The 243,202-nt window shown below is 43.3% G+C and overlaps 15 protein-coding genes across 51 annotated transcripts; 7 read left to right on the forward strand and 8 right to left on the reverse strand.

Annotated features, from left to right (window-relative positions):
- Nucleotides 1-4,419: 4,419 nt before the first annotated feature.
- Nucleotides 4,420-17,813, forward strand: acp1 (acid phosphatase 1). 4 transcript variants are annotated; one of them, XR_007960147.1, is made up of 7 exons: nt 4,420-4,590; nt 5,825-5,898; nt 6,685-6,798; nt 11,203-11,264; nt 11,987-12,092; nt 13,470-13,567; nt 15,667-15,935. XR_007960147.1 is itself a non-coding variant. In XM_052053393.1 (7 exons), exons 1-6 carry the CDS (start codon nt 4,503-4,505, stop codon nt 15,742-15,744), a joined length of 522 nt encoding a protein of 173 aa, XP_051909353.1. In that variant the 5' UTR covers nt 4,421-4,502; the 3' UTR covers nt 15,745-15,773; nt 17,667-17,813. The 4 variants fall into 4 exon arrangements, 3 of the variants coding, with proteins under 3 accessions (XP_051909353.1, XP_051909351.1, XP_051909352.1); XM_052053393.1 differs by lacking the exon at nt 13,470-13,567 and adding an exon at nt 17,667-17,813 and having other exon boundaries at nt 4,421-4,590; nt 15,667-15,773; XM_052053391.1 differs by lacking the exon at nt 13,470-13,567 and having other exon boundaries at nt 4,421-4,590.
- Nucleotides 17,813-68,681, forward strand: fbxo25 (F-box protein 25). 11 transcript variants are annotated; one of them, XR_007960146.1, is made up of 14 exons: nt 46,188-46,521; nt 46,938-47,073; nt 49,989-50,092; nt 50,180-50,229; nt 50,497-50,589; nt 50,661-50,754; nt 50,955-51,139; nt 51,270-51,452; nt 51,678-51,824; nt 52,060-52,086; nt 53,285-53,406; nt 64,140-64,193; nt 66,493-66,651; nt 68,487-68,681. XR_007960146.1 is itself a non-coding variant. In XM_052053380.1 (13 exons), the coding sequence occupies exons 3-12, from the start codon at nt 46,955-46,957 to the stop codon at nt 53,372-53,374; spliced, it is 1,092 nt and encodes a 363-aa protein (XP_051909340.1). In that variant the 5' UTR covers nt 17,813-17,863; nt 17,966-18,055; nt 46,950-46,954; the 3' UTR covers nt 53,375-53,406; nt 64,140-65,780. The 11 variants fall into 11 exon arrangements, 9 of the variants coding, with proteins under 9 accessions (XP_051909340.1, XP_051909341.1, XP_051909342.1 ...); XM_052053380.1 differs by lacking the exons at nt 46,188-46,521; nt 66,493-66,651; nt 68,487-68,681 and adding exons at nt 17,813-17,863; nt 17,966-18,055 and having other exon boundaries at nt 46,950-47,073; nt 64,140-65,780; XR_007960145.1 differs by lacking the exons at nt 66,493-66,651; nt 68,487-68,681 and adding an exon at nt 63,284-63,361 and having other exon boundaries at nt 64,140-65,780.
- LOC127592549 (ALK and LTK ligand 2-like) lies at nt 18,959-25,006 on the reverse strand. Of its 3 annotated transcripts, XM_052053396.1 has the most exons (6): nt 24,306-25,006; nt 23,211-23,592; nt 20,602-20,655; nt 20,392-20,472; nt 20,206-20,280; nt 18,959-19,455 (listed from the first exon to the last, which is right to left on the reverse strand). In XM_052053396.1, exons 2-5 carry the CDS (start codon nt 23,515-23,517, stop codon nt 20,216-20,218), a joined length of 507 nt encoding a protein of 168 aa, XP_051909356.1. In that variant the 5' UTR covers nt 23,518-23,592; nt 24,306-25,006; the 3' UTR covers nt 18,959-19,455; nt 20,206-20,215. The 3 variants fall into 3 exon arrangements, with proteins under 3 accessions (XP_051909356.1, XP_051909354.1, XP_051909355.1); XM_052053394.1 differs by lacking the exon at nt 18,959-19,455 and having other exon boundaries at nt 19,996-20,472; XM_052053395.1 differs by lacking the exons at nt 18,959-19,455; nt 24,306-25,006 and adding an exon at nt 23,815-24,051 and having other exon boundaries at nt 19,996-20,472.
- Nucleotides 40,999-46,083, forward strand: fam110c (family with sequence similarity 110 member C). The gene has a single exon (XM_052053388.1). The coding sequence runs from the start codon at nt 42,234-42,236 to the stop codon at nt 43,203-43,205; it is 972 nt and encodes a 323-aa protein (XP_051909348.1). The 5' UTR covers nt 40,999-42,233; the 3' UTR covers nt 43,206-46,083.
- Nucleotides 54,113-63,281, reverse strand: si:ch211-225h24.2 (uncharacterized protein LOC564539 homolog). 2 transcript variants are annotated; one of them, XM_052053389.1, is made up of 4 exons: nt 61,817-63,281; nt 59,271-59,324; nt 55,975-56,090; nt 54,113-55,324 (listed from the first exon to the last, which is right to left on the reverse strand). In XM_052053389.1, the coding sequence occupies exons 1-4, from the start codon at nt 61,901-61,903 to the stop codon at nt 54,946-54,948; spliced, it is 636 nt and encodes a 211-aa protein (XP_051909349.1). In that variant the 5' UTR covers nt 61,904-63,281; the 3' UTR covers nt 54,113-54,945. The 2 variants fall into 2 exon arrangements, with proteins under 2 accessions (XP_051909349.1, XP_051909350.1); XM_052053390.1 differs by lacking the exon at nt 61,817-63,281 and adding an exon at nt 60,523-61,388.
- Nucleotides 68,682-68,907: 226 nt separating the features above from the next.
- cmtr1 (cap methyltransferase 1) lies at nt 68,908-79,318 on the forward strand. Of its 3 annotated transcripts, none has more exons than XM_052053450.1 (24): nt 68,908-69,140; nt 70,087-70,188; nt 70,261-70,409; nt 70,918-71,076; nt 71,434-71,526; nt 71,625-71,696; nt 71,887-71,981; nt 72,060-72,132; nt 72,206-72,404; nt 73,192-73,310; nt 73,494-73,590; nt 74,367-74,499; nt 74,583-74,762; nt 75,713-75,769; nt 75,856-75,913; nt 75,995-76,063; nt 76,140-76,271; nt 76,388-76,513; nt 76,593-76,684; nt 77,371-77,439; nt 77,708-77,755; nt 77,862-77,974; nt 78,093-78,201; nt 78,293-79,318. In XM_052053450.1, the coding sequence occupies exons 2-24, from the start codon at nt 70,092-70,094 to the stop codon at nt 78,447-78,449; spliced, it is 2,496 nt and encodes an 831-aa protein (XP_051909410.1). In that variant the 5' UTR covers nt 68,908-69,140; nt 70,087-70,091; the 3' UTR covers nt 78,450-79,318. The 3 variants fall into 3 exon arrangements, with proteins under 3 accessions (XP_051909410.1, XP_051909411.1, XP_051909412.1); XM_052053451.1 differs by having other exon boundaries at nt 70,090-70,188; XM_052053452.1 differs by having other exon boundaries at nt 68,909-69,140; nt 78,314-79,318.
- A 1,323-nt stretch (nt 79,319-80,641) lies between these two features.
- Nucleotides 80,642-82,912, forward strand: hebp2 (heme binding protein 2). The gene is made up of 4 exons (XM_052053458.1): nt 80,642-80,969; nt 81,120-81,255; nt 81,480-81,660; nt 82,210-82,912. The coding sequence occupies exons 1-4, from the start codon at nt 80,895-80,897 to the stop codon at nt 82,394-82,396; spliced, it is 579 nt and encodes a 192-aa protein (XP_051909418.1). The 5' UTR covers nt 80,642-80,894; the 3' UTR covers nt 82,397-82,912.
- A 740-nt stretch (nt 82,913-83,652) lies between these two features.
- nhsl1b (NHS-like 1b) lies at nt 83,653-160,622 on the reverse strand. Of its 11 annotated transcripts, none has more exons than XM_052053441.1 (8): nt 160,078-160,622; nt 102,888-103,040; nt 100,262-100,392; nt 99,719-99,902; nt 98,308-98,439; nt 93,401-96,157; nt 92,660-92,789; nt 83,653-85,379 (listed from the first exon to the last, which is right to left on the reverse strand). In XM_052053441.1, exons 1-8 carry the CDS (start codon nt 160,361-160,363, stop codon nt 84,794-84,796), a joined length of 4,359 nt encoding a protein of 1,452 aa, XP_051909401.1. In that variant the 5' UTR covers nt 160,364-160,622; the 3' UTR covers nt 83,653-84,793. The 11 variants fall into 11 exon arrangements, with proteins under 11 accessions (XP_051909401.1, XP_051909402.1, XP_051909403.1 ...); XM_052053442.1 differs by having other exon boundaries at nt 100,268-100,392; nt 160,078-160,621; XM_052053443.1 differs by lacking the exon at nt 160,078-160,622 and adding an exon at nt 130,957-132,013.
- A 1,575-nt stretch (nt 160,623-162,197) lies between these two features.
- Nucleotides 162,198-170,216, reverse strand: acbd3 (acyl-Coenzyme A binding domain containing 3). Of its 2 annotated transcripts, none has more exons than XM_052053455.1 (8): nt 169,839-170,216; nt 167,598-167,739; nt 167,136-167,276; nt 166,135-166,293; nt 165,890-166,064; nt 164,332-164,584; nt 163,421-163,708; nt 162,198-163,300 (listed from the first exon to the last, which is right to left on the reverse strand). In XM_052053455.1, exons 1-8 carry the CDS (start codon nt 170,128-170,130, stop codon nt 163,086-163,088), a joined length of 1,665 nt encoding a protein of 554 aa, XP_051909415.1. In that variant the 5' UTR covers nt 170,131-170,216; the 3' UTR covers nt 162,198-163,085. The 2 variants fall into 2 exon arrangements, with proteins under 2 accessions (XP_051909415.1, XP_051909413.1); XM_052053453.1 differs by having other exon boundaries at nt 163,421-163,711; nt 169,839-170,215.
- A 2,744-nt stretch (nt 170,217-172,960) lies between these two features.
- On the forward strand, nt 172,961-176,194 carry mixl1 (Mix paired-like homeobox). The gene is made up of 4 exons (XM_052053457.1): nt 172,961-173,598; nt 174,895-175,115; nt 175,250-175,370; nt 175,451-176,194. Exons 1-4 carry the CDS (start codon nt 173,511-173,513, stop codon nt 175,966-175,968), a joined length of 948 nt encoding a protein of 315 aa, XP_051909417.1. The 5' UTR covers nt 172,961-173,510; the 3' UTR covers nt 175,969-176,194.
- Nucleotides 176,195-176,196: 2 nt separating this feature from the next.
- Nucleotides 176,197-183,121, reverse strand: lin9 (lin-9 DREAM MuvB core complex component). Its single transcript, XM_052053456.1, has 15 exons — nt 183,013-183,121; nt 182,296-182,328; nt 181,333-181,424; nt 181,141-181,245; nt 180,903-181,033; nt 180,636-180,761; nt 180,365-180,522; nt 180,089-180,222; nt 179,840-179,968; nt 179,655-179,759; nt 178,587-178,667; nt 178,374-178,499; nt 178,028-178,210; nt 177,835-177,932; nt 176,197-176,906 (listed from the first exon to the last, which is right to left on the reverse strand). The coding sequence occupies exons 1-15, from the start codon at nt 183,041-183,043 to the stop codon at nt 176,801-176,803; spliced, it is 1,638 nt and encodes a 545-aa protein (XP_051909416.1). The 5' UTR covers nt 183,044-183,121; the 3' UTR covers nt 176,197-176,800.
- Nucleotides 183,122-184,217: 1,096 nt separating this feature from the next.
- Nucleotides 184,218-193,777, reverse strand: parp1 (poly (ADP-ribose) polymerase 1). Of its 2 annotated transcripts, XM_052052086.1 has the most exons (23): nt 193,511-193,777; nt 192,174-192,339; nt 191,976-192,094; nt 191,500-191,714; nt 190,627-190,717; nt 190,433-190,549; nt 190,171-190,347; nt 189,386-189,548; nt 189,167-189,307; nt 188,843-189,094; nt 188,509-188,574; nt 188,290-188,422; nt 187,756-187,951; nt 187,552-187,680; nt 187,374-187,457; nt 187,086-187,208; nt 186,883-187,011; nt 186,672-186,770; nt 185,939-186,091; nt 185,699-185,826; nt 185,558-185,619; nt 184,904-185,018; nt 184,218-184,816 (listed from the first exon to the last, which is right to left on the reverse strand). In XM_052052086.1, the coding sequence occupies exons 1-23, from the start codon at nt 193,631-193,633 to the stop codon at nt 184,735-184,737; spliced, it is 3,063 nt and encodes a 1,020-aa protein (XP_051908046.1). In that variant the 5' UTR covers nt 193,634-193,777; the 3' UTR covers nt 184,218-184,734. The 2 variants fall into 2 exon arrangements, with proteins under 2 accessions (XP_051908046.1, XP_051908045.1); XM_052052085.1 differs by having other exon boundaries at nt 189,167-189,548.
- Nucleotides 193,778-194,182: 405 nt separating this feature from the next.
- si:dkey-206f10.1 (adenylate cyclase type 8) lies at nt 194,183-203,586 on the reverse strand. The gene is made up of 21 exons (XM_052052083.1): nt 203,308-203,586; nt 202,086-202,281; nt 201,274-202,011; nt 201,040-201,189; nt 200,818-200,948; nt 200,560-200,671; nt 200,357-200,484; nt 200,118-200,276; nt 199,794-200,022; nt 199,547-199,717; nt 198,842-198,942; nt 198,566-198,767; nt 198,265-198,357; nt 198,030-198,190; nt 197,670-197,751; nt 197,440-197,598; nt 197,164-197,310; nt 196,539-196,631; nt 196,341-196,455; nt 195,976-196,178; nt 194,183-195,452 (listed from the first exon to the last, which is right to left on the reverse strand). Exons 2-21 carry the CDS (start codon nt 202,236-202,238, stop codon nt 195,237-195,239), a joined length of 3,543 nt encoding a protein of 1,180 aa, XP_051908043.1. The 5' UTR covers nt 202,239-202,281; nt 203,308-203,586; the 3' UTR covers nt 194,183-195,236.
- A 2,159-nt stretch (nt 203,587-205,745) lies between these two features.
- On the forward strand, nt 205,746-233,916 carry LOC127592686 (protein EFR3 homolog B). 7 transcript variants are annotated; one of them, XM_052053635.1, is made up of 24 exons: nt 205,746-206,097; nt 206,491-206,629; nt 215,770-215,846; nt 216,880-217,007; nt 217,859-218,009; nt 221,454-221,575; nt 222,326-222,475; nt 225,051-225,185; nt 225,619-225,697; nt 225,980-226,115; nt 226,190-226,351; nt 226,722-226,833; nt 226,953-227,004; nt 227,116-227,288; nt 227,374-227,449; nt 227,520-227,681; nt 228,683-228,814; nt 228,876-228,943; nt 229,017-229,144; nt 230,036-230,127; nt 230,200-230,248; nt 233,083-233,189; nt 233,299-233,348; nt 233,418-233,916. In XM_052053635.1, exons 2-24 carry the CDS (start codon nt 206,623-206,625, stop codon nt 233,521-233,523), a joined length of 2,454 nt encoding a protein of 817 aa, XP_051909595.1. In that variant the 5' UTR covers nt 205,746-206,097; nt 206,491-206,622; the 3' UTR covers nt 233,524-233,916. The 7 variants fall into 7 exon arrangements, with proteins under 7 accessions (XP_051909595.1, XP_051909594.1, XP_051909598.1 ...); XM_052053638.1 differs by lacking the exons at nt 205,746-206,097; nt 206,491-206,629 and adding exons at nt 209,191-209,495; nt 211,719-211,779; XM_052053637.1 differs by lacking the exons at nt 205,746-206,097; nt 206,491-206,629 and adding exons at nt 209,520-209,676; nt 211,719-211,779.
- A 1,336-nt stretch (nt 233,917-235,252) lies between these two features.
- LOC127592688 (pro-opiomelanocortin-like) lies at nt 235,253-237,109 on the reverse strand. Its single transcript, XM_052053640.1, has 2 exons — nt 236,990-237,109; nt 235,253-236,357 (listed from the first exon to the last, which is right to left on the reverse strand). The coding sequence occupies exons 1-2, from the start codon at nt 237,095-237,097 to the stop codon at nt 235,737-235,739; spliced, it is 729 nt and encodes a 242-aa protein (XP_051909600.1). The 5' UTR covers nt 237,098-237,109; the 3' UTR covers nt 235,253-235,736.
- Between the last annotated feature and the right edge of the window lie 6,093 nt (nt 237,110-243,202).

The following is a 243,202-nucleotide window of genomic DNA, read 5'->3' on the forward strand; positions in this document are numbered from 1 at the left end:
AGAAAAGAGGATTACATGGATATTTATCATGCTGCACAAGAGAAACTGGAGTTGCTACGGAGCCAAGATTGAGACCCAGAACCTCTCTCAGCTCATCAACACAGCACTAATATTAGTCATTCTACGCAGAGGAGAAAGAAAATGACTGTGATTACTGTTACATTGTCACCCTCAAGGCACCACATTTTGTGACATTTTTGCTTTTGTGGTGAGGCTACTCTAACGTAGAATTTCGTACGGTATGTATCTTGCCTTAATTGAGGTTCAAACACTTATTTAGATTGTTGACACCTCCTGTCTGTCAAACGTGGCCATCATGACTTATTTGACGAAGGAAGAGCGAGTCGGAGGATAAACACAAAAACACAAACACGTCGAGCTAATTAATTACTTTTCCCCTGAGCTCCGGCTCCTGCGCCGAATTCTGAGCCCGTTGACGAACTTATTCCTCCATTTGACGTCGTCTAAACGATTTTCTTTTCACCAAGTCATTCGCCGCAATTAAGGCCCATCCTCCAGACGTGAATGGAAGCGGCCGACTCAATTAAAGAAGAGGCCTCGCAAATGAAAACATCTAATTTCCGCAGGCATCTTTTGCATGCTGTAGTTTAATGAGTGCTCATTATGCATGCGGGCGCTAACTGCCATCAATAAGGTCTCATCGCACTCAATTAGTAGCCGTCTATTTGTTTTACAGTATCGTGGAAAACAACTTTGCTTGCGTGATGACTACCGCTGTGTTTTGTCACGTTGGTCCTACATGTAAGAATGAAAAGTTTTTAATGTTGTGTTTGGTAGATTCTTTACTGAAAGGCAGATGGGTAATATTGCAATTTGGAATGACAAACAGTTTTAATGAAGTTGAACAACAACAACAAAATTACAGGAATAAACATTTGTCCACAGTTTCATGATCCAAAATTGAAGTAATTTATCCGTTGCAGTTATCCAAATGATTTGCCAACTCACCGAGATACCGGAATATGTAATTCTCTCAGATGTAGTCCACGGAAGGTAGCTTCGCATTTCATAACGTCGTCCATCGGTCTTAACAAATAGTTACATCAGCCCGAGAGTAAACTTTGGATCGTTTGAAGTTGCTTCTAAAAATAATAATAATAATAAAATAAACCACAATTTTCCACACCTCCGAAGTATAGTTGCTATAAAAAGTCTCCACACTCCTGTTCAAAACTATTTCAAAACTATTTCCACCATTAATGCAACCTCGAAGATATACAAATCAACTGGGGGAGGAATATTTTCAAGAAGGTGATGAGGTTGTGTTTACTGCTTGGTGCTTTCTACCGCCTTTATTACCGATTCGTCTTACTGTTTATTGTGTATGTTAAATCGCTCCATGTACAGCACTTTGTATGCAGCGATGGCTGTTTGAAAGTGCTCTATAAATACTCTTGACTTGACTTGACTTACAATAAACATTCATACTGTATGCTTGTTAAATGGAAGTCAGCACACACGCATCACCATTTAAAGCACCTCTGATAAACCCCAAATCAAGTTCAACTGTTCTCGTAAGCTAACCTGAATCCATTTGAAAGATGCGAGAGGAAGTAGGACCCATTTTTGCTGCTCATCGAACTTGCATGTATTTGATCGATGGTAGACATCTGAGCCGGGGCAGTTTGAGGCTCAAACTTTGAGCCATTCAGAATACACAGACACAGCGTTAAGATTAAGATTAAGATATCCTTTATTTGTCCCGCAATGGGGAAATTTGGGAGCAGAAAAAAACAACCCCCGCCGCAATAAAATAAATAAATAAATAAATAAATAAAACAAAACAAAAAAACACTATACATAGTCAAAAACGGCAAGCTGAAAATAAGCTAATTCAATGAAGGCTTTAAGGTTTTAAGTGTTTTGTTTATTTTTACTCCAGTTAAATGGGGAGTTGCCCATTTTCAAACCGCTAGCAAGACATGAATCTAGCTTCACATGTCCATTCATAATGACAAGCGATTAATTCTGGAAAATAGCTACAGAAAACGTTGTCCAGCTTCAACAAAATGACATCTATCATCCATCCATCCATCCATTCATTTTCCAATCCACTTATGCTCACGAGGGTTGCGGGTGTGTTGCAGCCGATCCTAGCTGTCTTCTGGAAGTCGATGGGGGACACCCTGAACTGGTTGCCAGCCAATCGCAGGGCACACATAGACGAACAACCATTGGCGTTCACAATCACAATCAATCCTTGAGACAATTTAGAGTGTTCCATTAACTTGTTATGCATGTTTTTGGAATGTGGGAGGAAACCAGAATACCCAAAGAAAACCGACACAGGCATGGAGATAGCATGCAAACTCCACACAAAAAGGCGGGAGCTGGAATCAAACCTTGCACCTCTGCACTGTGAGGTAGGTGTGCTAACCCGTCGACCACCACGCTACCTAACATCTGTCATTATCACTGTAAACAAGCCGACGTTAGTCAGCCACCGCAGCTGCATGCCGTATTTGTAACGGAGGCAAATAATGGACACCTCATGCTAGTTCCAAAAAAAACTATGCTTTTTACAATGGAAGATCAAAAGTTCCAAACAATTTTTTTAACAATGGCTGTACTGTTTCTAAACACAGTTCCATGATTTAAACATTTTGGAATTTACAAGAAATACTTTCTTTACCACTATACAGCATATTTCAAAATGCTCTTAATAAATAATTCATGTTCAACAAGTAGATGACTCATCTGACTACATGAATCAAAAATAAAAAGAAACCATCTTCTGGCGCATGGCCTTCCAGTCGTGTCAAGACTATTCGTCATATTTTCCTAATTGATCCTGCTAGCGAATAGTCTACGACACTTATGTGGATGAATAAAGAGGCCGAAAATACACAAGGGAAAGTTCCTAGCAAAAGGCAAATATACATAACAACTGTTGATTCATGCAGCACTAACGTTGGTTTATCAATGTGTAGTTCTTCCAAATGGATGTTCTTTCCTCTTTGTTTTTTGTTCCTCTGACATTACGAATAAAAGTTTCCCTTGTTTGTGCCCATTTCATCTGGTGGGCAAAATGGCAGAACTTTTAAATCAGAGTCATTGCCGTAGTTGACCCTGACCATTCATGTTTTCAAAACAGCATCCAATTTAATGGTATCGTTTGGCCCTTGAGACTTCTTCTGTCGCTGTTTTTTATAGCACCAGATGTGCATTCAAGCCCACTGAAGGCTCCACGGCCGCGGGCCAAATAACAGACCGATTGAAAATGGAGATTTTAGCGACTTGAAATGACAGGCTTGCTTTTTTCTAAGATGGCACTGTCAGCACAATTGTAAGATAACATTACTGCAACACAGTTGTCACAGTACATTTCATGGTTTTTGAATTGACATAATAATAAGACACAAGTATTGGTAGTTCTGTTGTTGTGCACAGCTGCTGGTGGGGTATTCCCCGGGCTAGTCACCAGTTCAAATCTATATCTATTCATATATATATATATATATATATATATATATATATATATATATATATATATATTGCGCGTCGTCCCGCACGCGGTCTGTCCTTCCGTCTGTCCCTTTTCAAAACGTACCTACTTCACCGCGCCGCTGCGCGCCGCCACTGCGCCGCTCAGGCAGTGGCTCAATACGATCGCGCGGGCATCTTAGCGAAAAAATGTTGTCTACCCACAAGCATTGCAATAAAATTGTTAGTTATTTAGTAGAGCTAAACATCTCTTTATTTTCGCGATAAGCAATGAAGATGAACAAAAAGTTGAACCAAGTAACACTTTTGTGGGCCAAAGGCCCACCTTACCTGCCTTCCGCAGGAACTAGCTGATGAGCCGCCCGGAGGGCGGCGAACCAGCTAGTATATACATAAATAAATACCCATTCACACTATGGACAAGGATTGTCCGAAACATGTTTTAGCAGTCTGTGGCAAATACATTGGGACCGACTGTGTAATGTATTTTTTTTTTGTTCAGGAACCACCACGACCCAGGAAGAACAACCTATGAAAGGAAGGTGTAAGTGAATTAGTGTCGGTCATTTGCCATATGCTCATGGGCACATTCATAGCAGGTTACGGCATACCCCCGGAGCTTCGCGCTGAACTGTTAGTTTGGGCTTCACGAGCTTTGGTGAAATTCTTTTGGGATATCCACGTGTAGAATTTAATTATTAATAATGGGGGTGAGGGGGGGGGGGATACTCTTTGCATAATCATCTTTAACTGATGTATCAGGTTTTTGGGGGTGTTTTACTTTAACACATTTATTAATTTACCAGTGAATAAGATCAAAGTGGCCCTTGCATCCTTTATTTTTTTCTGAATTCATACCTGAAAGATTTGTACATTCCCGATTGGTTTTATAATAATAATAATAATTATTATTATTATTATCATTGTTATTATTATTATTATTATTAGTAGTAGTAGTCGTAGTAGTAGTAGTAGAAATATTAATTTTCTTTTTTTTTCTTTTTACCGACTTGTTTTATTCAGGCACAGGGTTGTCCATGTCCACACCGATGGCGACAGAGGACCTCTACGTCATTGGCAAGATGGCGGCTTCAAGCAGCAAGTCTGTTCTGTTTGTCTGTCTGGGTAAGATACGCACTTTTCATTGATACAACCACAAAAGGTCGAAAGTACAGACATTTATCAGTATTTAATTTACTCATTTAGACGCTTCGAGCTTCGGAGTGTTCGGGAAAATTCACGCCAATGTCGTAAATGGAATGAACCACGACTAACTAGTAAACTTTAATGATGGGTCTGAACTCGTGTATAATCGTCCACTAAGCGACACCGATGGTGAAAATTCATTGAGCATTTGTTTTTTCTTTCTTGTCTAAACGCCAAGTCAACCCTCATTTTACAAGACCAATCAGGAGCCGAAAGGAGTGTAGAGACACCGTTGTAACCAATGTCCGTGGCGCTGTCTGCCGCAGGTGTTCACCTCTCAGGCCGAGCCCGTAAACCAGGGGTGCCCATTACGTCGATCCTGATGGATCGGTAGATCGAGGGCCGGTCCCGAGTAGATCTGAAAGGTGTGGAGGAGAAAACAAAAAACATTTGTGTGTCTTTGTACATGTTAGGAATGTTTTTGTATTAATGTACACTGCACCCTAATCATCCTATCGGTCTCATTTTCACACAAAAAATATTTTAAAAAATAAAATAAAGCAGGCGCGTGACCTACATCGGCAGTCTGCAATTGCAGCCTGTGATCACAGTTGTTGCGCTATATCTTTTATCGTCATTATTCTCATTCAGAGTTTGCTTCGTGTACAATTCACCGATGGCACGGGCAAAGAATAGGAATGTCTTAGAGCGCCCAGGGAAGCACTTTAAAACGGTACGTCTGAGCTACGATAGTCAACGGGCTACAAAAGTGCATCGCTTGCTTCCGTGTCAGGCTTTTCATCATGGCGAGCGTGCGCGGTAAGGGGCGACCCCGGGAGGTTGGTAGTTCGAAAAGTCGTTCTTCGGTCCAAAATGTTTGGGTACCCCTGCCATAGACAAACACAGTGTGGCTCAATTTCTGGCCAATGGCTGAACCTAATTCAATGGATGGCATCACACAGATGTGGTTAAACTCTTATTGTTACATGCTTGTTTCTACAAACTGGGTTTGTATGTGGAGACTAAATCATTATTTCACTGTATGTATATTTGTGACATTTTTTTCTTTGGTTATGTGCCATGAGATTTTGGGAATGTCAAATCTGTGCCTGGTCTTCATGTTACAGATTGTAGGTTTTAGTCGTCAGATGGTGTTCAAGAATGTATTGTGTGGATTATAACGCTAATAACTGTCCAACAATTACTTTTACAGGGAACATCTGCAGGTCCCCCATTGCGGAGGCCGTCTTCAGGAAGATGGCAACTGAAGCAGGTGTTGTTGACAAGGTATCACTGTGGAGATACAAGGGTGCTGATTTACGGCATGCCATATACTATTTACTATACCTGGCGATATGTTAAATTGAGCTCAATTCAAGATATTTATATGGCCCCTTTCATATGTCCTGTGTCAACTCTTACTAAGACAAAATGAAGTTGTAGGTCGCTTGAACTGGATTTGTGAGTCATCAGAATTAAATTGTAGATACCTTAAACTTGAGTTACAAATGTATAGTAGATATTGTAAACCCCATACAGAAAATTGACAGCATTTGACCCATTATATTAGATAAGAAAACCTTTATTGGTCTCACAATGGAAAAATTCCTAATTTACAGCAGAAGAAGAAGTAGAAGAACATATCTGTAATTTAGTTTTGAACAAGGCAAAACTGAAGTAGTTGACTAGTCCCAAATATGTTTCAGATATCTTTGAAGATTTGTCATAATAATTATAGTAATAATAATTATTATTATTTTACTCTTCAAAATGTGATTAAAACTAATTTCAAATACATCGTTTGTGTCTACAAGGTAACTTGGAGATTGTTAGAATTAAAATTTTCAATGTTAAGAAGGTTTGCAGAGTAAGCATTTTGATAAAATACTAGCAAGGGGGAAGAGGGCACTTAATATAGCCAGCTATGCAGTGATAAAACCTCAGGACAACTGTCAAAAAGCTCCAAAACATTTACCCACATCAATATTCATTATAAAGTGACTCATCAATTTCCCTCAATTTCGAAAAAACTCACCGTGACGTCTTGTTTTGCGTGCTCTCTCCCCCGCCCAGTGGAGGATAGACAGTGCCGCCACGTTCGGCCATGAGATAGGAAATCCGCCCGACCATCGCGGCCTAGCCTGCATGAAGAGGCACAACGTGCCTATGAGACACGTGGCTCGACAGGTACGACCATCACCCGCCTTTGCTCTGTGTCGTTGCAGTGGCTCATAGACAGCGGCGCCACGTCCGACTGGAATGTCGGCTGCCTTCCGGACGCCCGCGGGCTGGCCTGCCTAAAGGGCCGTGGCATTGAGACAGCTCATAGGGCCCGACAGGTGCCGAGCATGTTACAAGACTTCCACACACTACATCACAATACTTCCTTATGTGTGACATTGGGGATATGTGCTTTCAATGTGGTTGGCTGCGTAACATATTTCCTCAAATTAAAGCTGGACTTTTCATTTTTAAATACACTTTCGATGCATTTCTCCCAAAGGGTTCTTGTCCCCTCCATTTGCACTTCACATTAATTGGTTAAATTATGTAACATGCTGCAATTTATAAAACCAAATTGTATGAACTCGGCAGGTGGGACTGAATAATTGTTGCGCTTGGTGCTGGCAGGCAGGTCAATGTATAGTTTGTCCACTAGATGGCAGAAGCTCCAATTAATCTGCGTCTATACCTGTTGGCATTGATGGACAGTAACAGAATAATAATTGAGTCTCTTACAAAACAGGCCCAGATTTCACCTGTAATTAAATTCATGAGTACATTGAGACGAGCGCATCATTATTTCACTGTCACATTTTATGTTTGGTTGTGTGCAGAGAGATTTTTCGAATGTACAATGTTTCCCGTGACTCAGTAAAGGCGTGGGAACGACTAATGGAGATTAATCGCAGTGGTAAAATCGGGTGTAGGGCTGACACTGTTGAATATTTTTATTATTGATTATTTCATTGACTTATCATATAATTGAATGAAGATTTATTTTGCTTTAAACTGAGAGCTGCGGTATGCGGTACTTCTTGGGTACTGAATGATGCAAAGAACCACTCGTTTTATATCATACTGTCAAAATTCCCCCCCACACACAAAAAAAGAATGGCAGAAACTTTGTTCCGTTCAAGTTGTATATTGCTATCAAATAGCATTGTGCACACAAATCAATACAATATAACACCAAAAAATACATTCAGTCGCCAATTCAATCTGCTAAAAAAATTCTGGTATTGATTAAAGTAGTGCCACCACTTCGAAGTCCGCGGTCATTATCCACTTTTTGAGGCTGCTTCAGCTTCGACTACATGTCAATTGCAGGTTATTCAGACTATTTTATTTATTATTTTGTAAACGATCGAACTGGCTATTACATTTGCCAATCTGATTATGATTTAGTTTCTGGTTTGCTCTCAAAAATGTCAGAAAATAGGGAAAAAATGTTGATCATTGTTTCCCAAAGTACATGTGTGCAAATGCCGTGTTTTGGCTAAACACAAAAGATAGGAAGTTCGCTTTTATGAAGGACGGGCGGCCCGGTAGTCCAGTGGTTAGCACGTCGGCTTCACAGTGCAGAGGTACCGGGTTCGATTCCAGCTCCGGCCTCCCTGTGTGGAGTTTGCATGTTCTCCCCGGGCCTGCGTGGGTTTTCTCCGGGTGCTCCGGTTTCCTCCCACATTCCAAAAATGTGCATGGCAGGCTGATTGGACGCTCTAAATTGTCCCTATGTGTGTTCGTTTCTGTGTGCCCTGCAATTGGCTGGCAACCGATTCAGGGTGTCCCCCGCCTACTGCCCGAAGACGGCTGGGATAGGCTCCAGCACCCCCCGCGACCCTAGTGAGGATCAAGCGGCTCGGAAGATGAATGAATGAATGAAGGACTCCAAAAATCTGAGAATAATTATTGTTGAGAAAGAGAAATCAGAGGATTTGCACAATTTGAAGTTCAAACAATGGCAAGAAATGATGAATGGGTTCTGAACATGATTACTAATATGTCGACGGATGAGTTGTGGATTCACCGATTAATTGTGACACCTAGCGCAGACGCTGCTTTTGCATTGGCCGATGCATGTCACATTTCTCGCCTTATTCCAATCTGAGCATTGCGGATTTTCATTCATTTTTGTATGTCTGCTTCCATGATGCATCTCCCAGTAGTCACTTCAGAGCAAAAAAAAAAAATATCGGAATGATCATTTCAGTGTCAATCCACCCGAATCAGTATTTAGCTTCTGAGCGCAAACCACTTCTTCCACTGACTACAAACGCTGCCAGAGGAGCAAGGCGATTTCCACTGGACTCACGTGGCCTTGACAGTTTTCCCGTAGCCGCAAAATCCCGATTGTCGCCCGTGATCGTTTGATTACCGTAGACTCTGAAATTGGTCACAGCAAAAGCGGGGTCAACACAATGAATCCGAGACATGAGACATCAGATGAGCAGATGAGTGACTCTGGCGTCAGCCCTGACCCGTTGTGCAAGTTGGCTGCGGGTGATGAATCACATGGCAGAGAGAGGATGTGTTCATAAATTTAGCATCCCCATCAGTCCTCAGTGTTTTTCCGATTCTCAGAGAAGTTTCAGAACGTTTGTCCATTTAGGGCATTTTCCTTCTCCCTCGTGTCTTCAGGTCCCCCCCACCCCCCACCCACCCCCAAAAAAGCCTTATTCTTCTCAGAGGCTCGTTGCTTTTGCCTGGTTTCTCCTTCTCACCCCGTTTGTCCCTGCAAAGCTGACCCGCTCTAATCTCCTCAAAGCCGGACCGGTGAGCCCTGTGTCCCCATCCGAACAATGAGTTTTGACACTCGCATTTTCCCCTGCCCCTCGCTCTCTCTTCATTAGCCCCGCCATTGCCTTTCTGCTTCCACTCGCTTCTTCTTCTTCCACAAACGCGGTCAAAGGGAGACCACATCAGACGCACGTTTTATTCATATTTGCAGAGTGTTTTGCGCGTACGGCAAGAAAACGAGCCCCAAGTCGACCGCACTTTTTGGAAATGGGCGTTTAAAAGGCTGTACTCATCAATTTGTTATAATTGAGTCAATGTTTGAGGAATGAGCACAACTTTGACGCCAAAACAATCATCGTCCCATTAGCTTAAACTGGCTGAATTTGTTTTTTTTTTTTTGATGGATAACAGACACACCATTCCAACAAGCCCCCCCCCTCTTATTAATTTTTTTAAACATGAATAGGTGCAATTGGATAAGATTAAGATTAAGATATCCTTTATTTGTCCCGCAATGGGGAAATTACAATCAGAATTCAGAAAGGAAAGCGCTGGGTAGGGAGAGGGGGGGGGGGGGGGGGGGAAACACGCTCGAACTATCCTCTTCCGAGGACAATTTAAGTCCAGGATAAAAAAGACACGAGCACATGACAAGCATATGATATTTGTTATTTTTAAGCCGCGACCGATACACAGATATCCATCCTGCTCACAAACGTTTTGTTTTCAGCCAGAACAATAGCAAACTCGGCACTGACGATTGATTGGATTATTTGTTCTCTCTGTGTAAATATGAGGTGTTTTTTTTTAATTTTATCTTTTTTCAGTTAAATAAAAGTGCTTCGGATATTATTACCAGTCTAAAATGGTAATAACGTTCAATCTCATCCATGTCTGCCGCTCCCATGAAATCAAAAAAAAAACCTGTGAAGCAGATGCCCCGTCGCTCATTTCACGACCCATTTCCAGACTCGCGTTGTCCTCCTGATTCTCAGCATCCTCCTCTGGGAGGGGAATCCTGCAGGTTTTTTTGGGGGGGGGGGGGGGCTTTTGGCTGTCTTTGACAAGCAACCAGGCATCTGCCATGAATCAACCAGTGAAAGCCACATTCGTAGTCATAGTAAAACGATACAAGTTGTAATGCTACATTGCACTCTGGCTTCCTCCCACGAAAAAAAAAACGAACTAAAAAAGAACCGGAAGGTTTTTTTCGGTACAAGTACAAAGTGGCCTGTAACGAAATGCAGTTTACACCCCTGATGTATTCACTGCTTGCGTCGTGTCTACCTTATCAGTCGGCAGATATCTCTGCATACAACCCCAAGCCCCGCAATAAGTCATAGCTGAAAATCTCGATAAAGATCTGCATCACACGATAGGTCAGCCGAGCCGTCAAATAAGCGAGCAACATTGAACACGAGTCGATGGGTAAAAGTTTTTGCACCTCCAACGGGAAATGTTTCAGAGATGAACAAAGTAACTTTTCTCCTCATTGATGATGTAATGTTAACGCGGTCAAGCAAAAAAAAAATGTAATGCCTTTTTGGCGGTTTTTATTTGGTTGAATTTTTTTTCCCACAACCTTAATGGCGGTTCGCCGCTCAAGCAACCCCTTATTGCCCAACCGCCGCTGGGTGAATAGAGGAAGATGTTATCGTACCAAATAAATCGTTATTTTTCCCCCTGTGGAATGATGCCAGTGCTTTGAGTGGAGTCGCTTGGAGTGATCCTCTGTTCAATTGTGAATCGTGGTTTTGGTTTTATTTTTTTATTATTCTTTTTTTTTCTTTCATGTGGTGTCAACATTTTCACATCGACCCGCTTTCTTATGCATTTTTCTCCTACTTCCAGGTGACCAAGGATGACTTCATGAGCTTTGAATTTATTCTCTGCATGGATGAAAGAAACTTGAGGTATGAAAACATATCAATTGTTTTTTTTCCCCCCTCTTTGACTTTGGATTACAGTATTTTGCCTTCTTCAAAAATGCTGGTAGCATGTGTTTAGTGTTATTAATGGCCGGTGTGGATGAACAAAAGAAGAGAATGAAAAAAAAAAATAATAATAATAATAGGGGGATCGAACTTTGCCGTCCCAAAAGCTGAATCCAAATTTATGTGCTACTTCGCTACATATTCCCAGCAACCGTGAGCTAAAAGTAACGTGTAGGTGAATGCCTCCTTTTAATGAGCAATAGTCTTCCTTAATCTCTTTCAAAAGGTCAGGGTGAAGGGTAATTTTTGTTTTCCACTTTGAACGTTTCAGGATGGTTTTTCAGATCACATGCCCAAGGTAGATCTGATCTGTAAGGAGCTTAGTGAGTTCTTTGGATGCCTTGTCTATGCTCCTTGGGCAGTTTTTTTCCACCCTCCCCCTTTTTCTTTCCCACATATTTTTCTCAGCAAATGTTAATCTGACCAGAATGAGAAGTGTACAACTTCTTGAAAAGGCCGATGAGGTCGGGTTTTCTTCCATATGGTGGTGTACTTGCCCTGAAAAGTGTGAACATGCTGGAATCTGATTAGTTCCCTGTAGCGCAGGCCAAAAATATTTTACATCCTGGTGTGTCAGTGGTGTGCCTTCTCCTTCCTGCTGGTTAAAGAAAAATAAAAGTTTTTCCCTCTTGTCCTTTCAGGGACTTGAAAAAGAAAGCCAACGATGTGGAGAATCACCAGGCAAAAATCGAACTTCTCGGTGCATATGACCCGCAGAAGCAGCTGATCATCAAAGACCCCTATTATGTAAGTAATCCAGTCAGTGATTTGTCCTTTTTGAAACATGGCGGGGAATGCGGAAGGGTTTAGAGTTATTGCACAAGATCCCGTGCTTGGATGGTATAGAAATTTGAAGTGAGGATAAAACCGGTATCGTAAAACTCTTCCAAGGGTTGGGCCTTTGCACTTGTACGGTGCCCGAAGACCTTTGAAGCCCTTCCATCATTTAGGAAGGCGGCACGGCGCGTTAGTGGTGAGCTCATCTATTCAGAGGTTGGGGGTTTGACAGTGTTAATTGAAGACTCAATATCATCCGGAGGTGTGAATGTGAGTGTGGATATGTGCCCCGTGATTGGCCGGTGACCAGTTTGGGGGTGTACCCCGTCTTTTGCCCCTATTGGGTGGGACTGGCGTTTATCGCTCTGTTAAAATAACTGAGCCACGCAAGTGAAGAGAAACAGATGCTCTGTTAATTAGGCAACCCTGTGTCTCACTCCAAACTGGCCAAAGAGTCATCCAGTACAACCATTTTTGACTGTCCATGCCTGCTCCGTCGAAAGTGTTCCTGCTGCAACCGCAACACAGTCGCGCCCGCTCTTAATAAAATAGTTGGCAGACGGCTTACACGCGCAGGTGTTATCTCGCCTCCGTTCCCGGATTTCTGAGACCACAGCTGAACATGGTAAAGTGGCCGCAGGGCATTTGTCTCCCACTCTGAACTGCAGCATTGGAAAAAAAAAGGGAAAAAATTCCCGGCTTTAACAGGCGGTATATTCCCGAAGGATATTTTAGCTAGTTTTCCATACAAAATAAGAACAAACAAACAACAACAAATCCTCTTCACAACTAAACACTTTGATTGGATCATCAATAAAATGTATGAAAAATATTGTGGAGTAGATTGTGACTTTGTAAACATTTCGTTTGACTTGCTAAGTTGCCACTTAATCGATCGGCTTGAGCAAAAATTGTTTGATGTGGGGGAAGGAATTTGATTGCTCCTTACAGCAATTTAGAACAGCACAGCTGCCGCAACATTCTCAGGCTGAGAGTTTTAAATCTTGGCTCCAGGCTTCCAGTTTGATTGTTTCCCCCTTTTTCTTTGAGTTTTTAAAAATGTATTTATTATTATTTTTTTTCCACTCCCAAAATATGCACGTTAGTCTCATTCACGACTCTCGATTCACTGTGCGAATGGTTGTTTGTCTATACGTGTCCTGCGATGAGCAGGCTGTTTGTTCAGCGTCTACCCCACTTTTCTCACCCCCCCCCCCAAAAAAAAGACAACTTTCTGCTAAGAATGTTCTACGCATCTCCCACTAATCTAAACATGGCATTCAGATTGATGCTCTGTGGAAAAACAGATGAGCAGTAACATCCATCCGTTTTTTTAATCCAAATCAGGGGGCGGCCATTTTTCTGCCACTGGTCAACTGATAAATGACATCACAGTTGCTTGGGGCTCACGTAACAACCAATCATGGCTCAGCTTCCGAAAACAGGTGAGTTGCGATTGTGATCTGAGCCCCGAGCAAAGGTGAGGTTAAGTTGACAGGAAGTGGCAAAATGGCTGTCCCCTGAGATGGACAAAAAAAGAGTGGATTTTGCTGCTTAACTCGTATTCCACAAACGCAATATGAATGAGAATGTGATTCGACAAGTGGAGGCGCATAGAAAATTTGGGGCTTGAATGATGACAGGTGCTACAGAAAATGCACATATGGCATACATCAGTATAGAAGCAATCTCAATTCAAAATCTGAAGAACGAAGCGGAAAAGATTGTGAAACAAAATGAATGATTGAGTTGAGTGAGTCAGCACCACGAGTCATGGCCCCGAGGTGGTCACCAGTCCATGTGTGACTCTCACTTGTGGTAACGTGACATTTCCCGCAACCAACAGTCCGGCCAAATGCTGGGTCTTCAACATGAGGGCAGCGTGCCAAAAATGGGAACCGTTTTTTGTATGGTGTCCCTTACAAAAAATCTGGTCAACACTTGATGGCATCTCAACCTATCGCCTATCATTCCGTTCATTTCGTCTGCTACTTGGAGAAGACCGTCTCTGACTGGCTGGCAACTTTCAGTTCAGAATATCCGCAGAGAAGCTTGTCCGGGCCAATTTTGAAAGGATTCGCCAAGCAGAAGCGTTTTCAAACGTGCCCTCAAACTCGACTGTACAGTGGTACCTCTAATTATGAACGTCTCTTCATATGAAATTTTCAAGTTATGAAACGTCTCAACACGAAAATATCCTCTCTTGTTACAAAAAGAAATTTCAAGATACGGAAAGTAAAAATACAGAATACAGTATGGATTGCTAGTCACAGCTCCGAGTTTCCTGAACGCTACATACTTATAGCTGCTCTGCCATTGGCTATTACCGAATCATTCTGGCAACCAGTTGACTCAGTGGGACCGCGACCGCATGTGTCTATGTGTTCATGCAGCGTCCTCATCATTCGCCCAGGAGGGGTTCCGATGGTTTTACATAAATGTGAACCACCCAGGAAAAGTGTTGACCATTCGGGCAATCTCTCGCCATGCTGATGTTTGCCTCGGACGTTTTCGAAGGATTTTTAAAAGCCGACAAAAGCAAACATCCTTGGAACAGTTGTTTACAAAACACCAGGCAAAAACCCCTTCTGAAAGAGAACATGAACTCGAGCGGGGAAAAAAAACAATGAGGATGGAGTTCAAGGTTAAATGACCATCATTTTTATTCTTTGTTTTTTTACTTTATCTCACTTTTTGTGCAATAATCTAATTGTAACATGTATTTGTTATTTTTATGCTTTAGGAAACATTTATGACTGAATTTTGGGGGGGCTTGGAACGGATTAGGGCATTTACATGGAAAATGCGTCTCTACTTACAACATTTTCTTGTCAAGAACTTTCTTCCAGAACCAATTAATTTCGTAAGTAGAGCTACCACTGTACCGCAAAAGGGAAAACAGTTTTGAGAGAAGAGTTGGACAGGTGGAACCGTTAATTTGTTCGGGAGGATTTCCAAGACAAGACCCGCCATCCATTTTCATGAGGAAGACAAGAGTGTGTTATTAAAAAAATATATTTATTTCCCCCCACCCCCCGTTGCTGGAAATAACAAATCTATTATTTACACATAACCATATTAATTCATCACAGAAGGAGATGGTTGCGTTTCACAGTAATTTTCTGCAACTTTGGGATTTGACTTTTGACTCTGAGTCACGATAACTCAGCCTGATTGGGATCTGTCATCATACTAATTGCATTGTGAAAGCGCAGCAAAAGGCAAAAAGTAACATTTTATTCCAGCACGTCGTGAAGACAAACATTTTGATGCGAAGGAGCCCCTGATGCGAAATTTGCTGTCGGCATCTGGAATCGGTCTCCTTCAGGGCAAAAGCCATACAACTATATTTTTAAACTGCATTGGGTTGGCACGTGTATGCCGCATCATGATGGTCGGGTTTGAAATTTGAACAGCCGTATCTCTGCTTATCTTCACATTCTCCGACATGAACAATGAAAGCAGATATTGCTCCCTTGTCTGCGACCTGACACTCCTCACCCCCCCCCCCCCCAATTGTATTATTTTTTTTTTTTTGCTGCAGGGAAGTGACGAAGACTTTGAAAAGGTGTACGAACAGTGTCAACGATGCTGCAGGGCGTTTCTCGAGGCAAACTCGTAGCGTTGTTGTCGCTTGCCAATTGGCCACCGGTAAGGCATTCTTTGACCACGTTGCGCAAGAATATCATTGGTGTGGCGGGTTGGGAGGGACAGCCACCGGAACGCCTCCAAGTTTTCTGTATTGTGCTTGCTCTGGCCACATTATTGACTTGGAGAACAATTCCTGTGTTGAAATAAAAACCATATAACCCACTCAGATCATCTTGATTATCATTGGGGGTGGCGCAAAACACAGCATTCAGAAATGAGATTTACGATTTCGCATTTGCGCAAAGAGTGGTTGGTGTGGCATTTATTTGACGAGCTCTGACTTGTGTGAACTATATTAGTTGTTACAAAGGGGAGCTAAATGAAATAAGAGGGTGGAAGTTTCAAAGCTGGCTGAGACATTCTTATTGGAACGCTCATAGCCCTTCGTAACACTATTTTAATAACTGGAATTTGTTCACAACAGGCGGGAAGTCCCCACTCTTGGAATAATCTGCTACTATTTTGCTGAACAAAGTTCAAATTTGCGCAACTGTCGACTTTAATGTCCATGTGCGCCTGTGAGTCCTCTTGTAAATTATTCTGCCCCCGTCGAGTTACTTTTTTGTGGGGGGGGGTGACCTCAGCATGACCCAAAAAACTAGCATTAACTCATTCACTCCCAAGGACGCTTTTAAACGTCGTTTCAGACTTGGTCTAGAATTGGCTGGTACTGAATGAGTTACTGAAGTTTGGGTGGGGAAAAAAAAGTTTTGCCCCTGACACGCGTCTCATTCATCAACATGATACCGGAGTATCATGTTGATGAATGAGACGCAAGACGTGATTATCATAAGATGTGTGGAAAAAAAGTCTCAAAGAGCCATGTTCAATCATGAAAAGGATGTTAGCCATTATGATTTAAAATTTTGGGGCAAATTCCAGTGCTTGTACACATTTCAACAACTTCTTAGTTTTCGCCGAAGTGATCACAAGTTGGAAGCAGATCATCCTGGAAAGTTGAGCGATGTTACATTGCCAAGCTTTTTGATCACCTCCGAATATCGGAAGAAGGTTTTGCCAATCATCATTTGATGGCTTCGCACTGAACTCGGGCGACCATTTTGCCATTTGTCTTTCACAGCTATCTGAAGCAAAGCTATTCAATCAATCGGGGACCAGTCAGATTATAAAGCAGTTTTATGAATTCCTCAAAAAAACAAAGCTTTTTTTTTAAAAAGATTTTATCCTGGTTTTGAATTGGGGCATTTCGAAACGCTTACCAGTAGACTCTCTCTCATCAGATAATGTTTTTGTACCTTATATCATTTCTTTTTTGTTTTTGTGGGGGAGGGAGGGGTCTTGATCTATTTATTTTTTTTCATTTTTTTTTTTTTATAGCTTTGACCAATTGATACTGAGCAGCCAGGATAGTGTGATGGCATCATAAAAAGCAGTTACCACCCCGTAACTGGATGTGGAACGTTTGGGGGAGGGGAAAAAAACAGCCATAGTCTTTTTGTCTTACGACAAAACATATTTTCACTCTTCAGCCATCATCATACATTTGAGCCTCATTAAGACGTTGGAAAATTTGGGAGCCAATCCAAACTGATATTTTCTCACCGATTTTCCAGGCTAACGCTGAGCTCATGGTTGTATTTGATTGTAGCTTATATATGCGATATTTCTTTCAAAAATTGCCCTTTTTTTTCGCAGAATGTGATTGTTGCCTTTTATGCAAATTGATTTCCCCCCCGAATCTTGTCCTCAAAGGTGCGTTATAAATGATGCTGCAACCGGACTGTGACTCATTAAAAAGGGTGTAGCCAAAGTTGAGATGAGCCAAGTGATCCCTGGAGGCTTGCCAATTGTTTCATATCAGGGCGGTGTCCGTGTGTGTCGCTAGCATCTGCGATTGCAAAGATTGATTTTGTTCTTTTTTTTTTTTCTCAGAAATGGAAAATACACCACCGGTGAAAAATGTGGACCTGGTTTCTCATTCGAAACCTTGAACCTTTGAAACAAATGCATCAGAAAACGATGGTGGCTCCAAAACTGCCACCCGCGTACTCATCAAAACCAGTCACAAGACTCCTGGATGACAGGGAAACTGAATTGGATCTGCTCAAAACTTTTGAATGCAATTTTCGGTACTTTTTGCACAAATTGCTGTCCACTTTTGAAGACAAAAATTCTGATACTTTTTTTTTTTAACCCGTTTAGTCTATGCCTCATTACTGTGACTGCTCCAGTCTTTGCGCATCTCTGTTGCAATCGACTGATGCCGCTCTCGACGCCATCAGTGGTGATGCCTGCTTAAAGCAACCGTGAAGAACATTCTGGTGAGGTACTGTTGACTAATTATTAGACGTTGTCTTGGTTGCGTGATATGAAGAGGACAGTTTGTCTTTTGTAATCGAACCACAAAATTCATGGTAAAAAAAAAAACGGCTGTGAATTTTGCCCCAGCAAAGATTTACTGGAACGTGACCATCTTGTAAAATGTTCTTGAGTGACACAAAGGCTGCTAAAATTCAATAGTGGTTTGCATGGTTAAAAAAAAATAGTTTCAGGGGTTGACCTTTACCCTAGAACTGAAGGAAGTTCCGCTTCGATTCAATCATGACTGAATGTCATGTCGCCGCCTTCAATTTGAAGCCACTACTATCTTAACGGTGCATAAAAATTTAATTTTGACATCCCACACATGAACGAAGTTGAATCCAATTTAGTGCGTAAATTGACATTTTTTTCGCTGTTTTCAAGCATCCCCCCCAAAAAAACAACCACCCATGCCAAAAAAACGTTCCCATTTTGGTACCTCTTGTTACTATTCATAACTGCAGCTGTATCGCTTCGGGATCTGCCAAAATACACAATTTGTCATTCCTGGTGTGTGGCGAATGTAACGTTTTCGAACCCCATGTGTTTTCCAAAGAAAACAATATCAACAAAAAACATGGCTTGTCGTGTATTCCCACTCCAAAACAGTGCTGGTTGTCTGCGACTGCTCTCTGGGGTGTGAGGTGGGGGAATAATAAATAATAACTACACCTCCAAAAAAAGCATTTCGATTACTCGGTCCGACAGTATTCTGCGGAGGGACTATCGCTACCATGCTTGGTTTAGCAGTCACATGGTCTTCGATGATTCACGCCCGGTCTGGAAAAAAATAAAGCTAAAGCAGCACGAGGACGCTTTTGTACCAATTATATAATTTATTTAAATATATCTTTGCTTTCAGATACCTATATATCATATATAGCGACATATCGTTTGTAAGCCTGACTTTTTTTTTTTTTTTTAAACACTGTGTAGGCCCAAATGTTGAAATGGTCCAATCTTGTCAAATATATAAATATGGACTTTGACGGAATGTTCGGTTCTTTCCCACCATGTTTGATGTCTCGTCAGCATCTCGGTATCCGTGCGTGGGCTGGCGTAGTCTGCGTCCTTTAGTCCTTTACACAAGCGAAGCGGATGGTCCTCTTGTCTCTCGCGGGCTCTTTGCCTCCCATTGGCTTCCTTTTGTTGATGGGTTTATTTATTTTTATTTTTTTTTTGGTTTTGTTAAGTTTCAGCATTTTGGGTGGTCGCAGCGTCCATACGATCAGTAGAAGGACACTTGTTCCGCCTGAGTTCAACAGTGATTTACAGATGTCGATCCCGATGTCCAAGGCACTTTTTTTTTCCTCCCAAAGCAAGACCATTCAAATTCTGGATAGCAGGTGTTTGTCTTGGACTTCAAAATACAAAAACAAAACAAATTGAGTGCTTTTTTCACTGGATTTTTGGCAGAACTCAGAGAATTCTCCCCATTTCCCTTGCGCCTCGCTTAATGTTCACGTAACATATGTGCGTATTTGATTGAAAAGTGCTCTGATACTAACACTGTTGGTGCTCTCGGCTCCAATCTGTTATTCCATACTTTAGGTCAGGGGTGCCAAATTTATTTTTGTCGTGGGCCGCATTGTAGTTACGGTTTCCCTTGGAGGGCCGTTATGACTGTAAATTTTGTGAAACCATGTAAATGTTCAACCCCCTCCACATATTACATACACAGCAACGAATCGATGGCTAACTATTTCGACATCAGAAGTCAAGAATGATGGATTGTTCCGACATTGTAATTATTATATTATACATGAAATTTTGACTTTTTGGTTCAGAATTTTGCAAGCATCATGGAGGTTGACATGCTTGAATTGCTTACGCGGGACCACATAAAATGACGTGGCAGGCCAGATCTGGCCCAAGGGCCTTGACTTTGACACCTGTGAACTATTGTTTGAGTTACTGTACTGAGGGGTTTGATTCCAAGAAAAGACATCATACTTTCAATTTTGGTTGAGATTTTAGCGAGCGTCATGGAAGATGACATGCTTGATTTGCTTTTGCGGGCCACATGAAATAACGTGGCGGGCCAGATCTGGCGACTATCGGAGCGTGTGTGTCTTTTATTTATTCAGCACCGGAGGCGGAGTCTTCATACCTTGCTCACGTTAACCTCCCGTGCACATTGGGCTGCTGGCAAGACGCGTGAGAAGCCTGGCGCATCTTTTGAAATCTGTGAAAAAGGGGGAGAAAGAAGAGATGCCTTAAACGATGTTTTTGAGGCTTTCGAAGGGCGACGTGCTCCGGGGATGAACGTGGGAGGGGCAACGAAGTCGTGGCTTACATGCAAGTATCGTGCAGTCTCGGGTCTGGTGGTACACATGGGACGCGTGCTTTCTGCACTGGGGGCTGAAGTAGAGCCGACCTATAGTGGGAACATTTTTCAGAATTGACAAACTTGTGTTTCGGATTTATTTCCTAATTTCGCATGTTTTGCGATGCCGCTCGTACGAGGTCATGTCAATTAGGCAACGCTGAGGAAGGAAAGTCTTACCTGTGATGTGTTTCAGGTATTTGTCCATCTTTCTGTGATTTCGTGGGGTTGCGGCTGGTGAAAGAGAACAAGACAAGGCGGGATTACGAATCGATTCACTAAAACTGGGTGATAATATCAACATTGCGGCTTGTTTTGCCTCATTCCCTACACTGACAAGTGATCAACACAGAAAAAGACAAAGAAACGTTAAATGAGACTCGGAGGCCCTTTTGTCTTCTCTTGCAACTGCAAAATTTTGACTTTTGTGAAACAACGTTTTGTGCTGTTTATGGCCAGTCTCATTCATTGCCCGGACCGTTTCCAAAGCAAAGTTTCCAAAATTGGCCGCCTTTTTACTGCATTATCCGTGACACAAGCAACAAAAGAAAGAGTCGATTGTTTTCCTTAATCAGAAAAAAAAACGGTTGTTTAAGGGCTGGAAGGGTTCACAAAATCCCCAGCTCTGTTCGTTCGGAAAATTGATTTTGCGGGTTTGATTTTGTTGGGTTCGGTATGCCTTGTCGAAAAATCAATTGTCTTGCAGTGAGGTTAAAAGTGAAAGTACAGTATATGTTTGGATGACTGTTATTGTAATCGTATTCCTGTTTGAATGATTGTATTTATCTCAGTGACGACGACATATAGCGACACGCATGACAAATAACTGTTCTTCTGTTGGGTGGCAAAAGGTACAATTAGCCATTCATCCCTGCGAATATATCAACTGAGCCGTGATTGGTCGTGAGCTGAGCTCTGAGCAACTGTGATGTCATTTTCAGTTGACAGAAAGTGGCAAAATGCCCCCCCCCCACCCGAGATGGCGAAAAACGGGTGGATTTTCCAAAAACGCACTACAAATCAGAACGTCGTGTTTAGACTAGTGGGGTTGCATCAAACAATTTTGGGGTTAACATCCCCTTGAACCCTTTCAGGGACAGCGATCCCGACAATGGACGCCCTATCATGTTTTCTGTTTACAGTTTATCATTATTGGTGCATGAAAGGGTTAAAGTTGGGATGGGAATATCACAGTGAAATTGTGTATAATTATTCATTGAGTCATTAATTATCATTTCCAATGTTCAGAGTAGTGGTGGTCATTACAAAAGAAGCAGCGGCTGCCTCACTTAAACCTCACCGATGGGAGACGGCATTGCCACATTCCGCAGGTAACTCTTAAACATGTGGTAAGCCTCCCCCAACTTGAAAGCGTTAAGTTCCAAATGGGCTTAGCGGTTAAGTCGTCGATGGCAGTTTGTGTGAACAATAGCGTCTGTGAACTGCGACGAGGCGTTCATTTGTTTAAAGCGGATGACGGACCCGGCGTCTCACTCTTGGAGGAAATGCCACAATTAGAGCTTTAAGGTCACCGGGGGTACGGTTACTGTTGGAAATGGATGGTTTGTTTGTGGGAGACTTTTATTTGTTTGGATGGGTCAGGCACTATAATTCGTATCTTGCAGTTTTTGTGGGTCACTGGACCAATGACTTGGATCCACTTGATCACTATCACTGTCACATTTGGAGCATAGCTGAAATCTTCTCCAGATGTGCGAGCGCAAATATTTTCAAGACATTTCTTAAGAAGCTCTCAAGCAGACACCTTTTTTGAAAGCGTGAACACAAAGACACGTTTGACGATCTTTTTTCCTATTTTTTTGTTGTTACCACAGCACTTGATTGAAAATTAAAGAGTCAACACAACTCTGATACAAAGATGCTGTTTTTCAAAGATAACGCCTTAACACAGTTCTGCAAAGATAAGATTAGTTTTTTTCCCCCCATTAAATAAAATCGATTTTGTTCCCAACAAAAGAACCGCAAACTCCATTGGATTCACACTGCTGAAACAAACAAAAACAACTTTGTACACAAGCATCAAGAAACATTTCCAGTCTGACCAGTGACTAACACGTTTTTTAAAATGGAAATGTGCAGAGGCAAAAGTATTTGCCAGGTCTGATTTGATCTTTAAACTGGCAACGAAGCGATGCTATAATTTACATACACACAAGCACACACTACTAAATACTACGACCACTAAATACTGTCGTGTGCAAATAGTTTGTAAAGCCAATATAAAATGGTTACAGGGGTGATTATTTGTGAAGACTATTTTGCTAACAAAAGTACATTTTCACTGTTGGTGGTATTTTATAGAAAAAGGGACTGTTCAGATGTTTTAGATGTCACCAAAAAAAAAAAATATATATATATATATATATATAATTTTTTAATGAGCATAAAGGTCACTGTTGTGCATAAAATATATCTTTTATATATTATAGTTTTTGGGTCCACAATCGGTGATTTAGTGAAACCATCCCATGTTTTACTGCTGATCATTATTACAATTTTTTTAATTAATGGAATAGTGTGCAAATAAAAATTGCTGTGTGATGTATTTGGTATTTTGAGTCGTAAAACACAATTTTGTAAGGCCTGAACTTTCCGACCACAAAAACTTATCACGTTGCAACTTGTGATGGCTGTGGAGAAAATACAAACGATGAAATTGGGTTCTAGTAATTTGTCCCACATACTTATCCTTTTGCGCCCCCCCCCCTCCCCTGAAAAAATGTGACCCTGTATTTAAAGACTTAACAGGCCCACGCTTCTTTACTCACCGACTGGCCGATCCCCCCTTCTGTCTGTTTTCACTCTTTGCAAACGTCTCTTTTCCCCGTGGGGCGTCGTAATCACGGCCAGGCTGCTCCCCCAGGGGCTCCAGTGAGCTTCGCCCGTCGCCGCCGCCGTCCTCGCCATCTTCGTGGTCTCGGCGAAGCGTCTCAGCTCCTCCTCGCGCCTTACCGGCGCGGTGGCGCGCCTCGAACCCCGGCTCACGCTCGTCTTCGGCGTGGGTGCCGCGCCGACGAGCGTGCACGTGAGAAGCAGTAGCAGTCCCACGGTGACGTGCACGTGCAGTTCCCTCATAGCTCACGCGGACGACTGATGCTGGGGAAAGTGATTTTTTAAGGGGGATTGGGGGCGTTGCCCTTCTCTTGATAGCTGCAAGACAGGGGTTGATGGACGTCAGTTAATTTGCCGTGACAAACTAACAGAAATAAAATTTAAAAAAAACAACAGTAGATTTGTAGTGACAAAACAGATGTCCACGTTTACTGACAAATTAACATCTGAAAACAGGACAGCTATATGCTTGAAGATTTTCCAAAACGGACATAAGCACGCAAAAATTGAATAGAAATTAAAAATAAAGTTCTCTTTTACCTTTTACCTCGTACGCAACCCGTAGGCGGTACGATTTGACCGTAAATGCGTGCTCACTATAGTACGTTGGCTGCTAAAGTATTAATGAGTTATTTTGGGTACCCTGTAGTATGCAGTCCTCCTGTGTGTATTGACGGCAACTGCATGTGCAGAACATTTCTTTAGAGTGCAATTAAATACTCGGGAGAAATAATTTCATGTTTTTACAGTATAACCTCCCTGATAAGTCCGTATCGTCTTTGTGATCAATTAAGCCACTTCCCCTTTTATAACGAACCCCACAGTCACTTTTACTGACAACCCTCCAAAGTTTATACTATTATATATTCTTTATTATTTCCATAAAACAGGCAAAAAAATATCTAAATAGTGGTTTTTAATCGCCCCTTCATAATGGCACAATGATAAATAAAATCAAAAAGTCGCTTTCAACTTTAAATAATAATAATGGAAACGACAATGAACGTGATTATAAAACTATAAAAACGTACCTTCAATGTGCTTTAAAAAATCCTTTTCGATAAGTCCGCTATACGTCTGCTTTAATAAATCAAACAAATTAACTTGGTCTGGTTAAATATCCTGAAAAGCGCCGAGGGTCTTCAGTGGACCGTCCGGGACTGGATGCGGGTGGACCCCGGACCGCGGTGCTCCGGCGTTAGGGTCGGCGGGGGGGTCGCTGCTCGAAACACGTGCAGCCGAGCGCGCATCCAAGTCGAGCGCACACTTCGGGATGAGAGCGTCACAGCCTCCTCGTCTTTTCTTGTCTTGTTTGTCTGCCTGCCCGGGTGACTTTGCTCCGCGATGCCAGCGCCGAGGATGATCTTTCTCTCCGCTATTTCAATATATATCACTCGCTTCTACCCCACCTCCTGCTTAATACTTCCACCGAATTTCCCAATCAGCTTCGATGATCTCGTTAGCATCCCTAAAGGGCGCGGTGACGCACCTATGCGCCGTGCGTAAAAGTTCTCCAGACACGATTACGCGCGGAGCTGAAACGAGCTTGAGTGCTTTCTCCTCATTCCCCTGAACTCTGTCCCCCATCACTTGAGATGTACTTCCCTGCCAGTGCGTGCCCCTCCTTCTTTTATGCGGGCGTCAAGCCTCTCCACCCTTTTCACCTCAGCAAAACTCCAGCACTCATTCTCCTCCCGTTTTTTCCAGTGACTTCAAACTTTTACCTTCTGTGCAGTGGGGGGAGGGGGGGCAGTGCCCCTGTAGCACTGATTCTGCCCCCCCCCCTGTGCCCCCCCGTGCCCCCCCCCCCCTCCGAGTGTAAATTACGCAATCGCGCCGAGTCGCCGACCCGAAATGTGGAACCAAAGTACCTGATTTAACATTCTCGTAGGACCCTTTAGTGCGCTGCGCCACTTAAAAATGAGCGGGAAAATGAGAAGCAGTCCGCAGAGAAGGAAATTACCACGAGGTGCGTGTGTGTGTGTAACTTTTTTAGTCTCTCCTAGACCACCACTGTCCCGTTCTCAATTTCTGGAATCTTATTATTATTTTTAAAGAAGGTTCAAAGGCAACTGAAACTGAGGCCACGCACCTTGTGTACTGAAATCACTCAAAATGCACCCCCCCCCCCCCCACATACACACACAAGTGTTGTATTGGCTTATTTTGGTGTGCTCGTACATTTAAAAAAATCCCAAATAATAAATGTAGTGTTTTTCAATATACAGGGATCCCTCCCTATTCCGCAGTTCGTTTATTGCGGATTCAGTGCATCGCAGATTTTTTTTCAAACATTCATTTTAAAAAAAGGTTTTTTTTTTTCATATACATGGAGTACAGTACAGTACTGTATATGCTGCTCGATGTGACTCGCTGTTGTTTTGCAGCTTCTCACGGACTTTTTGCGGACTTAAAAAAACCTAAAATTTTTCCCTGTCTATGTAAATTGGTCGCTACTTCGCGGATGTTTGTTTATCGCGGATGGTTTTGGTCCCCATTTACCGCGATAAACGACGGATTACTGTCATGCAAATAAATGCTGCAAATGAAAAGATTTGGAGGTGCTTTGGGATATCAGTGACTCGAGGTTTTTGTTATTTATTTTTTGGGGGGTGAAATTCAAGGTATGAGTGCTCTATGGTGGCAATGACTCAACTTAATTCTCAAGCAGCACTTCGGCAGATCGGGAACAATTCATCAAAAAAGAGGTTTTCAGCTGTTTCTTGTCACTCTGTCAAGCTAAATTGTTTAAAACAACGTAGCCTAGCATTTACATCCGTTTCTTAATTACTAATGCTAAGCAGCAGAAAAGTGCTGAGGTGCTTTAAACCTTGAAGCAATGGATTGAACATAAATGGTGCAGCAACACATAGTCATATGTACTTTATCCTCTGCATAGAATGATTTACAGTGCTTCACTGATAGGATGAGTTTCAATGTGATTGGTTAATCCCGAATTTAGTCACATCTCCAACTGTAAGGTGTGCAATCATATTGTCGAAGTTGTTTGCTTTTACTGCCCATCGCGAATCAATTTAGTCTCAAAAAAGGGGAGGGATTCTTCACTGTCATTTATTAGTTAAAGCAGGACAGTTGAATGTAGCAACGAAAAAAGTACTTCACATTTAAATTATCATCCCAGACATGAAATAGATGAAATCATAAAAATGACAAAATACGATTGGAAAAAAATGTGTGATAGGCCATAAAAAACATCATGATTTGGAAGCGCTGCTGATCACGCTGGGCTTCATTACGCAATCGCTGCACATGAGAGAGAGATTAAATTTTGTATTCCCATCATCATCATCATCATTATCACCATCATCATCAGAATAGCCAGCAGTTTTGACTAATGATGTGTTTTTTTTTTCCACGCCGATCCAAGACCATCAGGCGAGTTGGGGTGAGGCGATCACATTCTGTTCCATGTTCGGGTCAAGTCGGTAAAATTGGTTGACAATGTGATAAATTGAGTAAAAGTGATTGTTTGCTTTAAACAAGCATGGGTTGAAAGGTTTGAAAGCGAGGGTTGAAATGCGCACCCGCTTCTTTCATAGTGCTGTCACCGTAAATCCTTTTGAGCAACTGAAAAAGGGAGGCAGGGTGGTGGATTTCACTTCCTCTCCACAAGATGTTATTCATGGGCACTGTCACCCAAAAACATGATTTTATTTACTTCTTGTTGTTATAAATTTGGAATATATTTTTTATTTTATTTTATTTTTTAAATAACAGTTTCCCTCCGGACTCCCCGGGCCCACGTGGGTTTTCTCCGGGTACTACCGTTTCCTCCCACATTCCAAAACATGCATGACAGGCTGATTGAACACTCTAAATTGTCCCAAGGTTTGAGTGTGAGCGTAGATGGTTGTTTGTCTTTGTGTGCTCTACGATTGGCTGGCAACCAGTTCAGGGTGTCCCCCACCTCCTGCCCGAAGTCGGCAGGGATAGGCTCCAGGACCCCTAGCGACCCTTGTGAGGATAAGTGGAAAATGGATGGATGGATGAAGTTTCCTTGTGGATGTATTTTAATTAGAATCAGTAGGTTACTTGAAGAAAACATGAATATGTAGTGTCTGTATGTGTTGCTACGTTCTCCGGCCATAAGATTAGATACACCTGCTACGTAGGCATGTAGGGTGAATGGTGATGAAATAGGTCAACTGTCAATCAAATATTATGTCTCGGATAAGTGGATGCCACTTTCACGGCGTACTGATGCCTGCACATAACTAAACTGCATGTTAGGACTGGTGAAATGTATCCACTTAAATCCACCGCATCGTTATGGGGCTTTAACACGCCGCAAAAGTGAGGCACTTGAAATCTAAATGTGTAAATGCATACAGATGCTCCATTTTATTTTGGGAGTGAAACTAATCGAATAAAATCTATAATATAATAGAATCTATTAATCAATTCAGATTTATAATCACACTTAATTTTTGTCAAATAAAAATTAATTGTGTTCCAATACAACTGTGTCCAAATAACATGGGGGAAAAAAATTCTCATGAAATTCATAGAACTGGGTTTTTTTTCTCCTTCCGCATAATTATAATGATAATTGATGGCTCAATTTAAATGGGATCAGGAAACTGGGAAAACGGAAAATTGACTGAAGCGCATGACTGTTCTTTCGAGGGGCTTTTTCAGTCCATTTGAGACTCCAAGGCAAACCCAGTAATGGGGCATTTCACATCTGTGATATGCACGTTTATTTTGATGGTTGGTTCAGCCTTGAGATGGCTGTTTCTTGTGTTACCCCCACCAAAAAAATGAAAGCAATAACATTAAATGTTATAGTGACACGCTATTACAAATAGGTCAAGCAGCAGCCGGAGCTAACGTCAACTTGTTCACAGTGCTAATGCTAGCTTAACATTGCAAGATAGTCATATTTGAGAATTGTGCTCATACAGGTTAGTAAGAAGCGTGACTCTTTTGGTCAGAGACTGTGGGGCGGGGGCAGAATTAGTGAAGTAGGGCGATATCCAAATCTTGCGCATTCAAAACTGCAAACAATTTTGTGTTGGCTCCCCAATTGACGCTAATACAAGCAGATAACACTGTCCTTTTTTTTCCCACCATGCACATGTATACGTTCGTGGCGTTCCACAGGGCTTGACCGACTTGAGGGGCTTCAGGCTGCCATTGCATCTTTAGAATGTCTCATTGTCAGCCCCTAGTGTGCATGCATCATGATGAAAATGGTGTGGTTTTTCACAGACAATAACAAATAGGCTCGAATCGGCAAAAATGACGTTAACTCCGTATGGACTTAATCGCTGGACTCCTCATTTGCTCTCAGCCAGCTAGAGAGATGTGATCTGGACTGCTGCTGGTCAGATCTTTGGCATGTCCGTTTCCAACAAGACCGTGGAGGAAACATCCACATTCCGCGAAACAACAACAACACTGGTCTGCGGTGAAATATTTGACAGCTCTTGTTGCATAACGTTGTTTGGTGTATGATGAAGGACACTTTTACACATTAATGGTGTGTTGACAGACAACTAACAGTTGAGTAGTTGTCTGTTGTTGGAGTTATCTGAGAATGTTCTGATCAAAAACAGACAAATTCGCCCTGATGGGATAATGCTTCGCCATCCCTACCTTAGAAATACAAAATGTAGACATTACAGTCTGGGGTTTACAGCTAGTGCCAATTATTGTTGTTGGTGAGCTGAAGGCTATGCTAGCTGACTTGGGCAAGCGGGTAGGATATTCCCTGGGCTCCCTTTTATCACATAGGATGGTGTTAGTTAAAACAGCATTGGAGTCCATTTCATGACACGAAACACCACAACTAGATGCCTTTGGGCAAATGGTTCTATCTCAGGACCATGTCCCGGTCGGTTGATGTAGAATCCTCCACACCGAGACCTGTGGGGAAGTGGTCCATCTCAAATCTCATCCAAATCAATCAATTCAGTGGAGTCCAAAGAGCAACAGCGTCACTTGAGTTATCAACACCTCACCCACTTTTTCAACAAGAGAGGAGGGAAGAGATGCAGCAGTAAAATAGGCCAAAAATCAAGATGTCAGGGTTTCAGGCAGGGCAAGAGGCAATTTGCATACTCTGTGTGGTTTAACTAATGGCGAGAGTGTAAAAATAAATCTTCTGAACAAGCTGTTCTATTGTTTTTATTAATAGGCCTATAAAAATGATTTCTGTAATTACGACATGATGGTGGTATTAAAAATATGTGACACCCAGTTTGTTGTATGAACATGAAATATTTCTTGTTGCAAGGTTTATTCATTGGGAAGATTTTTTTGAAAATCCACTGCTATGCTCACGTTTCTCCACCACAAGTATGAAAGAAAACAACCTAGCAATGTCATTTAGATTTACCACAAAGCCCCACTTATTGAAACATTGAAGCCACATCAAGACATTGGTATCATTGGAGTCCCATTTTCTGTAATTTTAGCAGCTCTCCAACACACACGCACTTCCGCATTACAATACTATTAAGCGACTCGTGTGTGTGTGTGTGTGTGTGAAACCGATGACTCCGCATTAGTCAGGATCCCTAGAAAATGGTCCTGTCCGTCTTGCTGAAGTCTTGCTGAAATTTCAACATTCTTACATTCTTGTCATACACGTGTAAAGAGACGTCATGTTTCAAGCATTCCTCGAGTTTTTTTTTTATCGCTTTACCTGATAACATACTGTATCTGTGGTTGTCCCCCCCACTTCATGAAAAGACAGAATGCTAATATCTATCTATCTAGCGAGCTAGCTAGAGAGATTGCTAGCTGTTTTAGCTACTGTATCGATATATCTAGCAAACTAGCTACTATTTTAGCTTTGTTTTATGAGGCTTTCTCCTTTGTGTCTCTTTTTGTTTGCGCAGATGGCTAGCTGTAGTTTGTGGAGCTATCTAGTTATCTATATAATGAGCTACCATTTTAGCTCAGTTTTTACACATTCAACAACTGATAGCGAGTTGGAAGAATGGCACACCAGAAGGAGCCACAATATATCAGTTATAATTACATTCATTCTCTTCAATTTTGTTTTTGCTCAATAATTTTATGAAATACATGATTGTAGAGTGTGATTTTCCTTCTTAAAATATCACCTGATTTAAAAAATATATTTTTTGCAGGGAGAATGGATGACATTTCAATTCATTTAATTGGGGAAAGAACGTGTGTAGTGGCAAAACGAAGTAGAGGCCTATCTCAAGGCAACGCTGTCATCTCTTTGTAATTGTGAGATGTCAACATTTGCTTGGTGATCCATTTCATATTTGAGCGGGGAAAATGTGCTAATGAAAAACTCAAACAAAAATCAGCATGGGAGGCAAATACTGGCTCTTTATATTCCATCAATGCATTCATCCAAAATGAGATTAGATTATCTCAACTCTGCTGTAATTCCTGTGGGTGAGTCACCCTGACACTGTGATCAATGTGTGAATAATGCTCATATGATGACGACCAATCAGCAAGACGCATGGTTCAAACATCCTCAACTGGCCAAATCTTCTCCTGAACAACCGCAAAGGGTCCTCAAACAACATATTCCTCGCGGGTCCCTGAAGTGGTCACCTCAGATATTTAACCTTTGCACAAAACATTTCTCAGTACACCGGTTAATATTTTCTGGAACCTTTCCCCTGTCAAGCTCACTTGTGCTTGCCATTTGAAAAGGTTGAGGTAAGGGTTTGCCCAATTTTTCAAAAAGTATGAAAATGACCATATTTGGACAGGTTTCCACCCAACAGTGACGATATTCAATCATAATCAAATGCAGGGGAATTTATGTAAATAAACCATAATATAGTCTCCATTTTTTTTTCGAGATTTCCTGCAGAAGGGAAACTTTTCCTCCACCCTGATGAGCTCCCACCACGTTTGGCCGCTGTTCCGTCAAAGCGCACGTTTTCCAAAGCATTCGCCTTCCTATTTGGTTGCTGACTTGGCTTTTACTATGGTAAAGATGCCAAGAAGCTTTTCAGAACCTCTAATGTCATTCCCCGAAGGAGACATTTGTAGCGGTTCTACATGAGAGTTGTTTAAGAAAAGAGAGAGAGAGAGGAAGAGAGAGAGAGAGAGCATTATAAACCATAGTCCCATGGGAGAATCCCAGCTACGCATTTCAATACATTGCTTCACGTGTTTTGCAAGGATGCTCATTATGCAAACTTTTAACAGATGAAAGTAATGAAACACTGACTTTTTCTGTAAAATCCTACAACATTTTCCCATGCGCAAATCGTGTATACCCTAGTAGTTTTTTTAACCCTTTCATGCACACCGTAACCTGATGACAATATCAGATGTCCGCCGTAGTAACCGCTGTCCCTGAAAGGGTTCATTTGGTAACAATCTAATTACGATATGCTACTTTTGGTCTCAAATGCTACTCAATTGTGAACAATTTTCCTGGCTGTGTCCTTTTAAAATATGTAAATATTCTTTATCTACAACGTTATTATTATTTTTTGGGGGGAGGGGCATAAAACCTTCCTAAATTCATTGTGCCAGCATAATTAGCCGACAACGCTTACTTCGTGTTTTAAGTGTGCGTGGACTGGGTGGTTGGCGATACTTCCGAGGAAAGGATTCAATGGGAAGCAGCGTTCCTGAGAAAAGCTCAACCGCTGCCATGAACGGGCACTCAGCTGCTTGTCCGCTCACTCGGGCTACATCAGCTGAGCTCTCTGGAAGCACCGCAACACTGACATCATCGACGTGCCGTAACCTCAACTTCTTCTCTTCCGTGTGCTTTCTCGGCCATATATTTATTTTATTATTTATACAGCATATTGAGCCTGGTCGACTGATTAGCACGTTGGCCTCACAGTGCAGAGGTGCAGGGTTCGATTCCAGCTCCGGCCTTTCTATGTGGAGTTTGCATGTTCTCCTCATGCCTGCTTTGGTTTTCTCCGGGTGCATTTTGCATGAAATCTCCATGCTGCGTTATCACATGTCATCTTTTTTTCAAAAAAATGTTTCCTTGATGTCAAAACGGTCCAATTTCAGTGACTGTTTAATTCCGCCCTCTCAGAAAAACGCACCAACTTTGGACTTCTTAATCTCAATATTCCATCAATTGTTCATGTGATGTCGGTGGGCAGTGGGTGCCACTGCTAATACATGGTTTAAATTTCAACACAAACAATATCGGTGTGTGACTTTCTTGTTTGACTTTTAAGCTGTGTTCCATATTTGGGACGGATTAATTGACGGGTGAGCCAGAATGAAATTTGTCATTCTGGACAAAAAGCGTTGTTTGGTAAACAAGTGCAATTTCTAACCTCTTCCCGAGATTACCATTCCGCTCCTTGTGTTTCTGTGTGTGGGTGTGTGTTGGGGGTCCGATTTCCTGTCATGCCGATTACCTGAGCCGACATATTGAACGGGATAGTCCCAAATTGACAATAATAATAATAACTATATAATAATAAATACTTTTTTTCGCGAGCATAGACATCACTGGTGGCTCTTTTTCTGGTTATTTTCTCCATTTGTGGGAATTCTGACACCTGAATTTTCTTGATATTCTCTTTGAGATTGTTTAAAAAAAAGAAGACTTTTCACACTGCACTTAGCACTGTGCTGTGATACTTTGTCACTTTTTAGCCATTTTTGACCTCAGCTATCATTATTCATTCATATTATTCACTCCCATAATAAAAGAGGACCAGAAATTTGGGGCACCATATTATATAGAGGGCGGCCCGGTAGTCCAGTGGTTAGCACGTCGGCTTCACAGTGCAGAGGTACCGGGTTCGATTCCAGCTCCGGCCTCCCTGTGTGGAGTTTGCATGTTCTCCCCGGGCCTGCGTGGGTTTTCTCCGGGTGCTCCGGTTTCCTCCCACATTCCAAAAACATGCGTGGCAGGCTGATTGAACACTCTAAATTGTCCCTAGGTGTGAGTGTGAGTGCGAATGGTTGTTCGTTTCTGTGTGCCCTGCGATTGGCTGGCGACCGATTCAGGGTGTCCCCCGCCTACTGCCCGAAGACAGCTGGGATAGGCTCCAGCACCACCCGCGACCCTAGTGAGGATCAAGCGGCTCGGAAGATGAATGAATGAATGAATATTATATAGAAGTACAGAGTCAAAAAAATAATAATAAACCTTTAATGGGGGATTTGAAGGTGTGCATATTCTTGTGGGGGTGTTTTATATTCTGGGAAATGACGGTACTGTACTTGTGTGTCGCGAATCACTTTGTCATCAATACACACAAGTCTGTGTTCATATGTTTTTTTTTTTTTACAAATAGCCTTTCAACGATGGGAGTGTAGACACACGCACATTCTCTGTGGTCCTCTCCACAAGAGGCATGCACATTAAACAGAGTCATGGCCTCCAAATGAGCTTATAAATTCTGTTGCTTGATATCAAAGCACATCCCAGGACAGACAAGTCTTTTACTCACATGCGCGCGTGCTGATTAAACCGCATAAGGGAGTTAAGTTGGAATGCTAAAGAGCAAAATGGATCTCTCGGCCTTTTGTTTTTTCCCACAGGAAGTGCTGTGCCCTAAAAAGCTGAACATTTGCTCAAAGCCTAAACCATCAGCACATGTTGGAGCACAGCTATTTGGCCGCGATGCTAGATGCCTACGTCACGCACGTTTAACATCTGCACTTACTTGTTAGCCTAAATTGAATCCTGAAAACAGTCATAATGTCTGGTTGTGAATGTGTAAACAGCATAAGATTCTTGGCAAAGTGATCTTCAATGGTGGTTAGCACATCTTTCCGGCAGTTCTGGTTCGGGGCCGGTCACACCAACTGCTCCGTTCCAAAAAACATCAAATTTTGGGTTCATTTAGGTTCTCATGAATATTGCGGAAGTTTATTGAACATAATTGAACATAAAACATATACAGTAATAATTTGACAGAAAATAAGGTAGATAAAAAAGTAAAAAGAAAGAAATCAGTCTTCATTCAACACAGTTATTATGTTCAAGGGAGTAGGATGAAGTAAAAAACTTATCTAGTCCTACCCCGTTATGTGTTTATATCTACTAAATCATTTTTATATCAATCAGAAAAGAAAAAGTAAGAAGAAGTCTGCATTAAGGCTCATACTTTACCCTTAACCGTGATATTATTACAACTTTTGGTTTGTATTGGGATTATATACATCCTCACCCTGGCACTCTTGTGTCAATTTTCTCTTGTATTCATAATGGATATTGCAATACCTTTCTCTATTTATCAACTTAGTTCTGATTTATCATTATATTTAATGTTTAGAATTTATCATTTTAACTCTGATTGATGTAGGTTGTTTGTACTATTTTTTGGAATTTGTTTTTGAACTCAGCAAGCGATTTACTCATTTTTAGGTCCGTTTCGAGATTATTCCACAGATTAACACCTTTGCTAGATACACTTCTTTGCTTGATGTTTGTTCTCGTTTTGAGTTTTTTGAATAAGTTGGTACCTCTTAATTCATAGTTGCTTACTCGAATGTCGAAAAACTTCTGAATGTTTTGGCAGAGCAGGTTATTGTGTGCTTTGTACATTAATTGGGCGATTTTAAAGTCAACCAGGTCGTAAAACATCATCGTATTTAATTTGATAAATAGTGGATTTGTGGGTTCCGTATATTTTGATCTACTTAATAATTCGAATTGCCTTTTTTTGTAGTTTGAGAATAGGGAGTGTGTTTGTTTTGCAGGCATTTCCCCATATTTCCACACAGTAGGTCATATATGGTAATAATAATGAAGTGTATAATGTGTACAAAGATCTCTTATTCAGCACTTCCTTGGTTTTGTAGAGGATCCCTACGGTCTTGGCTATTTTTCTTTTTACGTTATCGATATGTGGTTTCCAACATAGTTTTGAGTCTATTACTAATCCGAGAAACTTGGTTTCATACGCTCTTTCTATTTCAATTGAGTTTACCATAATTTTAGCTTGGTGTTTGATTGGTCTTGTGCCAAAAACAATTAACTTCGATTTTTTCAGATTAAGTGACAATTTATTTCTGTTGAACCAGTTTTTTAATTTGTTTAATTCGTTTTCTACGGTTGTCAGGAGCTGTTTCAGATTTATTCCAGAACAGTAGAAAGTTGTATCATCAGCAAATAGGAAATAGTTTTGAGACCTTGCAGATATCATTTATATATAAGATGAATAGTTTTGGACCAAGCACTGACCCCTGAGGAACTCCGTGAGTGATTTTCAGTTGATTAGTTTTTTTATCGTTGAGTTGCACGTACTGTTTTCTGTTTTCTAAATAACTTTTTATCCATTATCCATTTATAAGCTACACCTCTAATGCCATATCTTTCTAGTTTTTTTTCAATAATATACTGTGATCTATTGTGTGAAAAGCTTTTTTTAGATCTAGGAAAACCCCAACAGTAAATTCTTTGTTGTCTATATTAGTGGCTATTGCTTCCACAAACTCCATAACTGCCATTGAGGTGGTCCGTTTTTCCCTGAAGCCATATTGATTCTCACTTAACAGCGCTTACTTTTGTATAAAGCTATCAAGTCTGTGAGAAAATAGTTTTTCTAATATTTTTGAAAATTGTGGTAGTAATGATATTGGTCTAGAATTTGTAAACAGATGTCTTTCTCCACTTTTATAGATTGGAATAACTTTAGCAATTTTCATTTTTGATGGAAAGATACCAGCTTTGAATGACAGGTTGCATATGTGCGTGAAAGGTCGCACTACATATTCTATAATCTGCTTGATTATTGTCATATCAATATTAAAGCAATCAGTTGACTTTTTATTTTTAAAAGTTTTTATAATATTTGATACTTATTCTTGTTTTACAGCAGTAAGGAACATCGTGGAGGAGTTTTTTTCTACGTATCTATCTATTTCAAACAAGTTTGTTGAATCAGGAATTTGTTTTGCTAGGTTACTGCAGATGTTGACAAAATACTCATTAAATTCAGTTGCTATTTCTGCAGTTTTTTCCAAAATAGTATTTTTGCCTTTGATAAAATACTCTGGATAATCCATTTTTTTAGGACTATTTCTGATTACTTGGTTAAGTATTTTCCATATTTCTTGTGTTACCTTTATTCTGCTCTAATAGTGCATGATAATGATCTCTTTTACTGGTTCTTATAATATTTACTAGTTTATTTTTATAGGTCTTATATTTTTTTTCTGCTTCTTCAGTTCTGAATTTTAAAAACAATTTATCTAAATTGTTTTTCTTTTTACATGCATTTTCTATGCCTTTCGTTATCCATGGCTTACTTGGGTCTTTATACTTTTTGGAGACTTTAGTTAATGGAAAATGTTTATCATATAAGGAGATTATTCATTCATTCATTCATCTTCCGAGCCGCTTGATCCTCACTAGGGTCGCGGGGGGTGCTGGAGCCTATCCCAGCTGTCTTCGGGCAGTAGGCGGGGGACACCCTGAATCGGTTGCCAGCCAATCGCAGGGCACACAGAAACGAACAACCATTCGCACTCACACTCACACCTAGGGACAATTTAGAGTGATCAATCAGCCTGCTATGCATGTTTTTGGAATGTGGGAGGAAACCGGAGCACCCGGAGAAAACCCACGCAGGCCCGGGGAGAAAATGCAAACTCCACACAGGAAGGCCGGAGCTGGAATCGAACCCGGTACCTCTGCACTGTGAAGCCGACGTGCTAACCACTGGACTACCGGGCCGCCTATAAGGAGATTATGGTAGACTGAAATACTTCAAACGCTGTATTTGGGTCTTCGTTTGAGGAGACCTCGGTCCGGTTTTGTTTTTCTAGGTCTTGCTTAAAGGCATCGATGGAACGTACTGGGTGTTAATAGTTTGTTTGTCTACCAGCTCAGTGTGACAATACCAAATATGCGTGTGAGGTGCAGGTATTATTTTTGTCCACTTGGGGTCACCGTAGTATCTGTGATTTTTGAATGTATGTGAGTTTTAAAAGGCGGGGCCTAGCAGTGGTGTGCTATATTAAATTAGCTTTCGAGTGTGAATAAAATTATCCCAAATTTTGGACATCCTCCATCTTTTTACATCCAACCATTTTCTGATCCGCTTCATCCTCACAAAGGTCGCGGGGGCGTTGGAGCCTTACCCAGCCGTCTTCGGGTAGTAGGCGGGGGACACCCTGAACCGGTTGCCTGCCAACGAACACCCATCCGCGCTCACACTCAAACCGAGGGACAATTTTGAGTGTTTGCGTGTTTTTGGAATGTGGGAGGAAGCCGGAGCACCCGGAGAAAACCCACGCAGGTATGGCGAGAACATGCAAACTCCACACAGGAAGGCCGGAGCCGGGATCCAACCCACGACCTCTCCACCGTGAGGTCGATGCGCTAACCCCTGCACCACCGGGTCCCCTCCTCATCCCCACCGCAATATTATATTTGATACATTTTATAATCCTTATTGCAGCGAGCCTGTGAAAAATGAGCGAGGTACAGAAATGAAGTTAAAATTGACTATGTCCTCCAATTTCAGCCTTGCGAAAGTACATTTTCTGACATTTCTGTGTCCATATCAAACTCATCAGCCTGCCCGTGTGACTAATCAACATTATAAGGACGCGAAAGCACTTTGTTTATTTGAAATCTCTCATCTAAATTGGACCTTCTTTCCGATGTAGTTTTAAAGTCAACCTCCCTGACTGAGCTTAATAGCACATAATAGCAACAGTGTGGTAGATGAAGACAAGCTTATTATGCGTGTCCGTCTCCTTCCCATTTGTCGGCTCAGTGTCCTGGAGGCAGACACATTTTTCACGAGCGTTTCCTGCCATCAACCAGATAAGATGAGTCATGGCACGCCAAGACGCACCCTTTGTCTTTTGCTTGTTGTTGTTTTTTTTTTTAATCCAAAAAAAAAAAAGACGTGCCCTGTTATAAGGGTCATTGGCAGCAGCCATAAGAAAAAACAGGGATGTTCCTTTGAAAGACATTTTGTCAGATGAGAGGAGATAAAATTTGAGATGTATGAGGTGAAGGTAGAGCAACTCAACTCCCCCACGTCTAACCAGATGGCAGATCTTTGACATCGTGAGGGTTTTCTATTTTAAAAAAAAAATCCTCCTTCAGACGTGCACATCGTCCTTAAAAAAGATGTGTACACTATCAGTTTACAACAGAAACTCTCAAGTTTGTAATCCTTCACGGAGCGTATTTTGTGCCACTTTTCATTTATTTACGGGAACATTTTTGTTGTGTAAAAACGTGACACATACACAGCGCACCCTGTTTGAGGAAATTTACTTTGCGGTTTATATATTATATACTGTACATATACTGTGGATTTATATATTAGTGATGGGCAAACATTGACACCAGGTATCATTTCAGGTATCAACAAAACAACACCAACAACAATTCTGACATCAAGTAAATCCTCCTTAGCAGTAGTTGGCGATAAACTGCGGCAGTTGGACACATCGGCGAATCATCACCTGCACCCCCCAAAAAAAAGGTCTTTCTTCACAATTTTTTTTATCATTGTGTCTCGTGAACTTTAAAACAATGACAAAAAGGAAAACCTTTCTGTCGGTTGATATGCTCAAAAACATTAAATATAGCACGGGTACACTTTTTTTTAACCCTTTCAGGGACAGCGGTTACTACATTGGACAGCTTATCATGACATTGTTCGGCCTTTGCTGCTCGCTGATCCCTCATCCGAACTGCGAGAAGAGAGCAATAACGCATGCGTGACAAAAGCCATAAAAAAGATGACCGTGACAGGTAATGGCTGCCTCCATGACAGCATCTCAACCCGGGACAGTGAGAGAGAGACTGGACCGACTGGTCAGGGGGGCCAGCTCTGTCCTAGGCTGTTCCCCGGATAGCTATGCTAACTAATGCTAGCTAAGCTAACAGCTATGATGGACAGACCCTCCCACCCACTCCAGGCCACCCTGACAGCACTGGGCAGCTCCTTCAGCCAGCGACTGATACACCCGCGCTGCAAGAACGAAAGGTACCACCGCTCGTTCCTGCTGACTGCTGTCAGGTTATCGAATAGACAGTCCCCGAAAACCTGGAGTCACCCCCCCCCCCACACACACACACACTCACACATTTTTAATATGCTAATATTTATATTTTATATTCATTGATATACTATATGTCTTCTACTTTCTCCCTTTCATAAAATTTCTGCTGTAAATTGGGAATTTCTCCATTGTGAGACAAAAAAACTTTTTCTTATCTCTATCTTATGACTGCACGCTGATGTTAGCCAGACACGCGCGGACTGGATGCGCTTGTGACGGATTGGCGACAAGCATGAACAGTTCTGACTCCAGCCGGGTGAGGAATAGGCAGGGTAGAAAATGACGGATATGTGGTGTTAAAGGGGAGTGTTACCAACCTGCAAAGAGTTCCATAAAGCATTGTTTTTCAGGCTTCCCTGACAGGCCAGCGTTCAAGAAAGTCAAATTGTAAAAATACATCACTCTGCGCGCGGTGAGACAATAGAGAAAGATATTTGTCGTCAATCAAAAATATTTTCGGCCAATTAAGTGAATTTCAGGAAAGGAGTTTGTTGTTTTAAAACCGCAAGCAAAATCTGAATGGTGCAAACGTGATTCTTAAAGTGCGTAGCTGTGAAAAATTGCCGAAATGGTGTCCAGCTTCAACAAGATGTTAGCACTAGCAACGCTAAGCGATCATTAGCACTGTAAGCAAGCTGACGTTAAGCACGGCTGCTGCGTAGATAGCGCGACTTATTTGTAATAGAGTGTTAGTGTAACACAAAATTAATCAGTTAATCAATTAAAATAAAAAAAATACATGATGAATTTACCTTTTTGAGCAGAAGTGTTGCTAATGCTGCAAAAGTTCTGATGCTCTCCCACGCTGCTTCTTTGCTAGATTACCCACAGCTGCTAGCAAGCAAGGATGGGGATTTTCTTTTCTTGATACGAATGTACAAAATCATTGTACATACATGGTCAATTTAAATTTGAACACGTTATGTTTTGCACAATTGATCTGTGACGTACCAAGGATGACTTATTTATTACTATTCCCCTGCATTGACTTGTCATGTTACATCTGTCAACATGAAGCTCAGCACAGTTTAGTGTCCAAAAATGCAGCTGCCCAGACAGTAATGTAATAAAAAATGTCAGTTATCAGCTCCCGGGAGAGTAGTAATCATAATAATACTCGGAACGTCTTGAGTGAAAAGCTCACAGGAAGGCATTATTTATGTTCTTGGCAGCGAATTTCAACTGTGACCAATCGTAACGTCGAATAATATGTTCCAGTCTCACGTTGTTGCCATCGTACAAACTTTAAATGTTTGGATTTTTTTTCATTTATTTAAAGCACAAATGCAAAGAGACATTGACCAAGTGGGTGGGATGATTCACGGGACATCATACAGCCCATTCCTTTCTTCTGGCCCACCAAGCATGAGCCAGAGTCATGTAATATTTGTTGCATCACTTGAGCCATTTTTCTCCCACTAATAGTGGTTTTATTTGATTAAACACACATATACAGTATGTCCCCATTAAACATAATGTAGACTGCAAATGCACACAGCTATAAATCACCATTCAATTCATAAGCCAAATAAAGAAACTTCTGGGAAAGTAATATATCTTCTCTTTTTAATGTCGACTGTTTTTGTATTTTCTTTCGAAATGAATGTTTTTAAATGTAGGTAGTGTTTTTATACAAGTACCGAAGGAAGACGAACAGTGCCCAACGGAAGAGCTTGCAAGGAATTCCAGAAAAATGCGTTCATATTCAGCAACTGAGTTTCCGAGGTTTTCTGGTCTACAACATCAGCCCACGTGAGGTAGCTAAAATTTATTCCCTCATCATGATTCATGACTGACATATTGGACTGATGTAATTTTTTTATAATAGATGTATCGAATGGGCGTCGGGTCACCGCCGAATCCCCAAGCGGCCCATTTAAAGGAAGCTGGCCAGAAAGCAAGTGCTTCAATTTAAAAAAATAAAATAAAATTAAGACAGCACACACCCACCCCAAAAAAAAACAATCCATGTTCTTGAAAAACAGATGCGGAATGAAGACTGAGTCCAAAAAATATAAAAATGTGAATCAATTTGAGGGAAGACCACAAGGAAGCGGCAATCATGTACTTGGAGAAAATGGATTATGTACGACTGTGGCTTTGGCCGGGGGGGAGGTGGCATCTAAGACTTTAGCATGACTGCACACAATGCATTCTCGTGCTGCCCTCTGCCTTTGGGAAATTCTAACTCATGACTTAACGGAAGCACATGCCCCCTGACCCCCATTTGGATATCAAAGCCCTTTCAATCCGTGCAGAGTGTCAATGAAGAATTGTGTTCCTCTGAGCAACACATTAGAAGTTTGTTCCACCCTTCGAGTTTAGTTAGAAAATTGAGAAACACCGTTTATTTTTGGTTGGCGGTGCTAAAATCAGCTCGTTTGGGTGGTCTGGGGGAAGTTGTTTTACAGGGGGATTTGTTTCAGACCCACACGGTTTTGTTTGATGAGGAGATTAGCATTAGTTTGCAGGGGCTTGCATGTGCTTATCAGTTCGCACGTCGTTTTTTGTTTTTTTGGTTTTTTTTGGTGGGGGTGGCTCTAACCGCAATCCGTTTGCATTGTTCTATGGATTTTGCAAGTACAGGTATTCTACTGTATACTTGCAAGTGCAACATAAAGGAATGGAAAGTCAGACTGTACGGTTCTCTTATCTTAAAAAAATCCAAGCCTTAGTCTTTAGGTTGTAAAACATTTTCTCGCCATGCCCCCTTAAGAGAAGTGTCGGCTTTCACTCCTTCTTCCTCACGGTCCTATCAGGTGTACTTTGAACAGGCCCGTCTTTGACTCAAAGCGACCTCGCACAGGATGGGTGGGGTGGGCGAGAGGCATGTGTCGCAACAGAACGGGAGAAACATTAGGAAACATGCTCAGGCAAAGTATGGGATCGAATGGAATCCTGGAAACCAAAGGAAAGATCGCTCTTCCTGAGGTCTAACCTTCGATGAGAGATCAGCACCGACCGCTATGGAGAGCCCCAGCGAGACCTCAAAAATCCTGGAGAAGGGTCCAGATTACCTTCGAAAGCAAATGGAACTGGAGAGTGAGGTAAAAGGGCCCATGAGTGCCGTGGAGAGACTGGCCGCCAGCAAACCCAAATACGTGAAAAGCCAGCAGGTGGTCAACTCCACTCAGGAGCCACTGATCAGCCTGCCGTCCACTTCAAGCTCCGTGTCCTCCAACTGGAGCTCAACACATGCCCAAGTGTCTACGCAGAGCTGCTCCCCGGCGCAGGTACGTCGCTCCAGCTCGAAAAAGCGACCCGACTCCATCCTGCTTTACAGGCAGAAATGTGAACTGCTGCGAGTGGCCGGCCATGACCGCAAACATAACATCACGCGTAAACTGCTTCGAAGCTCGGCGAGCAAAACGACAACCTTACCAGAGGCGGCTGAGAAGGAAGTCGACCGTGATGGCGGTAAGGAGGAACACGGCACACCTGAGGAATCTGCAAGGGAACATTGCTCAAGTGCAAAGTCCCCAACATTAGAGAGAAGGCGGAACGGAGCGACCGGAAACCCGAAGAGTGGTCCAAAGGAGGCATCCGCTAATCTCCTGAATGTCCCCGTCAGGAGAGGTAAAGGGGTGGGTCGATCCCGCTCGGATATCAGCTCCAGGTACTCCAAGAACTTTGCGGACTTTGACTCCTTCTTCAAGTACTGCGGCCTGGACGGGGAGGTCATCGAGTCTCTGGGTAAGGAGAATTTCTCGGCACGTTCGGACGAGATGACGCTCAAGGTGCGCAGCGTTAGCGTGGCCACATCGGACGGCGGCTTCTCCCGGAACAGCGACGACAGCGAGGGGCTGCAGGAAGATATCCTGCAAAAGAAGATCCGTCAGGGAACGTCGGTCATCGAGCGGAATGCAAGGATTATCAAATGGCTATACAGCTGCAAGAATGCTAAAGAGAGTGGGAAAAAGTTGAGAGACCTGGACTAAAATCATCTATTTTTGATACTGGTTAGTCCTCATCGGGATTAGGATCAACAGGGGCTCATCGCAACTGACTTTGGGCGAAAGGCGCCATACACTCTGGACTGGTCTGGACAAGACAAGCCTCACAAAGACTCATTCAGCTATGGCCCCCGGGGATTGAAAAAAAAAACAAAAATAGTCCATGACATGTTTTCTTGCCGGCGGCCCAGTAGTCCAGTGGTTAGCACGTCGACTTCACAGTGCCGAGGTACCGGGTTCGATTCCAGCTCCGCCCTTCCTGTGTGGAGTTTGCATGTTCTCCCCGGGTCTGCGTGGGTTTTCTCCGGGTACTCCGGTTTCCTCCCACGTTCCAAAAACATGTATAGCAGGCTGATTGATCACTCTAAATTGTCCCTAGGTGTGAGTGAGGGTGTGCATGGTTGTTCGTCTCTGTGTGCCCTGCGATTGGCTGGCAACCAATTCGGGGCCTACTGGCCGGAGACAGCTGTGATAGGCTCCATCCAGCTCCCCCGTGAGATTAGTGAGGATAGAGCGGTTCGGAAGATGAATGAATGAATGTTTTCTTGCTCAACATGAAATTGGGTGGTTGTGACTATTATAGGGCGGCCCTGTGGTCCAGTGGTTTATGCGTCGACCTCACAGTGCAGAGGTCGTGGAGTTTACACACTCTCCCCGTGCCTGCGTGGGTTTTCTGCGGGTACTCCGGTTTCCTCCCACGTTCCAAAAACATGCATGACAGGCTGATTGAACACTGGAAATTGTCTCTCGTATGAGTGTGAGTGCGGATGGTTGTTTGTCTCTGCGTGTCCTGCGTTTGGCTGGTAACCGGTTCAAGGTGTCCCCCGCCTACTGCCCGAAGACGGCTGGGATAGGCTCCAGCCCGCCACTCGCGACCCTTGTGAGGGAAAGCGGATCGGAAAATGGATAGCTGGATATCTATCATAACCAGGCACGTGGAAACTTCACAAGGACTCTTGCCCTAAACTGAACAGCATGTCGACCATCTTGGTTTAACTATTCTCCACAGGAAAACGTTTACAAGGGAATTGGTTGAGACGAGCCCAATTGTTAAAGCAGGTATTTTCAATCCCGATGTTCTGCGCCGCCGCTAAAGAATCTCGAATTGCGTCAGATTCTGTGGCAAAACGCTTGAGCACAACTTTACGCCCAATGACTCACTGATTCACACGAGCCTGTGTGCCTGTCCGCATTGTCCCTTCGCTACTCCCCCTCCCCGGACCCGGGAGCTAGAATCGTTTGTCGCCGAAGGTCGTAATCTGCGGGTAGTGGTGAAACTGGATTTCTTTCCCACTTTGTCTCTCCTACTTGCATGCAAACGAATGTTTTACGGGTTCCTACGCACCCTGGATATCTTTCAGAAGTCTGACTGACATCCCAGACAAGTTGTGTCGTGCCCTGTCAGACCAATTTCAAATGTACCACCCTCAGGCTATTTTTTTTTCCACAGCTTCCTTCTTGTAACATTACTTTTTTTTTTTTAATTTATGAAAGGGTAATATTTTTCGCTTTATTTTTTATTTTGGGAGGCAAACAGTTCACAAGTGTTTTATGAGTACTCGTTCCCGACTCCAGGGACCATATCAATTTTCGCCAAATGTATTCATGAAATGTTTTAGGGATTCTGAAAACGGCTTCTTTGAGTTTTGCCAGATGACAGCTTTAAATCTCCTGGTTGTCCATATATGGTCTACAGGTTGTAGCTTTTTCATCAGCGCTCTTGTGCCAAGAGTCCTGCTTTCAAGCAAAGAGGAAAGTAGCATCATGATATACAGTACAAGGGGTTCCTCTGTTTTGGACATTTGAAGTGGTTACAAAGTGCCACAAAATGAACTTGTTTTTGTGCAGCGCAAGAAACTCAGTAACTGTAAAAAAAAATTCATTGGCTTGTTTGATATTTATGACCTAGATGTGTTTTTAAACAAGTATTTACTGTCATTATGACATTTTGAGGTTACAGTGCTGAGCAATAAAATAGCGAATGTTTTTCATTTCACTGTTTTCAATCCAAACATGATGTCAAATTCGACTTGCAAAGGGACTCTTGAGCAACCTGCTTAGTATTCAGCATGTCTGGTATGTATGACACACTATTTTTTTGCCATGTTATTAGATTTATATTATTTCTGAACTGCTCCGGATGATTTGTGTCACACTTGAGTGCTTCTACATTTATGAATGTTGATATTTTTACGAGAATTGCGACATAATGATTGTGGTGGTATTCCCCGCTGGATTAAGATGGGTAAATGGCCACTAAAGGCCTCAGTAATAAATGCATGGCCGCCCATTGAGCTCTCTGATTACTGTAATTGCATTCTTGCTAGTATTACCACTTCTAGGAAATCATGGGATCTTTGTTATTGTTATTGTATTAGTAGTATATTAAAAATGATAATCCGTCCCCGGTGGAGTAGTGGTACACTCGCCTGACTTGTATGCGGACAGCGTGGATGTGGATGTGAATGGTTGTTTGTCTCTATATGTGCCCTGCGACTGACTGACAACCAGTTGAGGGTGTAGTCTGCCTTCCGCCCGAATAGGCTCCAGCAACTCCCCACGACTCTATTCAGGATAAACGGTGTTCAAAATGGATGGGTAATCATACCTGTCAACTCATACGGTTTAGCCATAGTTCATACGGATTTTGTGGTGAATCTTACATATATGGCCGTATCGCACAAATCATACGGATTCTGAAAATGTCCATTTTTTTTCACCAACTCCAAATGATTTGGAGTTGGTGAAAAAAGTAACGCAGGAATACAACTCTGAACACAGTAATGCCACTAAGTAGAATGATGATTAGACATTAACCAGACATTGTATTATGGAGATCTACAATAAATATCATTGAAAATTTCGTGGTTTTTTTGTGCCGTTATTTTGACATATGAAATGCTTTAGTGTGTTATAAGGATTTTTTGGGTAGTTTATACAGGTTGGCGCTCCGAAAAGTTGACAGGTATGGGTAATTCTCCCTGCCCCCCACTGGCACAAACCAAAACAGTACAACATGTGCGATGTCCTCCGTCACGTGTAGCGGAGAATCCCCAACAAAACAGAGGATTAGAAGGTGGGGTTGACAAGATTGACAGCTCTTCCAGGCCAATGCGCAGCGGCATTCTGCGTGGCAACAGTGTAACTTCCAGCGCTTGGTCCAATCGGAGAAGAGACAAGGCGGAGCTACGCACGAAATCATCGCTGTTGTTTACTTCCGTCAATATTTCCTGCAGCTGAGCGAGAAGAACAGCGACGAGGGAAAAAAAGACAGAAAAAGCAATTGTCATTCTTCGTCAAGGTTAGTTGTTAATTTTTCTTAGAATACTAGTTTTTATGTCGGTGGTAGACCTTTGCCGACCTTAAGCGATAAACTCACAGCTAGTCGTTCATTATGATACAGAAACGAACGACGTGCAATGTGTCAGCCGAAGTCAGTTCCTCTTTTTCTCTCAAACGAAGGCGAATGTGTTGCCAACAAATGTGTTGTTCTGCAAACCTCATCGACTTGCCGTGGAGCCAGACAACCTCATGTCAGTGGTTGTTGTCAGTGTAAACGGCCCTGTGTGTCAAGTTTGTGGTTTGAAGACGTCATTCTGTGTCGTTGTCTCACGTGTGTTGTCATGGTAACGTATGATGATTGTCATTTACCGGTAGTTCTTTTCAGGTTCTTGTAAACATTTCTCCCTCCTTGTCCTCAATTGCTCACTGTTCCAGCCCTTTCTCCAGTTAGGATGCCTTTCTTGGGCAAGGACTGGAGGTCGCCAGGATGGAGGTGGACCAAGACGGAACACGGCTGGAAGAGGATCATCTTCTATGGACACGACATGGACGACATCCACAGAGAAATCGAGTAAGTATTCATTATAATTACCAATTGATGCCATTTTTGCAAACAGTACCCTTTAAGTCCAAAGATGGAGTTTGTTCGTGTTGATTGCAGAGTTGGGACTTACTCACATATGCGTAATTCATAAAGTCCCAAGTCTAAGTCTTCATGTTTCCAGCATTTTAGCAACTTACTGTGGCAAAAATCAAGTTAAGTCCTTATAAATTACAATCGATGTAGGCTATGATGACTGACATCTCCCAAAAGCTTAAGAAGCTCATCAGTCCATTGTGAACATGGTGTCATTTGTTCTCTGCATTGCCTTAAGTGGCAGTGCACAAGTGCGAATCTCAACGCTACCAGTCGGTGACGTCTCACTCGATCTCCGGCGTGGCACCTCGCCAAGTGGCAGGCAGCTTGACTCAAGGTTTTCATGAGGGGCCTCATTCAATGGAGCTGGAGACAATCAACGAGACTGCTAGCTGAAATGCTTGTGTAACTTCACATTTTGTAGTACATCCATCAACACCGGCATCCAAATCGGCACTGTACACGATAAGTCTGATAAATCAAGATTAGAACAAAGTGAGCTATGTCATTTTCCCTAGAGAAAAATCGGGTTAAACCCAAGTTGGGACTAGCTTGTTGAGAAGTGCAACCACGGTCAGTGGAATGGTGAGTTGCATTTTGGCTAGGTAAATAGCCGTGCTTCTCTTTTATTTTATTTTTATTACCGTAATTTTTTTTAGGCAGAGATCTCCCCGGGAATGTTGACATCTCAATATCCTTCAATTCCTAACCAAAGCGTCGAACACCGTAGCTTTTTTACCGCATGCGTTTACGCCCTGATCTCGGCTTAAAATTTTGGAATGTCCATATAAATGAAGAAAAGAGGATCGAAAAAGAATCCGACCCTGCTTTATATGAATACGCATAAAACCGTCGGGCTGAGTCTCGGCTGTTCATGAATCACTTTTCGAAAGGTAGGCTTTACGAACGCAACATTCCACAGAGGTCAATGGGACCTCGGAGGAGTCACGGCCTGCAGGTGTGCCGACAACTGATAAAGGCTCATCACATATCTTAACTCTTCAACGCGGTCACCGCCAGTTGTTTGGAATTTGGCCAATCAGAGAACTCCTTGTTTCCCCACATGTGCACGGTCCTTGTACAACAGCCAGAAAGCACTTAGCAGCTCAGTTGTGTCCAATTGGCATTTCAGAAGATGTCTGTGGACGAAATAATTGGAAACAGCTTATGGGAATTTCTCTGCTGCTGATCAACCTGACTGCTGGTAAAGTCTGCTCATCCTGTCACGAAATTGACTGAAATATTAAAAAGGCATCCCGATTTGTGCAATAGTCATTTTAAAAAGTGGGAAAAAGAAATGTAAAATTCTGAATGGTTAAAAAAAATCTGAGAATTAAATAGTAGGTCTTTTTAAAAAGTATTTTTTATTTTTAAAGGAAAAAAAATTGCCTGGTTATCAAGATTCTTTTTAAGGGAATAGATTTTTTTTAAAATCAGAATCAGAATCATCTTTATTGGCCAATTATGTAGAACACACAAGGAATTTGTCTCCGGTATAACACACTGCACTAGTATCATCGTAAACAACAAAATCATTGAACCATTTTAGAGTAACCAGTAGTTTTGTAGTACCATTTTGTGGTGCAAGAAGAGTGACTATGTCAGTGACTGTTTAAGGACTTAATGGCTAGAGGGAAGAAGCTGTTTAAGTGTCTACTGGATTTGGTGCGCATGGATCTGTAGCGTCTGCCTGAGGGGAGTGGCTGAAAAAGGTGGTGGGCAGGGTGCGGGGGATCCAGGAGGATTTTCCGTGCCCTTGTCTTGATTCTTGCAGTGTGCAAGTCCTCAAGAGTGGGTAGGGCGGTGCCAACGATTTTTTCTGCCGTCCTAACTGTCCGTTGAAGTCGGATTTTGTCCTTTTTTGTGGCGGCCCCAAACCAAACCGTGATGGAAGAACACAGAATTGATTCGATGACTGCCGTGTAGAACTGTCGTAGCACCTCCTGTGGCAGGCCATGCTTCCTCAGCAGCCTCAGGAAGTACATCCGCTGCCGGGCCCTTTTCAGGATGGATATGGTGTTGACTTCCCACTTCATGTCCTGGGAGACTGTGATTCCCAGGAACTTGAAGGTCTCGACGATTGACACAGGGCAGTTGGATAGTGTGAGGGGCAACTGAGGAGAAGAATGTTTCCTGAAGTCCACGATCATCTCTACAGTCTTGAGCGTGTTCAGCCCGAGGTTGTGTCGGCCGCACCAGAGCTCCAGCTGCTCCACTTGTTGGCGGTACGCAGACTCGTCGCCGTCTTTGATGAGACCGATGACCGTGGTGTCGTCTGCGAACTTTATGAGTTTGACAGCTGGATCTGTTGAAGTGCAATCGTTTGTGTAGAGAGAGAAGAGCAGTGGCGAGAGGACACATCCCTGTGGGGCTCCAGTGCTGGTGGTGCGTATTGATGATGTTGTTGCTCCCAGTCTCACCTGTTGTGTCCGTCCCGTCAGGAAGCTGAGGATCCACTGGCAGATCGTAGGGGACACACCGAGGTGGAGTAGTTTGGGGGTAAAGTAGAAAAATATTTGGCGAAAAAAGATTTTCAGCGAAATGTGTCACTATTTGATATGGGGAAAAAAGTCTTCTTTTTTTAAAAAAAGGTGATATTTGGAGTATAATTTTTTGGGGAAAAGCAAGATTTTTTAAAGCAAAAAAAGTATGTGATGTTTTCAAAAAGTGGCAATTTTAGGAGAATGAAGTCAGATTTTTTTGGGGCCAAGTGCATTACACCATAATCCTTTTCTTTTCCAAGTGTTTATACCGTGATGCACTTCTCTTCTGCTCTACTTGGAAACTGGAAGAACTTTTGTAGACTCGTTGAAGAACCAACACAGTCATCCGTTTTCTAATCCCAACAGATTCACCTGTGACGACAAAGAAAATCTGTTCGTGGAAAACATTTGTGAACTTGCCCGTGTGAAAATGAGAAAGGACTTCTACAACCACAATACCAAATCTCAGTGTGAGTTTTTTTTTTTTTTTGTAACGATCACATTCGAGTCCATTCATGTTAATCTGCCACCCCAATTTTTTTTTTGTGCGGGTGTAGTTGTTTTCAGGGATAAATGGATCTACGTGCAGAAAGGCAGCACGAAGGAGGTCAGTGCTGGATCCCTTTGTCACCTGACACAGTCAGTGTTATGCTTAAAACATTTTCAAATACAGTAAAATGCGATTGTGAAAAACCAAGCCATGTTTTTCCCATTCTCAAACGCTAGGGGGCGTGCCCGTGAATGTGCTGTAATCACGCCCTGCTCACATGTCAACTGTCAATCAAATACCACTTCTCTGACCTGGGAAAATGGATGCTGCTACTTCGACTCACTTCACAGGGTTTTGAATAATATTGTTTTTGATTGCACACAGCGTCATGGATATTGCACTCTCGGCGAAGCGTTGAACCGCCTCGATTTTTCCAGTGCCATCCACGATTTGAGGAGATTCAACTACGTGGCAAAAGTGAGCGAGCAGCCCCTGGGTGTTGTTGTTTGGTACCCGTTGGTCCGTCTTGACGGTGCATTGCGCTTCAGCTTTTCCAGCTAATAGCCAGATCCCAGCTGACGTCCTTGAGCGGAGCAGCCCAGAAAAATTATTTCAACATTCTAGAGAAGATTGTGCGAAAGGGTAAGAATGTGATGATGTGTATGTCAGGTGTAGGTTCCGTAATGTTGCATGTCCATATATATATTTTGTACCTTTGTGTCTCACAAAGTTGTGTACATCCACATTTATGTTGTGTATCATCAAGTCTTTTGTCAATAGTCTTTGGATCCTTTCAGCAATCATAATCGTTTTCTTTTTGCTTCGCGCCGTGCCGCCGCCAGTGGTAGAGGACCACTACAATCCACGGCTGGTCAAGGAGCTCCTGCAGGATCTGAGCGCGACGCTTCACAGTCTGACCCTACACGTAGGTCGATGCGTGCTTGTGGGCAACGTCAACGTCTGGCTTTGTCGACTGGAGAATATTCTCAAGTGGCAGCAGCAGCTCAACGACCTGCAGATCCCCAAGGTACGTATCCGCTTGCTCTCTCGTTCGAGGGTATATTAGCATTTTTAGGAACAATGTTTTGGAGCATATTCCCTCTCGATAACCGGGGTAGGAGCTGACTGTATTTCAAGATATTGTTTTGTCTGTGCAGCAAATACGCTCCGGCATGTCGTTCAGCGACCTGCCGCTCTACATGCAGAACAAGATCCTTTACAACCTCTCTGACGCCTGTGACATCATCAACTTGGGACAGGCCACGCCCACGCTGCACGTCCTCAGCGAGAACCGGACACTGTGGAAGCGGCTGTGCCATTTCCACTTCTCTGATAAGCAGGTGAGAGAAGCCACCGCTCCCTCTGCTGACCACTGGAGGGCAGCATTGCTTCGTTGTATTCGCGTCCTAATGCAGTTTCCCACCTGTTCTTGAGCCGAGGCACCCATTTTACATTAAAACATTTTGGAAGGTCCACCACCAAGTAAAATGGAGTGGTTGGGAGGGTTAAATTTGGTCCCTGTTGTCATAACATGTGTTTGTGTGTGTCCCTGGGGATTCTTTTAGCACTCTTCTAGGAATTTGGTCCTCCCCAAGAGCGACAGCGTTGACTGGAAGCTGATGTACTTCACCCTGCAGAAGCGTTACCCCATGAAGGAGCAGTATGGCGACACGTTGCATTTCTGCAAGCACTGTAGCATCCTCTTCTGGAAGGTAGCGCCATTATTTGTTCACTCCCTTTTAAGAAAAGAAATTGACAACGAGTCTACAGGACTTGAGTTTAATTTTCATATTGAATGGGTCATGTTGACGTGACGTGAACGTTTAGTAGTGATGATACCTTTCCCACATTGTTTGCTTGCCCTGTGCCCTATAAAATTTCCCATGTGCCCTTTAACCTCTGTTCTCTTTCCCACCGTTTCCTTCTCCTCCTCTTTGACCCCTTAAGGATCGCCACCTGGCCTTGTTGTTCAAGGTATCTTTTGTCCCACTGTGCCTTGTTTTATTTTCCCTCATTCTTCATCCCGAGCCACATCATCAGTGCTTCTTTTGGACATTTGTCATCAACCCTGTTCGTTTGTTTGTTTGTTTCATATTTGATATGTCATATTTGCACTTTATTTCGGACCAATCAGTACACCTGCTTAATCAATGCATTCAAAATGTGTTCTTGAATTAGTTCATTCTGTGATTGTCAAAATGTATTGGTATGTTGGCGACCTCTAGCGGTAGACAGCCGTATCATTACTGCCAAAGGACAATTTTGTTGAGCTGAATTTTTATACAAATGAATATTCTTGTACTTGGTGTAAAATGACAACCACCGGGTGAGTTAATGAGTCATGGAGGCAAATATTGTTTTAGTTGGTTCGTTAGTTAGGCACGACATTGTATTAACTGCAGTTAGTTTCTCACTATGACACTAATGTAAGTTAGACACAAGGAAATGTTATGAACCCCCTGAGTTAGTAAGTTAGGGAGGAGACGGGTATTGTTTTACCCGGTTATTTAGTTTGTGAGCTCGATAGTTAGGTAGGGCCAAAATCGTGTTTACACTCATTCGTTTCCTACAAATATTGTATTGTTACTTACTAGGTTAGCTAGCTAGCTAGCTGGCTGGCCTGTAAATTACACACGCAGAATGGTTTTACCCCCGTTTGTTAGTTGGTTGCGAGGGTGAGAGTTGTTGATAAAACTCCAGTTTGTGAGTTGGTTATGAAGACCCCAGGTACGGGTATTGTTTTTGCTCCAGTTAATTGATACTTATCGAGGCAAGATGAGTTGTTTTTACCCGACTTAGTTTGATTGTTGGTTAGTTATGAAGTCAAGTCGTTTTGCTTTTGTTCAGTCAGTGGGTGGTATTGTTTTTACGTCCGTAGTTAGCCAGCTCGTTGGTTTCAAAAATGAGCGGCAACATTTTTAACAGTGTCAGTTATAAAAGCCCTTGCTAATTTTTTTGCCAGGCAGTCAGTCAGTTCGTTAGCTATGAGGAGGACCTTTGTTGTTTTTATCTAAGTTAGTTGCTTCTGAAAGTAATTGGTATTTTATCCGTTAGTTCATTCTTTAATTAGTTACAATGGCAAGTGGGAGTGGGGGGGTAATTTATTAAATAATTGTTTGCACCTTATGCTTTTAATAGTAGTAATAATAATAATACGTGGCTGTTTTGTCAGGACTGCGGCCACCCGTGCACTGCCAATGACCCGGAACGCTGCCTTGTGCCCATCTCTCCGCAACATTTCATCGACCTCTTCCAGTTCTAGATGCTTCCTTTCCTTCCCTAGTGTCCAAACCTGTGAGTGTACGACATCCTAACGTTGTTTACCTTGCATACAAAGGGCTCCAAATGGGATGCATTTGAACATGAATCTCCATTGCGCACATTTGTGACTGTGGCAACAGGGAAGAATCCCCAGTAAATAGTACATTGCAGATTTTTGCACAAATATAGGAGGAAGGTTAAATAAATATATATTGTTTATATATGTATGTATGTGTGTGTGTGTGTGTGTGTGTGTACACACAGTATTTAACCGATATATATATAATATTCATGTACAAAGGGTAAAGTGAGTTTTAGCATGTGATATGTAATGAGAAGTATAAAGTGTCATTTTCAGAAACTTAATGGTGGTTTTATAGAATTGGAATGGATGGATTAATCGATTATTACGCTCAGCTCTCCTCAAACGTTTATGTAACAAATGGCTGTTTTGTAAAGTGATGCTTTTTTCTTCCCCGCAATATCTGACCGCATGCGTCCATTTTCCGTTATGCTCTCGTTATTCCGTTTCCATGAACTGAAAAAAGTTGTCAAATGGAAAGGTCAAGTGTTATTTACGGGCATTGGGGAACTTTTTTTTGTAATATTCCCCCCTGTTCCGCGTGTTTCCACGGTGCTATTATGATAATGTGTTTGGGACAGGAAGTAGCTTAACCAAACGATTAAATATTTACAAAAAATAAAATTAATCATACAGTGGTGTCATTTTTCTCAAATGAAGTTGTGGAGGTGATGCTTGCTCCGATTTTATTAACATGAGTGCTTGAAAGAAAAGCACTTCATTTTCCTCTGTAAAAAGTTAACATTGGTGACAGTCAAATGGCTGCCTCAGGTAAAACATTACAACATCAAAGATACTCATTAGTACCCAGCTTTTTTTCATTTGAGACAAAAAAAAAGTGATCAAATGAAAATATATGTCATATGCAAGGTCTCCCAATAATTTACGTGGAAATTATACAGATTTGATCTAGCTTGCTAAATTGTCTTAGATTCATTGTGATTTTTGTGTCATTGCAATTTAGGAGAAAATTGCACAAAATGTTCAGCGGTTTTAGACCCGACCTCAAGGCACTTGAAATTGTAGATTTTTCCAGCAGTATAATCATAAATACTCAGCATCAAATCATTGCATACAGTGTTCTTCATCATACGTGTTCTTCTGTTTAAATTCGCACAAATGTACACACCACTGGTCGAGAACAGAAATGACAAAAAACAAAACTAAACAACGAGGTGCTCTAAAATGGCCACACCAGCATGAAGCCCCTGTCCGCACGCTGGCTGTAAAAAGAAAAACATTAAAAAAATTCTATTCTATTCTGCCTTCTCTCCTCCGCCCATGAGCCGCTCTAAAGAACATGCGCACACTCACAGCCGACAACGAGGTGCTCTAAATATTGCTTATTGATGCCATTCATACAGAGTAGACACTGCAAACAAGGCGGAAATTCAATTAAATACACTCAATTCAATTGCAGTGTAAAATGTGTTGTCGGAGCTAGTACACGACATCAGGCGGAAGGGGGCGCTGAAGGGTTAAAATAAGGACTATTTGAGTCCTTCCCAGGTGCCGTCCGACATCATCCCCTTGCTCATCCTGCTGATTCCGGCCAGCCTGACTTTAGCGCGGGACGTCCACGTGACGGCGCAGACGGGGTCTTCGGAGTGCGACAGGTTGTCGTAGCGGGACGAGTCACCCGTGTCGACAAGATGGGGAGAGGTCGAGCGTCCGTTTGGGATGGCGCCCCCCTCCTGTGGGGCAGTAATGTCATCTTTCCGAGTTTGGGGCGTCTCCAAGCCGTTGGTCTTGTCCGTTTTTTTGACAGGAGAAATTTGTCTCATAGTCATGGTGACGCTTTCCCAGAAGCAAAGAGCTTTGTCAGGCTTCTCCTTCCTGTCTTTCTCGCATTTCACTTTCTTGTGACATCTACAAAGTAACCAAAGGAAACGCCAACACGTTTACGGTATATGCCAGACATCCCCCAATACTAACCCTCATTTTAAACTTTACTTTGAATACCTAATCATGACTCAAAATCCTATTTTGAAACTCTACTTTAAAGCCACAAACCTGGCGCGAAACCCTAAACCCGATCCATAAACCTTTCAAATCCTAACCCAGGTTTGAAAAAAAAAGACCCAAAACAAAACTAAGTTGAAACCGTCGCCAAGACTTCAAAATGGAAACCCTAACCCTTGTTTGAAACCATATATTGAAACCCTGCCCCTGACTTGAAACCCTAATTCAGAACAGTAACTTGAACCCTAGCAGTGACATGAAGCATTATTTTAAAACCCCAAACCTGGCTTGAAACCCAACTTTGAAACCCTATTCCTGGCTCCTAACCATAATAACTTTTAAAAAATAATTAACCTAAAACAGTAACCCTGCTTTGAAACCCTTAACTTTAAAATTCACTCAGAAGCCTTAACCAAGGCATAAAACCCTAACTTTCAACAATAACTCCGGCTTGAAGCCCTAATAGATATAAAAGATATACCTGAACTGGTGGTAACTGCAGAAAATACTGTACTTGAAAATGAAGCTAAGAAACTCCAATCAGGTTTGAAGTTTACCCTGGCCGGTCCGCGTGCTTCTCTCCGGTCAACAAGAAGTGCTCATCGTCTTTCGAGGAGAACATCTTCCTGTCCTTTCTGTCTTTTTTGGACATCATCTTCTTCACCTTGGCCTCCTGACACAAGAACACATTTACATTGGTTTCTCTACAATTAGCGTAACATCATTGCTAATGATCCCCACAAGCATTTTAGTAGCTAGCTAATAGACTTTTGTCCCCCCAAAAAATGTCAATGATTTTGCTTCAACATTTTGGTGATTACATTGACATTTCATTATCCTTTGTTTTAGGCGTCACGTTCACAGTACGCTTCAACTCGATGCGACAACCCGCTTGTAGCAAGCACGCCGTACCTCTTTTAATTTCCTCCACATGATGTTATATTCTTGACAGCAATCGAGGGTGTATTTCAATACATTCCAGTGTTTTAGTTATTTATTTATGTTTTTTATTGAAGCTTAAATATATTCAAAGCATGTGGGAGGGGGGGTCACATTATATCAAAACCTGTATCACAGATTGGATCAGGAGCAGATTCTTCGCGAGAAACAAGCAAGGGACTTTGCATGGTATGCGTCCATTTCGGGTGGCGTCAAACTGACAATTTTAGTAGTGCAGGTCATAAACATGACGCATGAAGTTCTTGCACTCCCCTCAAAAGCCTCAGTAGACTCATAAGAGATAAGCGGCAAGATTCTGGAACAAACTTTACGGGCTCGAAGGACACGTTTGCTTTTGGTTCTCCTCCTCCTCCGCACATCTGTGCCTGCCTGCCTGCCTCTCGCCTTCTGCCTGGCTCTTATCAAAACATTCCCACTACTCATAACACGGCTTTGATGAACGGCCCTTTCTTTTCGCTTAGACTGCTTCTCGTGTTTCCATGTGAAGAAGCCGATCTTACAAAGCAAACTAGTGGGACGACGGTCGTCGTCTGCGAACATTTGCGGAATGTGTCAGGAATGTTCCGATTAGATAGCAGGAAGGTTTGGCGGAACACTTTGTCCTCCAGGGACACTCGTTTACAATACATGCATCAAAATAGCCAGAATTGACTCGAGTTACTATCGCAATTGTGAAATGCGACAAGCCGTCATTTATATTCCAGCTGACCAATCGAAACGTCCGCGGCACAACGCGGGAAACGAGAAATGCCTTTTTTTGCGCACGATGGAAATGACGTCGCGTTCGCTTCTGCATCCTATTAAAAAAAAAAGTTTCAGCCTATTTTGGGCCTTGTTTTTAACTCCATGCTTATTGTTCTCTTCCGAAGCTCTGCAGTCCCTTAAACAATGTTGCCTTTCCTTCCCTTCTCTGGCCCCAAAGTACAAACAGCTCATGAAATATGTCCTGTTCACAAAGTCACCTAATACACCCGACTTGACGTTTTGTGGGACGGAGATCTCAAGATAATGTTACATGAGTTTCAAGCCAGAGTTATGGTTTCTGAGTAGCTTTTCAAGCTAAGATTCATCTTTTTCTTCTTTTTCCAAAAGTGGTGTTTCAACACTGGGTTGGCGTTTTAACCCTGGAGAACCCACGGGGTCTAATTTGGCCCCTATAAATTCTGCTACACTAATGCTACCCTAAAATCAAATTTGGCCCTCATCCTAAATTAGGATTAAAGCATTAAATATTTGAAGAAACATATATGTTGGTGTTCAGTTCATATAGCAGTCATTTAATGTATACTTCATCATTTTCCAAAGCAGAAAACGGTTCTTGGGTTCTCCAGGGTTAAAGTTGGATTTCAAGTTCGGGCTATGGTTTTAAGACAGGGTTAGTGTTTCAAATCAATGTGACAAATTGGGGTTTTAACAGAGTGTTAGGGTTTTTTTTATCATGTAGTTACGGTTTCCCTTGGAGAGGATCGTTATGAATTTTGGGAAACCATATCCATGTTTAACCACCTCCATATACTGTATTACATACACAGCGATTAACAAATTGATGGATAACCAGTTTTAAAATCACCCATCCATCCATTTTCCGATCTGCTTTATCGTCACAAGGGTTGCTGGAGCCTGTGCCAGCTGTCTTCGGGCAGTAGACGGGGGACACCCTGAACCGGCTGCCAGCCAATCGCAGGGCACATAGAGACGCGCTCATACTCACATCGATGGACAATTTCGAGTGTTCAATCAGCCTGCCACGCATGTTTTTGGAATGTGGGAGGAAACCGGAGTACCCGGAGAAAAGCCAGGTCGACGCGCTAAAAACTGCACCACCGAGTTGCCCGTTTTATAATCAGAACTCAATGTTCTGAATGTTCTATGTGTTAGAGCGGCCCGGGAATCCAGTGGTTAGCACGTCGACTTCACAGTGCAGAGGTACCGGGTTCGATTCCAGCTCCGGCCTCCTTGTGTGGAGTTTGCATGTTCTCCCCGGGCCTGCGTGGGTTTTCTCCGGGTACTCCGGTTTCCTCCCACGTTCCAAAAACATGGATAGCAGGCTGATTGATCACTCTAAATTGTCCCTAGGTGTGAGTGAGGGTGTGCATGGTTGTTCGTCTCTGTGTGCCCTGCGATTGGCTGGCTACCAATTCGGGGTATCCCCCGCCTACTGCCCGAAGACACCTGGGTTAGGCTCCAGTACCCCCGCGACCCTCGTGAGGATGAAGCGGTTCAGAAGATGAATGAATGAATGGTTCAGACTTTAGCAAGCATCATGGAACTTAATATGCTTGATTTGCCTTCACGGGCCACATAAAATGATGTGGCGAGCCACATCTGGCCCCCGGGCCCCGACTTTGACACCCATGGATTAGAGTTTCAAATTAATATTTAAAATCGGCCTTTCAAGACGCCAAGTTCGGGTTTCGAGCCTGGTTTTGCGGTTTTCAGATTCAGCTTGTAGAGTTTCAAGACAGGGTTTCAAAGTAGGGTTTTTTTAAGCCCGGACACAGAGCGGTATAAGCAAACAAGAAAAGGAGGAGACAGATTAGGAGTGATAGAGTTGTGCTGATGTTCAGCGAACGCTGACTGACGTGTTTACTGATAAACACTGGCGCCTCTGCAGTGCTCTACTTTATCTTAGCTTGTTCTCATCTAACAGCAACGCCGTGTGTGTGTGTGTGTGGGGGGGGGTGAGTGAGTGAATGTGCATCTCAAGTCACACTGCTCATGTTGTGTTAGCGCCTAAACTCGAACTTGGGTCCATTGCTTGCAAAATTCAATGCTAACGCCGTCTGAACAAAGATAGATGGAATTTTCTTTTAGTGACTCCACCGGTATGGTGGAACATGTCGATAAGCGAGTGCGTCTTTGTGAAGCGAGCTTGCCCCGCAAAGTTGTTTACCTTGGTTACGCCTGTGACGGCTTCCTCCTCTTCCTCTCCTTCTATGTCTTTGTCCTGAAACGCACACGTGCCAGTTAAGACAAAAGCAACTCCCAAAGCAAACACAGACACACACACCAGTCGGTGTGTGCGCGCCGTATGTTTCCTGTCAGAAAAAGGGCACTCGGGTTAGTGGGTCTATATCAGCCCCTGGAAAAAAATAAAATACAACACAAGGTACTGTACTGCTACTTTGAGGCCGGTCGTTTTCGCAATATTCCAAATTTAACTTCGTAGTACTTATCTACTAATCTATCGCTTCAAATTTTGACTCTTGAGACTTTCTTAAACCATTTTTTCTTTGCACAACAGTTTGAAACATCTTTAAAGACACTCAAGTGAAGTTTGAGATTTGTTTCTTAATAAAATGTTTGATGATAAGTACTGAACATGTGTGATTGAACTGTGTTATACGGAATCGTGTGGATAAAATAAGAAAAAATTTGTCTCACCATGGAGAAATTGCCAATTTTACAGCAGCAAAATTATGAAAGGGAGAAAGTAGAAGTCAAAAAAGATAAATAAATATAAATCTAAAATATATATATATATACAGAAAATATAAAAAAAATATAAAAGATGCGATGTTAAATCGTTTTTCACCAGCAGCTTTAGAGTGCCTCGTCGCGCGCGCGCGTCGAGATTGTCTCTCTCGTTGCCATGGTGACCTTAAGATCCCCTATTTATTAGCTCAGTCACTCCCAAAGACGTTTTTAAACATCTTTTCAGACTTGGCTGGCACTGAATGAGTTAATAATAATAATGATAATAATAATACAGTAATGATAACACAGAGGGCCTCTGCTGATGTTCCAATCTTGTTTTTTTGTGTTTTTTTTAGGATTTGCCACAATGGCTTAAATGTCAAATTACATTTCAAGGCCTGCAGGAGAGCAAATAAAAAAAAAAGCTCATCATTCCAGACTGTACTCAAAACCGAGCAAAAGGATCACGTTGAACTCATAGGAGCGCTTTCGGAAGGCCCCCCTGGAAACCTCTTGAATTGAAAGTGAACGGTGAGAAAGCAAAAAGTTGAGAGAGAGAGAGAGAGAGCCTCGAGCAAACTCTCCAGGGGGTGGACAGAAAAAGACAATTCTTAGGATGGCTCGACCTCATCATGCCTGCCGAGCGCAGAAAACTTTTTTTAATACACTGTTGGCGATCCCGCTAATGCGCTAAAAGGGTCTCGTGGTGGACGATTGGGAGTACCCACCCGCATCATTTCCCAGCATTTTTCAAGTCGTCGTGATGATGTTGATGAAGCGTGACCTTCCCCCGGCCCACTTTTTGTGACTCCCACCCTGGGAAACGCTCAGACCTGTTCTTGTGACTTAGCTTAGGCCCGTGGGATTTATTTATTTTATTTTTTTACTGATACGAGCACCAAGGAGGCATCAAAGCGGCAGTCCAAATTCTCGGGAGAGCAGGACATCGGGGAGGTCCGAGGGGTTAGAGGTTTCTACTGTGACATGCTAAAAAGCCATGACGTAAAATCACTTTGTCAGCACCTGGTCATAAATTCATCGAGAAAAATAGTCCTCTAATAATATTGTCCTTCTAAAAACATACACCATACACGTCCGCATTGTTAAAAAAAAAATTTTGTGTGATGTTTATGACATGTGATACAGTTTCATTAGCCCGCCTACGTTATGTGTTAGCATTAAGCTAGCAGACTAAGTCATTTGAAATGTGGCACTCGTTGTTTTATGTTTTGTTTGGCTGGAAACCCCAGCTGGGATTGGCATGAAACAACTTTAAAATAAACTCTCAGAGGAATGAGAAAGATTTGACCCACAATAGTCTTTGCAGTTTTAAATGTGTGATCAGAACGGCACAGGTGTCAAACTCAAGGCCCGGGGGCCAGATCCGGTCCGCCCGGTCATTTTATGTGGCCCGTGAAAGCAAATCATGTGTGTCAACTTGCTAAAATCTGTACCGAAATCTCAAATTGTCATGTGTCATGAACAATGTTGAGATTTTGGAATCATTTTACGACGCAGTTTACACTCACTTCAACAATAACTGAAAAAAACTATTCTAATTGACTGATTTTAAAACTAGTAATCTATCAATTTGTCATGTACAAGTAATCATTTTGTGGTTTCGTTGTCATAGCGGCCCTCCGAGGGATGACGTAACTCCAAATTGGCCCGCGACTAAAATGAGTTTGACACCCCTGCCTTACGGCCTTCCTCCATCCAACCCCCCCCCCCAGCCCAGCGACACTTAGACCAGCAACTTTTGCTGACATAGCGCCTCTCACGGCCGTCACATGCTGCGCTCTCCTGATTCCACTTTGATCCTGCTTCCCTTCGACATTGATTGACTTCAACTAATCATTGAAAAAGTCCCTTAAGATTAAAATAAAAGCTTCCATTACACGTCTTAGCTTCTAAAGTTGACCTGTGTTCACAATTGTGTGACATCACCGGAAAGCCTATTTTATTTATGTATTTATTTTACTTTACTGTATTCAATTGAGTTGTGTCAAAGTGATGAGTTACCTTATAGGAATGACGGTAGTGCCAAGACATGTCCTCCTCCTCGGACGCGTAATCCACCAACACTTTACTCTTGCTTCTCCGGAACATTTTTGAGATGACAAAAAAATGTCACCTTAAAACCTCCAAAAATCTGAAAATGCCCCAAATTGTCCTGCTGTTGTTGCCCGAAGAGCAGCGCATCCAGCTATTGTTCATTCATAAAAGTCGAGTGCTGCTCATTTGCCGTGAGTGTGCGTGTGCACGCTTGTGTGCATGTGTGTGTGTGTGTGCGTGTGTGTGTTGTCTTGGTTGGTGCATATTTACGTGACCACCTGGGCTGGCTCCTCCTCTCTCCCACTCGCCCCTTTTCACTCCTGCTGTACCCGAGAGAGAGATACGGTGATGTTGTCACACAACAATCGAGAGTTTGCACTTCTAGAGGGGTCGGCGCGTTCTTTTGTTTCGCTGCTCATTGAGTGTTTTGTAACAATGCGCTTTGATCGTCAATATCAAGAATTGTTCGGTAAACCAATTCGATGTGATTCTACTGCTCAGTGCAGGGCTGGTTCTAAGGTGGGACGCAGGGCCGTTGGCCACCCCAAAAATCTTGAAAAAAAATTGCCTCATGTGGCCGTTGATCGAATTAACCAGTAAATATAAATAAAATATAACGGCTTCCATGATTGACTTTCTGCATGTTTCATAAATTCAAGTCAAAGGATTTTTAACGGGCCCATGGGAAAATTAACCCTTTCATGGACAGCGGTCACTCGAGTGGACAGCTTATCATGTTATCAGGTTACAGATGATCATTATTGGTGCATGAAAGGGTTGAAATACTGAATGGTTGATCGATTTATGATGTCTGTGCTGAAATGATGACATTTTTAGTTGAATACGACTCAAGCGTATGACTCACGAGAAACATTCCGTGAACCTTGAACCCGATCAATGTATGAATCAGTCTCCCGTGTTGATGAGTGAACCTCGTGAGCTCGCCCCCCGTCCGGTTAAGACCGCTCACCTGACTCCGAGGTCCTTGAGTTCCCTGTTGCGCTTGCTTCGCCCGCTTACAGTAAGTTGGTCAGGAATGCGGACGAAATCCAAAAGGCTTTTTAAGGAAGTTGAATCCATTTCGTATTCTCAGCATGCCAACCGAAGATATTTTCGACTTAAGCCGGCGTGCGTGCTTTGACTCAAAATATGCGTCATCGTTCCCAATGACATACAAATTTGATTTCTAGAAAATTACATCTGTTTTTTTTTTGTCTCCGCCATTGTGAGCCGCGTGCTGGTTTAAAACCTGCCACCTGCAAGCAAAAACAACGACCGGATTTACCGGGATGCCTGCAGCCTGTACTACCTTTTCAGTTCACATCGATTCACTTTTCACGGCTGGCGTCTTCGCTCCTTCTCAGCTGTCTCGTTGCCTTGAAGGAGTCATTCGGCCCTTTTGTTGTAAGTAACAAGAGCCTTCTCCCGGAACAGCCTCACAATGGACCCCTGTGCGTGCGTATGTGCGTGGGACCCTCACCTTCCCGAGAACCTGGCAGTCAGGATCCACAGGTGTGCTGTTGGGAATAACAACAATGACTTTACATTTTTTGGAGCGTTTTTTTGGGGGGTAAAGATCACGTTACATTCACACTGGCGCAATGACCTGGCATCTCACCCCCAGGCCATCAAGTCTCTGCGACCGGGAGAGATTTTGGCCCTTTTCCCAAGCAGCTTAGATCCAGAACTGGGTCAAAACACAGTGGCCAGCATTAGCAGCAAAGCTTAGCAAAGCACCTGACACAAAGCGGTCCTTCCAACTTGTTCTCGTGTCCAAACTATTTTTACATTTGGCCGCAACTGTCTCCATCCGAAAGTTGATCCCGTGCATTGTCGCGGTTCAGCAACTGCAGAATCACTTATTCGCTGCAAAGTCATACTTTGTTGAAACAAATTGAGGCATTTAACACCCCCCCTTTCAAAAAAAAATTCTCAATGTATTTTGAATGTTTTCTAAATTTAATTTAATTGTAATTTAACTCAAGATGGCGCCATGTGAGTGGCTGTCTTTACAGCAGCTCCAGTACTTTTTGTTCTTCCTTTCATAACTTTGATGCTGTAAATTGGAATTTCCCCATTGCGAGACGAATACATTTTTTCTTATTCTTATTCTTATTCTTATTAATATGAGTCAACTATATATGGAAAAAACATTTTGGAATGTGACTTTTTTATGAAGGGAAACAAGCACTCTATATGCTGTACTTTAAACTGTAATTTTCATGAACTACACACGTGGTGAAGACGGTAACACAGACTGAAATTGTTTTTGTTTGTTTGTTTGTTGCAGAACTCAAAATTATACCACTTTGGAGATGTCATATGATATGAAACGATGTGCACGGTGAGATTTGATTCGTCCAGCCTCTGTGCAGGTGATTGGGTTCACCTCCATTGATTCAAAACAGAAAAGAATCTCTAGTGACCTCTACCGTTCACAGTTGACCATTATTTTTCACGAGGTCACAAAAGATTTAATAAAACTACAACTTAGACGAGTTTTCATGGCTAAATGAGTGAAGAAAATGCCCCCCTCCACCACCACCACCACCCTCCCCAGGAAAAAAAAAATCATGTGAGTGTGTTGGGTTCACGTTTCCAAGAGAAACAACAAGTTTGCATTGGGTCGGCTTATTTTATTTCTTTAAATGACTTTTTTTTTTACATTCACAGCTAATACTGTAAATATTCATGTACCATGAATTGAAAAAAATTGCATTATGCTGGGCAAATGGAAGCATCTGATGTTGTACCAAAACAACTTTTTGGAGTATTAGGGACACCCAGAAAATAATTCATGACATTAACTCATTTTTTTCGACAATAAAGTCATAACATTTTGAGGGGGGGGGGAATCATCATCTTAAGACAAATTCATCTTTTTAGGTATTTTCAACATGATGTCGTTCAAATCATGACGTTAATCTGAAAAGTATAGAAATGTTCCACTCGTATCTTGTTTTCTATTTTTCGGCATTGGCCGTGGTCCCAAAACTCCTTTCGTCGTTTCGCTCGTTCATATCTTTTCACACGTAAACTAAATGCCGCCTAGTCACATATTTCTCTTTGTTTCATATCGGCCTTTCAACACACAGATAAATACAGTCAACTTATCACCATTCACGGCACAATACAACCATACTGCCAAATACTACACGGACATTCTTGTCACAGTCATCACATCACAGCACCTCACTAGTGAAAGTACGCACAATAACAAACGTGCTTAGGACAAAGCGCTAATGTTTGCAAACAAGGGTTTCTCAAGGGACTGTAGTCAGAAAATGTACCAAAAAAATGTAGCATTGTTTGTACCTAACCAAAAATAAACAACATTCAATAAATCACCATATGGTGAATTTTTGAATGATTCGAAGATGGTGTTAAATTTCGAAATTATTCTAACAGAATATGTAATATCATTTTGACAAATAGACGTGTACTTTTTTAATCATCAAGTCCCCACAAAAATCTGTCCGTCTGGGAATTTTGCATTGGGGCGAGTGAGTTAATGCCCCTCCCAAACCAGCAGATGGAGCTGTGGTGCGGGGGAGAAAAAAAAACCCTTTGACATGCTTTTTACTTTTGCACAGGTTACTTTGAAATGTTCTGCACAATATTTTCTAATTTCCCATCAAATTCTTCGTTTTCCCAAGATAAAGTATTTTTTTAAGGAATATTTCCTAAATTCCACAGCAACGTTTTTCGATTATCCAATTACAGTCACACGTTTTAACTTAAATTTTGCTACGTCACAGGAAGGCTCGTCTCCATTTCAGGGCCAGTGACCTCTAACGTCGCATGTAAGCTGCCCTTAAAAAAAGATGCTTGCTAAGAGGATCTCCCCGACCTCCTTCTCTGCTAATCTCATCTCAGTGTTCATTTACACGCTCCGCCACGGATACATTCACACACTTCCACGTCCTACAGAAACACGTTCAAACACTTTCTACTCATCTTGTTGGCGCGCACGCTGGGTGGCATCCGGGTGAATTTTCGCTTAGTCACCCTGTCCGACTCAAGCTAATAGCATTCGCCTTCTACTAATTTCATCCAGCAAACCAAAGTGATATGTGCAACGTCATGTGCAGGTTTGTGCGCACAAACACACACAAGTGCAAAGTAAGCAGCAAGATAGGTTGAATGATTTTTTTTGTTTTGTTTTTGCACAAATTCTGCTCGTAACTACAACAAACACAACGATTAGATTTTGTCATGAAAGCAGACATAATTCACAAAGGTCAAATTTGCATTAGGGGCAATCTGGGCAGTGCCCCGGCGGGTGTCACAGTGGTTTTGCGTTTTCATTCGATTCTAAGATAAAACGTGATATTTGCGTCAGGTTGAAATCGTTTGAACTGTTGCAGAAGATCCTAAAGCAGAGGCAGTTTTGCTTTCGGGTTTTCTCTCTAACAATTTTTAAAACTGGGCCTTGGGGCTTCGCACATATTCTGCCCAGCGACAAGTGACGTGACCTTTTTAGTTTATGATAATGTGCCTGGTAGCTAATTAAGTTTTTATTGGGCCTCTAATAATTTTTCACAGACTACAAACCCAGCAAAACCTGGTGCCGGTGCTGTCGTTAACGCTCGCGTTCCATTGTGTGTATGCCGAGGTTGTCCGTCCATCTTGTTTATCTGAAGAGACGACTGGCGGGCTTGCAGTGCAGCGTCAGTTGGCGGGAGCTGTAGCCGGACACGCCCACCCCCATGAATCCCAGCAGGAACGCCAGGCGGGGCATCACGGGACCATCCTGTCTCTGCAGGACAGTCTGGGCCGCCTGGGTCTGAAAGAGAGAGCAGGTGGGTCACCTGAGGCACTATAGCTGGGCTGGACACAATTTTCCATCAGTGATATAGAGGTGGCCATCATACCACTCACATCTCGTACTACATGATCTCGTACCGCGTACTTCCTAATCAGAGGTATGACAAAAATTTTGCACATGGGCGAAATATGTACTCTCAAGATATTTCAATTTTGATCATACTTTTTTATTTGGTGCTTGTATAAAAGATCCACTACCTGAACCCAATATCAAATGGGTTTGGAGGAAACAACAAAATAACCACATGCTGTGAATTTTTTACACAAAACTGCTCAGAAAGAAACCAACATGAAATGCAAGAACATTTTTTTTCTCACAAAAATCAGTTTGTCCTGCACATCATTCCACAGTCACTCAAAACTGTTTTGCCTACTCACGTAGAGCAATATAAGATTCAGTGTAAGCACAACTGCCATCTCTGCCATCTACTGGTGACTGGTAATATTACAACTTAAAACTACAGTTCACCCTGCATAGTCACAGTTCAACACCTTTGGTTTTGCACATTTGCAGTCCTACCCTACCACCTTTTTTGTCATACTTGTTTATATATGTTGGATTTAGCCATTTTGCACTCTGTTTTTTGAATGTTTATCAATGTTTGTTGGTTTATTTTAATCAAGGGGCCACTCTGTGGGCGCCCAGTTGCCCATCCTTGATCTCTACCATCAAAGGCCTAAAATTTCTGTTTATCTTGATTTTTTTTCTCCCCCTTAACATTTAAGAAATTTCCCGTGAGTTTCTCTTGCACAGGATTAATTAAATCCGTTGAAGAAATATAATTAATCTTAATCTTCCTGATTATAAGAGACTGCCTATTTCAATTCAAACACATTTCCGCTTCAAGACTGATCACGTTCAGCTATTCAAGAATACGCACCTGGAGGTATCGAATGTATCCAGGGGTCAGTCGAGGGATGCGGAAGAAAAACATGCTTGCTGTGGTCCTTTCTTGCTTTTAACAGGCACACAAGCCCTCTCCTGAGACTCGGCTTGGCGTCACCAAGGGGCCTGCTCTAGCTGTCCCTTGGGCCGTCTCCAGATTTGGGTTGCGAGTCCTCCCCCGTGTCCAAACGACACACTCGCTTCGCCGCCTTGTCTCACATTTGCAAAGACAAACACATGCCCAGCAGACGGGCCGTATATAAAGCGTTGCCACTATTGCATAAGCCGCTCACATGCGTGGCACTGATGGAGCGGTCGTGTGTGCAAAGGTGTCAAAGGAGGATTAGGCCTACCTCTGGAGATGTGCTGGATTTAATGCACCTGGGAGAGATTGTCCTAAAGGAACCACAAAATTACACAATCAATGCAGTGGTGACGTTCACATTGAGGACCGATATATACTGGTGACGACAGTGTGGCGATAACTTGACTTGACTTGACCATAGACCAGGAAATGCAACGCACTGTGGCACGGGACAGTGTCTACTCAGCATATACACTTAGATGTCAAATTAAAAACATGTATAGTTCTGGTTTTTTTTTGTTTAAAACAATCACACAAGTCAGCTGTCACTGTGTCGTAACCCTTGAAGTAACTGATATTTTAATACGTATTTTAGCAGTATATGTATGATATTGCAACAATGCTCTGATATATCATTTTCAGAGCATGTTTCAAACATGTATTATTTATCCTCTGCTGAGAATTACTGATATTGTTGCAGCTTAATAATGTGCTAAAACCAACTCCATCCTCATCTTCATTTCAGTCTTATATTTCCCCCAGGTGAACTACACATTCACAATAGAAAAAGCAGCAGCATGACGACGGTTTAGAAAATGTTCTCATCTTTTTTTCGGCAGTGTGTGATGTTTTGAAAGAGACCTCAGGATTCCCCTATTTGGATGCCAAGGATCACTGTCGTCCAATCCAGAACACATGCAAGAGCACACTTATGCTAATCGCTTGGCAAAGACAACGTGTCGTGAAAAATTCAAGCAAGACGTGTTAGATTGTTATTTTTAATGTGAGGAAAATGCAGGTTTCGTTTTTTAAGTGTTCGTAACCTAATCTTTCACATTGTAATGAGGGTGCTCAAATAAAGCGTTTCATAATTTCCTAAAATGTACAACTCCAATAAATATTATCCAAGTAAAAGGAGACATGAACAAAATTCTCTTAAATATTTACAAGAGGCGGAAATGTTCATAAAACCGAGTTTGTTATTGTATGACTATTAATCAGGACAAAGATGGCTGGGATCCGTTTGTGTTTTTAAAATGCAGGCAGTTGTGACGTGTTTAACGTCATCATCCCGCGCCTGTCTAGATTATAAAGACCCCGTCGAAAATAAATAAATAAAGCCACTTTGGATTCACATGTAAAATATTAACCGATTTTTGAATTAACTATCACGAAAACGCTGTATTTGTTCGTCCCTAAAATACGGGAATATTGAAGGCCGTATGGAGTTGACGTTCTATCGCTGAGGAAGTGACGCCTTTATGCCTGAATCGGTAAAAGTTAGCCGTCTGTCGCTGCTATGTCGGTGAACAACTCAAGTTACGCAGTTTCGTTTTCCAGTAAATGCCGGAACGCGCCTCGTTAAAAGTGTGGTTTACTTTTTGAATGTCCACGTCTATACAAACAAAACGCATGACATTTTTTCGTGTTCTTAGCTTGTGGCATGTACATTAGTAACGTCGCAGGCTCTGGCGCCAGTCTTAAACGGTGATTTATTTTACATCAGGGGTGTCCAAACTTTTTGCCAAGGGGGCCAGATTTTATGTGGTAAAATGTCGGGGGGCCGACCTTGGCTGACATTCTTTACATTGAACAACAATATTGTTCAACAAATTTTAGTAAGCCAGTCTGTTTCACATTTCCATTTTTATTTTAATTTCAACAATCTTAAGAATTTCTTTTGCTTCATTTGAAACAGGAATTTGAAATATGACATATCAGTCAATATAAACACGGAGTGATGTCTTGTTAACTCGTGAGTGATGCCCTCTAGTGTCTAAATGCTATTACTCATTTAGTGAATGCTATTACTCATTTAGCCACTAGAGGGAAGCAGTACTCTATGAAACATCACTCACCAGTCTACGAGACCTCAGTCAATGCAACACGTGTTCCATTGCGCCCAACCTGCGGGCCAGACGGCACTGATTTTATGACGGGGGCCGAGGGCCGGATGAAAGTCGACCGCGGGCCGGATTTGGCCCGCGGGCCGGACTTTGGACATGCCTGTTTTACATGACACTGACCCATACTGGAGGCGTATTGCTTGCTTGCCATTACTTCCAGTCGTTTTAGGTTTGTGTTTAATTACATTGATTTTGTGTAAACCGATGCATTGGTGTCGGGTTTAGTGAATTGTGTCGCTGTATTGTATGATCATAAATTGAGTTTCCATTGAGCTAAAAGAAGATGCCTTTCTCCTTGCTGCATGTTCTGCAGCAGCCATGATGAAGAGAAAAGTCGACGCTGTTCCCGTTCTGGCTGCAAAGCGGCCCCGTGATGATAGCAGCTCAGATGAAGAATCCAGATTGTCGAGACAAGGCAGGCAATATTTATCTGTATGGCCAAGCCCTCGTCATTGGCTTCGCCGTTTACATCAGTTCTCCTTTCCAGACTCCAGCCAGAATGAGTCGCTCAGCGACCAGGAAGAGGCCCGAGCGGGATTCTCCATGCCGTCCATATCGGTCCACGCCAAGGACGCAGACTCGCCCCCGCAGGGCTCCAAATTCTCCATGTACAACAGCGTGTCGCAGAAGCTCATGGTAACGTTGAGGACACTTTATACAACATGAGATTATCAAGAAAGTGGAATGTGTCATGATGCGGCATTCTCTCTTTTATGAAGGCGTCATTTTTGAACACAATTGGATCTAGTCATTGGAAATGTCACAACCACTCTAGATGCAAAAATAAGACTTTAAGTGAAAACTAGTGTTTATAATAGAAGAAAAAAAAACAAGCATATTAAAATCTTATGCGTATGTTTTGTTTTCAAATGCACTTGTACTCAGCTCAATTTTATTTGTAGAGTACTTTAGTAATTTCAACAGTCGCACTTAATCTGATTAAAGGTTATTTAAAACAATGACACATTAATGAGAAAAATCAGGATCGAAGTTACATACATGAGAAAACTGACAGACTTTTAAAAAGTGCTTCAATCGGACCTGGTAAAGTGTGTATGAATCTAGACATGGACAAAACATGTATTTGATGCAACTCTGCCTCCATAAGTATGATGCAACAGTTGTTTGTTTGTTTTTTTTGCAGGCCAAGATGGGCTTTCGCGAGGGCGAGGGTCTGGGCAAGTTCGGCCAGGGCCGTAAGGAGATTGTGGAGGCGTCGACCCAGCGAGGGAGGCGTGGTCTCGGCCTCACGCTGCAGGGCTTCCAGGGGGAGCTCAATGTCGACTGGCGGGATGAACCCGAGGTAGCGCTCCCAAAGTTTGTTGTGTAAAAGAGAACGAGATGAAAGGAAACGTGTGGTGATACCCGTACAACCGGAATTTGCCAATGAAAAGATGCTAGCATGTTAAATAAAACATAATGGCTAATAGTTAACATGGAAATCCTTGCCAGCACATTTTTTGACTACATTGTGTCTCAAGTGTTTTCAAAACATGAGTGGTTGAACTTTTTAAAACGTATTATTCTGCATTCATTAACCTCCTTTACACTTTTATTTTTATACTGAAGAATGTTCGTCAATCAATGTAAAAATGTTTTTTTTCCCCTGATCATTTAGCGGTGAATTTCCATTCTTGCATGTCTGTGTATGTGTTTCCAGCCCAGCGCTACAGAGAAAGTGGACTGGTTCCCAGAATGCACCACAGAAATTCCTGATGCAGATGAGTTGAGGGACTGGATGGCAGTGGGGCCAGTAAGTACTGACCTGTACCATTTGAAATATTTTTAAAAAATTATTCTCCATCTACACCAAATGTTTCCTTTTTTTTGGACATACTTTTTGTTCCACAGAGAAAACTGAAGATTGAAGACGAAACAGAGTTTTGCACCGAAGACCTCCTGCACACGCTCCTCAGGTGCAAGGTGAGATGTCAGTTGTAGCTTCGACTTTTTGGGTGTTCCCCCGGAATTGATCGAGCGAAATGATATCATTCTGTGTTATTTTCCTTCTTACAAAAAATTCTGAATTGCGTGACTCAACCCATGTAGTGTATATCCAATCCAAGTGCATCTCGTAACATACCAGAAAAATGGTATCGCTGCTGCGCTATAGACGGTGTTTGACGACCTGGACAGTGAGGAGATGAGGAGAGCGCGCACTCGTTCCAACCCTTACGAGACCATCCGAGGAGGAATCTTCCTCAATAGGTGCTGAATGCGACCGGGCGGGATTTGCGCGGTGTGCCGGTGACATCATGCTAACGTTGTCACGCTCGCCGTATTTAGAGCAGCGATGAAAATGGCCAACATCGACCACTGCTTCGACCGCATGTTCACCGACCCAAAATCTTCCGACGGGGTGAGTGCGCGCTCGGGATCACGACCGCGTTTGTTCGCTTGACATTGGCGTCACTTCCTTCTGTCTGGCGTAGAAGCCTCTGACCCATGACAATGGCAACGAGCTTTTGTACTTCGGCGACGTGTGCGCCGGGCCCGGCGGCTTTTCCGAGTACATCCTGTGGAGGAGACGCTGGCACGCCAAAGGCTTCGGCATGACGCTGAAGGGGCCGTGCGACTTCAAATTAGAGGACTTCTACGCCGCGCCCAGCGAGCTGTTTGAGCCTTACTATGGTACCTTGAGCTGCTCCACACCCAAGTGGACTCATTCCTTAGTTATCCTGCAAAGCACAAATGTACAAACGGCTTGCGTATCCCATGATTCTTAGACACTAAAGCAGGAAGTGGTTCTAGTTCTGGTTTGACGAAAAGATGTACAACTGCAAGAGATCAGATACGGATAAGAATGAGGATGCGAACGTTGGAGTAAATCGGAAGGAATTTGAATTAAAGTCGGTGAAAAGCCGACACCCTGTCGTTCCGAACAAATGTGGATTTACTACATACAAAAACATTTTGTCAGCGTCCTGTACCACGTAAATTTGATTTGCGGTCAAAGAACAGAACCAGAATCAATACCTGAGGCGCACTGTTTATTTTTGAGAAAATTCAAGGATTTTAAGTGTGTCTTTTCATCCGAAAAATCTGGTCACAGTTCTCCTCAAAAGCCGTTTAATGCCCGGAGGAGGTTTGCTGTCAAACTAAACATAAAACAAAGAGAATTACAAGTTGTGCATTTCAGTCAACTGAACTTGAAATACCTCCGCTAGTTGGTTGCTAACATAAAAGGCCATCGACATGCTCAAGATTAGCATCATTAATCGTGGCGTTATTGACCCTTTGAGTCTCGGCGTGAAAATAGTTTTCATATAAGGGAGAGTGATAATAATGTATTAATCATCTTCAGAAATAAGTTTAAGATTTGGAAAATCCTTCTGTGTCCGTCGGCTCAGGGAAGTAGGCAAAGAGTAAATAATTCTCACCGCTCCACTGTTGATTTCCCGCCATGTTTGTTTCCCAGGTGAAGGAGGCGTGGACGGCGATGGCGACATCACCCGGCCAGAGAATGTGACGGCCTTCCGGAATTTTGTGCTGGACAGCACCGAGGGGAGGGGGCTGCACTTTCTCATGGCGGACGGGGTGAGAGTTGCGGTCACACTCGGACTTCCTCCCATCTTCCAAAAAATGTGTCCAGTTTATTAATGTCCGTCCTTGGGAATGAGAGTGTGAATAATCCGTCTCATTTGTTCTTTCTGGTCTCCGTTGTCAATGGGGAAAGGAGAAAAAAAAAACGGTCTTATTATTTTGTATTTGTGACCGCAGGGTTTCTCTGTGGAAGGCCAGGAGAACCTTCAGGAGATTCTGACCAAACAGTTGCTGCTCTGCCAGTTCCTCGCCGCTCTCTCGACACTCAGGACAGGTCCGATCAGCCCCCGTTGTTGACTCACTCACTCACTCACTCACTCACTCACTCACTCACTCACTCACTCACTCACTCACTCACTCACTCACTCACTCACTCACTCGCTTTTTAGCAGTGTTGACTAATTGTAAATAAGATCAAAAATATTTGGAAAAGGGAAAAAAAATAATTTGCAAAAAAATAAGTAAATAATTGTAATTTTATTGCCTCTTTGGTCAATTTATAATTGAAATGAGACATTTTGAATTTTCTGTTAATTTTGAAATAGTGACATGGGAATTAAATTTGTTTTTTAATCTGATGAATCAATCATTAAAATTATCGTTAGTTGCATCCATAATAAGGATTAAAGTTAGACCTTGATTTATGAGAGGCCCAACTTGAAAATGGCCCGTCCAATAGGAGAGGGGCCGACGGAGTGATTTCAGAGTGTGAACATCAATAAACCAACCAGTGTGGAAAAGCCCTTTTGTTACTACCAAATATGGGCAAGCTTGCACCGACATGAACAAGCCTTTGTGGTCTCACATGTGGCCGACGCACAAAATGTGAACGCCCGCAAAGAGTTGCCGTTGGCACTCCTGATGTCACTCACTTGGCCACGCCCTTCCAAGACACACATCCAACACATGACTACTGTCTAAACGTAACTTCATAAAAACCCGTTTATTTCCTGTAATCGCTTCATATTTTTTGATACTGCTTTCCTTATTTTTTATTTATTTATTTTAGAATTAAACATTTGTCTCTGTGTGGTGCGCTTCCTATTCCAGGCGGCCATTTTGTCTGCAAGACCTTTGACCTCTTCACTCCTTTCAGCGTGGGTTTGGTCTACCTCCTGTACCTCTGCTTCGACCGCGTTACACTCTTCAAACCCGTGACCAGTCGGCCCGCCAACTCCGAGAGGTGCGCTGCTGGATTTTTTTTCTTTTTCCCCCTCTATCCTGATATTTATTGTTCTGACGTTGCTAGCGCCGATGTCTTGGCAGGTACGTGGTGTGCCGAGGTTTAAAGCCAGGCTCGGAGGCCGTCAGGGAGTACATGTTCCGAGTCAATCTGAAACTCAAGCAGCTGCGGGACACCGACATGGACGTGACGGACGTGGTTCCCCTCAGCATCATCAAAGAGGACGTCGACTTCTTCCACTTCATGGTCAACTGCAACGAGAGGTGCGATCTCAAAGGCCTCCGTCGGATTTGTTCCTTTGGAATCCGATGTGATGGTTTTTATAAACGAGAGCAAAACTCATTCAGTACCAGCCAATTCGAGACCAAGTCTGAAAAGACGTTTAAAAACGTCTTTGGGAGTGAATGATTTAATTATTCCTACTAAATATGAGTACAAGTTACAATTACAGATATTTTTTAATTATCCAACAATTTTTGAAAAATGAATGTGGCAAACATATGGGACTTTTGGTCATGTCACATATCAGGCTGTCACTATTGAATCGTTTTAGAATCGATGATCCTATCGATTATTGCATCGAATAGTGTTGGCCAACTAAACAAACAAACAAAAACTTTTTTGGAGTGCCAAAGATATTTTCATGGTTTTTAGGTCATTTTGAGCTATTGAGTCCAAAAATAAATTGGCTCTAGTTTTTGATAGATCAATATTTTGGACAATTCATTGATTAATAAATAATGTACTTTGATCGTTACTAAAATTGGTGTTGGTGCTTTGACGTCACATGTTTTGATATTTGTTTACTGCTGAGATGGTGTCATTTTATGAAGTTTGGCTTCGGTTTTCACATGAAACCTGTTTGGCGTGAAGAAGGCTCTCTGTGATCAGGCTCGCCAGTCTTTCACAATATGGCATCAAAAATGAAAACAACACTGTGTGGACAAAGACAATACCAATGTCATAACCTTTTGAGTGATTTTTTTTTTTTTTCAAAAATTTGAGCCAATTCAGAACAACCAATGTCATCCTCAGATTCAGCACCATCACCATTGAAACTTTCTTGGTACCAAAATGCAATTGTTGACTAACATAATTGAAAAATCAGTTGGATCTGCACATTTTGCGTCACGCCATTTTTTACCCCCGACTTATTTGACCTTTTTTTTTTTACTGGACTCACCACTGCAACGGCGGTATTTTGTCTCCACAGCCTCTGCGCCGTCCAGATCAAAGCCCTGGCGAAGATCCACGCCTTCGTTTTAGACTCGTGAGTAGCTTCGGGCGCACCGACGGACATCACGCGCGCTCCCGTTTGGCTCGTGTGTGTGCAACTGATTGTTTCGACGCCCGCAGGACGCTCGCCGAGTCCAGGCAAGCCGACATACGCAAGCAATGTCTCAGTCTGTGGGGGGTGAGTCGGCCATGAGCTCTTAAGTCCCTGTCACGTAGCCCCCACCCCCGGCGCCTTCACGCTTTCTACATCTGCTCCCAGGTGCCCGACAAGGCCAGGGTCACGCCGACGTCCTCGGACCCATGGTCCAAATTCTACGAACTGGTCAAGGTCAGTTGAGGTGCGATTCAAAAATTCTCCATTCCTTATTTGACGTGGGTTTTAACGGCAACTTTTCGCGCTCCAGAATCCTGACGTAGAGTCGTTCAAAAGCAACCTCACGCCGCTCAACTCCGGCACGCTTGATAAGCTGCGTCACGTCCTGGACCACCGTTGCATCGTGGGAGGCAGGGAGCAGATCTTCCTTTTAACACTCGGCGTGAGTGTGCACGGACTCAAAATCAACGGCACGAGGGAAAATGTGATCATTTTACCACCTGAAAATTTAAATATTGGAGACAAACCCGCCTCCGTTTTCCCTGGCCTCCCGCGCAGAAGTCTCAGATTTACACGTGGGACGGAAAGATGCCGCTCCGCTGGCAGAAGCTGGAGAGCTTCAAGCTGGAGCTCCCGAGAGACTCCCTGCTGAGTGTGGAAATCGTGCAGGAGCTGAAGGGCGAGGTGAGCGCCGTTCCCCTCCCGACCGCTTGGCCGACAACTCATGCGGCGCCGTGTTGTGAACGCGCATCGTCATTCGCAGGGCAAAGCGCAGCGGCGAATCAACGCGGTGCACGTGATGGACGCACTCATTCTGAATGGCACCGATGTCCGAGATCAGCACTTCAACAAGCGGTACGCAAAAGCATTTCGTCCATCTCATTGCCGAACTCGGCTCAGCTTTATTACTCGAGTACTTGAAAAGGAGCCGCAGCTGCATACAAAGTGCCGTCAATATCAAAATCGGACATATGAAAACCGACAGTTACGGTAAAACATGAAAACAGTCGACACAGTAAACCAAGAGAAAAAAATGCTTTTTTTTAAGATGGAGAAAGGCTTATCTAAAATAAACAAATAAATAAATAAAATAATAAATAAATAAAATCTTTTTTTTAAACACCCGAGAACATAATATTCTAAAAAGCCTAAAGAAGTATTTAAAATAAGAATAAAAATGAAATGTTATTTATTTATTTATTTCTCCTCTGAATTTTTGCACTGATGATGTAAAGCGAGACTTTACGTGCGGTATTTTGGTTTGGTTTGGTTTGTTTATTGAACATAAAACATATACAGTTCATGTGATATTCTGATTTTATGAATGGAGCATATCGTAACTTTTTGTCCTTTTTTCGTAAAGATATTTTTATCTCCATATATATACATATAAATAACTTTTTTTTTTCCTTTTTCACTCTTTTTCTTATTCACTTCAAAATGCTATTTTCCCTTGCAGCATATAATATGTTAGCAATGGAGATACACATCGTCAATTAACCTCATACGTTTTTGTCCTGAACTGTGGACTTTGCACGCAGGATCGAGATGGCCGAGAAGTTCGTGAAGGCGGTGGCCAAGCCCAGCAGGCCGGACATGAACCCCATCAGGTGCCTTGTGTTCCTCTTTCTCAACTAGCAACGTCAAATTCCCGTCTATTCACTTGCTATAGCGCTACCCTTTCGCGACACATAAAACCGTATTGTGAACCTCATTTGGCGTGTCTGTAACGGATTATTTGGATTTACATCATTTCCTATGGGAAATAGTGTTTTGGATTGTAAAGTCCCATTTTTCTGCTTTAATACGCACAAAAGATTGGTGCATGCGAATTGTCATGGTGCTCGAGTTGACTAGCGATTGTCGGTTTCCATACAGGGTGAAGGAAGTTTACAGGCTGGAGGAAATGGAGAAGATTTTTGTACGGTACGGCCGCTTTTATTATGAAGATCCTTGAGGTTCACTCTTTGAACTCAAAGCATAGTTCGTGATCAATGTATTTTTATTTATTATTTTTTTTTAATGTTATCAGATTGGAAATGAAGGTGACTAAGAGTTCTGGCGGAGTCCCCCGTCTGTCTTACACCGGCCGAGATGACCGACACTTCCTTCCCACCGGGCTCTACATCATCAAGACCACCAACGGTGCGTGTCGCCCGAAAAGGACCGTGAGGAAAAAAAAAATGCCAATCATCATATTGGGTGAGGGTTGTGGGGGGGTTCATTTGTTAATCCGTTAATCCATCTTCTGCCATCTTTTTAGAGCCATGGATGATGGCCTACAGTAAAAACTCAAACAGGAAGTACTTCTATAACAAGGCCACTAAGGAGTCCTTCTATGACACACCAGCCGATGCCGCGTCCCCGTTCCAGTATGTTCCGCCCACCTCCACTATTATCTTATCTCGCAATCGTTGTTTTTTTTGTTTTTGTTTTTGTTTTTTTTTTTTTGGTTGTTGGCAGCTGGCTTGTGTGTGTTGACAGCACGTGCCATGCCGAGCGTCTCTTCTGGGCGTGGGAGGACGGCGTCATCGTGCACGACTCTCAGACGCGTGTGGACCAAGACAAGCTGTCCAAAAATGACGTGCTCACATTCATTCACCACAACCACCAGCTGTGACCCGTCGCTCGGTGGCACGACCTTTGGGAAACACTCTAGGGCCTTTTTTTGTTTTTTGTTTTTAATATCTGTATTGCAAATGTACTGTTTCACTTTCTCAAGCAGTCATTTCCGTTTGTATAAAGTCCTCCAAGGACCAGACTAAATGCATGATGAAAAACTATACAACTTTCATCCACAAGGGCGAGACGTACAAGTTTATCGACTTGCAAGTTTCTCCGCCTAAGAGCTGTGTGTGATTATGGAGCACTTGTAGGGCAACATATTTTGAGCTTGTGATAACATTTGCTTGAACACAGGGTGGCTTGTCCCTCAGTCAGTAGAGTGGCTCATCCAGTGAGCGACGGTTCGAATTCCAACGATCTGCCGTCAGGGTCCTTGAGCAAGACAACCCAAAATTGTTCCCAGGTTGGTATTGTAAATAAACTGTTTTCTATTACGTTCGTTACCTGGTTCAACAAAGAACTTTTTTTATTTTGTGGGACATAGGTTTCCCAACACCAATTTTCCCCGTCAACGCAATTTCAGGAGCTGTTTGGTATTCATTGTGGTGACATTTGGTCAATTTTTACATAACACAGCTGAAGAACCACCGCAAAGATGTCATGCTCCGATTTATCTATTTTTCGCTTTTTTCTCATCAAGGCAGCGCTGACAATAATCAGGTACACTATAGTCTTGAACAGTTGACAGCAACCATGGCAACGCTGTAAAGATGACTCATAGGAATTTATTTGTTCTTTTTTTTCTTGTTCATTCATTATCGTTTTTTTTATGACCGTCCCTCACGTCGCTTGAAGAGTGTGATGTTCCTTTAAAAAAAAAAAAAGTAAATAAAAGTGGCAGGTTAAATAAAGCCAATCAATCAATTTTGTTTTTAGAAAGACTGGTTATAAGTGTGAAACGAACAAGAACAACCGCGAACAAGAACCGGTTTCTTGACGTCGGAGGAACCGCCCTTATTTTGAAAGGTGGTTTGCTCAGCCAGTGGAGTCTCGCATTTGTGCAGGAAGTGATTTTTACACGGTGGCTGTCTGCAGGATAGGTCAAGTCGTCTCAAATAACCTATTTAAAACAATAGCATAAATTGTAACTTCACTTGGGAGAAATAAGCTTCACTATCTTAGAAAAAGTCAAATGGTTAAAGAAATAAAAGATGGTGGCCTGAATGGCGACACACATAAAGGTCCATTGTAGTGGTTGATGAATGAATATAAGAGCAAATATGTGAATAGCTGTCCACTCTACTAAACGCTGTCCCTGAAAGGGAGTAATTGGTTAAAATCTTGGCTTATTAACCCAAGCACAATCGGGTTCTGCATCACAAAATAGGTGGGTTAAAAATATCTAATCTGAAAGGGCCACAGGTAACAATAAACAAATACTGTACAGTACATTCATTCGATGTCTAACTGAGAAACTATTCCCTGGTAAAATCAACAACGATAACAAATTAATATGACAATTCCAACAAAAATCAAAGAGACACTTAGAAAAATGATCAACTCTGTTCATCTCGCCAAAGAATTGCTTAAAAACGCTTTAATAGATAATAATAATAATAATGCATGGGGTTTCTGTGAGACTGAGGTTGTGACAATCGTCGACATAATGTACGCAAACCTTTTAGAAGCCGTCCGAGAGTGCTCACGGACATTTTAAAGACCCACCCATGTCGAGACATTGTAACATTTGGAACGTTTCTTCAACACAATAACAATGTGACTCTGTCTTGACATTTTTTTGTTCACCTTCCATTTTTTAAATGTTTCCAATTCAATTGGAGACGTATGTATGTTAATAAATAAATAAAATGCATTTATGACCTACTGTATACTCTTATCACAAGTGGTCGTGGATAACATTTTACAAAGTTGGTTGTTTATATTCTCATATATTTTGCATTGAAAATGTAAATTAATTATTTTTTAAAAAGAAGTAACAAATATCGAGTTCGAGAAATTATACGCTCCCGTTTTGAAAGCTGGATCGCTCAGCCAATCGCAGTTTGCAAGTTATTCACGGCAACGGCACAGGCGTGGTCCATTAATTTGTGGTATATTAAATAAAGCAGTAACCCTCTTCTTGATCAATATTTTTTTCTAACAATCAGAAACATTCTAAGATATATACTGTACATACAAGAAAAATAATGTACACCCTTTTGAAATTTGGTCTCAAACCAGTAGCAGCTTGTTCACGTGACCGGAAGCAAAACAAATCAGGAGTCTCCCAAGTCGTATCTTGAGTCCAAATGTAGTTTTACGGCGTCGAAATAGTTTGTTCACTGCGAACAACGATAAAACACGACGTCGCTTATCATCGGTCTGCAGACAAACTTTTCACCCGCTCGGAGACGTACTACGACGCGTTGACAGAGCTGTTTTTCGGGGTTTCTCTTGTTAAATTATTGGAAGTGGCGTGAAACCTTTCTGAGCAGCAGCCATGTTTAAAGCGGTTGGACAGGCTTTTTTCTCCTACGGGTTACAGTACCCAAAGTTTACAGGGCCCGAACTGCAGGTACACTTTGTTTTCATGATATGTAATCGATGCGCACGGTTGTTTTTATGACATGTCATCGATACACACGTGTGACGTCACATTTAAGAAACGTCCATTACAACTTAATTTATTTGAATATATTCATTGCAAATGTGTTTGTGTGTGCAGCCCAAGGACTACGAGGTGCGCACCTATCAGGCGGCCAAGTGGGTGAGCACCACCCTGAGCGGGACGAGTCTGGATGAAAGCAAGGGAGTCGGATTCCGCAGGCTCTTCAATTACATTCAAGGCAACAACTACCAAAGTACGGACGAAACATCCCACGCAATCAAATGAATCATTGTACGTACAAACTCAGTTGTGTTTCTGTCAGCAATCATTCAATGCAGCACCAAAATCCTTAATATCAGTGTGCCCGTGGGAACTCAATAATGGTTATATATTTTTGTAATTGGATTTGTAAAAAAAAAAAAAATCAGTGAGGAGTATGTACAGAGTATTTAGCATGTGTTTTATTTGTGCCTTCAGAGGTCAAAGTGGAGATGACAGCCCCTGTGACGTGCCGCGTGGACCCTGGCGCCGGCCCCGCCTGTGAGTCCCACTTCACTGTGTCCTTCTTCATCCCCGAGGAGCACCGTGACGCACCGCCGCAGCCCAGCGACCCCGACGTCTTCCTGGAGAACCGGGACGAGTTCACCGCCTATGTCAGGTGAGGAACGCCACACACGCGCGTACAGACGTTCTGTTCCTTCCTCTTCCATTTTTCTCCCTGTGATGCGCACACCCACAGCCAACAACAAGGCGCCACACTAGCAAACTATCCAAAAGGTTTTCGTAGTAGTTCTAGTAGTAGTAGTTAAGGTTTCAAGTATTTTCAGGGTGGGGGCATAGCTAGCTAGCCAACTGGACAACAGCTGACATGAAGACGCTCTAGTTCTTGTATACAGTAGAGGTGGAGTGACACCTCCTAAGAGAGTAACATGGTGAAGTTTTAGCCTCACACCCAAAATATCAGAAAAACAAAAATGTGAAAAATTGTTTAATATTATATTATTTCCACATTTCAGTACGACGTGGTTCTATTTCCACATTTATAGCTAACATGTACAGTACTGTGTAATGTATATGAAACACATCTGTAAATTCAGTTTACAAGGTACAGTGTTGTATTTTATGTATTTTTTAAAACTAAATTTACTGTATTACTGTACTTTTTATGTATAACGTGTGTGTAATTTCGCCTCATCTGTTATTTCAGAAGCTATGGCGGCTTTTCCAACGAGACATTGGAGCGCGATGAGCTGCTAAAGCTGAAGGAGAGCCTGCGGCGGGACGGTGTCCATTTTGCGGAGCGGCCATACTACGTGGCAGGATACGACAGCCCTTTCAAGTTAGTCAACCGCAGGAACGAGGTGTGGCTCCTCAAGCAAAACGAACAGAGTTAGTCCAGTAGACATGTTCAATCAGATCAATGCCCGGACGTTTTTATTTGGCTTTACAGTGCAGTAGGAATGGGTTGCAACTCACTTGCTTCGCCTATCGAGGGCAGCATTGCTAAACAGATGAAGTGCCTTCTCGTTTGTAGAAAACCTTTTGAGCATATTAAGAAAATATCGATACCAGCGGGCCCTTAGTCTTCACTAGGTGCGGGATATCGAATGAATGTCCAAACAGAGTTCTCAACAAACCTGCCAAAACTTTTAATAAATACATATAATAATACTATATAATTATGCAGATTTAAAAAAAAAAAGATATATTTTTTTTAATGCAGCCTGCTGACGTTTTTAGACAACACACCTTAGAGGTGTTGCTTTTCAGAACGTGTCATGATGATTTTAGCTAATATTGTCAACAATTAAAAAACTCTTGATTAACTGATGATTTACGTTTTTTTGGTATTTTATAAATGTATTGTCAACATGTCTCGGTGAACATTACAATAAAATTGACTAAAATTGTGTGCGTGTTTTGAACTGAAACCTTTTCGAGTTTTTGTCGACTAAAACTATCACGAATAGGAATGACTAAAATGTGACGAAAACTAATAGTTTTTTGGGGGCAAAAATGCCTAAGACTAAAATTAAAATCTAATCTAAAATCGCAAATGGCTGCCAAAAACAACACTCGTGTATGTGTGTGTGTGTATTTTTTCATGAATATACAATACATCCCTCTGGTGGCCAAGTTGCGAATTTTATTTGACAGCTACATCACATCCAGTTTGCTGTATTTGTATGTATGTGGTTTTTCAGGCGCCAAGGGCATTGGTGGTGTCAGTTGTGTGCTGAGTCACATCTGTCCTTGCAGGTGTTGTTCTTTTGGCGGGAATCCATAGACATTCCGCCCACTCATTGCAGAATGCGCTACTGCTGACTTGTCAGTTAGCGCAGTGATGCTATCGTGTGTTTTTGAATGTCAGAGAAAGCAGGAGTCGTCACACCAGAAGGCCGATGGGATTTTGTTACCGTGACAGCGTGAACATCGGCAGTTGTATCCGATCGCCTTAAGTGACTTGTAAATAATCATAGCAAGATTAATAAAGATCAATATTTCTATTATCTGTAATAATTTATTTCAATTTGAAATATACAGTAAATAATTACCATATTTTTTAAACTAATGTAAATTTGTATCTTATTATTGAAGTTATGATTTAAATTCAATTCAAAGTAATAAAAAAACAACAACAACAGAGATGTGACTTAAAACATTCGTTTTCTATTTATTTACATACTCAACAATATAAAAGTATCGGGACAAGCTCTGAAAGGGTCAACGACAATTCATGTGGCTTCCGTCTGAGAGAAGTTTGGCTCTTTGGTAACCACGTCGACCACGAGAAGTTCAGGTTGGAAAACATCAATGAGCTTGTTTTGAATAAACATTATTTTCAACAAACGCACGGCAAACGAAGACAACAGGAAAACTATGCACAGTGCAAAATCTACAATTGAACAGATTTATGAGCCTACTGGAACGGAGACGACTGAGTGGACAGCGCGTTTGGAAAGTCACTGTCAACTTTCTTACCCGACAGACAAATTTCAAAATAGGATACAGGGCAGGGACACTGTCAGTTCCAGACCCTCTGCAACAATATATTTAAAAAAATAGAGTTTGACCCCTTTCTATCATCTTTGTAAACAAGTTTGAACAAAAATAAGTACAAGCATAAAATGTATTTAAAAAACAAATGTGTGGTGTCTGTGTACGTGCATGTGCCTTTAAGAAGCGGGGCTTGGTGGGGTGGCGCGTGATTTGCTGACCTTTTATGAAGGGCTGAAAAGTGCATCGGCGACTGGCTTTCCTTTGTCGCAAGCGAGAGCATTAGACGGAGTAATCGCAGTGGAATCTTGACTCGAGAGTTTTTCATCTGTGTCATGTTTTCAACAAAGAAAATAGCACCGTATATCAAACACCCCCCAAAAAAGTGTCATTTGTGTACATATTTTAGGATTTGTGCTTAATGGTTGCCTTTAGGGGGCGTGGCCTAATGCGTGACATCAGGAGCTGGAGTCTGGTTTCTGTGAGTCGTTTGTTACGCCCCCGCCGCAGTGTATCCGAATATGAAATTCAATATTCAAAACAAAACGATCATGCAACGGTTCATGAACGATTGCTGCACCAAGAAAAACCTCAACGTGTATGACTGAATTGTTCCCTGGAGTTGACTGAAGGATGTCTATTGCTAAGTATGCAGTGACTTTCCAAACACATCCTAATTTTAACAGAATAAAGTAAATTACACGACCCCCCCCCCAAAAAAACATTAACGGAATAACCAAAATGAAGCCCCCAAAAACCTCAGGCCACGTTTGGTTCTAGTGCGGCGAGAGTCCCTAACTCCCGCTGTCGTCTGATAAAGTGCCGTTGGCATCGGCGTACTCGCCGTCTCGCTCGCAGATGACGGTCATGGGGCTGCTGAGGATCCGACATCGGGCGTTGTACTTACTGCTGGCGGCCGAAGGGGGCGTACGCGAGCGCCCGTACTTGAAGGCGGAGGACGCGGGCGGCGACAGGGCGAGCGCCTCGTAGCGGCTCCACTCCTCCGCTGCCCGTTTTCCTCGGCCCGGCGAGGCGCGGGGGCTATGGGGGGGCGAGGAGGACGACGATGGCAGCGGGGAGTCCGGGATGGCGGACTCGGAGCGCGTGCGCTGCGAGCGGGGGTCCGTGGAGCGCAGCACCTCAGCGGCAGACATGCGGAAGCTGCTCTCCGATCGGCTCCCCTTCTTCAGGAGAAGGGCCTTGAAGGTGTCGCTGCTGGTGGAGGACTTGCGCAGGTGGCGCTGGATGGAGCCCGACTGGCGAGACGACGGAGACGCCGCCGTCGCGCCGGGGGGCGTCATGGGGGGCGACTGCGAGTGGCTCCCCGACCGGGGCTTGTCCTCTTCGGACTCTTTGCGACCCAGGACCTTTCGCTTGGACCTGTGGAGAGCCAACACAGCGGACTTCAAGTTTGTCCTTTTCTGAGACATTTTAACAAGTTTCACGTTAACGCATTCGGTAAAACGAAGGTCACTGGCGGAGATGTAAGTGATTTTGTGAGGCAGGACTCGGGCCCCCTCACCGGACCTTCTCCCCCTTGCAACCCCAGTTCGAGAGTCAGGAAGTCCTCCTTCGCTAGCCAGCACTTTGCACCCGAGCTCTTTGGCTCCTCCCACAGGTGGGGAGCCCATTGGGAGGACGGAGACACGTCCTTTCGAAGCTAAGCGAAATGTAGCAAGTTTCATATTAAAACCTACAAACCAACAGAGGGATACGTTAGCCGCTAAGCTACGCAGCTATCGGGCTATTTCTGTTCCCGCGCGGCCTCGATGGAGGTTTGCCGCTCTAGCGTCTTTTTCACCCAAAAAGATTACACGGCAATCACTCTGGCCGGCACGCAGCAGCATTCGGCCCTGGCGACGAGCGGCAAACACGAGATTAAGCGCTCGGGGCCAATCAGCCTGATTAATGTCAGTGGGTCCCGGGTGGGTCGCTAATCCGGAGGTCGTGCCAGCAAGCTCACACCACCGTGTGGATGAAGAATTACTCGTGCCAACTTGAGGTAAGGGGAAGCAAACATGTCTTGATGTTTGCACGACATGGTCAAAACGAAAATATTTGCAAAACAAATAGGTTTGCTTCGTTTATTTGATATGTGCATTTGCCATTTTTATTGTTTGTCACATTTTGTTTATTTATGTGCTGCGCATATTAAAATAAAAAAAAACGGAACCAAGTTGTTTTTGTTGGTTTGATAAAATGGCTGGGTCAATAATTGATGAAGAGTTTAATAAAACATGAGTCGACTCAAATTTTAAAATATAATTTACCTTCTGGTTTTACTTTATTATAAATAATGAAACTAACTAAACTGTTTCTCTCCATTACCACTCCAAACATCACACTGGTAGAATTTGTTAGTCGACTGAGGGATGCTTTGGAAAAGGTCATCTTACCATATTGCTGGAGGCAGCCTTGAATTGGACAACTGGTGAGAGTACTTTGGGTGTTTTTTTGTGTTTTGGATTTAGCTGAAGGGGTGTCCAAACTATTAGTTTGAGGGCTGCATACAGAATATACATATATATATAGTCGGGGTTTTTGCGGCTAAAAATGCCTGACTATACATGGTCGTTTTTATGGGGCTTAAAAGTTTTTACTATACATGGTCGTTTTTTGGGGGCTAAAAACACCAGATTATACATGGACGTTTTCTTTTGGGGGGGGGGGCAAAAAACGCCTTACAATACACAGTCGGTTTTGGGGCAAAAACATCTTACAATACATGGTTGTTTCTTTCAGCAAAATAACGCCTTCCTATACATGGTCATTTTTTCGGCCAAAAACGCCTTTCTATAGATAGTGGGGTTTTTTTTCGTCTAAAAACAGCTGACTATATACATGGTTGTTTTTTTTAGCTAAAAACGCCTTACTATACATGGTCATTTTTCTCCGGCCGTTTTTTAGGCTAAAAACGCCTTACTATACATGGTCGTTTTTTTGGGCTAAAAACGCCTTACTACACATGGTCATTTTTTTCAGCTAAAACACCTTTCTATACATGGTCGTTTTTTTGGGCTTAAAACGCCTTACTATATATGGTCGGGTTTTTTTTCATCAAAAAAAACGCCTTCCTATCTATACATGGTCATTTTTTTCGGCCCAAAACGCCTTAGTATACATGGTCGGGGGTTTTTTTTTCGGTTCAAAACACCTGACTATACATGGTAATTTTTTTTTTCCAGCTAAAAACGCCTGACTATACATGGTCGTTTTTCAGCTAAAAAACGCCTTACTATACATGGTCGTTTTTTTTCGGCCGTTTTTTTCGGCTAAAAAGGCCTTACTATGCATGGTCGTTTTTTTCCGGCCGTTTTTTCAGCTAAAAACGCCTTACTATACATGGTCGTTTTTTTCAGCTAAAACGCCTTACTATACATGGTCATTTTTTCGGCTAAATACGCCTTACAATACATGGTCGTTTTTTTTTCGGCCGTTTTTTTCGGCTAAAAAGGCCTGACTATACGTGGTCATTTTTTCGGCCAAAAACGCCTTCTACATGGTCGGGTTTTTTTTCGGTTCAAAACACCTTACTAAACATGGTCGTTTTTTGGGGGCTAAAACGCCTTACGGTAAATGGTCGTTTTTTTTGGGGGGGGGGGGTCTAAAAACGGCAGACTACACATGGTATTTTTTTTGGGGGGGGGGTCTAAATACAGCTTACAATACATGGTCATTTTTTTGGGTCTGAAAACTATATACTGTAGAGGTCACTTTTTGGGGGGGGGGGAAAAATGCCTTACTATATACATGGTCGTTTTTTTCAGCAAAAAACGCCTTACTATACATGGTCGTTTTTTTGGGGGTCTAAAAACAGCTTAATATACAGTACATGGTCATTTTTTTGGGTCTGAAAACTATATACAAAAACGACTTTTTGGGCGGCAAAAAAACGCCTTACTATACATGGTCGTTTTTTTGGGGTCTAAAAACACCTTACTATACATGGTCGTTTTTTTCGGCCATTTTTTTCGTCTAAAAACGCCTTACTATACATGGTCGTTTTTTTTTCGGCCGTTTTTTCAGCTAAAAACGCCTTACTATACATGGTCGTTTTTTTCAGCTAAAACGCCTTACTATACATGGTCATTTTTTCGGCTAAATACGCCTTACAATACATGGTCGTTTTTTTTTCGGCCGTTTTTTTCGGCTAAAAAGGCCTGACTATACGTGGTCATTTTTTCGGCCAAAAACGCCTTCTACATGGTCGGGTTTTTTTTCGGTTCAAAACACCTTACTAAACATGGTCGTTTTTTGGGGGCTAAAACGCCTTACGGTAAATGGTCGTTTTTTTTTGGGGGGGGGGGTCTAAAAACGGCAGACTACACATGGTATTTTTTTGGGGGGGGGGTCTAAATACAGCTTACAATACATGGTCATTTTTTTGGGTCTGAAAACTATATACTGTAGAGGTCACTTTTTGGGGGGGGGGGGGGGAAAATGCCTTACTATATACATGGTCGTTTTTTTCAGCAAAAAACGCCTTACTATACATGGTCGTTTTTTGGGGGGTCTAAAAACAGCTTAATATACAGTACATGGTCATTTTTTTGGGTCTGAAAACTATATACAAAAACGACTTTTTGGGCGGCAAAAAAACGCCTTACTATACATGGTCATTTTTTCGGCTAAATACGCCTTACAATACATGGTCGTTTTTTTTTCGGCCGTTTTTTTCGGCTAAAAAGGCCTGACTATACGTGGTCATTTTTTCGGCCAAAAACGCCTTCTACATGGTCGGGTTTTTTTTCGGTTCAAAACACCTTACTAAACATGGTCGTTTTTTGGGGGCTAAAACGCCTTACGGTAAATGGTCGTTTTTTTTTGGGGGGGGGGTCTAAAAACGGCAGACTACACATGGTATTTTTTTTGGGGGGGGGGTCTAAATACAGCTTACAATACATGGTCATTTTTTTGGGTCTGAAAACTATATACTGTAGAGGTCACTTTTTGGGGGGGGGGGAAAAATGCCTTACTATATACATGGTCGTTTTTTTCAGCAAAAAACGCCTTACTATACATGGTCGTTTTTTTGGGGGTCTAAAAACAGCTTAATATACAGTACATGGTCATTTTTTTGGGTCTGAAAACTATATACAAAAACGACTTTTTGGGCGGCAAAAAAACGCCTTACTATACATGGTCGTTTTTTTGGGGTCTAAAAACACCTTACTATACATGGTCGTTTTTTTCGGCCATTTTTTTCGTCTAAAAACGCCTTACTATACATGGTCGTTTTTTTTTCGGCCGTTTTTTCAGCTAAAAACGCCTTACTATACATGGTCGTTTTTTTCAGCTAAAACGCCTTACTATACATGGTCATTTTTTCGGCTAAATACGCCTTACAATACATGGTCGTTTTTTTTTCGGCCGTTTTTTTCGGCTAAAAAGGCCTGACTATACGTGGTCATTTTTTCGGCCAAAAACGCCTTCTACATGGTCGGGTTTTTTTTCGGTTCAAAACACCTTACTAAACATGGTCGTTTTTTGGGGGCTAAAACGCCTTACGGTAAATGGTCGTTTTTTTTTGGGGGGGGGGGTCTAAAAACGGCAGACTACACATGGTATTTTTTTGGGGGGGGGGTCTAAATACAGCTTACAATACATGGTCATTTTTTTGGGTCTGAAAACTATATACTGTAGAGGTCACTTTTTGGGGGGGGGGGGGGGGAAATGCCTTACTATATACATGGTCGTTTTTTTCAGCAAAAAACGCCTTACTATACATGGTCGTTTTTTGGGGGGTCTAAAAACAGCTTAATATACAGTACATGGTCATTTTTTTGGGTCTGAAAACTATATACAAAAACGACTTTTTGGGCGGCAAAAAAACGCCTTACTATACATGGTCATTTTTTCGGCTAAATACGCCTTACAATACATGGTCGTTTTTTTTTCGGCCGTTTTTTTCGGCTAAAAAGGCCTGACTATACGTGGTCATTTTTTCGGCCAAAAACGCCTTCTACATGGTCGGGTTTTTTTTCGGTTCAAAACACCTTACTAAACATGGTCGTTTTTTGGGGGCTAAAACGCCTTACGGTAAATGGTCGTTTTTTTTTGGGGGGGGGGTCTAAAAACGGCAGACTACACATGGTATTTTTTTGGGGGGGGGTCTAAATACAGCTTACAATACATGGTCATTTTTTTGGGTCTGAAAACTATATACTGTAGAGGTCACTTTTTGGGGGGGGGGGAAAAATGCCTTACTATATACATGGTCGTTTTTTTCAGCAAAAAACGCCTTACTATACATGGTCGTTTTTTGGGGGGGTCTAAAAACAGCTTAATATACAGTACATGGTCATTTTTTTGGGTCTGAAAACTATATACAAAAACGACTTTTTGGGCGGCAAAAAACGCCTTACTATACATGGTCGTTTTTTTGGGGTCTAAAAACACCTTACTATACATGGTCGTTTTTTTCGGCCATTTTTTTCGTCTAAAAACGGCTTACTATATATGGTCGTTTTTGGGGGGTCTAAAAACGGCTTACTACACATGGTTGTTTTTTGGGGGTCTAAAAACAGCTTACTATACATGGTCATTTTTTGGGTTCTGAAAACACCTTACTGTAGATGGTCGTTTTTTTCAGCAAAAAACGCCTTCCTATACATGGTCATTTTTTCGGCCAAAAACGCCTTAGTATATACTGTATATGGTCGGGGGTTTTTTCGGTTTAAAACACCTTACTATACATGGTCGTTTTTTGGGGGGGGTCTAAAAACGGCTTACTCCACATGGTCACTTTTTTGGGGGACAAAAAAACCCACCTTTATACATGGTCGTTTTTTGGGGGTCTAAAAACGGCTTACTATACAGGGTGGGGGGGGTTTTCGGTAAAAAACGCCTTAGTATATACTGTATATGGTCGTTTTTTTTCCGGTTTAAAACACCTTACTATACATGGTCGTTTTTTGGGGGGTCTAAAAACGGCTTACTCCACATGGTCACTTTTTTGGGGACAAAAAAACCCCACCTTTCTTCATGGTCGTTTTTTGGGGGCTAAAAAATTGAGTTGGGCAATTCAACTTGGATTCTCAACTCAAATCGCCGTGTTAACTGCAACCGATTATTCTCAATGTCAAGTAAGTGTTTTTTGTTTTTTTTAAACGTCTTGCCCACAAATCAGTTTTGTGAAACGCTTTGCTCATCAGGAATTTCTCAGTAGTGCTCCGAATAAAGAGTCTTAGCAACAAAGTCACTGCTCCGCTTGACGTTTTTTTTTTTGGTCAGAAGCCGTTTTTTTGGGGTGAAAGAAAGCCATGTTCTTCTGTTGCCCACTAAAAAACAGAGGGAAAAAGGCTTGAAATGATTTTTTTTTTGTCCTGGTGAAGGATGAGTCGACTCTCTTTCCCCCGGGTAGCTTCGACGCTTAGATTGTCCTGTCGTGACTAAATTGAAAATCTCAAAGCAATGAAATCCTGCGCCGAGAAATCAAATTGCGGGCGGGTACACGTGAGCAAATTAAAAGTGGCACACCGCATGACAAATTTATGTACCCCCCCTCCACCCCTACTCACTCCTACTTTGAAGTGCATACACAATGTATGTCAGAAAGAGAGAGAGAGAGCAAAAATACAAGCTGCCAGTTGTCTCTCTCTGCCTCTCTTGTGTCCTCTAACCTCGATGAAGACCACCCACTCGCTTTTTTTCTTTTTTACTATGCAACTATTTTCAAGAAAAAAAAAAAAGAATTAGTTTTACAATAAACAATGTTGGATTTCTCACACAAAATAAAGGAAAAATGAATTACTTGACTTCATTTTGAGACTTTGCATGCATACTAGAGACTTTGACCCGCAGTCTTTTAATTGTTGACTCCGACCAAATAAGTTTGGCCGAAACAGAAGCCAGCAAATCAGAAATCGGATGATGACAATGACACCGATCAGATAGATTTGAGATTTTTTTTTAGGGTGCAGATTCACAATCTGCACCCCTTTTTTCTCTAGCACACCCAACTTTCATCATAAGATCACAACAATATAATATGCAATATACCGTTGTAATATATTTAGTAATATTTATGAATTAAGGGTTACATTCAATATCAGGTCGATTATTTTTTTTCCCTGAAGAAAAAAATTTACGGAATTGTAGCGTTGATTTATTTGGAATTGTTGAGTGAGGAGGAGGAGGTGGCGCCAGATGACAACTGTGCTGAAGGATGCCAGGATGATTTGTCACCTTTTACTTCAAGATTGATGATGGCATTTATTGGCGATCAATCGCAAGGAAGACAAAATGGAACATGCTCACTCGGAACGACTTTGCTGCGCCAAGAAGAAAGCTGGCCGGAATTCAGGCTATGGGAACAGATTTGTGACCCAACTTGAGAGATTTTTCAAGATACGAATCACTGTTTGGAAGATTTTTTTTTGCTTTGAATTGCAAGCTAGAAACTCGACATACATGGCATTGAACTCAACTGTTGGGCAGAAGGTGAGCCTATAAAAATTGGTGGTGGTTTAACGCCACCGCCAGTTAAGAGTTTACCATCAAAATCAACATAAAACAAAGACAATTGCACATACTGTATCCAACAACACAAGCATAAATTCTTTATCCCTTGCGAAGAACGATGGGCACAAAGTGACACAGCAAAACACGACTCCGACAGTGACCTTCCCCATAACGAGTGTTGCTTTCCCCGCTCGTACCTGTGGATGACGGCAAAGAGGTCCTCGGTGGTCCGCGTGGGGGTGGGGGTGACCATGCTCCCCGTCTCTGGGGTCCCGTTGAGCGACGGCGAGGGCGACCTCTCGTCCGTGTTGGAGTCAAACACGTCGCCTGCCGGGCGCAAACACGCACGCCGAGTTACATCCTCCCCCCTTCCCGTCCGATCGCGAGCCGCTCCGTCGTCCCGATGTGCCCGAGCCGCCGGCTGCCAGCGCTTTACACGCTGGCGTTCGCTTAATCCCCCCTCCCTCCCGGTGATGCCAGGGAGCCCCTCCCCCTTTCCCTAGCGCCATGAAAAGCCCTTTTTCACTAGGATGCTAAACCCAATCGTGGGGGGTTTAAAAGAGAGATAGGATGAGCGGGAAAAGGACTGGAGCGTCAAGATTACACATGTCCGTCCTGGTGGTCCGGTTTGATAATGACAGCAAAACGCGCAGTCATGATCTGTGATGGAAAATCAGATACAAACACGACTTTGGTCTTGCAAGGGGACTTGTTTTGGACCATTGTCAACACTTCCCTCATTGTTGAGGTCAAAGTTCAAAAGAGCTCCCGAAGGCAAACGCAACTCGCGATAAACCCTCCGCTGTGCTTCGTGCGATGTCATGCAAAAAAAAAAAATGGATTCACGCTAACCATAAACAAGCTGATACTAATGAGTCTCCTGAAATCGGCGTTTCCAAGTCGTTGAGCTAAAAGGGCAATCGCGTGAAAAGACAAACCTGCGTCGTCCTCCTTGGAGCTGACGGAGTCCACCGGACTGCTCGCGCCGCCGTCCTCGTCCTCGTCGGTGCGGGCGTCTCCGTTCCGGAAGGGTTCCCGGTCCAAGTCGCCGGAGATAAGACGGTCATCCCGGATTTCTGCGGAACTTTGTTCGTCCTGCTCTCGCGTCTCCGTCTCCGTTGTCTCTTGCTTGCGTGATTGCGAGGTTTCGTCTTCGCACGGAGACGGGATGGCTTCCTGGCAGCTCAGCGGCGGGACAAAACAGAATTTGGGTTTCTTGGCGACAATGGGGGGCTTCTGTTTGACGGGGGAGCAGCGGTCGCTCGGCACCGCTTTCTGCCCTTCTCCGATCCGGTCGCGGCTCTGCTCCTCGGCTTTCCCGCCGCCGACGGGACCGTCAGGCGTATCGCATTCGATCCCGCGCTCGTCCGGGAGCTTCGACACCGACCCCTCCGATTCCCGGTAGCTCTCGGTCTCCTCTTTCCGTCGCACCGAGCGCAGGTGAACGCTCTGCAGGGCAAACGGCGTGATGAGGGGCGCGGGCGACTTTGCGGGACCGTGGGGAAGCACGGCTTTCGGCGCCGCCGCCGCCACGGGAGACGAGGCGGAAGCGGGCGGCGGGGGAGGTCGCCGAGGCGGCGCGAGGTACGCGGGAGGCGGAGGTGGCGGCGGAGGACTAAAGCGCCCGTCGAGGGACACGTTGGGGCGGAACAGCGTTTCCGGCGAGGGCGGCGGCGGAAAATCCGGGGACGTGGAGCAACTCGGGGCCGGGGAGGGAGGAAATGGTGGCGGCGGGCTGAAGGGGGTGCTTGGAGCTGAGCGGGAGGTCAGAGGTAGGGGCGGCGGGGCGGGAGGCCCGGAGCTCTTGAGAGAGTCCGACGTGTTGGAGGAGAGGGAGGTGGAGGAAGACGAGATGGAAACTGAGGAGGGCAGAGAGGATTTTCTCTCGGGGACTTTGGGCCTGGGGCGGCCGCCCGACGGGGACGTGGACCTGACGCCAGAGGGGACCGGCGTTCCGGCAGTGGGGGTGTTGGACTGGCTGGAGTAGCCGCTGGAAGGTGAAGTCAGTCTGTGCACTCGTTCCGGGGAGGACGTTTGGGCTTTGGCCGCCAGCCTTTCTTCCTGAAGCGGAGTCGGACCGCGCCCGTCGCTTCCGTTCTCCTCCTCCCCCGGCCGGGATCCAATCGAGGCGCCGTCGGCGGTGAGAGCCGGCGGGGTCTGCGCGCCCCGGTCGGCGTGGTTGCCGGGGTACTCCATGTAATAACCCCAAGAGTCGGCGTAGTCGGATCGTAAGCTGCTGGTATCGCTGTGGGTGGGGGTCACGTGGCAAAGCGAGTAGGCGTTGGACACGCCGTTGGCGCCGAGCGACGCCGCCGAGCTGCCGGCGCTAACGCTGCTTTGACTCCGCGGCCGCGGCACCCAGGGGTCGTCGTAGTCGCTGCTGGGACTGTGCGAGGGCGACCGCGGGGAGGCGCCCTCGCCTTTGCCGCACCGCAGCCCCAGCTGGAGACTCTGCTGCAGGGTGGCGATCAGACTCTCGTCGAGCGCGCCGCCGGCGGGCTTCTTGGGATCCGCTTTCCTTCTCAGGGAGTCGGTGCGAGTCGGGGGCGGCGGGGGCTTTGTCGATTTTCGCAGGGAAATGCTGCGAGACAGCGAGCGATCCCGGTACAAGCTCCCGTACTCGTCCTGACCGGCCATCTCGCGGCACTCGTACATGCTGTGTCGGGTCGCCCGGCCGGCCGGCAACCCGTCGCCGCGGCCGCGTGAGCGCAGACCCGAGTCCAGGTGCATGGAGGTGTAATAGCCGTCGTTGTCTTGAGAGTAGAGCGAGCTGGAATCGGTGGTTGTCCGGGAGGACGCCTCCGGGCTGGCGAACAGCTGGTTGATGGCAGCGGAGGAGCTGGAGGTCGGCGTCTGGCGCGGGGCCGGCGCGTTTTCCGGCGTGTCGTAGATCCACCCGTCGTCCGTTCTGTGCGCGCTGATGTCCGAGCGCTCCGACTCGTGAGTGGCCAACGCCGGACAGGTGGTGCTGCGGGCGAAAGCGGGGGCGAGGGGGTCCGGGCTAAGAGGCCGAGCCGTCGGGTAGGCGCGGGCCTGCGGGTGGGAATGCTGCCCCGAGGCGGGGAGAGGGACCACTTCGGACCAATTGGACAGCGTGGCGTTGGGGACGAGCGACGTGGAATAGGCTGCGTGCGGCGACACCACGCGGGCCGGACTCCTGGCCGACTCGCCGGACTGCGTCCGCCTCACCTCTTGGGACCTCGGTCTGGGCAGGGCGGACGTCCTCGGGGTGTTCCTCATGTGCACCGCCGTGTCGTCCGCCCGGAGCTTTCCGATCTGCCCGCGCGGAGCGCCGTCATCTTCCGCCTTGATGGGGGTGCTGCTGTAAATGGGGTCGGCGCTGAGGGACACCCTGGCGCCTTGGCGGGGGAGGCTGTTGAATCGTGACCGCTCGCCGTTCCGCTGGCAGGGCGGCATCAGGATGCCGCAGCTGTCGCTGCTGCAGGCGGATATGCTGCCGGTGGAGGAGGAGGTAGAAATGCCGGCCATCTGGGCCGCGATTCCCTGTCCTCTCTGAGCGCGGATTCTCCTCATGGATGGCGGGACGACTTTCACTTCCTCGGTCTGGCAGCTGGAATCTCGGGTGCGGGAGCGCCGGAGCGCCGAGTTGACGCTCCCCACGCGGCCAAGTGTGGAGTACTGTCCCGGGATGAACATGGAATGCGGTCGTAGCTCTCCGCCGTGTCCTTTCGCAGCTGTCAGGAGAAGAAAATATATCTTTTTTTAAATTGTCTTGATGAAAGTCCTGAATACAGTGCCTCTCCCTTAGTTGCGAGAGAAGTTTCAGACCCGCCACCAATAGATGTGAATCCAGGATAGAGAGATCACATTCAAAATACACTTTTCTACAGATATCGCCAGTTCTTTTTTTTTTTAACTCATTCACTCCCAAAGACGTGTTTAAACGTCTTTTCAGAGTTGGTCCATAATTCATTCAAAATACACTTTTCTCCGGATATCATCAGTTCATTTTTTTTTAAACTCATTCACTCCCAAAGACGTGTGTAAACGTCTTTTCAGAGTTGGTTCAGAATTGATTCAAAATACACTTTTCTCCAGATATCGTCAATTCATTGTTTTTTTTAAACTCATTCACTCCCAAAGACGTGTTTAAACGTCTTTTCAGAGTTGGTTCAGAATTCATTCAAAATACACTTTTCTCCAGATATCATCAGTTCATTTTTTTTTAAACTCATTCACTCCCAAAGACGTGTGTAAACGTCTTTTCAGAGTTGGTTCAGAAATGATTCAAAATACACTTTTCTCCAGATATCGTCAATTCATTGTTTTTTTTAAACTCATTCACTCCCAAAGACGTGTTTAAACGTCTTTTCAGAGTTGGTTCAGAATTGATTCAAAATAAACTTTTCTCCGTATATCGCCAGTTCATTTTTTTTTTAACTCATTCACTCCCAAGGACGTGTTTAAACGTCTTTTCAGAGTTGGTTCAGAATTGGCTGGTATTGAATGAGTTAATAAAGCAAAATGACGAAAAACAACTTCCACTGCCCTGTAGCGAATTAATCCGATATACTGCCAATTCTCATGTGTTAATGACTTCTGGTTTTGCTCATTAAGCAGGCAAGGATATGAGAGGAGACTCCTTAATAGGTTTAGCCTTCACCCATTAGTCAACAAACAGTCCCTTTGGTTTGCGGGCCGTCAGCATGCATCGACATGTACATGCGTACGCGCCACTTGAGCGGTCATGCATGGAGCGCAACATGCAAAGCTGTACAACTGACATGCGAGGAATACAACAATTTTCAGTCAATGGGTGGGGGGGGGGTGCTCGACTTCCACGACACGCATGAAGCGTACCACGGGCTCAATCAAAGTGATGCTCTGGACATCACTGCGGTATTACATTAAACTGCGGCAGGGAGGGGGGCAGGGGGGGCACCAAAGGGTCAATTACCGGCGGCATTCAGAGGCTAACAAGACTCGTGTATCTGTCAGACAACAGGATGCTATCGCAAAGAGGGATGACTTTCCCCTTCTTTCCCCTTTAGCGCTACGGCTGCACACGTTGGTGCATAAATAATCACTAAGCACGCGGCATTCAGCTGCACTTTCCGGGCACGGGGGGGTGGGGGGGTTAATAAAATCTTTATTGGGAGGATTACTTGAGGAAATAAAAATGCACAAATACAAATATGACTCCAGTGTGTCCCATGAGACGTCCTCAAAATATTGATGATGCGGTACAATGCATACATGTAACATCTTAATGAGAGAAAAGAACATGTGTAATATAAACAGTAATACGAAACTTGAAAGAAAGAAAAAAAAACTACTTGTTTACTGAAATCCAATAAAAAAAATGTGTGAAAATGAAATAAAATGACAACAAAATAAAAAGTAAAACTCTGTTTTCTAATCTGCTTTATCCTCATAAGGGTCGCGGTCGTGCTGGAGCCTATCCCAGCTGTCTTCGGGCAGTAGGTGGGTGACACATGAGAACATGCAAACTCCACACAGGAAGACCAGAGCCGGAATCGAACCCTGCACCTCTTCACTGTGAGGCAAATCAATTGGGCCTATCGAAACGTCTACTGGGTGAAACTAGTCAAGCATTGCTGCACACAAGCTGTTGTCAGCCTTAACTTGCCGAGTTTACTTGGAAGAAATTTCCAAAGAAGTAAAAGTAGAGCAAATTAGGATAAAGCAGCAGAAAGGGATTGGCTGCGGAAAAAAAGAGGACACTGGCCTTGAATAAACAGTAAGAAAGCACCAGGGCTTAATCCAACACTTTTTTTTAGGGGAAGGGGGGTGTTTGCAAGAATGAGGGGTGTAGTTTACGGCTGCATACAGCAGAGGGCAGCATTCACACAGTAAAGCGTACCTAGCTCCAGGTCGACGTTGTCGGGCAGCCCCGATATGGTCTTTCTGCGTTTGACCTTCTTGGGCCGGCGGGACACCGTGTCGGTGCTAACCAGGGAGCGCCGGACACTCGCCTGCCGGTCAAACACGGCGCCTGGGAGGTAGGCGGGAGGAGGCCGGGCCGGAAATTCACGCACACACAGGCAAGACAAGACAAGTGGCAAATGGTAAGTTGGGGAGGCGCATGCAGGGGGACAAAAGTGTGATTATCTTCAAGTAAACGTGCGTGAGTGAGTGACATGACCAAAAAAAAAAGAGGCATTTTCTTGCTTCTCTTGTGGCGCAAAGAAGGCAAATTGTGAAGGTGATCTGAAGATGCCACGAGAGGAGCAGGTGAAGATGCTTGCTTTTTGTGTGGGCCAGAAAACAAACAACCAATGAACAGTCAACGTAAGAAAGCATGCGACGGGAAAGACACTCACGGGGCCAAATGGTTTGGTATAAAAGGGGGGTTGTTAGTATTTTGGGGGAATTTTTTTTTTTGAAGCAATGCTCATATTATTTTAGCATTTAGTAGTTTTTTTTTTTTAGTTTTAGATTGATTGTATATATTTCTCCGGCTTTGTGCCCCTAAACATATTTTTGACACTGATTTAAAAAATGTCTTTACTTTTTCCTTGCAGAGTTTTGACATATTTTCATTTTTTTTGTTTCCAAATTTGACCTGCAAAAGCTTGCGCAATACGGATTTTACCACCAAAATTTATAGCGGTGACGTTTTGGGTAAAAAAAAAAAAAAATTCCACCTGTAGTTGAATCGGACCCCGCGTTCATAAATGTTACAAAATATATGACATATGAAAGTATTATTATTTATTCTCATGATTAAAAACCAAATGTGCTTGAGAAGAGAACTAGGACAGATTAGGGGGGAAAATCTCAATAAGTTTATTTGTATCCCTGATCAGAAAATGTTGTAATAACTTTAATTAATATTTATAATCTGTAATAAATTGAGCAGTACTATTTGTCAGTATTGCGTAGTTTATTATCGTCTTAGTATTTCTACCGTATTTTTGCAAATACTTGTCATAGGATTATTTCATATTTCGGAATATTATTTTGTATTGAATTTATTATTATTATTATGATCATATTTTATATATTTTGTCTGCATCATAATTCAATTATTAAATTTTCTCAGAAGTTTTTTTAAATTTCTTTACATTCTCACGTGGCATTTTATTTTACATCTTATGTCAGTTTTTATCATTTTTTTTTGGGGGGGGGGGAGTGCTGTATCTCAATACTATTGTCCATGTACTGACCAGCGCACGACCAAAAATCCAACGCAAATTTCCGAACAACACACACACACTCCAATCTTTGACCCCCCCCCCCCCCCCCGCCCCCTCGCCCCAATCCCGGCATACCTGTGACGTTGATGGCGACAATGTCGGTGGGCACAGCCTGCGCCGTCTGCCTCATTCTCTCTTCCGGGGTGGGCAGTGTGGGGGCTTTGGTCGAATCGACCTCCGAGAGGTCGGCCTTGTCGCTGGGCGTCTGCGGCCTCGCGGATAGCTGCGACTGTTCGTCCTCTGCCGACGACGCCAGCGACTGGCGGTCAAAGATGGTAAACGAATACATGAACCCGGGAAGATGAACTCACTCACAATTGAGGATGTTGATATTCTAAAAAGTCGTCTCGGCATTATGTAAAATCATTTCTGATTCTGCCGACCTGCATGCAGTCGGCGGGAACACGAGTCCACAAAACCAAAGATCAATTGACACACTTGGCTATGGGCGGCAGACTGGGACCAAGTGCTTAGCACGACTGTTCAGAAATTCTGAGTGAGCAGCCAAATGTGGATGTTCCAGCGGCAGCCACTAGAGGGCAGGCAAACACTGTTTTCCAGCATCTCCGTTGAACCGAATCAGCACGGGAGGACATCCAAACAGACTTTGACATGGACATTCACCTTCTTTTCGTCGTCGTCGTCGTCCTCGTGCAGGCTGCTGCCCGACTGCGGCGTGTCGGAGAAAGTGGGCCCCTGCGAGTAGTACTGCGAGCTGCGGAAGCCATCTTTCCTCAACTTGTCACATTCTGCGCGACACACACAAGGAAAGAAAGGGCAAACATTTGACTTCATGCTCAAGTCACACGTTTTTAGCCTTGAAGCGTTTCTATTCAAATACAACAGTACATTTGAGTGGCTGGATAAATAACTTGAATACATTAAGCCTACTAATTTTTCCACATGTAAAAAAAAAATATATATTTTCCATTAAAAAAAAAAACGTCATTCTATAAAAATCATTTCTTTCGATAGATGTGTTTTAATCGTGTGCGCACAGCCCCTGGTGGATGCTCACACCTCCTCTGCCCTGTGCGTGTGTGTGAAATTGGAGGAGACAGTCGATGTGGGCTTCACCAGAAGCCTGTCAGACGGACGGTCTCGCTTGCTATGTCCTCCTCATTTCCTCAGAGGCTTTTTTTTTTTTTTTTTTTGGTCTGGCTCGTCAACATAATGTACCTTCAACTACACGACTCCCTCAATGAAAAAGGCCTCGTGGCATAAATCGTAAATGCGCGTGACTAATTCGAGGGGTTCGCGTGGGCGAAAGGAGCGTGGCGACGCGTGATGATTTCAATGAGCTCTTAGTTGCCCGTTGCTAGGCAGAAATGACGGTCACAGAGTAGCAAGTGACTTCTTCCCATTGATTAAGGTTTCACTCAACGTTTCTAATCCACCTGAAAAAGATATCATTGCTCCACATTTGATATCATGTGAATAATTGGCCTCAAAATGGAATCCGACAAAGTCCACCAGGCCACTTCACTGGTATTCCTTAATGCGGAGGCACAGGTGTGACCTCACCCGATACTGTCGCATAAAAAGCAATTGTCACGCATCCATGCTTTAATGGTGCCCTAAAGCAGATGAATCAATAACTCATCATCGCACCAACGAGGTCAGCAAGTTGCGCAACGCTCGCCGCCGTCGTCAATATGAGCCGTGTTATTGCGCAACAGCTGTTGCGGCTTCACGCGTTCAGATCGTTTGAAGTTGTGGTGTCATATTTGTAAAAGGTCTCTCTAAACAATGGGTGTGTGTGTGTGTGTGTGTGTGTGTGTGTGTGTGTGTGTGTGTGTGTGTGTGTGCGCTCCACTCTGGACTTCCTGGGAGTCTGCTTTTAGACACACGCAAACGCACATCCCAGGTGCTGTCATGTGACACCTGTTGCCTTTCAACGAGGACCCCTGCCGTTCGGTGGTGGTGGTGGTGGGTGCGTCTCACTTTATTCCAAATGCCAGGTGGCTTTCACGTACGCGTCAATATTGTGTGTGTGTGTGTGTTTGTGTCACTGTAAGCGTCAGCTTCCATCTCGTCCTTTTATCTACTGCTTCACAAAGCCACTCGAGTGTTTGTACGACGACGCCGTTGACGATGTGGGCTGGGAAGCTTCAGCGCCTGATTCGAGGAGAAAGGATCTCACGCGTTTGTGTTGGACGCCCAACGCGGCGCGCAATACAAACGGCGCTTTTTCTTTTGGTTGCCACGCTGCTGTCTATCGACATGCCAGCGGACTGTTAAGTGTCTGAGAGGTTTGGTTCACGCGGTTGTTACAGTAAATCACGAGTCGCGGCAACGGCTCACGTCGACCGCATTCAATGTGCGTTCAAAATCATTAAAATATGTTAAAAATCTAGTAACAGGTCAATTTGTTAAAAAATAAATAAATAAATGAATGAATACATTTGAAACAATTATGGAATGCAAAAAAAAATCCTTAAGTAAAATTACAGCAAAAAAGTGACAGTGTCACATAAATAAAGTTGTAATATTTGAAAAAGAATTAATTAAAATACATATTTAATATATCTTTATATTTCAATATATTTTATATTTATATATATAAGATCTGTGATTTAAAATGAGCTTCAATTGCGAGAAAGAAAAAATGCATGGTACCAAAAATAAAGTTTAGAATAAAGTTGCAATTTTACAACAAAGAAATATTTGGGGGCGGGAAATGAAAAGAACAAAGTTGTCTTCTTTCAAAGAAAAGATAAAAAAAGCGTAATCTGTAACGACAAAGTTGTAAATTAGAAGAATAAAGATGTAATATTACGGGGGACAAAAGCAATATCCAAGAATTAACTCATTCAATCCCAAAGACGTTTTTAAACGTCCTTTCAGACTTGGTCTAGAATTGGCTGGTACTGAATGAGTTCTAAGAACTATGAGAATTAAGAAAAAAAAAGGAGTACTGTTTAACAGAATATTTGAAAATGAAAACAAAAGTCATAAAGTTACCAAACAGATTTTGTAAGGAAAAAAGCAATGTTGAGTGGGGGAAAAAACCCCGAACAAGCTGTTTCGTAGAAGTTCGAGAAAAATATTGAACGTAGGGGCAATGATATAAAGTTACGAGAGTTGTACGATTAATAATTGACGGATTAGCATTTATTCTGAGACGAATCGTTCACCGGAATATGCCAAATAGTTGAAGCCTGACGTGAAATGTAACCGTCGCAAAGTTTCGTTCCGCTTGAGCGGCTATCCGGCGAGAAATTGCGGACTCGCCCGCCGTTACCTCGCAGGGCGCTCTTCAGGTTGACTTTGGCCTGGCGGTGGAGGTCCTCCACGCAGGGCGGCCTGCTGCCCGGCAGGAAGACGTTCTCCTGTTGGTGCCACGGCGCCGTGTAGTGAACCGTCCACTTGCTCTCCTCGTCCAGATTAGACACGGCTGTCGAGACAAAAAGCGGCACCGTAAGTAACCTCCCGCGGTCTGCTCCGAAAACACCACTCGGTCATCGTAGACTTGAACATTTGTGTTCGCGGCAAGAGAGGAAGGGGAGAATAACACGTATCGGAGGTGTCACACCCTCTAACGGAACAGCTGATTGCAAAGTAGTTCCTCAAACCGGTCCATCCAGTTTGATATGAAATAAAAAAATGCTCCGGCGGTTCACGAATCCCAAGCAAGGTCAGTTCGCATCAAATCAACACCTACCAATCGAGCGTATCCAAGCCAAAGCGGGTGATCCCGGGTGCAGGATTAACTCCATTCGGGGAACCCTAGTCAAACCGGGACCACTTCCTCTGTGTGGCTTCTTCTGACCGAGTGTGTGTGTGAGACCGGGACAGAACAGAAGTGTGATTGAGGACTGGCCAGGAAGGGGAAGGGCCAGGAGTGTGTGTGTGTGTGTGTGTGGCAGAGCTTTTTTACAGGTGCTAATGAGGCCTGCGAGGATGTGGACTGCGACTTTGTGTGTCGGCTGAGGAGGGCCTATACGACTGCAAAGTGGGAGCACTTTGATATCCACATTAGCAACGTGCTCATATTTAAAGTAACCATGAATAGTTAATCAAATTCAAATCGACATTGTGGTGTAAAAAAAAATCAAATCGAAAAGGCTGCAAATGGAGGAGGGGGAGGGGCCTACCAATCAAGGTCAGTCGGCAGACTTTATTTGAGTGCTTCGGAAATGCAATACAGATGTCTACATCGCATTATTTGACGAAGCATGAAAAGTTGAAGCATTTGTTTTCATCTGATTTTTTCTTTTTTTTTCTCGCCACGCTCGTTTGGTCGAATTTTAATGACGCTGTCGGGTTGGAACGCTCTAAAGACCGCAAGCCAACCAAAACCATGTTTGGTAAGTTCATTCATCATACAATTCAAATTCAAGTCGGTCAAACTGTCTTTCATATGAATTCATGGCTTAATTGTGGCCTAAGATTCTCCAAAACATTGTTGCTAGTAATAAAAAAATGTGAACAGCATTCTGGTACGACCACGTCATTGTTGCAACTTGGTTTTCATAGTGTGTATTTTCTACCTGAGTGAGTGGCAATCTCATATTTTTTTAAAAAAAAGTAAATTATGTTGGATCTAACTTTTCAACAGACACCATGGTATCGACGTGAACAAACAACTCGTTGGTATGCGATCCCTTCATGGCCCAATGAGCAAATGAATGATTTTCTCAAGCTTTCCCACCAACATCGAGCGAGAAATGATACTTACCTCCCGCGACGCTTCCGCTATGATTTAATGTATTTATTAAATGCCAAAGGTAAACCATTAACTACGCTGCACAGGCAAAGGCGATGAGCAAAGTGCAGCGTGGGCCGGCATGTGAGCTAATAATCGACAACGTCGCTTCAGGGTTATAAATAGGTCTCAGATTTAAACCGCCACGAGCGGCTCGGAGCTCGGCGGCGCAACCGCACGTGCTTTTCCGAGGCCATGGGGTGTCCACTTAATACTGCCCACTTTCTCTTCTTGCAGGCTTCACTAAATGTTAAAAAAATATCATGTAAAAACATCATAATATACATATGATACAATAGAATACGCTGGCTGAATGGGTTCCGGCTAACAAGGTGTGAAAACGAGAGCAGGTGTTGACGTTGAAATGAGGAAGCCGCTTGGAATCTTGAGGATGAAATCTAACAGTGTGACAAAAACACGACAGCGATAGGGGAGGGGTGGCTTCACACGATCGGGATTTTTAACTAATCACCAATTAGCAATTTGGGGGGGGGGGAAGATAAACACCTTGGTGACACACCCACAAAAGATCCAAATGATTTTAAAATATTGGGAAACATTCAGAAAAAAAATTCTGATGAAACATGGTGAGAAATATTGGATTGTTAACTTTTGAGGATCCGATGACAATGATGACTGATCAATTGGCAAATGATTCCAACCGATCAGCGATTCTGGATAGAATATCTGCCAATCTGATCCGGCCGTTCAGATCTGTGAAAAGTCGAATGAGACCAAAGACACGATACTGTGGCCCTTCGGTTTAGCAACGATATTTTCACCTATTTGCAAGATTTTTTTTTCAGGGCTTGGCAACCTTTCCCTACCAACTGTTGCAAACACCCCTACTTATTCAACTTTTCCCCCTCATACAGATATTGGGAGTCTCAATTATTTTTGGATTTTCACTCGACGCGGCCGGACTCTGTCCCTTTCCGATACCCCGCGAATAGCGGAGGTTCACTGTATTTTAAGAAAAAAAATGTCATCTTCTGAGAACATGGTTAGGAAAACTACGACAAAAATATTGTAACATTACAAGGATCAAATTCCAGTTATGAGAACAAAGTCATCAAGCAAAACAGGGGGAATGCTACGACACTAAAGAAATATTTTAAAACCATAAAGCCATAACACCAGTCAACTAAAACTGCAACGTGACAAGATTCAAGTTTTAAATGAGGAAAATAAAGAGTAACATAAGAAAAACAAAGCTGGAATAAAGTTGCAATATTGCCCGAGTGGGCGAAAAAAAAAAAAAAACATCACGTTTGAAAAATACAAAGTAGCCATGTACCTTTTCTTTTGAAGTACTTAATGACCGACTTAAGCGAGGTCCCAATGAACACCATGACTCCGCAACCGGGATAAAATCCAAGGCAATGAGAAAAGACGCGAGCTCAGCGCTGCTCACATTATCGCTCGGTGGGAGCGTCCACTATGCTGACAATCAGACTCCAACCCTCCATCTCACTCTCGATTGCTCCCTCCCTCTGCCCCCCCACCCCCTTTGCACCGCCATAATCACTCCACCCCAAGGACATGCAAACACACACACACAGTAGTGGGAGGGGCGTGGCCCGGCCCCTCTTGTTCTGCAAATGTATTTTGGTTACCAAGGAGTCCGAGCAGCAACTCCCTCCATCCTCGTTTTTCGCCCACGTCCTTATTTGAGCCATTTCATTGAACGCACTCAAAATAACCTGGCAGCCAAACCAAATGGAAAACCGTTATTATTGTTATTGTGAATGTGAATATGATGACGATGATTTGTCAATTGTCTCTGAGAGCCTGTCAGGTAAGTCCTAAAAAAAAAAAAAAAAAACACCTCAAAGGAAAAGTTGCGACAATATCTCTCAACTGTATTTATAGAGCACTTTAAAACCACCACCGCTGTGTGGCATATGGGGAAAAAAATCATTCATACAACAAACAATAAAACACTACATTAATAATGATGGCAGTAGAAAGCACAGAAATGGTCACTTCAAGTCAAAATTGACAACGCTTTTTGTGATTTTTTTTTTGTGGGTCGACTCTTGATAGACATGCCTCCCAAATTTCACGTTGCTTCGTGAAACTGGCTGTGGGGGCGGAATCGATGGAAAAAAATCATAAAATGACAGTGAAATGGTCACTTTGAACCAAAATGGTCAACTTTGTCATTTTTTTTGTCCTTGGGTTCTTGAGTGAGAATTTTGTGGATCTACTCATGATTGACATGCCAACCGAATTCATGCTGGTCAGTGAAGCGGGCTGAATTTTTGACTCAAAGGCTGCCAAAATAAAAGTAAAATGATCGCTTCAAATCAAGACGGCATACTTCTTGTATCATTAGGTTTCTTTGGTTCTTGAGAATTGTTTTTTGTGGGTCTACTCGTGATAGACATGCAAACCAAATTTCACATTGCTTTGTGAAACGTAAAATAACACCAAATTTTCTGCTTCAAACTAAAATGGCAAACTTCCTGTGTCTTTGTGGGCATGTTTTTTTTTTTTTGGGGGGGGGTGTATTCATGATAAACATGCCTACCATATTTCATGTCGCTGGTTAAACTGGGACTGAATTTTTCAAAAATTGTAGGGGCTGCAATCAAGCAACAAAGCTCTCAAAATATTGACTTACCTACTTGGCGTAAGAATAGTATTTTATGCTCGCCACTTGTTTGTGGGAGCCACATGAATCTAGATCACATGCAAGCCTCCTATTGTGAAAAAAAAAAACTCCACAGCCCCTCCTCCTGCCAGCGTATTTCTTTTCAACTCCAATGGTAGGAGACTGTTGTCTGGCGGGTGTTGGTGGGGGGGGGGGGAGTTGGGGGAGGGCTAGGCTAGCTTAACAAGAGCTTGAATGGGTCTGCAAATGATCCTTGAAGTTGTGGCCCTCGCTCCCCCTACCCTTGAACATGTCACCCTTTCAGGGCACAGAACGACTTTGAGAGCATTTTGTTGACTCAAACTCGATTAACTCTCAACTAGGTTTGGTCGATACAGGCATTTTCTCCAGACCGATACTAGTGAAAATCTGTCAACTGCAGCAGTGGAACACCAACTACTTGCAAGGAGGATTTACTCAATGTCAGATTTTTTTTCTGGGGAGGCTTAACTATCGGTGGCTGGTATCGGCAGAATTCGCAAGTATACAATATTTAACAACATGGTTGTATCGGCCCAATACCGATACCTGGTATCGTTAACCGCTGATTCCTAATTTCAACACGCATGCTTTAAAATCAATAGTTACTGCACCATTTTTGAAAAAGTCGTAATTTGGCTAGTGGGAGGGATTAATGCTACGTGAAACTGTTAACGCTAGTGGCTAGCGGGCGCTGGACTTCAACGCTCAACCTTGGCAATATCTTTTTGCTTTGAGCAAGGCCCGATTGCACATGTCAAACCGATAACAAAAGTGTGTCACTATTGTTACCTGCGCCCTAAACCGGAAGTTTCTTCGTCATATGAGATACTGGAGATAAATGAATCATTTACTCATTGCTAAAGATTTGAATAAAACTCTATTTGTTTTTATGCCAGTATTTGCAATTAGGGAATAATTCTTTGAATAACCTAAACTAATCAGTCTCAGATTGGAATTGTAATGCCATTTTGACAGTTTATTTAGCAATAAATCCATATATTATGTCAGGCCGTCCAAGCAGAGGTACAACAAATCCTGTGGTGTGCTGCGTGTTGGTTGGCTGGCTTGCGCTTGGCACGTGTACAGTATTAGGATCAGTCATTAGAGAGCCTATTGTTCACTCTCTCACTTGCACACACAAGCACACACACTCATACACAAAGACACAGACAGGTCAACCACTTCACGCATTGAATAATAGCCCGTAATGTAGGGCACCTCCAGGATTATACACATAATACTTCATCCGACACCTCAAAAAGGTTTTTCAGTTTGTAATCTGCTCATGCAAAAAATACATGTATATATTATCGAGTTATTAGCCCAATTATTGTCCGTTTGAGGTTTTGTGAAGTCCGACAATGTGGAATTCCAGCAACTTTGACGGGTAAAATGTTTTTTTGCACTTGTATAATATTTAGGGATGGTCAAATGAAATATAGTTGACCTTTTTCGGATGTAATCAAGACATTTGAAACCGCTTCCTTCCTGTTCACCACATATAACATGAAGAGTAAGCAAAATGGTGTCAAGTTAGTGTATCCCTCACAATGTTGACATATTTGAAGATTTTTTTTCAAGAATAACTGTTCAACTGTATTATTTTTTTTTGCATATTTTGATGAAGTTTTATGCTTTAGAAAACATTTGTGTCTGAATTTTGAGGGGGCTTGAGGGGGCGGATTAGGGCATTTACATGGAAAACGCGTCTCTACTTACAAATTTTCTTCCAGAACCAATTAATTTTCTAAGTACTGCATACATTTATTATTTCAATGCCACAAGTCTTTAGTAAGCTGTAGTAATAGTAATTTGTCACAGACAAAAAAGAATATATGCCTCTGAGTATTGTGATATGATCTAACCGCCAAAAAAATGCTACTTGTTAGCCTGTCTTTTGCATTTCCCTTTTTGGATTTGCATTAAGCTAACCTATTCATGACCAAATGTTTGTCTGACAAACTGCTGCTTATTGGGGATGTGAAGTGAGTTGAGTTCAGCATGAATTATTGATCATCATCATCACCGTTGGAACGGGTGCACACCGGCCCGCGGCGCCACATCATCGTTTTGCCTTTAGGTGAAACAACAGCAGAAGGATGGAGGGTCGACATGAATTCTTGAAGAGGTTTTGCAGCACTTGTACGCTGTGACAATGATGACTTGACGGTGACTGAATTTGCATCGAGTGGCTGGATCAATCCGCAAAGTGTCACCGGACTGGCTTTGATTTTTCTAATTGGATTGAAGCGGACGGAGCTAAAGTGAGCCCCTAAAAACCTCTCAACCGAAGCTGATCCGCGAATGTTAAAGCGTCCCCTGTTTTTCCTTCCACCAAATAGTTCTTCTTTCTCAGACATTAGGCGCACAGGGTGTATTGATTTTCTGCTCTCCGATTACCCCCCCCCCCCCATAGTCTGCGTTTTCGTTTTATTTGTGGACTGTCTGGTTACGGCACTTTAACACTCTGAAAGGTGCAGATAAGTTGGAGCTGGAAAGCAGCAGGTACTTTGTCAGGCACACAATATTTTCAAATCATTTGACATAGAATCTGTTGAAAAAGTGGGACTTAATCAGTATGGCTTCCTCCCATAATTCCAAAAACAGGCGCGTTATGATCATCGAAGACTTAAAATTGTCCTTAGGTGTGATCACTGTCAAAAATTGACTTTTTTAAAAATGTTTTGCAAATAAAGTGTTGCTAGAGTCTGGAGTGACAGCTATTTGAACGTGGTAATGTCCCACAAAGACACTCGCCTATTCACAACACCCGAGCGTCATTGTAACTACTGTATCCAAGTAGGAATTGAATCCCTTTTCCGTGACAATCATTTTATTATTTAGGAGGGGCACTAGTGACTCACCAATCCCTCCCCTGACCATCTTCTTTGGCTACAGGATGAATGAAAGCGAAGCCTTGGGGGGGATGGAGGGAGGGTATGAGAAACCTGATAGCTTTGGTCTCGCATGATGAAGGAGAGGCTGTTGCCGGGTGAACTGAAGCTGATTGCTTGTGAATCAGCTTTTAAAAGCAATCGTAGCCCCAGCTTGAATATAACAACAGTAGGGATGCGCAATGTCAGCAAACGTCAAAGTTGACCCGAGTCTTGAATAAACAGCCACTCTCACCCAAGCACAACAGACGACACACAGAAGGCCAACAAGTGACGCCCGGGCGAGGCTGAGTCAACAATCCGTAACGTCGCTGTTAATGATTCTAACATAGGGTTAAGTTCCCGTCCAGCCGTTGCAAATTCACACCCCGACCCCTTCGCTTTCCCATCCACCATCCTCCTCCTCTGACCTTTTTCTGACACCCAAAAGCTCTCCTGCTGTGCGTGTGGTCAGACCTTGTGTCTGTAAAACGGCGTTGGAGTCTAGTGAGCTGCGAGCATTGGTGCCGTTGCGTCAGCGGAGCCTTCCAACTCTGCGTGGGTGTCATACACAAGCGCACATGGACCATTTTCACGTCTCGAGGCGCCGCTCCAGCTGGCTAAATCAATCCGCCCCGCCCCCACACCTCGCGGGATGAGGGACAATGCGGCAGATTGTATCGCAAGCAAAGGGAAAAAAAAAAGAATGGCTGCAAAATTGTCACTTTGATGTGGAGGAAGCCATTTTTGCTGAGCGGCCATGCGAGGCCGCGCATAAACAAAGAGATAAAGGTTTAAAAGCGAGAGAAGTGCGGGGAAGAAACGATGCAGGACAGGTGGGAGACAGGTAGAGGTACACAAGACAAGGTGAGGCGCCATCAAGTCAGACATCCCCACCAGGACTCTCAAAGGCGCAGAGGAGTTGGCGGTCACGCCTCATTGTCATTGCCCTGGAGTCCGACCCGGCTGCTATCAAGGGAGCCGCTTTGAAATCGAAGCTTCATGGCAGTCGGCCCTCCTGTTACGTTTGTTTAAGAGGCCAAAAATGTTCATGTTCATGGGACCCGCTGCAAGGCTAACCACCCAAAAAAATGCTAGACTATGTTATGCTGCCGCCCTGGTGGCAGCATTTGAAGTACACCACAAGGTGCCTCAATGGATGTCAAAAAGCATTTTGGTGACAAATATTTACTGTGATTGTGTATTTAGTACCGCGTTAGCAAAAGGTAGTGGTAAACTACGGTATGTTTGGGTCACCGTCGAGGAACCCTTGTACAACAAATGCAAGCGAGAAGCAACTCAGACTGTCTGGAAGCTGCGTTAGCGCCAAATGCTCGCTCACCAAGGCAACTTTTACAACTTGGTCTCCATTAAAGCTGTCAACAGCTGTTGACAGCGCACGTTTTATGAGCGGCCTCATTTGTTTGTCCCGTCTCTTGGTGCTTACCGAGCTTTGTGTGCAGTTTGGATTGGTCGCTAGCCGCCCGCTAGCCACCCCTGGCAACGCAGTTTTCAATCCTAAACCGAGACACCCCAGACAACATTCGTGCATGCTGCCCTGTTGTGTTGATGGAATCAGGAGACCGAAGTAAAGTTTGAGCTTCAAACTAGGGATGTTCAACAACACTTTTTGTAGACCAATACCGGCACATCCATTTACTCTCTGACTACTGGCCGATACTGTGTACCGATACCTGTAGTACTTTTAATATATAAAAATTCATTCAACACAATGAGGAAAAACAATTGGGAACCAATTGCTTTCTTTCCGACCCAGATGACAATTTGCCAAGGAGAATTTATTGAGATTCTTTTTGCTTTAACCCATTTAATCCTAAAAATTTCCCAGACATTTAAAAGTCCAAATCAGGTGTCATTGGTAGCCCTTCCAAGTAATCAGTAATAAGAAATTTTAGAGTCCTGTAAATTAAATCATTGTTGTCCTTGACAAATGTGACCAGTGGGATTAAATGGGTTAAGTATCGGTGGCTGGTATCGCGCCCCCCCCACATCCCCAAAAAAAGAAAGTTAATTATAACATCCACAATAGAATAAAAAATGGCGTCAGAGCCTTTCATGAGGTCATTTCCATGCAGCCAAGCTGTCTGTACCAATATTGACTCAAAGACCTTCTTACATCCAGACATCGATATCCACTTAGGGTGATGGTCAGAGTGTGTGCGCGTCACTGATACAGGTTTATTGATGATTGTAAAGTGGGCCACCACTCTACCTTCTTGTGCATGTGGACTTACACGTTATAAGAGGTGGGACTTGTTGGGCACTTCACGATTCGATTGCGATTATGAGACAGGGGCTACGATTCGATTAGAAAACGATAATTGAGGAATCTTTCATTTATCGATATCGGTGCACTTTTTCACAACGCACATTATTTATTTATTTTTGTCTCCCTGAGTCAGGATTCACTTGCGATTTTTAAAAACACAATTTACAACAAGAAACGAGATGAATTCATGTCCATTGTATTTTAGTCAAATGACGGAAATGCACGCAAGTTACATTTAAGTACACATTTTAATCATCGAAACATGGACGCTAGTGAAGCGATTCAGATTTGTCCACGTCTGAATCGCGATGCATCAAAGAATCAGAAAAAAAAAAAGCCTGTACACGTTACTGTTCCCGGGCGGGGGTGCGCCTGCAGCTGTTTCTCCAGGAACAACCGAGTCAATCCCGCACAACACTCTCGCTAGACTTCACAGAAAACTAAAATGGGGGACTTCCTGTTCCATTTTTCCGAGCGAGGCTTTTCTGAGCGTCCTGCTATGATAGACGTGTCCACCCAATTTCAGCTAATTTTTGAACAACTTTCCAAGGGGACGCGACTGAGACGCGACTGAGCCTCTTTCGACGGAAGCCCGACGACACACTTCCGTTAATTTAGGTTAAGTGCCTCAAGAAGCTCAAGGGCACATTGCAACAAGCCACCTGGGGCTAGCCTCCATCATAGTGAAGTGGGTTGAAGCCCGATGCAACAACAATGTGCGTGTACGTGCGTTCATCTGCACTTGCTCCAATCTGACAAGCTAATTGACACTGTAGCATTTGACCTACTTTCTTCCATGACACCTCATTTCTCAGTGGGTCATTCCCACAAATGGGGGTTCGGAGGCTGCAATACTGTACCACCCAATCGGTAATTCACATGCCAAATTGAGCCAACCGTGGTTAATTCAGAGGAAGTGGGCTAGACTAGCAGGCTCAGGGGCGCTGGTTCGGACGCAAGTTCTGGTGGACGCCATCGATCGGTGTGATCGGTCCACAACGCATGACCGCACGTGTCTTTGTTCATTTGGTTTGCTTGCGTAACCTGATTCTGAGCATCCTTTACAGAGATTCCACTAAATCGGTGCAGCAGAGCTGTCGGAACATTTATCTGCTCTCGACTTTGACACAAAATTCAGCAAAGACGTAATATGTAAGCGAACTGATTGGCTTGATGTTACCAGACTGACGTCCAAAATCTGTCTCCACTATCACCTTAAAGTAGATGTGATATGATACTGTCATGCGATATATCCCCCCTTCGATAGTTGCGGGGAGTTAAACATGTCTCGGGACAGACTTTGCGTTCTTGGCTGTGGAACGTGATCCATAAAACACAGCAGCCATTGAGGCTAGTGTGTTGGCCATCATTTCAAATACAAACACAGATGTGTGGACAAAGCTGCACATGCAAAGAAGAAGGTTCGTGCTAATCCTGCTCTGAAACCTTGCCTGGGGAAAACGAAGAGAGCACCCCAAATCCACTTAAGCCCCCCCCCCTTCCGTCCTCAGCTTCATTCTTTCATAAATCACCACTCCTTCCCTGTGCCTGTCCATCTCCGCATCTCCATCTCCTCCCTTTCTATCGCGCAGCGGCAAGGCAATAACGGAGATATTATGAATGAGTCTCCAGGGAGACGCGGAGAGAAAATTTAAGGCCTGAAATTCCAAAATGAAATTCCCGGTGACACTCGGTGTGTGCTTTGCCATCCGATGCTAATGTGCATAATCCCATCAGCATGTCAATAAATTGTGACATCAAGATTTACTTTGTGCCAGTTTTACAATTAAAGAGAGAAACAAGGGCAGCTGTCGGCTAACCTGTGTTGTACCGCCACCTTGTGGTGAAAATGAGCAGACGCTGACATCAAGTCAAACACAGCAGGGGCAAACAACCTCAGTTTCTTGTAGTCTGAAAGACTTTTTACCGTGTCCTGGACTGGCAAAGAAGCCAATGAATAAAAAACGGTGCTATAGAGAAAATGACTCATCAATGACAGAAATGGTGGAGGGCCTTCTTGAAATCATTTTCCACCCGCTTGCTTGTTCCTTTTCTAAGCACTCTCTACGGGGGGAACATGAGCTTTCAGGAGCCGCCCCCCTCCCTCTTTTTTTTTTTAATTTAAGCCTTTGCTTGGCTCTCTAAAGCATCCTTGAGGAGTACTCGGTCTAAGCGAAGGCAAGATGGCGGGAGGCCGAGTCTGGGGGCACAAGGTGGGCCGAGAGCTTTTGATGAGCTCTCTCTGATGAATCACAATCCAGTTGCACAACTTCACTTTATTTTTAATGTTGGCGATCATGCAATGAGATGTTTGTCACAGAGATTACTTTCCAAATGAAGTGTCGGAGGGTAACACAGATTTAAGACTTGCAATCATGTTTGTATTCAAGGATTGACACATTTCGTCGCCGTCATGTACAGACGTCAGTCTAAATACGGTCCGTTCCACTTCCCCACAAAATGATACTATTGGTCTGTCCCCGAGATCGTCTGTTATTTTTAAACATAATAAACACATTCTAAGTGTTGGACATAACTACAGACCGAATCCACTTTCTGAAATCACTCCACGGCAGCCGTGCAGTATTTTGTCTCCTCAAGATTCAAAGCCTGGAAAATAATTGTCATATGTCAGAATAAGCCTGATTGGCTGAAAATGGATCAATATAATGCTTCGGTGCGAAAGGAACTAGTCAGCCATGAAGCAAAGTGTGAGCAGATTTGTTTTTCTTTTAATTTCATGCTAGCTTCTGTGCGTGTGTGCTGAGCAATTCTATTTCCAGCTACGTTATTCACTTTCATTGTCCTAAACCATGGTTATTATCCTTCTTTTGAGGTGTTTGACTCAATTAGTCGTATCAATGAAGATTCTAGACCCCCAAAAAAACGAATCGGACAACACATGAGCTGTAGCAAAGACAAGCGATAACCATAAATGCGAGCAGATAGGGGAAGCACAGCAGCTTGAGAAAAACAACGCTATTAACGTGATTGGTCATGTACGGTGAACCACGCAGATATTTTTCAGACCCACCAGCAATACATGCATAAAAAGATGAATAAACATTGACTATTTTTAAACCAGAATGTTCTGATAAACCTCATAATTTCATCCAACAAAATGCTGCAATCTTGCTAACATGCTAACATATGGTGCGAAAACTCAAGGACCAGCAAAAGAAATCAGTTTCGATTCAACGGTAAACCTAAACCGTGAAAAAACTGCTACTTCAACACATACATCTAAAATCGCTTAAAAATCGTTCGACACAGGCATGACTAGCTGTAGTCACAAACCAGACAAACTTCTATTAACTTGATATTTCTCCAAGGGCTTTGGAACAGCAGCAATTGCTACATAATAGCATATCGAGCAGAGGGGGTGGGCAACCTGCAAAATTTTCAGCCCCAAATCTCAAATCCCAGAGGAACTACAGAAAACCCACCAAAACGAGATTACGGCCCAATATTTGTCAATGGTGCCTTGATTCGGTTTAGTGCGATGGAGCAGTGGCGCCGGTTTAGTCGCTAACCATCCATTAAGCTTCTAACAAGATCAGAGAGGTGCCCCCCGTGCCTGTCTGTTAGTGGCGCAGCTTGCAATTAAGCATCAAAAACCGTTCGCCTCCTTGATGCGTTGCTCAAACGCACTTAGTGGTGCATAGCGTTCAGAGGCACGGGACGCTCTTTGCGTAGTCTTCGTTGATAAAAATAAGGTGAGTTGAAGAAAGAAAAACTGAATAATGCAGACCCCGTTGCTTAGACAGAACACACCATTTTACAGTTGAATGATTCTAACTTCACCACCCAGCCCCCTCCCCAATCGCCATTCTGCAAACTGAATGTGGAATTTCCTCATTATGCTGTGTGTCATGCACCCTTCCCCATTGTTCCTACAACCGGCTATTTGGGGAGGAGGGGGGTGAATACTTATTTTTAGTGAGTCACTGTTGGAAGGCAGCTAAATAATTACACTGTGTGTGCGTTATTTAAAATCCCTGACTAAGTGTTTTTGGGGAATGGGATAAGAAAGTTCCTAGCGAAACGCTTCTTTTTTGTTTTGTTTTGTTTTGTTTTGTTGACAAAGAACCTTTGTTGTGGACTGTCCTTCCAATTGCAAATGAAGGATTAGATTAAATTCCTGGACTAGTTAAGAAAATCCCGCCGAGAAAGACGGGAGGGGTGGAAAGACACCCTATGAGGGTTCGAGAGCATCATTGAGAGAGATCCGACAAAAAAAAAAAAAATAATAATAATATAAGATAATAGGCTCTCTACAAAGAACCCAGTAAATTTCGGACATGTCATTCATCTGCGCTATGGGTAACCAATTTTTTTTTTTTCTCGTAAAAGACCAAAACACTACTCCGACCCCCCAAAATTCTATTACTCCATTTGATTTTGAGCGCATCTTATCCATTTCATTTGCTCTCATCTAGTTACTCGGTGGGGTCTTTCAGGTCCTCTACCCTTGGGAGCTATTGGTAGTGATTGGTTGATAGCTCAACCTGGCATCCCACTAAAGGATTAAGAGGAAGGAAGGGTTGGGGGGGGGGGGTGATCCAACACCTGCTCCACCCTTTAAAACTGACTGCCAGAGTTCATATCGACCGTAGCAGAACTATAAGAGTCGTGTGTTAAATAAAAGGACATCAGGAGCAAAACTCTTATGTTTTTGTCTGCGGAAATCCAGCTGTTCAGCGGTGCATGAGCACAAAGTAACTGTGACGCCTGATTCCACCTAAAGAGCTGGGACAATACTGTCCCTCACGGTGGCGGCATCTTGGGCTGTCACTACACGTTAGTTAAAGCGGGCATGAGGATGTGGCGTACCCGCCTGCGAGCGTTCCGTCATGCTAAGTGCGCAGGAAGAAAGAATTCTCTTTTTTAGACCAAGTACTCTTCGGTGAAAGGAGGGGTAAAGTGAAATGTCAGTGAAAAGGAGAAGCTGCAGTTGCAAAAAGTGGGGTGCATGATAGCTCCTTAACGGAGTTGCGGAGGTGAAAGTGGGGCACCTTCGTGACCCTGATCAGTCACCCCTCAACCTCCTTTCAGACCAGATCCATCACCTCCAGCTGTAGGCTTTTGTCTCTGGTTCCCAAGAGGTGGCCCCTCTGGAGAGCATCCCCAGGATATGGCTCGATTGAAGTATGATGCGTGTACAGTACGTTACAGGGTCCATAAAAACACAATCACAGTAAACCCTGACATTCAATATTATGTTAAATCTAGTCTAGATTCGGCTTGAGCACCGGTTCACGCATGATCGTGATCTTTTGTTCTTAAGGACTGACGCTAACAATGCCGCACCAAAGACCATTGGTGTCAGAGGTCACAAAGCCAATCTCAATTGACGCCACTCAACGCACTACATGAGACAGAAGGCATGGATCATCAGGCAACCGGTGGGGGGCGATGGAAATCACCTAATGGGAAGAGACAAACACTTGCTCGGGGAAGAGATCAAGTCACTTTGGGACTGGGACACACCGTTTGATTAATACAAGAAAAACACCTCAGGTGACTAAAGTACAACCAGCCAGGACAAATACTACAATCGTTCCTGTAGTAAATACAAAATGTCAGGCTAACAAAAACTGCCACCTGGGAAATCCGGTCACAGAAACGCTACAATAATAAAGTCTTCTGGGTTAAACGTCAACTATGCCTACCGTCAAAAGTCTGAAGGTATAAACTATTATTCAATTATTCCTGTAATCAACACGAATGTTAGGCTATTAGAGACCACTACCGAGGTAATACCATCTTGAAGATGTTTCAAAGAACTCTCTCTATAACTTGGGTTAAATGTCTACTGGAACTAACGTGAAAGGTTTGGACGATAAGAACACACAGCATCTATACTAAATAATTCCTGTAGCAAACACAAATGGGCTAATAAGAACTGTTATCCTGGGTAATCTGATCTCAAACATCCTCGAAAAATGTCTCCTGGGACGAGCATCAAAACTCTGGACGATAAAGATGCACAGTATTCAAACTCAACATCTTTCCCTCTTGGGACTATACCTTTCTCATCATGGAAGGTTTGAGTCTTCCCTGATGGGCTTTTAACAAGAGGTCCAAGCAGAGGTTTGGGTGTCCAGAGAGAGTCCGGTTTTTGGTGGACTTTGGACACGGACAGCAGACGTTTGCGTAGGCAGCCCTCATTGCTGGGTGTCCGGGCGCTGGGGGAGGCCTCCGACTGAAGGCGGTTCCCCATCTTGTTGGCGGGCTGGAAGGAGAACGGTGCTTGCCTTTCGCCAGGGCGGTCCTCATAGCAGGCCCTGTGCCAGCAGCCGACCACCGGCGCCGAAGAGAGGCAGTGCACATATGTGATCATCCCCAGCTAAGACCTTAACACCAAGCAGTCGCCCACCTCCCTTGGGCTATGCAGACCCCACAACTCCTCCCTCTCTCTCTCCTCAATCTGGAGCCTCCACTTGAGGCAGTGGCTGGTACTTTTGGTAACCCGCCGGGGACCGCAATGACCACCCCCCCCCCCGCCCCAACTTGGACTCCTCCTCCCTCCTACTACAGTTTTTGTCCTTCCGTTCCCTCTCTCAGGGAATTCTATTGATTTGCATTGATTTACTTGACAAAGCCTGTGTGCAAGGTTATCTTACAAACTGAACTTCCACAACAAATGCTCACCACACCTATTTTAGAACTAGGCCATCAGAAAACCCTGGCATGCACTTGACATCTTGGATTCTCAAAAATGACCACAAAAATCCTGATCAAAAAGATCCAAAAATTAGGTTGAGAACAAAAACAATTACTCCGTGTTTTAACTAACTGACGCATCATGCAATGCATTAATTGATTTAAACTAATGTTCAGAAGTCCAGAGAGCCATGCATCAGTTTGAAGTTGGAAACAAGTCAGCAGTTCTCTACGTCTGGCAATTTAAGAAGGAACTTCGTCATAGTCCAGAATCTTACACCCCCCACCCCACCTCTCCCCAAGTCCTCTTGATTCCCAACCCTGCTCATCTAATCTGTAAACCCAGATTAACCAGCCTCGTCTCCACTCGAACGCACTCAACACAGATGGACACCATACTGGTGGTAATTAGCTACTGCCTCAAAACTGGGTTGCCATTTGTCAGACGGCACACGAATGATGCAAACTCCTGTGTCATGGAACTTCACACGCCTGCATGTGAATCGCTGTTGTAACTCAATACACACACACAGATGATGTCACATACAAAATAAGGGCACAAAAGTGCACGCAACAACCTGGTATGGCAAAAGTTAACAAGTGTACACGGGTAATTGTAGCCATGTGAGTCACAGATGGGTGGTGTGAATTAATACCTGACACCTGAGCACGGACAGATGCACGCACGGTGGATTAAAACCAGAATAGATCACCATCAGACCGTGACTGGAGCTGGCATCACCCGTGATAAGTGAGGATGAGGGCAGCTGGTTAGTGGGGCGTAATTCTGGAATTACAAGGCAGTGCTCGTGGCGGGGGGTAAGGTCTCCCTCTAGTGGTCGTCACAAATCACAAAACCAAAAGTAAATCATTGAAATTAAGCATCTTCGCCCATTTCTAGTAGAAGTCAGCATAGGCCTGATTGTTGGTTGTGTCTGAAGGATAATCCTGAGCGAGTATCCTGTGGTGTGGGATGTGTTAAGTGATTGTTCCTGGGCCGACGACTCTAACTGTGAAACCAATTCAATAATCGCGAGGGCAAATCCTTATGTGTTGCTTGAGCAATGGATTGCATGATTGGGATGTGAAAGGGACCGCTAGCCAATTGTTGCCTGACATAAATAGGCGAGCCGCTGGTTACCATTCATTCGCCAGAGAGAGACGGGGAGAAAAATTTGTAACCAACGTGATAAGCTAGGTCTTTTTACTTCTACAATGGTTTTCTTCCTTATCTATTCCAGCGGTCTGGATGCCCTGTGGCACCACTCTGCCCCTCACAGCTCAGTTATGTTACTACAACAAAGTGCAGTCTAGGTCATCTCAAGTGTTTTTTGCGCAAATAGCATTTCAAGGGGTATTTGCAGGTATAAGAAAGCCGATCTTAAGACTTTTTAAGACCTAAACTTGAACCCTATTTTACACATCGTCTCTGTGCGTCCAAGGTTGGCTGCCATTCAGCCAAAGCCTCAACAGCGGATCGCCCGCGCCCTGAAGGAGACATTACCGATGGTTATCATTTCCACAGTGTCGGGTCGGCCAAAACCACCGCATGTACGTGTGCAAATACAAACCATAATGAGCAAACCACAGTCTGCAAATGCATACACTTCCAAGGGTCATCCAGTGCAACGCTATTAGAGCCGTGCGAGAGCCGACGCCGGACGAAAAATGTCAAAACGCATACTTGTGGCAAGTGAGTGTCCACATGTGTCGAGTGTGTAAAGTGTTCGGGGGGGCTGGGGGGTTGAAAGGGAGGACTAGAACGGAAGGGCTTTGGTCAATGAGGGACAATGGTAACCATGGCTGCACATGAATCCCAATGGAGCACCTGCATGCTGGGTTTAAGTCGTGCACTCACCCGCAGGGAGATGACCACTGTTTTGCCTAAAACTTAACCCGAGGGAAAACTTCAAATGCGGCGCAATATTATCTCCAGACTAATCCTTTATATACAACGGTGGCTGTTTTAAAGTGTATAAATACAGTCGAGTTGAGTTGAGAACCTGCTTTTGTTCCTTCCTTCCTCCTTTGTCTTTTTTCCTTCCTTCCTGACTTCCTTCCCTCATGCCTTCCTTTGTTCCCGACTTCCTGCATCTTTCCCTCAGATCCACATTTTGAAATTTGTATCCTTCCTTCCTTTGGTTGAATCGACTTTTCGACCCTCCTTTCTCCAGCCCCTCTTTTAATCAAACCTGTCCTTTTATTCACGCATCCTGACATGAGTTCAATTTGCTTTTGTGCATCCCTTACACCCCCCACCTTACTGCTTTCATTATTATTCACAAAATCTGGGGGGGAAATAATAGATGTTACTTTAAAAAGTGTAAACCAACTTTTGCAATAGGATACCTTTGTTATTGTAGTTTGGTGATGGACGTGCACCTTGTCCATACTGTCGATTTGTTGAAATCCTCCAAGCTGCGTATATACCGTGAAAAAAGGTGCGTGAAACGCAATAGCAGTGTTGTAGCTAAATATAGCATTAGACATATGGAGAGCTATGAAGGTCATTGCTCTGCGAGCCCAAACTAACGTGACCCATCGCTTCCTCTCCGAAAACGTGTGTGGAAAATAAATACACATGCGCACACGTGACAAGTATTCAAGTCACATGTCCTCTAAAACTGCTCTAATATTAACTCTACGTCACATTTCAAGCAGCAGGTGTCCGCAAAGTGCAAAAAGATTTTAAAGATGACCCGACACATTCCAGCACATCTCGATTGGCATCTCCTGGATGTTCACATGCACTGGAAAATGCCAGCCGATTAAAGGATAGCGAGATATGCTTTTCGCAAAATGTGGTGCGCAGCCTTTGGGGGTAAATATTTTTATTATGTTTACATGATTTGACGATGATAGTTCGGTGGTGCGTGTGCACTGGAGTAGAGGTTTGCTACATCTGTCTGGATGCTGATCCAGGCAGAGTTGGCGCACCGCGTTCCCAAGTGCTTAACTCATTCACTCCCAAAGACGTATTTAAACGTCTTTTCAGACTTGGTCCAGAATCCACCTTTTCACATCCATTTTGCGCAAACCGCTGCTGAAATTTTTTGAAGCCATACAGCCCCTTCAACATCCAGGCAGAGTTGGCGTATCTTAGGCCATACATCCACCTCCTTCAACAGCCCAACAGAATCACCGCACCCCCTGGCATAAAAAACTTAAAGCGACAATTAACAAACTTTCAAAGAACCCACTCTTTTTAACATTCCCACATACTTTGCACACTCCTTGGCTGAAAAACTGTGGGGAATACTAAGTTCGAGTAGCCCATCTTGAACTGTTAAAAGCCATGCACCCACTTGAACGTCCCAGTAGAGGTGGTGCACCCTCTCTTCAGCCTGTTGAAAGCACCCAGTTGGCCACAATTTGGGGAATCCCGCAGTTAGAGTGGAGTTGTTCCCCTACTGGGGAAGTTGATGAACTACACTCTGATCCTTTGACCGGATAACACACCGGATAATATCTCATGATCGGTAATGGCAATGAAAGAGCATGCATCAACAGAATTATGTTCTTCCTTAACTCATTCACTCCCAAAGACGTTTTTAAACGTCTTTTCAGACTTGGTCCAGAATTGGCTGGTACTGACCGAGTTAAGAGTAGCCACGAGTGACCTTAACAAACCTTATGGCAATAGAATCATTAGCTTGGATGAGACTCCACATCTCAAGTGTGATCACGTTCCAACTTGGGAGCTTTAAGGGGAAGCAGGTCCTTATGTAACGTCCCAAAAAGCTGGTGTCAACAGGCGTAAAGAAGCTTAGGCCGAAACTTAAGGCTGCCGTGGGGATATGTGGTCAGCTGGCTGCTGAAGAACATGGACCAGGGCTGCATGAAAGCTTGAGTTGCTTATTTTAATCGGAACATGGGCAAGCAATCTGCATCTCTGGCAACCACAACAGGGACAGGATCTGGGTCAGTTCGTCTTGGCAGCATGACATTTCAAACTGTGACCGGTCAGAGACGGGGATTTGACAAAATGATGAGACTTTTTACATTCTTTCTAAGTATGTTAATAATACCGCATACGTTTTTCAACAGATAACACAACAGGATGATCGGGCATTTATTCTTTATCCTCAGTGAAGAGACTAAAACGACTGCATCTTACAGAGAAGTGAATTGTGCCAAGTCCATCCAAATGTCTGTATTTATTCAACATTACATACCCGACATGACATGATTTTGACGCAAAAAAATGTGTAGGACAACCAGTGTGACACTTCTCCGAATGACTCAATTTGGTTTCATCTTTTTTTTGCGCCATGTGTTGGCCTGCCCTATTGGTTACTTGGTGTGGAAACTACAAGTGTCAATTGTGTCATATTGCATGCAGCTGAGGTCCTGGGACTTTTTTTTTTTTTTAACAACGCCAAACAGTCAAAATGTTTAATGTCTTCTGGAAACCGGAGACAAGAGAATTAGTTCCATAAGGATGACATCTTCTAGCACAGCAACCCAGTATGCTTTTTTTTTTACTTAGTCTTACTCAAGTAATTATTTGAGGACTACTGTTTTACTTGAGTCATATTATTTTGAAGTAACAGTACTCTGGCTTGAGTACAATTTGTGGTTATTCCACCCGCCTCTGGTTATAACCGCTGGGTGAAAGCATAACTACGATGTGGCGTGTTGTGAAGACCAGTTTGACACTTGGTCGTAATCCACTGCAAAACGAGGGCAAATATTAAAAATCTCTTTCCAACGCCATGATGTCACGTGCATTCTTGAGAGGTGATGAAGGAGGTTGGAGAAGACAAAAGTGAGTGAGTGGTGAGTGTCAGGGCAGCAGAAGTGTTGCTACTTCTTCCTGAAATGCACTTTGGAGTAGCCGCTTTCGCAAGCTGGTACAAGAAGGACAATGCCGCAGTAGAAAAATATGTACCGCTACATCACTTTGATCGCCATTATTTTTACGCACACACACACAAACAAAAAAACAATTCAGGGAACTTGAACAGGACCAAAGTGGCACAAAATGAGGAAAGATTCAAATGGAAAGGGAGGAGATCGAGGCAAGGAAACTGCTGGGAAACTGCGTTTCCAACAAAGGAGGGATGGAGTTCAACTTTTCTTTGTCCTCCTGCCGATCACACGCCCAAATGCAAAAAAAACCCCATCCGCGTCCACTGCAGACACTTACCCCTCAAGCAGAACATTCCTCTTGACTTAATTCCACCAGAAACAAAACGCCTTCCTCCTCCCCGGCTCTCGCCGCTCGCTCCTCACGCATGCAGCCGAGACACCGACACTTACGCTCTGCTCGTGCCGTCGCCCTCCCGATACTCCTCCTTCCCCTCCTCCTCCAGTCACACACGAGGGGCAACACGCCAACTTCCCCACTGCAGGAAACTGCTTTGCGCAAAAAAACAAAAGAAAAAAAAATCCCCCCCACCCACCCCGCCTCTCGTTTGCTGCCGTATTTGCGCATCTATCAGAGCCGAGCGTCTCTCATCTTTAAAGCCTCAGAGCTACTGTCGCCATTTAACCACATCAGACTTGCCTAATGGGAATTTGCACACTATTATTTGTTGCACTGAAGTTCAGTGCCAGGGAAAGTCTGGTAAGCACGCGCTTTTCCTCGCCTATATGTACACATAACAACCTAAGGGAAAAAAAAAATCTAATAAATAAAAGATATAATGGATTCATTGATGTTAATCCAAAGCGATCTGAAAACAATGATGTCACTAAAGGAGGAGTTTGCTTTTAAATGTCTTAAATCTTTCCCTATTTTTTTTCAAGGCTTTCAGTTTGTTTGCCTTTAAATGTTGTTTGGTAACTCTGCGAAGCACATTGAGTTACCTCGTGTATGAAAAGAGCTACCTTGCCTCAGATCAGTTGAAATCATGTGATCCCATGAAAGCGTGATATTTTTGCTCGCTGTTATCAGACCGCAAGAATTTGATCTTGGCGCATGCCTACTCACAAGTCAGGGTAAAACTGGATTTATTAATTTTTTTCCTTCCTGTTTACGCAGAAAAAGTCAGTAACGATTTTCACATTTTCAGTTCACTTTGGGACCCATTAGAAAAAAATGTTTCATTTACTGAAAGCGCGGACGAGTTGCCAAAACGGTACCGTTGTTACGGTCGTTTCAACTGTATGTGAAGGATTGTGTTTTTCGAGCATATGGAAAGTGAGCAGTTCACATGGCGCCAAAACATGATGTTCTGATCAAAAAATAATCACTTAAATCCCCCGCAATTGAACTGTTGGCCTACGTGGGAGCAAACGACAAGCTCATCTGCATGTGCTGATGCCAAAACATTGATGGAAACCCCAGCCAGCCCGCAGTGACACACACAGCTAGCGTCCATCCCGTAATATCTCAAATGCTCAACGAGCATTAGCGAAGATCCAGAGCAAAAAAAAAAAAAAAAAAAGCCATTGATTTCCAATGAAGGTTCCCTAATGGCTTTCACGTGGACTGACTGGAACGGGTTTTTTTAGGTCATTCATCAAGTTTTAGGATACTTGGCCATGACATTTACAGGAAGTGACAATGGAAGACAAGGCGAAGCTGCAAATCCATCAGTTTCCCTGCTACAAAAGGAGCCAATGTTTTTAGTTTCAGACAGTGCAATACGTCTGAGAGCGTTATCGTGACGCTGCTGGCAGTGTTTGTCAAATTCAGCTTCAGTACGCTTGACGTTTGTGAGTGGTGAGCGCACTAATCCCAGCCCCGTTATTGCTTGCAGGCCGTGACACGTTTGCCAAGACCAGATGTCGCCAGTTTTGTGTGTAATAAAAAAAAACATTTTGAAATGACAATAAGGAACCCTCGAAAAGAAGCCTGCTGCTGCCTAACAAAGCAGCCCATAAAACCTTTTTTTTTTTGGCCTCCAGGCTTCCACCTTATAATGCTCGCGGGAACCTCCGCTATTAAAACCGCTACTGAGGTCGGCTCTCGCTAAGCCAAGCGGGAGAGAAGGAATTTTAGAATTCAATTTGCCAACAAATCTGCTGGCGCCGCAAACGGTACTTATTGAATCGTCGCATTATATCATTTCGATGGGTTTTCCATCGTGGCGTATCAATCGTTTTGATGGCCTTCCAGTTCCTACGATGACGGAGGAGGAATGAACGGAAACGGTCGCTGACCAATGGATACGTTGAATCGCGATTAGGAGTTCTGCATCGACATGTTTCTTTGATTTGTTTCTGGTGGAAGATTTGTGGATGCAACATTTGATGTTATACAAGAGAAAAATGGAAATGTGATCCACATATTGTGCGTACATAGCACTTCAGGAAATAGTTGTCGTTTTTGTCACGAGATAAAACACAGTCATTGTTGTCAAGATGAGGGCTTTAGCCGCCATCTTATCTCAACAGAGTGTGCTGTATGTACAGCTATTACGAACATGTTGTTATTTTACACCGAAAGGCAAAAATTGATAAATTGTGGCCGGTGAAAGCAACAAGAACCACGCAAATTGAAATCATGTCCACCAATGTAATCCTCTACCCTTTCATCAAGTCTTGTGCCATTCGGGGAGGATAAAACCCCATAATGCCGAGCTAATAGGATGCGTATGATACAAATTGCCATCAAATAACAGTCGCCATACGCCTGACAGATTTGTTTTGGGGTTGGGTTTTTTTTCCGTAGCTGTAATGCGATTTCACTCACACGCAGGCTTAAACGTAAGGCAGTAGGACTGATCCGAGATCAACCAAAAGAGACATGAACCATGAGGTGGGGGGGTCAAAACAAAGGAGGAAGTGACTTACCTGGATAGGGTGGATCAGTTATCAGCACATAGGAGAGAAAAGAGGAGAAAATTAGGCTCATTTGATATATTGGAGTATTTGCGTGTACAACATATTCCCACAGGCTGTAGGCCACATCAGCAGATTTCCACGTCTATCTTTTAATGAGGCCTTGCTGCTTTATACACACACATACATCGTCCCCCTCGGGGAAAATTATCATCTGCTAATCTGGATTGGCCCACTGCATTACAGGAGGATGAGTTTGTCACATAAGCACTCAGGAAGTGCAGTGGTAGTGCCTTACAAGATACGAGACATCAATTGCTAGATTTTTTTTCAAGGTACATGCAAATTTCGTTTCTGTGTCGTGGTGGGGAGTAAAAAGTGAACGTCACGATTGTGGTTCGTTGAGTGCATGACGGAAGCCATGTAAAAAAAAAAATGCCACTGACGTCGCTCACGGAGTGTTTCATAATTGTGTATATGTAAATACATTCTTTTGCCATCAAAAACCTTTTCTGTGTTGTGTATTTTAATGTTTTATAGTTTGAGGTATTAAAAATAAATAAATAAAAGATATTCGCATCAAGTTTTTATTGACACGTTTCTTTTTCTGAAAAAGCAAAAATGTGATCGGTGAAAGAGGAGAGTCTACTTTTTGTTCTTGGCGGGCTTGGTGCTTATATCGTCAGAACACAATATTCATATTCAGTCGAAATGCTCTATATAGTGGCTGGCAATTTGTGGAACTGTGCTTTGAAAATGGCTGCCAATGAAAGACTTAGCAGTACCCATTAAAAAAAAAAAAAAAACAATGCGATAAAGTGGAGGCAAATATTGAGAATTCTGGCTCGGTGTCCTAAAATAACCTTGCCCCTATACAGCCTTAGTTCATAAACATCCCATGAAAATGATTTCGTGCGAGAGGCGAGCCAATTCCGCTTCTGACTGCTGCCAAGGTAGGGTTAATATTTAGGTCAATATGCTGCTGCCCTAAATACGTAGCGCCATGCACATTTGGACATGTGTAAAACAGGTGACGACCCACGCAAGGCCTAAACTATTTTACATCTCTCAAATCTCCAAACTTGCATTTTTGGCATGACGTATGCTCGGCTCAAAATGAATTTGGATGACTTCCCTGCTGACTGGCCGGTCGCAGAAATATATAAAATGCCGGGAAGCAAACATGCAGAGCAAAAATTTCTAGCTGCCTTGACAGGGACTCAATCTTCACAGGGCCGTCTATTTCTTCACCTGGACTTCAAAAACCATGTCTGACTGACTGGAGTTCTTGTTACAAGAATTAAAAAGTTCATATAGTGAGTTTTCAAACTGGCTCAAAGAATATACAGTGTTTTCCGGATTATAAATCGCTCCGGAGTGTAAATCGAATCAGCTGTAAAATGCAAAATAAAGAAGAAAAAAAACAAACAAACATAAATCGCACTTAAGTATAAGTCGCATTTTTCAACAAAACTAAAAACAGACATGTCATCTCGAAAGGCAATTTAAAATAAAAGTAAAATAAAGAACAGGCTGAATAAGTGTATGATATGCTAACGTTCCATTGCGCATAAACAACAAACGAAGGTCATGCCTGGTATGTTCATGTAACATATTATTCGTTATTCAGATCATCACAGCATCAAGAACACAAATCCTGATGGAAAAAAAAGAAAGATGGATTTAATGATTTGTAGTGACAACCATCAGTGTAACTCAAATCATGAAATCCTTCCTCTGCTACTTCACTGACGTCAGACTCATCGTCAATTTATCAACACGGGGCCTAGAGCGCCCTCTTGCGGTTTAATATGAAAATAATGTAAAATGATAATGTGTTAATAATTTCACACAGAAGTCGCTCCCGAGTATAAACACCCCTTGCCAAACTATGGACCCCCCCACCACCAAAAAAACCCTGCAATTTATAGTCCAGAAAATAAGGTACTTTAAAATTTGAAAGATTCAAACTCCAAACCTCAGAGGTGTGAGGCGAATGTACTAACCACTAGGTCACCATGCTCCCTGCTGAAATAACATTTTTGGGCGGAGGGGGTGAAATAATGCCAGTTTTACTAGTCTTCACCAGCAATTACTTTCGCTTCTCGCAGCTGGTTGGCCTACAGGCATCCCCCTGGAGGCGGGTCAAAAGTTATGGAGCCAGTGAGGAAAACACTTACTCACATACGCATCATTGCCATGGGAACTGATCCAAACAGCCGAGCCTGGAGACGTTGTGTGAAAAATGATGGTTTGCAAGCCACAGCCGCTCATTTTAGGGCTATATTTATGCACAACGCTGCCCAGAACGTCTTGTCGTGGCTTCTGGAGTGCCGTCCAGATGTTATAAATAGCTTGAGCGTTGGTATGTGACGTTTCGTCTGTGTGGCGTTCAGTATATGTGTGTACTATGTGTTGCGCGGCGAAAAGGATTTTACACTAACCTGTCGCCGACAGTAGGAAACAAAATGTCTAAAAAGTTCATCGCAAATTCACAGTCCACAAATGGCATCCAGTCAATAAACATTAGTTTCCTTCCAAGGGCTAGCTTAACGGACCAGTACGTATACGCTAACAAACATTTGTTTCCTTCCAAGAGCTAGCTTAAAGGACCAGTACGTATATGTTACGTTTTTCACTGAGTCTCAGAGTTGTCCACACAAAACAGACGTGAAGATTTTGAATAAAGTCGGACGCTTCAAAAACTAATCATACCGTGGTCACCTGCATCAGTGGTCTCAGACCGGGTTAACAAAAGAGTGAGATGATGCCGTTGGCGTCAGTATAGAACAGGGGTCCCAAAACTTTTTCCTGTGAGGGCCACATAACTTTTCCCTTCTCTGATGGGGGGCCGGTGTCAGTTTGTAACATCAACAATCGTAGGGGAGCTTAAAAAAATTATTGTTTCCCAGAAAGCCACACATAACCAAATAACCCTTTCCAGGTTCTTTACAGAAAAAAAGTCAGGAAACAAATAATAACACTATTAATGAAATAAATAATAACTAAATAACCCTCTCTTTATAGCCCCTTGAAATCCACACAAACAAAGAGTTCTGCCATCTACGAGAACGCCACCTATCTTGTCTTGTTTATGTCTGCTACCGTCTTGTTCACGTGTTCTACTAATTGATCTGAGACACAACTAAAACACTGAAATATTCTATGGTGTGTAAATAACCTTTGTGACTTTGATTTCAACCCTATTTGCGTCATGGGTCATTTTGCCCCGAAGACCACCTTTGTACTTTTTTTTGTACAGCTTCCATGGAAATGTGAATAAAAACAACATTTCAATTTTTCTGAAGTTGGGGGCAATCTAGGAAAAGTCATAACATTTCAAGTTAAAAAATGATCATTTAGGGGGGTTTTGGGGCGTTAAACACAGTGATGGGTCATTTTGACCCAAGGACAACAGGAGGGTTAGAGGGCCGGGTCAAATGTGCCCACGGGCCAGATACGGCCCGCGGGCCGTAGTTTGGGGATCACTGGTATAGAAGAACAAGCGCGATCTAAGCCCGTCATCGCTTCAGTCCAACTTGATGATTATCAGCATTTCAACAGATATTGTTGCAGACGTACAATTTGTTATCGGCGCGAGTGTTACGCTAATGAATACATTTGATCTGATGGCCTAAATCCGCTGACGACACACAACTGGATGTGGAGACGATGGAATGCGACTTGACTCCATTCCACTCCACTCATACCCCAGTGCAACGTTCATAAATGATTTTGTTGACGAGCGCGGCAGCGCGCAATTCGAGCGGACTCGCACACCGCCGCCAAATGTGTCACAATCCCAGTGAGCAAGTGTGACACCGCCTCGTTGGCGTGCGAGAATTTGAATTTGTTTCAATATGGATGACGACTTGTGCCAGCCAATTTGTGTGTCAAATGAGGTTGAGGTTGATCTGAGCAAACAGGAGAGCTGCCAATGACAACAAAACGAGGTCAAAGTTAACCAAGTTATGGTGTGAATTAATCTTCTTGGGTAGATCACTACTAAGTGCCACCACGCAGAAATGGATCAATAACATGCCAGTTTAATTAGAAGACTACTCCAGAGCGAGGTATGGCTTGTACTTTAACATCTGGAAAGAACTAAACACCCACAGAGCCTGGAAGACGATCACGCTATGACATCACCTACGCTGCTTCCGCAGGACGATGCATCATTGTTTACCTATCGCCTTTGACCCCCTAAACTGTCCCCGGTAACACCTCCCACATGTTCTCCAGGGCAACAAGGAAGCGGAGAACAACAGGCCGGAAAAAGTCTAGCGGCTACTTCACAATCTTCCTGTTAAAAAAGCAAGTGTCAACAAGAGTCCGGCCGGGTCGTGAAAACCGCCGCGGACGCCGCGTGGTTTCACAGCTATTTTTGGAAAGCAATTAAACAACAACCTGTCTTGTGTTGAGGCCGGTACACCCAGTCGTCGGTGTCGCCGCCGGTGTCCGGGCTAGTGGCGTGGCGGTCGTGGTGCGAATGCTGCTCTTGGGATGAGCGGTGGTCGTGGACCACGTTTAGCTCGTTCTGGCTGTAGAAGATGTGTCGGTTCTGGCGCGAGAGGTTGGAAAGGCTGAACCAGCTGAGAGCACGCGACAGCTTGGCGGGTTTCTCGTGTGGTCGCCGATCCCCTCTCATCCTCACAAGCTCATGAGGGATCGAAGAGTCTTCTCCTTCGTGGGATTGTAATTAGAAATAATAATCCTTCGATGTCGGTTATCGGGTGGACGGACCATGTGAGATTCCAAACGTTTTGGGGAACATCACCCAGATCTGAGCGCATACTTCGGAACCCAAGTATTTTGATTCCATGTTGAGGATATAAATAGTTCCAGCCGAATCAACTTTCATCCGGGCTTCCACATCACGACAGACAAAATCCTCCTGCTGTTTTTCTTCCTTTATGTTTCAAGAGTTCGGACGGGATTCCCAAATCCAACAAGTTGATTGTCGGATAAGACACACTTGCATAGGGCAGAAGCAGAGAAATCCTTCCCGTGTAGAATTCTGCTTCTTGACGATTAAGAATCAAAACAAGTCGCCTGTTGTTCTTCGGCACCATGTGTGCCCTTAAGTGTGATGGCGCACCAGCTGACACGTACGGTCCCAGCACTGCAACGCACCAGGAGGCGAAGATGTTGCAGCATCCGCGGTCTATTCTCAGCCCGAAGGTCGAACAGAAGCGACGCTCCCGCCACGTGAGAGAAAAACTTTTCTGAGTCAACGCATTTTATTTCCTCTGCTGAGATAAAGATCAGCTGTCAATGGTGGACAAAGAGGAAGCAGTTCGGCTGATGATAGATTTAAAAAAACCAGAAGAATCCATGTGACCGCACAGGACAGGAAGGTTTTCCTAAATCCGAGGCTTGGTTGAGTGTCTTGTCTTGGAAGAATTGAGGGTTGTGAGGTTAGGGTTAGAATTCCAACCGAGCCCGGTAGCAAGAGTGCTGAAACTTGAGTCACTCCGCCTCCTTTGTCCACTCCCTCAAGTCCTTTTCTAGGATCCTTGCGCTGCCCCTCCATCCATGCGCAACCACTCCCATCCTGGCTTTTTCAGACCTCCCTTGCACCTTTACTCCTTTGCTGTATATCCTCAGCCATCCTCCTGTACATAACATGCGTTCCGAGGCTTGAGACTCTGAGAGCATTTTGTTTCATCTGCAAGGTGTTCTCAGAGGACAACCAATGCCCGTGGACTGTTTTAAATCGTTCTATTCCAGAACCCTTCCATGAAGGCACGTTGCTGACATTCCGCCCGAGGTGACAGGAAAGGACTTATTCAAACACTAGACATGACTGGAACATAAACACCACAAACCAGACCATAGTCAGACCATCATGAACTGGGGCGGAATGCAATTCTGAAAATTGCAGGGTCTCTCTAGTGCATAGGGGTGAGGGGGTTAAGGCGGGCAACAGGTGCTGTCCTGGGACGAAAACTTTTTTTAGAGCGGTTTTCTTCCCAACCAATTCTGTGGTTACACGTTTGTGGTGTATGACAATAAACCAGTCCAATGGGTGTGTTTGCCTTTACGCAAATATGAACACCTATGAAACATGTCAAGAGAAAGCCACTATCCCGTTAGCGGAGTAGCTTCTGATTCGTCAGTAACAGTATCTGGCTGATCTCAGTTACGGTGCTGAAAGTCGATCTGAGGCTTGTGTTGAGGTTGCAGTGTAAAGGGAGACTTAACCCCCCCTTCAACCTTGACGTTCGTTTCGGTCCCCAACATTGTCCTGTTAACAAAAGACGACCCACTGCAGGCGAAATTGTCCAATTGTTGAGAAACTAGACTGAGGACAATGATCAACTTATCGCATATATAACAAGAAGGACAACAAGGACGGAAACCGAAACCTGCTTTCGTCCATTGATTTCTCCATTTCAGTAAGAGAAGCCGTTTATCCCCAAAGGACATTAAAAAGTCAAGGGTCGAGCACGTCGCTCTCATAAAGCCCTATTCTCATTTCCCACATTGACAAATTGCAAATCCTGTTACGCTTTGCAGTGTTTGACTGCTATCAGCTTTGCTTTTAGCTTAGCTTTTGGTTAATTTGACAATATGTTGAGGTTGGTCCAAAAAGGCTCAGCACGAGGCTCCTACTGTCAGTTTGTGGCAAGCGTACTTTAAGCATAACAAAATCAGATGCAATGAGAAAAACATATGTGGGCGTTTATCGCGGCGTGACGGACGAGTGAAAAAAATGTGTTGCCGACGTACAGAAGACGCTTGGCGGCCTGCCTCAACTTGGGTCCTGTTTGCCGAGAAACCCGATCGGAGGAGACGCACGCAAAACTGGGTAATAAATAAACATGATCCCGTATAAAATCCTCTTTGTCACCGTCTTATTTATAAATAAAGGCTTGTTTATTTTTGTCACAAATATTGTTTATCTCAATAGGATGTAGGTTATGGACCTCAAGAAATGTCAGAATTGTTCATCACAATTTCTCCTGTCTCATTGTGACCACTACCTACCTCCACAAGGAGGCGCCATTTAACAAATTTGCAAATGAGGAAAGGAAAACAAACAAACAAAACAAAAAAAACTTCTGCAGGAGCTAATGGGCCAGAAAATCCTGATTGTCTACTTTTAAGTGAGAGTCTAACTGTGCTGACGAGATGATGATGATGATGATAACACACAACTAACATACACACAAGCTGTAGGCGGAGTCCACTCTTACAAATCCCTTCATTCTTAGGAACACATGCTCCAATATTCAGAGCAGAGAGTACTGCTATTACTTTATAATTCTATTTTTGCGTTACTTCATTCTATTGCTCACCGGGTAAAAGCTGGACAATGTGTGTGTGTGTGCGCATCACAGGAATTGACACGCGCCCCCCCTTAACCCCAAGCAGCAGCTGACTGCAAAGTTTTAAGTGGGACTTCAGGTCAGGATGTTCAGTGTGGGGTTTTTTCGACATTAGCAGCTTGGACAAAAGGGTGTCGAGTGGCATTCCGGACGCTTCCCAAAATGAGACAACAGGGACACGCATGTGGGAGGCATGTGCGAACTTTTCCACAACTATTGAGGAGGAGAGCTGAGCAAAAACACAAAAGCGGAGTGAGGAAGGAGCCGCGCGATAGCTTTCGAGACAAACGCGCAGAGGTAGTAATCGGAGTAGGGAATTCACACACATGCACTTACGCACCATTCGTCCAGCGGTTGAAAGGGAGCATTGGGTGCGGTCGGCTGCACATTCCTGATCGGTCTTGCCTGAGCAGAGACGCTGGTCCGGCCAAACCTGAGGCCAGATGTGTTCTGTGCAACTCAATCTTTTGTCTTTGGAAAAGGTGCAACGCAAAAATTTATTTCCCCAGTGAAATGAAGGGAAAGGCCCTCAAAACATTCCTGCCTCCAAGATATTTTTACAAAAAAATATTTATAGCTAGACAATGTACTTTACAAAAACACACAATAATGACACAATTAAGTAGAAAGTAATGAAATGAAAGACCCCCAACCCCCGACACACACACATTTTTTGCTCTAATTCAATGAGTATTGTGCTGCTCCTACTAATATTAGCGCCTTGGCCAGCTGGGGGCAGTACAGTACAAGCATACGCAGTCATGTGTTGCTTCTCAGTCAATTGCAACACTGTGTGTTCTGCTTAAAGGGGAAAAAAGGAGACAACTGCGATTTGACAAAGTCAAATAGAGTGACAACAAAAACAAGTCGACACAAAATTTGCGGCCCGAAGCTTTGGTTCGCTGGCACTATGTGATTGCATCCACACGGACATTTCCAGCAGATGTGTAATGCTACCAATGTAGTCAACACATCCTCATAAACATTTAACAGTCTATTTTGCGCCCTCTATTGGTGGAATGCAAGTACTGTGGCCAAGCAATGAAATAAGTCAGTCACTTTTCCTTTTAGTGGTCGCACATTTTTTTTCTGGGTTTGGGACGAGTAGCGACTGGGAATCTATACTCCTCATAAATTGTGAGAATAAAAGATTATTTTTCAAGTATTGTGGAATAGCAATTGAGCTTTTTCCGCCCCTCTTCCATTGAATTTGAGTCTTGACAGACATGACTGACAAGCAGCTGTTAAGGAAGAGGACGCGCCGGTGGGGAATGTGCATGCTTACTCAACATCCAACCCCTCGCCCCCCCCCAAAAAAAAACGTCTAGTTGATTTTACAAGGCTACAAAATGTCAACAAGTGTCATCCTAAATTCCCAAGTAAATATTGAAAGTACAATCACGATTATTTGATGAGTTCATGCTGACATGATTTCAATGTACAAACTAGGGACTCATCTCAAGTCATTCACTTTAATTAAGATAATCAGCACTGAACAAAAGGTGCTATTTATGCACGCTGGGACTTTTAGGGCTACATTCGTGTTGGAAGGCACAATAATTACGCGTTAAAAGGGGAAAATTTCTTGAGTTGTTATTTTGGAAGACATCGGTGTGTTTATATTCCTGAGCAACAGCAGTAGTATGATAGTAAAACCCCATTTCACTCCGATGTGAAAACAAATTCATGTTTTGTTTAAAAGACATTCGTGTGATTTATTTTTCTTTGGAAAGTTGAGCGAGGGCCAACAGAATAGGAATAGCAAAAGACAAGCTGAGCTAATTTGCTCAAAGACGAGGCGGCGGACGGTTCGGAGCCTGACTGGGCAGACCGTGTTGCTCGCCGCGGGTGGCGCCGTCCGCGTCTGACGCAGAGCCAGACTCCACGAATCACGTTTACGACCTTGCGAGAGGTGCGAGCGCCATGTGTACTGTTTACGCATAGAAAAACCACTTCACAAGCCTGCGAGAGAGAGGAAAAAAAAACAGATGAATGAAAGAACGGTAGCGGCAAGGTAGGTGTGCATGTTAACGGTTGAGGGGGGGGCTTGATGTTCTCTTGCACCATCAGAGAAAGTGTGTGAGGCCCAGCGAGGAAAATGGAAAGCGAGATTTATGCTGATGAGGCAGACGGCAGGTCGACCGTTAGCATGACAATAGGGGCCGAGTTTGTGGGCCTCTACAGCAGCTTGCTGTCTGACACACACACATACACTTGTAGGTGAGGTGGTGTGTTATTCTTTTGGCTTATTGCAAGTGAGGACAACCAATTCCACCGTCAGTGGTCGTTGTAGTGTCAAAGTCATCAGAGAGCTTAACTAAAAGGAGGAAATATCAAATTTTGGAGGAAAAAATGCACTCGTATGATGTATATTGGTATTTTTCCTCAAGGATAAAAAAACCATGAGCATGTGAAGTGGATTTTCCATTATTATGCTCGCAATAAACTAGCAAGACATTCATAAGACATCATAGTTTTTTGTCATCTGTGGATGCTGGCCACCTCTGCTAAAATCGGCTACATTCTTAGTTATACAGATCATTCAATTATACCCCCTGAAAACAAACAACTACTGAATAAATATAATCAATATTTGGTTCTTTTTTGGGGGGTGTTCTCTGAAATGTTTTTAAAATGACAGGCCATTATTTCAGAAAGATGATTTTATATTTTATATATATATATATATATATATATATATATATATATACATGCATACATACATACACACACACACATACTTCTCTTTATTCTATGTTTACTTTGACAGAACAATCCAACTGGGAGTGGCAAAAAACAGCCATATGACGGCTCGTATCTCAAAAACAATTTAAGTTGGCCCGCTTGTATCTCAAGGCACCAACGTATAATACAGTGCTATTTTCCATGTTACATATTACAAAAATGCCTGCTGTTTTTTATTTTATTTTTTTAAGTTATAAAAATGGTCATCGGACAAATTAAACTAATGCCCAAAGAAACTACTCGATACTAGGTTACATGTTGTTTGCAATAACAGTTTCGCTGAGGTTTGATCTGTTTTTAGAATTGTAAATGGGGGCCAGCTGTACATACTGTATAGGCCCACCCCTGGTTTATTGCTTTGAATTAAGTGCCAGCTTTAATTCACACACTGGCTTCCTTTTTGGCTGTCTTCCCTTCACCCGGATTCAAGCAGTGAGCAAAGGCTTTGGCTAGGGGATTTCAGCGCAGAACCGCACCCCCACCCCCCACCCCACCCCAGCCACCCCCTCGCCGGCTGGCAGCAGTGACTTCCAGTCGCTGGTCTAGCAATGGCCGTTCCTTGAAGCAGGCCCACTATGGAGCGCACAGCCACGCATGTCTCAACGTCAACGAGGAAGTTCATATTGGCCGTGCCGCCGTCGCACTTCCAACAGAAATAGAGCACAACCCCCCCCCCCCCCGACTCTTCCCCCAAAGGAAATCCTCCCACAAGCTGTCAGAAGTTTCAGAGCCGAGTTCCATCTGGCCACCCTCCTTCTCTCCCCGTTTTCCCATCTGTCTTCCTCCATCTCAACATGTTTGTCACATCTCCCGTTTTGCTTTGTCACCCTCAAATGCAACGAGTTTTTGTCGTCTGAGCGTCTCATTTAGCCCGCCCGAAGCCCCTCTCCAAACACAGCCACTCCTTGAGTGCATGTGTCGAAAGAGTGGCCCATAAACTTGAAGCCCACCTCAGACTTGAAGTCACTGCAAATAACGGCCACCCACTACAGGATAAATGCAACCAGTGGGGACTTTCCCTTGTCAGTGTGCGGCCATCTGGCCCACATTTTGAGGTTTTGTGTTTGTAAACAGTCATCACCATATCACAGAGGCACTTTGGCGGTCGCAGCTTTTCAATGAGACGCTCTCATTGGCTGACGGCCCCGTCACTCAAAGCCGCACGCATTCAAAGCCACAGATACTCCAGAGAAGTACGTGAGGAGGGCGACCCCCAAGAGGACAACTACAATACCTGTATCTCACGTACCTATTTTCGCATTAGACTTTACAAAGATCTGATTGGCTGGATCGGCACGGCAGATATTTTATATTTTATACAATATCTGTGAACAGTTGGGCCATAATTTGCCAATCGATCAATGACGTGATTGATCGGATCAGAAAAATAAGACATTACAGCAGAGACAATCTCGTTCACTCCAGGGACATTCGGTATTAAGTCCGTTAAATAGTTTCTCGGCATACGCAGTCATACTGCACAGGTGTCAAGTTACAAAAATGTAAAAAATAAAAACCCCAACAACAACAACGCAATGTCGTTTTCCATCCAACTCTTTCAATGGGACTTAAGTTTCAGGGGTGGTTGCGAAGGCTTTGTATGACTCACAAGACAAACAAACTAGCATTTTAAAATCATACCCTTGAGGCCTAATTAGTCGACTCCAAGGCGAAGATGTGTACCTTTTCGAGGGCCTAAGAGATGCAGTGACGAACAGTCAAGCGTCAAGGGGACAAAAGCTTTGAGGACACCACCTCGGTGATGAGACATTAAAACTACACATTCATGCTTGCGTGAAACCGATACGGACAAAATGTATATCCTAATAACAACGTATCACAATCCAATTGTTCCCCTAATATTCCCGTTGGATTAAGTGTAAATCGACTAGTCATGCCAGGAGACTGAATTACAAGGATTACATAAGAGAAAGGTGTGTTGTTGTGTTCGCGCCTCTGATATTACATTATTGCAGCAAAAGAGCTAACCCGATACCACACGCATCATTATAATGCTAAAGGATTAAATCAGGGGTCCCCAAACCTTTTCCTGTGAGGGCCACATAACTTTTCCCTTCTCAGAAAAAGTGTGACGATCGTAGGGGAGCTTAAAAAAATTATTGTTTTCCAGAAAGCCACACATAACCAAATAACCCTTTCCAGGTTCTTTACAGAAAAAAAAGTCATGAAACAAATAACACTATTAATGAAATAAATAATAACTACATAAGGGCGGCCCGGTAGTCCAGTGGTTAGCACGTCGGCTTCACAGTGCAGAGGTGCCGGGTTCGATTCCAGCTCCGGCCTCCCTGTGTGGAGTTTGCATGTTCTCCCCGGGCTTGCGTGGGTTTTCTCCGGGTGCTCCGGTTTCCTCCCACATTCCAAAAACATGTGTGGCAGGCTGATTGAACACTCTAAATTGTCCCTAGGTGTGAGTGTGAGTGCGAATGGTTGTTCGTTTCTGTGTGCCCTGCGATTGGCTGGCAACCGATTCAGGGTGTCCCCCGCCTACTGCCCGAAGACAGTTGGGATAGGCTCCAGCACCCCCCGCGACCCTAGTGAAGATCAAGCGGCTCGGAAGATGAATGAATGAATGAATAACTACATAACCCTCTCCGAGTTTTTCACAGAAAAAAACAGGAAATGAATAATAACTGAATAACTCTCTGCGTTCTTCATAGAAAAAAAAGCCATGGAACATTAACTTAAGCGATAAAAGTTCAGCTCAGTTGTCAGATCAGAATCTCTCTGACACATATGAGCAGTCTCTTAAAGTTCTTGTGTTCCTTCCTTATAATCCTTTTGTAGGTTCCAGTAGACTTGTAGACACCGCTGTTTGCAGTTAGGGGGGTGTTGGGGCGTTTTTAAACACAGTGACGGGTCATTTTGACCCGAGTACAACAGGAGGGTTAGAGGGCCGAGCCAAATGTGCTGACGGGCCGTATCCGGCCCGCGGGCTGTAGTTTGGGGACCCCTGGATTAGATTTACCGTGGGGCACATCATACAAATACCCAATTGTTGGGTTTTGGTGGGTCCAATTTGTTGATTTAAGAGGATGGCATCATTCTGGAAGGATTTCTGAAGGAAAATCGATGCCAAGTAACTGACCAAGCATTAATTTAAAAGGATTAAAATAATAATAATAATAACAAAAAGCACCACCGCCCTGAGGTCACAGTTCCGGCGCTCCAAAACCCTTCAGTATGAAGACTTGCATGTGACACTCAAGTCTGCCAGAATCAACTTTGGGGAGCGTAGGAGGCATGGTGCTAAACAGCGTGTGAGCTCGGCTCGTTTAAATGAGCGTTAACCACATGGTGCAGTGAACGCCTGTTTATTGAGCAGGAGACGCTGCAGATCAGTAGGTGGGCTTTTGAAATATAGCGAGACTACAAAAAAAATGGGTTAGAGAAGGGGAACGCTATGTTAAAAAAATAAAAACTAAAAAAAAAAAAATACTCAGGAATCAATTGATGTGACTCCGCACAAGTCTACACAGAATTATTGAGATGGTCTAATAGTGACACATTATTCTTTGTTGTTGGTCCGGCCGTAAGTGTAAACACTGCAGTTTTTTGCGCCAAACATATTTTGTACAAATTAATGTTGACCATTTTCCTGAACCACTAAAAAAGGTTTGGTGATGGTGACACCCAATTTTCTGAAATAGTGGACGTCCCGTTAATAAACTTACTACGACTTATCATATCGAAAGCGCTTGTCCTCATCAAGGCTGTGGCACTCGTAAGTCAAGGTAGCACGATAAGACGAGAGACATGAAGGAAAATCCACATGTCAATGTCATAAATTAAATACAATAAAGTGTTCTTCGTGTCAATACCACTCAAGATGAATGAAAATCCACTCTTACGCAATCTCACTCAGTCACACAAAATCATGAAAACTTGCTCGTGAAAACCAATCGGACCAGTCGGCTTTGTGGCTAAGGGCCCGACCGCCACAGAGAAAGGCGAGCATCGTGAGGACGGAGTAAAGCGATACGGTTCCGCTGGGGTGTGGGAGCAGGTCAGACGACTCCGGTGAGAAAACTCTACTTGGACGACGCGGAGCGGGCGAGCCTCAATGGGACGCTTCCCGGTGCGTGTAGGTGCATGTGTGTGTGTGTGTGCGTGCGGTGGAGTGAGCAAAACACAACGGTGCCTGTGGGCTCCGCATGGTGTGCCGCTTGACAAAACATGATCTCACACAGGCACCGTTTCGCGATTTCTTCCCACGTTTCCAAAATGGCCCTCACCAAAACGCTGAAACTATCATTCTCTGAGCGGTCTCAATTGTACATTGCAACGAAAAAAAAAGGAACTTACCTGACGAGTTGCGTACGATAGGTGACAGGTGATGGTTGACGGATGGATGCAGAATCCCCATGCAGAGAGAAGACAAAACCAAGAATGAAGGCCATGAAATACTCATCTTGACATTTGAGTTTCAACACATAACACAGTGGAAAGCTTGCGACAATAATAATAATACACAATAAATAAAATACAATCCAATCGAAGCGACTAAATAAAATCCCACGGCCTAAACTTATCGATACGTACCGACTGTAATTAACATTTGAAGACATACTAGGTCAATTATTATGCGAGGCACCGTTCCAAAGTATTAGGTGAACTAATTAATCCTAAAAAAATAATGCATGTTAAATTATTCAAATGGCTCCCGTGTGTTTGGTTCAGTCTGACACCAGACAAAAGGTCACAAGTGCTACAGTAATCAAGATTAGCAACATTGTAAGTCATGTCACAATGAACCACTCCAAAACATACAAAAAAAATAAAACATTAAAAAAAAGAACACAACTGCACACAAAAAGACACTTCAGAATTGACAGAGGCACGACAAGCATGATGAGTCCGGAGCTTTACGCAAAACTTGCTTCCTTGTTTGTAGCTGTCCCAAAAACGAGCAAAGGGAAGCGCACAAGAGTCACTCTGATTGACACGCCTCCTGAAATGAGGCCAAAGTCTCGAACAACTTTTGTGATGGATTGTGAAGATGGCTACAAAAACCTGCTAAGCTGAGTTTAGGTATAGTACCTAAATCTAAGTATCACTGCATATTTACCCCCCCCCCCTCCAACCCCCAAATTTTCCTTTGATTCCGACTTCCCCGCCTACCTGCATACGCTTTCCTGGCTCGCTTCCGTTTCCAAATCATGATCCCTTTTACAGGCATGACGCTGCCTGATTCTCAGAATTTGGCCGGGACATAACACCAAACCACATCATAGACACACAAGCGGTCCCCATCACAAGTGTGACATTCAACCCCCCCGTTCGAACACACACGCGTTGGCCAATCAACAACGTGCCACAGTGTGTGCAGACCCTCTTCGATTCGGAGGTTGCCACGGTGATACAAGAGCCACCGTCGGTGGCTGCTGTCGCCCGGGCGACGGGGCGTGGAGCGCACAGGTCCTCGATACCCTTTTCAAAGAATCTAGTCGGGGAGGGGGTGTCATTGGCGGACAAGCACGCCCACACGTGAGGTGTGGGGTCCTTTGAAGCCACTGTGCAATCCCGCCCAAGGAATGGGCGGCTTTCATTGAATGTGGGTCAAAGGAGAACTCACAGGTCAGTCGTGAAAAATATTATTATATGGCTTAGCACCTTCCTATCTTGCTGTTTTAGTGGTACCATATGTTCCATCCTGAGAACTGCAAATGCAACATGCTGGACCTTTGGTGACTCCAAGACCGAAAAAGAAGTCAGCGGGTTTTAGCGCATTCTCTCAACCGCGCCCAATATGCGAATTGCCTCTTGTCCTGCCGTACCCGCTGAGGTCGGAATTTTGGCCTGTTTTACTGCTACTTCTCAACCATTTCTCCTCTCCGCTCTTTGCCTGCTCTGAGACGAGTGGCGATGAGTGAAGTGAGGCTGTAGCTGAAAAGATTCTGCATCGACGGGCGGGGGCCTCACTGATGTCACGTTGGTTTTATTTCGGCAGCAAACGAGTTTTTATTTTTTCTTAAGACTGCTGCTGCAGTCGAGCAGTGCAGTCAACTAGCTTCATCACTTCCGCACAATGAATAAGATTCTTGTATCCACCCATTCTTAACTCATTCACTCCCAAAGACGTTTTTAAACGTCTTTTCAGACTTGGTCCAGAATTGGCTGGTACTGAATGAGTTACAGTCATTTTTCAATCACAAATCCAATTTTTGTGGGTGATCATTCTGAAAATAGCCATACCGACTGGACGAAGGAGACCAAGAAATTTTCCGCCTTCAGAGGTAGTATACATTTGCATTCACCGTCAGTGAAGGATTTTTTTTGGTGCCACTTTTTCCCAGGCCGATTCATCATCCACTGTTCTGTTTAGCGGATTCAGCAGGAAGCAACAATGACGCGACTGGAAAAAGGCAACGGACCCGAGGGAATGTTTAGCTGGAGGTGACAGGATGGGCACGGTGGAGGGGGCAAAGGCTGCGCGCAGAGCGATGATAGGCACGGGAAATGGATCAGGATGTACGCGAGAGCGCCATCAACCACAGGAAGCCGGGGACACACACCGAGGACAAAAGCCCGGTGCAGGGCTACGTGCCAAGGCGTGCGTGAACGGGTGAGCATGGAAGGGGAAAACTGAAGTCAAGCTTGAGAAGGAAGATGAACAGACTATTTTGATTCTTCTGCTATATCTTGGAATGCTTTCGCCCTTTCGAAATGCTGACGCCAACACACAACAATCCCTTCCGCCGGCTAAGGATTTCGTCTTTCAATTCATTCAGTTGCTAATCAAAAGGATTGCAAAATTCAAATATAGTGGTACCTCTACTTATGACATTATGACTTATGACTTATGTTACATGACATGACATAATTTGCTCTGGAAGAAATTTCTTAAGTAGAAAGTTTTGTAAGTAGAGACGCGTTTTCCATAAAAATACCTTAATCCGTTCCAAGACCCTCCCGCCCCCCCCAAAATTCAGTGCATAAAAGAATAGAGCATTAAAAATGTATCAAAATATTTAACGAATTGATGTTACAATTTGATTATTGCACAATAAATGAGTTGTGCATAATGTAAAAAACAAAGAATAGGGTAAAGAGTAAAAATGATGGTCATTTAAATTCTAGCTGCGTCCTCGTCTGTGTTTTTTTTTGCCTTCTTTAGTTCATGGTCTCTCTCAGAAGGGGTTTTTGCCTGGCGTTTTGTCGAGAACTGATCCAAGGTCGTTTGCTTTTGTCGGCTTTTAACAATCGTTCGAAAATGCCCAAGGCAGACATCACCATAGTGAGCGATTGCTCGACTGGTGAACTCTTTTTCTGGGTGATTCACATTTACGTAAAACTATCGGAACAGCTCATGGGCGAATGACAAAGACGCTGCAAAGACACATCTACACAGACACAAACGGTAGAGGTCCCTCTTAGCCAATAGGATGCCAGGATGATGCTCGATATTAGCCAATGGCGGAGCAGCTAGAAGTATGTTGCGTTCAGGAAACTCGGAACTGCGAGGAGCAGCACAAACTGTTTTTACCTTTCGTGTGTTGACATTTCTTTCATAACAAGAGGCAATATTTTCCAGTTGAGGCGTTTCGTAACTTGAAAATTTCGAATGAAGAGATGCTCGAAAGTAGAGGTACCACTGTATGCCCCTGTGATTTTAAGAAAGCAGGCTTCCTTAAAATCACGATAGTCCCTTCGACTTCCACCCCACACATATGGTGCACCACCCCTACCCCCAAATTTCAACACCCTCAAGTCTCATGACGGCAATATTTTTTTTCTCTCCACGAAGCTTCATTTTTCCTTTCGTAGTCAACTGTGGCCTATTACGTTGTTGTTTTTGAATCGTGCCTGCGCAGGAATGTTGTGGCTGCGTGTTCATTGTTTACATGGAGCACTCTGCACACCGCCTCGGGTGGGAGTCACGTGACACCAACTTGAACAAACAAACGTGCATTCGTTGTCGGTTCAAAGTCAGAGATAGGAAGGTTTTTATTCGACGCCCACCAGTTATTCTGCATATGTAACAGATTCGTGTAAATTCACAAGTTTGACTGAAGGAAATTCCGCGGGGATGATGGATTGCATCAGAGAGGCGCTGTCAGCGCTTCGGCTTTCTGAAAGAGAGTCGTGTTTCTCGTAAGCCGTGTCACTTCCTTTCATGATTGTGATTAGTCCCTCGTGGCTTTGTTTTCCCTACTCGCCAAAGGCTCCGAGAGATTGTCTCGGGCCATCTGCCTTCTGTGAAACAGGCCGCTCGGCCAGTCACGGAATGACTTTTGGATGCTGACGACGCAAATGTTTTGAAGATAATGAAACCATCAAAGGCACGGAAACAAATGGAGAAAAGCGCTTGTGTTAGGGAAGCCTTAGTATCCAAACGCTGGAAAGAAATTCCGCGTTTGCCGACGATCCTTCCATTCATCGTTCTTCACCGGCATTGTGACCTGATTCCAATTAAGCGGAATTATGCAGTATAAGTGCTGCACGGAAACGTGACCTGATTCCAACCCAAGTCGTCGCAGAGTGTGGGGGGCTGCCGTTTCAAGGGTCTGGTGGACACACACTCATACAATGGGCTTCTTGTGTGCGAAGCGCGATTGGGGAGAAGAACTAAATGAGATGAGAAGGAGGAAAGGAAAGGGAGGAACAAGAAGTACGCATATGGGGCTTTACTTTGGAGGCCGCTAGTCACTGAAAAAGAAACGCAAAGTTCAATAATCCAACATTCTTCCATAAAGGATGAGTGAAATGATTTAAGACCTTATAAAGTGAATTCACACGTTTCTTTCTCAATATATCACACATTTTTAAGATGAATTGCTGGGAATATGGACAAAGATTGAAAACGATAATGGCAATATCGTGATCTTAAAATGGCCACGATATCGTCGTTGTCATGTCACGATATTAAAAGCGCTGCATCTGTTAAAATATTTACTGTTTATGCAGTTTAAGAGACACGCCAACTGAAGGGGAGCGCGCGACACGTTTCACAATTGATTATTAGCGAGTGCCTTAATGTAATTGTTATTAGTTCCGAACGCAGCATTGTGAACTAGACAGACGATGACATTTTGCACCGCTCACCCAATGGGAGCAATTCTATCCTATTTCTTTGTCAACACTGTTACGTACAAAAACACAATATTTTGTTTTTATCCAATTAGTTTTGTTTTTATTAGTTAGCTTTTGTACAGTATCGTGAGTTTTTTTTTAAGATCTCCAACTTCCCCACAATTTTGTAATAATTATCGTATCATGAGGTTCATATTGGGATAACATTGTTTCGCGACGTTTGGATTTCATCACATCCGTAACTGGAAACGCGACTGCTTCCTGCTTCTGCGTCTAAGAATCATGGGAAAAAGTCCTCCGAGCCTAACGCAAGTAATTTCCAACGTGAGCCAATATCACTGCGGTCTGTGGGACCGAGAGGTAAACAAAGTTAAAATCCTTCCCGTTCACCTCCTCATCCTCTGTGTCAAATTTAAAGCACATATTTATTTTCACTTTACAGGGACCTTGAAGGATATGCTGAAAAAAAAGCATGTTTATCATTCCAAATCTCCACGCATGCAGCAGTGGTACCACTGCGACGTGTTGCGTGAGCAGTTTTAACAAATATTGAGCGGCGACCATTTGATTTCTTCACCTTCAACAAATCACGCTGACCCCAATGCAAGGTAATTCTCCACATCTCAAAGATATGCATTCGAAAAGTCTTGTGTCACTTGACGGCCCCTGGAATGGCCTTCCCGCCCTGAACCACATCAAAGGCCCACTGGGTTGGGTTCCCATATGGTGAGGAGCCCAAAGGGGCGTGCATAGAAGGTAGTGGGTTACGGACTTTCAAACTCCCCGTCTGAAAAAGTGTTAAGGCGACTTGCTGGCTTTTTAGGGCCAAAATTTGTCAAATTGTAAAACCTTTTCTCGACATTTTTGGGAGGATAAAATGCGACTCATTTCCTTGACTGACACTCTTGTGGTTGACAGTAATATATTCTGCTCAAACCAGACGCATCATGAGTCACCTACCCACTTAAAAGGGAAGGAACCTTCTTTCATTCTGACTTGATCCTCCTCTCGCTGCCTTCGTCAGCGGGCCATCGTTCAGAGGAGTTGCTGAGACATGACGGTCGCGTAATGATCGTCTTGCTGGGAAAGCTCGGCTTGGGAGTGTGCACGTGGGCGTGTCTTGGTGTATACGTGAGATTTTAAGCGTGTAAATGCGCCGGGATTAGCCTCAGTGAGCCCCCTCAGGGCTGTGACTGACCGCAACTAGGGAGGTTTCAATATGCAGCAAAAAGAAATGTTTGTGTTTCTTTCTTTTTACCCCCGTCCCCCAACACACACACCCACACACACACACACACTTGGTAGAATAAATACTAGCTACTGAGGCAGACAACTAGCTAACAAGCTAACTAACATGGATAGCATCAGTTCATTTGCACTGTGACGCTAATTCATAAAATAGGTGTTTTAAGAAAAATCAGGTCATTTACTGTTTTACTATGTTTACATTTTATTTGGAAATTTTTGTTTTTCTTATGTTCACTTTTTAAGCGACGGAACAAGTTGTCCCCCGAACATTTGACAAGAACACACTTCACCAAGTTGCAATCGCAGTAGCATGATACAGTGAAAAGGCAATTCATTTGCTTAATGTCAGAATCTGATACCTGCTTATTTGCGTCCCACCTTTCTGGTACTCCCTTACACACAGGTCCCATCCTGTCTCTGAACACACTCCCTTTTAGTTGGAAATTGTCAACACGATTTATTTGGAATTGCATGGCAGAAAAAAAAGGCGTAAAAATTCCTACTAAGATGCAACAGTGACAGGTCTGGTGGGATAAGGGAGCCCCGGGTCTCAAATTACATACCAAATCCGTCTGGCCTTATTTAATTTTTTTTAAATGTGTGTCTATGCCTTTTATACAGAACAGGCATGCAGGAAAAATGACGGAAAAGTGCCATCTATTAGCGGCAGTGGCAAAGGAGCAAACAAGCGTGAAAGGGGCTAATTAAAAACAACAACAAAAAAACGTCACAGTCATGATTTTTGGGACCAATACTTGTCAGGGTACACACTCAAGCTAAGTTAACTAGTTTGGAAGACAAAATGAAAAAGGATGCAGTACAAAGGACCTCGCCATCCATGAAAGATTGATAAAAGAGAAAGATTGATGGATCTCGTTTGCCCACAGCCCTCCGGTGATGTGACATTTCCATCCAGACTGTGTACGGCTTGCTCCAGTCAGAGCACAACAAAGACCCTCAGTCTCATTTCCAGACTTCCAAAGTGTCGGAAAACCACGGGCAGCTCGACTCCCCCAAGAACCGAGAGCCTCCACTGGGCCATGTTACTGATCCGTTTTGCCCCGTCTTCATTCAGGCGCTTTGGACTTGATGGTAGTGGTCTCCAGAGGCTGGAGGGAAGAGAGCTGATTGGATGATTCTTACAAAACACCAGAGTGTATTGTTGGGCCTGAGGGAGCTCATGGAGGGGGTTGGGGGGCGAGTAGGAGCTCTTCATTTGTACCGCCTTGTTAGTAAGTTAAAAAGATACTCGACAAAATCAAACGCATGAAGATAATGTAATGATACTCATTGGCATATATTCTTTATCCTCTGCAAAAAAAACATAAATGCAGTTTACGGAGTCGTTTGAAAGTGGTTATGAAAGTCTTCTTTGTTTGTATCTTTACGATTGCATTATACTTTCCCCCGGAAGTCCACCAGAAGACGCTGCAAAGAGTTCATCACAATGCACACACACTGTTTCATTCTATTCAAAGATGTATTTACAATATGCATAAAAATGCATCCAAAGTACAATATTATTGAAGACCATTTTTCTCCGCTATCGCTTTCAATAACAAGCATAGTAGGCATGTTCTGTACCACATGGAGACTGTGTGATAAATGTCTGAGCACACACAACTACTGTGGGAAGACACACACACAAAAAATATCCCCTCGGGGAAAAATGTTGTCGCTCTGAGGGAGATGTTGGATGCTTTACAAGCAATGCAGTGAGTGAAACTACACTTGTATCGCTGTGCCTGGATATTATTAAACACGAAACTGGACCCACTCGTAATCGGATTTTGCACGCTATTACGTGGGAAAACACTGACACTGAGCACAATTTCAAGGCAAAAGCTAGAATATTACTTGAGGCAAGGAAATGTGGCCTTCATTGCGATAGCATGTTGTGCCACAACATGAGGGACAGCACTGAGCTCCACTGGAGGACTTTTAAGTGCCTAATTTACACTCGGCCAATCTTTTGGCGATTCACATTAGATGTGTTAGCGGACATTTGTTTTGCTACATTGAATATTCTGGTTTTTAAAAATGCAATTTTGCTTCGGAAGTCCTTTTTACAGTAAAGCATGACGCAAGCATGCTTTGCTTCTTCTTTGGAAGACTGCACGCAAGAGAGGAAGGACAGGCACCAAAGTAAAACTTTAAAAAATGCGCACGAATATGGTTATGGGTTTTTCAAAAGTTAACCTGAAGTTTTTCAGAAGGCCTCTGTTAAGGCGTTTTCCCACTCTTGGTTAAGTCAACTTCATACAAATTACTCACAAAATGTCGCCCGACCTGTTTTCACTGCAAAGCTGTGTTCACCTGCGCAATCCTCAAGTGACAGGTAAGGCACACACGCAAACACACTACATATACCGTACAGTATGGTACATTGTCCAAGGGGGCCGCGACAATTAAGGCGCGCGGCCTCAAAAGAAAGCTTCAGGAGATTAAGCATGCCCTAGATGTATGAAATGATATTTCGCATAATCCTCATCAGTGACTCGAAAAATCTGTCGTTCTCGCCGTGTACTCACGGGAGGACCACCCACACACACACACGTGGGCGCGCACACAATGTCACAAAACATCGGAACAATGAAAACAATACTCTGGATTAGTGTCGAGGGGGGAGCGCATGCGCAAATGCGACACAGGCAGCAGCAAATCCAGCAAATCATCAGAGCACATTGCAGCTCAAATCATCCATCCATCCATTTTCCGATCCGCTTATCCTCACAAGGGTCGCGGGGGGGTGCTGGAGCCTATCCCAGCTGTCTTCGGGCAGTAGGCGGGGGACACCCTGAACCGGTTGCCAGCCAATCACAGGGCACATAGAAACAAACAACCAGTCGCGCTCACACTCACACCAAGGGACAATTTAGAGTGTTCAATCAGCCTGCCACGCATGTTTTTGGAATGTGGGAGGAAACCGGAGTACCCAGAGAAAACCCACGCGGGCCCGGGAGAACATGCAAACTCCACACAAGGAGGCCAGAGCTGGAGGTTGACATGCTAACCACTGGACCACCGGGCTGCCCACCTCAAATCACTTTCAAGTTAAATGCTGCACCCCATTTGAAAGAAAAAAAAATGCAACATAATACCTTCATTTGTCGTGGCATGATAAATATTTGATCGTTGTATTCATTCATTCATTCATTTACGATTTAACATGATTTTAGGGTTGGGTTGTGTTGATGTCGGTGTGAGAGGGTATATGACAGCAATAATAGGGCATAACGCAATGTGATATTTGGTAACTCAAGCAAAGTTTCTGAACAATAGCGATTTTGGAGATGCGCTTTCGATACTGGTGGGTTTAAGTGTCATTGATCGCTGTCAACTGTGGCCTAGTGAAGCGCCCTTGAGACTCTTTTGTGTTTTGGGCTATACATCGTAAAATAAAGTTGACTTAGCTGAAGAGAATGTCAGATTGGACGCCACTTCTTCAGCTCCGGTGAATTGCTGACTTGTCAGAACAAATCATCGTTCTTCTTGAGTGCAAACATTAGGGTGTGTCATTTTGCCTCTTTTGTGTTTAAGTCTAATGGGGCGCCTCCTAAATGTCCAAAAGCGCTGCCAGTACACCTTGTTTGCATAACCTGTGGCCTGCTGTGTGATAAAGATTTTGTTGCGACCCCCCCAACACACACACACACACACACACACACAGACACACAACCATTTTGCCTCATGTGAAGCGACGCACGGCCTGTTCTGTCCTGACCACAAACACGCAAGGCGATGTTTTCCACAGGGCCGCACCTATGTGTACCAACAAGCCCATTAAAAAAAAAAAAAAAAAGATGACACGAACCGTCAATAGAAACACACAGAGTTGATGTTTTGCACATCAACAAGGCCTGCAGGCAAACCCTGAGGGAAACATAAATACACACAAACCATTACGACTCTTGGCGATGGAATGCCGCAATGAAAATGACTATTTCATGGTTGTTATCTAGTTCTACTGGACATTTATAGTCCATGATGATGGCTGTGTGGATGTCAAAGTGTTACTTACACACACACACACACACACACACACACGCATGCACACACACACAGTACAATTTGTGAGTCGACTGCTAAGTGAGATGGATGACCAGCCAAGGTGCTTCAGGGGGAAGAGAAAAATCCTATTAGGAGTGTTTTCTTGAGCTAATTAATAGACACATCAGTGCAGCAATTGCGCAATTCGAAACAAGCAGCTAAAAGCGGGTAGTTCAGGTTACTGAAAATGTGAGTTTTTTTTCACCTTTTAAAAACGGAGTTCCATACAACAAATTCTGTAAATATAGTAAATTATGAAATACAATCTCAAGAAAGAGAGAAAAAGTAACACTCATGAATTAATTGAAATGATTCAAAGGTAAAAGTTGAGAGACACTAAAATGAAGGGGACAGTAGTCGACTGGTTAGCACGTCCGCCTCACAGTGCAGAGGGTTTGAATCCGGCCCTGGCCTTCGTGTGTGGAGTTTGTATTTCCTCCCGGTCCCTGCGTGGGTTTCCTCCAGTTTGTCCGGTTTCCTCCCACATTCCAAAAACATGCGTGGCAGGCAGATTTAACACTGTAAATTGTCCCTTGGTGTGATTGTGAGCGCATGTGGTTGTTGGTCTACGTGTGCCCTGCGATTGGCTGGCAACCGGTTCACGGTGTACCCCGAAAACCTCCTGAAGATATTTGGGATAGACTCCAGCACGCCCGCGACCTTCTTGAGGAGAAGCGGATTACAAAATGGATGGACGGATGGTAAAATTATTACCAAAAATGATTTAAAAGAGATTTTAAAATGATAATTTAAATTATCCATCCATCCATTTTAGATGATTGTAGAAAAAGAAAAATGAGGGACAATATTAAAATATAATATCCAAGACAAAATATATTCCAGAAAAGTATTAGCAGTTTTTCTCGGGATTATCCGTCAAACCAAAAGCTTGATGACAATTTCCCACGCGCTTCTGTCCACTTGCGCGAGACACGTTTCAACAAAGTCTAATAAGAATCAAAAAGGCGGCAGCTTGCGTTTCCTTAAATTCATACAGAGCATGTGACAGATGTGCTGGCAAAGAGGCCGCCGTTTATTTTTCCACAAGCTGTCATCGGCTCAGCATATACGCACTAAACAGTCAAGCGCATGCATGCGCAAATGTGTGTTCACAAGCTTTGGATGCACATACGGAGGAGAACAATAACCTTGATATGTCACGACCACCTGCTTCAGCGCGCATTTCACGAACATCCGTTTGGCAGACTGACGCTCTGCTACGCTGCGTCCCCGAGCATGACCGCCGAATCTTTTCAATCAGGAGTGTGCGGCGTCGTAGCATGTCACGGACGCGGGGAAACGCTTCCCCCTTCACGTCAGCATCTCAAGGAACAAGTACAAAATCCAACTACAAATTTAACAGCGGTTCTCGTTTGTGATCGACAGTTAGCAAGAGAAAAGATCATGTATCAAGTACAACTTTATTGTCAAATGTGCTGTATACAGCACAGATGAAATATCTTCCTTCTCAAGCCAACATGCAACAAGAGGAGCCGCTGCGGGTGCCCGCAAGTACATGGCTCATGATGCCAAACTAGGACTTAACAGGGAGCAAAACCAGTTGAATCTGTGGAACCCTGCTGACCAAATGACCGCCAGTTAGTGTTGTCAATGCGTGGAGCCATCGGTTAGCCTACGGCTAACGTTGAGGTGCTAGCCACTTTCGCGCTAAATGCTACGCTTCTTGGAGCCACTATGCTTTGTTGTGTATGTACTCAAATGTTCATTGTTTTACGCCACAGTTATTTATTCATTTTCTGGGGGGGTTGACAAGCATGGTAAAGGTTGTGTATTTGCGGACTATATAGGAAATGTTTTGGGATCATACTTTGCGACGTATTCGTGGTTTTAAACTATGAAAGGCATTGATAATCATTTCCAGGAGAGCATTCATTTTTTGGGGCAGAAACTTTCTATTTGTGGTTCACTCAAAAAGCAGGGCTCCGGTGTATAACAAGCAACGTTTTGGAAAATAATTGTTACATAATTGTTTTCAATGGTTCATTTGGAGCCATTTTGATCGTATTTGTTGTGACTGTAAATGACAGCAAAAAGGGGGCAAATAAAAAGCTCAAGGCCGAGCAGGTGCGCGGCCTTTGTGGTGGCTCGGCACACCGGCGAGCAATGACATCAAAGCGCCGACGATGGACGGATGAGGAGAAAGGGAAAATGGTCTGCGGAGCATATGAAGCAAATGGAAGATGGAAGGAGGGAAATAATAGGGGAACAAAAATCATGTGGCATCGGTTTAAGTGGCCGCAAAGACACAAGTTGTAAAGATGTTCTCAGACCTCTTTAGTTCATCCAGGCAAAATTAGCTCATCTGTTTCCAGCCAGATTCCAAATGAGATTTGCGGTCTGCGGCCGGCGAAACTATTTGGCTCTCCAGAGGAAAACATCAGGGAATTGAGCACATTTCTCTTGCCCCTAAACAACGACTGAGGGCATTGATGGAGTCAAGAGATGCAAAACTGCGTCTCTTCAATCTTCCGCCTAACCAGGGGTTGCAACCTCGAGGATTAAAAGTTTCCAAATCTTCGCATTGCCCGCAACAAACACTTGATTACATCTTGCCAAAAGCCTCTTTTACACTGCTTGTAAGAGGCAGTAATACATTTTTTGCACAACTTTGTGTGTGCCAACAAGAAGCTGAATGGTCAAATTCACAAGAGGTGTTGGATCTATGAAAAATATTCCCATTTACATACATTATGGAATACATTAGAAAGGGGCACTAAAGTGTTTACAGCTTGAAGTGAAGCATTATGGGACTTCACAATTTCGCATTCCCGCCTGGGAGATTGACCATTACGTATGCGTCCTGTCACGTTTTGACCACATGAAAAAATAATGGCGGAAGGAGAAAGATTTGCGTTTTCAAACTGGAGCTCCGATCTCTATTTTGAGCTTGTGTCAGCTACAGAAAATATTAAGTTACGTTGACAAAGTGTTATTTAGCTTCGAAAACTTGGCTACTCTCGATGACGTTGTGACCTGAAATTGCTTGTTGTGTGTTTATTTTGTGACCGTTCGATAAAAAAACCGCAGTGCCCACGTGGCCGCGTCTGCCCTTGACTACCTGTGGCGGGATTACAATTTGTTCTGTCATCCTAAAAATATCTCATCTGCTTTGACATTTTTTTTTCTAAATTCATTTCAGACCACTATTTCATCTTCACTTTGCATGGCGAACACCGCTTGCAAGCGTGAAGCATCTGTCAATCTCTCTCCCATGGATCTTTCAGGCTCTAAAAGCGCTTTGTGCCTGGATCAGGGCAGCCCCTGAATCCTTGGCATGGGAAGGCGTGAGAGAAGCCAGCTACAAGTTCAAGCACACACACAACTCGGATAGTGTTCAACGGCAGGATCCCTCCTCTAGTTCCTCCTCTTTTCTTAAACGACACCCTCCACCCGCCATTTTTCATCACTTGTCCAGCGTGACCCCCGGCGCTGTTGTTCTTCGTGGGACAAGGTCGCCCTCGTCCAGAAGACATGGAAGACTCTTTTTCATGGAATGAACCACGTGGGAAATAACTAAAGGGTCAGAGCACTCAAGGACAAGGGAATAAAGAGGCGGGGCTGGAAGAAATGCCGAGCTGCACTTACGATTACTACATTATCGCGTGTGAATTTTCCCTCGTCCTATGCCGTTAAGAATGAAAGGGAAATTTCAAGGAGTTATAAACAGAGGAGTGTTGTGTAGTCAAACACACTGTTTGGAGACTTTAAACATAAACAGCAAAGTTTGTTGACGACCACAACAACAACAATGATTAGGCGCGGAGCTCGCCTGAGCGAGAAATGGCCGCCGACAGATAAGCAGGTGCGAAAGACATGACACATGACAGAAGGCTTCAAACAGAAGACATCTATAAATATCTGAGGGGTGGCCGGGGGAGCAAAAGCCTCTCCAATACGATACCCCACAAAATTGTCACAACAGAAGCAATTGGGCTTGGTTTGACACAAAAAAAAAAAATCGGTTTTGTCTGCCTTTTCAATTCCGCTGCTCTGCTCTGGATGGAAAGAGAGGCCAAAGTCAACCAGGCAATTCACAAGAAGTTTCTAAACTAAAAAACAAACAAACAAAAAAAAAACAACACAATTACACTTAGTGTATTTAAAACACACATTTAGCCTTACAGTCTGCTAGCTTAATGCTAATGCTAAATACATTGATGTTGTGGCCGTTCAAGCCTTTCAGCAACAAACTGAACACAAGTAGTGCAGCAAGACGTAAACAGACAAAGATAACCTTAGTTGATCATATTCTTCATATATTCCTCTGTGTAGAATAACTAATTAACTAAATTAACTACATAACTAATATTAGTATCATTAGAACGAGCTGAGAGAGAGGTTAAGATGTCTCAGTGTCTTATTGGCAGACCTGCGACAAAATTAAACAAGGTTCCTGAACAGTTAATCGATTCTTAAAAACAATTACTGATTCATTTGACAATGCATTACTTTTTATTTAAACATTGCACCTCTAATTTTCTGTCTAACCGAAATGTCTCTAGAAAGGTGACGGCCCCACCATTTTTTTTTTTTGCCTTCTGACTTAGTATCAGTTGTGCCAGTGAAATAGAATTCTGCATTGTCCGCTCCGAGCTGCCAATTAACCTTTACTACAACTGCAACCTACTTTCCACGTAAAAATAGAACACTCCCCTATTAACGTGTGCAATAAATGACAGGCGGCACTCGTCGGTTAACCATAATTAATCTTGCATTAGCTGCTTGCAGACACACTAACAATGAAATTCAATGTACAATCAAACGGAGCTACAAACTACAGTCAACCAAGCTCAGATTAGTAAATCTGGACATTCTGGCAATTTCCCAGAGGCCAGGCTCTATACACACACACACGGCTCGGGTCATTATTCCAGCCCATATGCATTTGTGATATTTAACTTTATTATCGCCTGTCCAATTGGACTAATATCACTTGTTGACTGCAGTACCTTTGTGACCAGGTCGCAATAATTTCATACCAAAAGTAACAATTATGGAGGGAACGCCTCCATACGATCCTAAAGTTAGAATCACACCATTAATAGGGCACAGAAAGTGGTGCCAATTGGCTTCAAATAAAAGCGCTGACAGGAAGTGTTATGTTTGCAGCCGAAATGTTGGTGACTTCACAGCCTTTTATAAATCAAGTGACTTATTCCGTGTTCTGGACACTTGCCTGTTTGCCCCTTGTTCAACTCTTTAGGTTCTCATACGCTTCCAAAGAAACACTGATCGTTTAGATCACTGGTGTCAAACGCAAGGCTCGGGGGCCAGATGCGGCCCGCCACATCATTTTATGTGGCCCGCGGAAGCAGATCAAGCATGTCAACTTGCATGATGCTTGCTAAAATCTCAACCAAAATTCAAAATTCTCATTTGTAATAAACATTTTATAGACATTTTGTAAGCATTTTCTTGGAACCAAAAGCCTCATTACAGTAACTTAAACAACAAACCATTATTATTGACTTTTTTAAAATTTGGTTTCAGTCATAACAGCCCTCCAAGGGAAACGGGTAACTAAATTGAGGCCCACGACAAAAATGAGTTTGACATCCCTGGTTTAGATTGAGATATTAACAAGCGTTAAGATTTTAGTTGTGGCGTCTGCTCTTTGCACCTTGGTTCCCTAACCCCCTCGTAAAGGCGAAGGATGACTGTGTACTCTCATTAAGAATACACAAACTTGTTGCCGTCTGCTATGATGCATGTCTTGTACCGTTACACTCCAATGAACTTGACTTACAGCTTGTCAGTGGAAACTACTTCCATGGATGACGTTACCACGGATGTGCTGAGGGACTGTTCTTGTTTTTGTTTGCACTCTGACAGTGTGTCAGCGTGCGTGAGGATGTTGGAGCAGCCAACCAAAGAACAGGTGACCCGTGTGGACTCCGCAGAGGAAACTCAAGCAAGATAAACGACTTGGTTTGAACTCTTGACTCCGGAGCGTCAGGTGTTCCCCCTCTGACCTGCACTTCCAAACCACTGCATGACTATCAATCCACTCAATAGAAGGAGGGGGAAGTTACATTTTCCTGTTCAAATAATTTGTTCATTTCAACAGAGCAAAGTGACGTGATGCTAAATGGATTTGTCCTCTTCGCTCATCCCCCAAAACAAAACAAAAAAACTACTCAGTTTTGATTCTACTTCCTTCTGAAAAAAGAAGTAAAACACCCAAAGTAGCAAATAGAAAAGAAAACTCAACAGGGCTAGCATGTGATAACAGCAGATTATCTGCTGGATCATGACTGCACCATTAAACACATCTTTGTGGCGTAACATTCAATCAGTTTCTCATCAAACGTTGCATTTGTTTGGCTCTGTTTGCTCAGTCTATCAATCTGTGTGTGTGAGTCACAAGCACTCAAAACGAGCTAAAATAAAACGATAGACAATGAGTCAGAAGTTCAGTGGAATTAAATAAGGGCTTGTCTTCTCAATCCTACTTGGCGACATATTTCGCAATAATTGAGGGCTTTCCTTCAACAAGCAAAATCGTTTTGTTTTGTCCCCACCAGAGTTCACAACTGGCCAAAGGATACGCGTCAATGAGGAAAGCAAACTATTGCCATTAATTCATTCGTTGACAGCTGTTTCAGAGCATTTTGACAGATTTTTGAAAGGCTGTAAAGACAATTAACGCACCAAACCTACCAAAAGAAAAAGTACTGGTAGATGCAATTCTGTTAGCTGAAAAGAAAAAAAAATGTATCTTGTTTTTTTTTTTTTGGTGCTTTAGTAATTAGTACTAGAAGATGGGGGTTGGTTTCACCCAAAACATGATTTAAGCAAAATGCGGAGAAAACTAGCATGTCAAGAACAGTAACTTGGACGCTCATATTTTTTGGTACATAAACGTCAGCAGCAGAGTTTGGTTTGAGGTCTCCAATTAAGATTTCAACACATCAGGGCGGCAGAAGTGACAGAATTCCTTTCCACACTAACATTATCCCACCAAATCCATTCAGGCTCCAATGAGGAAAAATGACGCAAATTTGTCTTGAGTGTCACATTATTGGAGCGAGTTGATTTCACACATGCATAAATTACTTGGACGACCAATTTCGACTTCTCACAACGAGTGAGGATTGCTGTGCGATTTATTTGTACGCGTTACGTGCGTCAAAGTTGTTTGAAAGTGTATCCTTACATCACATCAATGCTCATTTCTGGAAGCCCACCTTTTACATTAAGCGAGTGGACTTTCATTTCAGTTTAGCTGAATATTTTGGTGTGTCTTCAGTGACTCTGAGCGAATGACAGGCTGGGGCATTCTCCGTTGTACAAATCAAAGTCTGAGTTAATGTATAACCGCAGGCGGGCAGCGATAGCCAAACAACAATAGCCGTGATGGGCGCCAAAGTTGCAACCCCCCCCCTCCCCAGTCTCTCCCTCACAATTTTGGCGCGGTGTGGCTTTGTCATGAAGACACTTCCTGTCCTCCCTTTGAACAACACAGATGGTCAAGTCGCTTGCGTGGAAATCAATCACTTCTGACAGGAGCTCACGCCGCCGTTAGTACGAGTTGGGAGCTGTCACCTTGGACATGATCGGCCTCTCTACACTGCCAAATAGAAGAAGTGGTACCACACTTGGTAGATTTGTTTCATTAGTTTAATAGCAACTAGAGTAGTTGTGTTTTTTTTAGTAGGGTGGTGGCACCTCACCGCTTTTCAGCTTTACAGTAACGTAACATTTCATGAATTGCAAGTCTCAGCTCCTGTTTTTGCAGCCACTCAAAACATGAATTGCTGTTGCATGATGTGGCGACGTCGCAATGTACACAAGCCACCATCAAGACCTCTCGCCAATGTTTTTTTTTTCTTATTATTGAAAACGCAACCAAAACATGCTTTCGACAAAATACAGACAGCATATGTGGGGAGGGGGGTCCTTGGATTACAATGGATTTGTGTAGTCTACAACTAATTTACGCAATAGAAGCATATTTCCATCGATTTTCTCCATTGTTTTGTTTTTTTTTACTATTGAGTTTTATGTTTTGTTGTTTGCATTTGCAGTTATTATTATGGGGCTCTATACGAAAGGTTGACTTGTTTTGTATGACAGCGACTGGTAAGAATGTTAAAATATGACTTTAAGAACAGGTCCGTACAGTTAATAAAGGTTTCAAGATGCCGACAGACTATTATTATTAGCTATGGGAAAATCGACATTGCAAACGCTGAGCTCTTGCAGTTCTACACTCCTGCAATAATAAACATTGTGACATTAATACCTCCCTGACCATGTCATTCAAAACGGAGCATTGTGATCTTTGAACAGTGTGAATGTTTTGCAGAGGGGAAACCGTAGCGGGCACACAAGTTGGAATGTGGTTCAATGAGACTTCCGCAACGGCCTCAGTTTCTCCTCACTCTGCACAAAGTGAGAATGACAGGAAAGAAGGATGATTCTCCAAAGCATGGGTTCCCAACATGTGGGTCTGGGAACCGGTAGTAGGTCCGAATGCATGTACGTGAACGTAGTCGTGCAGTATAAAGCAACAACTTACATACTTTGACTTGTTGTATGTCAACTTTTCGCAGCTTGGAAGTTGAAGCCTAAAATGTAGAATTTTACATTTAAGTGTTGGTTTTGAAAGTGTAAAACACAATGTCGTGCACCTCACACGTTTGTTGGACTCAAAATCTAAGTGCAGTGATTGTAGTTTGTTCAGTAGAGAAAGCAGAAAGTTACTGATTGTTTTTGATGCTTTGGCAGCATGTGTTTTAAATTTGGGAAATTAAATTTCCATTTTTAACAGTCTAAAAAGCATGAAATCGTCTTTTGGGGTTTGACTTATGTCAATATTGTAGCATGTTTGGGAGTTGAAAAGTAAAACTGCACTCTCCAGAATTTTTTTTTGGTCTAAAACAGATGGAAGCGAGCATTACATAGATGTGCAGTGTTGTGAGCATAACTTGTATCCGTGTTACGACAGTTCACAGCAATGCATTTCTATTGATAACTTAAGTATATTTTTCTCTTTTCTTTCATTTAAGCACAGTCAGTGACGACGTGATTGTCTTACAGTGCACATGACATGTTTCCAGGACTTGTCAAAACTTACGGACTCGGACTTTCTTGGCCTGCAGGAGACTGACTCGGGCGTGCATTGCGCGCAGGCGTCCTTGGACCCGGCACGACCTGCGGGATACAGAGGCCGCCTCCAACTCGATGCCCAGGAAGACGTCGGCGGCCAGGCGCGAGAGGTCGGCCAGTTGGTGGATGATGTTGGTGAGCGTGTGACAGTCCACCTCGCCCAGAGACGTGAACGGCGCCGCTTTCCTCGCTTTGCCCCGGGCCGGCAACCTGCTCACGCGCTGCGGCTCGACGGTCCTCTGGTGGAAAGGCATCGTCAAGGTTCTCCCAAGCGCACTTTTTGAAACTATGGTTTTCTTTATAAAGACTACAAAGACGCAATCCACGATATAGAAGCGCTCGCTATTTGAATGTAATCTTCCAATCCCGCCATGTTCGTGCAGCTGGACTGGTCTATTCAAATTCAAATAGACGCCGTGTGGAGGACAGGCTGCTGGCAGAAGGGAGAAAAACACACGCACACACAGGGAAAGTAAGAGAAAGGGAGGGGGGAGAAAAACCCGGAGAAACTATCAACCACCTGTTAGACGCTGGAACCGGAGTCAAACTAAAGCAAAGTTTACCTGCCAGCAAAGAGTAATAAAGGATGTTGGGAAAACCAGAACTGGAATCTGTGCTGACCTAAACGCTCTCAGATTGAATTGACCTACAGTTGTAACCGAAATGTTGATGCATGTTCCATTACATTGTGTCCATTTTTCCCAAGTCAATTCTTTTATATTTACAGCATTTCTCTTGGTTGCACTGCTTCTTTAGCCTCAATGTGTTACCATGGCAAGCTCATCCGCCCCGTCTTCACCATTCGTACTTCTGCCTGACATAAGGTCTTAAACTATATTACCAGTTTGAGTCCTTCGTTACCCATGCAAAATGTGATATTTTTCCTCACACACGCACACAATTAAATCCAGAGAAAAGTTAGTTTAGAAAAAATAACTACATGTAGTCATTGAAGAAAACCAATGTAGGGAAAACAGAATTAAATATATTGAAGTTTGTAATGGGACTCAAATGGCAATAGCAGGAATGAATTTGTGCTAATTTATTAAAATGTTTTATAAAAGAATGACATGAAACTAATGAACGAAAAAAAAGGTGAGCGGAGTCATTCTGCGGAAGGAGCACGAAGCACACGAATATTTTACACTTATAAACGTCGTTTATTGATAAAAAAAGTAGCCAATGATCGAGTGAAACAATACGCGCGTTTAAGTGTAAAAGTTTGACACAATTTGAAGTTATTTCACCTTTCAGTAAAATCCTTTAAATTCAAAACGCGGTGAATCAAAACCTACACCTGTAACTGCTTTTTTAAAACTAGTATATTTGTAGCGACTTTATATTCTCCATAAAGACAATTTAATCCCTACCTGGCTGTGTCACGTTGTCTTGTGTAGTGAGTCCAGTTAGCAGCAGGCTAAACCTAAACTGAAACGTTAGAGGTGATAGATGAAAGATATGAAACGTCATACATAATTAGAAACGCAATTGAACGGTTGGGGACTGGTATTGTACATTGTTGCGAAGTGTTGTTGGCCATTTAACATTGAACAACTCTTAAGAATGATAAATAAAGGTTTCGAAGTGCTGATAAGCAGTCTATCAAACAGTACCTTCTTAGCAGCTGCTGGCTAGCTTTCCCGCTCGAGTTACTGAAGAGCATTCACGACAACAACGATAAACGTTGTCGTTTGCTCATACCTTCCTTTTAAAAATAACTCCTCCACATTCTCTAAAACACTGGAGTTGTGATTTAGCTCTCCTCCCAGCTTACTCGTGCTTATTCAGTACGCCACCTGGCATTCCTACAATTGCTCAAAACAAATGGCTGTGTTTGGGTCTTTTTTAATAGTCCAAGGCTAAAAATGAAAAGTTCTACTCAAATGTGTGACTATCTCTAGTGTGCACACAGTAACAGAAATTAGACTTAATAGTGCTAATATACATACAAAACATCTGGTGCGCTTGTATTACTGTTATCCATGGTGACCCATTCCAAAAAAACTGCATTCAAATTTTCTGCTGAAACTGTACTTCGTTTGAGACTATTAAAGAGATACAAATGCAGGGCAGAAAACAGATGAGCCAAAAGATGAACATAATTTTAATCAAGATTAAATGTATGCCCAAAAAGATTTTTCCAACTCAGAGACCCAAACAATACAAAAACAAAAAAAGTCTCCCATTTCTGCCATGTCATCAGTCTTCTAGAGATATAATGTATACCTTTATTTTTTTCCCATTTTAAACGTTCATTCAGGTGGGGTAAAATGTATAAGGTGTATCTTATTCGCTCTACTTCCAACAGTGCACTGAATTTTCAGAAACCTCAGACCCTTGTCTAAAAACCCTCCTTTACATAAACTTATTTATAGAATTATTTACATTACAAAGGCGAAAGCGAGTCAACTTGTGAAAAACGACAAACTCGGGACGAGGGAGAACATAATTGCACCACACAAAAAAAACGATGACGCTTTGGAAGAAAAACAACGACGTGTGTTAGAATTGAAAAAAATTAAAGCGGTCACTAAAATAATAAACGTTCTGCATTCACTTGTACTTTGAAGATTAATTTGAATCCCGTGTTATATACTCAGCGATATTCTGGAGGCCATTTGTGGAGACTGAAGTGGACTACTTGGTGCTTCTTCATAAATTGTAACAAGTGGAAGAAAAAAAAAGTTAAACAGCAAGTGTATCCCAACTTTTTGGAAATATGTGGCTGATAGGAATAGAAACTTGTCTTCCATGTGGGGACACAAATAATTCCATTCATTGGTCCACCTCACTAAACAGAAAACACAACAGGGCTTCGGGTGTTCATTTGTCTCCCCCTGGTGGTGGTTTCAGAATAGATCGTCTCCCTCCTATGACACACAAACTCGGATATATATTTACGTGTATAAGAACACCACATACACTCCTCGATTCGTGCCCCCCCCCCAACCCCCACCCCCAGGTTTGTCTTCAGGCTTATCTGGTGTAGTAGACTCTGTAGTAAACACTCTTGGAGCGCCACAATGAGTAAGAGTTGTCAAACTTGAGCAAGTAGACGCCGCGGCCGGGGTACTGGTGGCTGCCGGCGTATACCTCCTCGTGACAGTCCCGCCGGTACACCGGCACTATCTCGTCCACCTGAGGTTTGCTCGCCTCCTTCTTGGCCTTCTCCTCTTCGTTGGCCGGCTCACCTGTGGGCGCAGAAATAAGTAGAACTTTTCAACAAATATCGTGGCACGCCGCTGGAAATTAACTCGAAGTTTGTGTGACGGTAAATTTGAATGACTTTTACCGGGCTCGCCCTCCCTCACCTTCGTCGTCGTCATCCTCGTCACTCGACTCGGACACGTGTACGCTGACGGAGGAGGACGCCGCGTCCGTCCACTCGAAGAAGACCCCAAAGCCGATGTCGTAATAGTCCGTGGCGAACTCCCAGAAGAGGTAGGAGCCCTCTTCATGCGTGGGCACGCGCACTGTCACTACCTCGCCGCGCCCGACCGTGATCACGCTGTCGGCGTCTTGACGGATCTTCTCTTTGAAGTCTTTGATTTGTGGCCGTGTCCACATGGAGGGAGCAGCGATAACGGGTGGAGAGTCGGCTGCTGTTTTTTTTTTTTTTTTAAAGAACAAGAACTATGTTTACTATTACAGGTTTCATGGAGGCTTGAGTGATAGAACCTGAAATAAAAGTTAGTGTGACAGAAAACGGTCTGCATGCTCAGTCAGCAATTACCACTTTCCTGTACCGAATGTCGCGACCGACATACTTTGTAACGATATGCAAAGTAGTGTGCGCAGTGGCATTATAATATTCGGTCACGTGATATAAGAAGACGCGTTCACTTACAACCGTATTTCCTGTTTTTCCATTCCATTGTTTTATATGAGACTGTATTAGGACAAAATTCAGACCCAAAAAATAAAATTATTAAATGAAGAAAAATCACTAAATATTAGGAAATTGGTAAATGTCACTGACGTAGCGCTTTTCTACTACAGGAGCAACTGGGGGTTTAGTATCTTAGTATCTCCAGGACACTTTGACATTGTCGCAATGGGGGATCGAACCACCAACCTCTGTGTTGGGAAATGACCACTCTACCACTGAGCCATCATTTGGAAATAATTTTGGAGAAAAAGAGAAAAAAAACCTTTGTATGCATTAAAAAAAATAACTAAGGACGTTTTCTTTTGGGGGGACCGCAACGTTATGCCAACTCACCAAATAGTGGCCCGTTCTCTGACACCTCCTCCGCCAACTCGGCCTCAAGCGCCCGCACCGTGTTGTCCAGGTAAGTGTCGCCGCCATTGACGGTGGGCATGTTCTGGCCCGAAGGCGGCAGAGCCGCCGCCCCATACAAGGGTCCCGCTGGCAAACTGGCCAAGTGCTCGCCGCTGCAACAACCGTCGGCTTCCTGGTGGCCGTGTGCCATGGAGTCGGCGTGCTGCTGCTGCTGCTGCTTCTGCAAGGCCGCCTGCGATTAGAGAAAAGCAGATTACCCAACATGCTGCTAGACAACACTCTTAAGAGATTTTAACCAATCACGGTTGCTTGAATACATCCATCCATCCATTTTTGAGATTCCTGGACCCAAAATCAGAAACGTGAGGCCGATGTGCTAACCGCTTTATCACCATGTTGCCAAGCAAGAAAATATTCTTATACAGTCATACCTCTTTTTTCGACCATAATCCGTTCCAGAAGGCTGTTTGAAAACCGAAACCACGCTCTTTTTAAAAATAATCTTTATTGAACACGTCTGCTCACAATGGAACGCTACACGAGGACACGTCACTTCCTCGTGTAAGGAAGGCGAGAGGAGTCAAGTGACACATTCAAGTGCGCACACTTTGTTCGAGAACCGAAATTTGGTCGTCACCCGAGGCATGAAAAACTCGAAATTTTTGGTTGCGAACCGATTTGGTTGAGAACAGAGACGTTCGAAAACCGAGTTTTGACTGTTTTAAATACAAACAAGATCATATTGTTAGTATAATACATCGACATCATCAGTTTATGATGTCCCATTTGGCCCATTCTTGCAGTAAAGACACAAACTGTTAAAAATTGTTTCACGCATCATAAGTCCTCTTGGTGCAAAGGAACACTGTTGAAGTGAGTCGCGCTTTGTTGCGATACCAAGGAACTATCTAAAAGTGAGTTAAGTAACTTCATTTAGGGAAAAAAAGTCATGCTTTGCTGCAATCTTGTGGCATTTTGCTAATTCACTATGCTGAAGTTGAGGAGCTCCATGTGAGCAAGCTCTTCACAAGTCTGATATCGATCCTGATCATTTGAATCAGGTGTGTTGGAGGAAGAAAACCTCTTCAACACAGGCGTCGAACTTAAGGCCCGGGGGCCAGATCTGGCCCGCCACATCATTTTATGTGGCCTGCGAAAGCAAATGAAATATGGCAACTTCCATGATGTTTGCTAAAATATAGACCAAAATGTCACATTCTCAATTGTAATAAATAAGAGAGATACTAAGCATTTTCTTGTTGCCAAACACCTCATTACAGTACCTTAAACAATTATTATTCTTGACTTCTTTAGATGATTTCAGTCATAATGGCCCTCCAAGGGAAATGGTAACTAAAATGTGGCCTGTGGCGAAAATGTGTGGACACCCCTGATCTACAACATGCAGGTAAGATGACTTCAAGGACCACAGTTGGTGACCCCTCCCGAAGACTCTACAATGTCCAGTGTGAATGTCTGTTGGTCTACGTGTGCTCAGCAATTGATGAATGGATGAATGTCAGTGAATGGTGCCAACCTGCTGCTGGGCCAGCTGGACCTGGTAGAGCTGCTGCATGTACTGCTGGTAGTGCTGCTCCTGCAGCTGACGGATGAGGCCCATCTGCTGTTCGGGGCTGTTGGGGTACTGCTGGGCAGCATACTGCTGGAACTGCACCGCCGTCTGGGCGTTCAGGGCGGCCATGATCTGCTGCCTGCGAAGCGGAAGGCGCGGATGCGTTTCGGAAATCGAAAGGGACGACTGTTAGTGAGGCCTGCGCATACTTCTGCTGCTCCACCCGTAGCCTCTCTTCCTCCGCCTGTCTCCGTTCCTCTTCCTCCCGCCGCTGCCTCTCTTCCTCCTCGAGCCTGCGTCTCTCTTCCTCCTGCCTCTGCCGCTCCCGCTCCTCCTCCTCCCGCCGCTGACGCTCCTCTTCCTCTCTCCTGAAAGGAAAACGAACATTAGTATCGATCGTGGAAAGACGGTGAGATAGAAATTCCCAATAGACATTTACAAGATGGCATCGCAGGCGCTCTCCACTCGTAAACAAATCCTTGCATATCATTTGGACAAGGCTACGAGAAGACTTTGCAGCCGTGAGTATCTCGCAAATAAGTTCGCCTCTGTTCGAATATTTCTGCTTCTTTTACTATTCTTTATTCTATGTCTTTTCGGGCAGTCAAGATGTCCTGTGGTTACATGTATGGTGTACAGTGGTGGTCATTTCGAATACTCCACAAGAGGGCCCGACAGACTGGACGGACGATTTAATCAGACGATATTAGCTCTTTAAAAAAATAATAATAATAGCTGTTACTTTTTCTATCAATTTCCAAGTGTTTTTTTTTACATGTGCAGTTTGTAAACTTTAACCATAAAAAAAACATTTTTGGTTGGACCCTACTTTTCACACTATAAAAGGAGTAAGCAAAGTGGAGAGGACGTGGGGGGTTAGATCCCGGCCTTCCTGTGTGGAGTTTGCATGTTTGCTTGCGTGGGTTTTCTCCAGGTAATCCAGTTTCCTTCCAGCCGATTTAAAACTCTAAATTGTCCCTTAGTGTGAGTGTGAGTGCGGATGGTTGTTTGTCTCTGTGTGCCCTGCGATTGGCTGGCAACCGGTTCAGGGTGTCCTCCGACTACTGCCCGAAGACAGCTGGGATAGGCTCCAGCACCCCCCGCGACCCTTGTGAGGATAAAACGGATCGGAAAATGGATGGATGGATGTTTGGAGGCCCTCGCAAGATGTTAAAAATGGGTTGTGTGGAACATGCGTTCAAAAACGTACCTTTTTCTGTCTTGCTCCTCCCTCTCTATCTTGTGTGATGTAGCGTATGGCGCAAAGAGGTTACAACACTTGTTGAGCAGCCGCACAAACTCCACCATGGCCTCCTCCTTCTCCATGTTACCCAGGGAGGCCCACTCCTTTCTGCATGTAAACAGCAAAAACGTGTTTTTGAAGGATAGTTTTATAGGATGGGGTTGGGGGGCGGGGCTGTCTGAAAAATAAAACTTAACACTGTATATCCTCACATAGTAGCATGTAATGGTTCAGTGCACCCGGCCGGATAAGAGACATTTTTACCCTTTTTTTGGTTCATCTTTCTTTCACATTTTCAAATTCGGAAAATAATTGGAATTCAGTGTTAAAAGTCCTAGCAGAAACAAAACAAACCACATAAGCATTTGACATGTGCAACAAGGGTTGAAAAGCGGCACGTGCATGCGCAACTGCGCATACGGTCGTTACCTGCGGTCGTTGCCCAGCACATCGAAAAAGCCCACCTCAGGGGACGCGTCAGGGTTGTAAGGGCCCAGCAGCACCTGTTTGTGCAGCGCCACCAGCCGCAGCTTCTCCTCGTAGGTCGGGTGGAAGGCTTTGCCGTCCTTATCTACGCCAGAACAATGGGACATATTTGCATAAGGATGGGGAAGGGAAAAAAAAAAAAAACGCTGACACTGACAATTACGACTGGTGGCGCAGGCCAATAAGATGCTCGCAAAATTGTTAAGTAAATATAACAACACAATTATTGACATTTTCACATAGCCTCCGGATGTGTAAATGACCGCTGATAATGAGCTCTAAATGTATGACCGACCTAAGATAATGCATTCCTGCAAAGCTCTTGCGGAGGGAGGCATTTAGAACTGCAAGTAAAAAAAAAAAGTCTAAATTGAAATACAACTCTAAATCACATTCTCTCAAAATAATGACCCACACTCGAATGTACACCGTGTCTCAATTGGTCTTGGCTTTAAACCAGGTATGTCATCGACTTGAAAATAAATGAATAAATAAATAACTTGCCCTTTTCACTAATATTGTTTTATTCAAGTAGTGGTCTCCTTTTAAATGCAGGTCATATCGTAAATAGTCCAAACTGGGCGTGTTGCTGTAACCTGTCAAACAAGAAATTAACTGCCCCACCCCGAGTCGCGAATATTTTGTTTTGCTTTCAACAATCCTAGTTGTTGTCGTATGAAGCAGTGCCATTTCGCACTGTTCCTCAAACAATGCACTCCAATTTTGTTGACGCCACTTGTAAACTTTAGGAAACAAATCCTTCACCTAGCAACAACTACTGTTTTTTTAGATATAAAATGTGGCAAAATATTAGAGCGAGGGAGAATATTACGCTCAGAGAAGGAAACTGTGCAATTTTCGTACATTTCTTTAAGTACTCGCCTTCCTGCTAATGGTTGCTGTGTCCTGGCTTGGCGACGCCGTTGCTTTTTAGCAATCAAAAGGTAGAGATGATATCACTCATTCATTATGATGCGGTCTGGTTTCAGACCTATTAAATGCTGCATCTCACTTAGTCTTGGTTAGGCATACCATAGTCACCTCCATAAAAATTAACACCTCACCTTAAATTGTGAATTAGTTGCAATGGAGAACCTCACCCCAACAAACTAGCACTTTGTTTTGGTGTTTGTTGAGCAAAGAGGGTGGACCCTGAATCATTTCATACCTGATAGACACCATGTCTCAATTAGTCCTATCAGGTAACACCGTCAGCCACTTAACAAAAGAAACACTTTATCCCAAATAACTAATATCTTGGTTTGCTTTTACACTCTATAAGTGGGGTAGAATTGTACAATCTGTCTCACACCAAACCAAAATTGCATTTCAATTATTGCTGGCTGGCTGGCTGGGTCATCCACTTCAATAAATACCTAGCCCAGGGGTGTCAAACTCATTTTTGTCATGGACCACTTTAAAGTTAAGTTGTCCTTTGGAGGGTCGTTACGATAGTGAAACCAAATCACTCAAGTCAACTATATACAGTAGCTTATTCAGTGTAGCTTATAAGTGTAAACAGGGTAACAAAATTACAGCAAGATATCAACGTTATTTAATACTCCTGACAATTTGACATTTCGATACAGATTTCAGCAAGCATCATGGAAGTTGAAATACATAATTTGCTTTCACGGGCCATATAAAATGATGTGGCGGGCCGGATCTGGCCCCCAGGCCTTGACTTTGACATCCCGACCTAGCCTACTTTACCTATTTTGCTTTACTTTTTAAACTCCTAAAGAGTGACGCAATCATCAGCCAGGGAAAACATTTAATAACTTGACAAACTGAAAAGAAGGGGGACGACATTCTGGATCTCGTTTGAAACCGAATGCAACACTTTGCAAACCCGCTGGATTTAGCTTTGACTTGTATTGATTCATTTGAACAGCTGAATTTGTGGGGCGTGTTACGAGTGACAATCACCGAATGTGAGTGACAATAATCGCATGGGAGAGCCACACACATCAAAAAAGTAAATAAATTAATGACAAAGGCGGAAGCGCTGTGCTTGTTCTACCCTTTCGTGGCTAAGTCCAAGCGACGTGCTAACGTCACTCTGGTCGCCTGCGAGAGGTGACAGTTAGCCTAGCCGCGGCTAGCTTCAAGCAGCTTATTCGGAAGTCTACAAATGCCGACTTGTAAACATGCTTAAGCATGCGAAATGAACACCTGGCATACCTTTGAAAAACTTAAGGGCCATTCCGTAGAGCTCTTGAAGAGGAAAGCCCCACTTGGTCTCTGCGGACAATTTGTCAGACTCCCCATCGTCGCCGTCGTTGTTAGCCTCAAGGGTGGCCGGTGTTTGGACGTCGGGCTCCGCGGCGGCGTCCGGTCGCGGCAGCGGCGGCTCCTCCGACTGGCCCTGCTCGACCTCCGAGTCCGGGCTGAGGGTGAGGCCGTCAACGGAGACTTCGAGACGGCTGGAAGGAGCGCTGTCGAGGTAGCCGCTGTGAACCTCGGTGGCCATCATGCAGACTGTCAGCTGAAGCGGCCACGTACCTACTTCCGTTAAGCCTGACGGAACTTCCGGGTAATGGTCTTATAATGTGCAAATATATTTATCATTTGAAGAGTCCAAAAATGTTAATTGTGAAATAAATACCTGACCAGAATTCTACTTTTGAAGTTCATTTAAGAATTTATACTTTGAATATTTGTTCACAGAACAATTTAAATCCATTGCAAATAAAGCTACTCGTGTGTGATATTTTATGTTACATCTGTACTCTGAGTCATCCATCCATCCATTTTCCGTACCGCTTAATCCTCACTAGGGTCGCGGGGGGTGCTGGAGCCTACCCCAGCCGTCTTCGGGCAGTAGGCGGGGGATACCCTGAATCAGTTGCCAGCCAATCGCAGGGCACACAGAGACGAACAACCATCCACGCTCACACTCACATCAAGGGACAATTTTATAGCGTCCAATCAGCCTGCAATGCATGTTTTTGGAATGCGGGAGGAAACCGGAGCACCCCGAGAAAACCCACGCAGACCCGAGGAGAACATGCAAACTCCACACAGGGAGGCCGGAGCTGGAATCGAACCCGGTACCTCTGCACTGTGAAGCCGACGTGCTAACCACTGGACTATCGGGCCGCCCACTCTGAGTCATATAATGCTGTTATTATGTTCGGTATTCAAGGCATTTTGGATGTTATCGAACGGAAGACCAAATGCCTAATGTCTTCACCCTTTATGATTTGCACATGACCTATGGGCCTCTCACTGCCTCGCCAAGTGTAAACAAATACTTTAGAATATTTGCAAGATATGGTTTAAAGTATGATGAGAATATAATTTGAATATTTCTTAAATGTCATGATCCACTGGAGTAACTTGTGTGTATTGAGCTGTCCTTTTAAGTGCACTCTTATGCTCATTTGCATCAGAATATATTTGCTCATCTTTGGGGATACATTTAGAATTTATTGTACACACACATATTTATTAATCCCGTATTTTATTGTAATATATTGTACTTGCAATGATTTTCATATTCATCCGGGAAGTTATTTTTAAAAAACTTTAGCCTGATTGATTTTGTGTTCAGTGAGTTTTAGTCAGATTAAAAGGCAGTTGAGGAGGTTGTGCTGTCAAACATCAAACATGGGAAAAAGACCTTGGGGATATGTACTGGCCGTCTGTTTGACACCTATAAGGACACACTACTTTTCTTTTTGTTTCGTCTTCTTCAACTGACCATTATACATTTAACAGACAGACGGGTAAATGATCCCCCATTCTGCAGTGATATGTTAACAGTCCAGCGGTCTTTGTATATTTGATCATTAGATGGTCGATGGCACCTCAGTATTAAGACTGGCAGTTTTGGAATGCAACATTTATATATCTATTCCTGTCAATCCGTCATGCTTCATGCTGTGGTGTTTAGTTCGCGATCAAATGGTGATTTCAAGAGAATGTATTGATACATGTATTGCCTTAAAGATACCGGGAAATATTTATTAATGCCCGTGTAGTATATTTGATGGAATACAATATTTCTGACGATTACTACTGCTCTTCACTTCTGCATATACTGGTATTTGTGTCATTTTCCAATGCATACAGACTGATTATTGCTATTTTTTGCCACAGACACAAGTGTTGACTATTCTTTTGACAAACTATCCAATCTCATTGCTTGATATTGTAAATGTGTACATAGATGAATACATGAAATCAAATCCATAAATGTTTAATCTGATACGTGTTTGAATTATTTTGCCATGAGTTTACATGATGATTCTATTTCAAGTTGGTTTTTTTGGGGGGGGTTGCGGGGGTCAAGTAGACAGGAAGAAGTTGGTGTCACCTCACCTCTGGACATGATCCTTGCGAGGATTTAATGAGGCCATTCAGGTGTCAAGCACCGTGGAACACTTTGGAACTTGTCTTTGTGTATTGTGACACACTTTGTTGTCACTGAGGGTGAATCACTTCCTATGTGCAGCCAAGTTCAAAGCACAGAGTGCCACAGAAAATCCCAGTCATTTAAATTAATGTTAACTAGATTAATAATAGTTGCAGCATCATTCAAGCACATCTATGTTGGACATTTTAGAACATGTGTGCAAGCATTTGCATAGGTTTAAAATTGGGGGGAGGGGCCATTCTAGTTTTGGGCAGTATAATGGCAACTACACTATTTTATTGATTTCCAGGGTGCATTTGTATGGTACAGAAAAGTCAAAAAGCACGTTAATAGTAAATAAATTCATAAGGACACTTTATATGCAAACGTAAAAACATATAAGCAGATACATATATATACCTTTGCGTAAATGCAAGCAAATGCCTGGCAATCATTTGATATTAATATATTAATCGTACTTTTATTTGTATTTTTTAAAAAATGACGCAGTTGTTTTAAAAGAATGAATACATCAATTTTCTACTCTCACACATTGTGATATATTTTCACTTTCCCCTTAAATTGCTATTTTGGTCGATGTATAGTGCATCCTTAAATTTTGTTACACCGAATGTATTGTTAAATTTGTATTTCATTGGCATGTAAGTATTACAAAAATCAGAACTGTATTGTGCATACTTATTTTAAAAGCATTTGATCGAGACACAATGTCATTTGATTAGAGTAAAATTGCAATATTGGTGAGGAATGACTTGTAAGATACCAACTTGTCTAATCATTTAGGTCTTGTAAAATTACAATTTCATCGGTGTATCATGTCTATATTATTGTTAAATTGTGGATCGTTTATATTGGTGTATAATGAATATTATAAAACTCAGATTTTATACAGGATATTATGTTTTTTAAAACTAAGTAACTGGTCATGACAATTCATTAGTTAAATCTCCTCCATTTCTTATTTATATTAGTGTCTAATGACTATAACATTTATTTATTTTTTTCATTTGTAAAATTTGGACCCCATTCTTGCAATTCTACTTTATTTTCGTATGTTTTCTCCTCTTTCTCGCTAATGCAAACTGGGGTGAAGCCGAGGTTTGGAGCTTGTGTCGGGAGAGAGGAAAGTGGTAGTTTCCGACGGTCTTTGAAGGTGACAGGTCCATTAATGGTTCGTCCCATGCCAAGGCGGATAAATGTTTTCTCTGCCGATGTGTATTGAACGCGCTCATGCTATTAAAATTTCTTTTTTTTTTCCTTTTAAGAAGAGACTTGCGGCGGCCCTCCGGAGCTTCACACCTCCGGAGGGCCGCAGACGTCTGAAGTTGGCGCTTAGCGGGGGCTGCCGAGCGTCGACGGCCGCCAAGTTCACACTTTGCACGTCACACCTTTGATCCGCCCGGACATTTAACTCTGAGCGGGCCTCTTCCGAGCTCACTTTTTTCGGGTTGGGACGTGACAACGACGAGAAAGCGATGTCGGCCATCCACGGAAACCTGCCCGTTGGGGACCTCAACCACTTGCAGTTGTACCACGAAGGAAGTCTTCAGATGGGCAACCCTGGTAAGGTGTCGCTCCTTAGAAGCTTCACGGGACTCGTTTAGTAGTTGCAAGTTAGATTTTTTTTTTTTTTGGGGGGGGGGGGGGGTATTCTATATAGAGTTTTTCCCTTCTAAAATATATTCATCTTCGTCCACTCAAGTACATTTTTTATTAACATAAAATGATGACTACAGTGGTGCTTTGAGATCCGACTTGCGTTTTTCGAGATACGTGCAATCCTTTGGAGAACTTTTTTGTGTGGATTTGCCAGTCAACATTTTAAAGGCAAGCACTGGATGGTGCCAGTGAACTCAAGAGGAAAAAAAAGCTTAACGTCACTTGATGTCAGAAAACTACTATGAATTGTCACCAAAATTCACACGAACAGCTGTACTCATGCCCTCTTCGACCTCTGATAATATCCAAGCAATCGCCACCATACTTATGAATTTTATCGGCATAGGCACTTTTCTATCGTTCACGAAAGAGAACAAAAAAGCTTAACGTTGCTTAATGTCAGAAAACCTTTTCACATAAGTATATTTCTGTATTTTAAACAACCACATAGCTTCATCTTTGGCGAACAGTTCTGTTTCGCTAAATGCCAAGAATGCAAAATGTCGTCGACTGACGAATAGCATCATTCCCATGGCGTTGGGACCCTTTTAAGCATCACATGGTGACTGATCACGTCATACTCACAGCGTGTATATATTCTTTATCCTCCCCTGAAACAAATCTAGCATCTTACTGAGCAGCTTGAGAACTGACCACCTCCACGTGTACGTATACTCCACATCAGGGGTCCCGAACCTTTTTTATTCACTTTGAAGATCTACTTTTCAAGCAACCAACTTCCCGCGGTCGACCCATGACCTCACATGTATGGTTTCACACACACACAATCAAAAAAGAAACATATATAACAATAATAACAAGCACACAAATCTTTTTCGAGCGCTTTTTCATCCCGACTTGGTACCGGTGGCGGGCTACCATTCGATCGCGATTGACGTATTAAGCACGCCTTGCTTCATTATCCTGCCACCGGTGGCCAAGGCAGGCAGACTACAAGGAGCAGTACAATGTCCATTGAATTGAAGGGGGTTAAAAAAAACAGCAAAAAAAAAGCTAAATTACATTCTATGTCATTCATAGTCATGCTATGTTTTTATAGAATGCATGTCCATTCTTTTCAATCAGCAAAGGTGATTTCTGATGACTATTTTTGAAATGTCAATTTTACCGGTGTATAATATTCTCTTACAATTACTAGTGCACCAACACACTCACATCAACCTTAAATGTCCCCTTCAGATTTTCGAGGTGATGACGTAACCAACTATTTGGCCACGGCTGCCTCGGTTCCGCGGGTGGACAAATGCATGGCCATACTGACCCACCGTAGGAAGAGGACCAACTTCACCCAGCAGCAGATCGAGGTGCTGGAGAAGGTGTATTCTGACACCAAGTATCCGGATATCTACTTGAGGGAGCGGCTTGAGGCGCTCACCGGTCTGCCCGAGTCCCGAATACAGGTATGTTCAAATATGAAACGCATGACTGAACAGGCTACCCACAAGTCTCTTACTTCACATGTGGAACAGAACTGCGCTGTAAACAGAGAGCCCCAAATTTCGTAAGTGTTCGATTTTTTTTCCTCCACTTTCAGGTGTGGTTCCAGAACAGGAGAGCAAAATCCCGTCGCCAAGTGGGCTCCTCGGTGCCCGTGAAACCTCCCAATCCACTGCCATCCTTTCATCAGCTCCCCAACAGGATGAACCAAGACAAACGTAAGCACCCGCAGAAAAACTAGCATCATATTCATTGTGATCATTACTGTGTTCGTCATTTTTATTTTTCATTCTTCCAGTTTATGACAACGGCCACAGTACAGAGGCTCACAGGACTGCTTTTGGACTACAAGACGCCTACAGAACCCCAGTCGGGGAACCTCACAGGACCAAAGCCCCCGGCGACCATTTTCTGGCATCCTGTCTTTACGAGAAAGACGCAAGGCGAGGGAAGGCCGAGCAGTTGCAACGACGCGAGGCCAACGTGGACATCCCGGCCAATAACGTCCTGATCTACCCCTCCAAGGACGGCATGAGCGGCGATCCCAAGGTTCTGGTGGAGTACGACAACTTCCCGCCCAACAAGACCATCGGGCCCGAAATGAAGGTGGTCATCCCGCCCATCCCTGTGCAGAACAACTTCAGCAGGTCATCGCCCAAAGACGCCGGCGGCCCGCTCCAGTACGCACATGCGAGGGTGGCGGGGAAGGCGTTCGATGGATTCTCGCCAGTCCACGGCGCAGATTTGCCGGACTTTTACGATTCGGACTCGGATTGGGAAAGTGAGGCCATGGTTGGATTTGGTGGTTTTATCTAAGATGCGGTGATGGTCTTTCATGACTACGCATTGCCATAACCTTCATGTAGACTGTACATAACCCCCCCCCCCCAAAAAAAAGAGTTATTCATCAAAAAGCCACAACCGTGTGATGGCTTGATGTTGAATAACCCAGTAAAACTAAATTTGTCAACTCTGCGCTATTGTTGTTTGCATAAAATATCTTCTATTTATTGTAAGATTGTAATAAAACGGTTTCATCTTGAATCCAGTGTTCTTGTTGAAAAACAGCTTTGCAATGTTGTGTTTAATATAAAAAAGACAAACAAGTATATACAGGGCGTTTTCATATATTGAACATTCGGTATGACAGTGTGACAAATGCGGAAATGCAACGATGAGGTGGGTTTTTTGTTTGTTTGTTTGTTTGTTTGTTTTCATTCCCCAGGGGTAAAAGGCGTTTTTAAACTCCCTGCTGAAGAATTCTCCTTTTAAAAAAATATCAAAGTCTCTTTTGAGTGCACAGAAAAATTACAAAAAAGCCAACAGTCGGAATAATTTCACAGATATTGTACAAATATCTACAATGTTATAAAACATTCGTTAGCCCGCGCTCGGAACAAAGCCGAAACGGGCAAAACACCTTTTTCTGAAATAAATAAATACATAGCAATTCTAAGAATCAACTTTTGGCACCAGGAGCCGGCGAACAACGTGGAGATGTTTCATTTGAGCGCACAAGTGTTTCCTTCCGTAAGATAAAACTGGAGGGTGATAAAAGGAAGATTCGAGGTGCCCTTTCGCGAGGGTTACTAGCGGTGTACATGTGTGCTCGTGTTAGTGCGTGCACCGGTCTGCGGAGATCGGCTGCTCACACGGCGTTGGTGTTGTTGGCCGAAAATACGTGCAGGTTACCGAGCTGACTCAGGCCGCTCTGGATGTGCGCCACGTGGATCTCGACGTTGTTCTGGAAGCAACTGCGAGCATAACAACAAAGAACAAGCTTGGTAATGACAACGGAATGTCCGATTCACAGGGTTTAAGACATTTTCATTGAAGAGCAACTTCCCAAAGTTCCATAAATAACGCGCATCTGCCCTTACGAGTCTCAATTAAAACATACCACTGTTTTGTTGGTTCCGCTATTGTGATATTTTTTGGGGTGAGGGGGGCAGTGGGGTTGATATATTTTGATATTTTAGACACAACCTGGTGGTCCAGTGGTTAGTGCGTTGACCTCACAGTGCAGAGGTCATGGGTTCGATCCCGGCTCTGGCTTTCCTGTGTGGAGTTTGCATGTTCTTCCTGCGCCTGCGTGGGTTTTCTCCGGGTACTCCGGTTCCCTCCCACATTCCAAAAACATACACGGCAGACTGATTGGACACCAAATTGTTCCTAGGTGTGAGTTTGAGTGTGGATATTTGTTCATCTATGTGTGCCCTGCGATTGGCTGGCAACAGTTCAGAGTGTGCCCCGCCCGAAGACAGCTGCGATAGGCCGCAGCATGCCCCGCGATCCTTGCGAGGATAAGGCGGATCAGAAAATGGATGGATGGAAAGATTTTCAAATTTGGTCACTTTCCGTGGGACTTGACAGGAATTACAAAGATTTTACAAAATTGAAGGTTGCCTCTCTCCATTCATCAACCTTGCCTCACATCACTGGAGCGCATAACGGCGAGGAGCTAAATTAGTAATGTCCAAGTCCGGTCCTCAAGAGTCCTGATCCGGGTTGTTTTAGACGCCTCCTTCTTCCAACTAACACACCTGCTTCAAATGATAAGCTCATCAACAAACTCTGAGAAGCGCGATAACAATCCTTTAAATCAGGCGTGTCGGAAGAGGGAGACATCTAAAACAGGCTGGATAGTAGCTCTCGAGAAGCGGACCTCCTGGTCTAAGCTACCTGAGGTTAGAGGGATCGATGGATGCCTTGATGTCGTTGAGGGACTCTGTGAGAGATTTGAACTCAAATGAATTCAGGTCTCCGCCGTCTGCCAGACACTGCAAAAACAACAACATTCACATTTACGAGACTCGAAAACTAAATTTTCCTTGCAGCAAGTGGCCGCGAGTGTTTTCGGGAGACGGACACCGACCTTAATCTGCAGCAGCAGAGCCGTTAGTCGCGAGACGAGGTGCGTGAGGCTGGCGTTGGTCACGCTCTGCTGGCCATCCTTGGAGGAGTCGCTCAGGTGCACCATCTGCTGGGCCTCGTCCTCGCAGTGTCGTCGCAGGTCCGCCGGGTGGTCGGCGGGAAGCACACTCTGGTCTGGAGAGAGCTGGATGCCACGTGAAGGTCAGAAATAAAAGAACTGAATGGGTTTAGGTTGCCAAAATACACCGATGCATGTGCACTTGACTTATTGCGCGTCTTAAGTGCCAACCCAAGAAAGCGACAGGAAGCTAACGTGCACATTCGAGCATCGCGGCTCTACAATTTACCTCGCAGCAGAACTGCTGCACTTCGTGTAGGACTTTGTTGAGATCCTTGTTGAGCTGCTCCAGCTCGAGCACAGTGGACGCGTAGCGCTTCTGAAATTCCAGGCCAATGGGCAAAGCGTACGATTTCTGAAACGCAGAAGTATCGACTCGCCTTTTTAAATCATGCGATGATGAAAGCATTTTTTTTTTATTAAGGGCTGTGAGCGTTTGTACCATCTTCTCCGCTTCGGTGTTCATTTCTTTCAAGTGCCTGATGTGCTCTTTCTTGATCATCAGGATCTTGGACAACCTTGTCTGGTAATGGAGCGGGAAAATATGTTGGGCAATAAGAAAGCAGGAACAGGATGTCATTCGAAATCACGGTACATGTATGGTGACAAATTTGGATGGATATACCGTATTTTTCGCACTAAAAGGCGCACTGTCCTTCAATGAATGGTCTATTTTTTCTTTTTTTTTTTCATATATTGGACGCACTGGATTATAAAACGCAATCTACAATGCATCCACTAGATGCAGCTACTCTCCTTCCTTTCGATTCAAGAGGCGTTCATGACCGCCTCCGAAATACGTAAATTAACAATTACTTCAATGAAACTACGAAAATTAAAAATAATGCATAAAAATATCACAAAATAAATTCTTTAGTCCCCCGAGTCCGAGTCCGTTATTTATTCCTTTGTTATGTATTCACAAACGAGGAAATCACAAAATAAATTCTGTAAGGGGGGGGGGGGGGTCTATAGAATTTATTTTGTGATTTCCTCGTTTCATTTTCTGTTTTGATGTATTATTTTTAATTTTTGTAGTTTCATTGAAGGAATCGTTAATTTACGTTTTTCGGAGGTAGTCATGAATGAACACCTCTCGAGTCCAATTGAAAAAGAGAAGGTACGGAGGCAGACAAAGACGTACCTGTATTTGTTGAGACTGTGAAAACCATGAATAATGTGTGCATTTTTAAATAAAAACAACACCATAGCTCTCCTTTTTTCAGAGCTCCAACAAAAACACATTTAATAAAGCAGAGACACAGTTCACTGAACCAACAGCAAGTTATAACATTGTAAGCGTGTTTCCACCAAGGAACCATTTTGGGGTTGACATATTGCCCGAAATGACCATACACAAGGTGCACCGGATTTTAAGGCACGCGGTGAGATTTTAAGAAAATCGAAAACTTTTTGGTGCGCTCTATAGTGCGGAAAATACGGTATATTAAATATATATATTCAATATCTGTGTGTGTGTTTTATACACTAGTGAAAAATGTGTGTGTACCACTTGGACCAGGAACTTGACAGGAAACCCTCCGAGGGTGTCTCCATCTGCAGTGGACAGACTGGTCCGCCATGGTGACTGGTTGATGAGTGGGTCATGGTGGTCCTGGGAGAGGAAGAAAATACTTTTTTTCCCCCGACGGACAGTTCAAATGATCATTTCATCACTACGATGTGCGGTAATACCATGAGGACGGGAGTGGTGGCGGACGGGTAGGGACCTCGAGGTGGAGTCATAAGGTTCTGCATGTAGCGCGTCGTCCGGTGCTTCTGGGCGAAGGCTGAAATGGGCATCGTCTCGTTGGGCTCGTTGCTCTGCGAGGCGGACCGTCAAACAAACAAAAACATTTAAGTGATGACAAGCTGCTTAAAAAGCGGTTGTTGTACCTAGCAGAGTTGGCACGGGAACTGTCACAATGAGCCCGTGTGACGTACCAGAACTTCATAGTCAGGCACGTTGTGTGTTCCCAGGCCATTGCGGTCAAAGGTGACGCGGTAAGTGGCCGCGCTGGTGTCCACTGCGTCGATCTGCCCCGTGAACAAGCCGTCGTGGTCGCCTCGCAGTCGAGCTATTGACACATTCGCCGGTTTTTGCAGAGGATAAAGAATATGTGTGAGTATGGGGGGGGGGGGGCTGCGGTGTAAACGAGACAGCATGCGGCGCTAAAAGGTTGCATTTTCAACCGCACCCAATCGGCAACTGTTTGTTACCAGTGACTTTGGTTCCGATGATGAGAGGAAGCGGAATTTCATCAGGAAGGTCTTTGCAGTTGGACACGTCCGATAGTTTCCTGTGCTGCAATAAGCGCATCTTCTGTCTTTTCTGCCGCAGGGCCGTCCGCTCCTCGGCAAAGAACGCCGACGAACACCTGGGCAAATAGTAGCAAACAATTCTTGGCTCCAAAAACAAGGTGGAAATTTGTTGCTCGATCAGAGGCTTAGAGGAGCGACAATGTCAGGGACGGGGTGGTGACTGATGTACCGTCTGGGTTTCCCCATCAGTCTCCGGATGGTCCCCCATTCCACTCGCGTCAACTTCCTGGTTTTTAAGGTGGGGAAAGACTCCTTCAGACACAGACAGAACTCATTGTCGCCCTCAAAAAGAGGCCTGCAATGCAAATTTAGAAAGGGACAAAAAAAAAAAAAGATTTTCGTACGACATCAGAAATGCATTTTTCATTTAATTGCGAATTCGAATGAGAACAAAAATAACGTGATCATTTTGTTTGCAGGTTACTGATGAGTTTACCTGTCGATATTGGAATAGAACCATTCGTAGATGCACCACTTGTGAGCTTTGGGCAGCTTGAGGAGGTTTCTTAATCGCAATCCTATTCTCTGCGATGACTTCTTGTCAGGCGTCACCACACTGGAAAACTTCTGCAAAAAAAAAAAAAAAAAAAAATAAGGCAATGGTTGACCATTACAGATGAGGCTTGTATGAACAATTGTAAGCATGGAGCATGTGTGGTGTTCTTATTCCAAACCTGTGGTGTGGTGCTGACCCTCTGGCTCCTTCGCGGTGATCTGGACGGGGGACGCTGCGGTGCATGATCATCCTCATACCGACTCCTCTTGGAGCCCCGGGTGGGCTGTGAAGGCAAACGGGGAGGTTTACGGTGAGGTTTGTGGCATATTTTTGCGTCATATCACTTATAATAGCAACCCAAATGTCTTGCCGTTTCCATGGTGAGGGTGGACTGGCGTCCCCTGGTGTTGTGAGCTCTTGGGAAGGCATTCTTTTCATTCAGGGTGTTGGACAAACTTCCTTCTGTGACAAGGACATTTGAGGAATGAGCAAGTCATTCCGAATTGATTAGCAGGGCTTTGCATGGTTCTTTTTAAGCAGGTCAAGAATAAAACTCTTAATTGGTCATTTCCAAAATGATTTGTTGCAGACAGGATCGAAATGAGTTAATCGATTGCTTCCACAAATAAACGTCTCACAATTCTGTGGTGGTGCCTCAACAATGGTACACAATTATTTTAAATGGTTTTGCTGAAACTGAAAATCAGTAAATTGAAATAACTTGACTCATCTTATTGTGCAGCACACATTGTTGAGCATAAAGTAAAAATGAGACAATTTGAACATTTTTAGGGCAGCATGGCTCAGTGAAAGAGTGGTCGTTTCCCAATCCAAAGGTTGGTGGTTCGATTCCCTGCCATTGCAACCACATCAAAGTGTCCATGGGTGCTGAGTCACCAGTAGGTGAATGAAGTTACAGTGTGAAGCACCGAGGTCGAAAAGCACTATATGAATTTAAATTTAAAACTAAAAATATCTTTGATCTGTTTTTCAGAGCTATTGTTTGTTTTTTGAGTGGTTTAGTATTACTGTTTAATAATACGTGCTTTCATCCAATAATGCAATTAATTGATAAGATAATCATGAAACTACACAATTATAAACAATTTATAGCTGGAGTTTGGGTCCAAGTTAATTTAAAAGCTCAAAACTAATTACTTAGCAAATTGACTGCTCTTTTGACAATCGATTAATTATTTAGAGGGTGTTTAACTTAAATCTGTACCAAATCTTTAGAATGTTGGCCGGCCAACAGTAAATGTTCCAGCAGACTAATTACACGTTGATTCCATATTGTATCAATAAGATTGTAAACAGAAAATAACCCACATACCTTTTAGACTGACAAGTGCTTCTGCCGAGGAGCCTAACCAAGAAATGAGGAGAATTATACACACTGTACCTCTCTCGTGCATTTTGCAATGACACATACATATTATCTTGAAACAATACAATGCGTGCAAACAGCTGCTCTTTAAACAGTCCGGCTGGGCTCGCCTCGAGCGAGGCCTACGTTGAGGATCGAGCTGTCAGACACGGGTAACGTTACGGCGACAGCTGGTTAGACAACCGACAACCTTCCTTCGGTGTGTGGACAGAATAAGCCGATTCAAATTGCTGGCTGACACGTGAACGCCCGTACAATTGATGTATCGAAATTAATAACACGGAGACAATAAAACATAAAACTTGATGCGAGCACGAGTAGCACAGCAAGCTCACCTTCCTGAGTGTTTTGTTCCCACTCCCGGGAGGCTCCTTTTGTTATTAGCGGGTGCTAACTAGCGGCTAAGCTAACGTTATTTGTTTACTCGGTGCAAGTGCAGGAAACTTGACAAACTCCCCTGTTAGCCTTCGTTAGCGTCTCGTGCTAATCGGGGTTAGCCTGATCGACCCCTGGGTAAGAGACCGGTGATGTCTCGAACTTTGTGGGAAATAATATTTTTTTTAAAAGACTTGAAATTAAACAGAGGAGGCAGTCACCCTGGTGTGTTGTGGAGGGTTCGGAACGAAGCGAAAGTGGGTAGAAATTGACGTTGTTTTTACTCACTCTCGTCCAGCAGCTGGTCCATCTCCGCCATCTTGCATGAGCCGCGCCGCTTTTTCAAAGAGGTTGTCAAAATGCATTCTGGGTTGGGAGTCGGGACGCTGCCTCAAGACGAGGCCCACTTCCCTACTTTTTTTAAAAGCTTTTGCTACGGCTATGTGTGGATAATTTGACTTAAAATCTTCAAATTGTATTATTTGTTTTTTGTTTTGTTTTATTACATCCTCCAAAAAAACGCTGATAATTCATATCTGGTTTCAATTGGGGAATATAAAACGGAAAATTCCAAAAATAATGAAAAATAAACTATTAAGAATAAATAATTCTGCAAGTATGGGAGTCCAGGACCATGAGTGCCAATTTACAAATATGCAGGGGTGGACTGTGGTTTTGAATTGTAATGTCACGATTCACCACTAGGTGGCAGACATGGCTTAGTTGCACTTAAGCAGGGTCTTATACTGCCCTACACTACATGAGTAGGCCTAATAATTTTTGCGGATTTGGAATGATATGGAGTACAAACATAGTACCTCACATATTTAAATTAGCATTTTTGTCTTACATCTGGTCAGGAAGTGCGTGGTCATATGGAGCACGCAAAAAGTCACCCTGGTTAAGTGATGATCAACCTCTTTGCCATGAAAGATACTCATGATGATACAATTACACTAAATTGAATCAAAAAATGATTTTTTGTAACTTTGTTCCTCTATGCGAGCGATGTATCCGACCAGACAGGAACAATTAAACAGCTCCACTAGATGGCAGATGGAGGCACAATTAACCTGTTTATCCACCGACCTACAGCTGCTCATACAACAAAATGTGTTCAACTAAATAGACCCACATACGCAGTGGCCCATGTGTCTGTCCTCCTTTGTGTTGATGATGTGACAGGTTTCGGGGGACATTATTGGCTCATTGCATTTTGCAGCCGCTTCATACCGTACTCTGTACTATATTTACAATGCTCGCCAAAGCATTGAACCACTTCCCGAGGCAGTCACGCGGTCCAGCTAGCCAGGGAGGCACCACGCGTCATCATTTCCGCATTTTGCACCCTGACACGCGCTTCATGGAAACGCCCCTCCCATTATTCGTCACATTTTTGGCGCATCACTAGTTCAGAGCCAAAAAGGTAAGAATTGTGTCCATGTCCCAATATTTATGGACCTAACTGTCAATGACATATGGAACACAGGACATTGCTGTTTCGAAAGAGCCTTTTATTGTATTTGTTTTGCTAGAGAAATGCATGAAGAGAGAAAAACAATCAAAAATATGCTAATATATACATGTCTAAGGGGATTCCGTACAGTATTTTAAAATGAAACCAGGCCAGTAGATATCAGTCACAAATCCCACTAAAACCAGGGGAAGGGAACCATTTGTCATTTCAATGTGGATTATTATATCTGATGACCATTTATGGGTACAGTGTTTAGAATTTTTTTTTAATGGTGATGTATTTGTTTTTCTCAATTGCGTGGTAGGCTATCTGATATGCTCTCACCTGTTTCCCACTCCTTCCTGAAACCTAGCATTCTAGTTGTCTTTCCGACAAGAATGAACACAAACAACCCACATTTAACTCGGCTTTCCAAGTACTAACGGGAGACAAAGTGAGCTAGTAAACCTGCCGACGAAGTAGCATAAAGTGACGAAAGAATTTCGGAATCATAGCGAGGCCCCTGGACGAGATGGCGCTCCCGTTTGCGCCGCTCACCACAAGGACGTTTGGTAGTTGAACTTGATCTTCAGGAGATACTTGAGATTGATTTGGGCTACGTCGTACACGATGTATCTGTGGCGATGGTTAAGGAAGACGGACGGGGTAATAATAATGATGAAATCAAAAGGGCAGCATGTGTTGCATCGGCCGAAAGGATACTCGTTGTACAGGAGACTTGCGTCGTCAATATTGGTGTTGGCTCCTTTTCCCAGAGGCACTTGGACGCCATCTAAAGTGGTGGTGGCGCTCGATTCCGGAGCGGTTCGGCCCAAACCTGCAAGGGAAGACGAAACAAGCAAGAAACAATTCTTGTAAAATCACAACCTTTTTGCTTATTATTCATAAAAAAGCAACTTTTTTTCTTGCAATTTATTTTCAGAAAAATTTAATTTCCAGATTTTTCCTCAAATATAACGCATGTCCGAAAATGAAAACATTGTTATCGAACGTTTTTCTTGTAATATTGCAACTACCCAAAAATGTAAAAGTTGCATAATTAGGATTTAATCTTTGTAAAATTGCTTTTTTCTCTCATTACTTTCAACTTTATTCTCATGTAAAACAATTTTTCTCATACTTTGTGTTACTAAAGATAACTAATATAATAATAATAAATACAACAACAAAATATAAAAATAAATATAAACATATAAAAATAACTTAACATTTAAAAATTAATAGTAATTATAATAATAATATTAGTATATATAACAATATAAAAATATTTTTAAAATAAAAACTACTAAAAACAATAAACACATAAAAAAATATTTTAGCATTGAAATAAAACAAAGTATTTTGTGAGCACCGCACCTTTTACACTGTGTTTGCCCTTTGGCAGTTTTGTGATGTGGGAAGCCTTTTTCAGTTCATGCCTGGAATAAAGAAAAGAAAGATGAACTCAATATCATCCCTTTATTTTCATTTGTGGCAGAGGTCCAAGTAATCACTCACATATTGCCGAGGGCTACTTCTGCGAGCAGCAGAAGGCCAACGGGGTCCGACTGCGAGGTGTGACAGTAGTTGGCGCTCTTGGACACCATGTCGGCAAAGTACACGCCTTTGCCGAACATGTAACCAGTCTACAGACACAATAAAGCACAACTTGATTTGAAACGATGCTTCTCAAGAAGAATATGTGGGCTGATTGATGACCAGGGAGAGGGGGGGAAAAAATAAAGAATAAACACTCACCACTGGGGCCTCCGGAGGGGCGATGCGAAGACCCTGAGAGAGGATGCCGGCGTAGTTGGTGGTCCGGGAGCCGTGCCACAGCAGCTGCCGATTGTGCAGCTCCTCAAAGGGTTGGAAGCGCTGGCGTTCTCCCTCGCGGTTGATTTTGAAGATCTAAAACCACAGTTGTTTCACTCGGGTAAAATTCCAAGATTTGGTCTTATAAAATGAGGACATTTGCAATTTCTGGAGAGAACTTGATTTCTGGGTAAACGGAAATTTTTGGCATGTTGAATGTCATTCCCGAGGTGAATTGAATGAACCGAAGCCGTTTTGTTCCATGTGTCATTTAGTAATGAAAGAATGAATGAATGTTTTTGTGGGGACTTTATTTGGGAAATTGTCGATTTGTTTTTTTGTCTTCCAAGTTTTTGAATTTGAATGAGCTGAATATTTTGAATATTTATTGCTGTACACCATGACAGCAGTTTAGTGGGAATTTCTCCATTGTGAGACTATTAAAGGTTTTCTTATCTTATTTATTCGTGTCATTTGGTGACTTTTTCTTGTAAAATTATGACATTTTGCTTTTTAATTTGTATCTATTATGACATTATTCAACATGAATTGACTTTTTTCCGCAGTAAAATTACAGCTTAGTCTCGCAATAGTACAACTTGATGTGTGTAAAATTGTGATGTCACAACTTGTTACAATGTTACATAATTGGCATTTCCGCCTGAGGGCGACTTACCTCTTGTACTTCCAGTGTATACGTGTTGTGCGTGGCGGCGTGCGTGTTCTTCACATATTCCAGAATGACTTCAGCCTCCTGCGTGGCCTTGTCCACAACCTGAGAAACATAAACCACCCCAAAAAATAAACAAACATGTTGATGTATAATATTCTAATTAAAGAAGAAAAAAAAGGGGGGGGGGTAGATCAAGTGGGTGAAGCATCCCGACCTCAATCTTGGTCTTAAGTTTCTCATAGTTGATATCGATGGGGTCCCTCTCGTTGTCCTGCGCTCCTCCTCTCAGGAGACTGTAAGCCACTTCGATGTCCAACAGGTTGTCCAGCATCTGAACTTTAGCCTGGCAGGTGGACATCGATGAACATTTTGATTCCTGTGTAAGCGCAGATCTTGGGGGGTGTCACACGCGCATACCTGAATGTAGTCCAGGTTTCTGAGCAGCGGAGGTTTCTTCATGCCAAAGTCGTGTGGTATCAGCGTGTAGAAGCGATTCGACAGATCCAAAATGTGCGAATCGGGCACACAGTCGGACACCGCCTAAATCAAGGAAGCACGTAGCAATTTTTACAATGTGTTTTCTAAATAAGGAAATTAGCACTCTACATTGTGTGTTCCCTATTTTTTTATATAATACTGAATCTTCTATTTTTTTTTTTTTTGTCCTGCGGGAACAAAAATCTGGATTTTTTTTTCTCAACTGACCTGCTGCACTTCAGTGAGAAGAGCATACGCGCTTTGAATTTGCCTCTTGCTTAGCTTTCCCAGCGGCATCTTCTGGAGGTCAATCTGAAAACAGGGATGGAAAAACAGTGCCTTGGAGATGTGCCTCTACCCGAACATCACTCTGAGCGTACCTCAAAGTTCAAAGTGCAAAGGCTACCTCAAACTCCACCATAGCCTTCTTCATGCTCTCCACGTCAAAGATCTGTTTGATCAGATCCTGGACAGGTTTGGCCAGCTTGGACTTGGTCCCCGCGGTGGCCGTCAGCCTCTTTACGGCTTCTTCGTCCTGCCATTTGATCGACTGTAAATTCCAACAGGGAAATGCACGAGTGTGGCTGTGTATGTCTGTGTTGGGGCCAACCTGTCCATAGTCGATCTCCAGCGGGTAGAACTTATTGGGGTACTTGGTGAAGTTGGAGGCTCCCCATTCGTTTCCGGTCTTTTCCTTGTACACCGACAGGAAGTTGTTGAGCGCCGAGTGCTTGTCGCCGATTTTGTCCAGCTTGTTCCCCCCAATGGTGGTGCCCACTCGACCCCACGAACGGAACACCCAGTACCTGCGCAGAAGGCAAATCAGCATGGGAAAGATGCATTCATAATGAAATGAAATAAAATGTCAAGAATGAAACAGTTTGTGCGTCATGATTCAATCATTGTGGCGCTTTCTGTTGTGCGCAACTTGTCCACTAGGCGGCACTATAACACAGGCCCACAAACGAAGCGTTTCAATTCGGTACGACTGTAGGTGATTCAATGTGCAGAAATCTTAGCTGTTTTCAAAGAAGATAAATGCATATTGTTATATTGGCCTGTCTATGTGTTGATGTAACCTTTCAAAATTCCTCTGAGCAACGCCGGCTCGTATTCGCATGACAGTGAACCCGCGTTCGGTAACCTTTTCTGTACGTCGTCCTCCAGCAGCTGCAGTTTGTAGTAGGAGTTGGTTCCCCGCATGATATCCACCAAGCCCAATGTGGCGCTGTACATTTTACCGTTTTGCTCCAAAACGTGAGCGCTGTTCTCCAGACCTGAATCAATTCATAAATATTCATCAATTCACTTTCAAGTTCCAAGAAGAGGAGGAAGGAAAACAATGGCGGTCTTTTCAGGCTACCTGAGTCTGGATCGACAGCAGCGCCTCCTTTGACCGTCAGCTTCATCTTCTTGGCTTTGCTCTTACCTGGAATTGAGACCATGTTTAAATGACTTGTTAGGTAGGTTATGGTGTAATCAGCGTTGGTCATTCTGTGTCCAAACCGATGATGATAAAGTGTGAGAATGGCCTTCAAGTGTAACTGCAGAGTCGATATGATTACAACATTGTACCGACCTAACCACATTGTCGTCGTGCTCTTGGAAAGAATGTTCCAGTTGAAAAAGAAAAACATTGAAAATGTACTAAACCGTGGCCCAAAACGGCGATGCCACGTCTCTAATGAGCGTTTTACCTTCTTCCGCCTTCACTCTGCCGGTGCTCTTGGAAGCAGCCATCGCGCCCGACTTGGACGGCGCCGGGGCGGGCGCCGGCAGAGGGGCCTCCACTTTGACCTCAGCCCCCCACGGGGAGATGGCGTGCAGGGAGACGAGCTCCTGGAGCGCTTTGCCCGACGACTTGATGTCGGTGAGGAAGTCCTCGGAGACCACGCGTACGCCCGCCTCCTTGGCCTCCTCCATTTTCTTGCCCAGCTTCTCCACCTCCTCTGCGAAGTGTTACAACACTCATTCATTCAACAAAATGGAGTTGCTGCAAGTGTGTTGCGGGGGTTTCTCACTCTTGGTGCTGATGCAGAGCGAGGCCTTGTTGGCCGCGGTGCAGATCTTCCCACCCAGCTCCTCCACGGCTGCCTTGATGTCGTCTTTATTCTTGGCCAGTTTGCCAACAGTCAACACCTTCATGCCAGTGAGAGGTTTGTCTGTAGCACAAACATTACAAACACGAACTGTTAAGACCACTGAAGTTCCTGAACTGGACATTTGGACTCGCCACTCACCAGGGGGTCCGCCCTCTGGTAGCGGCTTTGCGGGGGCGCCGGAGGCGCTGGCCAGAGGCTCAGCTTTGACAGGGAGTTGGCTTGGAGCGGGCGCCTCCTTCGGGTAAATTCTGTCCTGACGCTTAAACTTGAACTTCTTCAGGAAGGGAACCTCGTGAAATTCCTGAAACGGGAAATGACACGGTCATGTGGTTGTTGCGTATGAGGAGGAGGCATTCAGAGTCGCACAACAGCAGCGGAAGCTCAGGCGAAAGCCACCATTCTTTTCTCATAAGGCTTTCCTTGTAATATTTATCTTTATTCAAATAAGATTAGAATTTTTACTGCATGCTTGACTGGCAGTTGTGTTTATGACCTTTTTCCCCCCTAAAATTACATCTTTTTTTTTACAGTGGTACCTCTACTTATGAAATTAATTGGTTCTGGAAGAAATTTCTTAACTTGAAAATGTAAGTAGAGACACATTTTCCATTTAAATGCCCTAATCCGTTCCAAGCGCCCCCAAAATTAGTATGAAGACACGTTCGTAAGTAGAGGTACCACTGTACTTGTACTGTTTCAACTTTATGCTCATCAGATTTGCAACGCTAATCATGTAAAATAAAATAATCAAGTGGAATGAATTTAACATTTGGCGCTAAACAACAAAATTGATGGCCAATTAGATTTTCACCTTTTTTGTGCTTGTAAGACTACAACTTCATTTTTGTGAAATTTACTCCGAGCTATCCGGACAATGGTTACAGCCCAATTTGCTTGAAGTAAAGTCGTCCCAGTAGCCATACCTTGGGGGTGACCCAGTCTCTCCGTGCGGGTTTTGTGGTTTTGAACACACACTTTGTCCAGGCTGAGATGTTCCCGGTGCAGTAATAAGCGTCGCCCTTGAACACCAACTGGCCAAAGCATTCCTTGCACGGTTCCAGCGCGCCGAAAGCCATTCCGTCGCCCAAGTAGTCCACCACCTGTCAATTACAGTCAGGGGTCGACCAAAAGCTTCACAAAACCTGTTTTTCATCCCCCCAATTAGATTTGTTAAGCTGCGCTCACGTTGGACTCCCCGGATGGAACCTCCTGGTCGTTAGCAATGAGCAGCTCCTTCATGTCGTTGACGGAGCAATGCTTCCTCAGCTTGTCTTTAATGCCCCATATGAGCTGGCTTTGGTCCTGACAGGGCACACGAATATACTCGGATGGGGGGGATACGATGGCTGTCATGTGCTTCAAAAGGAAGTCAGTGTTACCTTCAACTGCTCTTCCAATTTTTTTGTCTCCGCTTCTTCCTCCTTCTTCTGTTTCTTGGAGACTCCGTCCACCTCTTCGTTTTTGCGCTTTCTGAAAGGGAAGGGAGCTTGAACCCGATAATTTGGATTCAAATTCTGAATTTATTCTGATTCCAAAGGCAACACTAATCGAATAAAAATATCATTAAAAACAGTGTTCTGCTCACACTTGACCAAAGTCTACAAATAGTGAAATTGGTGGCCGATTACTTAATATAAATCGTAACATTTGTTATCGCAAATATTGCAAGTGGTTCTAGTTGTACTTTTGCCTAATATAAAAAAAACAAGGTTGATAAAAATAACATAAAAAATAGCATTATGATTATTCAATATTTTCCAAATTTATGTTGACAATTTTTTATAGATATATTTTAAAATGATTGTCTATTGTAAATCTTACTGATCTTACATCATTTTTGCATGTATTTGTAAAAGAAAAAACCTAGTCAATTTAAGAGCTTATTTAAAAGTCTTTGAAGATTTTGAACATTCAATAGGTTTTTTTCATACTTTGTGTGTATTTTTACATCTTAAAACAATTTCTGGTTTGAATGTCCATATTACAAATGTTTTTATGTTTTATTATGATTTTTTAATTATTATTTATTCCCCACTTTCTCATCTTTCTGCCAAAATCATCATTTGTAGAATGCTGCAGTTGTTGTAAACACTCAGGGAACCAAAAATATCCTGTATTTTAGTCCATTTTTTAAAAATTAATTGACCACTTAATCGATAATCTGGATTTCGTACCAGAATCAGTATCAACCTCCCAAAAATCCCTATCAGTCAGGCCCTACACTGTAATAATGCACGTGTCGCTGGTCTCACCCTTCCACTTTGACTGGCGGGAGCCTCTTCTTGAGCTCCTCCTTGTCTTCGGCCCTCAGCGCGTTGAAACCTTTCAGCTGGGCGCCGCTGTACTCTGGCTTGAAATCCAACTCCTCCCTGCTACCCACAAAGCAGGCCGTGTGGTACCAGCGGTCAATCAGGCCCAGCTGAGGCTTCTCCGGGTCCACTGTCTTCTTTGACACGCGGATCTGATCCTGCGGGTTCAGCCAGAAAATTGAATCATCATCGGAGTTATGATGCACCACTTTGTCAGCAATCTTACAAAATGGACAGTGAGCGCCAAAGGATTGACCCCAGCCTTGATTTGCTATGTTAATGTACAGGGTTGTGAAAATAGTGGTGCACTCGGGAGTTTTTACCACAGAGAAGTTGATTACTAAAAAATGGAATAATGTGGAAACAAACTGCAAGAGTCAAAAGCGGGCGAAATACATGACAAAACGCACAACAACAACCTTTTCTATTTTCATCTCGCAGCCTTTGCAAGTGCTGCGGTTGGATTTGGCGTATTCCACCGCAAAGCCGCTGAGCGTTTTCTCCCCTTGTGCGCCGCCGCCTTTCTTTCCGCCTTTTCCTACAAGGAGAAAACAGCGATGAATGAGCGACCGCTTAATCGAGTGCGGAATTTCTGTGGCCAAGGAATAGGGACTGGCCTCCTCCAATAGCTCCACCGCTTTCGATGGCCTTCTTGACTTTGTCCTGGTCTTCCCAGCGAAGGGTGGAGAAGCCATCAATGTCAGAGGGGGACTGGACTGCTGCTCGTTGCCAGAAGCAGGAGAAGTGATGCCAATGTGGGACCTTCCCATCGAACATTGGTGACTGACACATGAAAAAGAAGTAAAGAAACCCCATAAATATCGTCAGGAATCACACTTTGCATTGGACAATATCACGATTTATTCTGTGATAGCAGATACATTACAAAATCAACAGTATGTCATTTTAAAAAAGCATCATGGGCTGTGTCAAATGTTAATTTTAGTAATATTCAGGGTTCTAAATTTCTTTTTTTGAACACCAGCCAGTGTGGTTGGTGACTCTTTACTAGCTAATCAAAATTTCCATCAGCCAATTTAATTTTTGTTTTTTTTCCTCACAACTTTAGTTCCGCTCTTTTTAATCTATATCACTCACAGTTTGTTGTTGGTGTGAAATACAGGCATTCACGCTACCAAGGATCATGATTATGGAGCATTACAACATAGTATTTTATTGCAAATATAGTCCTACGGTACAAATGACGCAGAAAGAAAACAGCGTAGAGGAGGCAGGGTTTTTCCTGCATTCAAATTTGCCTGCCGCCAACAACCAGACCAATTGATATCGCCCAACACAGCGAAAAGCGCCACCTCTGCTGATTGAGCGATTCATGAGATGTATTTTAACTGTAGTTGCAGCGTTGCGCCATGATGGTAACAAGAACAGGCTAAACAGTATCACTCTTATTTATTACAAATGATTTGATATTTTCGTAGAGATTTTAGCAAGCATCATGAAAGTTGTCCTCTTTGATTTGCTTTCGCGGGCCACATAAAATGATGTGGCGGGCCAGATCTGGCCCCCCGAGCCTCGAGTTTTACACCAGTGTAAATCGACATGATTCACGATATATGACGCAGTATCGATACTGTGAATCCGCAAATGAATTCGAATGACTTACTCAATTATTTTGGTACAGAATTGCACTGGATCGTCTTAATATACTGTATGTGTTTGCTTTTAAAAACGGGCACATGAGCCAACATGAAGCATCAATCATAGCAAACGATGCCAGCCTTGAAAAGCTAACAACGGCTTCCGCTTACCGTACATCATGCCGCAGTTATACATTTAAACTCTTTTAAGGGGACGTAAGGTGAGAAAATGCTAGCTTTATTCAAGTATAACGCCTCGCGTTGTTGTCTATTTATTTACAAATATTTTTTATCTGACGTTAGCCACCTAGCTCGAGTATCTTTCATCAAAGAAAAGCGCAGAGAACGCAGCTAACCTGCACCATGATGGCCATTCTGAGCGAGTCTTTGGCGATGTTTTCCTTGCACCCCTTACACGATGCCCGGCCGCTCTTGGCGTACTCGGCCTTATAGAGCTTGTCCTCTTGAGAGTCAGCCATTTTCGCTTTGTGTTGTTTGGCAAAAGGGGGCAAAAGAAGAGTAAAAAAGACAAAAAAAAGTTTATTCTCCGACAGACAACAATCACAATCAAAGCGGCAAAGCCCGCGTGGTGGCCTGCTCAGAGAGGGTACTGCGAAAACAGGACGGCTCATACGCGCTCGCTTTCCCAACACCAAAGACGAAACGCCAACGTGCTGTTCTGTATTTGCACTGAGAAACGGAACATTTTGTCAAATATTTTCTCGAATTTGTAGCTAGTGTCATGGTAAGATACGCAACATAAATATTTCGACTAGGTCAAGCTTAAATTCGCCTATATGAGCCATCCTAAATGAATAGACGATTAAAGCTGCAGACAACACTAATCAACTTGAGAGTAATCGTTCAGAACCTGCAGGAGTAACGTGCGCGATTACCGGTAACTTTTATCAGTCTGGGAAGCATCACAAACAGAAACTACTGCAGCACTTGCACGTTTGGACACCTACAGAAACAAACGAAATAAATGTAATCATTGTATCAACTTTATTTGTATAACACTAGTGGGTTGCTAGTGGGTTACAGTTCCAGAATGATACTCATTAAAAATATAAATATAAAAAGCATATGTAAATATTCATACATAAATCCAAATAACAATAAAAACACATTGGGGCTCCGACTAACAATTATCTGAATGACACTGGTTAAATGTTAAAAAAAAATTCTAATGATATGCAAGTAAACTTAAACAGATCATTTTCTCCGCGACCCTAGTGAGGATCAAGCGGCTCGGAAGATGAATGAATGAATGAAAGATCATTTTCTTGCACTGATTCCTATGCAGCCCACGTTTTTCCTCAAGCACATCAGGTTTTCATAATAATAATAATAATAATAATAATAAGAAACATACAATACTGTATTCATGTATGAAAGGTTATATTCAGCTCAAAAACCTGATGTATGAGAAAAAGAAGACATTTTTAAAATCAGCATAAAAAATAAATTTCAAGACATTTAAAGCCCTCGCCGATACAACTTAGCTGTTGACCAATGTAATCAATAAATAGTAAATTAATTGATTTATTTGATGGAAAAATCATGTTTTAATTTTCATCCATTTATTCAAAAAACGTGACATTAATCCAATTTGACAGTGTGGAGATTGCACAAATATATATTAATAATTATTCACTGATTTGGCCCATAACATGTTATAAAATAAGCAAAAGTATTGATCATTGTGGGGTGGCACGGTGGATGACTGGTTAGCACGTCCGCCTTACAGTACAGAAGTGCAGGGATCAATTGTGGCTCCAGCCTTCCTGTGTGGAGTTTGCATGTTCTCCCTGTCCCAGTGTGGGTTTTCTCCGGGCACTCCGGGTTCCTCCCACATTCCAAAAATCCGAGTTTAAAATACATACTGAAAAAGATGAATCATTTAAAAAAACTTCACTGAAAATCTTAGAGAGGTTGTTTTGAGGTATGATGTATTTTGCCTTAAAGGTATCAAACCCTGATGAAAAAGATTATTGATATTGTAATATTGACAATTTCTTCATTGTAACAACTCAAAGCACTGAAAATTATGCTCTCTGTCACTATTTTGGGGTTGCCCCATCAGCACTTAAGGGTGCAGGTTGACAGAGTGAACCCGCCATTGGTCTCCCTCAGCTTCTCCTTGTGTCTGGCCTGGACCAGACTGAACACGATGCCCGCCAGCGTCATGCGTCCATCCATTCTGCCCCCTGGGCGTCCGTCCGTCGTGGCGTTGACTCTCTTGCTGCGCATGGTGCTGATGAAATAAGTGCGGACCTTGCCACGGCACTCGCTCACCTGCAAGGACAAACCATGCATCTGAGTTAAGTCATGCATCAGTCATAGATCGACCTCAGGGCAGTGGACACTAAATACGCCACGAGATGGCCCAGTTGGTTTGATTTCAGTCATACAATATATTGGTCAAGCGGAAGGAAATAATCAGTCAGTCAGTCAACCAGTTTGTTAGTTTGTTAAGTTAGATCGACTAGTTGGTCAAATCAGTTAGTTAGTCAGTAATTCAGTTAGTTGACCAGTCAGTTAAATGGTCATTCATTCAGTTATTTGGTCATCTAGCTAGTTTTGAATTGCCATGACCATTAAGATTGATTTGTATATTTCATCATCCCCATACTTTCCTGTGAATAATATCCCCCCTTATATAATACTAGCTGTCAAAATCACACTTCATAAGCATTTTTTTCTCTGATGTACGTTTGTATAATACGGTACTGGTAAACCTTGGGACTGGTGGACACCCAGGCACAGTTTCTCTATCGGGCTTTTGGATTTTAAACAGACGGTGTTGTACAGCACTCACCCCCTTGACAAAGATTTCTCCACGCAGCTCCAAGACAAAACCCCACTCTGCCAGGATTCTCCGGGTGGCCTCTGGCACCTGGATGCGTCCGCTCACCCCCGTGCTGTCCATGCGGCTGGCCAAGTTCACCGTGGACCCCCAGATGTCGTATTGCGGTTTGCTGGCGCCGATCACACCCGCCACCACCGGCCCGTGGGCAATGCCTAATGGAGAAATCATTATCCTCAGACAAACTACTATAGGCCACCACAGAAGCTTTTTTTTTTTGTGGTCAACTTCCTGTCTGAGAAAACGCATGTGAGTGAATACAGACAATGAGTGAATTGAATCAAAGACAGTGCGCATCCACACGGTACGCTATTTACCGACACGCAGTTGAAAGTCTTTGGCAGAGTGTCTGTTAATCTCCTTCAAAGTCTCTTGCATTGCCAGTGCAAACAGAACCAGTTCGCTCAAGTGATTCCATTCGTCCATAGACGTCTGCAAGGGAGGTTGAAGGAGAGTCACACACAAGCACATGGAGAGGAAGGTTAATGTGGGGCGTGGGGGAGTCTCTGTCCCACCTGTTTGTCTGGCGCTAAACCGGAGGCGGCCATATAGCAGCTCCCTATGGTCTTGATCTTCTCCACATAATGGAAATATGATTCCTCCAGCAGCTATAAAACAAATGTTTTAGTCGAGACAAAACTATACAATGTTTCGGTTTGTATTTGTTTACAAAGAATACGTATACTGTACACGATTATTAGCCATGTTCCTGATCGTTCCTCCTGTTAGCAGAATAATGCATTTGTCTGCAAGCTAGCTGTCGAGTTAGACATGAAAATTAAATAAATAAATACATATCCCACAACCTCACTCTTTCGTCTTTCCTTCCATAACTTGCGAGTTTCAGTCCTGGCATGTTTTCAGCGATAAATCTTGAAACATTTAAAAAATATATACCGGTATTTAGAAACCAATTTCTCTCTTTAAACTTCACCCCAGCCTTAACCACAGAGCCGAAACACTTACAAAACCCTAAACCTGAAATTCTAACTGCACCCTAACCCAAAGTCAACAACCCAACAAATCCTCGGTCACTGAACCCAGCTCCACCCTAACTTAACACCTAACCTCACCCAACTCTATTTAACCCACCCTCTGTACTATCCCTCTCCCTAAAACTGAAAATTATCACACACTCACCTCATCAAAGCCAGCTATGATCTCATTGAGGAGTCGGAGGCAATCCACACCTTCGTGTCTGATCTCCTTTTGCTCAAAGTACTCATTAAATCCAGCAATGGATGCAAACATTACCCCCACTTCATCATAGGATTGGGAGTAAAGCTCCTGCAAAGAAAACATCACTGTTAATTGTTCACCTGCAATTGATGAAAACCTGCAATATAGAGACCATTTTAAAAAACGGCATTGTTTTTTGCCAACAAAACCTTTTTTTTCTTTTTTTTGTGCATGCACCTCATCGTTCTTGCTGCGATCCAAAAAGTGCCGAGCCACATGCACCGGTAGAATATTGTGCAGGAGACATTCATTGTGCTCCCGCAGCTCCCTCATGTCCTCCACTTCCTGCTGAGCCTGCAGACGCCACAGAAAGTCCTGCCTGGCGGTGGCCTCCCACTGGAGAACAAATCCAAGTCTGACGTTCTGGATTTAATTTTGAAAGACATTGAAGATGGAGAAATCAGTACCTGGCGTCCGTTGTAAAAGACTGCCACAATGAACATGACCAAGAGAAGGATGGCGATCCCTTTTCTCCTCACATAGTGAGACCTGTGCATGTATAAACAGGAAAAAAAATCAACATTGGATTGATAAAGCACCGTCCAGCACTCATAGGACACTGCATTAGGTACACTGGCTAATGGAGTCCAGTAGCTGTACACCCAAATAATGTTTTACAAAGAAAATAATGCGTATTTATTTGACAATTATGTTCATTGTACTGTTAAAAACCCACAAAAAATGTGACATAGCGCCGCAATTTTGATATAAAGAATGGTCTCGTACAAATTATATTGTTACTATTACGCCAAACAATTAATTATGACCTGTGCGGCATATCTTGGCGTGCCAGAGAAAGGAAGGCCAGATGGATGAGGTAGGAATAGACGGCCACAGCCAGCAGCAACACGGCCAGCTTCAGCAGGGAATTGAGACGAAGAAACACGGCGCACGTCACCATGGCGATCACGCCGCTCAGCACAAACACCTGAAGAAGACAAGGAAGCGATATTTTAACTCGAACAATCCAAGTTTGGTGTTTTTAGAAATTCGAATGGTTACCTCAGGGTACGAACAGACGGTGAGTGAACGTGAAGCCGCGTTTGTCTTTTCCATCTCATGAGCCACTTCTGAGTCTGTTAGAACGCACCACAGCTACACGCATACCAAAAATACAGAAAGTAAATGATGACCTCTTTGATTTCAGTGACATTTATTTATTATCATCATCACACTAGATTTTTTTTCTTTTACAAGCGGGTCACATTGACCAGCATGCGCACTGGATCAGTTTTACTGCGCACAAAAAAATTCTCTCATCCTCTATTTGAAACATCTGGTGCAGTTTTACGTGGTCTCTCACAATGTCCGTGGAGGCTAAACCAAAGTTGATGACCACAGCTGTGAGGGTGAGCGTGTTGCGAGCCTTGTTGTTCTCGTGGATCCAGCAGCAGAATTGCTGCAGTGTGGCGGGGCTCCACTTGAACTCCTCCGCAAGCACCAACAGCAGCAGCAGCGTATAGGTGAGTAAAAACAGGGAAAACTGTAGGATGGCTGGAAACAGTCTACAAAAAAAATGATACAAAGCAGCTCATAGGATTGAACATTTTAAGTGCAGAGAGAGTTGGCAATTTCCTACCTGGGTGCCGGGATGAGGGCCTGGGCGGCCATGACAAAGAGGAGCATGATGAAGGAGCAGAGCAGGTTGGAGTTGAACATTTCGTCTCTCATCTGGGAAAACTTAAGTCACACACAAGAAATGGCTTCATGTCAAACATCATTAGCCGAGACTTTTACCTTACATACTCTTGCGCTACATGGACCCACGAACTCAAGAGCCTGTAAGTCCAAAAACTTTTCCCATGGAAGCAAGCGATTTGTCAAAATTTGACTGGTGACTACCTCCCGCCCCAAATCAGCTGGATATTATCTTTGTTAGATTGCCATTCAAGATTCAACAATGATCAACATGTCTAATTAAGGTTCTGGTGACCCAGGTCTTCCTTTGTGGGTGATTTCGGAAGTGACTTCAAACATAGACTTGATTTCTTAAACATCAAGTCTCTGAAGGAAAAACTCTTGGATAACGATGGGACGACATCTTCTCGAGGGGTAACTTTAATAATTCGCAAACACTCTGTGCCATGTGACAGAAATTTCAGGAGCTTGGATAAAGAGAGGAGTCAGAAAGGCCATCGGTCTGGAATATTTTTGTCAAAACATATATTGTTGGGAACAGCGACATGACAGTACCAGACAGCATCTGCATTCTAAAAAACACCGCGCCCATCGCGTCTGACGATCTTACAATCAAAAGCATAGCCTTCTAAATGTACAGCCTTACCTTGTCCTCAATGTGTGTGTCCTTGAATACCAGCGAGAAAGGAGTGATGTGTTCCTTATGCATACGCTCACTGCTGCGAACCTCGATGGCATGTTTGATGCGCTCGTTGATTTCCTTGGAAGTGGATGGCCATATGTTGGGCAGCGATCCATTCGTGAATGAGGCCAAGATCTGCAACGAAATATGAGATTGAGCAGATTGGCTCAAGGAGGGCTGTGAGGCCACTGGTGCTGGAATCAGAACGTACACTATTCATGTCAATGGCACTGCCAAATGGAATTTCATGGGCGCGACTTGTTTTCTGGACGTTGCGAGGCTCGTTGTGGTCAACTATTTGTATATCCTCCTGAGGACAAATGAGAAACGTGTCGATGTTGTGTCGCCGCAGGAAGTCATTCCTGTCAGCGCCATGTCCAGCCTCTGTCTTGTAAATGCCTTCAAGGCAGTCCAGAGTAGCCTTGGAGATGTGAATGCGCCTGTTGAGGGAAAGAAAATCACCAATGAGCTACCGTGCTTCTGATGACTGTCCTCCAATTGTACCGGGAAGGAGTAACACAGTAAAACCCCTCACCCTGGTATTCCACCTGCCTCCAACATGTTGGCAATGCCCACATCCCAAGACCAAACGTCAAACTGCCATTTCTGTAGCCCGAGCACCCCACACAGGACGGAGCCTGAATGGATGCCAATCCTCATGTCCATGTTAAAGTTAAGTTGCTTGCGGACAGAACTGATCGGCGAGATGGAACCAGATCAAGACTTGTTTCAGTAGCAACAGGGTGACCAACAACTCATCATACTTGGACTTACCGTATGGTGTTGATCATAGCCAGACCCATTTCAACACAGTGACGGGCATGGGCACGCTGAGGTTCTGGCACCCCGGACACACAATAATAACAGTCTCCAAGTATCTTTATTCGTAGGCACTGGTGCTCCTGTCACAAAGAAAAGACCAAGACGGATAAATAAATGGAAGCCAAACATGAGGAAAATTAGGCTCAGGTTCATACCTCGGCCAAATGGTCAAATCGTCCAAAGAGCTCATTGAGGGTTCGAACCAAATCCTGAGCTGACAAGTTCATGGAAAGCAGAGTAAAGCCCTTGATATCTGCAAAAAGGATGCTGCAGAGAAGAGAGACCAACCATAATACTTGATACACTTTAGGGAACGGATGGCAACCAAAAAGGAAGTCAGGTTCTACATTTATAGATAACCAACATGCACTGTGCATTCGTTAGGACACAAAATGTTGCGTTTTTGGACTTACCTGACATCTTTGTACTGGTGAATATAAATCTTGTGAAACTCTTGAGGAATGAGCTCATCGTCCATTAAGCTCATATCAGCAATCATTTCTAAGGCTACAAACCGGGGCAAGATGGACAACACTAGACGCTCCTGTTGTGTAGAAATGTTCAAGAAAATTAAGGTCAAAGATCATCAGATTCTACCCCTTGGATGGAGTGTGTGTCTAATGCTGTCGTCCTACCTGTCTCTGGTTCTCTTGCTCCAGTTTGAGGCGACCTTCGATGCAACGACGTGTTTCTAAGAACACCTGTCGCTGTGAATGATCGGTCAGGTAGTGAATGAAGAATCCGGCTGTGTTCATACCCAGGTACAGAAGGCCTTTGGCAAAAACCTACAATCAAGAACATTTCACTGCCTTTATCCAGAAATGTCCAAAGTATGAAAAGCGAGGTTCTAACACTTGAAGAAAACTCACCTTTCTGAGAAGCACTGTATCATTCCGGAAGCATATGATCTCCACTATTAGATGCAACGCCGATGTCAGTGAACCGGCGCACATGGCCCACATAAGCGGTAATGGCAGCAGGGTGTACGTGGCAAACAGTGTGAACAAAAGGTACCACGACGGGTCTTTTTCTAGCCCGTATACCAGTCCTCCCAATACCTGCGTGGTTTGCGAGAGCCAGCTGGCCAGGCCGGTGTAATGAAGCCACCTCGGTGACATGGAGTCCTTGAAGGTTAGCACAACGAGGCACAGCGCTATGGCAAACACCATGAACGCGCATGTCAAGCAGCCTCGGAGGGGTTCCTTGACCTCCTCAGGTGCCAAAGCCAGGTACAAAACCAGGATCTGCAGCTTGGCCACGGCATCGATCACATTGGTGATGGCTAAGGAGTTACGTCTTTGGTGAGAGGAGTGTTGCTGATAGAGTTTTTCCAGGTCTTTGGATTTGAAGGTGTGTCTCAACGTGGGTATGTAGATACCGTGAATAATGCGGCCCCAGTGTACAAAAAAGTCGGCATCACTGGCGTATTCGTTCCCGCTTGACCCTCCCATACTGTGGCTCATGGAGCCACGGAGGTGGGCAGGGTGTACTCGAAATGTGGAGGAGCGCCGTTTGACTCCACGTGAAGCCTTGCTGCGGATCTGGCGGTTGATTTCTTCCATATAGGCATCTGTGACAAAGATTTTGCGAGCTGGCTCCACGCCGACCTGTCACGCCAAATAAGAACATGGTGATTAGTTATTCCAAGATTCTGAGGACAACTGTGGACATAATCACTCACCTGAGCGCTGAGCTCCTGCTGGATGATGATGTGCTTTACAGCATTCTGCCACAGCATCTTTTTACGCCTCAACCCCGGCGACAGAGTGGCTGTCAGGCAGGAAGGCTCACGCAGTTCCATTGGGAAGACCCGTGTCTCTGAAAAAGTCACCATGGCATGGTACCAATTTTCAGTTCCTGGCGTGGATGACGATGACCTGGACGAGGCAGAAAAAGTTTGAGTACAAAGCTTTTGGTCAAGAAAACATTGCCCGTCATACATTCAAAAGCCATAATGTCCACTGACACTTATGGTCTTCAATTTTGGGATGATGCACCTCTATCTGTTATACATACTTTACACATACTTAAGGAATAGGAAACAATTACTTAAGCTAGAAAACCGCTGTTCTATGTGTTAAGACATTGCTTGTGGCGGTCCACAGGGCTCAATACTGGGTACCAAACAGCTGGCTTTATATTGAAATTATTTTTGTAATGTTTATGAAGTGTTGAATCTGTTTAGTTTGTGACTGATACACATAACTTTTGTTCTGGGTAGGACTTATTAAACATGATTGATGAGCTTGAATTTAGTAAGGAGCTAATTGAAGTCATAGTCTAAATAAATGATCATTAATTATCAACCATATGAAAATAAATCACAAATCCGGTTCAAAGTAAAAAATAACCAATGAGAATTCAGAGCATGTTTTACGCTGAGTACCCCTGTTTTGCACTGTGACAACCAAGTCTGCAGAAGACCAGATTGGACAACCTGGTTGAGTCCACGTGCTACCAGAAGCTTTTGAACTAATGATCTGGTGGCCAGATTTAGACATTAGCTTTCTATAATGCCCCTGACTTAATGGCCTCATGTGGCTCGGGCTAGAAATGTAAACTGTGCTCACCCGTGACTCAATTGCATTGTCACCAGTGCAATTCCAAACATGATCTCTCAATATTCCCTGAAATCGGGACCAACCAAAACACTCCTATGGTGCTCTGTATATCCCAGTTTCAGGGTGCTCTACAGAGTGCTGTTTCACCTTTATTCCAGGATGTAGAAAGAACGCAGAGAATCACCTGATAGGTTTCGTCCACTTCACAGAGCTAAATTCCTACATAAAACTGTGATCTGATATAATTGTAGGAGACATGCATTTTCGAGGACGCATTTCTATAGATTTTAGACTGTTGAAGGGGTCCACACAAGTCACGTCCACCAAAGTCCCCAAACTGACCTGTTCTGTTTTGCATTTGGTGTATCCGTTGCTCGTGTTCAGGTTTAGCCTTGATATGGACAGCCAGCCCATAACAATTCATTTTTTCCAGATTCCACTGCATACGATCCGTACAAAAAAGGGAATTCAGGCACAACACAGGAAGCAGGAATACGATATTTCAATCATTCCACAGACAGGACTTTCTCCATAACGGACTAATAAAGTCGGTAAATGTGTTATTGAGAGAGAGAATGTGGAATTCTTCCGGCAGAATTGTAGATCACCACCTGGTTTGAAAGGAAGTCCAAAACTGTGAGGAAGCAGGGCAGCAGCGATGAGGAGTGTAAAGAGGATTAATTAGTGAGGAGCCATTCTCTCTGGTCTGCAACGTTCAGGTCACTGGTGCCTGGAAAGCCCCCCCACCCCTCCAATTTATTTCAGAGGAAACCTTTATGTCTACAAATGCTTGTGTTTGGGTGGAGCTACAGAAGACAGGACAATCAAAACTGTCGCTTCTGCACTGAAAAGGTTGGAAATAAAGATTTATTCATTGTGGCATGGCATTTATAAAAACAGATTACACAGTTTGAGAAGTAGGGTACTTTTCAAGTTAAAACCATATTTTCCTAATTATGAATTAAACGTTATAACTTTGTACAATGAAGACTTGAAGAAAGAAAGAAAGTGATTCATGATGATCTCAATGGTTGTAAGCCAGTTTCAGTCCCAAAACAATCAAAGCTTCTGTAAGGCTGATCCAACACATTCCCATCCGTCCCAGTGTGACACTGTACACAGCAGCTCAGACCAATACGGCTGAGAAGCGTACCTCTAAAAATAGACGCCGAGCGAGCCTAAGGCAATTAGCCCGATTATTGCCGGTTGCAGCCAAATTGGTATTACGCTTGGCAAGGGTGGACAAAAGCTACAGTTGTGCTCATTAGTTTAGACACTTTGGCAACATTTGTTGAATATAGGCAATTTCAGAGAATATATGAACATGGACTAGGGATGGGCGAATTGGTATCAGACTGATACGACCCTATTTTAGGGTGTAGGGATACTAATGCAATCTGTCGATAACTGAAATTTGAGGCAAAAAATAAATAAAATAAACGAGCACCGGGAAGTCCTGCAGAGCAGTAGTTGGCACTATCCTGCGGCAGTTTGAAAGATTGGTGAATCATCATTTGTTGTTGTGTGAAATGAAATTTTATATATCAAAAATAGTAATGGTATTGATAATCATACCGGTGCGTACTCAAAGAGTGAATACTCCTACTGATATCGGTCTGAAAAAAAGTGGACTCGAACATCCACAACAGGGACAATTTCATTTTTTAAATGTTGGGTTTAACCATTTCAGGGACAGTGGTTACTACAGTGGACAGTTTATCATGTTATCGGGTTACAGGTTATCATTTGGTGCATGAAAGTAATTATTGTGCTATTCTGAAATGCCTTACAGTTTATTTTGTTCATCACATTAAAAAAAAATCGAATTTGTTTTGACTAATCCCTCATGTTAAAATTATCAGCACAACTCTATATGTTTAATGCGGTTTAAACAGTAAATAGACCTTTCCATCATTTTTAGTACATGTCCGGTCCAGCTTGTGAGAAAAGTTATATTTTTGGACGTTTTATTTATTTATTTATGTGTTTTTTAAGAGATTGGCCAGATGAGATGCACTAGTCGTATGTGGCCCCTGATCCATTGGGTCCCCGACCTGTGAATTTGGCAAGCCCTGAAAGCTAATCAGTATTGAGGCGAACGTCTTTAGCTGCGCGCTAATCAGCTCACTGTCAAACAGCCTGACACTTGCCTCCATGAGTGTTGCTCAACTTTGCACTTTTTAAATTTGTCTTTGGCTTTGTAAAGTTAAGCCCAAAGATGTCATTGTAGTGTATGTGGTCTGTGATAATTCACAAAATGGCCAAAATTCAGAACTGCAAGGTCGATGTGCTAATTACTCATCCACTCTGCTGTCCAATAAAGCCATTAACAAGATAAATCTTGTTTTATGTTGAGAGGGAAGAAATGTCATCTGTGCTGTACAGAACATTTGACAATAAAGTTGTACACACGCGCTAAAAAAACTTCTCAATTCACGTTAAAGTTAATTTTGGTATAACCTATGTGAGAAGTTTCTGTGAGAGGTTAGTGTTACTTTGCTTTATACAGTGCAGCAAATATTTGCCCCCCACCAAAAAAAGAAGAATAAAACACTTTAAATTCTTGCACTCAGAACATTATTTTTTCCCTCCACAGTCTCAGTTTTTTTCGCAATTTGAGAAATGTTCCTTTTTCTTTTTGGCGCAAATTCGAATCGTATTGTTACGCCGCGACGCCATCGTAAACCGGAACATATGTTTCACACTAAAGAACACTTCCGCGACGATCATCCTGACTCACTGCTGCCGTCAGGTGGAAGGAAAAAAAACCCTCAGCACTCGCAAGCTTGTCACTTTAATTCAAATACGAAACAGATATGGCGTGCTTATTACGTTGATGCTTCATTCACGACGTGATTTGAATTGATTTTGGAGTACTGTACTGTATTTTGCACGATTTGACTTGAAATATTAATATGCATGAACATGAACTGCATGTATTCAAATTAGCTCCTGTCAAAGTAGTGGTGGGCTGACTCATATTTACCAGTGAGCAAGTATCACAGCTGTGTGTGCAGTTGGATCGATTGACTATTTTTTTAAACTTAATTTTACATTTTCCTGGCTGGTGGAAAGTCCGACTTATCGAAGAAGAGTGGTGATGGCTCCATGGTTAATATTCTTCATTTAATGGTGAGGAGTAAATGTTGACAGTGGGTGGTTGAGATAGTTTAGTTGGTGGTGGTTAGCTAACCTGATCTTGGCTAATAACACTGTCTCGGTGACATTTGATTATTTACAATTGTTCATCGTTTTAAGACGCTCGTTCTCATGACGTAAAAAGCAACGCGAAAACGTGTTGAATAAACACCGAAAGTGTGGAAATGTCAGAAAACGACGAGCTAAACACAGCTACACATGTACTATTCAATACTGGCTCGTGTTCATTCGCAATTTCTTTCGGAATAACCTCAACCGTATCAACTTCCTTATGTGTACGCGGTGCGCGATATATATGCTCAGTTCTTGTCGACGTTAGCATGTTTACATCGTCGGCTAATTTTGGCTTCCCCACAACTTCCACAGGCCAATGGACATCCCGAGGTTTTCCTGAGTGCCCAAGCCCGGGTGAAACGTCATTCAGGCGCCCGAGTGTCTCACTTCTTCCCGCCACTGTGACGCTGGAAGTGGACTTCCATCTAGTGGCTAACATCCATCATGACAGGTGAGCAATGATGACAAGTCCCAGCCACAATATTAAAAAGCTCTCTAATTAATATCACAGCACTTCTCGTCGTCCTCCGGCTTCTTCTCACATTCCCAAAAAGATGTATGTTAATTTGAAGACTCTAAATTGTTCTTTCAGTGTGAATATGAGCACTATCAGGGTTCAAACCGAGACGTTAGAGCTCTTTGTCCCCAAAATTCCACTTCCCTCATCATTGGGAAATACGCTCCGAGCGCAGTGTCTCACTCAGACAGTTTGGAAACTCTTGGATAATATCCCCTTCGCCCCAAAGGTAACCTGTATTTCAAAAATTCACCGATCGCGGGGATCATGGAATGCGAAAAGTGAGCCAATGGTCTCTCTGAAATCTTGAAAACATAGTGTGTGCGGGACCAGACAAAACTGTACTTATCTTTTGAAACCATACAAATTGTCTGACACATTTTTCATGACGTCAAAGCTTTTAGAGCCACAGGCTGACCAATCATATGCAGAAAAGATAAGAAAACCTTATTATTATTATTATTATATTATATTATTAGTCTCGCAATGGAGGAATTCCCAATTCACAGCAGCAAAGTTATGAAAGGAAGAGGTAGAACAACAACATATAGGAGCTGCTGGAAAGGCAGACACTCTCGCTTCTCACACAAGAAAAACTTTGCTTCAAAATTTGCAACTGGAAATATTGAATGGCTTGACAATTGTAATAGATTTATAGATAGATAAATATGATATGTGAGTTCCCTTAACTTTGAATGCCAAACCCACTGCCTGCATGTTTTCAGATGTCGGTGGGTGTCCGTACCCTGCGCTCTTTTGTCTCTGCCTGGTCCAGAGTGACACTTGGAACTATAGAGAAGCCCATTGTATCAGTGAGATGTTTATCAATGAGTCACAGAGGAAAGCGTTGACAGAGTGAGAGAGAGAGCAAAGCTGTCGGACTAATCGCTAATCTCTCCCATTAATGCGGTCAACCTGCTTATGTGGTGAATATTATTGACTTAAGGGAAATTGGCACAGCCGTGGGCTTTCTTGTATTATTTGGAGCAAGTTTGGTGTAGTTGAGCATTGATTTGGCTGCCATGCCCTTGCACGTACCCGTGCCTGTCGACGTCCCGGCCTCTCAGAGGCTGTCACTGGACTGTCGCACACTTCTCGACCATCGTGTTGGCAAGGGTAAGTGTGGCGCTCTACATCCGCTGCACAGAATTGGTTTTCATGCGTTATTGCATCTTGTATCTTGCTGAGTGGTGAAGGTTTGCGAGTGTTTGCAGACGTAACGAATGTTGGTCAGGGTTCATTGAAGATGATCGCCATTCGCAAATCATTTTAACTGTTGCAAACGGTTTTTGTTGTTGCCGTCAAATACGAACACAAAGATGATGGTGATGGTGGCGGTGGTGGTGTTGATGCCAAACCTCCTCCTCCGAAAAAAAAGAGCAATGAAGGCATGCCACTCAAAATTTGGACTTGCATGTGTAGTAAAAACCCTGAAAAAAGCGCTTAAAAATCAATGAGAGCGCGAGGGTTGCCCACCATAGCACTCGCGCACATATGCACGCACACCACGATGAGCAACAGTCGGAACGGGCTGAAAATGAATGACAGCTAAAGATACAAACAAATCTTTTTCTCCCCCACCCATTTCCTCCTCCCACCCCTTGCGGTCGACTTGGGACCAGTTCGCTGACTCCCGGTCGATTCCGATCGACATATTGGGCACCCGTGCCTTAAATCCTGAGCTAATTCACTGATTAGCTTAGCGCCATTGTTTGCGGATGAGCGGTGATGCAGTCATCAGATTGGTCGCCCTATATGTCAATCAAGTAACGGGATTGATGATAGGCTGACGTAGTGCGTTCTGTGTAGTTAGCGCCTTCAATTAAATGGCATCGCCACCGCCGAGGCGTTTTCGACGCTTGTCGCGTGAAAGCCCGGGAGCCGCATTGGAGCAGCCAAAGAGCCACATGCGGCTCGCAAGCCACGGGTTGGCCACCCCTAGAGTAGATAATCACTCCCAGGCAGCATGTGAACAACTGCTGTATTCTCTCTTGGTGTTCCCTTATGTAATCGCACATTTTCGTTTGTTGTTTGTGAGTATTTTAACACAAGATGATTGGGTCATAAATAAGGACATTTTCGGAAAGGGCTAAACGCTTCATCTCATTCAACTCGACATTGCAGTGTAGAAGAATATGAACTTCAAAGAGCAAATGCTGCAATTTTGAGAAAAACAACTGCTTCACTTCCCACGGTTGATCGGGTTTATTTTATTTATTGTTAAAATACACATAGGACGTATATTTGATTTTTTGTTTCTCGAATGTCCTCATACGAAGCGCTTAAGACAGGGGTGCTCAACCTTTTATGACCAAAGGTTGGCAGCTTGAGGCAAGGAGATGGCGTGGGCGGGGGAGGCATTGTGATACGCTGTCCTAATTTCACCCCCCCCCCCCGCCCCCCACTCCCCCATCTGCAAGGTACATTATGCATAGCGTGTGTGTATTATTTTTGGGGAGGGGGTGGGGGGGGTGAAGACAAACAGGAAAATCCAAGGTCATCCCGGCATGCTTCTGTGTGACGTCGCCGACCAGCCCCCCTTTTGTGTGCATCGACGCAGCTTCTGCACCAATTGCCGTGCGCCTTCCTATGCCTTTTAGCTCCAAGCACACGTGCATGCAGCCAGGCATTAATCCCCAAGTGTGCGTGCGTGCGCGTGTGTGTGTGTGTGTGCATGTGTGTGTGTGTTGTTGGCACAGAGGTTTGCGTGTGTAAGTGCCAGCGCACAAGTGAGTGAACCTGCTAAAAGCAAACACGACCGGTGGAAGCAGCGGCTCTCCAGCGTCACGTTCGATGTACGGTAAGAATAAACTGATCGTATCGTTCGATCGTGAGGATTGGAACCCCCCGCCAGCCTGTTTGTCTGCATTCCCCACATGCGCTCTCCTCGCACACGCGTGAGTTTTACATCACGGGACCGCCGGCTCGCACAAGGACTGCATATTGAATCAGCGGCTTTGAAAACTCCCAATTTGGAAGATGTATGTATTTTGTAATGGTGTTTAATTTCCAGGCTTGCTCATCAGATTTTCCATTTGATGTGGCCACTTTTCCTTCTCACCGCACTTGCTTTGTGGTCAGCGAAACTATTCCATTATGTGGATAGTAGTTAACCGTGGGCTGTTACAAAGAAGCATATGGTGCTGCTGTGTTGTTGGTTTTTTTTGTATTTGTACATTTCACCCCCTTAATGGAGTGTCAAGTTTCTTGGCGAGCGCATCTTGGCAACAGCCAGATTTAAATTGGACAAAGGACTCCGCCACCTTTTAAAAGTTCTCCACGCTGCTAGAACATTGCAGTCCGAGCGCGCCTGTTGACATCCAAGTTGTTCTAAATTTCAAAAACAAACATCCCCTGGGGATCCAATTTAAAGTGAATGAATATGTCGCAAGCCTAAACCACTGTCTGCCGTCATATAAGGGAAAGTACAAAGCCACATTTTCACATTATCGACTGTTACAAAAATGGGAAGGGTTCAACTCTTGGCTGCTTTGTGTAGTCTGTCATGTGTTGAGATGAGTTTCAGTCATCTGTGGACAAGCTCACAACGTGAAACCATGTCTCAAATCATCTTTCTCCATTGAAATGAATAGATGTGCCATTAATCCATCCAAGCCTCCCCAAACATTCTTTAAATGTGTTTTTTAAAATCAGGAAAATAGCACTTATTTACTTGAAATCATCATTCCCCATTGAAATGAATAGATGTGCCATTAATCCGTCCAAGTCTCCCCAAACATTCCTTAAATTTGTTTTTTTTTTCTTTTTTATATCAGGAAAATAGCACTTCTATTTTTTACTGAAGAAAGACATACTCTATTAATAATTTAACAGTTTATTGATCATTACCAATTCATTGCGGCTCCTTCTGAGGTGTGTCACTTGACCACTTGGGAGCAGTATAACAAAGTCAAGCAGATAGGTGACTCTGCGTAAACTGCACTAATTTTAGCCATGCAATCATATTTTTTTTTATACAGAGGATAAAGAACTTATGCCTGTCTGTGTTTTTATATTGTCCGTCCACATTAGTGTTTAAATATCTGTTGCTTAATATATTGTGACATGGCCACATAGAGGCTATTCATGAAATGAAGTAAGCGTTTGGAACAAGTACAAATTGAAAGACACAAGAACAAGAAGGTATTTGCAGTTTGATACGATTTAGTACGATGGTGAATGCAGTTAACCTACACATACACATGGTTCTGCTTTCGCAAATGAATCTGTCTTCCGTTATTTACTGAAACTGGTCGGTTCGTTGTTTTTGTGCTCAGGCAGCGGTAACAAACATTATCTAGTGCCGCAGCAATCACATATTTGGGTATTCGGGTAGACTTCTGAAAATTCTACAATTCGGACAAAAGCGCCGTTCAGTGTAATTATGGTAGCATCCACATGATGAAATTAGTCGCCATCAGTTTGACTCCTTTTCTGGGTCGATGGTAATCACCAGGCATTCAATTTTTGCTCTTACTCATTCGCGTCTGTGGTGTTATCTGGAAAAAAAGATAAAAATAGGAAGTAAGCATTTATCTGTGCATCCCCAACCTAGTTTCTGATTGATTGTGACTCATAATGTGTTGGCTTTGGCGGTGTGTCGATGGGATGTGTGTGCGGCGTCTCTCTCTCTCTGCCACCCACTTTGAATTAGTTCCATGCCTCAAAATGTGTACGACGAAGCGGCCTAAAAAACCAAACAAAAACACTGGCGATAGATTTGAAGTGTGCTCTCGGCAGAACGTGACCAAGGCGCTTTTTTATGGATGGCATGGATGCCGACAGAAAGTCTCATTTCATCCCCACGTCGGTTTACTTTTGCTCGCCGCTTCCCGGCGTTAACCCCACCACCACCGCCATTATCATTATCACCATCATTGTCCTCCTCCGGTCTTTCAATTGCTTTATAGCTTCCCACAACTTCCTGTGCCATTGTGTGTGTTGAAGTAGCCTTTTGAATAGAAGACCAATTTCCACTGAAAAGTTGAATTCAGATTCCCAAAGCTGTTTCATGTCATTTCAGTCATCGTACAACATCGCTGGAATACTTTCCATGTAGCTTTCTTTGTCCACTTTTATGACAGGTGAGAATTTTTTAAACCGCCTTGTGCGGTTTGAAAACGGTTTCTGTTTGTTGCTATCAATGTTGCGTGACATGTCGATATTATTTTCGCCCTGATTTCGCCCTCCCTTCAGCAGCGTATTCCCCGTCTGCTCCGACCAGCCTTGCATATTTTATCCTAACGGGAGAGCGTTAATCTAACATCCCCGGTGGGGGTTGGGGGCTTGGGGGGTGGGTGGACGTTGTAATCTGTTAATGTTTCCCGGGCCGTTATTAGGGAGATATAAATGGCAATGTGATTGGCTGTTTCCTTGACGTGCCCACTGGAGGGGTGTGTGTTGGTTGACCAAGTCACAGGCACAAGCCACACAAAACACACACACACACACACACAAAAAGCATTCTGCATGGGGCCTGCAGCTCTGCGTCCAATCAGGTTGGAGTCGTGACAGAGGTCCTAGTGGAACGCCTCTTAGGTGTTTGTGATCCACTGAATGTGTTGTCAGTTCCTCTGGCTGAGTAGGCAGATGTGATTGTTCCATCGCTGCCATTAAAATACTTGAACTTCTCCGCCCACTTCGCGTTTCTTCGCCAAGGTGGTGCCGCACTAATCCATCGCGATAAGTCCCGCCGTGCGCAAACATCACCCGCACGTGGGCACATCAGATATGTTTTCTAAGCTGCTTCCCGTTTACAGTGGTAGTCGGTTACGTGTTAGAGTGCTTATGCTAGCTAAATACAATAATTGCGTACACCCCTCAATAATGCGATTGCGATTTATTATGCGATCTCTTCCCGTGTTAGGCTTACGTCGACAGTTAATTTATCGACTTTAATTTGAGTTATTAACTTACTAAACATTTGGACTTGCAGTCTTTTAATGATGCACAACGACAAATGGACACATTTCCACCAGACAATTATGGCGTCAACATCAATCAGTGAGTCATTAGTCAGATTACAACAAATCTGTGACTTTACCACTTGAAAAGAAAATTGCATTATTTTCCAATGAATTCTTCTGCCCGAGTTTGTATGTTCACTCCATGTTTCCTTTTAAAATGTGTATTTATTTTTTGTTTGGGGTACGTAGGCTTTCTCACAGATTCCCACAAATACCGTCTGTCGTCGTTCCAAAGGTTTGTTCCTACCCGTGGCCCAAATGATCGCAAGCGGTTCTGACAGTGGATGGATGGTTGGTACATCACAACAAACAGAAAAACGGCAAAGACAAATGTCATGAAATGAGCAAAGTCTTGAATAATGGCTCTCTGTCGTCCCCGCATGACTTCCGAAGCCACTCTTTCATTACAGCAAACGTCGAGCTGTGCAGAGAGTGCATTTGATTCAAATTGGGAGTGCTCTGCTCATATTTCAATCGCCACGGGTTAGCGAGTATGTCAGCTCCCCCCCCTCCCGTGTGTTACCTCTCAAACCTTCACCCAGAAATCACTTCCTCACCACAGGGGAGGGGGCAAGAAGAAGCTTTCAACTGTGATTCATTCAGTGCGTCACAAAGTAACCCACTACACCAGAGGTGTCCATCTCATTTCACATTGGGCCTCAGTAGATGTCAAGTGGGCCGGACCATTAAAATTAAACCACACTCTGCGATAAATAACCAAAATAATATGTCTTTCCTTTGTTTTGGTCTAAAGAAGCACAAGAACATTCAGAAAATGTTGAAATTTAATGAACATATCTTTTAGAAAACATTTCTGATGTCTTCTTCTCTGATCAAAACAATGTTGTCTTCTACTCTGATCAAAACAGTGTCCCCTAGAGGATACCCCATGAATTGCACACTATTAAAAATATTCATTCTGTGTCTTTTATGCATTTTTTTCACTTTTAAATGATCCCATGGGCCTGATTGAGCTTCCTTGGGAGGCTGGTTTCGGCCCGCGGCCCGTATGTTTGACACCCCTGCGCTACACACTTATTTTGTCTCTTACTGCACCCCCCTTTTTTTTCTTGCACCCTTACCACCTCTTTCTTCCCTGCTGGATTTTTATCGATCGAAAACTGCATCCAAACTAATCGAGGTTATGTCACAAAAGACAAAAGAATTAACCTCGCCATTCCATTACTTTTGGAGCGGACTGTACATAGCTGTAGCGTGGTGTTTCTTTCATAGTTCCTTCCGTCTTTGTTTTTGGCTCGTGGCCTGAGCATCGTGTTGTTTGTCAAGACTTTTAATACAATTCACAGATGCTGACTGAATTTGCGCACGTCCGGATTGGAATTGGTATTGATTGTGTAGCTCGGCCGCTGGCAACTCTGCAATAAACTCCTTAACGCGTCCTCCGCGTCATATGAAAATTTCAAGCCGTGATGGGAAACCCTGTCAAAAGGAAGGAAAAGAGCCCGGATGGAGTCAAGGGCTGTTCGAAAGGCCTTTTGAAGTGGGAGTCGGCCTCTCAGTAACCTGCCGGTTCAAACTTGTTTCTCGGGAAGCAGGTACGACGACATTTCTTTGGCAGATTACGTTAACGGTTTTGATTATTTATCTTGGATTCTTTTGCTGTCTATTCTCTCTTCCTCTCGCTCCTTGGAAGCTCCTCATGAGTCATCACTGCAGGCGTCCTTCAACCAACCAAAATCCAGCAATCAGTGACTCCCACATTAACCCCCCAAAAAACAGCATAGGAATACTGCAATGTTTGTTCTTGTCAAGGCCGTCTTCGTTACACGAGAAGGAGAGGGGGAAAGAGAGGGCGGGAGAGTGACTGCACTTGAACGCCATCCGGACTGAATTTTCCGTCAGAGCTGCAATTTACAATTATTTTCACACTCGATGAATCTCACGGTCATTTTCTGTCGAGTAATCAGTGAATTTGATTCAAAACATGTTGTCATTTCCTTTCCTTTATTATTAAGAAAAAGAGCCGTCAATTCAAATTGACACTACAGCCAAAATGCGTCAATTTATGAGCATTCACTACCTTTTTTTGCGGCAGAACTTGTGCAAAAATGTTGATCGTTGTTTTCTGAAATCGAAACAGATGTTTGCAACTATCTGATTTGGAGTCAACACAAAGATAATGAATCATTACAGAATAGAGAGTGTTTATTGTTGAGATTCTGAAATTTGATGGAGTTTGGACCTTTTTAAATTCAACAAGGTCTCAAAACAACCAGTCGATGACCTCAAAAATAATTATCTCGTGACCACGTTCTGTGCATGTCGTGGCCCCTGCCGTTGTTTTCACTCAGCCTGGATTTTGTGTCAGGCTAATACTAGCTTATTATGTGTCGTGACATAAAACGTCACTTAACAAGCTTCAGTTGAAACGAACTCGGTGCGATCAAAACATTTGTCAACCAGCGGCTTTTTTTTGGGTTATCGAGAGCAAGGCAGCGTAATTCATTGGGGATCCCAAGCCCCAATAAATCAGGAGTGTTGAAGTCACCAAGGGCATCTGTCCATTAAAATAAAAAAATAAAATAAAAACAAATCGTCACACCAAAACATCATGAGTAAACATCGAAACCTTGATGGCAAAAAATAAGAAGCTATCGATATTAATGCGAAGAAGTGAATACATTTATGCCCTTAACCCTTTAAGGGACAGGGGGTCACATCAGTGGAGAACCTATCATGTTACAAGTTGTCATGATTGGCGCATGAAAGGGTTAAATAATCCAACAATGCCAAATGTTATGCGAGTTGACGTTTCTTTTGTCCAACCAGACATCAACAGCCACTGAAAAGACCAATGACCATTCAGTTTGACCGTGCAGGGAGGTCGGACTTTATTGGAAACCTAAGTCATAGAGAGGAGAGTAATACATGCCGACTGAGTGACTAGAATCCCGGGAATGTGTTATTATTCGCATTACTCAAACTCTTGACAGGTATACTTGTGTTTATAATGCCTTACATGACTGCATTAGTCACTGTCTTATTTGCAACTGGTGCACTACATCCCGACATTAAGGACAAACAATACCGGTGGCTTGCGTTTAAAATTCATGTCACATGACCATGTTTTGTGTCTCCCGCCTTTAGGGGTATGCGGTTGTTGCGGGGCTCTCAGGCCTCGCTACAAGAGGCTGGTGGACAACATCTTCCCGGAAGACCCGGAGGTGAGTGACTCAGATTGGGAGCTTGGGAAGGCCTTGTTGAGACGTCAGCCGACAATCGAGCTCTGTATTCATTCCTTCGTTTTCCGATCAGCTTTATCCTCACAAGGGTCGCGGGGGGTGCTGGAGCCTATCATAGCCGTCTTTGGGCAGTAGGCAGGGGACACCCTGAACCGGTTGGCAGCCAATCGCAGGGCACGCAAAGACAAACAACCATCCGCGCTCACACTCACACCTAGGGATAATTTAGAGTGTTCCATTAGTCTTTTTTTCAGGGGATAAAGAATATATGCCTTTGAGAATGATATATCTTCCTTTAAGCGCTACAACACCGCCACATAGATGTTATTTGTTAGCCCATCGTTGGCCTTTCCCATTGCATGTTAGCATTCATTCAGTGGGAACATTTTGTTTGTTTTAAATGGATGTCTTTGTTTTAGACTGGCAATTACAATCATTGCCGTCTCATGTTGGATTAAACAGGAGTGGCATTGAACAGCTTGAAGTCTGTGTTATACTGAACAGAGTAGCTCTGCTGCAATTAAAGGTGAAGGTCAATGCGTAATAGATCATTTGTCTTGTCAGAAGTAGACTATTGGGCAAACCACACAGCTCATCGTTAATTGCAAAGGCCGATGTGAGTCCTGTAACTTCTGGAGAAAATTATCGCATTTCTTACAGCTTGAACTGTTTCAGTGAGTTCCACTTTAAGAACACTTTCCTCGTCAGATCTCGGGCCAACACTGTCGAATGGGGGATTCGCCTCATTTCCTTCCTTGACTTTGACGCCTGGATTTTGTTGAATTTATTTCGTACTCGCCCCCAAATTTAGCCCTGAAGCCATCAAGTCGGGAACTGGAACAAACGAGAATGCTGTCACAATATTTATTCTAAATTAAGGTACTAATGCTGTCATTCTTAAAATATCTTCTTTCTAAAAGAGATCACAGTGATGCATATGTGAAGCAAATAAAGTAGATCAAGGCAGCGGAAAAAAGGTTTTTTTCCTATCCTTTAATATGTTTTCTTCCTCCAGGATGGACTGGTGAAGGCCAACATGGAGAAGCTGACATTTTACGCCCTGTCGGCTCCAGAGAAGCTGGATCGTATAGGAGCATATTTGTCTGAGCGCTTGTCGAGGGACGTGGCGCGGCACAGATACGGGTGAACATCACCTGACAGTTTTCTGGATGTCTTCACATTAACATGCAGCGTACGCGTCCTTTGGCGACAGCGTCATGTCAGGGGAGCGGCACAACTGAATAACTTTTAATCCCAGCGATTAAGCCCCGCTATCTGAAGACAAAAGCCTTTTCTATGATGAAATCCCTCAGAATTGCCGTTACCTTTTATACAGAAGCCGATAAAGCGGAACATTATAAAATTAGCAGCAATTTCGGACAACAAAAAAAATCCATAATGACCCGCAGGATATTCTGTTGCGTGCCCATCTAAAAGAAAAACTAGACTCTCCCCTTTCACCAGAAACACACATCTGTTTAAAAAGCTGAAAAAAACAAAAGCATTTTGTTAAAAGAAACATGTTAAGCGGAACGGAGACTTTGGCACTAATATATTTATACTTTTGGAACACCTCAAATGAAAACCAAACCAAAAAAGGGCTTTTGATGGCACACGGATTGTTTACAAGAATACAACCAAGAAATGTGCCACGACTGACACGGACTCACCGCAAATGGCTCAAGATGATTATCAGTGGCTTTATTTTTTCCACATGGCTTTTCTCATTCACTCCATGGACCGTGCCAACGTTTCTCACGAACACAACACACACTTTCTATGAAACACGCATCCTAAACTTGTCAAACCTCCAACATGTTGGCGTTTTTCTCCCTCAAACGATGTAAGAAGCCGAGATCGGCACCCTCTTTAACTTCACCTATCAAATTCAAAGAGCCGCAATGTTGCCATCTCTTTTTTTTTTTCCAAAAGTCATGGCTTTTGTTGTCTGCTTTCTGAGAATTTATAGCGCCGTGTTGTCTCTGTTGCCTTAGTTACGTCTGCATCGCTATGGAAGCACTGGACCAGCTGTTGATGGCCTGCCACTGCCAGAGCATCAACTTGTTCGTGGAAAGCTTCCTCAAGATGGTCCGCAAGCTGCTGGAGTCCGACAAACCCAGTCTGCAGATTCTGGGAACCAATTCGGTTAGTAGCTAATGGGCATTTTTTAAAAATATCAGTTCCAAGGCTCCAAAAGAACAAAAAAAAGACCATAGAATGAATGAACAATTAGTTTTATTAAAAAAAATGTTTTGTTGTATACAATCAACAGTTTTTGTTTCTTAAATTCTCATTGTGTATAACAGCAAACTTAAAAAATTATTTATTTTTGCTAAATGAAAGATGCAGAACTTAAAAGTTAAACTCAAAAATCAGGACTCTTTTGTGAAAACAAATCAGAACATTACTGATAAATTATAAATACTTCATCCTATAATTAACATACTTTAAATCTTATAGGCCACTCCTGGCTGACATACACCATAACAGAAGTGAATTGATTTTCAATTTTGGGCCTCTTTAGCAAATATTAAAGTCTTTCCAGAATCCAGACACTTTTTTCCTTGTTTCCCTGCTAATTTGCTTTTCCAATTTGAATGTGTTCCGCTTTAAAGCGGTTCGAGTCAGACTTCTGTGAATAGTGGACTCGGTCACCCAAGCACTTAATTGCGGCGTTAAAAGTGCTAGCTGTGTCATTTTTAAAAGTTAGCTTGGCATATAGCATGGGTTCTCTGCCTTTTCTCGTCATTCCTTCGTGAGTATGATACTTGTCAGAAAAGTAATCTATTCGTTGCTTACAAAGGCGAAGATTACTGACAATATGTTTCGGCACATGAGTAGCTGAAGCTGTTGGTAGCTAGCTGCTTTTGAGTATAGTACAGGGCTTTTCTTGATGTCTGATTATTCCGCGGTAGGCGACGTGAGCTCACAAACCTTTTTGGGACTAGCTTGGTGGTTCATTTACTGCAGTTTCGCTAGTAAAGGCGTTTTGATGAGGCACAAAATGCTAATTTTGTCTCGCATACTGAGATGCGAAACCGCTTATTTTGAGCCTCAAGTTATATAAACAGTGATTTAATGTGGTTTGTGTTGGCTTTTGCGCAGCTACATTTGAAAGAGTTGGAGTCAGCAGTCGAACCAATAAAGCATTGCGGAAACTATGGAAGTGCCTTTACTAATTTTGGATGGCTTTCGTACGAGTGTATCACATGTCTAAGCTCAAACAGCTCAAGCAAAAAAATAAAATAAACAAATAAATAAATAAAAACTGCTTTTACAGACTCTTAAGAATAAAATAAATCAATAAATTAATATAAATAATTATCTTTAAAAATAATTGTCCACTTTCTCTGAGCAGCCTGGTACCAAATAACCCCCATAGGTGGTTGTGGACCGCTGCTTTGTGGATGTTTTTCATTCCTCCGTTGTTAGAAGTCATTTTGAGATTGCAAAGTACTTGAAAGAAGGAGCTCGTCACTCGCCATCCGCTAGGTCAGCAGAGGACGCTGAAAGGAAATGAGGTTAGCTGCAGAGCACGTTGGCAAAGCCAGGCGGCCATCGACACGGATTGACAAGGCACGCCACCATCTCATTTATAATCTTCCTAGCAGACATCTCACTCTCGCGCACATCCTCCTGAAGGCTGTGATACCGATGCGCATCACAGAGCCATTTTGTTAATTTTGCCAAACAAATTTCAAGCAAGAGAAGTGGATGACCGACTCTCAAACACGTTAAAAGCTCGATGAACTTGGAGTTGGGCCAAAAGTCTTCCTGCTGTCGGCGTGCCTCGCTTGACCTCATTTCAACCAGCATCAAGGATTTACATCTGCGTGTGTTTTTAGCTTTTTCCTACGGCTGAATTTGAAGAACATCATGTATCCATCCATCCATGATCGTATCTTCAAGAGAGTCGTGGGTGTGCTGGAGCCTAAACCAGGGGGCACACACTGAACCGGTTGCTAGCCATTTGCAGGGCACACATAGACAAAAAGCAACCATCTGCACTCACAATGACATACGGCGACAATTTAGAACGTTTCATTAACTTATCATGCATATTTTTTGGAACGTGGGAGGAAAGCGGAGTACCCACACAAGTCCATGCAGGCACGCGGAGCACATGTAATCTCCGCACAGGAGCCCGTAATCGAACCCTGCACCTCTGGACTGTGAGGCGGACGTGCTAACTAAGTCGCACAGCGTGTCGCCTGCACCAGAGTAATCAGACTCAATTGAAGCATTCAAGATGGTAGCGTCCAATTTATTTTAGCCCTGCATTAATCGACTACAGTGGTAAAAACAAGTAATTAAAAGTTTAAAAAATGAAACAGTTGGTGCATCATGATTTAATTATTACTGCTCTTTTTGGTGTGATTGTTATCGCAGTAGTATTGCCTTTGTTTTAGGTTTAGTTTGACAGTTAACTTCAAATGGGGCTGGCAAAAAGAAAACTGACTGGCCGCGTTTTTGATATTTGTTTACATTTCTTGTTGTTGTTCAGTTCTCGCTAACTCTATGGGAGTTCCAACCAAAGCGGGGATTGAACAACTTTTTGTCAACAAAAGATTTGGATCATCTGGTGTTGATGCCATTCATTTCATGTGTTTGTGCTTTTTTTCTGCAATATATTGATAGCTATCTTAGCTTCTCACGCTAGCAACTAGCTTTTGATTACAATCTTTAACGTCAGTGTGGTATTGGCCAACTTATTTTGAATAAAAGGCCTTTTTTTTTTTTTAAACAAGGCGGTAATGAAGTCACGCCATCTGCTTTGGGGCACATTATCATTTTTCAGAAGCAAGAATGCTTAATGCATACTGTGAGTCGCTGATGTAAGGCAGACTTTCACCAGTGAGAGTTGAAAGGTGCGGATTATGAGCCATGGGACTTAACCCTGTTTTAATCATCGGAACGGTACTTTGGAGCCCATTTCAGGGGGGCGCCGCTTAAAAAACACATGAGTTAGTGTTCAGTCCACTCACGCTCATGTACTTGTTGCCGGGAGACTTAAGGCGATACAGACTGAGATGCAGTAATACGACTACGACTACAGTCTTTCAGTCAAGAGTGACTCAGCTGATAACGCCTCCAATAACTGAGACCAGCTTCAGGTCTGGCCTCACTTTACTGAATTCTTACAAGGACACTTATCAAAGTCATAAAATTTGAGGATTCTAAAATTTCCAAACATATACAGTAAGTTATATAAAGGATATAGCCGCAGATGATTTGTTTATGATGGTCACCCCCATAAATCCTGCAATTTCCCTCCACCCCGCAGCTTATTAATTAGAGAAGGATGTGATGCTAAATGTCAGGAATGTTTTAATGAGGTCCTTTAGTGGCCCAGTGGCAATCCCCCGACTCCTCGCTCCATGCTTTTCGCTCCGACTTATGTTTTATGTGACAAGGTTTTGATTTTTGGTTTGTTCACATGGTCACAGTGAAATTGAACGCGGTTTTGATTGTGGTTTTTTTGTATGAAATAAATGTCTTTGTGTGAGGCCCTTTTGGAGCTGCGGTGTAAAAAAAATAAATAAAATCACTGTCTCATTAAAGTTGACATTTGTTGTCGCTCCCCTTCAGTTTGTGAAGTTTGCCAACATAGAGGAGGACACGGCTTCCTACCACCGCAGTTACGACTTCTTCGTGTCGCGCTTCAGCGAGATGTGCCACTCCGGCTATGAGGATCCCGACATCCGCACCAAGTGAGTGGATCCACTGACTTGTTAAAACACACACACACAAGATGCTGGAAAATGAATTCAGAGATTTGTTTCAAGTACATTGTACAGGTTTGAAGATTGTGCTAGCTAACTAAGCCTACACCCCCAAAATGCATCGCGTAGAAGCAGGGGTGCCCAAAGTTTTTGGACTGAAGATCGACTTTTCGATCAACCAACCTCCCGCGATCGACACGTTACTGCACACGAACATACACATGATTTTTTTTCTCCTCTACACCCCCCGTGATCGATTTGGGAACAGTCCGCGATCAACCGGTCGATCGTGATCGTCGCAATGGGCACCCCTGGAGCCTGCTGCCTCATCGTGAAGTGATGTGACGCCTAACAGCGTACAATGAACTGGACCAGAAATGATTGAAGTAACATTCCTAACTGTTATCGAAGTGCAAATACATGTTGGCCGAGATCTAATCAAAATTTACCACCTCAACCTTTGAAGTTGCGTGAGATTGTAAAACAAACTCATCGGATGATGTTTTGAGTAGCGTTCGTTTACTTTCTTAACTATCATATCAGCATGATGATTTTAAAACACTGTTGAGAAAAACTGAACTTAAAAAGTAACCACTCTGGTTGTTTGACGATGCCTGCGAGACACATTTGATGCCATCCCCACGTATGGCAATAGTTTTAAATCCCAATATTTGTTTGACAATCGAAACTTGGCTTCCCTTCCAAATCTCATATTTGCTCGCTCCCTGTGGCTCCTAGGATCCGGATGGCGGGCATCAAGGGTCTGCAAGGCGTGGTGAGAAAGACTGTAAATGACGAGCTTCAGGCTAACATCTGGGATCCTCAGCACATGGACAAGATCGTCCCATCTCTGCTGTTCAACTTGCAGAGTAGTGAGCGCACAGAGAGGTTAGATTCGCATCATGGGCTAACAGACTTTCCTTACCTTTATTGAGCTTAGGCACAATGTTTTACAGCCGAGAAATCTACAGAGTCAAGCCAAGTAAAACTTTGTCTAATGCGCCATATGTGCAACATACAGCACAGATGACATTTCCTCCCACTCAGCCAGACAACAAGACGAGCCGCTGCGGGTGCCCGCGCTGCCAATAAAAGAACAGTTAACATCAAATGACGAAATAAAACAATACGACACATAAGACACAGACAGTTGTGCAATCTTAACCACTTCCTGCATACACTTTGTTGTTTGAAGCAGTCATAGATGAAAGAGGAGCGAATCAAAGTGTCCTTTAGCGGATCAAAGACGTCATGCTGAAAATGGGCATACATCTACTACAAGCTAAATTTGAACGCAACATCTCTCTCCTGTCCCATGTAAATCTGCTTCAATTCCAAGCCGCGACTCGCAGTTCCTCCTTTCGCTCCTTTCTTCTCATCGTCTGCTCCTCAAGCCATGCATCCATCCAGCCGCAGACTGTCCAACAACACCGACCTTTCCGCTAAACAAAGCGGGGCTGTGAAAATGCTGCCCATGACAGGCGCAAAACACAATCGCCCCGAAGCTGACCAGCAACGACAGTCAAATGGCGCCGACATTCCTCCCGATCAAAATCTGTGCTGGTACACTAGTGAAGCCGAGAAGGCGCAACCACCAAGCACAGATTATTCTTCTTTGATTAATGTTGTTGCCAAAAACGCTGAAAACAATCCACATCAGGTCTACACGACATTACAACACCATGTGACAAAAAAAAAGACAAAAACGCAAGGCTCTTGAAGAGCACTTGCCGACGGCTGCCTACTTAGGCGCCATCTTTGAGTTCATCTATGGGCACTAACGTGCCATGGCGCAATGACTGGGAATCAGTTGTTTGAACAAAAGCATTTTGCGGCATGTTTTGAAGATGCTGTTTTTTTAGAGAGAGTTATGTGCGCCCGCAGGATCGAAACTCATCATTATGGTGTCTTATACTTTTGTTTGGTTGGTTAAAAAAAAAAAGTTGCCACATAGCAACTCCCATAGCGCCACTATCAGCCATCACACATTACTCAGGTTTAACCAGAAATAGTGCGCTGATCAAGAATAACAGAAGATTGGCTTGTCAGAGGGCAACGTGAAGAAAGGCACAAAGACGAAAAAGAAACGGGAGAGGTGAAAAAGATGCAGAAACTCAGAGCTTGCACCCTGTTCATCTTCGAGAGCCTTTGTGAGGTTGCCTCCCGTTGCACCTCCCTCAATTTCCCTTCACAGTCAGTTTGGCAAGGGACCGGCAATAACACAGCACAAATCGGGACATTCGGGCCACGGTGTAATTACTGTTGCCGTGCAGATGGTGCTTGTTTCCTCTTAATCCTTGTGCACATGTGCAAACTGGTTGACGTCAGATTTAATAGACAAATTATTTGTATATTTTTATTTCGGTCTCAGTGTTTGTGGTGGCCAAGCACTTGAGCAGTCAGCCCTGAACATGTTTTAAGCCATACGTAAGACACTTGAGCACAAAGCTCACTGCGAGGTTGGAAGCCACACTCCTCGCACAGCTGGAGAGATGACTGTGTGAGGTTTACGATGAATAATGTAAGTGGCGGTGGACCAACTGAGGATAGATAATAAGAGCGTCATGCAGAAATATGCCAGCCGTTGACATTTCCTATTGAGATTGATAATATTTTGCATGTTCAAATCCAATTCCAATGAAGCTCTCAACCCTTGACATAATGGAACCTTCTTTCACTCTACCGGCAATCTTTGAAGTAACATTTTAACATTCTTAATAGAATTGAGGCAGTCTATATCGAGTAAAATATTGAACATGTTGATATCAGTCCATATTTGTGCTTGGACTTGGGAAAAAAAAATGCTCCGATACCAATATAGCAATACCGCTTTACCAAGCTGGCAAACGACTTGCCGGCAGGTTGAATGGAAGCCGTGTCGGCCATGTAGTGATCAGAATAACAAACGGCAACACTTTGTTCTCCTGGTGAAAACACAGTTCGCGGCGCGACAAGTAAACGGAAGTAAGCGATGGTGTGCTAAAGTACGTCTTTGCTTGTTCTGTCACATTTGATTTGATAATTTAAGGTATTCTCAAGCAACGGGTAAGATACAGTCGTTTTGTTGCCTTGCTTTTGTTACTCTGAAAAGTTCTATTTGGGTCAAACTTATGCTGTGTTCAAGATTTTTTTTCCCCAATGTTCGATTATAATAGACATTTTCATCACAACTCCAAGACATAGTATCGGTAGTCGATTTTGTCAAGTACTCAAAATTTAAGTATAAATGGTTTCGGTACATCCCTACATTTAAGGGTTTTTTTTCATGAAAATTTTATGAGCCTGTATTTTTCTTTGTCAGACTCCAGTTGTATGAGCTTTATGGTGTAAAATTGTAGAATCAATGTGTGTATGCATCAAACTAATGGTGTTTTGCTCTCTTTTCCTCTCTCACTTCTGCCCCCTTCTCCTCCTGCCTTTTTTTTTTCTTCACCTGTGTTTTTCCGCCACACCCACCCGCCAGTCGGTCACCCTCTCCGCTGCAGGCGTCGGACAAGGAGAAAGAGAGCCCGGTGGAGCTTACGGAGCGCTGCTTCAGGGAGCTGCTGGGCCGAGCCGCCTATGGAAACATTAAGAACGCGGTCACTCCTGTGCTCATGTAAGATGAACACTAAGAGTTCAATCTGCAAGATGGATCTTGTCTTTGCTCGTTGCTGCAAACTCCATGGCTGCATATAATGTACTTCTTATCCCTAAGCTTCAATTTCCTTCTCATTTCTCTTCTGCTCATCTCCTTCGCTTTGATGGAGCAGCTATTTTCCATCCATCACTGTCCTTGTTTTTGTCTGCGGTCATTTTTATTCACTCTGTCCCCGCCTCACCCTTCAAGTAGCAGCTGCAGCGTTGCCAACAGCACAGCAGAAATGACCTTGCTGATGTGTGATGGATTGCGCGGCACATCTCTTAAGTGATAATTAGACGTTTGTGTCAATCTGCGGGCAGCAAACACAGCGATTATGTCTTGGGAATGCCTTTCTAATATGAGTGAATAAGTCATGACTGAAATTTGTATTCTTTGTGTGTCTCCAAAGGCATCTCGACAATCACTCTCTTTGGCAGGGAAAAACCTTTGCTGTGCGTTGTTTTAAAATCATCATGTACTCCATTCAGGTAAGTGCGACATTTTGTAACGATAAAAAAAGCAAATATGACTGTTGGAATTTAATATCGAATATTTTGATATGTTGAAATGTTATAATTTTGTGGAACCAGCTAAAAGGATGCAGATGATGTCATTGAAGGAACACATTAACATTTTAAATGTGTGATCCAGTGTGGGCGTACCACAGGGATCCTTGCTAGATCATCTTTTTCTCCCCATATAGCACCTGGATAGTGCACAGCAAGAGAATTAAATTTATTTATTTATTTTCCCCTTACTGTTTCTCTCAGTCGCAGCATTCCCACCTGGTCATCCAGCAACTTCTCGGTCATCTGGACGCCAACAGCAAGAATTCTGCCACCATCCGAGCTGGCATTGTTGAGGTTTTACTGGAGGCCGCCGCCATCGCAGCCAGCGGTTCCGTAGGTCAGAAGATTAGATCATCGCGGATCCTGGACGTATGTGGTCTGTTAGGCAATGTGTTTATACGTGCCTTGCAGGCCCCACTGTGCTGGAGGTATTCAACACGCTACTACGACAACTCCGTCTCAGCGTGGACTATGAGCTGACCGGCTCCTATGACGGCAGCACCAACATCGGCACCAAGATCATCAAAGCTCATGAGGAGAGGCAGCTGCAGGAAGCTGTTATCAGAACCATTGGTGAGTGAGTTTTTGTAAATGCTTTAGTTGGATACATGGGACTTGTGGTTGGACCACCTTGGAGATTTTTGTGCTTTCATTCCATTTCCTCTTGAAATGTTTGAGAAACTACACATAATGTGTTGAGATGTATTACTGCCATTTCTCATTGTACTTGTCAAACTTGTGTTCGACGAGCTCACTCAAGGATTGCGTAACTCTCCAAAGCTTCAGAAACGCTTCCTACAAAAGCAATGAAAATGACATGAGTGAAACTATTTACGTCAGTTTATTTATTCAGTAATTCAGTAAAATCGTCTGATTCTCTTGACCACACAATTAAATTTCAATTGCAGTTTGCTTATTATCATCCCCCACTTTCTTTTTTTAGGTTCCTTTGCCAACACTTTACCGACCTACCAAAGGTCTGAAGTCATGCTCTTCATCATGGGCAAGATTCCCGTTCCCGGTGTTCATCCGTTACTACCTTCCTCAGGCTCTGGGTAGGCAGCACTCCCTCAAAACTCCCAGACAAAACATATTTGTCTTTTTTTTCGCCCATTTTGAAAAAAAGAAAATCTCTGGCCGACATATTGTTGAGGTTTTTTTCATCCACTCTCAGGCCTGAGGGTACCAGGATGATTCAGGTTATGTTACTAAAGTCACTGGTACAGGTGAGTCTGCATATCAGCTTATTTCACCCAGTAAATATTTTTTAAACGGCCCCAACAATAAGGATGTATTTGATGTTACCGGTATATAAAATAGTTGGTATGTTTGCACAGGTGACTGCAGGTTACCAGACAACCAACATGCTTACAGCTCTGCCTAGCTCCTTCCTGGAGCCTTTGCTCTCTTTCTCCCTAACCGAAGACTCAGAGGTTCGGCTGCTGGTGCTTCAAATCCTCCTCAGTCTCATTGACAGGCATGACAACCGGCCCAAATTCTCCAACATAAGGTGTGTATCTATGTGGTGCTTAAATCACCCACTCAGAGCTTGGCTTTGTTGAACTCATTAACTTCGGCGTGACTTTGCTTTGCAGCATTATCACCGACATCTCAGTGCTGAAGCTCAAAGTGGACAAGTGCTCCAGACAGGACAACTTGTTCATGAAAAAGGTAGCTGAACTGGTTGTGTTTTCTATCTCTCATTGACAGTGTGTCTTGAACGCATTCCTTCTCTCACCAGCACGGCCAGCAGCTGTATCGGCACATCTACTTGGGGTGTAAAGAGCAGAGTAGCGGCAGGCAGCACTATGAGAGTCTCTTTGCCTTGCTTGCTCTTCTCAGCGTCGAGCTTGCCAACGAAGAAGTGGTCGTTGACCTCATTCGCCTGGCTCTCGCTCTGCAGGTATTGATGGAATGAAATAGTTGATGTCGCTGGAGTTACATAGTCGTGCATGTTATCCGCAGGTTATAAAAGGTAATGGTGGTAAATACAAATAGCAAAAATGAAGGACATTAAATGGTATTAAAATAAATATTTCGAGATCATGTATTTTCATTTAGTGATGTGTAAGATAAGCAAGAGCCGTATTTTTCGCACTATAATGCGCTTCGGATTATAAGGTGCACCATAAAACTTTTTTTCATATAAAGGGTGCACTGTATTATAAGGCGCATTAAATAGAAGCTACAATAGTGGCTGCGGTTGTGCTACGCATCCACTCAATGGAGCTACGCTAAAGGAAATACAATACAATACAGCTTTCTTCATATCGAGCCTTCACAATGAGAACTGGTCACAAACACGGACAGGAAACAAATCCAAATGACATTCCAGAACAATAAATGAAAGACAAAAGTGATGAGGACAATTTATTCAACAAAAAGGCACACACACTTTGTGGGCTCACATCCACAAGGGGCTAAATATCCTTAGAGGTCTTCCTTGTCTTATTACTTTGTTTCGTCAGTATTTAATGATGCTTTTGGTACTATCTTCATTTCCTAATGCCTGCGCAGAGGTTATAATCGGCTCCTGCAAAAAATCACCACTAGGGGGCATAGGAACACTAACAGAGAAACAACTCACTGGGGAATATAAAGAGACTACAACGGCATATATAAGGTGCATCGGATTATAGGGCGCACTGTCGGCTTTTGGGAAACTTGAATGCATTTAAGTGCGCCTTTATAGTGCGGAAAACTGTAATGAAGTGAAATTTGTTATTTTTCTGCTGATCTCTTATGGCACAGTAATTTGCCACGGCACGGTGTTTGTGAATCACTTAAAATTACAAAATAATTCTGATGTTTTTAAAATGTGAAGTAATGTGGGGATTCCACAGGGATCATTACTAAATCATCCCCCATCATCCCCCCCGCCTCCCCTGCCAAAACCGTATGTAGGACCTGGCTCTGTCCACTGATGAGGGGCTACCGGTTTATAACCGCTGTGCAGTCCATGCGCTTGCTGCAGCCTACCTCAACCTCATCTGCCAGCTTACCACTGTCCCTGCCTTCTGCCAGCACATACACGAGGTCAGTTAGACTTCTATACAAGCACCATGTTCCTTGTTCCACGTATTGATATCTTCCTCAGGTGATCGAAGTGAGACAGAAAGAAAGTCCTTACCTGTTACCCGAGGATATCTTTATTGATCTGCCCAGGTACGTCCAGACCAAATTTGTTCCCACACACTTAAGTTACATTTCCTGTGACATCTCTCCTCACCTTTCGTAGACTCCCCACCTCGCTCGACAAGCTAGAAAGCAACATGCTCTTCCTCCAGTCCAAGATCACCGAAGTCCTCGGAGGCAGCGGTTACAACACGGAGCGACTTGCAACCCCCTACGTCCCCCAGTATACTGGTAAGAATAAGAAGACATGTTCTTAAAGGAGCCATGATATGCATTACATTTCCCAGTTGTCCGAATAACCTGTGCGACATTCTAGCTCAGGGGTGCCCCAAAAAAACAAACCATTTGTGTGTCTTTGTACATGTTAGTAACATATTTTTTTGTGTTCATGTACGCTGCACCCTAATCATCTTATCAGTCTCATTTTCACCAAAAAAATATTTAAAAAATAAAATAAAGCACGTAAATCTTGAATTTATGGTGGCTTGTGATTACGTCACCGGAAGTAGTTAGCACTCAGCAGTCTGCAATTGCAGCTTTTGATCAGAGCGGTTGCGCTCTATCTTTTATCATCATTATTCTCAGTCAGAGTTTGCTTCGTGTACAATTCACCGAGGGCACGGTCAAAGAATAGGAATCTAGGAGGGTCCGGGGAAGCACTTTAAAACGGTACGTGTGAGCTACGATAGTTAACGGGCTGCAAAAGTGCGTCGCATGCCTCAGTTTCAGGCTGTTTCTCATCATGGCGTACGTGTGTGTGTGTGCGCGCGCACGTATGTGTGTGTGTACGTGTGTGTGTGTGCGCGTGCGCGCGTGTGCCGGTAAGGGTAGATCCCGGGAGGTTAGTTGATCGAAAAGTAGATCTTCGATCCGAAAAGTTTGGGCACCCCTGATCTAGCTGATCATGTCGTGGACTGACAATCTTGGTGTGGGTGTGGTTATTATGCTAATTAGACCCACTGTTTGCCAATCTCTTTCAGAAAGAAGAGAACAAAAGATTAATTTCATATTTAATGTACGCGTTGTCAAACCAGGAAGCAAATAATTTGTGTACAAGCCATTTTTCTTAATGTATCTTCTGTGAATGCCATTATTACGTTGCCGGTGTACCTATTTGTTAAGATGAGGATCGCCTGTCAAAGAGAAAGAGCATCGGGGAGACAATCTCACTTCAGGTTGAAGTGGAGTCCCGGAACAGTCCAGAAAAAGAGGAGGTAAGAGCCAAAAATCCCTTTAAATGCATTGCAGCCACTCAGCCGATGACTGTGAACCTTCTGTTCTTGCAGCGAAGTCCCGCTGAAGAGATCACCTTCGAAACGTTGAAAAACGCCATCGGTATGTCCACGCTCTCACTCGACAGTGCATTTCAATTTCGCAAGCCTCCCGGCGTAAATGTGTAAAAATGAAACATCTCAATGAACGTGCAGACCGCCACAGATGATCCGTATTGAATTTGGCAAGCGGTTGGCTGGATTTGTTCAGGTTATTGTGCTTGAAAGAAAACAAACATCTGTTACTCATTCAAATTTTGTAAGGCTACAGTGGCTGCTCCAATGACATCAGAAGTGGTTATTGCGTGACCATGCCATGATTAATCTAACTTTCATCGAAGATTGTCTTGGATTTGCCTGGCATGGAGTAGGGATTCTCAAACTGGAGTTTGTTTCGGGCTTCCACTGGGTTGCCTCGCATGTGTTCTGGTTCATTTGACTATGTTTGAGTTCAATTTGCATCTTGATCTTCAACAATTTGGGAAACCGTGCTCTACTCTCCCTTCCAAAAGCAGTGGTGAACCCAATTCCTTTCTTTATTCTCTCTGTGGACTGGAAACTATGTGGCTCTGACATCTGAAGATGAATATGGGACAAAGAATCAACAATATAACTTTTATGACCAGGTATTTGACAGTGCATCTGGATCTGATATCAGAACTTAAATAGGCACCTATTTTTGTCCAAACCTCCTCATTCATCATGTGCACAAAGATCCTGCCAAAATGACAAAGGAGTTTGTTAGAGGCAAGATGGGGTGTTATTCTGGCTCAGTCACTCTCTTCTGATCTAAATCTTATATAGCCAGCGGTGTCAATTTTTTTTTTATTTTGTGGTCCAACGTGCACGCCTTTCCATTTTCTGATCCGCTTTATCCCCACAAGGTCGGGGGGCATGCTGGTGCCTATCCCAGCTGTCTTTGGGCAATACTGCTGCGCATATACTGTACGTCAAAATTATATTGACTGTCAAAAACCAGTGGCGTTCCACAAGGCACAGTAGTTAGTCCGTATATTATTACAGTATACCCTTCATTAATGTGAAGGCATTCAGGGCCGACCCTCCCAGTTATAATGCATACTTGGCATCTGTAGTCATCAATGTCATGCTAATGGTGTTCCACAAGGCTCAATACCAGGTCCATCCATTCTTCCATCCATTTTCTGATCCCCTTATCCTCACAAGGGTCGCGGGGGGTGCTGGAGCCGATCCCAGCTTTCTTCAGCATTAGGTGAAGGAACACCCGGAACCGGTTGCCTGCCAATTGCAGGGCACACAGAGAAGAACAACCATCCGCGCTCACACTCACATCTAGGGACAGTTTAGAGTGTTCAATCAGCCTGCCATGCAAACTCTACACAGGAAGGCCGGAACCAGGATCGAACGCACGACCTATGAGATCGACGTGCTCAACACTGGATCACCGGACCGCCGTGCACACATTCATAAAGTCTTATTTTACTCTAATGCATCTCTTTAGCGCACCTAAATGTTAAAATACTAGCTATGTTTAGTAGCAGATCCACATGGATCTGCCTGCAAACTACAAGAAATGCATCTTTTGATGCCAAAACACATGTTTTGAATCTACTGGAGAAAATTAATGAATTGGCTCCGCCGTTCCATTTATTGAAATCACCACAAAAGTCATAACACTCATTGAACTCTTAAGACAACAAACACTGGGGCCGGCCCATATGGCAGCAGTCATGTCTTGCTGTAATAATACAATACAATACAATACATGCTGATTTATATAGCGCTTTCACAACAGCGGCAGCTGTAACAAAGCGCTTTACAAAACAGTTAACATAAAGTAAAATAATAAACACAACACATAACATAAAACACGGACAGTCGTGCAGTCCTAACCACTTTTCCGTCACACGCTTTGTTGTTTGAAGCAGTTTGAGATGAAAGAGGAGAGAATCAAAGTGTCCTTTAACCAGTGGATCAGAGACGTCATGCTAAAAAGGTGCACACGTCGGCTACAAGCCAAGTTTCAAAGTCAACAAGAAGCTGTAGCATCCATTGAGGAAAAAAGAGATTGGTTCACTTCTCCTGTCCCATGGAAATCCATTTCAATTCCAAGCGGCGACTCACGGTTCCAAATACGCATCGGCGCTCTTCGCCAACGCTCCTCTCTCCTCATCCTCAATTTCAGCGGCCATCCATCAAGCCGCACCAACGCCAACTGTCCAACAGCGCTGACATAGCCACTGAACAAATCGGGGTTGTGAAAAATGCTGCCCATTACTGGCCCAAAAAACACAAGCGCCCCAGGTCTGTCCAGCACCGACAGTCAATGGCGCCGACATTCAGCCCAATCAAAATCTGTGACGAATGTCGTGGCCAAAAAGCACATAAAAAATATATAAATAAATAAAAATAAGGCAAATAACTCAGTGTAAATGCCTCTTTCATGGGACTGTGAGAGACGCTAGTTCATCCAAACAATCTCGTGCTATGTGGATAGCCAAAGGCTTAGCAGCACATTCGCAATTCTAACAAAAACTGCAGTTTGTTTTTAAAGACAGACTGTTCAGAAAATTGATGAATGGATGAGGGTCATTTTGTACTTGACAGAAAAAGTCAAATGTTTAAGATTAAAAATATGCCCGGATGAATAGTCATGGGGAATGATGGTGGTTTTGAGTTCGAGTTTTGCTCGTTGAATAAAAGGTTTTGACATCAATGTATAAGATAAGATATCCTTTATTCGTCCCACACTGGGGAAATTTACAGCCTCCAGCAGCAAGAATATATGTAGAAAGAAGAAAGGTGTGTTTTAATATTTTAATATCCATCAGAATAATTGTGAATATTATTTTTCCCTTCGTTGCGCCCTACCTATCTTGACGGATTCTTGTCTTGTTTCCTTCCCACCGCCTCCCGCAGTGGACAGCGTGGGCATGGAGGAGCAGGAGAGGGAGCGGAGGAGGCAAGTGGTGGAAAAGTTCCAGAAAGCTCCCTTTGAGGAGATCGCTGCCCACTGCGGTGCTCGGGTACAACAAAGACAATCATTCTATTTTACACACGTCTTTTTATTATTATTTTTCCTCCCAGCGGTTTGTCTCGCACCTTATTTTTCCCAAACTATTTTGTCTTGAACAGGCCACACTGCTGCAAAGCAAACTCAACCAGATCTTTGAGATTACAATAAGGTGAGCGACACAGATGGTTTGTGTTAATCATTTTCCAAGATGATGATTACAACGACGATCTCTTCTCAGGCCCCCGCCAAGCCCGTCCGGGACCATATCGTCAGGCTACGGCCAGAGCCAGACTCGCTCAGTGCCCATCTACGAGATGAAGTTTCCCGACCTTTGTGTTTATTGAGACAGCAAGGTTACCGAACTTTTCTTCGTGTCCTGTCAAATGACAACGACCGCCGATGTTTTTTCCCCCGGGGAGAGGCGAAAAAAAATGCAGCTGCTTGCAAGCCAAAAACTTAAGCCACATTTTCCTCTAGCCTGCCATGTAGGAATGTTTCGGACAATCTTTTCCGTCTTCTGCACTGATTGTGTTTTCGCCTTTTTTTTTCTTAGTGCTTGCCAAAACTGATTTCCGTCATTCCGCATGGCCATTGTTTTACCCTTATTTATTTTTCAAGAATTCCTTTTTAACAGTAGGATAATAAGTCTCTCTCCAACTCATCACGAGGAAAGCCGCCCCCCACCCCTGTAATAATGTGTACAAACAGAGGACTATATAAATCTTTAGGCTGATGTAGTCACGAGGTGTGCATATGCGCGTGTGTGTGTGTGTGTCTCTCTCTCTCTAATGCTCGTCGCTTAATTAACTCATTCAGTACCAGCCAATTCTGGACCAAGTCTGAAAAGACGTTTAAAAACGTCTTTGGGAGTGAAAGAGTTAATTAAAATATCTAATGGCCGCCCCTATAAATCTGAAAATCCGAAATGGTAATATGATGAACAGGCCACCGTCCATCTCTGCTCGGGTTTTCTTGGGAGTCGAGCTTTGTTTCATCCTGACTCACGATGCACGGGTGGACGCCTCCAAGCTGTGGCCTCTTACCAACTCGAAGCCATCTCCAGTGTGTGCACAAACAACAAGTTGCAGATAATTAAAAGCAAAAAAAAATGATAAAAATAAGTACTCGGTCAGTGGCATCTGTGTGTATTTGGATAGAGGCTTGAAGGTTTTGGTCTGAACTAACAGCTATAGAGCTGAAAAGGGGGACTGAGAGGAGGAAGCAGCCCAAAACAAAAAAGAACGAAACAAACACTCCCTGTTGTGTTGCTCCAAGACAGTGGAAGGTTTTTAGTCCGACCAAGTCAATCTCCTCCAGAGTTCAACCCTCGAGGAGACAAAGCGAACCCCGGCTCAAAACGAACATCAACTGGCTGCCTGAAATATAATCACAAAAGAAAAACAAAGCACACTCTCGGCCGACCAACTGTCAGTAGCTAATGTGGATGTGTGTGTGTGTGCGTGTGAGAGAGAGAACCAACAATCGTTGTGGTGGTTCTGTGACGGTCCATCTCTGATCTGCTGCTTCCATGAATTCAGTTGCTCTGATCTGCTTTGTCTCCGAATGTCATCGGTAAAACGCTCCCGTCACGTCATGTTAGTGTCCGTCCCGCGTGGTTATTTTCCTCGTCTCTATTGCCCAGATCCCGAGATCAAACTCTCCCTCATTTGCGGTCGTTTCTTGTGAATCTTTCATCGTTCCAAGTTGTCTATGAAGCGTCCCGAGGTGACGCTTGAAAACACCCTTAGTGTCAACACTCCACCTTACGTGTCATCCCGCTGTCTAGTTATGGATAGTTTTGTTTACAATGTAGTGCTCGTGTAGTTCCAAGACTCATTTTGTGAACTTTGCACTTTAAAAACTGGAGAACCTAAGTGACGATGGCAGCTTTATTTTTTGAGAGGAGGGTGGGGGTGGGAATGAAAACATGCCTTCGCGATTGGTGTATCCTACCTGATGTTGCATGCTCCTGTGATGTTAGCTATCCAATAAAAATTGCCAGTCGACGACTGTGACGCTTCGGATTCTTTCACCCCCCCCCCCCGCCCCGTCCTTCTTCACACAGACTCGGCATCAGGATGCGAAAAGACATTTAATGTGCGGTGTTTCAGTGTCAAACTTACGCCCCCCCCCCCAGCCCCGCAAAAAAAATAAAATCCACTCAACTTGTACTGCCTAAAAGACCGCAGGCAGTTAAAAGCATTTAATCACCTCACAAACTGCAAACACAAATAATGTGAGCACAAAACAAAGCACGACTGTACCTAAAGTATTATCCGTCCTTTTTTTTCTTCTGCGGTGTTTATTGGCGGTTGGCAGATCAGGTTAATGGCGCATCACCTCCACCAACTGGTGTTATTCTGCAACTACAAGGAAATTTGACTGCGGGCTTCGAATTTGACGCCCACGGCTTTAACGATTACATTCAAGGCATTTGCAACAAGGAATAACAAAAGCACTCGGATGTTACTTCAGCTAAACTGTTCTGAAACACGCTTACAAAAAAAAAAACTGGTAGGTATTGATAGCAACATGCAAAAGCCAAGCCTGCTCAAACTCAGCCCACTATCCTCTCTACATCCTTCAGTAGAATGTCCCTGAACATGTCGGCCAGCACTCCCTGAGCGTTATTGACATCCGTCTTCTCCATGTCGGCATTCTCCGGACTCCCCCTTTGTAAGCGGGTCTTTCTCCCCTGGGGCCTCGCCGGCATCTGACTACGGTCCTCCTTGCTGTTCAGATGACTGCGAGCCTGAGGGTGGAGAACAGCCTGCGGTGAACCGCCGATGTCCGTCAGGAAGGTAAAGATCTTGACCGGTTTGTGTTTACGGGCGACGGGTTTGTTCCATCGGAAGTGCTCGATCACGTAGGGGCTTCTCTTGGAGCCTCTGTGTCCCAGCTTGGGTGTCACGGTCCGGTGGGGTTTACCCCAGCGGAAGTGCTCGATGGAGTAGCCCCTTTTGGCGTTGCGAGACCCCGGTCTGCGTTCCTGTGTCTTGTTCCTGTGGGGTTTGCTCCAGCGGAAGTGCTCCATCGGGTAGGAGCGCCGCTTGTCGGCTTTCGCTCTGACGATCGACTCTGACGTGTTGACTTTGTTTTCCTCGCTGGTGTTAAGGGCCACCGCGCCGAGAGCGGGACGCTCCGTCTGGCTCGCTGATTTGCAGAGTTGCAGGCAGACCTCAATGGAAGGAATCACAAAAATGCCAAGACAAGATTTAAGAAGGATTCCATTCAATATGTATTTCATGCCTTGAGGTTAGAATTTGGCAATCTGAGAAAACAAACTCGACAAAATGCTTTGTCTCTTGCCGCCTCTGCGTGTTTTACTAAAAAAGAAAAAAAACATTGGGCCTCAAAATGAGATCAGCGAGGAGATTTGAAGTCGAGAGAGGTGGCCCCAAAAATCAAAAGCAGAATTTTGGCAATTAAATTTATCGTGTCAGAGGTGGAGGCAAGCTAACAATTTTTTAACTGCGTGCTGGCCGACATGTTCAGCGTCTAAAAACCAAAACGGATCTAAGCCTTTATCACAGAGGCTGACCTGGCAACCAATGCAATTGTCATCCATCACAGGTACGTATTATGAATATTTTTTTGTTCCTTAATATCGCAAGTCAATAGCAAATTCTCGTTTTTCAATTAGCGTTAAAGGCTTTAGAAATTAATGTCGTGTGCATTTTAAATGTTTTTTTTTTTAAAGCTGAGCCTGATTCAATTTGCACACGTGTGTACAGTCAGGGAAGGTTCCCAAAATGGAGAAAATAAATTGAAGTGGTCTTGATGAATCTCAGTTTTGTGTTTGTGACTCACCAATCGCCTCCCTTTGTTGATCTTTTGGCAGATGGAGCACTCGGACCCGAACGCCGGGATGGACAAGAACACCACCAGCAGCACCGACAACCAACATGGACACTCCATCCTTCGATTTCTGCTGTGGCTCAGGTTCAAAAGGAAAAGCAAAATGTGAACGCTTACAAATAGCCATTTTTGGTTTGTTTTGTTCGTTCCCGTTCAGGTTTGGCAAAATTGTTTACATTTGATCCGTAAATATGTTTCTGCTTATATATGTAAAAACATTCCAACGAGAATCAGCGGTGGGACGGTGTTTGCGGGCAAGCCCAGTCCTAGAATTTGACAAACGGCGCACGTTATTCATGAATCAATGCCCATTCCAGTTATGCTTCGTTCAAAGAACCTTTGAACTCCGACTTCAGAGGCTCATGTCAAATATTCTGTGGGAGCCAAACTTGAGCAGGGTAAGAAATCCGTCGTTCCCTCGCCTGCTGTCATCTTGCCATCATTATCACGATAAAATAAGAATTATTGTGCTACAACATTTAGATCTTATAGGTTAGGCTTATGCTAAAAGAAAGACGCATAAAAAATATGAAGGACATCCACGAGTACATGCATACATAACAAAAAATAAATAAAATACACCTATATAATAATTAAAAAAAACTAAATAAAGCATACTGACTGACCCAAATGAAGCAGAAGTGTTTTTATTTTATTTTATTTTATCAAAATTCCTTATCGTAATAATCACTTGATTTCATGTTCAGCTTTTCAGATTTCATGTTCGTTTCACGAAAGCACTCGCAAGGAGCCTAGTTTGGACACTTCACACAAGATCTAACCGCGTGGTGAACGGTCAGATTAACAAACTGTAAATCCTGACCTCATCACTTATAAGGCCTCGCCCCTTCAAGGCACGTTAACATCCACATGCACCGACAGATTAACGACATTCCAATTCATTTAATTTCACAATGGGGAAATTGAGTTACAATAAAAGTAAATCATGAAAGCAGAGACGTTCACTGATACAAGGCAAAGAAGAGGCTACAAGTTCTCACTGGGGTTAGAATCAGTGGATGGAGGAGATGAATTTTTTTTTCCAATCATCTCTATTGCCCTTCCCGGGGCGATGATTTTAAGGCCTCCTTTAACCCCCAAATATTTTTAATGATAGTCCAGTCCAGAATCCCACTTTCATCTCACTGGTGCCCACATGCAAGGTATTTTTTGGCCACGTCAACAGCATCCTTTTTATGCCAACCTCCCCCCATCCAACCTTATAATGTTTAATTATTAGCGTGCTCTTCGGAGTGTGCCCGACTTAGCTTCTAAACAGGATTGCGTAACTCTTTCTTTGAACCTGTAACCTGATAACGTGATAAGATATCCACTGTAGGATATCGCTGTGCCTGAAAGTTAATATTTTAAGTAAAAAAAAAAGTCTGCAAGTTTATATTTTTCTCTCTCAGGTTTATCTAGGAAAAAAAAGTTCTTGTATTTTGGGTTAAAAAAAAAGGTGTAAGATGTTACGAGTATATGGTTGTAAAATACTTGCGTTGAGGAGAAAATATTCTGAAGGTTTTCACAAGACTCAATTTTGTGAAGCTCTAAAGAAAAAAAGAAACGGCTGAAAGCGACGTTCACTTCTACAGCTAACAATGTTGCAATTGTAACCTTCAAAGAAGTGAAGAGAGATATTATGAGGGTGACAGATTCAGATTGACCCCAGAACATTTCTATTCATAGTACATGACTTCCTCTAAGAGTCGAAACTCAATGTTCATCAGAATTTCTGTTTCATTGATTTTGTTCATCTACGACAATCCCGCAAGCCTGACGTCAAATTTTCAAGACTGACCTCATATTTTTTCAGTTTTAGTAGGATATTGCGGATAGATTACGCAACTGCTTCAGGACTTTCTCTCGCCAACCCCCACGTCTACAAATTTTAGCATTTATTTGCTCTTCGCTCACCACATTTTTTTTTTAAACTTTCAAAGCCGAAAAGCACGTAAAGCAATCATCGGATTCATCTCACTCATCCCTGCTAAAAAAAAAAAAAAATTAAAAAAAGCAAAAATGTTCTTACCTCTTCTGTACTGGAGGTTGTCCTCTTGTGTGCAATCCTTATTTGCTGTTGGTTTTTTTTGTTTTTTTTTTTCTAACCTCCTAGAACTTTTTCTTTATGTTTTTTTGTGCGACTCTTAGCCTGTTCCTCGCAGCTGCTGTCAGCTCAGAGGCTCTCAGCTCTTTTTATAGAGCGCCTCAAGGCCTCGGGGTGTGTGAAAGATGTGAGGGATCTCCCACTCGGCGTGGGCGGGGAAACAATGCATCATTTTGTGTGTGTGTGTGTGCGTGTGTCGCGCGCGTGGGTGCGTGTTTCTGTGCCTTAGCCTACGTCATTTTTTTTTAATCAGTGGTGACACCACTTTGACACTTGACCTGCAGCATCTTGCCATGATTGTCCTTCACACTAAAGAAATGTAATGTTCCGAAGACTGAATGGGATATTATAAGTTAAAAAAATGCTATGAAAGTAAAATTGATAAAGCTAGACTTTATATATCCACTAATATATACATCCTGTGCCATTTTCTTTAGTGTACCATGAGATTTTTGTCATTTTAAATGTGTCTTTGCTCATTAAATGTTGGGCAATACTGCTGCGCATATACGTCAAAATTGCAGTTACTGTCAAAAAACAGTTCCACAAGGCTCAGTAGTCACTCCACTCATTTTTACAGTATACCCTACATTAATGTGAAGGAATTCAGGGCCAACCCTCCCAGTTATAATGCATACTTGGCATCTATAGTCATCAATGGCATGCTAATGGTGTTCCACAAGGCTCAATACTAGGTCCATCCTTCCATCCATTTTCCGATCCGCTTATCCTCACAAGGGTTGCGGGGAGTGCTGGAGCCTATCCCAGCCATCATCAGGCAGTAGGTGAGGGACACCCTAAACCGGTTGCCAGCCAATCGCAGGGCACACACATACAAACAACCATCTGTGCTCACACTCACACTTTGGGACAATTTAGTGTTCAATCATCCTGCCATGCATGTTTTTGGAATGTGGGAGGAAACCAGAGTTCCTGGAGAGAACCCAGGGAGAACATGCAAACTCCCCACAGGGAGGCCGGAGCTGGAATTGAACCCGATACGTCTGCACTGTGAGGTTGACGCGTTAACAACTGGCTCAACAGGCCGCCCCGATACTCTGTCAAAATTATTTGGCACACCAGTCAGACTGCTGCATAAGCTACACTGATAAAGGGGGCTCCTCGGTTTGCGATAGTACCGACATACAACATTTCAAGGTTCCAAAACTCATACAGTTAACCAATTTGCACAACAACAAAAAACGTGGTCATGCATAGTTAAATCCGTACTTTCTATTTTTATGGCCTACAAGTATATTGTTGTTTTTTTTTTTAATTTGAATGTCAATCTTAACCCTGCGTTAGTGTAGTTTAGTGATCGATTGTGTCACATTCAGCAATGTCGTGACAAAACCACACAATGTTACCAGTCGACATTATGCTCGTAACGTTGCACCTGTTTTAGTTCCAATATTATGACTTAGCTGCGATTGGTTCAGTGGACCCCATCTTGCCCAAAGTCAGCTGTTCACCCATGAATCAAATGAAGACAAGCGCTGTAGAAAAGGGATGTTTGTTCGGCCTTAATCCTCATAATGTTTCTCTTTCAGAACGATGACTTTAATCACACACATTATTTTTGTTTTCTATGCAGAGTGGACATTGAGCTCCTTTGAAGAAAATCCCTTCACTGAAACACAATAAGTAATATATTTTTTCTGCTCCAGTTGCTTAGACCACAAAAATCACATAACTACATATTTTTCTTTTTGACAATACCAATTCTATCCGGATTGCTGGCTCTTGAAGCCAGAATGCTACATGTGAGATTTTTCCAACGAATGTCAGCTGTATTGTTTTATTAGAACTTTAAATGTTAAAAACATTATTTATATCATATGTACGGTATATTACGTCACAAATGAAGGAAACAAAACACCCCTATCTCACCGCTGTAGTGTTTCTTACACAGTTTCAGTACTTTAGGGTTTTTTTGGGGGGTGCGGGGGGTTGCCACAATTTGCGTAACCACCAGTAAGACTACTCATTCCAAGTCACGACATGTCATTGTGAGACACAGCGAAGCAATCCCACCCTATGACCCCATGTTGTTGATGGCCAAACCGTTTCTCACTTTATCATCAAGGAAACCGATTAGCGGTGGAACATTGTCTTCTGGAGAACATGCTGTTCACAAACCTCACCACTGATCTGACCCCTGAAGTTAAAATTATTCGAAATGCATGACTATAGAGGTAATGTACATGTACTTTGTAATGCAATCCCGCCGTGGTTATTTTCTCAACTGCGGATGGGATGGAGGTCTTAACAGACAGAGGTGAGAAATAAGAAAATACAAATCCTTTGTTACTTGGTGTTCCAAAAGGCGTCATACTCAGTCCACTTATTTTTACTTGATACTATACTTTTTCAAAAAGTAAAGTATTTCTATTTGTTTTTGGGAGAAGGCTGGAACCAATGAATAGGCATTGTCATTTATTTCAACGCGGAGAAAATTTTGAATTGCAATGTGAGATTTTAGCTTGTGATCCAGTGGTTAGCGTGTCGACCTCACAGTGCAACAGTTCCGGGTTCAATTCCAGCTTCAGCCTCCCTGTGTGGAGTTGGCATGTTCTTCCCGGGCCTGCGTGGGTTTTCTCCGGGTACTCTGGTTTCCTCCCAGATTCCAAAAACATGCATGGCAGGCTGATTGAACACTCTAAATTGTCCCTAGGTGTGAGTGTGAGCGTGGATGGTTGTTCGTCTGTGTGTGCCCTGCGATTGGCTGGCAACCGGTTGAGGGTGCCCCCGCCAACTGCCTGAAGACAGTTTGACCTCGCAACAAATGATTTCTCCCGCCATTGTTTCCTTATTCAACAAATAGTTTTAGAACTGTGTTACCTCAGCTCACACCGCATGATTGTGTGAATAAACACTGTGGCGAAAATTCTAATTCCATGATATCAATTTGATGTCAATAAAATGGCATAATCCTAGTCTATTGTTTTAATGAACCGAGATGAATCGATTTGACCTGACAGATGCCAGATGGATCACATCCATCACTTTCATCGCTGCAGAAAACGTCACTTTAATGTACGTGTTTTTAAGTGGCTAGTTGTGTCATATAAAGCAACCCAAAACTTGCCTATCCCTTCGTAAAATGGAAGGCATGTGTTTTTGATGTGACAGAATGAAACGCAACGTATGATGACGTAAAAATAACAATAACCAATAATAACAATTTAGAAATGGAACTGAAAATGCAGGCAGACATCCGATGACACCGGTTTGCATTTTTAATAGTATTGTTTACGGATACATTTTTTTAATTAAAGAATCAAATACAGATAGCCTTTTTTGACCTAATCTGAATATAATTACGCACAGTGTTGTGAAAAGGTATTCACCCCCTTCCTGATTTCTCTGATCTTTGCATATTTATCACACACACAACGTTTTCAGTTCATCAAATCAATTTTAACGTCACACAAACAAAACAGGAAGGAGGAAATACATGCACTGTGTGCGTGTGCACACCCAGATCACAAGAAAAAGGAATAAGGAATAATAAAAAGAATATATTAAACTCATAAATCCCAGAAAAAGAAATAGTTTTGGCAAGGAGCTCCCAACAAAAATGCATAGAGTTGATTAGTAGATCCCAAAATGATTGGGGAGATGTTGACAAAAAGGAACATGATTCATCCCTTGCTTGATGTATGCACATTTTCAGCATGATGTCTCTGATCCACTGGTGAAAGGACACTTTGATCCTCTCCTCTTTCATCTATAACTGCTTCAGACAACAAAGTGTATGCAGAAAAGTGGTGAAGATTGCACGACTGTCTGTGCCCTATGTGTAGTGTTGTGTTATTTTTGTTATTTTGACTTCAAAATGGCGCCGCGAGAGTGGCTGCCTTTCCAGCAGCTCCTATATTTTGTTGTTCTACTTCTTCCTTTCATAACCTTGCTGCTGTGAATTGGGAATTTCTCCATTGCGAGACTAATAAAGGTTTTCTTATATTATTCAAAACTACTCAAAGTGACAACATTTTGTCCAATCGTGCTGACTTTGAAGACCGCAGATGATAATATGACATAATTATTTCACAAAG

The sequence above is a fragment of the Hippocampus zosterae genome, chromosome 19 (assembly GCF_025434085.1).
Source record: "Hippocampus zosterae strain Florida chromosome 19, ASM2543408v3, whole genome shotgun sequence".
Taxonomy (NCBI): Eukaryota; Metazoa; Chordata; class Actinopteri; order Syngnathiformes; family Syngnathidae; genus Hippocampus; species Hippocampus zosterae.

Excerpts from the sequence above, each read along its gene's own strand:
- fam110c (XM_052053388.1), top strand. The coding sequence starts at position 42,234 with ATGGAGAGCCCCAGCGAGACCTCAAAAATCCTGGAGAAGGGTCCAGAT.
- fbxo25 (XM_052053380.1), top strand. The coding sequence starts at position 46,955 with ATGCCTTTCTTGGGCAAGGACTGGAGGTCGCCAGGATGGAGGTGGACC. Across the intron at positions 50,755-50,954 it reads AGAGAAGATTGTGCGAAAGG|TGGTAGAGGACCACTACAAT; the intron begins GTAAGAATGTGA and ends TGCCGCCGCCAG. Across the intron at positions 51,140-51,269 it reads ACGACCTGCAGATCCCCAAG|CAAATACGCTCCGGCATGTC; the intron begins GTACGTATCCGC and ends TTGTCTGTGCAG.
- acp1 (XM_052053393.1), top strand. The coding sequence starts at position 4,503 with ATGTCCACACCGATGGCGACAGAGGACCTCTACGTCATTGGCAAGATG. Across the intron at positions 6,799-11,202 it reads TGAGACACGTGGCTCGACAG|GTGACCAAGGATGACTTCAT; the intron begins GTACGACCATCA and ends TCCTACTTCCAG. Across the intron at positions 11,265-11,986 it reads ATGGATGAAAGAAACTTGAG|GGACTTGAAAAAGAAAGCCA; the intron begins GTATGAAAACAT and ends TTGTCCTTTCAG.
- parp1 (XM_052052085.1), bottom strand. The coding sequence starts at position 193,633 with ATGGCTGACTCTCAAGAGGACAAGCTCTATAAGGCCGAGTACGCCAAG. Across the intron at positions 190,550-190,626 it reads AATTGGAAGAGCAGTTGAAG|GACCAAAGCCAGCTCATATG; the intron begins GTAACACTGACT and ends GTGCCCTGTCAG. Across the intron at positions 187,012-187,085 it reads GAAACCTGGACTACATTCAG|GCTAAAGTTCAGATGCTGGA; the intron begins GTATGCGCGTGT and ends TCCACCTGCCAG.
- LOC127592688 (XM_052053640.1), bottom strand. The coding sequence starts at position 237,097 with ATGGAGTGTCCATGTTGGTTGTCGGTGCTGCTGGTGGTGTTCTTGTCC. Across the intron at positions 236,358-236,989 it reads TCAACAAAGGGAGGCGATTG|GTCTGCCTGCAACTCTGCAA; the intron begins GTGAGTCACAAA and ends CCTTCCATTGAG.
- LOC127592549 (XM_052053394.1), bottom strand. The coding sequence starts at position 23,517 with ATGAGGGAACTGCACGTGCACGTCACCGTGGGACTGCTACTGCTTCTC. Across the intron at positions 20,656-23,210 it reads AAGGGGGGATCGGCCAGTCG|CCGCAACCCCACGAAATCAC; the intron begins GTGAGTAAAGAA and ends CTCTTTCACCAG. Across the intron at positions 20,473-20,601 it reads ATACCTGAAACACATCACAG|GTCGGCTCTACTTCAGCCCC; the intron begins GTAAGACTTTCC and ends TTCCCACTATAG.
- lin9 (XM_052053456.1), bottom strand. The coding sequence starts at position 183,043 with ATGGCGGAGATGGACCAGCTGCTGGACGAGA. Across the intron at positions 181,425-182,295 it reads AGCACTTGTCAGTCTAAAAG|AAGGAAGTTTGTCCAACACC; the intron begins GTATGTGGGTTA and ends TCCTTGTCACAG. Across the intron at positions 179,969-180,088 it reads TGCCTGACTATGAAGTTCTG|AGCAACGAGCCCAACGAGAC; the intron begins GTACGTCACACG and ends TCCGCCTCGCAG.
- acbd3 (XM_052053453.1), bottom strand. The coding sequence starts at position 170,130 with ATGATGGCCACCGAGGTTCACAGCGGCTACCTCGACAGCGCTCCTTCC. Across the intron at positions 166,294-167,135 it reads GAGGAGCAAGACAGAAAAAG|GAGAGAGGAAGAGGAGCGTC; the intron begins GTACGTTTTTGA and ends TTTTCCTTTCAG. Across the intron at positions 164,585-165,889 it reads TCCAGCTGGCCCAGCAGCAG|GCGGCCTTGCAGAAGCAGCA; the intron begins GTTGGCACCATT and ends CTCTAATCGCAG.
- mixl1 (XM_052053457.1), top strand. The coding sequence starts at position 173,511 with ATGTCGGCCATCCACGGAAACCTGCCCGTTGGGGACCTCAACCACTTG. Across the intron at positions 175,116-175,249 it reads TGCCCGAGTCCCGAATACAG|GTGTGGTTCCAGAACAGGAG; the intron begins GTATGTTCAAAT and ends CTCCACTTTCAG. Across the intron at positions 175,371-175,450 it reads CAGGATGAACCAAGACAAAC|TTTATGACAACGGCCACAGT; the intron begins GTAAGCACCCGC and ends TCATTCTTCCAG.
- cmtr1 (XM_052053450.1), top strand. The coding sequence starts at position 70,092 with ATGATGAAGAGAAAAGTCGACGCTGTTCCCGTTCTGGCTGCAAAGCGG. Across the intron at positions 76,064-76,139 it reads AATTCTACGAACTGGTCAAG|AATCCTGACGTAGAGTCGTT; the intron begins GTCAGTTGAGGT and ends TTCGCGCTCCAG. Across the intron at positions 77,975-78,092 it reads CATCATCAAGACCACCAACG|AGCCATGGATGATGGCCTAC; the intron begins GTGCGTGTCGCC and ends CCATCTTTTTAG.
- si:ch211-225h24.2 (XM_052053389.1), bottom strand. The coding sequence starts at position 61,903 with ATGTTCCGGAGAAGCAAGAGTAAAGTGTTGGTGGATTACGCGTCCGAG. Across the intron at positions 59,325-61,816 it reads ACTACCGTCATTCCTATAAG|GACAAAGACATAGAAGGAGA; the intron begins GTAACTCATCAC and ends TGTGCGTTTCAG. Across the intron at positions 55,325-55,974 it reads AAGCACGCGGACCGGCCAGG|ATGTCACAAGAAAGTGAAAT; the intron begins GTAAACTTCAAA and ends GTTACTTTGTAG.
- hebp2 (XM_052053458.1), top strand. The coding sequence starts at position 80,895 with ATGTTTAAAGCGGTTGGACAGGCTTTTTTCTCCTACGGGTTACAGTAC. Across the intron at positions 80,970-81,119 it reads TTACAGGGCCCGAACTGCAG|CCCAAGGACTACGAGGTGCG; the intron begins GTACACTTTGTT and ends TTGTGTGTGCAG. Across the intron at positions 81,661-82,209 it reads GAGTTCACCGCCTATGTCAG|AAGCTATGGCGGCTTTTCCA; the intron begins GTGAGGAACGCC and ends CTGTTATTTCAG.
- LOC127592686 (XM_052053633.1), top strand. The coding sequence starts at position 214,073 with ATGAAAATTTCAAGCCGTGATGGGAAACCCTGTCAAAAGGAAGGAAAA. Across the intron at positions 217,008-217,858 it reads GTGGCGCGGCACAGATACGG|TTACGTCTGCATCGCTATGG; the intron begins GTGAACATCACC and ends CTGTTGCCTTAG. Across the intron at positions 226,352-226,721 it reads AGCTGTTATCAGAACCATTG|GTTCCTTTGCCAACACTTTA; the intron begins GTGAGTGAGTTT and ends TTCTTTTTTTAG.
- nhsl1b (XM_052053438.1), bottom strand. The coding sequence starts at position 118,495 with ATGATCACATATGTGCACTGCCTCTCTTCGGCGCCGGTGGTCGGCTGC. Across the intron at positions 103,041-118,182 it reads AACCTTCCATGATGAGAAAG|CCGTGTCTAATCTGGACGAG; the intron begins GTATAGTCCCAA and ends TTGTCTCGACAG. Across the intron at positions 99,903-100,261 it reads ACGACGAAAAGAAGGTGAAT|TCGCTGGCGTCGTCGGCAGA; the intron begins GTCCATGTCAAA and ends TTTGACCGCCAG.
- si:dkey-206f10.1 (XM_052052083.1), bottom strand. The coding sequence starts at position 202,238 with ATGGTGACTTTTTCAGAGACACGGGTCTTCCCAATGGAACTGCGTGAG. Across the intron at positions 198,191-198,264 it reads CCGTCTGTTCGTACCCTGAG|GTGTTTGTGCTGAGCGGCGT; the intron begins GTAACCATTCGA and ends TGTCTTCTTCAG. Across the intron at positions 197,752-198,029 it reads CGCCAAGATATGCCGCACAG|GTCTCACTATGTGAGGAGAA; the intron begins GTCATAATTAAT and ends ATACATGCACAG.